This window comes from Bos indicus x Bos taurus, chromosome 23 (assembly GCF_003369695.1).
Source record: "Bos indicus x Bos taurus breed Angus x Brahman F1 hybrid chromosome 23, Bos_hybrid_MaternalHap_v2.0, whole genome shotgun sequence".
NCBI classification, from domain to species: domain Eukaryota; kingdom Metazoa; phylum Chordata; class Mammalia; order Artiodactyla; family Bovidae; genus Bos; species Bos indicus x Bos taurus.
In genome coordinates, this window is record NC_040098.1 from 17659522 (window position 1) to 17896728 (window position 237207).

The 237207-nt window shown below is 52.7% G+C and overlaps 12 protein-coding genes and 1 long non-coding RNA gene across 31 annotated transcripts; 7 read left to right on the forward strand and 6 right to left on the reverse strand.

Moving 5' to 3' along the window:
- The first annotated feature begins 461 nt into the window (after positions 1 to 461).
- GNMT (glycine N-methyltransferase) lies at positions 462 to 4274 on the forward strand. The gene is made up of 6 exons (XM_027525357.1): positions 462 to 1054; positions 2453 to 2580; positions 3217 to 3333; positions 3464 to 3606; positions 3712 to 3833; positions 3926 to 4274. Exons 1-6 carry the CDS (start codon positions 798 to 800, stop codon positions 4095 to 4097), a joined length of 939 nt encoding a protein of 312 aa, XP_027381158.1. The 5' UTR covers positions 462 to 797; the 3' UTR covers positions 4098 to 4274.
- PEX6 (peroxisomal biogenesis factor 6) lies at positions 4164 to 18672 on the reverse strand. Of its 2 annotated transcripts, XR_003508293.1 has the most exons (18): positions 17704 to 18672; positions 15273 to 15436; positions 14733 to 14816; positions 10127 to 10229; positions 9721 to 9854; positions 8979 to 9090; positions 8159 to 8367; positions 7391 to 7586; positions 7136 to 7212; positions 6862 to 6994; positions 6575 to 6780; positions 6376 to 6437; positions 6064 to 6172; positions 5653 to 5769; positions 5459 to 5536; positions 5170 to 5309; positions 4529 to 4997; positions 4164 to 4442 (listed from the first exon to the last, which is right to left on the reverse strand). XR_003508293.1 is itself a non-coding variant. In XM_027525356.1 (17 exons), the coding sequence occupies exons 1-17, from the start codon at positions 18583 to 18585 to the stop codon at positions 4861 to 4863; spliced, it is 2943 nt and encodes a 980-aa protein (XP_027381157.1). In that variant the 5' UTR covers positions 18586 to 18672; the 3' UTR covers positions 4368 to 4860. The 2 variants fall into 2 exon arrangements, 1 of the variants encoding a protein (XP_027381157.1); XM_027525356.1 differs by having other exon boundaries at positions 4368 to 4997.
- A 4732-nt stretch (positions 18673 to 23404) lies between these two features.
- Positions 23405 to 46700, forward strand: PPP2R5D (protein phosphatase 2 regulatory subunit B'delta). The gene is made up of 16 exons (XM_027524570.1): positions 23405 to 23537; positions 28495 to 28572; positions 41201 to 41411; positions 41654 to 41853; positions 41943 to 42053; positions 42168 to 42260; positions 42695 to 42825; positions 42963 to 43022; positions 43134 to 43242; positions 43440 to 43493; positions 43796 to 43966; positions 44073 to 44200; positions 44845 to 44946; positions 45039 to 45111; positions 45247 to 45363; positions 45509 to 46700. Exons 1-16 carry the CDS (start codon positions 23511 to 23513, stop codon positions 45644 to 45646), a joined length of 1803 nt encoding a protein of 600 aa, XP_027380371.1. The 5' UTR covers positions 23405 to 23510; the 3' UTR covers positions 45647 to 46700.
- On the reverse strand, positions 46591 to 50435 carry MEA1 (male-enhanced antigen 1). 4 transcript variants are annotated; one of them, XM_027524577.1, is made up of 5 exons: positions 50181 to 50435; positions 48418 to 48714; positions 47472 to 47751; positions 47284 to 47386; positions 46591 to 46975 (listed from the first exon to the last, which is right to left on the reverse strand). In XM_027524577.1, exons 3-5 carry the CDS (start codon positions 47739 to 47741, stop codon positions 46824 to 46826), a joined length of 525 nt encoding a protein of 174 aa, XP_027380378.1. In that variant the 5' UTR covers positions 47742 to 47751; positions 48418 to 48714; positions 50181 to 50435; the 3' UTR covers positions 46591 to 46823. The 4 variants fall into 4 exon arrangements, with proteins under 4 accessions (XP_027380378.1, XP_027380376.1, XP_027380379.1 ...); XM_027524575.1 differs by lacking the exons at positions 48418 to 48714; positions 50181 to 50435 and adding an exon at positions 48239 to 48345; XM_027524578.1 differs by lacking the exons at positions 48418 to 48714; positions 50181 to 50435 and adding an exon at positions 48239 to 48285 and having other exon boundaries at positions 47472 to 47837.
- KLHDC3 (kelch domain containing 3) lies at positions 48572 to 59969 on the forward strand. 3 transcript variants are annotated; one of them, XM_027524573.1, is made up of 15 exons: positions 48587 to 48699; positions 50891 to 51103; positions 51310 to 51486; positions 51639 to 51754; positions 51938 to 52009; positions 52118 to 52331; positions 52412 to 52498; positions 52647 to 52755; positions 52896 to 52969; positions 57174 to 57321; positions 57457 to 57523; positions 57601 to 57705; positions 57987 to 58061; positions 58146 to 58263; positions 58706 to 59893. In XM_027524573.1, exons 2-15 carry the CDS (start codon positions 50950 to 50952, stop codon positions 58840 to 58842), a joined length of 1653 nt encoding a protein of 550 aa, XP_027380374.1. In that variant the 5' UTR covers positions 48587 to 48699; positions 50891 to 50949; the 3' UTR covers positions 58843 to 59893. The 3 variants fall into 3 exon arrangements, with proteins under 3 accessions (XP_027380372.1, XP_027380374.1, XP_027380373.1); XM_027524571.1 differs by lacking the exons at positions 57174 to 57321; positions 57457 to 57523; positions 57601 to 57705; ... (1 more) ...; positions 58146 to 58263; positions 58706 to 59893 and adding exons at positions 53094 to 53172; positions 54307 to 54940 and having other exon boundaries at positions 48572 to 48699; XM_027524572.1 differs by lacking the exons at positions 48587 to 48699; positions 50891 to 51103; positions 51310 to 51486; ... (4 more) ...; positions 52647 to 52755; positions 52896 to 52969 and adding an exon at positions 54415 to 55358 and having other exon boundaries at positions 58706 to 59969.
- Positions 59970 to 61234: 1265 nt separating this feature from the next.
- Positions 61235 to 77148, reverse strand: CUL7 (cullin 7). Its single transcript, XM_027524562.1, has 26 exons — positions 76791 to 77148; positions 75353 to 75940; positions 74770 to 74921; positions 74139 to 74636; positions 73276 to 73417; positions 72986 to 73182; positions 72521 to 72749; positions 71505 to 71742; positions 71302 to 71407; positions 69580 to 69807; positions 69214 to 69304; positions 68939 to 69110; positions 68655 to 68760; positions 68257 to 68352; positions 67947 to 68122; positions 67705 to 67838; positions 67205 to 67387; positions 66870 to 66976; positions 66596 to 66778; positions 64979 to 65139; positions 64599 to 64815; positions 64188 to 64488; positions 63364 to 63509; positions 63114 to 63240; positions 62820 to 63025; positions 61235 to 62531 (listed from the first exon to the last, which is right to left on the reverse strand). Exons 2-26 carry the CDS (start codon positions 75930 to 75932, stop codon positions 62208 to 62210), a joined length of 5100 nt encoding a protein of 1699 aa, XP_027380363.1. The 5' UTR covers positions 75933 to 75940; positions 76791 to 77148; the 3' UTR covers positions 61235 to 62207.
- Positions 77149 to 77497: 349 nt separating this feature from the next.
- MRPL2 (mitochondrial ribosomal protein L2) lies at positions 77498 to 81743 on the reverse strand. Its single transcript, XM_027524574.1, has 7 exons — positions 81530 to 81743; positions 79751 to 79919; positions 78859 to 79000; positions 78634 to 78749; positions 78448 to 78558; positions 78097 to 78170; positions 77498 to 77753 (listed from the first exon to the last, which is right to left on the reverse strand). The coding sequence occupies exons 1-7, from the start codon at positions 81623 to 81625 to the stop codon at positions 77541 to 77543; spliced, it is 921 nt and encodes a 306-aa protein (XP_027380375.1). The 5' UTR covers positions 81626 to 81743; the 3' UTR covers positions 77498 to 77540.
- Positions 81744 to 81852: 109 nt separating this feature from the next.
- On the forward strand, positions 81853 to 96116 carry KLC4 (kinesin light chain 4). Of its 6 annotated transcripts, none has more exons than XM_027524566.1 (17): positions 81883 to 81952; positions 82761 to 82845; positions 83534 to 83815; positions 84783 to 85013; positions 86547 to 86628; positions 87686 to 87896; positions 88326 to 88413; positions 91525 to 91626; positions 91867 to 92040; positions 92354 to 92453; positions 92659 to 92711; positions 92891 to 92961; positions 93143 to 93251; positions 93840 to 93980; positions 94245 to 94360; positions 94695 to 94758; positions 95646 to 96116. In XM_027524566.1, exons 3-17 carry the CDS (start codon positions 83558 to 83560, stop codon positions 95694 to 95696), a joined length of 1851 nt encoding a protein of 616 aa, XP_027380367.1. In that variant the 5' UTR covers positions 81883 to 81952; positions 82761 to 82845; positions 83534 to 83557; the 3' UTR covers positions 95697 to 96116. The 6 variants fall into 6 exon arrangements, 5 of the variants coding, with proteins under 5 accessions (XP_027380370.1, XP_027380367.1, XP_027380369.1 ...); XM_027524568.1 differs by having other exon boundaries at positions 81934 to 81952; positions 82766 to 82845; XM_027524569.1 differs by lacking the exon at positions 82761 to 82845 and having other exon boundaries at positions 81853 to 81952.
- LOC113881558 lies at positions 95358 to 98740 on the reverse strand. The gene is made up of 2 exons (XR_003508062.1): positions 98073 to 98740; positions 95358 to 95548 (listed from the first exon to the last, which is right to left on the reverse strand). It is a non-coding gene; the product is annotated as an uncharacterized LOC113881558 (long non-coding RNA).
- On the forward strand, positions 97323 to 161615 carry PTK7 (protein tyrosine kinase 7 (inactive)). Of its 2 annotated transcripts, none has more exons than XM_027524564.1 (20): positions 97323 to 97608; positions 137320 to 137607; positions 137998 to 138100; positions 138465 to 138655; positions 138747 to 138897; positions 140105 to 140253; positions 140505 to 140771; positions 142631 to 142764; positions 142907 to 143042; positions 143154 to 143273; positions 144562 to 144711; positions 144810 to 144960; positions 145057 to 145184; positions 146494 to 146697; positions 147896 to 148051; positions 148783 to 149015; positions 150211 to 150291; positions 158754 to 158905; positions 159718 to 159896; positions 160605 to 161615. In XM_027524564.1, the coding sequence occupies exons 1-20, from the start codon at positions 97530 to 97532 to the stop codon at positions 160763 to 160765; spliced, it is 3213 nt and encodes a 1070-aa protein (XP_027380365.1). In that variant the 5' UTR covers positions 97323 to 97529; the 3' UTR covers positions 160766 to 161615. The 2 variants fall into 2 exon arrangements, with proteins under 2 accessions (XP_027380365.1, XP_027380364.1); XM_027524563.1 differs by lacking the exon at positions 97323 to 97608 and adding an exon at positions 128005 to 128116.
- Positions 161616 to 167973: 6358 nt separating this feature from the next.
- Positions 167974 to 177523, forward strand: SRF (serum response factor). Its single transcript, XM_027524278.1, has 7 exons — positions 167974 to 169255; positions 171004 to 171270; positions 172311 to 172572; positions 173129 to 173248; positions 174284 to 174475; positions 174786 to 174862; positions 175092 to 177523. The coding sequence occupies exons 1-7, from the start codon at positions 168740 to 168742 to the stop codon at positions 175185 to 175187; spliced, it is 1530 nt and encodes a 509-aa protein (XP_027380079.1). The 5' UTR covers positions 167974 to 168739; the 3' UTR covers positions 175188 to 177523.
- Positions 177524 to 178080: 557 nt separating this feature from the next.
- On the forward strand, positions 178081 to 215751 carry CUL9 (cullin 9). Of its 7 annotated transcripts, none has more exons than XR_003508319.1 (41): positions 178081 to 178188; positions 179904 to 180536; positions 181091 to 181245; positions 181579 to 182091; positions 182593 to 182728; positions 182879 to 183072; positions 185751 to 186156; positions 186579 to 186771; positions 190242 to 190449; positions 192272 to 192468; positions 192838 to 193055; positions 194016 to 194265; positions 194359 to 194464; positions 194994 to 195221; positions 195484 to 195574; positions 195697 to 195868; positions 197198 to 197303; positions 197582 to 197677; positions 197882 to 198057; positions 198287 to 198420; positions 198763 to 198942; positions 199123 to 199232; positions 199310 to 199492; positions 199618 to 199778; positions 200020 to 200248; positions 200344 to 200524; positions 205703 to 205848; positions 205986 to 206115; positions 206268 to 206467; positions 206864 to 207114; positions 208060 to 208405; positions 212056 to 212196; positions 212296 to 212460; positions 212604 to 212767; positions 213106 to 213199; positions 213664 to 213738; positions 213859 to 213969; positions 214057 to 214174; positions 214375 to 214602; positions 215265 to 215338; positions 215415 to 215751. XR_003508319.1 is itself a non-coding variant. In XM_027525400.1 (41 exons), the coding sequence occupies exons 2-41, from the start codon at positions 179942 to 179944 to the stop codon at positions 215602 to 215604; spliced, it is 7557 nt and encodes a 2518-aa protein (XP_027381201.1). In that variant the 5' UTR covers positions 178081 to 178188; positions 179904 to 179941; the 3' UTR covers positions 215605 to 215751. The 7 variants fall into 7 exon arrangements, 5 of the variants coding, with proteins under 5 accessions (XP_027381201.1, XP_027381202.1, XP_027381204.1 ...); XM_027525400.1 differs by having other exon boundaries at positions 214469 to 214602; XM_027525401.1 differs by having other exon boundaries at positions 194019 to 194265; positions 214469 to 214602.
- Positions 215752 to 216219: 468 nt separating this feature from the next.
- DNPH1 (2'-deoxynucleoside 5'-phosphate N-hydrolase 1) lies at positions 216220 to 218629 on the reverse strand. The gene is made up of 4 exons (XM_027525405.1): positions 218428 to 218629; positions 216875 to 216943; positions 216595 to 216705; positions 216220 to 216407 (listed from the first exon to the last, which is right to left on the reverse strand). The coding sequence occupies exons 1-4, from the start codon at positions 218603 to 218605 to the stop codon at positions 216259 to 216261; spliced, it is 507 nt and encodes a 168-aa protein (XP_027381206.1). The 5' UTR covers positions 218606 to 218629; the 3' UTR covers positions 216220 to 216258.
- Between the last annotated feature and the right edge of the window lie 18578 nt (positions 218630 to 237207).

A 237207-nucleotide genomic window follows, 5' to 3' on the forward strand; every position in this document is an offset into this window, starting at 1 on the left:
GTAGCATCATTTTTCTGGGCACCATCCATCTCCGTGCAGGGTCTTGTCCCAGGAAGAGACCTTCTGCTTTGGGAAGGAAGGGTGGATGTACACTAATCAAGGCAAAAGACCAATTTATGAAATGATAATGAACAATGTGATAGCAAGAGCACTGGACACGCCCAGCCCTGACCCTGGACTTCCCACTCTGTGGGCACCTCCGTGGAAAGTAGTTGGGTCTTTAGAAGGGCGCGTGATTGGAGAGGAATTTGAACCAAACTGCATCTGAGGCATTTAGAAAAGGCTTGATGCCTCACCTACAGGATAGAGGAGCATCTGGCCCCAGCTGGGTGGAATTGAGCCAGAACCGCTCCTGGACTTGAATGGCCGAGCCAGCATTATCCCCCTTCCTTCCTTCCCTAGCTGACTAGGCCCTCCTTCAGCTGGACCGTCCTTCTTTAGATATGCTAATACCTTTCCCCCCCTGCAACGAACGGTTCAGCCCTGGGCGCTCATCTCTGCGGACTCAAGTTTCTTTCCAGCCTGGGGCGGGGGTGGAGCGGGCCTTCTCACTGCTGCCCTTCTCCTGCCCCGCTTCCCCGGCCCTCCAGCGACCTGGGGCCTTGGGAGGGTCCTTTCCCGCCGAGGGATGGTCCGGAGGGCCGGATCTTCAGGCAGGCGGGTAGGGCTCGTCCAGGATTGCCAGGCCGCGCCCTCCCGGCGGCCCCGGGCCGGGAGCCCGGCAGGGGCGTGTCCGTGCGCTCACCTGCCATTGGGCAGGTGGGGCGGCCGGCGCTCTGGCAGGGGCCGCATTATAAATGCGGAGCCGGAGCCGGTGGCCGCGGCGGCAGGGCCAGGCGCGTCGCAGGATGGTGGACAGCGTGTACCGGACCCGCTCCCTGGGGGTGGCGGCTGAAGGGCTCCCGGACCAGTACGCGGACGGAGAGGCGGCGCGCGTGTGGCAGCTCTACATCGGGGACACCAGCAGCCGCACCGCGGAGTACAAGGCCTGGCTGCTCGCGCTGCTGCGCCAGCACGGCTGCCAGCGGGTGCTCGACGTGGCCTGCGGCACCGGGTGAGCCCGGGCGGGGCCCCGGGGACCGCAGTGAGCGCGAGCGGGGGCGGGCAGGAGGCCCGGGTGAGCGGGAACCCGGGGCACCGAGCGGATGGGGTAGGCTTGGCTCGCGCAGCCGGGCTGCAGGATCACAGGCGGGCACGTCGGGGCAGCCTCCTCCGCCGACCCGGGAGCCGAGGCTGGGGCGCGACGCCAGGGCGGGGAATGTGTGTTTGCCCAGGCAGAACGGGGCCGAGGAGACCCAGGATGAGAGCGAGGGTGTGGGCACAGCGGATGGGGAGGGCGGGCTCGCCAGGGCGGCGGCCCAAGGACCGGGTTTTGGGGCTAGCCTCACATAAGGTCGAATCCCGCTCCAGCGGCAGCGTTCACACTTAACACTTGTTCATCGTGATGTGCCTCTGCCAAAGCCTTGTGCCAGGTATTTCTGACACATCAGTTTTTAAAATCCTTTCAAAACCTCATAAGTGTGTTTGTGTGTATGTGTGTTCGTTGCTCAGTCGTGCCCGACTCTTTGCGACCCCATGGACTGCAGCCCACCAGGCTCCTCTGTCCATGAGATTTTCCAGGCCAAGGATACTGGAGTGGGTTGCCATTTCCTTCTCCAGGGGATCTTCCCAACCCCGGGCCTGAACCCGGGTCTCCTGCACTGCAGGCAGATTCTTTACCGACTGAGCTACAAGAGTAGTGATAGCTATTTATGGTTGCAGAAATTTGGCCTCAGAGAGGTAAAGGTGGAACGAAGATGTGGACCCAGGTTGGTTAAGGTCTGGCTTGTGCTCTGAACCACCATCTGGCAGTTCCCTGGTGGCTTAGTGGTTAGGATTCTGAGGTTTCACTGCCCAGGGCCCCGGGGTTCAATAGCTGGTGGGAGAACTGAGATCCTGCGAGCCTCACGGGACTGCCAAAAACAAAAAGCAAAAAATCCACTATGCTACACTATCTCCTGTGCTCAAGTTACTTAACTTGCAGGAGCTTCAGTTTGCCCCACCTCTCAAATAGGGATAACACAACCTACCTTACTGGATTGCTGTGAGTTTTAATTACTTATTTTTGCTGTACCGAGTCTTCATTTTGGGGCACAGACTTCTCTTGCTGCAGTATGTGGGATCTTAGTTTCCCTACCAGGGATCCAACCTGGGCCCCCTGCATTGGGACTGCAGTCTTAGCCACTGAATCACCAGGGAAGTCCCTGGATTGCCATAAGGATTAATGCCCATTGGTACAATACCTGACTTGGTGCCAGGTCACTTGAGGTTAGCGGAGAGAGCCTGGGGACAGGAAACAGGGGTGGACTCTGAAGAGTGGAGGAGACAGGAGTGTTCAGCGCAGGGCCTCCTCTTTGCCTCTCTAGGCCTCCCTGACTGCCCCTCTCTGACTGTCATTCCTGGTCCTGCCCAGGGTGGACTCCATCATGCTGGTGGAAGAGGGCTTCAACGTGACAAGCGTGGATGCCAGTGACAAGATGCTGAAGTATGCTCTCAAGGAGCGCTGGAACCGGAGGCACGACCCTGCCTTTGACAAGTGGGGTACGTGGGTCTGGACAGGTGCCCTCAGTTCTCTGTACCCTGGGCTCCTTTATCAATTGTGGTGGGGAGCTGTTTTCCTCAAAGGAGGAAATCACTGTCATTTCCCTGAAAAGGGAGGCTTACATACCAGAATGAGGAACTGAGAATGAGCGGCTAGTTTTAATTATTTTTATAGTGTCCTGTGAAAGTCGCTCAGTTCGTGTTCGACTGTTTGCGACCCCATGGACTATATAGTCCATGGAATTCTCCAGGCCAGAATACTGGAGTGGGTAGCCATTCCCTTCTCCAGGGGATCTTCCCAACCCTGGGATCGAACCCAGGTCTCCCACATTGCTGGCAGATTTTCTTACCAACTGAGCCACCAGGGAAGCCCATCTTGGACAGTGGGCTTGTCCTGGACCGTGGGCAGTGTCCTGTCCCCCCAAATAAAAACCCATAAGCACAGAGCCCTCCTTCCCAACCATGGTTTCCTCCTCTCTGGGCCCCTCGTTCCCTTCACCCTCCACGTCCATAATGATCCCCTTCTCTGACTGGATGGGGAGTCCCTTTGTGTGTCTTGAAGGGGAAACTGAGGCAGGACTGCCCTTGGTGGAGGTGGGTGCCACCCTGATCCCACTTCCCCTCCCTGGCCCCCAGTCATTGAAGAAGCTAACTGGATGACTCTGGACAAAGATGTGCCCCAACCACCAGGGGGTGGCTTCGATGCTGTCATCTGCCTTGGAAACAGTTTTGCCCACTTGCCAGACTGCAAAGGTGAGAGAGGGTGTAGCCTGGGGAGTGGAACCTGCTTTGAACTATACCCTTTCCAGAGTAGAAAGACAGGAGGGAGACTGGCGCTGGGGGCCCTGAGCAGACGCAGCCTCTCTGTCCCCACCTGGTTCAGGAGACCAGAGTGAGCACCGGCTGGCCCTGAGGAACATCGCAAGCATGGTGCGGTCGGGGGGCGTGCTGGTCATTGATCATCGCAACTACGACCACATCCTCCGCACGGGGTGTGCACCCCCAGGAAAAAACATCTACTATAAGGTGGGGCCCCCTGGGGAGGGCAGGCCCAGGGCGGGAGGTGTGGTCCCAGGGTCCTGGCCTCACGGTAGTTGCAGAGGTTGACACAGCTGGCAACACTGCCTGCAGAGTGACCTGACCAAGGACGTCACGACGTCAGTGCTGACCGTGAACAACAAGGCCCACATGGTGACCCTGGATTACACGCTGCAGGTGCCGGGGACTGGCCAGAGCGGCTCTCCTGGCTTGAGGTACTGACTTGGCGAGGTGGCGGGGGGTGGGGTGGGGTGGGGGGGGTGCCAAGACCACCAGTCCTCACGGCGGGTCCGGGGCTCTGTTGCAGTAAGTTCCGGCTCTCCTACTACCCTCACTGCCTGGCATCCTTTACGGAGTTGCTTCGAACAGCCTTTGGGGGCAAGTGCCAGCACACCGTCCTGGGTGACTTCAAACCTTACAAGCCGGGCCAGGCCTACGTTCCCTGCTATTTCATCCACGTGCTCAAGAAGACGGCCTGAGCGAGGCCTCGGCTCCCACCCTCTGCCCCGGCGCTGCCAGGCTCCGTCTGGGGAGGAGGGGACCGGTGGCTCCACAGTGCGGCCCCTACAGTGCGGATCCTGGGGGTGTGGGGAGGGGCAGACTTCCGCTGCGCTCAGGAGGACAGAAGGCTGAACAATACAGTCTGTGCCTTTTCAGGTCCTGTTCCCCTTGTGTTCATGTCAGAAGGATGAGGCTCTCGGGGGTTGCGCCTCCACAGCCTTGCTCGTCCCCACACCGACCGCAACTCCAGCAGGGGGCAGCATACACTTTATTTTCAGACCCACATGGGGCTTCCCTGGTGGCTCAGATGGTGAAGAATCCGCCTACAATGCGGGAGATTTGGGTTTTGATACCTGGGTTGGGAAGATCCCCTGGAGAAAGGAACGGCTACCCACTCCAGTATTCTTACCTGGAGAATTCCATGGACAGAGAAGCCCCGCAGGCTACAGTCCATGGGGTCGCAAAGAGTCGGACACAACTGAGTGACTTCCACGCTTCCCACAGGGGCTTACCTCAGGACCAGACCGCTCCTCCTGAGCAGAGGGGCCTGAGGGTTGGAGACGGCCTGGAAGGCAGTCAGGTCCAAAGAGGGTGTGTCCTGAGCTCTCCTGGGGCTCCTGATGGCACTTAGCACCAGGGGGTTGCCCGGAGGTAGGCAGCATTCAGGTGGGCGGGCGTTGGCTTTTGGTCTCCCAGGTCTCCGTGAGCCCCTGTGGGCAGGTCCCAGGCTGCAGGGGGCTCCTAGCAGGCGGCAAACTTGCGTTGGATGCGCTTGTACCGGAGCAACTCCTGCTCGCTGACCGAGGGCTGCAGCCGGGCCGCGGCCTGCAGCAGGTCCTCCATGGTGAGCAGCAGGGCCGAGCTCCCGGGCTCCAGGCCTAGGGGTGACAAGAGGAGGCTGTGGTCTCTGCCTGAGCAGGGGAGCGCCCCGGGTAGGCACCTTCTTGCCTAGAGTCTCCCAGGGGGTCAAGAGACCCTCCTCTGAAATCCAGAACCAGGCCTGGTGCCCACTAGTTTCTGGTGGACCTCTGGGCCTGGGGAGCGGCGCACCTTCCTCCAGGTCCTGAACTCGGCGTTTGAGGGCAGCCGTCATGGCGTCGGAGCACAGGGAGTAGAGGTCCGCGCCCGTCAGCTGGGGCGGGCAGTGGTCTAGGACGTCCACCAGGCTCACAGAGGGCTCCAGCCTGAACCTGTTGTAGGTACACAGGAAAGAGTCTTACTAGCTTCCCTGACTCCACTGGAAGGCATCCCTGACCAGCTTATTGTGGACTTGGCACTCATCTCCCAACCATCCCAAGGCCCAAGCCCCTGGGGGGACCCTCCCTCTAATGGGGCGTACTTGCGTGTGATGGCACTCAGAACACGGAGCTGGGAGGCGCGGTCCTCATTCACTCCCACAAACACCAGCTTGTCAAACCTTTAGGGAGATAGGTGGGTGTCAAGGAGCCCAGCATGAGGGTGGAGAGGCACAGATAGGGTTCAAGGGGCAAGTCCAGAGGGGCCTGGTGGAGGTGAGAGGGATGGGGCACACACCTGCCGGGCCGCAGGAGGGCAGGGTCCAGCAGGTCTGGTCTGTTGGTGGCTCCGATCACAAACACATCCTGGGTGCTGTGAAGCCCATCCAGCTCAGCCAGGAGCTGAGACACCACCCTGCGAAGGAGGGAGTGGAAACGAGAGCGTGCGCGGTGCATCCTCACCCTCTCACCTCCACGGGGTGCCTCTGCAGGCTGTCTCCACAGGGCCCCTGGCTGGTCGTGCCCTGTGGACCCTCCCACCCTGGCTCCCGTCTCCTCAAAGCCTCACACCCAATTCCACGGCCCCTTTTAGCTTCTGCTACGGGATCGCAGAACCAGATGGGCAGGAACCCTTTGGGCGGCCAAGACTAGTACAACCTGTCTCATACCCCTCCGTCTTGGACCCCAGAATCCTGGCTCAGACCCCCACCTGTCCATCACACCTCCAGAGTCTCCACTTCGCCCCCGGTTTGGGGCCAAGGAGTCCAGTTCATCAAAGAAGATGATGCAGGGAGCTGCGGCCCTGGCCCGCGCAAACACTGAGGAGAGAGGGGTCCATAGGACGGAGAAGCCCGGTTGGGTGGGGGTTAGATATCAGGAAATGGGGAGGGCAACCCAGGTTGGCAGCTGATCACTAGCACTTCAGGTAAAGGCCCCTCCAGGCAGGAACCTGACCTGGAGAGGAAGACTAGAGGCGACGGCCAGCAGCCTGAGGGCTCTCCCTCCGCCCCCACTCACTCACCTTCCCGTACATTCTCCTCGCTTTGGCCCACGTACATATTGATGAGCTCGGGCCCTTTCACGCTGAGGGAGGTGACAGGAGAGGGTGAGACTCCTCAAGATGCAGAAACACACAACTGACCTCCTGGCCACCCGCTTCTGCTGCCCAGCCAGCCACAGCCCCCAGTCCACCTGCCCTCCTGGCTGGGCCCAGTCACCACCTGAGGAAGGTGAGGCTGCACTCCGTGGCCACTGCCTTGGCCAGGAGGGTCTTGCCCGTGCCAGGGGGCCCGTGGAGCAGAAGGCCGGAGCGCCTCAGGCCCAGGCTGAGCAGCTCAGGGTGCTCCAGAGGAAGCTGAATCGTCTCCAGAATCTCCTTCTTCACCTCCTGCAGCCCGCCCACGTCGTGCCAGGACACCGAGGGGATCTAGGAGGCGGGAAGGGTGTGGCTGGGCACCGGCTGGTGGAGGGTGCTCGGGTCCCACCCCCATGGGCCTCGAGTGTCTACCCTGGGGGCTCCGATGGCTTGCGAGTGAGCGGCCTGCAGCTGCTCCAGTGCCTGCCCAAAGTCCTCAGCCAGGAGAGGGAAGCCCGCTGCACACAGCTCCCCCTCATCCTCCTCACTCAAGCCGCCGGCCCAGCTGCAAAGAGAAACCCAGGGAGGCCTGTGGAGGACCAGCCCTGAAGCCTCCTTCCCACTGGGGCCCTCACCTTCCTCCCTTCCTCTCCAGCCCCTGCCCACCCAGACTGCCTCTTGCCCCTCCCAGGCCCAGCTTCCTCACCCTGAGTTCTTGATCCTGGTGCAGGCTGCCCGGCTGCTGTGGGTCAAAAGGGCGAAGAGGTCCCCCACCACAAAGCCCTGGGGAAGCACAGGAGACGATGTGTGAGCAGGCACAGCAGGCAGCCCCCGTGCGGGGAGGGAGGGGCAGTCCCCTGGCTGGTGCACGGGCCCAGCACTGAGGCCTCGGGTTCTCCACCCTCACTGACTGCCTCCCACCAGAGCGTGCGAGGAGGCCGGCGCCCTGCCGGGCACTCACCGCACAACGCCGCGCCAGCTGCGCCAGGTTCACCTCTTGGCCCAGGGGGAGGTGGGCAGTGAGAGCCCGGAGGACGCTGAGCCGCTGCGCCTCTGCCAGCACGGGCACCTCCAGCTCGTGAGGAAATGCTGTCTGCACATCTGCAGGCAGGTCCTGGGCCCGGCTGGTCGTGGCCACGACCATCAGGGGAGGGCAGCTGTGGACAGGGAGTGGGTACTGAGGGCGGGAAGGTGGCCAGCAGCCTCTGAGTGCAGCCTCATCTTGAGGCTGGTGCAGGAGGGTGGCTGCAGGGCAGGGATGAGAGAGGGAGATGGGAGCCCCAAAGCTTCCCAGATGGGGCATCCCCCCACACACAGGGAGCTCAATGAGGGCAGAGGCCATGCTTTAGCATTCCCCAAGAAACAGCCCATGGCTCAGTCAGTTAAGAATCTGCCTACAATGCAAGAGACCCGGGTGCAATCCCTGGGTTGAGAAGATCCCCTGGAGAAGGGAACGGCAACCCATTCCAGTATTCTTGCCTGGGAAATCCCATAGACAGAGAAGCCTGGTGGGCTACGGTCTATGGGGTCGCAGAGTTGGACACGACTGAGTGACTAAGCACAAAAAGAAACAGCAGGGTCCGCACCCTCCTCCCTGTGGGCACGCCCACCTCCTCAGCTCAGGCAGGGCTGCCTGGAGAGTAGCCAGGTGGGATGTCTGAAAGCCACTGACAGGGTCGGGGAGAGAAGGCTGGCCCCACTACTTTCCCCGCTCAGTGCTGGATGCTACCTGGCGAGTGGGTCTTCATCCAGGAGGAGGTGCCGCAGTGTGGCCACCACCCGGGCGTCCTCACCCAGTCCATCACGGTCCCGGCCCAGCAGGTCCACAGCTGTCAGCAAAAGAACCACAGGCCGGCAGCGCCGGGCCCGGGAGAAAGCAGCCTGCAGCTTTGTCTCCACAGCGCCGCTACTGTCTGCACAGAGGCTGGAGCAGGGCACCTGGGGAGGGGGTCCCGACGGGCCTGTGAGTAAGGGAAGGGGCAGGCACGACCAGGGCAGGAGAAGGGGGGAGGGCTCAGAAGGGGCAAGCCATCTTTTTGGAGGGTGGGGATGGGGGAGGAAGGCAACACTGGCCAAGCCCTAACTCTTCTTTTCCCTAACCACATTCCCTGGACTGCCCACCAAAACCTTGGCAGTATCCTCTTTTTAATTAATTTTATTTTTGGCTGCACTGGACCTTCCTTGCTGTGCATGGGCTTTCTTTGCAGTGAGTGGGGGTTACTCATTGCGGTGGCTTCTCTTGGCACGGGCTCTAGGGCACGTGGGTTTAGGTGGTTGTGGTGCACGGGCTTAGTTGCTCTGCAGCACGTGGGATCTTCCTGGATCGGGGATCAAACCTGTGTCCCCTTCATTGGCAGACAGATTCGTAACCACTGGACCACCAAGGAAGTCCTGGAGTGTGCTCCTTCTTGAGAGCATCTCTCAGTAGCTCAGCATCACGGGACTATGCCTGATCCACTGGCCCAGTGGGCCCCGTGGTCAGAGAGGAGAGGGAGAATCTGGGCTGCAGAGGAGATGGAGTTGGGGGTCTACTCTCCAGGGACCCTCACCTTCAATAAGTGGAGCCCAAGGCGGCTGCAGGCTGCGGCAACTGCGGTGGTCTTCCCACTGCCTGGGGGGCCCCGTAGAAGGACACTGCCAGTCCCTGTCAGCAGGGCACCCCTGCAACCAGAGAACAGACATTTGCTTCCTCTATCTTGCCCAGAAGGGAGTCCCCAGTGACACAGGCCCCCTCAGATCCAGAAAGCAGACACTCTCCTTGATGCACCCCTCCCCGCCAGGGCCGTCACCACTTGGTGAGGCCATATTTCCCATACCATCAGTGAAATTCTGGCAGGGGCCTGGGACATATCCAGGGGATTAACTTCTTTTTGTCATCAGTGAAACCTTGGCTGTTCTGTCTGGTCTGGATTGTATGGAGGGAATTAGGAAGGGGTCTGTGGCTACACATGGGCCAGCGGTATGAGGACCTTGTCTTTCAGGGCCCAGGTGGTGAAAATCGGGATGACTAGTGGGCTCTCCAAGGGAAGGGCAGCCTCAGAGACAAATGACCCTGGGGGAGAGTCTCCCTCCACAGCTGACCTTGGAGGGCAGAGGTTACTCCCAAAAAGAAGCCTGGGAATTTGCTTATGGACAGGACATGGGCTAGGGGCCTGGGCCCGATGGTTGGAGGGAGGCCCACCCAATCCCACCACGGCCAGGGCATCAGGTACTGCTTGTCTGGCCTGCTGCTCCTCCGGGGATGCTCCGGGCAGCCCTCTCTCACACAGAGGCTGCAGCATCCTCACTCACCCTGGCTGGAGGCGAGGCTTCAGAGCAGTACAGAGCTCGGTCACCAAGGCCTCCAGGCCTGGAGGAGACAAGCTGCTCCAGGGAGTGGAGTCCCCTGAAGGAAGCCTTGGAACCAGGCTCAGGGTAGAACCCACCTGTGAAAGGTGGGAGGAAGCTTTAGTTTCTAGAAGTTGTTTTTAATTTACTTTATTGAAGTATTTAATTTATTGATTTACAATGTGGTGTTACTTTCCACCATACGGCATAGTGATTCAGTTAAACACGTATATAAAAGTCTGCATCTACTAATCCCGAACTCCCACTCCATGCCTTCCCCAACTCCTTCCCCCTTGGCAGCCACCAGTCTGTTCTACAGAAGTTCTTTCTGCTCCTTTCCCCAGGTCAATCCCCACCGCCAGGGCCTCACCAAGTACAAGGAGGTATGGGCGGAGTCGGCTAAGTAGGCTCTGGCTTGCCCGTCTGGAGCCTCCCCAACTGTTCTCTTCACTTTAAAAAACATCTCTTGCCACCTGTAGGGAGAGAGGCCCAATGAACCCCAGATCCAGAGCCCACATCCAATCCTTCTTAAGGGCAACGCGCTGTCTCAGTCAGAGGTCCGCTGCAGGGACAAATGGAAGAGCAGTACAAAGAAATGCCCCCAGATGTGGCGGAGGTGGGCAGGAAGCGGGGGACGTGGTGGTAAAGGAAAGCAGGTGGTCTTCCTTATCTCTCTGACGGGATCATACACGCTTTAAGAGCAGGAGCTGTGCCTGTCCTTGGCACCCCTCATACCAACATCACCTTAGGGTGTGTTTCTCCTGCCTACTCACTCCGATGGAAGAAGCCACTGCCACACCAAGCAGTGACCATCTGCCCGTTTTCACTGGCTTGAGAACACAGACTCTCCCTCAAATATGCACCCACCAAAAAAAAAATGTACCCACCAAGGCCACCTAAAACCTCGAAAGAAAGAGTCCTTCAGCTCTTAGTCACCCATAAGATATGATCGCAAGCAGATTCCTTCATAATGACATTTAGCGATTAATGTTTCTCTGTTTTGGCTGTACATTAGAATTATCTGTGAAACTTAAAAAAAAAAAAAAAAAAAAACATCTCTCACATACTGTGATTCCATTCAGTAGAGGAGTGGTTGCCAGAAGCTGAGGGAAGGAGGGAATGGGGAGTGACTGCTGGCGGGTGGGGGTTTTTTTCTGGGCTGAGGAAAATGTTTTGGAATTAGTGATGTTGATGGCACAACCTTGTGAATATACTAAAAGCCACTGAATTATATACTTTAAAAGTGTGAATTTTATGGTATGTGAATTATATCTGAATTTTACAATTAACATTTTCCTTCCTTTGGGAAAAATAAAAAGACTGCAGAGGCTCTAGCCTAACCCTGATTCTGCTCTAATAGGTTTGGGGTAGGGCTCAGGCATTTTTATTTTTCAAAAGCTCCCAGCCATAACCAGGGCTGTGCAGTCACTGGCTAGTGTTAGAGTGAGTTAGGCTTACTCAGCCTACCAGGGGGGTGAGGGTTGCTGCTGCTGCTGCTGCTGCTAAGTCGCTTTCAGTCGTGTCCGACTCTGTGCGACCCCATAGACAGAAGCCTACCGGGCTCCCCCGTCCCTGGGATTCTCCAGGCAAGAACACTGGAGTGGGTTGCCATTTCCTTCTCCAATGCATGAAAGTGAAAAGTGAAAGGGAAGTCTCTCAGTTGTGTCCGACTCTTAGCGACCCCATGGACTACAGCCTACCAGGCTCCTCCATCCATGGGATTTTCCAGGCAAGAGTACTGGAGTGGGGTGCCATTGCTTTCTTGGGGCGAGGGTAGCAGACAGCAATTACTAGTCCAGTTTTCCAGATACAGAGAGGAACTACTGCCGTCTGTAATCCTCAGGCAGCACAGCAATGGCAGAGCCCGGGCCTCTTTCAGGTCTACCTGGGGTACAAATTCCTTTGCTTAGTATCCCACAGTCACACAGCTGCTCCCTCTGGCAGCAGAGAGGGGTGGGGGTGGAAAGGCCTTCAGGTGGAAGGGGAGGCATACTAGGTTTGGGACCACCACCAGAGGCACTGACTGTGAAAGAACTGGAACATAAGGAAAGCTGTCCCACTGGTTTTTTCTGTTTGTTCGGTTGGCTGCATTGTGCGGTTGGTGGTGTTTTAGTTCCCCAACCAAGGACGGAACCCAGCCCTGGCAATGGAAACACTGAGTCTTTACCACTGGACCGCCAGGTAATTCCCTGTCCTACTGCTGTTCATTATAAATAGGTATTGTGTTAGTTGCTCAGGCGTGTCCAACTCATGGGGTCACTGCTCAGGACCCCATGGACTGTAGCTCGCCAGGCTCCTCTGCCCATGGGATTCTCCAGGCAGCAATACTGGAGTGGGTTGCCATTCCCATCTCCAAGCGATCTTCCCAACCCAGGAATCGAACACAGGTTTCCCACATTGCAGACAGATTCTTTACTGTCTGAGCCACCAGGAAAGCCCATGAACAAGTGATGGGTGGGTCTACAACCTAGACTCGCAATCAAGCTGAACCACCTCGGTCAGATGCATCTGGCAGCCAATGGAATCCAAGGAGGAAGAGCCCTGAGGCAGGGGAGGGGGAGGGAGACACGCCCACCTCTCCCCCTCACAAGCTCCCTTCCACCCCTACTCTCCATCCATGGAGAGTGGATGGGCCACCTCATTGAGGTTGGCCAGACCTCTGGAACATATCTGGACACTGCTGGGGAACACGGGGTTGCGTTCCTGAGAGCCAGACAGTGGAGCTCGATCCCCGCCCCAGGCCTGGTGTGAGAGGTGGAGCAGGGGGAGCATGGACCAGCTGCACCACCGCCAGTGGACTTCTGTGCCAGGGATCAGGGGAGCCTCCATCCAGGGAGCCTCTTACCAAGTCCAGGGAGTAGGATACAGCACTCATCTCTGTCCTTGGACCCATCTGCCCGCTCGGCCCTGCTTTTCCAAACCCACCCAGAGGTAAGAACTACATGCTTAGCACCCAGAGGAGGGAGGCAGGTCTCCAAGGTGCTGGTATAGTAGAGATCCAGGAACAGGACTGGCTTGCTGGTCTGTCTCAGGAGGGTCGAGTGCCTGTTTTCCTTTAAAAGTACAAAAGGTGGGCATTCTGCAGCTTTCCTACAGAGAGCTAGCTCATAGACAGTTGCTCTATTTAAGATAGAGGTGGTGGCAGAGCGGTATGAAGAATTTGCAAGCCAATGCAGGAGATGCAAGAGACATGGGTTCAATCCTTGGGTCAGGAAATCCCCTGGAGCAGGAAATGGAAACCTACTCCATTATTCTTGCCTGGAAAATTCCATGGACAAAGGAGCCTGGTGGGCTACAGTCCACAGGTCACCAAGAGCTGGACACGACTGAGCACACACACACACAAGATGGAAAACAGAAGTTGGAAGTGATGGAGAGCAGCTGGGCATTCTCCACCAGGCTCGTTGTAAATTTGATGGGAAAGCTCAAAGCAGCACCCTGGAGCACCAAATGGAATTACACATGGCACCACAGGCCCCTCCTCTGGGTACCACAGCCCTGAAACTGGAGAGACTGAGCACTGGCCAGAACCAAGCTCTGAATGTTGACCAAAGCTGAATTAGGTACTCCAAACAAGGCACTGCTCTCTTAGTAGAGGACCCAGGCTGGCTCGGCCTGAGACCCTGGGCATGATGGCTCCTGTGCCCAAGTTTCTGCAGGGTGGTCCCACCACCTCACTGGGATTTCCTGCCAAGTTGGGTTAGTGTCTTCTTCTTCTAATAAAGCCTTATAGGAAATCCATCTGGGGGTAGGAAGCTACACATTTTCCCCCTTCACATAAAGCCAAGCAGTCTCTGAATTCTGAATTTTTTTTTGGCTGCGCCATGTGGTATGTGGGATCTTAGTTCCCCCATCAGGGATTGAACCTGCTCCCCCTGCATTGGGAGTGCAGTCTTAACCATGGGAAGTCCCTGCCTTACCATTTCATATGCAGTCTCTGCAGTAAGAATCAACAGGAGGAAAGGTTGGCCTCCTTGTTTTGGGTCCCTGGCTCAGTTACGCTCTTTCTCACTCTCTGTTGAGGATAAGGAAAGACAGCAGGTCTCTCAAAGGCAAATCTCTTCCTCTCCTGTCTTGGGAGACAAGACTGAAAAGCAGCGTGTCCACATTCCATCCACTAGAGCAGAAATCATGATGGTACTGGGGCTCCTCTGGCTCAGTGTACAGGAGGTGTGGCCCAAACAACATTGGTTGAGAATGGAAAGCAGGGCTTCCCTGATGGCTCAGTGGTAAACAATCCACCTGCCAATGCGGGAGACACGCATCTGATCCCTGGCGAGGGAAGATCCCATATGCCGTGGGGCAGCTAAGGCCGTGTGCCACAACTATTGAGCCCGTGCTCCAGAGCTGGGGAGCCACAACTACTGAAGTCTACGTGCCCCAGCGCGTGTGCTCTGCAGCAAGAGAAGCCACTGCAGTGAGCAGTCACCACAACTTGAGAGCAGCCCCCGCTTTCTGCAACTCGAGAAAAGTCCACACAGTAACGAAGACCGAGCACAGCCAAAACATAAAATAAATAAATAAACAAATAAAAACTTATTTTAAAAAGAATGGAAAGCAGGGGGGACTTCCTTGGAGATTCAGTGGTTTAAACTCTGAGCTTCCACTGCAGGGGCTGTGAGTTCAATTCCTGGTTGGGGGAGTTCCTCATGCCACGAGGTGCAGCCAAAAAAAAAAGAAGAAAGTGAGGAATCCCACCTTGGACTAGGCCATTGAACCATTCTTAGTGCTTTACTATACCTAGGACCACCAATCAATTTGAGGATAAACACCTCCCAAAAGCCAGCAGGCAGTGGCTCTTAATTCTCTTTTCAGTCACACGCCTATTTGAGAACATGAGAATAGGTACCTTCTCTCCCGAAAAACATGCATGACAACAACAAAATGCTCTTATGCACAGAATTATTCCATTCAACTTGAGGACTCCTGCACGCAGGTTAAGAATCCCAGCTGCAGGAGAGAAGGCAGCTCCATACCTGGGCAGTTTCTCTGGGCTTGCTTCCAGGATCTCTACTTGCCCAACTGTTGGCACACACAGGACATCCCCTTCCTGGACTGCCCTGTAACACAGCGGTAGCCCTGGTCAGCTCACAGTGGGAGTTAATAGCAGGCGCCTGACATATCCCCGCATGCCCCACCCCCTCAACCTGCAGACTGTTTCTCGGGGGTCTACTGCCCACCCAGAGATCCCAAGCAGTTGTCCAGAGAACAAACCTGACCTAGTAAGAGCTTTGGGATACGGCAGAGAGGGCATCAGAGTCCAGAGAGAGGGGCAAAGCAGGATCCTGGCTTTTGGGGGCCCTCCTCAAATCAAAGTGGTTTCTCAATCTAGAATGTCTGGATTTACCCTCCTGGCCCAGATTTCTCTTGTCTATCTGACACACCAGGAGGCTTCTAGCCACCATACTGTGGCTTTTTAAAATCAGAGGCTTTCTGGTATCTGAATCTCAGGCCTGGGATAGGAGGAGTTCACTGAGGGTGGTGTGCTACCCTCCTGCAAGGGGGAAGCGGCTAACCTGGGTGTCTGAAAATGCCGGTAAAGGACATGGTCATAGTTTCCATTAGTGCTGTAGTGAGGAGACGACACAATTTCGATGTGTAACTCTTTGGCAAACGGAGGCCCAGGCAGCACTGAGCAGCTTCCTTTGTCTTCAGGGGTGCTGGAGCCCTCCAAATACCTCTATGAGAGAAATAACCACCACCTTAGAACCTTCTCCCAGGGACTCAGGCTCTGCCCAGTCTCTTAGCAACCAACACTTCCATCCTTTATCCTTCCCATAACCACAAGGGCTGTGGGACGGGAGACCTAAGAAAGTAGAGCTGAAGACCTATATCTTCCTTAGAAAACAGAAACCTCTCCTTCTAATGGGCACCCGGAAGAGACTTCTGACTCTGACTTTGCTGACTCTAGCTCCAAAGAGTTCACCAGTGATGATAACCATTCTGTGACACCTTTATACTGGCCCCGAGCCAGTAAAATGGTAAAGACATTTAACTCCCACAAGTCATTTGAGTGACACCAGGCAGCCACTGGGAACATTAATTGGACAGTAGTGAGGACACTGAATTCAGGCTCCAGTTAAAGGACATGATCTCACTGAAGCTGAAAGAGCTGGGTCAGGTGAATGAGCTCCTGCCTGAGTGCTCCAGTATTTTTCCTCCATTTAGAAGGAAAGCCACACCTGACTCCCATTCACGCATATCTTTTATTTCTTCTTGACATCCCACAGCACTAAGTGTCTATGGCAGCATTACCTAATATAACTTTCTACAGTGATAGAAAAACTCTATATTTACATGTGGCTACTGAACACTCAACATGTGACTAAAGCAATCAAATAACTGAATTTTTTACTTTACTTACTTTCAGTTGATTTAAAGAACCACCCAGGGGCTAGCAGCTTTTGTACTGGTCAGTGTGGGCCTAAATCATACATCCAGGTGCTTAATTAAACAGTAGACTATATTTGTCCCCCTGAACACAATTTTCTTTTTGAAGTAAGTTCCTTAAAGGTAGAAAGCAAAAACTCCTCTTGGATGTATTTAATCTAATTTTAAAATTAAACACCAAGCACTAAGGATAATAAAAACCTGTCCCTTCAAGAACAATATACAATTGAGAATGAGAGTATATGATCATAACAAAACTATAAAATAAAAGCTCTCAGAAAGATAGAAAATGCTATAGGAAAAAGTAATGTTAAATTTGTGGTGTGAGATTTTGCAAGGCTTTAAGAAACAGTGTCAGGCTTTATTTTTTGGGGCTCCAAAATCACTGCAGATGGTGACTGCAGCCATGAAATTAAAAGACGCTTACTCCTTGGAAGGAAAGTTATGACCAACCTGATAGCATACTCAAAAGCAGAGACATTACTTTGCCAACAAAGGTCCGTCTAGTCAAGGCTGTGGTTTTTCCAGTGGTCATGTATGGATGTGAGAGTTGGACTGTGAAGAAAGCTGAGCGCCGAAGAATTGACGCTTTTGAACTGTGGTACTGGAGAAGACTCTTGAGAGTCCCTTGGACTGCAAGGAGATCCAACCAGTCCATTCTAAAGATCAGTCCTGGGTGTTCATTGGAAGGATTGATGCTAAAGCTCAAACTCCAATACTTTGGCCACCTCATGCGAAGAGTTGACTCATTGGAAAAGACTCTGATGCTGGGAGGGATTGGGGGCAGAAGGGGACGACAGAGGATGAGATGGCTGGATGGCATCACTGACTCGATGGACGTGAGTCTGAGTGAACTCCGGGAGTTGGTGATGGACAGGGAGGCCTGGGGTGCTGCAATTCATGGGGTCGAAAAGAGTCGGACACGACTGAGCGACTGAACTGAACTGAAGAAGCAGGTGGCATTTGTAGAAGGGCCTTGAAGGAGGAGGAGGTTAACAGAATAGGAAGGAACTTGAAGTCAAGGACAGCGTGAGCAAAAGATGGGAGTACGATCTTCCATACTACCCAATACAATACTGGATGTGTGTGCGTGCGTTCTCAGTCATGTCCAACTTCCACCAGGCTCCTCTGTCCATTGGATTTTACAAGCAAGAATACTGCAGTGGGTAGCCATTTCCTCCTCCAAGGGATCTTCCTGACCCAGGGATCAAACCCACGCCTCCTGCATTGGCAGGTGGATTTCCACCTACTTGGTAAGCCCACAATACTGGATACATTGCAACAATTTGACAAATAACTGATTAGATTCAGTAGATTACTACACATGGTAATTTGGCTGTAATTCTCACCTTTCACCTGAATAGTGAAAGCCCTTCCCATGCACCAACATGTTTTAATTGTAGAGAATGGATAAATAAGGCTAAGAGGTGTTAAGGGAAAAGTCCAAGCTCTAAGGAGTAAAGGATCCGAATTTTACAGCTCTCATCTTCCAATTTAGTTAAGGCAAAGAAGAGATAAAGAGGAAGAAGCATTCCTGATCTCAGTCCTGTATCCTACCTGGATTTTGAGCTCTCCCACGTCCAGGGGATCACAGCCGAGATTAAAAGCCAGAGTGGCAGGCACGAGGGCCAGTCCGTCAGCGAGAGGCTCTCCCGGCTGCCCAGAGCCGGGTCCCAGTCTTTCAGAGAGGTTCCAGCGAGGCTCTAGAACTTGGACTGTGGCCAGATGTGGCTGAGAAGTGTTCGATGACTCTCCAGCCCGGGTCACCCACACCCATTCGCCCTGGAAGAGGCTGAGGCTGCGGAGACAGCTCCGGCTCACCCCCAGTGCATCTCCAGTCCCTCCCAGAACGCCCCTTAGTCGCCGGACTGTGCCAGAGGCCGCGAAGGAGGACACCACCGGCGGGAGAGGGAGCCGGCTGCTGTTCTCAGCCTCTGGACCCAGTTTAGCCCGCCCACGGAGCTCAGTCACAGCTAGCCGCGTCCCTGGACCCAGCAACCCTTGCAACGCCGGCCGCGTCTCCAGCACCCGCGGTCCGGGCACGGGCAGGGTCTCTCCGCGCCTCACCAGCAACGGCCCGACTCTCGGTCCGAGTCCGGGCCCAGATGAAGTGCCAAGCAGCGCCCAGCCCAGCGACGGTGGCCGCCGCACCGGCCGCGCCCGCACCCACGCCCCGGAGCCCAGAGCCAGGAGCTGCAGCAGCGCGCGGCTAACCAGCAGCTGCGGGGGCCCCGGGCCCTGCTCTTCGGTGCCCGCGCCGGGTCCCTCCACGGCGGCCACCAGCAGCGCCGGCCCTGCCGGGCTCTCCCCTGCAGGCCTCAGCGCCAGCACTAGGCCCAGCCCTGCCGCAGGCCACGGGCCCCCGGGCGGCAGCAGCACCGCCAAAGCGGGTGTCTCGGTCGGGAAGGGCTCCAGGACTCGCAAGACTGCCAGCGCCATGGTGACAGGCGACCAAAGAGCACAGCGAAGAAGGGCGCCTTCCTGAGCCGGAGAGCTAGACGTCCCAGCGGCTCACACGCCACTTCCGCTTCCGGCAGGGGCAGCCCTAGGGAAGTGGGCAGGGCGTCGGGTGCAAGGGCGTGCTCCAGGAGGGTGAGCTGCGCCTTGGATAGATAGGAAAGGTGCCTCGGTGGCAGTAACACAGTCACTGTGGTCGGGTAGTCCATGCACACCGCTTGTGAGACGTGTGTACAGGGGTTTACCTTCCGCGCCTGCCTGGGGAGTAACGTCTGTCAACTAACCTCCCCACGGGCATGTCCTCAACAGTTTATTGAATGATCAGTGAACGATCATTGTGGCCTGGACCAAACTTGGCCCACTGCTGGGAGCTGTGGGTGTAGTGTTTAGGAAGGTGTCCACTCGTGGAACTGTAGGCACTGAGGTTTGGAGGCTTGCGGGAAGGTTGCAGGAGGGAGTGGTAGGGTTATATGTCTCAGACAGGCATTTGGATGTGGAGCGGCTGCTGGCTGAATTACTGCAAGTGATTCATGTAGCCCTGTAGTGGTTGGTGCTGCCACACCTATTCCAACACATTCTACACAAAACCCACGTTCCAGTGTTTCTTGTCCTGCTTATTGTCCTGTTCATTCTGTTCCCACCAAGCTTGAAACAAAGACAAAGCAGCTTCCCTTTCTCATCTCTCCAAAACTAGATGTTCTCTCCTCCCAATCCTTGTAGACTGGAGATCCATTCCCATTTCCACCCTGGAGAGGAATGAACAGCAGAGCAGGCAGAAGAGAGAGATTCAAGGCTTCACTCATTGAGTACCAGACCAACAGCTTGTTTCCCATCTGGGCTGTTACTTAACAGTCCTTCCTTGTCCCCACCTCCACTGCTCTGTATAGACACCTGGACACTAGCTGGCCACACTCCCAGTTATTAACAGTATACTTGCACTTAGAATCAATGGATTGGGGGATTCCCTGGTGGTCCAGGGGTTAGGACTGAGTGCTTCCATTGCAGGAGTCACAGGTTTGATCCCTGGCCAGGAAACTAAGATCACACATGCTGCTCAGTGTGACCGAAAACTAAAAAGAATCAGTGGATTGGTTGGTGGCAATCTCCTCTTTCTGGACCTTGCATTCTCTTCCTTGCCTTCTCTGCCCAACTTTCTCCTTTCCTTCATCTTGAGGCAGTCTTCTACTTTGTACATTTTGCATTCCTGAAAATTTCCTGAAAATCTGAGAGGTTAATATAAGATTTACATATTGTAAGGTATTTCTATCCCTAGAAAGACAAGAAAAAATATATATACTTAATGTTTTATTATAGTTTCAGGAGGTACCTCTAGTCCTAAACCTGAAATTGCCAAGTTGTACCTCTTTAAAGCAGCATGCTTCCCTGAAAGCTCAGTTGGTAAAGAATCCACCTGCAATGCAGGAGACCCCAGTTTGATTCCTGGGTCGGGAAGATCCACTGGAGAAGGGACAGGCTACTCACTCAGTATTCTTGGGCTTCCCTTGTGGCTCAGCTGGTAAAGAATCCACCTGCAATGTGGGAGACCTGGGTTTGATCCCTGAGTTGGGAAGATCCCCTGGAGAAGGGAAAGGCTGCCCACTCCAGTATTCTGGCCTGGAGAATTCCATGGACTGTATAGTCTATGGAGCCGCAAAGATTTGGACTAAACTAAGTGACTTTCACTTTCAAGAATGTACTAGGTACCTGAATTCACAAGGATAAAGTTCCCATTTCACGGACAGAGGAGCCTGGCAGGCTACAGTTCATGGAGTCGCATAGAGTCGGACATGACTGAGTGACTAACACTTTCACACTTTCTTAGCAGTTTTCCTGGCAGCTCAGACAGTAAAGAGTCCCTGTAATGCGGGAGACCCAGCTTTGATCCCTGAATCAGGAAGATCCCCTGGAGAAAGGAAATGGCAACTCACTCCAGTATTCTTGTCTGGAAAATCCCATGGACCGGTGGAACCTGGCAGGCTACAGTCCATGGGGTCGCAAAGAGTGACACAATTGAGTGACTTCACTTTGAAACTGTTATGTGGCTCTGTCCCCCGTCTCTCAGAAGACCCAAGGACTGAGAGGATGGTGGAGTGATTCCAAAGAGAATATGCCTCCTTTACACAGAATAAGTTAAGCTATGGTGTTCCTTGAGGTCTTGCAAATGGGTAAGTATATCTGGTATCCTGCCCGGGTTGGCATCCATATAGATGCAAATATCTATTCACAGATAAACGTGCTTTTCTCTTAAGTGTTTCCTTGAGCAAATAATGGTTAGCATGTCGTCCACTCTGCATTACCTTGAAATCATCATTAGTCAATGAAAGTAATTACTTCTGTAAGACAGCTAGCAGCCTAGATTTGTTGCCTTTACTTCCATATCTCTTGCTCATTCTTTAACCCACTATACCTTCCTTCCATTCTTTCGAAACTTTCCTGCAAAGATCATCTGTAACCTTTTTAAAAATAATTTTATTTATTTATCTTTGGCTGTGCTGAGTTGTTGCTGTGTGGGTTTTCTCTAGTTGCAGCAAGTAGGGGGTACTCGCTGGTCGAGAGTGTGCAGGCTTATTGAGGTGGCTTCTCTTGCTGTGGAGCTGTGGAGCATGGGCTCTAGGGTGTGGGTTTCAATAGTTGCAGCTCACCGGCGTTAGTGTGGGCTCAGTAGTTGTGGGCTTAGTTGCCCCGTGGCATGTGGAATCTTCTCAGACCAGGGATTGCACTTGTGTCCCCTGCATTGGCAGGTGGATTTTTAACCACAGAGAAGCCCTGATGCTATTCAATCTTGTTTTTTTTTTTTTTATGCTATTCGATCTTGATCAGCTTTTTTCTAGAATTTGACATTACTGACCAATCCTCTTATACTTCCTTTGTCATTATGACACACAGTTTCCTCTCACATCTCCGATGGCTTTCAGAAGTCATCCTGAGCTCTTCCTTTTCCTTTACCACTCTCTTTGCAATCGGATTACTCACCAAATCCTGTTAGTTCTACACGTTTCCCAATGTTGTCATTTCTTCTCTATACCTATACTGCCTTATAACACTGCTCTCCTGGGCAAGGACCACAGGCTTATTCTTGAGCCTTCCTCAGTGTCTTCATGTAGTCAACTTGCTGCTGGAAGTTGACCTTCTGAAACGTTCCTCCAGACACTTCTCAGATCAGATCAGATCAGTCGCTCAGTTGTGTCTGACTCTTTGAGACCCCATGAATCGCAGCACACCAGGCCTCCCTGTCCATCACCAACTCCCGGAGTTCACTCAGACTCACGTCCATCGAGTCAGTGATGCCATCCAGCCATCTCATCCTCTGTCGTCCCCTTCTCCTCTTGCCCCCAATCCCTCCCAGCATCAGAGTCTTTTCCAATGAGTCAACTCTTCGCATGAGGTGGCCAAAGTACTGGAGTTTCAGCTTTAACATCATTCTCTCCAAAGAAATCCCAGGGCTGATCTCCTTCAGAATGGACTGGTTGGATCTCCTTGCAGTCCAAGGGACTCTCAAGAGTCTTCTCCAGTACCACAGTTCAAAAGCATCAATTCTTTGGCGCTCAGCCTTCTTCACAGTCCAACTCTCACATCCATACATGACCACAGGAAAAACCATAGCCTTGACTAGACGGACCTTTGTTGGCAAAGTAATGTCTCTGCTTTTGAATATGCTATCTAGGTTGGTCATAACTTTCCTTCCAAGGAGTAAGCGTCTTTTAATTTCATGGCTGCAGTCACCATCTGCAGTGATTTTGGAGCCCAGAAAATAAAGTCTGACACTGTTTCCACTGTTTCCCCATCTATTTCCCATGAAGTGATGGGACCGGATGCCATGATCTTCATTTTCTGAATGTTGAGCTTTAAGCCAACTTTTTCACTCTCCACGTTCACTTTCATCAAGAGGCTTTTTAGTTCCTCTTCATTTTCTGCCATAAGGGTGGTGTCATCTGCATATCTGAGGTTATTGATATTTCTCCCAGCAATCTTGATTCCAGACACTACTAGTTTGGTGTAATTTATTACATTGTACCTTAATCATAGGTTTATACAGGGCTGTGCACTTCACCAGACTGTGAACTCCTTGAGGACAGGAACTGATCTTATCCTTTAGGACGCTGGCTTAGCGGGAGTAAGGGATGTATTTCCCGAGACGCTCAAGAATGAGGTAGCATGTCCACCACCTTCTCAAGTGCTCGTGTCCAGCTGGTTCCCCAACCCCAGGACAGATGCAGTAGGAACGGGGATCCTATTCCCAAAGCTGGAACAGATCCTGGATTCTCATCTCATTTCACCCCGGTCCCTTCCTGCCAGGCTTCCCCTTTGATCCTCCTCAAGCCTCCTCTAGGAAACAGGCCCTCGAGGACTCCTGGGAGCTCTCTCCAATTTTGCGTAGGCAATCAGTGTCACGTTACCCTGATGAAGAAAGGTACCCTTCATTTTAGGGCTTCTTTCCTTCAATTCGGACTGGGCGGAGTCGCAGTGGGGAAAGAGTGAGAGCCACTTTAGAGCGGAACGAGCTGCGAAGAATGGCCGAATCCAACGCACACCAGACGCCGAAGTGCGGCACTCGGTGCAAAGCCCGGGCTTCCCTTGACCCCCGCCTCTCACGCTAAGCTCGACCCCCTTTAGGGCGGGACCTCCCACTTTAGCCAATTCTGGGAGTCGAACCCTGGCGGTTTGTACTCTTCCTTTCCAATGAGAAAAAAAAGAAGCCGCTTGCTTCCAGCGACCAATCGGAGGAGGCGGCGCCTGGTTGTCAGGCAGGTTTGTAAGAGTTCGGGCCAATTGGAACACAGACACCGCTCGACCCGGGCGCAGCGCGCAGGCGGTGGCGAAGAGACGCCGAGCGGGCCGAGTGCGGCCGAGCAAAGCCGGAGCCGGAGCGGGGCCGCAGGAGCCGGGCAGGGTCCGGACGGGCCGAGATGCCCTATAAACTGAAGAAGGAGAAGGTGAGCGTGGTCCTTTTCCCCGCGCCTCCGCCTCGGGGGCCTGCGCGGAACTCTGGGAGGGGCCCGAGCCAGGCCCGGGACAGCCCCAGACCGACCCTCCCGTCCGGCCCCCGCAGGACTCCCCGGGGCCAGCCCTCCATCCCCGCTGCTCGTCGCACCTCCAGCCTTTGCCGCAGCTGAGAAAGCTTCCACCCTTGTCCGGGATAGAGTCCGCCCCACATGCACCTCCCTTCCTCTCTCCACCGACCCCCGGCCCAGGGTAACCTCCTCCCTCCAGATCCTGCCTCGCTCCCAGGTCACTCTCCTGCTTTTTCTCCCCCCATCACCTCCCCATCCCCCACCCGCTTGCCGTTTGGGACAGCCGCTTATTTGAGACAGCACCTCCCTCCAGAACTAGCCCCCCCTTTTCAGCCCCGCGCAGCCCCTTCTCGACCCTCCTCTTCTCACCCGTCTGGGCTTGGGCCTGGGCCTGCCTTCTCCACCGTCCCTTACAGCAACCTTCTCCCTCCCCGCCAAGCTCCTTGACCTAGAACAGCTCTGCTTTTCTCTCTCCTCCACCGAATCTGGCCTAGGCCCCTCCCTCTAGTTCTTCCTTCACACACAAACTTGTAAACCAGGACCGAACCGTTCCTTCTACTGATGGAACCTTGGAAGTCAGGGTGTCTGAGCGCATTCAGTGCAATCCCTCATGATACAGATGAGGAGACTGAGGCCTCGATCCTAGGGGCAGGGGAAGGGACTGGGCCAAGGTCACACAGTCTCCTGGAGGCCCATCTGTAATATCAGGTCTCCTGACTTAAAGGCCTCCTCTGTACCAAAGCCTTGGTAACAGGCATCACCCCGCTCCCAGGTTCATCCTAAACCAGTCACCTTTCATCATCTGGGCAGGCCCCTCCCCTTATTCCTAATTGAGGATAACCTTTGCATTTTTCCTTTTTTGTACCAGTGCTGGGTTTCTGTCTTTCCAGGGCCATACTATCCTCAAATTGGGAATCTGCCTTCACAGACAGATTAGCTTTTCTTCTTAGCCCACACGCGAGCCACCCCTGGACACCCTTGCTTTTTGTCTGGTGTCCTGACAGGCCATTTCTTGATGTTGCCTTCTTTCACCTTCCTCCTCTACCTCCGAACTGCCTTCCCATCTTCTTCATTCCTGTCTTTCTGTATCCTTTATTTCCTGCTGTTGCTGAGGTCTGACTCAGAGGTGTGGTTCCTTTGAGGTACAGACTCACACAGAGGATGCTAGGATACCAGTTCCAGCCTCCCCTAGCTTCTTCTCTTCCCCGGGGCTGGCCCCTCGCGGTGGACGCCAGCTCTGGCCTGGTGTTCTCTTCACCCACTTTATGACCCCAGAGATGTCTTGTTTTCCTTTGCCCTCTGATTGGCTGGGTTGCTGCTTGTGCCATCTCTGACCTTATCAATTAGACTCCTTATCCTGGGGCCGATGGAGATTTGTCAGACGGCTCTGATTCTGGATTGTCCCCATAACCTCTCAGGGCCTGAGATTCTGAACGTTGGGTTAGTAATGGTATAGAAGGCACTGTACCTCCTAGGGAGCTGAGCTGGGCAGGTTTGGGTGCCCCACCCAGGCCCCGTGCCCTTGGGAAGCGGGCATGCTGAGGTGGTTTGGGCAGCTTAGCTGTAGGTGATACACACACAAGTCAGCCACACCAGGGGCTGAAGGGCTTCTACGAGGAGTGTGGAGAGGGATGAAATTCAGAAGAAGCTGATGAGTTCCTTGCCGATCTGTAGCTTGTTTTTTTGTTCTTTTAATTTTTACTTTTTGGTCATACTGCCCAGCCTGTGGGATCTTAGTTATCCTATCAGGGATCAAACCTGAGCCTTTTGCACTGGAAGCATGGAGTGTTAACCATTGGACTGCCAGAGACATCCCTGATCTGTAGTTTTTAGTCTGATGGAACAGATACTGTCTCATCCACAGAAAGCCTTTATCTACTAGAGGACTGAGAAGAAAATCTCTTAAGACTTTCTAGGACCACAGGTGTAAGTGTTTGGTTGGGAAAGAGTATGAGAAGGATCGGGGTGCATGGGCCAGGCACCTCTGATCCCCTTTAAGGTGTAACTTTCTGCTTTTGATTTCCAGTTGCATTTGGCCTCCTTCTATGGTTGACAAGTCCTGACAATGTGACTGGGGTTTGCCTAAGTGGGGTGGGGACAGAGAGGAGGAGGGGATGGAGGATCTGTATTGCTCATCTGTCGTTTCTCCCATTCTGGTGGTCCCATTCTTGGCCAAACATCATGGCCTCTTTCCTAAAGCCCATTGCAAACCCTTAGTTGGGGGTGAGCCCTCCCTTCTCCCCTGGATTTGCAGAACACTTGGTAGGTTGCTTATGGCCTTTTTGTGTTCCCTTGGACTGGAACTGTGGACATGTCTTTTCTTCCCCCTGAGAAAATAACTAAGCTCCATTTTGGTTTGGTGTCATCCTTGTACACCTTAGGTGCTCAATGTATGAGCGCTGAGTCAACCCTTGGGGAGATTTGCATCCCTCCTCTTCCCTCACATTCTGATCTAGGACTTCTGTCTTTTTGGTTGCTGGGTGGAGGTGTCCCCATTCCCTCCCACTTTCTTGTTCATAATAATAGTAATAACATTGACTAACATTTCATTTTTCACGTGCCAGACACTGTACTAAAGGGAACTAGGGGGACTTCCCTGGTGGCCCGGTGGTTAAGACTGCAAGCTTCCACCGCAGGGGGTGTGGGTGCAGTCCCTGGTCCGGGAACTAAGATCCTGCATGTCGTGCGGTGCAGCCAGAAAATTAAAAAATAAAAACATTAAATAAGCAGAAGGAATCAGGTACTTTGATTGTCGGCACTGAATAGACGAGGAAACAGGCTCAGTGAGGTTAGTTAACTAGCCCATGATTGTGTAGCTACAAAGAGCTGGGCTGGGAACACACGGCTGGCTGTAAACCACAGTGCCGTGTGGCCCTGGACGGCTGGGCTGGGCTGAAGCGTGTGCACTTTGCCTGTTGTCTTGCGGGGGCCAGGGAGCAAGGGTGGAGGCCTGGTTCCCACTGCCCACCACCCTTCAGCACACACCCCCGCAAGCAGCCGGGGTCTCTCTTTGGCACATTCCCTGAGAAAGATGTCTGAGCGCTGCAGGGTGGGTGGAGGGGTACAGAAAGGAACGAGGAACCCACGGTCAAGGAGAGAAGTGAGACGTGTGTGCACGTGGGCCAGCTGTGTCCCAGAAGCCCACGACTGGGGTGTGTGCAGACGGTCGCCCCAGTGTTGCATCCTGCAGGCACCCCCTCATCCTTCTCCTCTCTGCCCCATGTTCTGTGCCCCTCCCTGGCCCCTTGGCGAGGGGTGAGGGTGCCCAGCCCAGTGAGGGGCCACGGGGGAGGCGCTCAGCTGCCTAGAGCACACGCATGGCTCCTTCATGACTGGAGCTGCTCCACGCCTAGAAACAGCTCTCTGCCTCCCCGCCCCCAGGAAGCCTTCCCCCTGCTCCAGCCCACGCAGCGCTCGCTTCTCCCTGAAATCCTTTAGCCCCCATCAGCATAATCACTGGGTTTAACACTTCTCACTGAAGGGGCTCAGGTGCTCAGGAGTCACAGGATCTCAGAGCTGGAAGTGATTTCCAAGTCCCCCAAACCCATCTGCCTTTAAGGCTGGGGTCCCTTTTGCGTCGTGCCTGGGAGGAGGCCTCAGTGCACCTCTGCTCGCGTGCTGTCAGGTGGGGCGCTGCCGCCTCCCTACAGCAGGTTTCTGTGCAGCTGCTCCAGGAGAAAAGTCTTCCTCGTTTGTAGTCTCAGCCTGTCTTCCTGCTACCTTAGCCCGTGGCTCTTAGGGCTTCTGGGTCCACGTAGAACAAGTTGCATCTTTAGTCCACATGGCAGCCCTTCATTTATTTGTAAGGATCCCTCTAGCTCCCCCACCCGCCAGGGCTCCTCCCTCCCATTGTTAACTATCCCAGTTCCTGCAGCTGTTGCTCTCAGGACATGCTTTTGAATATACTCCCAGTATGGGTTGTATTTCCCTCCTGAACAAAACCTAGGATTTGTCTTTGTCCCTCCCAAAGTCTGAGGCTCCCAAATGAGCTAGCCTCCAGGATGGCTCCGTCAGTGTCAAGGACACGCACGCTGCACAGGTCTGCTAACCGGACGGCAGGTCACATGAGCTGCCGTGGCAGCCACAGCACATGGATGATTTGTGTTGAGCTTGCAGTCGGATCAAAATCCCCAAGTCTTTTTCCCATTCTCCCCATCCTGTTCCCTGGGCAGTTGTTTTTTTTGGCCTGGAGCATAGGAAGAGATGCTGGGCAGGCCAGGGCTCTGAGCCCGCAGCCAGGTTCCCAAGGGAGACTTCAGACTAGTGCTCACTCTTCATAACCCTTCAGGGCCTTACCCCCAACCCTGTCCTTGTGCTTGTCCACCAAGGCCTTCTTGGGACAATTCCCATACCTGTCAGCATTCTTGGGCCCCACTGATTATGCCAGTAGCAGTTACTAGTCTGGGTGCTGTTTGTGATATCCAGAAAATGCTTCCCGGTCTTTCCAGATAGCCTCGGGTGTAGCGTGATGACCCTTCCCTCTAGCCTGAGAGCCTTAGGCCCGCTCTGCCCACTTTAACCAGAAGCCAGTCTGAGCAGCTTGTTCCAGGATTCGTTTCCCTTGAGCCTCCTCGCCCTCGTTCTTACTTGACAGAGGCCCTGACTCATACACCAGTCCTGTGAGGTGAAGAAGCATGATCATGCTGTATTATTGTGTGTTGGAGTTGTCTTTCTAACCAGATTCTAAACTCATTGGTGCCCTTGAGGGACCGATCTCCCTTGGTGTACCCCAAACCCCACCCTACTCCCCCAGGTTTAAGGTACATGCTCAGGGGTCCTGACTGATTGATTCAATTGGATAATTGGATAAGACCGAAGGGATGTGGATAGGGCCTCCCCCTGCCTGATCAACTGCTAACTCTCCATCTCCCCCTCTCAGGAGCCCCCCAAGCTTGCCAAAGGTACGGCCAAGCCCAGCAGTTCGAGCAAGGATGGTGGAGGCGAGAGCACGGAGGAGGTAATGAACGTGGGCACTGCCCTAGTTATGCTGCAGGCAGCAGCTCCAGCTGCGTGATGGCCAGTGGGATGAGGGGTCCCTGGGGGGGGCCAGAGGTTATCGGGCAGAAGGGAAGGAAAGGCTGGCCAGACCATCCTCAGGCAGCATTTCACTTTGGCTGCCATGGACCAAAGACGCCTTCCAGTTTTCCCGACTCCCCAGCCATTCCTGTGAAAGTCAGTTCTCTGTCTGCCAAAGGGTTGAGAATTCCTTTTCTTTTAGGGCAAAAAGCTGGGGGGATCCTGAGTCCTGGGGAGGAGGGGAAAGTGCACAGGTGCTCAATGAGGGCAGCAAGTGACCTCAGCGTGGCTCTGGGTGGGACCGGGGGTGGGGAGTGGCTAGTGTCCCTGAGTTGGGCAGGGCTGGGCCTGCTGCCCTTGGTGCGGATCAGATGGGAGCTGCTGAAGGACAGTCATGAGCAGAGGTCAGCGCAGCCTGGCAATCTAGGGCCATAAAGTAATAAATGGCAAGCTGTGCGTGCACAGGATGGGGGAGGGACTTAAGGAAGTCTGGAGTGTGTCCGTGGAAGTTTGGGAAGTGTGCTTAGTAGGATGCTCAGATGCTGAACGGTCCTGGGAGCATCAGCAGGTGTCTGTGTTACCCGGAAGCTAGTGATCCTTGTTACTATGCTTCCCGCCTCCTGTGCTAAGCTGTTCAGAGGGATGGAGATGAAAAGGAAATAGAACTCCCTAATTCCAGGCAGGTCTTAGGGGTTGAGGTGGTGGGTGGAGAGGAGATGGACTAAAAAGTGTTTGGTTGGGGTTAACTGTGGCCCTTGATTCTTCTGGATACTCCTGGTCCCTGTCACTTCCAAAGAGGGCCAAGCACTTTTTACACCTATAACCATCATTTTTCGCTTCACTCAAGTGGTGGGAGGCAGCTGGGGAGGTTTGCCCCACCTTACAGAGGTGGGAGTTGAGGACCACAGAGGAGGAATTTACCCTGGTGTCTGGACACGTGTCTCGGCTTGTCCTTGTCACCCAGTGCTGGACAAGCAGTGGCTTGTCCCCAGATGTGTTTCCCCCACCACACTATGAAAGCAGCTGGCTTCCTCCTCTGTGTGCTGGGGCCCTCGGTTCACAGGAGGTCACCTGGAGATGCTTCTGCGGGGGGGCGCCCTCTCCGGGCTCAGTCTCCCCTTCAGGAGCCATGACATGTGGGACCTGCAGGGAAGGTGGTCAGAGCCAGCAACTGATTCCAAAACGGCATGAGAGACTTAGAAACAGGATTAAAATACATATTTATTTGGCTGCACTGGGTCTTAGTTGCAGCATGCAGAATCTTTAGTGGCAACACGTGAGCTCTTAGTTGCAGCGTGCGGGATCTAATTCCCCGACCAGAGATGGAACCCAGGCCCCCTGCTTTGGGAGCAAGGAGTCTTAGTCACTGGACCACAGGGAAATCCCAGAAACAGGATTTAAAGGGACAGAATGGAGTAGCTCAGGGGCAGCTCCCACCTTCTGCCTGACCTGCTCCTGCTCGTTCAGTTACTGGACAGATTGGCCGTCGTTTTCTGCAAGCAGCCCTCCTGGACCACCTGTCCCCATCCCTATGCCCAGGGCATCAGGGCTTCTATATCACCCCACGGCAGCGCTCAACCACAGCAGTAACGGAACAGTTCCTGGGAATTCATTGTGTGTCAGTTGTCTCCTATGTTAGCCTGTGAGCTCCAAGAGGCTCTTGTTCACACTGAAGGGCCTGGCACACGAGAGGCACTAGCATTTGAATGCATTCATGAGTGTGTGAGCAAGCAAACCAGCTTCAAGTTAGACCTAGAAGGAGCCTGAGAGGCTAACTGTCTTCTTTCATAGGTAGGGAAATGAAGGTCCAAGCAAGTTAAGAAAAGAGCTGAGACTAGCTGCTGTGATTCCTCTGCCGCCCTCTGGAAAAGGGGAGTGTTGCCTTCACCTCGGCCTCTGTTTTGTGAAACGGAGCCTCACGTGTCTGAGGCAGCTGCAGGAGTTCTGCTTTGTGAATTTGCAGAAATGCATGAGGGTGGTCGTAGGCAGAGGGATGGTGGAATGGTTGGGGACCAGGCCATGAGGCCCAGGACATCAGACACTGTTTGACATAGTCCTTCTCTCTCTCTCTTTTTTTTTTTGGCCATGCTTCCCAACTTATGGGATTTTAGTTCCCTAACCAGGGATTGAACCCAGGCCCTCAGCAGTGAGAGAGCAGAATCCTAACCACTGGACCATCAGGGGAGTTGCCAGGCACAGTCCTTCTCTTGCCCTTTTTCTAATCCTGAACTTTGGGCTCTTACAGTCAAACTTATCCTGTGTCAAACATTTTCCGGTCTTTCCAGTTAATCCTAATAATACTTCTAGCAGCCAATGTGTATTGTATTGAGCAGGTACTTGTGTATAGTTTCCTAGGGCAGCCATAACTAGTTACCACCAACTGGGTGGCTTAAAATAACAGACGTTTACAGTCTCACAGCTCTGTAGGCTGGAAGTCTGGAATCAAGGTGTCAGCAGGCCACGCTCCTCTGAGGGTCTAGGGAAGACTCTCTTCCGTGCTTCTCTCCTTTCTGGTGGCTTTCTTCCGTCCGTGGTGTTCCTCAGCTCATGTACTCAGTCGTGTCTGACTCTTTGCCCTCCCAGGAGCTGTAGCCCATCAGGTTCCTCTGTCCATGGGATTTCCCAGGCAAGAATACTGGGGTGGGTTGCCATTTCCTCCTCCAGGGGATCTTCCCGACCCAGGCATCAAACCCGCATCTCTTGCATCTCCTGCACTGGAGGCAGATTCGTTACCACTGAGGCACGTGGGAAGCCCTTGGCTTGTAGGTGCATCAATCTCTGACTCGGCCTTCACTCAGCGTTCTCCCGTGCCTCTGTTGAGTCACTAAGTCACGTCAGACTCTTTGAGACCCCATGGACTGTAGCCTACCAGGCTCCTCTGTCCATGGGATTTCCCGGGCAGGAATATTGGAGTGGATTGCCATTTCCTTCTCCAGGGGATATTCCCAACCCAGAGAATGAGCTTGCGTCTCCTGCGTTGGCAGGCAGATTGTTACCACTGAACCACCAGGGAAGCCCCCTGTGCCTCTATGTCTGTGTCCAAATTTCCCTTTTAATAGGATACCAATCATGTTGCATTTAGGGCCCACCCTAATCCAATGTGACCTCATTTTAACTTGATTACATCTGCAAAGATCCTGTTGCCAAATAAGGTCACATTCACAGATGTTGATGTAAATTTTGGGGGGACCCAGCACACTCTGACCCAGGCAGGGTGCTAATTACTTGGCATGCACTTGATCTTATAATCTTCTCATTTAATCTTTACAGCACTCCCCTGAGGGCATCTGTTATCATCCTAAGCTCCATTTTACAGACAAAACTGAGGCTGAGTGATATGAAGTAGCTTGTACTCGGCAGTAAAACAGCAGAACTGGAATTCAACCCAGGCCTGTGTGGCTTGGGAGCCAGTCCTCTGGTGTTCTTAATGACCTGATAGGCTGGTGAAGAATCTTAGAATGGAAAAGAGTCTTGAGAGATCAGGTCAGACCTGCTGCAAGCCAGGGGTCTTTCCTGGTCTGTCTTTGGAGAGAGCAGTTCATATGCTCTGTGCCCTGTCTTGAGTTCTGGGAGCAGGGACAAAGGGAGGAGGAAGTAATCTGAGTCTCCTCCACTTCAGCCTGACACCCCTGTAGACAGAGTTGTTACCCTGAAAGCATTTTTGGTCCTATCAGGCCTTTTGCTGAAAAACTCCTGTTGTCATCTCATTGCTCACAAATTCAAATTCCCACCCTCAGCCCTCATGGGCTGGCCCTGCCCTGTCTTCCAACCCCCCTAGACCTCCCACCTTTCAATGCTATGAGCCTTATTGATGTCATTCCATTAGTCTGGGGGCTTCCCTGGTGGCTCAGACGGTAAGGAATCTGCCCGCAACGCAATGCTGGAGACCTGGGTTCAATCCCTGGGTGGGGAAGATCCCCTGGAGGAGGGCATGGCTGTCCATGCCAGTATTCTTACCTAGAGAATCCCATGGACAGAGGAGCCTGGTGGGCTGCATACAGTCCATGGGGTTGCCAAGAGTTGGACACGACTGAGCAGCTAACCGGAGAAGGCAATGGCACCCCAGTCCAGTACTCTTGCCTGGAAAATCCCATGGACGGAGGAGCCTGGTAGGCTGCAGTCCATGGGGTCGCTAAGAGTCGGACACGACTGAGCGACCTCACTTTCACTCTTCGCTTTCATGCATTGGAGAAGGAAATGGCAACCCCCTCCAGTGTTCTTGCCTGGAGAGTCCCAGGGACGGGGGAGCCTGGTGGGCTGCCGTCTATGGGGTCGCACAGAGTCGGACACGACTGAAGAGACTTAGCAGCAGCAGCAGCAGAGCAGCTAACACGCACATTAATTAGCCTGGACTGCTTTTTTTCCCTCTCCTTTCATTCTTTTTATTTTTATTTTAAAACTTTTTTATTTTATTTATTTATTTGACTGTGCCGGGTCTTAATTACAGCTTGCAGGATCTAGTTCCTGACCAGGGATCAAACCCAGACACCCTCGTTGGGAGCGCGGAGCCTTAGCCCCTGGACCACCAGGAAAGTCCCCTTTCCTTTCATTCTCTGCCTGAACCTGTGTTTATCCTTTAAGAGCCGAAGCAAAAGTCACCTCTTCAGGGATGGCTTCCCTAGGTCTTCAGGCAGCGTTTGTCACTCAGCCCTCTGTGTTCCCAAACCTTTTGCTGCTCTCTGGTTTCGTATTGCCCGTGTACTAATGATTGCTTTCGTGTCTGTCTTGCCAACTGAACTGTGAGCGCTTTGAGGGCAAGGGCCCTACTTTATTCACCTTTTCATCTGCAATGCACAGTGTGATTCGTGCATAAATGAAGGAAGGACTGCATTAAGCACAGGTGGGTAGAGCTAGCTCTTGGTGTCAGTACAGGAGAAAATGCCTCTCTGATTTCCAGAGTTTTAAACTACAATGATCTTCATTCAACCAGTTAATTCACCGTGCAAAAGCTATAACATTAATCTTTCGTTTTTCACTGATAATTTTATCTTTCATCTTTTTCCTACAATACCTTCTATAGTGCTTAAATTATATTTCTACATGCCAGTTTATGTTTAAATATATGGGTTTAATGATTACTGGTGCCTGCGTTAGGATCAGCTTGAAATGCGATTGGTTCAGAGTGGGCAAGTATGGTTGCAGTCTCTCCTGAGTGTGGGTATGATGCGTCAATTCACGGCCCCACTGGATTGCTGGAGGCCTGCATCCAGGAAGGCTTCTTGGAACTTGATCTGTTGTAAGTTTAGAAGTGGGAGGAGGGGACTTCCCTGGTGGGCTACAGACCAGTGAAGTTGCTCAGTCGTGTCTGATTCTTTACACCCCATGGACTGTAGCTTACCAGGTTCCTCCATCCATGGAATTTTCCAGGCAAGAGTACTGGAGTGGGTTGCCATTGCCTTCTCCAGGGGATCTTCTCAACCCAGGGATCAAACCCAGGTCCCCCAGATTATAGGCAGATGCTTTACTGTCTGAGCCACCAGGTGATCTACTGGTTATGAATCTGCCTTGGGATGCAGGGGCTGCGGGTTGGACCCTGATAGGGGAACCAACATCCCACATGCTGTGGGACAATTAAGCCTGCTCCCCGCCCATGTGCCACGACGAGAGTCCGTGACCTGCAACAAGATCCGACGCTGTGAAATAAATAAATATTAAAAAAAAAAAAAAGAAATGGAAAGGAAGGCTCTTCAGGCAGAGGTGACAGCCACTACGGAGTCTCAGAAGTGGGAGCAGGCAGGATACAGGAGAGGGTAGCGGGCAGGTTACTAGCTTGCCCTTGGGCAGTGTCCACCCATACTTTGATGGCTGCAGAAGGTTCTCCTGGAGATGCCCCTGCCTCTCATCTCTAGCCCAGGTCAGTGAAGGAGACATTGGATGCTAGAGCCTTAAGGAGAAAGGGTTGAACATGAATGAGTTCCTGGCACACACCCATACTCCCTCTGACAAGTATGTTTCCTAGACCAGGACTTTGCTGGCCAGACCAGCTGTCTCTCAGCTGCTCCTTGTATCTGGGGCCTGGGAGCCAATGGTCCTTCTAAAACCAGGGTGGCCCAGTGGGGTAGGGACAGGGCAAGGCAGGGCAAGCTGGCTCAGCGGCTCTCTGGCCACCCCAGCCTTCAGTCCCTGCTGGGGAAGGGACCTTAGGCATCAACTCATTGGGTGGTTTTTTTAAAACTATGATTTTCAGCCATGCAACGTCTGTTTTCTTAAAACCTTACTTGGAGAATGTTTGGCAAACTACTGATCTAGTCCAACCCTCTGCTCGTTAGCACAGAAAATTGAGGTCTTGCTTTTCCCTTTTTGGGAAGAATGCCTCATTTCTCTGGATGTCCCCTCAGTCAGAAGTTCATGCAGATGCGGGTTTTTGCATCTTACCTGGACAGATGGAGAGAGACGTCTTATTCCTGAGTCTCACTCCTCAGCTGCCGCCGAGCCCATCACTGTCATCTCCTCGGTATTTCTCGCTCCTGCTGGGCCCCAACCACTGTGCAGGGCTTTGTTTGGAGGGTCCCCGGCAGGCACAGGAGGGGCCTGTGGGGATGGGCCTGGGCTTGGCCCCTCCATCAAACAACCAGTCATCTGCTGAATGCCTGCTAGGTGCCAGTGCTGAGGAGACCTAGAGGCATACAAACCAGGGTCCTGGCTTTAAAGGGGCTTGCTTTCTAGTGAGGGGATGACACATACACAGAGCGAGCAAGAGGTGTCACTGGGGATGATCACAGAGCCAGTGGAACAGGCAAGCAGTGTCAGGAGGTTGGGGGCGGAGTGGGGACAAGCAAGGCCTGGAGAAGGCTTTTTGCAAGAAGGTGGGTCTTTTCAAATATTTATTTGGCTGTGCCAGGTCTTAGTTGCAGCTCTCGGGATTTTTAGTTGTGGCATGTGGAATCGAGTCCCTTGGCCAAGGATTGAACCATGGCCCCCTGCACTGAGAGCATGGAGTCTTAGCCGCTGGACCACCAGGGAAGTCCCTCTAAGGAACGTTTGAGGTGCTCGTTTCCGGGATTTCCAAGGATGGGAAATGATAAGAGTATTAATAGAGAAGATACTACTTATAGGACACTTGCATGTGCCTTGTACTGTTCATTACAGCCCTGTGAGGTCAGTCCTGTCGCTGTCCCTGCTTTACAAATGAGGTGCAGAGAGGCTGTGACCTCCTGGAGGTGGTATTGTTGTTCATTCGTTAAATTGTGTTCAAGTCTCTAAGACCCCCTGAACTGCAGCATGCTAGGCTTCCCTGTCCTTCACCATCTCCCAGAGTTTGCTCAAATTCATGTCCATTGTGTCAGTGATGCCATCCAACCATTCATTCTCTGTCATCCCCTTCTCTTCCTGCCCTCAATCTTTCCCAGCATCAGGGTCTTTTCCAGTGAGTCAGCTCTTTGCATCAGGTGGCCAAAGTATTAGAGCTTCAGCTTCAACATCAGTCCTTCCAATGAATATTCAGGGTTGATTTCCTTTAGGATTGACTGGTTTGATCTCCTTGCAGTCCAGGGGACTCTCAAGAGTCTTCTCCAGCACAACAGTTTGAAAGCATGAATTTGTCAGTGCTCAGCCTTCTTTATGATCCAACTCTCACGTCCATACATGACTACTGGAAAAACCATAGCTTTGACTAGATGCACCTTTGTCAGCAAAATGATGTCTGTGCTTTTTAATAGGCTGTCTTGGTTTGTCATAGCTTTTCTTCCAAGGAGTAAGCGTCTTTTAATTTCATGGCTGCAATCCACCCACAGTGATTTTGGAGCCCAAGAAAATAAAATCTGTCACTGTTTCCACTGTTTCCTCATCTATTTGCCATGAAGTGGTGGGACCAGATGCCATGAAATTAGTTTTTTGAATGCTGAGTTTTGAACCAGCTTTTTTACTTTCATCTTTCACCCACATCGAGAGGTTCTTCAGTCTCTCCTTGCTTTCTGTCAATAGAGTGGTATCATCTGCATGTCTGAGATTGTTGATACTTCTCCTGGCAGTCTTGATTCCAGCTTGTGAGTCATCTAGCCGGGCATTTCACATGATGTACTCTGCATATAAGTTAAATAAGCAGGGTGACAATATAGAGCCCTGATGTACTCCTTTCCCAATTTGGAACCAGTCCGTTGTTCCATGTCCAGTTCTAACTGTTGCTTCTTGACCTGTATACAGGTTTCTCAGGAGGCAGGTAAGGGGATCTGGTATTCCCATCTCTTTATTTTATTATTATTATTTTTTTAAAGAGTATTTATTTATTTGGCTGCCCTGTGAGTTTTGACATTCAAACTCTTAGTTGCGGCATGTGGGATCTAGTTCCCTGACCAGGGATTGAACCCAGGCCCCTTGTGTTGGGAGCATGGAGTCTAGCCACTGGACTACCAAGAAAGTCCCTCCCATCTCTTTAAGAATTTTCCACAGTTTGTTGTGATCCACACAGTGAAAGGGCTTCCTTGGTGACTCAGTCAGTAAAGAATCCACCTGCAATACTGAGACATGGCTTCTATCCCTGGGTCAGAAAGATCCCCTGGAAAAGGGCATGGCAACCCAAACTAGTATTCTTGCCTGGAGAATCCCATGGACTGAGGAGGCTGGTGGGCTACAATCCATATGGTCTTAAGTATATGACTAAAGGGACTGAGCATGTATGCATGCACACAGTCAAAGGCTTTAGTGTAGTCAACGAAGCAGAAGTAGATATTTTGTTTTGAATTCCTTTGCTTTTTATATGATCTAGTAATGTTGGCAATTTGATCTCTGGTTCCTCTGCCTTTTCTAAATCCAGCTTGAACATCTGGAAGTTCTCGGTTCATGTACTGTTGAAGCCCAGCTTGAAGTATTTTGAGCATCAACCTTCCTAGCATGTGAAATGAGTGTAATTGTATGGTAGTTTGAACATTCTTTGACATTGCCTTTCTTTGAGATTAGAATGAAAACTGACCTTTTCCAGTCCTGTGGCCACTGCTGAGTTTTCCAAATTTACTGGCATATTGACTGCAGTACTTGCACAGCATCATCTTTTAGGATTTGAAATACATCAGCTGGAATTCCATCACCTCCACTTGCTTTGTTTGTACTAATGCTTCCTAAGGCCCACTTGACTTCACAGTCCAGGATGTCCAGCTCTAGGTGAGTGGCCACACCAACTTGGTTATCTGGGTCAGTAAGACCTTTTTTGTATAGTTCTTCTATGTATTCTTGCCACCTCTTCTTAATCTCTTCTGCTTCTGTTCAGTCCTTATAGTTCTGTCCTTTATTGTGCTCGTCTTTGCATGAAATGTTCCCTTGGTATCTCCAATTTTCTTGAAGATATCTCGAGTCTTTCCCATTCTCTTGTTTCCCTCTGTTTCTTTGCATTATTCACTTAAGAAGGCTTTCTTATTTCTCCTTGCTGTTCTCTGGAACTCTGCACTCAGTTGAGTGTATCTTTCCCTATCTCCTTTGCCTTTGGCTTCTCTTCTTTCCTCAGCTATTTGTAAGGCCTCCTCAGACAACCACTTTGCCTGCTTGCATTTCTTTTTCTTGAGATGGTTTGTCACCACCCCCTGTACCATGTTACCAACCTCCATCCATAGTTTTTCAGGCACTCTGTCTACCAGATATCATCCACTGAGTCTATTCCTCACCGCCACTGTATAATCGTAAGGGATTTGATTTAGGTCATATCGGAATGGTCTAGTTGTTTCCCTTACTTTCTTCAATTTAAGCCTGCATTTTGCACTTCGGAGTTCATGATCTGAGCCAGGCAGCTGCAGGTCTTGTTTTTGCTGACTGTATAGAGCTTCTCTACCTTCAGCTGCAAAGAATATAATCAGTCTGATTTCAGTATTGACCGTCTGTGATGGTCCTGAAGATTACCCAGCTAATAAACAGTACAATCAGGGGTCAGACCAAAGTCTGTGCTCTTGACCATCAAGCTCCGCAGATAAGGATTTGGCTGTTCCTGCAACAGAGAAATGGAAGCCTGAAGCGGGGAAAGTCCGAGGCACACCAGGCTCTGGCCCCGCTGACCTTCTGCCTCTCTCCCCAATCCTCCACCGATGTGTGATCTGTCCTCCATGCACAGGAAGAGAGACCCCAGACTCCAGGGTGCCTTGCACTCTCTAACCAAGATCACGCTGGCTTGGTGTAGTCCTGGCAAGTGAGGCATTTGGTGGCCGCTCTTGCCCCACTTCTTTGGGTTCCCCTGGTCAGATTGGTGTCTGGGGTTCATTTCAGGTGGAGGAGAGGGCCAGATGGCTGAAGCGGTCGTGAGCTACACTGGACTCACCGCCTGCCCAGGCTGTACCCAGCGCTTGTCTTCTGCCTCTGATCCTGAGATAGGTCACAAGCTTGAGACATTGTTTTTATAAAAAATTCAAGAGCACACAAAGCATAGTGTGTGTCTTCCTCCTTCCCCCTTATTGCAGAGAATTTCATATTCTCCTGTTCTTTTTTTTTTTAAGTTTAATTTAAAAAAATTGTTTTTTGTTCGTTCGTTTTTTTGGCTGTGCTACATGTAGGATCTTAGTTCCTCAACCAGGGATCGAACCCGTGGCCCCTGCAATGGAAGGGCAGGAAGCTTGGAGTCCTGACCACTGGACCACCAGGGAATTCCCCCCATTCTTATTTTATGAAGTGCAAGTTTGTGGAGGGGGCTGCAGAGGAGGCAGGGATGGCAGGTGTGAGGACAGGAGCACAGCTTTCCTGTGGAGTGGGTCCCCAACCGGACGTGACCTCACTCCCATGGTCCCCCCACAGTCTCTTCTCTGGTGGGGGCAGGGGCTGTCCTGAGGCTGAGTCTCCCCTCTCCCAGCCCCGCAGACCACCTGGGTGCGTGCTTCTGAAAATGGGCTTCATGGGGCTCTGATTCCCGTGTCCAGAAGGAAGTAAAGAAACAGCTTTAGGAAATTAGCTGTCTTATAAAAGCAGTGTCAGCCTGTAAAAAAAAAAGTTAGAAGAGTAGGAAACAGTCATGTCTAATTCTGCTGTCACAGGAGATAGTCATGAACACAGTGTACTTGTTCTTCTCTTTCTTACCTGGGTTTTGGGTTCTGTGCATGTGCTCTAAAGTAGGTGAGCTCATTTTGTATATACAGGTTTGCATTCTGCTTATTTAACTTAGCATAGGGAGCAGTAGGGAGCAGTTTTCTCTCATTCTATAGTTTTAGGCTTTTTAATTTTTATCAATATGGTAATAGTTCAGAAAGCCAGATAGTGTACTGTTTATATATGTATGTATATTTTTCATTAAAAAAATTTTCTGGCCACGTTGTGTGGCATGTGGGATGTTAGTTCCCTGACCAGGGTTTGAACCTGTACCCCCTGCATTGGAAGCACAGTGTCTTAACCACTGGACTGCCAGGGAGTCCCAGATAGCGCTCTTGGGCTTATAATGAGCAGGGCAGCCCTGTCCCTGGTCTTTGTTGTCCTGTTGTGGCAGCCACATTCAACTCCTAACTCTTTCCTTGGAGGTTGACTTTTCTACTCCAAATAACTTTTTTACTGCTTTTTAAAAAAAGTTTTCGAGGTTCAGCTATCTCTTGACTTCCGAATGTGGAAAGTTAAGGCCCCAGTGTCTTATACCTCTGTGCCCAATTTTCCCCTCCTCTCAAAATACTTACCATCCATTTTGGGTAAATTACTATGACTGTGTAAATATTTTTCACAGCTGAACCACGTATGATTACACTGAGTACATAGTTTTCATAAACATAATTTTAACTCTGTGATTTCCATGTATTCATTTATGTATTTGCCATTATATGACCATAAAAAGTATTTTCCCACTAAACCTTTTTTTATATTTAGGATTTTTCAATTTTTAAAATTTCCACGCCCTTTAAAATTTTTTATTTATGTGGCTGTGCTTAGTTGTGCCTTGTGGGATCTAGTTCCCTGACCAGGGATAGAACCCAGGCCCCCTGCATTAGGAGTGTGTAGTCTTAGCCACTGGACCACCAGGGAAGTCCCTATTTAGAATTTTTCTTAAACTGCATTTCTAGAAGTTAAACTACTAGAAGGAATTTCTTTAACTTTTAACTAGAGAATGTCACATATTCGGTAAATGATAAAATCCGGTAATCTCCAGCATACTGCTTGATGAATTTTTACCTATGTTTGTGCTATGAACCACCTCCCTGATCCAGTCAAGATACAGAATGTTTCCATTAATCAAAAGGTTCCTCATGCACCTTCTCAGTCACTTCCCACATCCCCCTCCCCTCCCCGGTACGCGCACACCACTGGCATCTCCGCCCTGGCAGGAGAGCCACGGGTCTCACTTCTGTCACCATCAGTCTGTCAGTTAGCTTTAGCTCTTGAAGAACACGAGTGAGTGTTCTGAAGGCTCTTTGTGCACAGGCAGTGGACATCACTTTGGGTGACATGGCTTCTAGGCCACTCACTCCCTTCCAGGGCCACAGTCTGAAGTTGCCTGTGACTCTGGCCTTGGCTCCTTTGGGGCAGGAAGCAGCTGTTTGCTGCTCAGGCCTGTAGAGGCATAAATGGACGTGGGGCCGGGGGGTTTGTCGTGGAGGTGGCTGGAGGTGGGCAATGGAGCAGGGCAGGAGTGGGAAGCAGAGCTTGGCGAGTGGACTTCAGTGAATTGCTCGTTTGACCAGGCCCAGCCGCAGCCGCAGCCCCAGCCCCAGCCACAACCCCAGCCGCCATCATCCAACAAGCGTCCCAGCAACAGCACGCCGCCCCCCACGCAGCTCAGCAAGATCAAGTACTCGGGGGGCCCCCAGATTGTCAAGAAGGAGCGACGACAGAGCTCCTCCCGCTTCAACCTCAGCAAGAACCGGGAGCTGCAGAAGCTTCCTGCCCTGAAAGGTACTCGGGGAAGGTCAGGGGGGCTGGGGATCAGGCCGAGGGGACAGTGGGCATCGGCAGAATGGCAGTTTGGGGGTATTTGGGGGGTGGACATTCTAGAGAATGTGAGGCGGATTGCCCTGGGGTGCCAGGGGAGCAGGATGGCAGCAGGAAGCGGGAGGGGAAGGCCCTGCAAGGCGAGCAGGGCAGCGCAGTGAAGGACCAGGGAGGAGACCTGACCACGGCCCCCCTCCCCGCCCCAGACTCGCCCACACAGGAGCGGGAGGAGCTGTTTATCCAGAAGCTGCGCCAGTGCTGCGTCCTCTTCGACTTCGTGTCAGACCCACTCAGTGACCTCAAATTCAAGGAGGTGAAGCGGGCGGGACTGAACGAAATGGTGGAGTACATCACCCACAGCCGCGATGTCGTCACCGAGGCCATCTACCCTGAGGCCGTCACCATGGTGGGCGCTGGGGAAGGGGAAGGCAGGCAGGGCAGGGGCCCCGGAGGAGCGCAGACGGAGCTCTCACCTGGGCCCTCCCTACCCCTCAGTTTTCAGTGAACCTCTTTCGGACGCTGCCCCCTTCATCGAATCCCACCGGGGCCGAGTTTGACCCCGAGGAAGATGAGCCCACCCTGGAGGCTGCCTGGCCGCATCTCCAGGTACCAGGGCCAGGGGGGCCGGGGCCTAGCTGTGGGCAGTGGGGTGCCCTGCAGCAAGGGGGCGCTCGCAGTCCTGGGGGAATGCCCCTAAGCGCTATTCCTTTCCCCCCGCAGCTCGTCTATGAGTTTTTCTTACGTTTCCTCGAGTCTCCTGACTTCCAGCCAAACATAGCCAAGAAATACATTGACCAAAAGTTTGTCCTTGCTGTGAGTCCCTGAGGTTGCCGCCTCCCCCCCTCCAGTCCATCAGGTCTAGCCCCTCGTCCCGACTCATCCCAGCTGCTGCTGCTGAATATCGGTACTGTATTGGGGTTCAGCTGTGTCTACTGCAGACTGACTTGGGGGTCTAAACAAACCTGTGTTCATAGAAGCTTCCAGCATAATGGAAGAAAACACAAAAGCAGCAGAGTTACTGCTCACCACCCCCCCCACCCCCCAGTGGGGTATGCAGGGTGCATACCCAGACATCACCGGGGGGACAGCAGTAGCATAGAATCACTCTTCCCAGGGGCTTGGCCCCACATGCCCTCTTCGGCCTCAGAGAACCTCTGGGCTTCCCCTGGCCAGGACCCAGGTCACCCCAGCCCCGGCCTTCCCCCAACTCCGGCCTCACTGCTGCTTCTCCTCCTGCCTGCTCCCAGCTCCTGGACCTGTTTGACAGTGAGGACCCTCGAGAGCGGGACTTCCTCAAGACCATCTTGCATCGCATCTATGGCAAGTTTTTGGGGCTCCGGGCTTATATCCGTAGGCAGATCAACCACATCTTCTACAGGTGAGGCCAGGAGCCGGGGCTCAGGAGCAAAGCAAGCCCCCCACTAAGGTGGAGGTGGGAGAAGGGCGGTAGGTGGGACTTGCAGAAGGGCGGAGGGGTGTTGGGGGTTATCAAGAGAGCCTCTGTTCCTCCCTCAGGTTCATCTACGAGACAGAGCATCACAATGGGATTGCTGAGCTCCTGGAGATCCTGGGCAGGTGAGAGGCGGGGCGGGGGCACACAGGTCTGGACAAGGTCGGGCAGGGGTAGCAGGTGCCTTGAGCTTGGACATGGCCCTTTGGTCCTAACAACCCTCCTTTCCCTCCCAGCATCATCAATGGCTTTGCCTTGCCCCTGAAGGAAGAGCACAAAATGTTCCTGATCCGGGTCCTTCTTCCCCTTCACAAGGTCAAGTCCCTGAGTGTCTACCACCCTCAGGTAAGCTGCCTTCCTCCTGGTGTTTGCTGGCCCTGGGGGCAGAGACAAGAGGGAGGGGGAAGCATTCTGGCTGCAGAGGGAATGAGGGCGGGATTCCTCTCTGCCTCCCCTTCTGTTCTGAGGTCTGGTCTCTGTTACTGATCTCTGTGACCTTCTGAGCCCTGATGTCACCTCCTTTTTCCCTCAACCTCCCGCAGCTGGCATACTGCGTGGTGCAGTTCCTGGAGAAGGAGAGCAGCCTCACCGAGCCGGTAACTACCCCCCGGGCCCAGGTTCCATCTCTCCTCGTCATCAGTCCTTGCCAATGGGTACCTTTTGAGCAGCGCCAGAAGCAGGTTCCCAGAAGGGATGTAACCCAACAGGTGACATGGTTTCCTCTCTGAAGGAGCAGGAAAAACCTTTGTGCACCCAGATCCAAGCTGGAGAAATACCAGTACTTAGCCAAGGCCACCTCGCGCCCACCAGGGTTGGCGGGGAGAGGGCAGGAAGGCTTCCTGGAGAAGCAGGAGGGGGTTGAGGGCGAGTTTCATTCCAGGTCCTCCTCCTCTCACAGGTGATTGTAGGCCTCCTCAAGTTCTGGCCCAAGACCCACAGTCCCAAGGAAGTGATGTTTCTGAATGAACTAGAGGAGATCCTGGACGTCATTGAGCCTTCAGAGTTCAGTAAAGTGATGGAGCCTCTCTTCCGCCAGCTTGCCAAGTGTGTTTCCAGCCCCCATTTCCAGGTGAGACCCAGGCCCAGAAAATCCCAGCCCCGGCCTCCCAGAAAACCGAGGCAGGGCTTCAGCCTAGTGAGCCATGTCCCCACTGAGTCCTGCTGGTCCCCACCAGGTGGCGGAGCGTGCCCTCTATTACTGGAACAATGAATACATCATGAGCCTGATAAGTGACAACGCCGCCAGAGTCCTGCCCATCATGTTCCCTGCGCTCTACAGGAACTCCAAGAGCCACTGGAACAAGTAGGGAACTGGGGTGGCGCTGGGCAGTGAGGATCTGGTTTTGGAATATGGGAGGGTGGGGATGGACTCAAGAGCCAGTGGTCTCACCTGGTCCCTCAGCAAGCCGGGGCTGGCACCCACTGTATATTAACAGGGCCTTGAGGGACTGGGGAGAAAAGATACCCACATGGGAGATCTGTGCCATCCAGCACCAGATTAGTGGCCTCTATTGCATCTCTTCTTGAGGTCAGATATTCTGCAGCTTTGGAGAGTTAATTCCATGTTGTGAGAAGCTGATGTGATCCTCTTAGAATGTATTAAATCCTAGTGTTGTAAAAAAGCTTTCCTGCTAAAAGCAAGTGTGTGGGAGGCCATTAATGCTGGGTGGACAAATGAGAAGTAATGGGGAAGAGTGGGCTCTTGGAGTGCATGGTTCAGGCAAGGATGGACAGGCAGACCCATATTTGTAAAGGGCCTGAAATGCCAGTCTCGAGTCACATGATCTGTCCAGAGCAATGAGCTTATAGCTGCAGAGGCTGATGGGATGGGAGGAGTCCGCTGGAAAGCTCTCGGCAGAGTGAGAGCTCTGGGAGAGTGAATTGAGGCCCTGGCACAGTAAGGGTAGTGCCTCCTCTAATCTACCTCATCTTTCTTCCTGGCCGCAGGACAATCCACGGGCTGATCTACAATGCCCTGAAGCTGTTTATGGAGATGAATCAGAAGCTGTTTGATGACTGTACGCAACAGTACAAGGCTGAGAAGCAGAAGTGAGTCTCTCCTGGGGGGTGTTTCTCTCCCACACCAGCCCCCGGGCTTCTCTCTCAAGCCCATCCAAATCTTGTCTTTGCTTCCTCCCTAGGGGCAGGTTTCGCATGAAGGAGAGAGAAGAGATGTGGCAAAAGATTGAGGAGTTGGCCCGACTTAATCCCCAGGTGAGCTGGTTCTGCCATCGCCCTGCACTGAGAGGTCCCCGCTGGGGGTGGGGGAGGGACGTTTGAGGAGGGCAGGGAAGCGGACAGGGCCACACACCACCCGGGTGGCCACTTGTCTGCCTCCTTTCCTCCCAGTATCCCATGTTCCGAGCGCCTCCCCCTCTGCCTCCCGTGTACTCGATGGAGACCGAGACCCCCACGGCAGAGGACATCCAGCTTCTGAAGAGGACGGTGGAGACAGAGGCCGTGCAGGTAGGAGCGGGGAGCACAAAGACAAGCCGGCCCTGGGAGGGAGAGGAGGCTGGAGCCGCAGAGCCGGGGACTAAGGGGAGGAAGACGGTGGGGTTACTCGGGGTACTCGGTCGTCATCCCCCACCCTCTGCACACGCACACACAGATGCTGAAGGACATCAAGAAGGAGAAAGTGCTGCTCCGGCGGAAGTCCGAGCTGCCCCAGGACGTGTACACCATCAAGGCGCTGGAGGCGCACAAGCGGGCGGAAGAGTTCCTAACTGCCAGCCAGGAGGCCCTCTGACCTCCTCACCTCCCACAGCAGGGCAACGGCCCACTCGGCCCTGGGACACTGCCCCAGCCCTCCTCCACCCTCTGCTCCCCACTGGTTGACTTGGGGCAAGGCAGGGCCTCTCTGCTCTGGGGAGGGGGGGACGCGGCCCTGGAAGCAGGGGCACCCAGAGAGTGGCCCCTCTTCTCCCCCAAAGGTGTTCATGCCTCCCTGCGCCTAGTACAGACAGGCTGGGCACGGCGGTGCTCGGCGCTCTGAGAGTGACATGGGGATGCCTGGCCCCCTCCTGCTCCTCACCCCACAGCTACCTGAGGCTGCTCTGAGAAATACACACAGAAATTAATACGCTCCTCTCCCCCTCAGCCCCAGGTGCCCCCTCCTCGTCTCCCTCCCCTGCAAGTCTGTAGGGGGCAGCAGGAGACGATTCTCACCAAAGTTCTGTCAAGCCCCACTGGCCCCTGGAGTGAATTAGCCGGTGGGGAGCCAACCCTCAATGGCCCAAATAGGCCCCCAGACCCAGAGGCGTGCAGGCTGATGGGGCTGCATTATTTCCTCTTACCCCTTGCCTGACCAAGACAATGTGGGAGGGCAAAAGGAGAAAAGCATAGGCTCTGGACCACAGCTGATGAATAGAGGGCCCAAAGGGACCGAGAGAAGGGGATGAACAGACGCCGGACCCTATGCCCCCTCTCCGGTGAGCAGCAACCCTGGGATCACTGACATGGAAGGGACCACCCCGGGGCTGACTGCTTTCCTGTGCTGTTGGTCCCCAAAGCCAAGAAGAAGGAAGCAGGGAGCAGTGCTCCAAGCATGGCTCCCCCCAACACCTATTTATTTCCTTGTTTGTGTTGATGCTGGGCAGGTCCTCATTTGTCCCTTTCAGGTACCTTGGAGGGGTGAGGGGCTGGGGAGGGCCAGACCCAGGTTCCGAGGGCACAGGCAGTGCAGCTTTTGGCTGTGTACATAGGGTGCTTTATTCTCCACAGAGTGATACATGCTACGGTGGGTTGGGCTTGGGCCGATGTCCCCATATGTACAGAACTGAATAAAGTGGGTCTCTGAGAAGTCTGATTTGCCTTGATGTGGAGGGGAGCTGGGGAGGATGGAGATGAATGTGACACCAGGATATGTTCAGTCCTGTGCTGGTTCTGGCCTGGAATGCAGGGAGTTAGGGCAGCTCTCAGGGTGGTCACTTCCAGGCAGGGGCGGCCTGCCGGGCTTGGAGGGCCTTCTGTACCACGTCTTCCCACTGGGCATCTGATAGCTCGCGAGCCCAGGCAGGAACCCCTGGTGCAGGCAGGCTTATACCAGCCATTGTCCTTTTCACCAGCTCTACATGTTCTGAAATCACAGGCAGAGACCAGTTAGTGGGTAGGAACGATGGGACCAGCTCCCCTCCCCATTCGTTGAATCAACTCAGATTCTGGACTAGTAAGGTCACTGAATCTGTCCAGTTATTCCTAAGGAAGCCTGCCCATCCTGGCAGTCTAAAAAGAATAGCATCTCACTTGGATTCTGAAGTCCGCAAAATCTTAGATTACAAACTATTCTTTTAGGAGCAGGATGTTCCTCTGGGACTTCCCTCTATTGGCATTAACCAGTCCCCTTCTTCCATAATTATGCCAGAGTAAAAGAATGATCTCTTTTACCTGGGTCCATGGGAATAGAGCTGTGGTTGTTCAATGCTGTAGCTCCCTGCTCATCTTCGTCCTCACTTTCTACTGGTGGGTCCGGCAAATGAAGCCCCAGGGCCTGCAGAACCCAAGAAGACAGTTCAGGGTCAGTTCTTCAGGGACTCCTGCTCCACCTGCTCATGAACAATGCCTCTCCCACATACCTGGATCCGATCCTGGATATCAGCAACTACATCTTCTCCATCCCCCACTGGTGCCAGTTCCACCTCCTCTTGTTCAGGATCTTGGTTCAGAGGCTGGTAGGAGTAGCCAGCTGGTCCTGCCCCCGTTTCCTCTTGTTCTTCCTCTGGTTCCTCACTGCTCCAATCCCCAGTGCCTTCCGTGGGGCCCTGATGTGGCCCCAGTTCCTCAGTCTGATTGGGGAAGATACGTTCAGGACCCATGGTGTCGCCCCCTAGAACTACTGTTGCCATCGGGCAGGGGCTGCAAGAACAGGGAGGCAGGAGAACACGGGTCGGATGAAATTAAATCCACTTTCAGCCTCTCAACCAGCTCCTGGTGGTCTCCTGCTAAAGTCCACAAACATTTAAACGCCTCGAGTTTCCTGCACTTCATACCACCCAGCCTGTCCTGGCCCCTCACTTCTTAAAACCACTCATTCCTAATCGAGGCCCACCCGCCTTTCTCTGCCAATTCTTAAACAGCAGCCCAACCGGAGGCCATACCACCTCTCAAAAGACACCCCTTCGAGAACGCCCCCTCCCCCCAATTCACTTAGGAACTCCGGGTCGCCGAACAAGATACCTCGGACTAGGCATACCCGTCCCCTTCTCTCCCCTCCAAGGGCTTCCCCTCTGTACCGCCTGACAAACGCTCTTCGGGCCCCTGGGGCTCCCTTCAAATGGCCCGAGTTGCGGCGTTCCCCAACCTCCCCACCGATTCTCCGCAGTGGTGTTTCCGCGCGCCTTACCCGCTCAGAGCCCGCGACCCAACCCGCACCTTCACTTCCGGCGGGGCAGGACGTGCGGGTGGGGGCGGGTGCCCAGACCTCCAGCCCCGCCCCACGCTCGTGATTGACGGGAGCTTGGACGAAGAGCCCGCCCCTTGCCCCGCCTCCACCACCTTCTCCCAGACCCAGGACTACATTACCCAGTAAAGTCCGGGATCTTTGACACGTATCTGCGCACCACCTCCTCCGGCTCCTGCCCACTCTTCGGCAGCTCCAGGCCCACCGGAATCCCGTGGACTACAAGTCCCGGTACGCTTCGAGCACTCAGCTCGGACTGCACGTGCGCATCCAGCTGCCCGCCGGAAGGACACAGCCTGGCTGTGTTTATCTCGTTGGGGACGGAGTCGTCGGTTGGCGCGCAACGGGTTCTAGGCTGCAGGCAGCGCGAGGACCCGCGGCCCCGCCCCGGCCCGGCCTGGCAGGTAGCCCGGGGTGGGCTGAGGGACAAAGAAATTTGTAGGGGCTGGAGACGCCCCTGCCTAGCGCTGGGGTCTTGGGGGAGGGGCCAAGAAGCAGCTCACCTGCTGCGGTGGGGGCTGGGAGGGAGCTGGGGGATGATGGGAAAGGAAAGTGTTAATGGGGAGAGAAGGGCTCGGGGAGGGTGGTGAGGAACCCGTGGGGGACACCTGGTAGCTGGAGGAGGCCCTGAAGGAAATTGGGAAGAAGATCGGGTTATGAAGGGAACAGGGAGGCTGAGGATAATGGAAGAAAAGGGCGGGGGTGTCTGGCGTTGTGGGGGAGGGGAGGTTGGGATGACTGGAAGGCGACAGGGATAGCGTCATATACAGGGAGGAATATCTCAGGCAGAAAGGGGTCAGTGAATATTAGCCTTTTTCCCCCTTAATGGAAGAGCAAAAATGAAGGGCTGTCACGGTGGAGCTTGGAGTTGTGGGGGAAGGAAGAAAGGGGAAAAAAAATGCAAAGCTCTCAGGAGATCAAGAAGGGCCAGAAACTGGGAATGAAAATTGCACGAGAATAGGAAGGCGGGGGGCGGGGGGGCAGGTTCATGAGGAGATTGAAGATGCTTGAGAATGCGGCAGTGATGGAGGATGGGAGAGACCGGGAATAAGAGGAGCCTCTGAGACCCTGGGGGCTTGTTGTCCCTGAGCTTGAGTTGTTTTTTTGGAGGAGAAGCCATGGGGTTTTTCCTCCACCTTTGCACGGAATTGCTTCTCTCTTGCCTTCTGAATGCTCTACCTTGATCTAGCTGAAGGGGAAGGTGGAGTCTATGAGGGAAGATGAAGGTCTCCCATTCTTAAGCCCGTCAACCTCCTTCCTATCTGTCCCCATAAGCTCAGATCCAAGAGCTTTTGGATTGAGGACAGAGTAATGAAGTGAGAGTGGTTTCCTGCTGGGGCTATTTCAGGTTTGGCAGAGTAGCTATTTAAAGCGTGGGGTTGGGGGTTGAGGGAGGTTGGGTAGGGGTGGAGGACTGGCAAGCCAGCTGAAGCCCATATGTCTTTCTTACGAGGGCTGGCCATACTTGAGCTTTTTGTGTGCCTGAGGTTCTGCCTGGCACTTCCCTCTGCCAGGGCTTCTTGAACAGGGAGAGATGATCCACCCAAACCTATCAGGTGCCTGCCAGTGAAGGCAATAACAGCTATAGGAGACCTGCCTGATAGAGCCTTCAAATGTACCCATTATCACTAGGTTGGCGGGTTGTCTTTAAGAGACCATGACCTCTCGTGCCTGGGTCTTTTTCTTGTCCTGGCCAAGGGCATTTTTGCTTTCCTTTACCTTTCCACTGCACAATCCTACCCCTCTCCCCTTTCAGGGACCCGAGTAGGAGAAGAACTGCTGGAAAACAGCTTGTTCTCTATCACAATGGGCAGGTTGGGCAAATGGCAAGAGGAGAAAACGCCTCCTCCCCACCCCCACGCCTCAGTCCCCAGCAGACACATACCTTTCTGGCTTAAGTTCTTGGCAGGATACCAGGTACAGCTGTCAAAGGGACTCCTCGTGCCCGTGAGGGGCCCCAGGTGACCTCGATGACAACTGCTTAGCTTGACAAGCGCCCCCAAAGAGGGGCTAGCCATCCATGGAGGTCCCTGTCCTGGATCGATCCCACCCCATCCTGGATCGAGGGACCGTTCCACTCTAAAAGCCTAAAAGCTTTTCTGCGTGGAGGCACTCGTGCCAGCTTTCAATGGACAGTCTGGGGCTGGCTGGGCTATTAATAACTCTGAGTATTTTGAGATCCCTCTCCCCACCTCAGAGAGCACAGAGATTCTTAGAGAGGTGGCAGTAAGCAGAGCAGGGCCAGAGAGACGAGAACTCACTGACCTGGGAAGGGGGCTTAGAGCTTGGGCCAGGCCAGGGACAGGGTACAGCCTCCGTGGGGAGGGGCGACCATGCTGAGCCCTAGCTCAGCAGTCTGAGCTGTTAGGCAGGTCAGAGCGGCCCCACCCTTCGCTGTTGGAGAACACAGGGCCAGGGCTAGCTCCCTGACCTCAGCGGCTCCCCTGGGGCAGAGCCAGCCACCTGAGCTGCAGGGGGGTGGTGTGGGAGGGCCACCAGGGTGACACTTACAGGCAAGGGCTAGTCTGGGGCAGAGTCACGGTGAGCCAGGCAAAGGCCCCTCCTGAGGAGCCTGTGGCCCCAACTTGTGTGCAGGTAGCAGAGGCAGCAGGCCGTGCCGGGGGGGCATGTTGCTGTAACCAGAGGCCCAGGGGATGTTACGGTGGACAGTGCACCTGGAGGGCGGGCCCCGCAGGGTGAACCATGCTGCAGTGGCCGTGGGGCACCGGGTGTACTCCTTCGGGGGTTACTGCTCAGGTGAAGACTATGAGACTCTGCGTCAGATTGATGTGCACATTTTCAACGCAGGTAAGTGAATTCAGGGACTGTCCCTGGGTACCCACATCAGGGAGGGCAGTGGGCGGTGGGTGCCCACATCAGGGAGAGCGGTGGGTGGCTGAATGAGGTTTGATGGTGGTCCCTACGGCCAGAGGGTGGGGGAAACCAACGTGGTTGGGGAAAAGGTGTACGGCCTGAAGGGAGGTGCCCAGGGCTGAGCAGAGCTGTGCCCACAGTGTCCTTGCGTTGGACAAAGCTGCCCCCGGTGAGGCCCGCCGCCCGCGGGCAGGCTCCCGTGGTACCCTACATGCGGTATGGACACTCAACCGTCCTCATCGATGACACAGTCTTCCTTTGGGGCGGGCGGAATGACACCGAAGGGGCCTGCAATGTGCTCTATGCCTTTGATGTCAGTGAGTATGGGTCTCAGAGTGGCTGTGTTCTGCCAGATGGTGCCTCAGGGGGCCTGGGAAGGGTGTGTGCTGAGGGGGCTGGGAGTAAGGTGCCCTGGAGTCTAGGAGGGAGTGTCAGCTTGCTTACCGGGCCCGCCCTCTGCCCTCTTCAGATACTCACAAGTGGTCAACACCCCGAGTGTCAGGAACGGTTCCTGGGGCCCGGGATGGACATTCGGCTTGTGTCCTGGGCAAGACCATGTACATTTTTGGGGGCTACGAGCAGCTGGTAGGTTTGGAAGCAACCAGAGGTTTAGGGTGGGAATGAGGAGGAAGAAGGGGAATTGAAGGTGGTGGAATGGGAGGCTTTGGTTTGCTTGCAGGTTCTGAGGTGAGGGGCTTGGAGGGTTGGGGAGTGACCCCTGCCCCTCTCTTTTATTCTTTCCTTCACTTCTTTTCTCGTCCCTGTCAGGCCGACTGTTTTTCCAATGACATCCACAAGCTGGATACCAGCACCATGACATGGACCTTGATCTGTACAAAGGTCTGCCCATTTTCCTCTCTTCCAGACACCCATCCTCAATTTAAGAAACCATAGGGAGCTCAAACTGAAAGCTGACCCTCTCTCCGTGCCATCTTTGCTCCTGCCCAGGGCAACCCTGCACGCTGGAGGGACTTCCACTCGGCCACAATGCTGGGCAGTCACATGTATGTCTTTGGGGGCCGGGCTGACCGTTTTGGGCCATTCCATTCCAACAATGAGATTTACTGCAACCGCATCCGTGTCTTTGACACGAGGACTGAGGCCTGGCTGGACTGTCCACCCACCCCAGTGCTACCCGAGGGACGCCGGAGCCACTCAGCCTGTGAGTGTCTGTCAGGTCCTTGCTGAGTCCCTGTTCCCCCGCATTGTTCCCACACTATTGACACACCTCTCTCCTTCCAGTTGGCTACAATGGGGAGCTGTACATTTTTGGTGGCTATAACGCAAGGCTGAACCGGCACTTCCATGACCTCTGGAAGTTTAACCCTGGTAAAGAGCACTGCCTTTAATGGGGAGGGAACAGGGTGCCATGGAGGCGGGGTGTAAAAGAAAAGCATAATCCTGAGTAGGTGAGGGGTGCAGTGGAGAGGATATCTGGATGAGCAGGTACTGAACCTCCATTTAAACTTCTCTTCAGTGTCGTTTACCTGGAAGAAGATTGAACCGAAGGGGAAGGGGCCGTGTCCCCGCCGGCGCCAGTGCTGCTGTATTGTTGGGGACAAGATTGTCCTGTTTGGGGGCACCAGGTCAGGAGGAGAGAAGGGAGGGCCGGAGCCCTTGGGAGTCAAACGACTCCCACGGGAGAGAGTGGGAGTGCCTAATTTGAGCAAGAGAGTCTCGGGGGTAGCCTTTGCTCCGCTCGTCATTTCTCTGTTTGATCCTACAGTCCGTCTCCAGAGGAAGGCCTGGGAGATGAATTCGACCTCATAGATCATTCTGACTTACACATTTTGGACTTCAGTAAGTACACTTATTCCCAAAGTGCTTCTGCCATCAGGGTCCCTGTCTTTGGATGGTGATATCCAGGACGGGACCCTTTCCTTGGCTTTGACCATCTCCCTCTCCCGTAACTCCTCCTTTAAAGGCCCTAGTCTGAAGACTCTGTGCAAACTGGCTGTGATTCAGTACAACCTGGACCAGTCCTGTTTGCCCCATGACATCAGGTACAGTGAATGGTTGGAAGGGAGGGATTAGTTGAGGATGAGAGGGCAGCACAGGCATGACCTGATTGACTCAGTCTAAGTGTGGAGGAGAGAGAAGATTTTGTTCTGTAGTCTACTTGTGGAGAGGGTGCTGGAAGGAAATATAATAAAACTGTCAGCTGAATAAATGAGCGTGAAAAAAAAAAAATCCAGTTTTCAAACCAAGCTCAGAAGCATCACTTCCTGAGACCTGAGCTTATACAATTATTTCTGTTAATGTGCTGAAAAAGTTTGATTAAATCTTAGAACTGAAGAGAAAAGACAAGTTTAGGAGTCTCTGGATCACATTAATTCCAGAAATAAGGGCGGTTTTTTCTAGCCACTTCCCTTTTTCCCACTTCCCTTCCTAGTTCTGAATTCGTAGGTCTAAAATCAAGCACCAGAAGCTACTTTGTATATAATTGTACTCTTCTGGGTCATTTTGTGACACTTTCCTCTCCCTGTATCAGTTCAGTTTAATTCCTCTTGCTGAGGTTCTGTGTATTCAGTATTCAGTATTGATACTCAGGTGATAGAGGATACAAGGCTGAACAGGTGGGTCCCAGGTTGGCCCAGGATTCACACATGTCTCAAGTGCCTAATACCAAGTAGACTGCAGCCTTGGTATAAGGAGGTACTTGGTGAAATTTTGTAGAATGACCATTGTCAAAAAGAGAGGAACTGAATTTTAATATGGTGGGGGGGTGGGTCTTTAAGAGGATGGGAGTTGAGAACAAAACCTGGCATTCCTGGTGGGAGGAGGGGCTTCCTGGTTGGATCTGAGCAGAGGAGGAAAGGTAGGTTGGGAAGTTTCATTGAGATGTATACACAGATGGTTTTCTCCAGGTGTTGGGCATAAGACTATCGATATATAAACAAAAACAGGAAGTTCACAGGAGCTTGCAGGTGGATGAGTGGGTGGTGGTGGTGGATTTGGTGGTGCGTGGGACCTGATTGTTAAACCTAACAGGGCTGTAAGGAAGAGGTGGCTGTGGGTGGCTGAGCTTTAGAGAGTTGAAGGGACTGGTGTGTTCATTGCTCTGTTTGAGCAATTCTGGATTTGGGGGTGGAGGCTCCCCCTTCTCTCCTTTCTGCCTGTCAATTTTGGCCTTCCAGGTGGGAGCTGAATGCCATGACCACCAACAGCAATATCAGTCGCCCCATCGTCTCCTCCCATGGGTAGGAGGATGTCTCTGCCACCTTCCTTCCTGAGCCTGCTGTTGTCTTCACTGCCCTTGCCCATCTCTTCCCCCGCCTGCCCCTTTAGACCTTGGACTTGGTATACCTCCACTTGGAGTTGTTGGACTAGAGGTGTTTTCTGTGCTGTGAACTTAGTGGGGAGCTGTAGCAGGAAGGGCTAGGTCCCTTCCTCCTTGGGCCGAGGGCCCCTTCCCCTTGGTGCTCTGTCCCATTCACCTCCCTCCAACTGCTCCTGGGTTCTGCTCTGCCCCAGGTCAGCCACAGGCTGCTGGGAAGTGACGGGAATGGGAAGGAGGGAGAAGCAAGCAGTGTGTGAGCCTCAGGAGCTTCCCCTCCCCACTCCCTTTTCCACCTGTTCCCCTCTGCTTGAGCCATGGGCATTGATTGCGAGCTGAGAGGAGTTGCAGCTGTTGGCATGAAATCTCCTTCTCCCTGACCTGGGGAGGCGAGGACCAGCAGATAATCCCATCCTTCCTTGAGCTGTTGCTGTACCCTGACACTCTCAGCCAGCTCAAATTTTATACAAATGAATTAAAAGTCTCCAAACGTGTGATCTCTTTTTTGTGGAATACGACCGGGATGGCAGGAGTTTACAGTGGGGGCAGGGTGCTGAGGCTCTGGCTTCTCAGCCAAGAGCATTAGGAAACCAAATACCATCACGACCTGGCTGGAGTTTCTCCGGTGTGGAGTGCAGCGTCTTGCGACAAAAAGGTGGCGACGTTTGGTCGACGGGTCGCCCATGGAGGGTACCCCGGCCGCCCACCAGCAACCCGCTCGGCCCCGCCTGCGCTGCTGACGCCAAGCCTTCCGGAAGGGGCGGGGCGGGAGCCTGTGTGGCGGAAGTAACGCCATTAGTTTTCTATACACCGCTGAAGCCATGCCGAGAGCAAGCTCCTGTGGCGGCGCGGTTGCAGCGTCTCCCAGCGAGGCTCAGGATGGCGGAGAGGATGACGGGAGTCTGCGCAATGGTGAGGGCACGGTGCTGGGACAGGGGGAAGCGCTGAGGGCCGGGAGAGGGGCCCCGCGTCTGGTGCGGGCTCACCCCGAGACTGCCAAGTTGTCTGAAAGACGGAGACACCGGGAGCGCCCCCCAACGCCCTAGAAAGTGGGGAGTGAGAGGATACTGAGTTAGGACACCCTGAGCAGTTTTTTAAAGGGCAAAGAGGGTTTTTCGCGGGGAGAAAACTTATGTTCCAAAGCAGAGTCAGAAGGGCATTGATTATTGGGGAAGGCTTAGGTAAAGATTCAATAAATTTCGCCGACGTTATTGAACATCTCTTGTACGCAGGCACAGTAGATGCTGGAGATACAACAGTGAATAAAGCAGTCCAAAACTGCTCTCATGAAGCTTACTTTTTGGGGGTTAAAAAAAAAAAGGCACGGAGACCTAAGGAATTGCATATTTTTAAAGGATAAGTTTTATGGTATGTGAATTATACTACAGTTTTGAGAAAGGTGATAAGAGCTTTGAAGAGAAAACGGGAAGGGTTATGGTGTTAAGTAATCACAGAAGGCCTCACTGGATAGGTGGCATTTGAGAAACCCTGCGAAGGAGGTAAGGGAGCAAGCAATACAGCTGGTGTAAGTGTTACAGGCAGAGGCAAAGTCAGGTGCAGAGGAACTGAGATGGGAATATACCTGTTTGCTTAGGAACTGCTTGGAGGCCAGTTGACTGGAGAGGAGTAGGAAAGAGATAGTAGAAGAGATCAGAGACAAAATGGAATAGGTCACATGGGATCTTCATGCTATTACAAACCCAAAGCTTTTACTCTTGAGTAAGATGGAAGCCATTGGGGAGTACGGAGTCTGGAGTAAGTGATCTAAAAAATATGTATGTGGAAATGAGGTGGGAGTGTTAAGATTAATTTGTTTCTTTTTTTTTGGAAAGAGAAAACTTTTATTATTTAAAGAAGTTAAAGTGAAAACTTCATGTCTCTAGTAGTTTCCTTCCTTTTTTAAAAAACAGTTTTTATTGGAGTATAGTTGATTTGCAATACTGTGTTTTAGGGGTATAGCAGAGTGAATCAGTTATACCTATATCCACTTTTTTGGATTCTTTTCTGTGTGGGTCATTACAGAGTATTGACAAGAGTTCCCCTGTGCTGTACAGTTGGTCCTTACTAGTTATCTCTTTTCTGTATAATAGTGTGGATATGTCAATCCCAGTCTGCCAATTTACCGCCATCCCAGATTTGCCTTTTAGGCATCTCTCCCATGTTCAGTGAACATAAACTTGGGCAAACTCCGAGAAACAGACAGACAGGCCTGGCATGCTGCAACCCATGGGGTTGTAAAGAGTCAGACATGACTTAGCGGCTGAACACCAACAACTGAGGCTGAACTTGAGAGAGAGCTTTGAAAGCAGTGAGACTGGTGGTTGGGCGAGCGGTAAGGAGGCTAGAGCACTGAGGTGAGATGCTGAGCGTACACTGAACCAGAATACGGGTAGCTGAGCCACGAACAGAGACAGAGGTCTCTGTGGGAAAACCTGTGAAAGAGAAATTTAAAAAAGAAGGGGAAAACAAAGAGACTGTGGGTTAGTCCATCTCCAGCCTTACATGTACACCTTCCTTAGCAAGGTGAGGCCCCAGATAGCTGGAATAGTTGGGGCATTAGGTGTCAGTGGAGCACTGTTACAACCTGTGTTGCTTGGAGCCTGCAGCGATCGGTCTGAAGGGGATATTGGAAAGGGTCACTTACCTAAGGAAAGAGCATGGGGCGATGTCTCTGCAGCAGTGGCAGATGCTGAGCTGAGTTGCAGTCCCCCCGCCATCCTTTCACAGACACGTCTCACATGTCATTTGAGGAGCTGTTGGAATTGCAAAGCCAAGTGGGGACTAAAGCCTACAAACAACTGGTAACAGGAAGCAGCACTAAGAAGCAGAGTTCTAGACCACCTGTCCAAAAAGGATGTGTCGCAGATAAGCACAGGTGAGGAGCAAGGCCTTTCCCGGGAATTGGGGGGAAAGACACCTACTTGAGTAGGTGTCTGCTTTCTTGGGTGGCAGGTGGGAGGCCTTTAACGAGACTGGAGTTCCCTTGACCTGCCCTTCACTTTCTCCATAGGCCTCTGGAAATGTCAGCCAAGGTCCGGGTGCCATTTTTGCGTCAGGTTGTCCCCATCAGTAAGAAGGTGAGGCGGAGGCAGTGAGCATTTTCTCAGGGAAAGGAGACGTAACAGTTCTCTTACATTCTCTGTTCTCTCCAAAGGTAGCCCGGGACCCCCGCTTTGATGATCTGTCAGGGGAGTATAATCCTGAGGTGTTCGATAAAACGTATCAATTCCTAGATGACATCCGAGCCAGAGAGAAAGAGGTGAGTAGCGTGAGGCGGTTTGTGCGGATTCCAGGAGGGACTGGAGCACAGGTTAGAGAGGCAGAGGGGAGCAGGGTGAATCAGTTTGCTAGTTGTGTAATCATTGGCAAGATACTTAACCTCTTTTCAATTCAGTTCCCTTATCACAAAAAGCTAATAGTTCCCATTTCATAGTGTTAATGTGAGTTAACATATGTGAACCTCTTAGAATGATGCTTGGCACAGAGTTTCAGCTAACATTTACAGACTGCTAACCATCATACTCATTTTCCAATGTGGAGCTGGTGAAAAAGCAGCTGAAGAAGCACCGTTCAGGGGAGGAGCATGAGAAACTACAGCACCTGCTTCAGCGAATGGTGAGCAGGTCAGAGTATGGGGTGGGAGGTGATTCACAGTCCCTGCTGTTCACCTGTCTCACCCCTCTCATCTCGGCTCCTCAGGAGCAGCAAGAAATGGCCCAGAAGGAACGAAAGCGGCAGCAGGAGCTGCGCCTGGCCCTGAAGCAGGAGCGGCGGGCTCAGGCCCAGCAGGGCCACCGGCCATACTTCCTGAAGAAATGTGAGTGGGGCACAGCTACGACCTGCGAGTCACAGGGACAGAGATTGGGTGGCCATAGTGACTGGATGCTGTACTGGGGGTCCTGGAGCTCCTAAGGGAGGCTTGAAGGCTGGATCCCATGGTAATTTAGAGGAAAGTAGAAATAGTAGTAGTAGGGAGTCGTTTGTAACCATTCTCATATCCCTAATGAGACTGTGGGCAGGGAGTGTCACTTATCTTTGCCACGCCCCTTCATATGTTGGGTTGGGCACAGAGAAGGAGCTCATAGTTCGTTGAATTGAGAAAGAGTGGAGTTGCGGAAGTCATCTTGCTTTTAGACACCAGTGAACCCCTGACGAGTCACATATCCCTGCGTAGTGGTTGAGAGTTACTGACCTGGGGCAAGGGGAGGCAGGGAGACTTTGTTCTCTGTTTACTGACTTTCTTTCTCCTTGTCCTCTAGCTGAGCAGCGCCAGTTGGTCCTGGCTGAGAAGTTTAAGGAGCTGAAACGAAGCAAGAAGCTAGAGAGCTTCTTGAGTCGAAAGAGGCGCCGAAATGCAGGCAAGGACAGACGACATCTCCCTTTGAGCAAAGAGTAGTAAGGAACTGTGCTCAGCTCTGCTGCTGCCCCAGTGAGAAGTGCATCTGTGGGGACACTTTTGGGCTTGGCCTGTTCTGGTTCTTTCCCATTCAACGGTGAGGGTCACAGCTGCCTTGGAACTTGACTGGCTCAGAGATGACTCGAAGCCTTTTGGACGGCCTGAGGGCTGAAAAGGAAGAGCAGCTGAGCCTTCTGCCATGCCACACTTCGTCTGCTTGGATCTGGGTCATTGTCCTCATGTCCTCCCATCCTTGCCTTAGTGATTCTGATACAGAAGGAAAAGGACCTTGAGGCTGGTTGAAGGCCAGAGTCTGAGTGGCTCCCAGGACTGCGACTTTATGCAGGAGCAGTTCATAAACACTCCTGTCTCTCATCTTTTTATCCTGCTGCTTTTGTAGGTGGCCTAGAACTACTGTTTCAGGGGCCACATGTGGGTAGGCAGTAAACCTAAGCCTCCTACAAAGTGGGAACTCAGATCAGAGCCCTTCCTCCTTCAGCCCAACAGATGACACCGTCATTCAAAGCAGGACCCAATCCCACAACTCATCTTCTTAGCTTTGGTTTTGGATACAAGGGGAGGTAGGAGGCGGGGACAGAAAGTGTCCCTGGTGATAGGTAAGCGCAGCTGGCTCTCAGTACTGTTTGGGTGGAGAATTCATACTGCTTGTGGACTGGAATATCTTCACGCTACAATTCAGTTTAAAGTGGTTTCTGGTTGGGAGTGCTTCCAGGTATACCTGGCAGAAGCAAATGCATTCCTCTCTTAAAAAAATATTCACTTATTTTGGTTGTGCTGGGTCTTGGTTGTGGTTCACAGGATCTTTGTTTCAGCGTGCGGATTCTTAGTTGCAATATGCAGAATCTAGTTTCCTGGGCAGCTTGAACTAGGGAGAGTGGAGTCTTAGCCCCTGGATCACCAGGGAATTCCCAAAATGCATTTCTTTCTTGAGGATTGTACTTTAAACCCAGACTTCAAGGAATTCCTTCAGATAAAATTTCAAGGAATATGAGCTTACACTGAAAACAAGGCACAAAAGGAAAAAAAAAAACGCATAAACAAGTCATTAGGAACAACAGGCAACAGAATCAGACCAGCGAAGTCTGAGATGTTGGAAATGTAAAATACAAAAATATAAAATGTCTTATTTATGTTTAAAGAACGGTGACTGATGAAAAAGTATCAAAAAGGACAGAATTGGTTTGATTAAAATTTTTTGTTTAATGAAAAATACACTGACATTGGAAACTTCAGCAGAGGAGGCACACCTAGAAAGGAAGATGAAATGCAAGTAGATGTGAAGAAACTACACAGATGGAGCCCAGGGACAGAGAAATGGAAACTAAGGAAAAGACGTTACAGAAGTTGGAGGATGGAATGAGGAGATGTGACACAAATCGAGTTCCGGAAGGAGAGGGTAATTGTCTATAGTTGATAATCTATAAATCCTAAGAATCAGGAAGATGGGTTAATCACAGACAGGGGACGTTGGGAACCTAGATAAATCACAGCAACACAGGACATGGGAGGGACTGACATCTAAGCAGCAGCGTTAGGAACTTTCTGATGGTCCAGTGTTTAGGGACAGAGCGACTCCAATTCCAGGGACACGGGTTCCATCCCTGGTCTGGGAACTAGGATCCCTTGTGCTGCTGGGGGGCAAAAAATAATAGCAAAAGGCAGCCTGAAAGGAAGAGGTGGAGTTAGAGACTAAGACTTACTGCTTGATGCCTCCTGGTTGGGGGGAGATGATGTAGTTCGGAGGGAAGAAATGCATAAAACGTGCTTCTCTGGTGGTGGTTAGATGAAGGCTGTAGCTACCAGGATGGTTGGCCTGGCCCAGAGAGTGAGGGAGCACTGCAGAGTCCCAGTTGTCACATGAATAAATCCTAATTTAATGCCCAAACAGTGATTCTAGCTGATAAAAGCAGAAAGAATACTGAACTATTTGGCTCACAGAAACACTAAGAAGGCTGGAGAGAAGCTCCAAAAAGGAGTGAGGGATAAAGTCAGAGCAGTGAGAAGCACTCCAGGTCCTACTGCAGAACCAGAGTCACTGTGAAGATGTCAGCTCCACTGCCAAAGGTTCACTCCCCTTCCCTCTGCTCCAGACCGAGATGTTCCCAGCTGAGGCCTCTAGTCACCTGCCTGCAAGGGGGATGCTGGGAAAGCAAGTGTCTGGTCTTTAACGTGGTGGGAGGTGAGCTCTACCTTCTTCCTAGGTTTGTGGTAGGGTGTTTCCAAGCATGAGAAACAGGTTCAGGTGAAAATCGGTTGAAAACTGATACATGCCCACCACAAGGCTGTATCGGCCCCAACTTCCAACCTGCTACTTTCCCCCTTCAAGGAGGAGGCAGAGGAGATGTAGGAAAGCACTGAGCTTCAGTTTGGGTTAGTTTGGTTGGTTTTGGTTTTTATTAACAGCTTTATTGAGATACAATTCACATACCGTAGACTTTACTCATTTAAAGTGTTAAGAGTTCAGTGATTTTAAATATATTCACAGAATTGACCATCACCACAGTTTTTTAACATTTTCAACACCCCCAAAAGAAATGCCATACCTTGTAGCAGTTACTCCTCAGTTTTTCCCAATCCCCCCAACTACAGGCAACCACTAAACCACATTCTGTCTCTAACTGGCCAACTGGGGGACATGACTATAAATGGGATCATTATGTGGTCCTTGGTGTGCAAACCAGCTCAAGGGCTTTAAGGATCAGGGAAGCAAAAGTCAAAGCCTGGGAATGTTTGCCCTGCAGAGACGGAAAGTCCTGAGGGCAGGGAAGGCTACTGGTGTGCGGGAGTGCACAGGGGCAAGGAGGAGCCATGGGAGCTGCAGTTCCTTCTAACCCAGATCCTAGAGCTTCCAGGTAGAACATGTTAAGGTCCTGGGGGCCTGCAGTGGCCACAAGGGTCCTTTATCTCACCTTCCCTGTCAGCCTTAGCTCCAGAGGGCACAGTGTCCAATCAATTCCACAAACGAGAAAAGTAGATCCCTGCTTGATGATCTGCTGAAGTTGCAAGCCATCCAGCTAGTGGCGAGATGGGCTTGACTCTCCAGCCTGCCAGGTGAAAGCTCTTCTGACCACATACCCTTCAAGAAGGCTCATCCCTGGAGTACACTTAATTCCCCCAGCTGAGAGGAGGGTGCTCAGTCCCACACAGCCTGCCATCCTCACGCAAAGGACCCTGGCATGGCATGATTCAGCCTCAGAGCTGAGGGCTCCTGTCTCCTTTCAGCCAGGAAAGTCCCCACCCTTGGCAGACCCCTGGCAGTTACCACACAGGCCAAGTAATCAAACTCCTGCATTTTATTCTGTGGAAAGCCCCGGCCCTACCTAGCCCTGACCCTGTCTCCAGGGCTACCGGAAGGTAGAGAAGCTCTGGGTGCTTGTGCAGGAGGCATAGGGCACGCCCCGGGAGCGGATCTGCAGGGTGTGGAAGGTGAGGGGTGGGTTGGGGCCCAAGGAGCCTGGGTTCAGGGACTCAGTGTGAGGCTCCATGACAGTCATGGGAACCGCATAAGACAGCATGTGGGGCCGGTCGTCCTGGCGTCTCACCGTGCCCTTGCCCAGCAGGTGCAGGATGCAGGAGAGAACGTCAGCACTGCCGCAGGTGGACCCCCTGCCAAGGCTGCTGACCAGGCCCCTGGGGGGACACGGGCCCTTCTGCCAAGCCTCCAGCACCTGGTGTAGAGGGCCAAAGGGAAAAGAGGTCAGGGACGCCCAGCTTACCCCACCTCTAGCCCCCAGTCCAAGGACAGCGAGGCCCAACCTCACTTCTCACCCACCTACAGGGTCCACAGTGAGCCAAGACTTTGCATGGGGATCCACCTCCTCCTGGAGACTGCCCCCACCCCGCAGGGCCCCCACCTCCTCCTGGAGACTGCCCCCACCCCGCAGGGCCCCCACCTCCTCCTGGAGACTGCCCTCCAACTGACAAAGCCCCCTCACCCACCACCCACCCCAACCTACCAGGCAGACAAGCTGGTCGATGTGCAGCCCCTCGTCCCCATGGGCTTTGAGGATTCGGACAATGAGGCAGTTGAGAAGGTTCCGTCTCTTCTCCAAGTTCCGGCCCTCTTCGTCCTCAGCTTTCAGGTATGTCTGAGCTGGGATGAGCCACACATTGCCCCTCCGAGGCCTGGGTTCCTCACTGCTGTCTCGAATCTTGAGCAATCCTGAAATAAGCGCTGGTCACTTGGCAGGGGTCCCCCGAGGACACTGGCCCCAGCTCAGGACACAGGCCCCAGTGCCCTAAGTACAGACCTGCTGGGGTGTCCTTTGTCTCATCAAGGTCCAGGGGGCCCCTTGAGGAAGTCAGAGGCCCAACTGCCTGATTCAGCACATCTGGAGGGAGCCCCGAGAGTGCCAGCAGACTCTCCACAGAGACCGCCTTGGGAAGAAGAGGGAAGCATCAGGGCCTCCCAGGGTGAGGGGGCAGGGAAGAGAGAGGGTGGAGAGAAGAAAGAGGATGGACAGGTCGCGGGAGCAGGGAGGCGTGGGGGAGCTGGGCCACCTTCAGCTCGTTGAAATGCAGTAGCAGCCACATCTGCACGGTGGACACATGCAGCGTCTGGTCCCCGAACTGCAGCTCTGCCCGGCCCAGCCACGTCCACTGCAGTCGCCTTTGCGGGGCCCGCTCCAGGGCAGGGTAGGTCTGACCTGAGGAGTGTCAGGGAGGCGGCAGGAGTTGGGGAGTTGGAGAGGACGCGCTATCGCTGGAGTTTTGTCCTCACTAACCTCTGCAGAGCCTGGGGTCCAGCGTGTCTGGACACTGGCTCTTGGTCTGAGCTTCCAGAGCTTGGCCTTCCTTGAGTCTGCCTCCTGGGTCAGCCTCAGGTATCTGGGAGCCCACCCCGTGCCAGGCAGCTCATGATCAGTGCCTCCGAGGGGTTCTCCATTTTTTTAAGGGAGACAAAGCCACAAAGTGAGAAAGGACTGGGGCTCTCATCAAGTTGGAAACAATGTCTTGAAGCTGGTGGAGGAGCTCTCTGAGAGCAAGGTCTCAGTATCACCCACCTATTTCTCACTGCCCAGCCCAGGATCAGCCCCCAGTGGGGAGCTGAGGTTACGATGACTGACCAGGAACAGACACCCACCACCTTCTGTGGACCTCAGGTGCCTCCTGCCTCCATCCTTCCCACCATAAAGGAAGTCCCAGGTCATTATTTGAAAAATAGAAACAGCAAGAGTCCCGGGATCTGGTGCCCTTTCACCCCACCCCTACTCCAAACCTAAGCTCCAGTCTTTTCTCAAATCTACAGGCTGCCAGCCCCAGGTTATTTCCCAGCATCTCATCCTCTTCCCAGGTCCCCAGTTCCCTCAGCCCAAGCTGCTCACGCTTGTTGTAGAAGTTGGAGTATCGGTTCAAGGTGCCCCTCAGGTAGGCAGGCAGGCAGGTTCTGGGGTTGAGTGTGTGGCAGATGGAGGCGGTGGGCCAGCAGCGTGGCGACAGGACGAGCACAGACACTTCTGGCATCGCCCCTTCATAGTAGAGGTCCTCGCTCTCGTCCTCCTCCTCCTCCTCCTCCCCCGCCACGCCGGCTGCTGCTGCCGCCGCCACGGCCCCAGCTTCCAGCTCAGCTTCCTCCCCGGTCCCTCTCTCATGGCCCCTGCCACTGGCGCTGGCGTCACGGCTCACCTGAAGATGGAACACAGGGTGCCCCTAAGCCAGCCGGCTCCTCGGTCTGTCCCAAGCCTCTCTCTGCCTTCCTCTCTTCTTGCTACTTTAGTTCCCTCCCCCGCTCCCACCTGTATCTTCTTCTCTGTGTCCTCCAGCTTCAGGAGCTCCTGATCCAGCCGCTGGAGCTGGTATACGTGGAACTGGCGCTGCAGCTCCTCCGAGGTGCTCAGGCTCCGCAACATCTGCTGGGGGAGGCGGGTGGGGAAGCAGGGGCCGATCTGCTCCAGCACGGCCCCCTCCAGCCAGCTCGAGCCCACGCCCAGGAGACGGTCCGCCATGTAGTGCCTGCAGCGTGCACAGCCCAGGCCGAGCCTTGGTGAGGCTGCCTGGCAGGGCCTCCCACTCCGAGACTCCAGCCTACCCAGACCCCAGCCCCCCAGACCCCAAGGGCTTGCCTTGCCCATCATCCTGCCTCCCCCCACCTCCCACTCCCTCGGTCCACACTCACTGGTAGTAATGCTCAAAAGTGGTGGCTATCTCCAGGCCAGAGAAGATGAGGACGGTTTCCAGGCATCGCTGCAGTTGGGCCAGCATCTCCATTCCCCGGGCCCCACCAATCCGGCTGCCCTGGATCCGCTGGTCGATGTGTCGGGCAAACTGCTCACTCACCTGGGCAGTGGGAAAAGCACAGGAAAACCGTGAAGGAGGCGAGATCGGGTGTGTTCAGGGTGGTATGATCGTAGTCAGAAACTGAAGGAGAGAATGAAGCTGGTGAGTGGGAGCACAGGGAGGAGGAGGGTCTGAGGAAGGAAATATGAATGGCCAGCAGCTTTATCAACTGGTCAACAATTTTATAAAATTCATAAAATCATTAACAACTGTGTACATTAACAATTCTGGGACTTCCCTGATGGTCCAATGGTTAAGACTCCATGCTACCAATGCTGGGGGCCCGGGTTTATCCCACGTGCCACAACTAAGACGTGACACCCCCAAATAAATTCAGTAAAATAAAGAATGTTAAAAAAAAATACTAACAATGATAAACACAATTTTCACATTTAGCATGTCTGCTGCTGCTGCTAAGTCACTTCAGTCGTGTCCGACTCTGTGACCCCAGAGACGGCAGCCCACCAGGCTCCCCCGTCCCTGGGATTCTCCAGGCAAGAACACTGGAGTGGGTTGCCATTTCCTTCTCCAATGCATGAAAGCGAAAAGTGAAAGTGAAGTCACTCAGTGGTGTCCGACCCTCAGCGACCCCATGGACTGCAGCCCTCCAGGCTCCTCCGTCCATGGGATTCTCCAGGCAAGAGTACCGGAGTGGGGCGCCATTGCCTTCTCCTTAGCATGTCTAAAATCCAACAATAATAATTTAACACAAGGAGACAAGCACACAAGGCCACTGAGATAAAGTGAGTCACGTGAATTTTCCGATTTGTGAACTTGGAGGGAAGAGACTCCATCTATCTTCAGCTCTTATCACAGTGCCTGACACATATTAAGTATTAAAAGTGTTAGTTGGTCAGTCATGTCCAAGTCTTCGTGACCCCATGGACTGTAGCCCACTAGGTTCCTCTGTCCATGGGATTCAGCAGGCAGTAATACTGGAGTGGGTTAAGCACTTGTTAAATATTTTTGGAATAATAGGAATGGTGGAGGAAATTATAGTATATCCATTTGATGGACTCTATGCAAAAATTTGAGGACAAATAGCAACATGAAAATGACTTTTAATGTAAGGGTCAAAAGAAAACAGGATAAAGCATTTAGCTACTCGTGGGTAAAACTAAGTGAAATCAAGCACGCAAGTAGAAGAAGGTATGCAGAGAGACATTAGAATGGCACAAAGCAGGTCATTTTTTTCCTTTTATCTTTTTGTGTGTGTGTGAGATCTTAGTTCCTTGCCCAGGGATGGAATTTGGGCCCACAGCAGTGAAAGTACAGGGTCCTAACCATTGGGCAACCAGGGAATTCCCTTTTTTTTTTCTTTTTAGATTTCTGATAACATGGTCTATACCAAAACATGCTTCTTGCTGAGTGGGAACATAGCGGGTGGGCAACTCTGAGGAGGGGAAGAGAGAGTTTGAGGGGAGAGGTCCCAGGGGAGGGGACACAGGAGGCTTACGTGGGCAGCTCTGAGGAAAGGCAGCTTCAGCAGGGCACCAGCACAGCCATTCTGCAGCGCCAGCAAAAAGGCTGCCCGTGGCCCAAACAGCTCGGAGCTCGCCTTCTGCAGATTACTGAAGTGTTCGCAGTAGCGGGGCACAAAGTCATCATCCCGCCAGCGTGAGGTCAGAAAGCTGTGCACCTGGAGAGTGGGAGGTGGCAGCGTGATGGCAACCCAACACACCAGGGGCACAGCTCCGCCGGCCCGCCCCGTCCGGCCCGCCTCGGCCCACCTGCTCCTCCACCACCGCCCGCCAGCAGCGCGTCAGGTTTCTCATGATGCTGCTGGGAAGCCCCCGGGTGGCCAGGGAGCTCCAGTCGTGGCTTCTGTTTCTGCCCTCTGTGGACACAGGGGAAGGGGCAGAGGAAGGGCAGGGGAAGCCCCTCAGCTCCTGGGTCCCCCATTCAGTGGTGAGCCCAGGGGATCTTTCCAGACACACTGCCCACCGAAATGATGCTCCCCGGTGGGGGTGACACAAACCAGGAGGCGAGCAGCAGGCTGAGCATGCAGGGAGGGGACAGTGAGGAAGGAGACGCCCCCACCCCCAAGCCAGCTCCCAGCACTCACTGGGCCGAGGCGTGGCCGCCACCGAGGGGGGCGCTTCGCAGGGCTCCACGTGCACCAGCAGGTGGGTGAGGCGGCGCACCCGGGAGGAGAATGCTGCCGCGCGGCTCTGCGGGTTGTGGGCAGCCTCTCGACACTCCAGGTACTGGTCCAACAGCCAGCCCAGTGGGCTGACGCCTTCTTCATCTGGAGGTGGGAAGAACAAGCTAAGGCAGGGCGAGTGTGCAGAGCCTGCCGAGGAGGCTGGCCTGGATGGGCGTGCAGAGGAAGAGCAGTGGACCGCATGGGAGGGGAGGGAGCAAGGGCCCTCCTGACTGCGTGGGGTCAGCTGACACTGGGACACGTGGAAAGGAGGCGCCCCTGGGCTGTGAGAAGCGGGGGGCTTGGGGAGGCCGAATAAATTTCAGGTGCCAAATGGGCCAAAGGCGTCACCCAGGGAAGAGCAAGAAGGGGCTGGTGCGTGGGGCTGAGTGTCAGGATGGTGAATGGGCCGGGCCGGTTACCAGGGCAGGTGATGTTCTGCACCAGGGGGCTGACCAGGGCCTCCCAGCAGGTCTTGCCCAGTGCCTGGGCGGCCTCTTCGTCAGGGAGGAAGCGACTGGCAAAGTTCTGCTCGTGGCGTAGGGCCCCGTTGAGTCTGGGAAGGGGAGCGGGTAGGAAGGTGTTGGGGGCTACAGGCCCAAGTCCACCAGCCTGAGACTGCAGGCTACCCCTCAGGCACACAGGCGCGCCTGTGCTCGCACACCTGGAGCTCAGGTGCAGGAGCCCTCTGCGGTCCTCTGCGATGTCCTGGCTCCAAGCCTGTGCCCGGACCATGTAGAAGAGGCGCGTGTGGCGGCACAGCTGCTCCCGGAACACCGGCCAGAAGGTGGGCTTGGGGCCCAGGACCTCCAAGCCCCGAATGCGCGTGTCAATGCCGCCCTGCAACGCACATAGGCCTGTTTCCCCCGGCCCCACACACTCCTCAGGACGGGCTGGAGTGCTGGTCCAAGAACTACAAGTCACAGTGCAGAGCGTGGGGCCCACGGCCCCCACCCCATGTCCCCTAGCCCCACCTGCTGGCAGCGCTTTATGCGGATCTGGATGACGGGCCAGACGCGGCTCAGGTTCTCCAGGAGGACCACTCGGCTGGCGGAGGGCATCACATTCACCTGGTGGGGTGGGGGCAAGCAGAGAGCATGGTCACTGCCCGTTGTGTGGATGGGAGTGCTGAAGGCACCCAGTCTGTTCCTGTTCCCTGCTGTCCCTCCTTCCCCCAGCCCTAGGGTGCATGGGGTCCTGACGGAAGGGATCCTAATACCACCCTCACCGCTCGGGGCCTGATGCCATCACAGGGGTGCAGGGGCGGACTTCATCTTCTATGGGGTTCAAGAGGGAGGAACACGGGCTTTTAGGGATCTGGGTAGGAGGGTTGATCCCGTGAGGGGTGGCCAAACGGCACAAGGGGCCCTACCGAGTTGAGTTCCGTGTTAAGGGAGGTGGCGCTGTCGCCCCCGAACACCACCACCCTGGCGGGCATGTAGCTCAAGTCCTCGCTAGCCACCAGCAGAGCCAGCTGCCTGGGAGGGATGAGGGCAGAGGAACCAGTCAGCACCAGATTCAGTCACGTCCCCACAGACACAGCCAGGGGGACCTTTTGGTCACGTTCAGGGGGACGGGGGCCCTCCCCAAGACCAACAGCAGGGAAGTCACGAGAAGGCGAGGGTGTGTGCCAGGCGCAGGCCTGGGGCGCGCTACCTGATGAGGATGCCCTGCTGCATGTGCAGGGTGATGCGGTGGGAGCCGGCGCTGCCGTTGGACTCCCAGTAGGTCTTGGGGTTGCGGTCCGTCAGCTTGCTGGCCCGGTGCGGGTTGGACGACACCTCCACCTTCTCCCAGCACTTGTCCTCCTTCACCTCCATGCTGGAGCCTGCAGGCACGCGGGAAGGGGTGGTGGTCACAGCCTGGCAGATGCAGGGGGGAAAACACTTGGAGGTGTGGAGACTCGGGGTGGTGAGGGTACACGCACGAACCCTGGCACAGGTATCTGAGGAACACATCGAAGAAGGGGATGTTGATGGGGCGGTGGGTTCGTCTGTGGTCTTCGATCTGGCCCAGCACCATCTGCAGCCGGGACATGGAGAGAAAGGGTGCGGGGAGGGGGCAGGGACACGGAGACACGGGTGGAGGAAAAACCCAGCAGCTGTGGGACCACTTCCATGCCACTGGCAGAGCAGGGTCAGCGAGCCAAGAGGGGCCGAGAACCAACGCCCCCCCAGGTTCACTAGACTCACCTGCCTTCCAGCTTCAGAAACACACACCCCTTCCCCTGCCACCGCTAGGGTTTCATACTCTCACCCAGCTGTGAACCACTAGTGTCCCCTGACCTTCCCCCTGACCTGGATACAGCCTCCCAGGATGTTGGTGGTGAGCTTCCGGTAGAGGTGGGCATGCTTCTCGCACTTGAACACCATGTCCCGCAGCTCCTGAGCCAGCTCCAGCTTTCCCAGGTGCTTCTCCAGGGCCTTGGAGATGGCATCCCGGGCTCCCAGCTGATTGAGCACCACAGCATAGTCCCTGCTCACGGAGGCCAGGCGGTGCAGGAAGAGGATCAGCTCCTGGAGCACCTGGGATGAGCGTGGGGGCGGTGAATAAAGGGGATGGACCACAAGGCATCTTCAGCAGTGCTGACTACACACCTACTGTGTGCCGGGCTACTGCGGTGAACACAGAGTGAGGAAGTGAAGAGACAGGGATGGGGCTTCCCACAGAATCCGCCTGCCAATGCAGGGGACACAGGTTCAACCCCTGGTCCAGGAAGATCCCCCATGCCTCGGGACAGCTAAGCCCAGGCGCCACAACTACTGAGGCCGAGCTCTAGAACCCGTGAGCTGCAACTACCGAAGTCCACACACCTAGAGTTTGTGTTGCACAACGAGAGAAGTCATCGCAATGAGAAGCCCACGCACCACAACAAAGAGCAGCTCTCACGTGCCACAACTAGAGAGAGCCCACGCGCAGCCACAGAGACCCAGAGTGGTCTTAAGTAATACGCAAATTAATAAAAAGAAAATAAGCAGCTTGAAAACTCAGCATTAAAAGAGAGAGAGACAGGGATGGGGAGGCGTGAGGGCTTGGTGAAGTTGGAGAACCAAACAAACTGCAATGGGAAAGCCAAGAGGTGCCCTGGACCTGGGGTTGTGGGCCACTGACTACGCTGCCAACAGGTGTCGGGGGCATCTCTGGTTGTTTCTTCTCAGGCCCAGCTGTCCCAGAACCAGCTGTGGGGCTGGGTTTTGAGATGCTCAGGCCTCAAGCAGAGACACCTGAGGGCAAGGAGGGGGCCAAGAGGGAGCAGATGTGTGTAAGCCCACCACAGCGCTAAAACCTGGGGAGCAGCCAAAGGTGTGTGCTGCAAACATGCACTGCCTCCAGGACTCCAGTTCTCTGACCCCTTCCCAAGCCTTCAGTGCCCAGGAGCGCTCCAGGGCAGGCGGCTGTGATGGCCCCCACCCCCACCCCGCCTCCTTCACTCCCCTTTCCTCCACAGGCTCAGCCAGACAGGAGCCACTGAGGCTCTTCTTTGTTGTTGGATTTTGGGGGGCATTCATTTTTTTTTTTTTTTGGCTATGCCCCAGCATAGGGGATCTTAGTTCCCTAACCAGAGATTGAACCAGTGCCTCTTGTAGGGGAAGCACTACCTGAGCAAGTCTCCACTGAGGCTCTTAATGTAACATAAATATAACCTTTTATGTAACAAAAAGAGATGGCAAATAAGATCACTTCTGGGCTTGTTTATCTAAGGAAACACAGGAAAGATACATAAATGAATACAAGTGGTTACCAAAAAGGGGCATGTTGGGGGGCACTGGGAAAACGGGACTCAGGTGGGAGTGAGAATTTTCAGTTTATACCTTGTTACACTGCTCTCATTTGTGAACTCTGAACAGTATGACCTTTTTAAAATATATATATAATTCAGTTTCAAACACAAAACCCAAACCAAGAGCACAAAGGCTCCATGGTGCCCCCCCACCCAGGGTGGGGTAGGATGTCTGCCTTGCCAGAAGCTACCTGGCCTCCTCCCCACTCAGTATCTCCCCAGGGCAGGGTAGGGGTACCTCTCGGTCAGTGTTTGGGGACCGCAGGCAGGCCATGCAGGCGTCCATGGCTTCATGCCAGGGGAGCAGCAGTGCCTCAGGGAAATCCACCAGCTGCATCAGGATTCTGGGGAGCGTGGGGGCGGGGCGGGAGGAGAGAGATTCGCAGTCAGGCTCAGAGACCCTTCTGCCCCGCCCCGCCCCGCCCCACCGCACCCCCTCACCTCAGAACGGCCAGGTGCAGGGGCTTGTTGGTGGCAGGAGTGTCGAGGCTCCGCATGAGCACGAGGAAGGGCTGGGGCTGCCGCTGCAGCTGCAGGAGGAGGGGCTTGGCCTCTCCCTGCTGGGGCCCCTCTGAGCGGAACGCTTCCTCCAGATCCAGGAAGATTTTCCCAGCCGGACCGAAACCCTCTGCCAGACGCTGCAGTGGCGTGTTGGAGCCCTGAGTTGGGGCTTCTTTTGCTACAGGAGAGGGGAAGTCACAAGAGTTGGCCACTGTTAGTGACGGGAAAGGTCGGAAAAGGAGAGACACATTCGTAACTCTCCTGTTACTCTTCTCCTAAAAATGTTTTTGATTTTTTTGTTCCCCCTAAAAGTTAGGTTCTGGGGATCTCAGAGCTCTTAATGACAGCTTCATGACAAACTTTTCATTTTGTTTTCTTAAAATAGCAAGGGAGAGACTTCCCCAGCAGTCTAGCTCTGTGCTTCCATTGTAGAGGGCTGGGTTTGGTCTCTGGACAGGGAACTAAAATCTCAAAAGTTGCGAGGTGAGGGCCCCCTTCCAAAATAAAGCAGCAGAGCTTCCTATCTGCAAACAGAAGAGCATTTTCCAGAAGCATGCAATAATCTGTTTTTCCCTCCAGCAGAAAAAATTCAACGTGAGGACTTCCAGGGCTTCAAAATCTCTTGCGATGTTTGTGCTGTTTGGCTGTGCCTCTCACCTTGCAGGATCTTAGTTCCCCGACCAGGGATCAAACCCAGGCCACTGCAGTGAAAGTGTCAAGTCTTAATCACTGGACCGCCAGGGAACTCCCGCAACGTTCTAACCTTACATCCTCCTTCATTCTTTGGAGAGAGCACAACGTCTGCTTCTCCATTCACTGCTAATCTCAACATTTCAGACTCTTCCTAAAGTGCCATCGGTCTCAAGACAGGATTGCACAAAACCCAGCACAGACGTCTCTCCTGGGCTAACGCCCTTGGGCCACTATGCAGAGCTGCTGTCCATGCGGCACCCCACCTTCCACTCTGGCCGCGTCAGCTGATTCCTGAGGCTGGGCCCAGGCTTCCAGCAGGGACGGGTGGGCCAGCTGCCCTGCCAGGGCCTCGGGCCCATACTTCCTGTAGACGCGGCAGTTGAGCAGGTCCCTGAGGGCGCTGTCGTCGAGTCGCTGTGGCAGAGCCAGCAGCAGGTCTTGGGCCAACTCCGTGGGCACGGCCAGTTCAGCCAGGATCTCGTCATCCAGAACCTGCCATCAGGGGAAACGCTCTCGCTGCAGGTGGCTCTACCCGCCCGCACAGGCGCTTGCCAGGAGACGGGTTCTCTGCATGCGCCTTCTCCACCCCGAACCTCTCATGGCAGGCTCCTCCCAAACAGTTTGCCAACCCCAAACATCCTAGACTCCTCCCCTGAAGCCCCTTACGCTGTCAGCCTCTGCTTCCCATCCCCAGCCTTCCACACCCCCCTAACACAGTCCGGCTCTACCTCCCCGTCCAGGTTCTCCTGAAGGATCTGGAGAACCTCCTGATGGTCAGGGCCGTCCAGCTTCTTGATGAAGAAGAGGAGCTCCCACCACTCGGCCTGAGTCAGGTGTTCACTCTCCTCAGTGTCCTCGTCCTCAGGCCACACGTAGGGCACAGCATAGAGCTCGGTCATGGGCTTCCAGCGCCAGGATGGCAGGGCTGTGGAAATGGGCCACAGGGCGCAGAGATGTCGCTGCCCGCCCCCACCTGACCACTGCTCCAAGCTGACCCCGGCTTCCTCTCTGGGCTCACCTGTGCCCACGGCTGCACTGACCGCTGCCCCCTGGTACTCATCAGCAGCCTCAACCATGTTCTCGATGTCTTCCTCAAAGCCCAGAATCTCCAGCATGTGCCAGTGCACCCAATAGGTGCGGCCTGTTGACTCCCACAGCACCTGGGGGAAACGGGAAAAATAGGGAAGGGGCCAAGAGGTTACCTAGTGACTGGCTATGACCTGATGATGAATGTGGACCCACAGCCCTCAGGGTGACCACCTGGCCAGGTTTGGAAAAACCTCCAAAGAGCAGAACACACGGTATATGGAGAAGCCACGTGAGCACGTAAAGGATGTCTTCTCTAAACGGGAACATCTTTCTTCTCTCCTATCCTTGGTGGCTTTTTTTTTTTTTTTTAGTATTTATTTATTTGGCTGCCCTGGGTCTTAGTTCTGGCATGTAAGATCTTCGATCTTCATTGCAGCATGTGGGAGCTTAGTTGCAGAGAGTGGGATCTAATTCCTAGACCAGGAATCAAATTGGGGCCCCCTGCATTGGGAACATGGTCTTCATCACTGGACCACCAGGGAAGTCCCTATTCTTGGCAGCTTATGCCCCTATACTTCCTCCTGGCCTTAACCACAGTCTTGCTGAACTTGACCTTTGGAACGGTCTCATTGTTACCAGGTTCTTCGTGGGAGTCTCCCTGACCTCAGAGTCTTCTACAGACAAATTTTCTCAGCCCTCCAAATGGCTCCTCTCTCAATCGCTGACTCCCTTTTACCCTCCCAAGCTTACTGAGGGTTTTCACTGTGAGTAGCATGCTGGAGCCCCCAGCATGAAGCGTGAAGCCCCAGTGATGCCCCACGCAGACAGACCCCCAGCGGTGGCCCTCCTCACCTGCACAGGGGGCACGCCATTGTTGCTCTGCCGGAACTCGCCCTCGTCGCCCGCGCTGATCTCCTCGTAGTCATCCAGCATCCGCACTCGCATGCCCGGCTGCAGCGCATCCCGCACATACAAGGCATAGGTATTACCACTTGCAAACTCAGAGCGAGGTCGAAACCTCCTTGACCTCCTGCGGGAAGGCAAGGCCTGGGCAGGTGGGAGCCCTGGGCCCTCATCCACCAGCTGGGGCTGGAAGATGGAACCGGAGGGCTGTCCCGAGGGCCCCTGTCTGCTCCAGACCTGGTCCCAGCGCATGGCCTGCACCAGCTCTGAGATCAGCGTGCCCATGGCCATGCTGAACTCCAGCTCCAGGCGACCCCTCTCCCCACTCAGCTCCTCAGGAGTGGAGTTCGGGGCTCCTGGTTCCGCAGCAGTGTCATTCAACTGATCCAGGAGGAAGGTGACATGCAAATAGCGCTTCACCAGGGAGAAGAGCAGCCTTCCTGGGACCTGCAGGACACAAACTCTGGTCTACACTTACCTTGTTCCAGCTTTCTCTCCACACTGTCCTCTGAGGGCAGGTGCAAAGGCCTGGTCCCCAGGTTTTGTCCACAGCTCCCTCCCAATACTCCCCACAGAATACCTGTGGCAGCTGAATGCCCTCAAAAGACATCGGGTGTTCAGAGAGCGTGGCCTGTGCAAACAGTGCCAGCAGAGCACAGCGGCTGTCAAAATCCAGGTGTTTCTCAATGGCCTCTTGCTGGCTTAGTGAGAAAAGGATCTGGGTCCGGGTCCCTGGAACCCACGTTCCAATCAGTAACAGCTCCTAACCTCATCCTTCCCAGACCCCTCTTGTGGACCCTTTACTCTTAGTTCACACCTTTTGCTGTCACACAGCAGAATGACACGATTTGCTGCTTTGCTCCAAAAGCCAAAGCTTACTATATTATTCTACCTTATTACTGCCTCATCTGCAAAAATTTAAGTCTAAACTCTTCCTCCGCCTAGGAAAACAGTTAATAGGAGGTTCTTGAAGATTCAGTCTTCCCTTTCTGCAGAGATGTCCACACTCACCTTCCCACCTCCCTCCCTGCAATGCGAAGAGAAAGGTCACAGAATCATTTACATACTGCTGAGATCAGAGGCGCCTATCATAGGGCCCTGTGAGATGTTAAGCTGACCCAGCCCCTCTCCAGCTCCCCTTTCCTCCCCACGCTGCCCCTCACCAGCATCATGGGAGGCCAGGGCTTGAATCATCCGGCCCGCGCTCCAGCGAATCTGATAATCGGGACTGCTAAGCATGTGCATGAGCAAGTCCAGGACCCTTGGGTCTTTGAAGACCCCGGTGAGGGGCTCAATGCTGGCGTAGGCGCTGAGCACGTGGACAGTGTGGAGCAGAGGAGCGGGAGGAATGGTGCCCACACATTCCTCCAGCTGCCGAAGCGCCCTCTGAATCAGAGACTTCACGTCGGTTTCCATCTCCCCCAGCACGGATTTGTCCAGCGCTCCAGCCTCTCCTGCTGTCTCCTGGGAGGGCCCGATGACCTGGCCGTCCTCGCCCAGCATCTTGTGGCAGTTGGCATAGATTTCGTCATTGGACATCCATAGCAGGATGTGCTCAGCCTTGCAGTCCACGTGGTTGGAGCCCCCTTCCCCGTCATCCCCACGCCGGAGGATGAGCCAGCGGATCTGGTACTCAGGATGCCCATCATGGCCCACTCGCTGGCGGATCAGCTCGTCTGGATAAGCGTGCAAGCCGGGCCCCAGGGGCACCCTGAATTCCCTGTAACGGAGTTCCCCCACCATCTTGGCACCTGGCAACACAAGGGAAAGAGAACAGGCAAGCTAGAGTGAGAAGTCAGAAAATCAAGGACATCCAGGAGTTGGGACAGCAAATATGGCAACAGCTGTCAGGCTGGGTGGGGTGAAGCAGGGTCCAGGAGTTGCCTGCTCTAGGCTGGGTGGGGCCAGGCCTAAACAGAGAATACCCGGGAGTTTGTTCTGAAAGAACTCAAAATTGGCGGGCTAAAAGGAGAGTCCAAGGCCCGGAGTGCAGCATGGAGGGAGCTCCTTTGGAGCAGTGGGGAGGGGACAGTGGGGGCAGGGAAGCCTTGGAATTAAAGTGAATCCCAGGGCCCTGGACAGGCGGCAGCGGACCTGGGAAGGGGGTATGTGATGCCCAGAGGGATGTGTGTTTTGGGGTGTTGAGGATCGAGAACAGAGTGTGTATGCAAAGGGGTGGTAGTAGCTCTAATGGCTGAAGCACGGGAGAGTCTGCAGGAACAAGAGATCCCGAGATCTGGTGATGGAGCGAGGGCGCAGGGCCCGACGGGCTGGGAGGAGGGGCTGGTGGGCTGAAGGCACCCAAGGCTAGAGGCACTGGAGCATCAAGGTCGGTGGGGGCGACGTGAGGACCCGAACAGTGTGCACAGGAGAACTGATGGGTGAGGGGCGCGCGGTTTCGGGGGACCAGGATGGAAGGCCGAAGAAACCAGGGGCGCGCGGCAAGGTCCGGGGGTAGGGGGCTAGGCCAAAGAAACCAGGATTCCGAGGCGCAGCGGGATGGGGGACTCGAAGCCCGGGGGTGGGGGGCTGGGGGTGAGTGGGCGGAAGGAAACCCTGGCTCGGAGCGGGGGGGGGGCGCCGCGGCGGGGCTCGGGCCACCTCAGAAGTCGATGGGGGTCCCAACGCGAGGCCTGTCCTTCGCCGAGCTAGGAACGCGGCACAGACGATGGCGGCGGCGCTGGCGGAGATTTGGGCTCCGCCTGGGCCCCCCGAAGGGGTCGAGGCGGAGAGGCGGGAGGGGGCGTGTCTCCGCAGGCCTGGAGGCCGCAGGGGGCGTGGCGCGCGGGCCCGAGCCCCCGGGGGCCCTGGCGGCCGTCAGCGCCCCACCCGCGCGCAGGTCCGCGGCCTCCCGGGCCCGAAAGGGCGGGGCCCGTCCCCCACCCGCCCGCCTCTGGGAGCCCGGCCGCCCGCCTGCCCCGAGCCACCGCTCATTTCCGCCGAGCAGGGCGGAACACTGGGGGCCCCTGGGGAGCGCCGGGGCGGAGCCGCCGGTGCCACCTCGGCGACGCACGGCGCCTCCTCTCCGGCGCCGCCCTTTCCTCTTCCTTTTGGTCCCCCTCCTTCTGCCACCGGAAGTACCTGCCCCTCTAACCAAAGTCAGAACTGGAAACGACTTTGGAGGTCATTTACTCCCTCTCCGTGACATATAGTGGGATTGAGGCCAGGGGGCGGCTGGAAGTGAGAAGGGGGGCCGGCCCCAGTCCTCGCCCTATATTTTCCTTTCTCCTCCCCCAACGGTTGTTCACTTCCGTCCCCTCCAACACCTGTCCAGTAATGTACCATCCTCCCCAGAAAAACCAGAAACGTTAAAAAAAAAAATAGGGGCCATTTTATTAGAGTCCAGGAATATCAGTTTTGGGCAGCAGCTGAGGGCAGCTTCACGTAACTCTTCATGGGGGGCAGCGGCCGGATCTTTCGGCCTGCCCAGCCCCCCTTGCGGTGCCATCGCCCACTGTTCGGCCTCTTTCCCAGCCAGCGGTTCCGCCCAGCCTTGCCGATGACCCGTTTGTTGTGGTCAACGTTGGAGACTCGGCCCACTGTGGCTGTGCACGTCTCCAGCACCTGATGCAGAGAGCAGATGGAGGGGAATGCACCATGCGGGGAAAGAACCTGACACGTTGAGGGTAGGGACTCTGGGGAACTTCTCAAACTCAAGGAGAGAAAGGGAGAAAATACGGGAAAAGTACAACATAACTGAACCCGAATGCAGGTCCTACAGTAGTTGAGAATGAAAGGCACTGCTCCCTACTGCCAGCCCGACAAGGCACACCTGGTCACATGGCAAAAAGGACAGATCTAGCTCCAGGCACTTCCCAACATAAAACACCTGGGAGCTATCCTGGACAGGTAAGGTACATTCCAAAAAATTCCTCCTGTACTGACCCCTCCCACCCCCACCACGCACCTGCATCTGCCTCTTAGAGGGCAGCTGGATAATGGCTGTCCCGTTCACCTTCCGTAGCAGCACGCCACAGGTCCCTGGGGAAGGGAAGAAACAGCTGCGACCCTCCACAAAGCAGGAGGTGGGAGCCACCACCCCACACACTGCCCTTGCTTTCCCTTTGAGGAGTAGAAACAGTGAAGCAGGAGGCATATGTGGTTTTAGGTCAAAAACACAACCACCTCTTCAGCCTTGTTTTCCCTCTTTTTCTCTGCCAGTGGACGAGATGTGGGCCCATGGGTTCAGAGAGCTGCAACCTCAAGTACCCCCTGGCCTTTCAAACTGTAAGATCCCAACAAGTTCCTTTCTTCATACCGGCAGCTCGGATATACTGGGCCCCGCGGCCTGGCTCACTCTCCACATTGTTGATGAGGGTCCCCACTGGCAAGGCCCCAAGAGGATGGGCGTCCCCTTCCCGAGCAGCAACTAAAAGACAGAATTTCGTCAGCACCAGCACCCTTGAGCCTCTCAGCCCACACACATCTGGTGGCCATCACTCACCTGCCATTCGGCCTATGTGGTCAGAGTTCAGGATTGTGTCTCCAGCCTTCATGTTTTCTGTGGCAATGATCCAGCGTTTCCGGTTGCCCCCAGCAACCAGAGCTATGTCTGCTGACCTGTGCAGAGTGAGGGACAGGTAAGCAAACCACCTAGGCAGCCTCACATCTCCTGAAAAGCCACAGAGCAGTCAGCCAGCCACACCACCACTTCACATCCCAAACTTGCCTACAGGGATCATAGCGGACAACTATGACCTTCTCCTCAAAGGGTCCTGGCTTGGATTCCTGCTCGGGCCGGAACCGCAGAAAGTCAATCATTCGATAACGCTGCTTGTGGCCCCCGCCAATACCATGCACCTGGATACGGCCTGTGGTCAGGATAGCACAGGATCATGACCAGGTCAGATGAGTCAGTTCCCAACACTGGGAACAGACACATCCTAGGCAGAGGGCAGTGCTTTCCCAACATTACAACACAAGCAGAAAATGATTAAAATTTGCATAGCACAATGGGGTAAGTGGGAGTGAACACCCACGTGGAACCTGGTAAAAACACAATTACAGGGGGTGCTTCCCTGCTGGCTCAGTGGTAAAGAAGCTGCCTGCCAATGCAGGAGACAGGAGTTTGATCTCTGGTCTGGGAAGATGCCACATGCTATGGGGCAACTAAGCCTGTGTGCCACAACTATTGAGCCTGTGCTCTAGTGCCTGGGAACTGCCACTACTGAGCCCACATGCTTCAACTACTGAAGCTGGAGCGCCCTAGAGCCCGTGCTCCACAAGAAAAGCCAAGTGGCCCCAGCTTGCCACAAGCAGAGAAAAATCCTGAGCAGCAACAAAGATCCAGTACAGCCAAAAATACTTTTTGAAGGGTGTGCAGGAAAATGTCATGGAACTTCCTGAGTATGTCCAGTTTTCTTCCATTACCTACCTTTAGGAGCACCGGCTCTTTATGTTGTTTTCTATTCTATTCTCTCACTCTTACACACATACTACATGCAGGAGGAGTCCAATAAATGCTTTTTAACTACATTCCTCTGCCTGTATCAAAATACAGGCCAAGGGTCCTACCATGTTTTTGCTCTTTACTGCTGAAATCTTCTTGCCCTTGTTCTTACCTGTGTGGTTTCGGCCCCCAGACTTCCTCATCTTTACTGGCATAGTGGTATACTTCGTACGACTCTTCCAGGACACAAACTTAGCACTAAGGGCCACAGAGGTAAGGAGTGGGCGGCTGGGAAGCAACATCGACGCAGAGGGCAGCTGAAGGAGGACATTGTTTGTCACCTAGAAATAAACAGAAATCTTTTTCACTTGAAAGCTAATTGAAGGAGAAGCCTCAGAGAGCCAAGGGAGAGGGCACAAAGTTTAGCTTGTGGCTTCCTTCCTCCTGGAAGCGTCCCAGACCAGCTACCCCAAAACTCTACCCTTCACAAATACCAGTTCAGAATGCTTATCTAGGTGCATGTGTGTTGATCACCTCTCCTCATCTGATCCTCTCACCTCTGAAGTATTTCTTCAGTGGAATGTTCTCCCCTTGGTGCATCTTCTTCCAAATTTGCCTCAAAACTCTCCTCTAAGAAACTTTTCCTTCCTTAAACAACTACCTTCTCCAGTGCTGGTTAATTCCTATATATCTATGTACCACCATCAGCACCAATGCCTTCTGCCCATTTTGCTGCATGTTTCTGAGAATTTTCCAAATATGAATGTAGGGGAGAGATCATTTATGTCTTGTTCCCTACTGTTTTCTCAGCATTTACACAGTAGGTTGGTTTGGTTTTGAATTTGAAGTACACATATGCCAAACTCTACCATCAGTCTGAAAGGTCCAGAGAGGGTAAGACTAACTTTCCTGTAATCACTAGTTACCCAGGTCAACAAATTGGCACTTGCCATGGGTGCTTGCCATCTACCTCTACAAGGATTAAATCATGTGCTGCGGCAGTTGCTGACCTCCAACACCCCCTGACGGAGCTCAGGATGGAGAGCAGAAATGAGGCACCTGTGTTCCCAAAAACCTGGCATGACAGATCTTCAGATAATTAGATATTCTTGGAAGCTGATTTTTATGAGCCCAATTCTTTTATCTCTTCTTATCGAGAAAAACACTAAAATTCTTCATGCTGACAACTGTTTCTCGTGACTAGCAGAAGCTTCACAAAACCAGCAGAAACATTTAAAAAAAAAAAACCTGTGCTTGATTGCAGCCCACTCCCCCTTTACCAAAATCACATACATACTGTCCTTCCCTTCTGCCTCTCTGGAGCAGTTTCTCAGAGCTATCTGGGGTGTCATCTCCTGGGCTGCAGTCCTCACATTTCCCCAAATAAAACAACTCTCATGACATGCATTTTTTTAAGTCGACACCCTTGGGAACTTTGTGATATCTTCATGTTAGTCTCCAATTCTCGGTTATCTTGACCTTAATTCCATAATCTCAGCAGTAACTCATCCTTAATGGTTATAATAATGGTTAAGAGTCCCGGCTCTGAAACCAGACTGCCTAGCTCCAATGGTTGGTGTATGACCTTGAACTACTGATGTATTCTCATATATAAACTGGGACTGATAATAACTGTAAATGGTTAAAAGGGATTCACTTATTTAAAACGTTTATTATGCTTGGCTTATAAGAAGACAATAAATGTAAGTTACTGAAACTTGTGCTTTTGTCTACAAATCACTTCACCTCCAATATCTCGTTTGAGGACTCCAGTGACCCTGTGAGATAGCAACACTTAGGAAGGAGAAAGCTGAGGCTGAGCGTGACTTATTAAAGGTCACGGGCCGATGTGACTCCTAATCAGACTCTCATCTCCCACCTCGATTCTCCTGGAGGCCCCTCTCCGGCAGCCGGAGTGGAAACAACTACATTCCCGGGTAAGATGGATTACCTGGGCGGCCGGGAGCAGGCTTGGGCCGGGGACGGCGGCAATCCGGGGGGTCAGGCTCAGTGAGCCAAGAGCGCGGGTCACTACCCGCAGGGCCATGAGTTTGGCCAGATTCGGGCGTGCTCAGGACGCCACCATCACCTTTAGCCTGGCCGCCTGGCGCTGCTGGATGACGCTAACAGGTCCCCCGTGCCGTCGCCCCAACATGACGTAAAAAGAGGCGGGCCGAGAACCCGACACAAAGCAAGACACACACCTCCTTTCCTTCCTGAGCATAGTATAGCCAATCCCGGAGCGACTCTTGGGTCGCGTGACTAAGGAACAGGTCCCGCCCCTCGGAGCCGTCAAAACAATTGCCTCGAGCGGCAGCCATGATAGATTTAAAGGGGCAGTACCGGCAGGAGCGGCAGCCAGACCAGACTGCGGGTGAGTCTTTGAGGGTACCTCTGGGGCTGAGAGTTGAGGTCCCGCTACCTCTTTGCTGCATTCCCGGAGAGATGAACAAATGAGCCCCTCGGACTGAACTCACAGAACTCCAGACTCAAAAACTCCGCCCCCCGCGATTCTTCCCGCCCCTCGGCATCCAGACAGACGGACAGACGGCCTGCCCCGCCCCCTGTCTACCGACTGACTCAGAAACCTCGGGATTGTCAGGCCCCAGGTCTTTGCCCGCGGCGTGGACCTCGGTCGCCCACCCGCATCTTCTGCCGGCCCATTTCTGTCTATCCCCACCCTGGGCCTCAGGGCAGGTCGACAGCCTGGGACACTTCTCCACCGCAGTCCCAGGCCCGGGAGATCAACTCCCAGCACCGCGTTTCCCTGCTATTCCGCAGCTGCTCACGGACCTGCCATTTTCCCCTGCATCATCGGGCTTCTGGGAGTCACCCTAAGGTGACTCCTTTCAGAGTCTGTTAGTATGTGGTCATAATAGCACAAAGCCATAGAAGTGACTGGGCTAGGAGTGACCAGGTCTTCCTTCTCACCCGTTCCCAGACACGCCCCTTGCCGCAGGTCTCAGACTAAATCTCACTCCCTTCTTGGGAGAAAATAGCTCCCCAGGCTTGGAGTGGGAGGTTGGCTTGGGGAAGGAGGAGGGACGTTGGTCGTCTTTGAAGACCTGTAGGCAAGGGAGGGAGGGCGCTTGTCCTGGGTGGGGCTCCATGCCAGGTCCTCTGGGTGGCTGTGAAGTGGTGAGGGAAGGGGTGGGAACGCTGGACTTCTGGACTTTGGGCAGGGCAGATCCTTCTGGGTCCCTGGCTGCTTGAACAGAGTTTCTTCCGGGCTCCTGCCTGAACGCCACAACCAAGGGCTCTATACAGGTAAGAAGACTTCAAAGATGAGAAGCAAGGCCCTTTTGAGGAAGTAGGAAGACAGCCTGGAAGAAACAGAGCTGACCAGGCATGGAGATGCTGGGCTTAGCCCCGCGGGTGACTCAGCCTGAACACCTTGAGACTCTAGGCCCCTCTCATCTGGGTCCTGCAGCTCCTCTCTTTTTCGTCTCCCTCGCTGTCTTGATTTAACTTTGAAACTTATTCCTTCCCCTTTTTGGAAAACACTGCAGTATTTTCTGCATACCTGCTGCCTGCTTTAACTCCATTGCCTCTGCAGCTCTATCAGACACCCTCCGTGTTGTCTGTGGTGCTGTCTCTCCTGATTCATTTTCCTAACCCAAACTCTCTCTTCTCCAGGTCCTTTGTTGTTGTTTTTAATTGTGTTAATTCTAAATCCTGCTGCTACTTCTCTGCACCTTTGTTCTTTCTACAGTTTTTCTTCTTTCAAGTCAATTCCTTTCCCTCTGTCTTTCCCACAACCTTAGCTTTGTGTCTAGTGTTACAGGCTGTCTGCTCACTGGCCACTCTCCCTCCAATTAAACTTCAGGGTCCCGCTACCCCCACCCCTGCTATGGTCTCTTGTCCCTTCACTTGGATCCCTACCACCCTCTAATCAAGGCACACAGCCACTCTTTCCTAATCTTTATCCCAGCTGAGCTCTGTTATTTCTCTGTAGCCCAGGCAAGGTCCCCCGGCCAGGATGTCGGGCCTGGTGTTGGGACAGCGGGATGAGCCTGCAGGGCACCGGCTCAGCCAGGAGGAGATCCTGGGGAGCACCCGTCTGGTGAGCCAGGGGCTGGAAGCTCTCCACAGTGAACACCAGGCTGTGCTGCAAAGCCTCTCCCAGACCATCGAGTGTCTGCAGCAGGGTGGCCATGAAGAAGGCCTGGTACATGAGAAGGCCCGGCAGCTGCGCCGTTCCATGGAAAACATAGAGCTGGGGCTGAGTGAGGCCCAGGTGAGCAGGAGGAGGTGGTGCCAAGTGGCCCTGGGTAGATGGAGGAGCAGTTTTCTGATTGGAGCTTTCGGGTTGTTTGGGATCCTCTTGTCCTAGCCGCTTGGATTCATTCACCCAATAAATATGTATTAAGTTTCTACCACGTGCCAGACACTACTGTCCAGATACATCACTGAATAAGAACAACCATAAATCTTGGCCATCTTGGAGCTTACATTCTAGCTGGGAGAGGCAGGCTTTAGACAAATAAATAAATGATTCAGTATGCCAGAGTGATAATCGTTAAGGACAAAAGGATAAAAATCAAGCAAGGAAGGGGGTTGGGGTGTACGGGGAGAGGATGCAGTTTTAGATAGGGTGGCCAATAGGAGCCTCACTGAAAAGGTGTCATTTGAGCAAAGAATTGAAGATGAAGGAACGAGTCACACAATAAATGGGGGAAGAACATCCGAAGCACCGTGCAAAGGCCCCGACCTGGAGCCTTACCAGTGAGTTCAGTGAAAGGCCCGCGTGGCTGCTGGACTGTGAATACAGGGAAGCAAAATAGAAAATGAAGTTGAAGAGGCAGTTGGGGTGGGGACAGATCACGTGGAACTGTAGGCCATCATAAGGACTCGACTTTACTGTGAGTGAGATGGAAGCTATTGGAATGTGTTGACCAGAGGAGTAACGTGGTCTAACATTTTGAAAAGATTGTCATCTGGCTGCAGGGTTGAGAACAGACTCTAGGGGAACAGGGGCAGAAACAAGGAGACCAGTGAGGAGGCAATTACCGTAATCCAGCTGGGAATTGATAGTGGCTTGGCCCAGGCTAGCCCTGGAAGTGGTGAGAAATTTGATTCAGGGTATGTTTGGAAGGTAGACTCATCACTACCCCACCCTACCTCCGGGTCTTGCCGGCTCCCCTCCCGCCTACCCCTCAACTCTCCTAGCCGGAGCCCAGCGCTCACAGGATGTGCCCACCTAGGTGATGCTGGCTTTGGCCAACCACCTGAGCACAGTGGAGTCGGAGAAACAGAAGCTGCGGGCACAGGTCCGGCGGCTCTGCCAGGAGAACCAGTGGCTCCGGGACGAGCTGGCCGGCACCCAGCAGCGGCTCCAGCGCAGCGAACAGGCCGTGGCTCAGCTGGAGGAAGAGAAGAAGCACCTGGAGTTCCTGGGGCAGCTGCGGCAGTACGACGAGGATGGGCACGCTGCGGTGAGCATGCGCAGGACAGCTGGGCGTCACCACACGCACAGGGCCGTGGCTGCGTCATCCTCTCGAGGACCAGCAGCCCTGCCCGACCTGCCCCGACCTGGCAGGATTCAGGTCCTGACCCCAGCTCCAGAGGACAGCAAGGGATAAACCAGTCACTCGTTCAGTCAAAATTTGATTAAATGACTGCTATGTGTCAGGCGCACTCTGCTGGGGTGCAACAGTGAACAGGATAAAGTTCCTGCTCCCATAATAGATTTTTGGCATTTGGACAGTTCCAATTTAGAATCCTAAGCGCTGTAGGTAGGGAAAACACAGCCCAGTCGAGCAAGTCCTAAAATTTGCTCTCGAAATGTATGGAATTTAACCTTCACGCAGCAGGCATTTATATTTCTCTGTGCCTTAGGCAAGGCAAGATATGTGTCAGATCTGAGAAGCTACAAAACAGTTCCTGCCTTCTCGAGCTTATAATGTAGCTGTAGGAACAAGGCTTACGTGTGAGAACATGTATGTGACAACCCAAAGCAGCCAGTGCCCTGTGCTGAAGGAGAGGTTCAGGCAGTGTGGGAGGAGTCCCAAGGAGATAGGTTCGTAGGGGCCGGGATGGATTGAAAGATTCACAGAGGAGGCGGGGTAAAGGGATGGGTAAGATTTAGGTTGGATTATTTTATTTAACTGGATTAGGAATTGGGGTGGATTTTGATGGTCTATGAGGGAGAAGGGGGAGCTCTCTAGACCAGGTGTGTGTGTGTGTGTGTGTGTGTGTGAGTGAGTCGTAAGGCACCAGGGCTGGAAAGGTGGCCTGACCCAGGGACAGAGGGATGATTTGACAGTGGGTCACCCTGGTGAAGCTGGGAAGGAGAGTTGGAAGTGTTTGTACAAGGCTACAGTGCTTGTTGGGGTGAAGCGTTTTTGCCTGGTATGATAGCAGGTTGACAGAACTGGGCATTACGTCCAGAACAAGCGATGGCAGATGATGGACGCTAGGCAGAGCTAGACACTCTGGGTACGAGTCAATAAGATAGGACACACCCCTGCCCTCAGGGGAGACCGGACAGACATGTAATCAGCGTAAACACATGGGGATCAATGCAGGACTATAATTACCAGAGTCGAGGGAGAGAGAGATGGCGGGTGAGGGTACTTAGGAAGGAAACTCTCTGGATATGAAGGAACGGAAAGTCATGAGATTTTGGCTGAAGCATCTCTTTGGAGTTTTTTTTTGTTGTTGTTTTGTTTTTGGCTGCACTGCATGGCTTGAGGATTTTAGTTCCCCAACCGGGGATCAACCTGTGCCCCTTCCAGCGGAAACTTAGAGTCTTAACCACTGGACTATCAGAGAAACCCCCATCTTTGTTTTTTTATGAACACGAGAGGCCTAGGCTTGGCAGAACAGATGCTGGCCTTCCCAGGGGCAGGGACAGCGACAGGGAATTTGTCCTAGACCCCACCTGTCAATGATGTCACGGTTTAGAGGGGGTTTGAAGAGGCTACCAGGGCTATCTCATCTCAGACATGCTGCTGCTTCCCTTCCAGGAGGAGAAGGAAGGTGATGCCTCCAAGGATTCCCTGGATGACCTCTTCCCCAACGAGGAGGAAGAGGACCCCAGCAATGGCTGTGAGTCTGCCTCTGGAGTTGGAGGGTGAAGTGGGGGCAGCAATGGGGCTGGTGAACACAGGATGCTCACCATCCAGGAATGGCTTATGCACTGCCTCTGGAGATGGGCTAGGGACCAGTACTTTGATTACCTCAGCTTCCCCCTTATTCGTCAACATTTATTAAGCACGTAGCCCATGCCAGGCACTGTGCCGGGCCCCAGGGAGTCCAAGATGAGAACGACATGAGTCTTGCCGGTAAGGAGCTCACTCAAGGCTGGGAGAGTGCCCCTGGAGTGAAGAGCATGAGCTCCTCACGGGAAAAGACCAGGTCTTTCTTACCTTTGTATCCCTGGTGCCAGCCTTCCTCAGGATTTCTGAGTAGTTGTTTTTTTTTTAATTGCGCTGGGTCTTTGTCCTTGTGCGCCGGCTTTCCTTAGTTGTGGCCAGTCAGGGCTGCTCTTCGTTGCAGTGCTTGGACTTCTCATTGCAGTGGCTGCTCTTGCTGCGGGGCACAGGCTTTAGGCACATGGTCTTCAGTGGTTGCAGCACTCGGGCTTTAGAGTCAGGGCTCAGTTGTTGTGGGGCATGGACTTAGTTTCCCTGTGGCATGTGGAATCTCCCCAGACCAGGGACTGAACACGTGTCCCCTGCACTGGCAGCCAGATTCTCATCCACTGTACCACCAGGGAAGTCCATTGAGTAGTTTGTTGAATGAATGAGTGAGTGAGTGAACAAATGGGATTGTGATGGGCACAGAGGCAAAGAGGTGAGCAGAGCAGTAGCAGTTGAGGGACTTCCCTAGTGGTCCAGTGGCTAGGACTCTGAGCTTTCACTGCTGTGGGCCCAGGTTTGATCCCTGGCTGGGGAACTAAGATCCTGCAAGCTGTGGTGGAGCCAATAAAATTTTAAGAAAAGAAAAGAGTAGCAAATTGAGGCAGGTCTCTTGGCCGGCAGGGAGCCTGGTGGGGGTTGGTCACAGGCAGGGAGAATGACCTTAATGGGGAGGGGCGGGCGGACAGTGGAGGGAGAGCTGGTGTCATCTGAGGGAGTCTCTGTCGTCTTCTGCGATGGGGTAGTGTCCCGTGGCCAGGGCGCCCAGCACAGTGGCTATGAGATCCCGGCGAGGCTGCGGACACTGCACAACCTGGTGATCCAGTACGCAGCCCAGGGTCGCTATGAGGTGGCTGTGCCGCTCTGCAAGCAGGCGCTGGAGGACCTGGAGCGCACGTCTGGCCGCGGCCACCCCGACGTGGCCACCATGCTCAACATCCTGGCTCTGGTGTATCGGTGAGTGCTGCGTCCTCTCAGGAGCCTGCCTCCAGGCATCGTTCCACCTTGACCCGCCTCTGGCTCTCATTCCTCCTCTCCACAGGGCACCTCTTCTCCCCCCCACCAGGGGGCTTCCTTGTCTCATGCTTTTACACCTGAGCCCTTGACCTCAGAATCCTCACCCCTCGGGCTTTTGGCTTCTCCTGTCTCTCCTCTGGGGAGGGTCTTTGTCTCTGTCTCTTGTGTCCTGTGCCTTTGGCCTCCTCCGGGCATGGCCACTCTCTGGGGGTGGGGTGAACCCCTCTCACTGCTCCCACCAGGCTTCCTGTCTCCTCATGGCGGGGCTAGCCCCTAAATGTACCTTAGCTGTCCCGAAGGGAAGGAAGTACGGAGATGGCTCAGCGGCAGAGTTTGGGCTAACCCCTTGTCACTTCTGTGCTCTTACAGGGACCAGAATAAGTACAAGGAAGCTGCGCTCCTGCTCAATGATGCCCTCAGCATCCGGGAGAGCACCCTGGGCCGGGACCACCCCGCTGTCAGTACTCCTTGCCCTCCTTGCCCTGTGCTTCCTCCGCTTGTCCCTCTGCTGCCCTCAGCCCACTCCCCGGGGGTCTCAGGAGCGAGGCGTGGGGACTCTTTTCTCCTACTGTCCACTCATCGCAGTGGTTCTCAGCTCTCTCAGACCCAATATCTTCTTTTTAAAAAAAATTTTAATGGCAAAATAATTGCTTTCCAGTGTTGTGTTAGTTTCTGCTGTACAAAGGCATGAATCAGCCATATGTATACATATATCCCCCTTCCTCTTGAGCCTCCTTCCCACCCCTTTAGGTCATCACAGAATACACAACTGAGTTCCCTGTGATGACTCCCTCTTATAATGAATATTTTCCTGAAATTTAACTCATATAATGTAACCTACCTACCTGTATAATTTCCTCAAAAGTTGAATGATACTCTATTAATATGAGAGAAACAAACTAAAATATAATAAGATATATAATACTTTACAGTAAAGCAAAAATATAGTAACAGTTGTGTTGAGTACAGCAATGTTAGAAGACACAGTAGTCTGATATACAATGAATGAAAAAATTTAGATATGAAAGTCGCTCAGTCGTGTCCAACTCTTTGTGACCCCATGGCCTATGCAGTCCATGGGATTCTCCAGGCCAGAATACTGGAGTGGGTAGCCTTTCCCTTCTCCTGGGGATCTTCCCAACCCAGGGATCGAACCCAGGTCTCCTGCATTGCAGACAGATTCTTTACCAGCTGAGCCACAAGGGAAGCCCTTTAGATGTAGAAGAAGTAAAACTAGTAAGTCTTTTATGTAAAAGTATGTACTAGGAATGCAAAGTCAAGTGGGCCTTAGGAAGCATCACTGTGAACAAAGCTATTGGAGGTGATGAAATTCCAGTTGAGCTATTTCAAATTCTAAAAGATGATGCTGTTAAAGTGCTGCACTCAATATGCCAGCACATTTGGAAAACTCAACAGTGGCCGCAGGACTGGAAAAGGTCAGTTTTCATTTCCAATCCCAAAGAAAGGCAATGTCAAAGAATGTTCAGAGTACTGCATAACTGCTCTCATCTTACAGGCTAGCAAACTAATGCTCAAAATTCTCCAAGCCAGGCTTCAACAGTACCTGAACTGAGAACTTCTAGATGTTCAAGCTGGATTTAGAAAAGGCAGAGGAACCAGAAATCAAATTACCAACATCCATTGGATCATAGAAAAAGCAAGAGAGTTCCAGAAAAACATCCACTTTATTAACTATGCCAAAGCTTTTGACTGTGTGGATCACAACAAACTGTGGAAAATTCTTCAAGAGATGAGAAAACCAGACCACCTTACCTGCCTCCTGAGAAATCTGTATGCAGGTCAAGAAGCAACAGTTAGAACCAGACATGGAACAATGGACTGGTTCCAAATTGGGAAAGGAGTACATCAAGGCTGTATATTGTCACCCTGCTTATTTAACTTCTATGCAGAGTACATCATACAAAATGCTGGGCTGGATGAAGCACAAGCTGAAATCAAAAGATTGCTGGGAGAAATATCAATAACTTCAGATAGCAGATGACACCACCCTTATGGCAGAAAGCGAAGAACTAAAGAGCCTCTTGAAAGTGAAAGAGGAGAGTGAAAAAGCTGGGTTAAAACTCAACATTCAAAAAACGATGATCATGGCATCTGGTCCCATCACTTCATGGCAAATAGATGGGAAAACAATGGAAACAGTGAGAGACTTTATTTTCTTGGACTGCAAAATCACTGAAGATGGTGACTGCAGCCGCGAAATTAAAAGATGCTTGCTCCTTGGAAGAAAAGCTATGACCAACCTAGACAGCATATTAAAAAATAGACATTACTTTGCCAACAAAGGTCCGTCTAGTCAAAGCTATGGTTTTTCCAGTGGTCATGTATGGATGTGAGAGTTGGAATATAAAGAAAACTGAGTGCTGAGGAATTGATGCTTTTGAACTGTGGTGTTGGAGAAGACTCTTGAAAGTCCCATGGACTGCAAGGAGATTCAGCCAGTCCATCCTAAGGGAAATCAGTCCTGAATATTCACTGAAAGGACTGATGCTAAAGCTGAAACTCCAATACTTTGGCCACCTTATGAGAAGAACTGACTCATTGGAAAAGACCCTGATGCTGGGAAAGATTGAAGGCAAGAGAAGAAGGGGATGACAGAGGATGAGATGGTTGGATGGCATCACCGACTCAATAGACGTGAGTTTGAGCAAGCTCTGGGAGTTGGTGATGGACAAGGAAGTCTGGCGTGCTGCAGTCCATGGGGTCACAAAGAGTCGGACACGACTGAGCAACTGAACTGAACTGAGCTGATGTACTAGGAAAAGGACAGAGTAGGAGTTCCCTGGTGATCCAGCGGTTAGGACTCCGTGCTTTCACTGCCAAGGGCCTGGGTTCAATCCTTGTTCAGGGAACTAAGATCACACAAGCTGCATGGTGCAGCCAAAGTAGTAGTAATAGTAGTATCAACAATAAATAAATTTTTTAAAGTTAAAAATGACATAGCAGAAACATTGGCATATATAAGATTAAAATCCAGTGTTGGATTAAGTAATAATAGACCAGGTTTCTTTGTGACAAGAGAAAGAGAAATGACTTTAAATAGGGTCAGCATGTAAAACAAACGCTAGGTGTGTCAAAGGGAAGAAGACGAGACATAAGGTATTTTTGAAAATGAGCTGGCTGGAAAAGAATTCCTTGTGTTATGACATGTGATAGGGAAGGATGATGTGTCTCAGGAAGCATAACTCCTGTCTTGATATCCCACCAAGTGTCAAAGCTTATATTTAGTGTTTGAGTGTCTGGCAGGGCAATCAAAAGCTGCCTGAGCTGTCCTGTGCAGGCACCACATCTGTAGCATACTTGATCCCCCAAAGGTATTAGTGCCCACAGAGTTTATGGCAACCAAAGGAAACCCCGCCTCCAGAAATGTCTAAAAATCTCCTTTGAGAGTGAGACCACCCCCGTGGGGAATCTCAGAGCCTTGGGGGTCAGCACTTCCCGCCCCCCACTCACCTGTGGCTCGGGTGGCAGAGTCGATTTGCGAGCTGGGCAGCATGGGGCCTTGCTGTTCCAGGGCCTTTGTCTGATGGGGACAGGCCTGTCTTCCTAGGTGGCGGCCACACTCAACAACCTGGCTGTGCTCTATGGGAAGAGGGGCAAATATAAGGAGGCGGAGCCGCTGTGCCAGCGGGCACTGGAGATTCGAGAAAAGGTGCCTGTGCCCTTCGCCTGACCTTCCCTGTTGCAGTGACCCCTCCTCCCCCGTCTCTCTTCTGATCTACCCTTTTCCCTTCACTTTTTGACTCACCCTCCATCTTTCCCTGTTCCCTGTTCCTTCATTCCCTACCCCCTGCTCCCTGTGTGGGCGCGCGCACGCACACACACACACACACACACACACACACACACACTCATAGTCACAACCATCTGTGTCTCCTTTGCACCACTCCAGGTCCTGGGTACCAACCACCCGGATGTGGCAAAGCAGCTAAACAACCTGGCCCTGTTGTGCCAAAACCAGGGCAAGTACGAGGCTGTGGAACGCTATTACCGGCGGGCACTGGCCATCTATGAGGGGCAGCTGGGGCCGGACAACCCTAACGTGGCCCGGACCAAGAACAACCTGGTAAGGGAGGGAGGGGCAGACGCAGTAGGAGGAGGGGAGGGGTGCAGTCTGGTACACGGCCTCATCGCCTTTGTGCCCAGCTCGGGGGCTGCCTGTGGGTACTGAGGGGTCTGGTCCCTTCCTGTGGGAAGGCAGAAGTTCAGTAGCCTCTCAGGAGTGGAGTGGGAACACCCTGGACCCTGCAGCTGGACAAGGAGGGGCTGAGGAAGATCTCTGGGGAAAGTCATAAAGAGACCAAGAAGTGGAAATGCCAGGCCTGGCTGAGACTTCGTCTCCACCTTTTGTTCCTGTGTTTTTGCCTTCCCGCCCCCAGGCTTCCTGTTACCTGAAACAAGGCAAATATGCTGAAGCTGAGACTCTCTACAAGGAGATCCTGACACGTGCCCATGTGCAGGAGTTTGGCTCTGTGGATGGTGAGTGGTGAGGGCCTGGGTGGGGCGCTGCAGGGAGGAAAGGAAATGCAGACCAAAGGTTGGTGGGGGGAGGGTTGACCACAGTGGTTCCAGGGGGAGCCAGACCCCTGTAGTCCCATGCTATTGGCCTCTGGGTCCTGGATCCCTGCTTAGTGTCCAGCTCTGTTCTCTAACCTCGCCACCCCATCCCGTGTATCACCCCCAGATGACCACAAGCCCATCTGGATGCATGCAGAGGAGCGGGAGGAAATGAGCAAAGTGAGTTAGGGGCCCAGGCTGGGGAGGCGGGGACTTTCGGGGCCTCTGACTTATTACTGCACCAGCCCTAGCTGCATGGCGCCTTCCCACACCCAGCCTGTACCCCAGCCCTGTGCCAGCTTGTATCCCAGCATCTCTGTACATTCACCTCTGGCTTTCCCTCCCGCTCTGTCCTGCAGATCCGGCACCGTGAGGGCAGCACACCCTATGCTGAGTATGGAGGCTGGTACAAGGCCTGCAAAGTGAGCAGGTGAGAAGCCGGCATGGGCTGGGCGTGTGGGCTTCACGCCCTCTATTGGCCCCAGATCCCCCCTCCTGGCCCTTCCCCTGCTTCCCGGGGACCTTCCCTCAGCCTTGGCTCTACTTCCTCTCTCTCCTGCTTGTTTCCTGAGTCCATCTTCTCTTCCTTCCCTGGTCACCCCCTGCCGCAGCCCCACAGTGAACACAACCTTGAGAAACCTGGGAGCTCTGTACAGGCGCCAGGGAAAGCTGGAGGCAGCTGAGACCCTGGAGGAATGTGCCCTGCGCTCCCGGAAACAGGTCAGGGACCAGGAGGGGAAGGAGGCCCAGAGGTGGGGCCCTGGGGACAGGAGCGGGGACCAATGAAGCTGCGTGTGAGTCTCTGAAGAGTAAGAGGACAGGCTGAGGAGGAAGACCGGAGAAGCTGGTGAGACGCTCTTGTGGTTGTGGTTGTTTTTAAGTGTGTTCTTACCCCTCACCTGCCCTTTGTGGTTAGGACTCCAAGTTCAAGGTTCACTTCACTAAATGGAACTATTAACAGGGAAAGACCGCCTTTTGACAACGGGAAGAATCTTGTGAGGAGGGGCATGGGCGCCGTGGGTGAAGGGACTGCAGTTGAGGGAAGCTCTGAATCAAGAGTTTCTCAAATCACAGGTCTTGACTCACTGGGTCCTGAAATCAATTCATTGTGGGCCTTGGCTAAAGATAGATGTGTGTCTCTAACACATTGCAAATAGAAAAGGTGAGTGTCTCCTTTCCAGTATGTGTGTAATCAGAAGTCGCAAGGGAAACTCTTTCCTTTGTTGTGGCTGGTAGTGAGAAAAAGTTTAAAGTCCCACCCTGAGGAGTTCAAAAGTGGGAAGTCCCAGTTCCTTCCTTTCCTTCCAGGGCACTGACCCAATCAGCCAGACCAAGGTGGCCGAGCTGCTTGGGGAGGGTGACAGTGGAAGGACCTCCCAGGAGGGCCTGGGGGGCAGCGTGAAATTCGAGGGAGGTGAAGATGCCTCGGTGGCGGTGGAGTGGTCAGGGGTAAGTCTGATCATCGCCCCTTGAACTCTCCTGCTTCTCCTGCTGGTGGTGACGACAGGCTCTGAGCCCACAGGATAGGAGGGCACCTTGTCCTCATCCCAGTCCAGTTAGCCTATCCCTCGCGGGGGCCTCTCTGCAAGCCAGCTGTTGACAAGGCTGGGCTTCTGGGGAAGGGGCAGGTGTCCGGAATCAAAGGCAGGAATAGACTCAGAGCTCAATCTCCCTGGGATCCCTTCGCCTCTGTTCCCCATCCCTCTCTGCCAGGATGGCAGTGGGGCGCTGCAGAGGAGCGGCTCTCTGGGCAAGATCCGAGATGTGCTTCGTAGAAGCAGCGAACTCCTGGTGAGGAAGCTCCAGGGGTCCGAGCCCCGGCCTTCCAGGTACGCACTGAGACTGAGATACGGCAAAGTAGGCAGGGCTCTGGAGAAGTGTCTTGGGAAAGAAACAGGGAGGAGGTCAGTAGGATGGCCATGGAGAGAGGGTGGGAAAAATAGTGCCCCGGTGCGGGGACAATACCTAAGCAGATGCTGGTGACTGAGGAAGACTAGTGTGTGTGTGTGTGTGTGTGTGTGTGTGTGTGTGTGTGTGTTGGGTGGGGAGGTCAGATGGTGAGGAGGCAATGACATGAGTATGTGTGGTGGTGCCCAAGTGTCCCAAGCTTTAGGGTCACCCATGGGAAGAGAAGAGGCCTCAGTTCTTTCTTTTCCTTTGTAGCAGCAACATGAAGCGTGCAGCCTCCTTGAACTATCTGAACCAACCCAGTGCAGCGCCCCTCCAGGTGAGAGCAGTGCTCATTCAGTGCACTGTGGGTGAGAAAGAAGGGACAAACCCAGTGGGAAGGGGGGGAGTCACCTGGGATGAAATCTCTGTCAGGGGATTGGAGGTGGGCAGATAGGAATCAGGCAGACAACTTGTTGGGGGTGGTGACCCCCAAGGGACACTTTTGGGCCAGAGATAGCAGAAATAAATTAATCAGGAGGGGAACAGGAATTGATGTTCTCTTAACGGGTACTTTAGAATTATGAATAATTAAGGAATGATTTGGGGCTTCAGTGGTAAAGAATCCACCTGCAATTCCGGAGCCACAGGAAATGTGGGTTCGATCCTTGGGTCAGGAAGGTCCCCTGGAGGAGGAAATGGCAAGCCACTCCAGTATTCTTGCCTGGAAAATTCCATGGACAGAGGAGCCCTGGTAGGCTACAGTCCAGGGGGTTGCAAAGAGTCAGACACAACTGAACGACTGAGCATGCACGCACACGGGGAATGATTCGGGAACACTAATTCTCTCCCCCTATAGCCACCATACTCCTCACCCTGCAGAGTCAGCAGTAGATGAGAAGGGAAAAGGGGAAAAAAAAAAGTATTACCTCATCTCCATTTGAGAAAACACAGCAATGATATTTTAATGGGAAATGACCACCTGTATCAGCACATTCAAAGTATATCCCCGTATTCATGTGGTTCTTCCAGGTATATTCTCCACCAGATCTTGGCCTTCTGGGAAGTCCTAGCAAAGGCAGCACAAGTCCTAGAGCTTGAGGTTGAGGTTCCAGTTTCCATCCTGGGTCCTGAGAGAGACCGTAGCCGTGAGATGGACAGACTCCAGGGGACAGTCTTTGGGAAGCTGGGGTCTGTGGGCTGATGGCTTGGTGGTGTCTGTTTCAGGTCTCCCGGGGCCTCAGTGCCAGCAGTATGGACCTCTCTTCAAGTAGCTGACATTCAACTCACGCCCCACGTCTGCTGGGTCCCCCCACAGCCCTCACAGCATTCCCTGTTGCTCCTGGCTCTTCCAGCCCCAAGGTGGGACAGTGAAGGGGGAGCAGTTAACCAGAAGATTGCTGCTGCCCTTAGGGTCTCAGCCCCCTCCTCAGGAATCCCCTTCAGGAAGGACCCTCAGGACATCCTCCCCCCACCCTGTGGTCCTCTAGAGTAGCTAGCTCTACTACTGGGGCCCCCAAAGTGGGTAACAAGCAGGTACGCATCTCTGAGATGCAGCCTGCTGCTGGCTTTTCTGTCAGAGGGTTTGGGGCTGGCCAGCCAACCTGCCTTGCCCTGGCCTCTCTTGTTCCCTCTGCTGCCTCACTTCAGGTCCATGTATTTCACTTTTCTTAAATAAAAGAATCAGGTAACCACTGAGCCACTTGAGTCCTGATGGAGAGGGCAGGAAGCAAGGGTTGCGTCGGGGCCCTTCACAGAAGGGAGCAGGGTAGTGATGGATGGGGCAACAGGAGGAATGTTGCTTCTTGGGTCTCTCCTCTCTTCCTTACCCTGTTTGTATCCTCTCCAGCAGGGCCTGCAGGAAGGCATATGGGGGAAGGGGGAGGCCCACAACCCAAGGAGAAGGTGCTGTGGACTGGCTTGTCAGGGACATGTGGCGGCCATGTGGCAGGACCCTGGAGTCCTGGCGCCACTGCTCCCGGCCTGTGAGGCCCTCTGTGGCGGCCCCTCCTCCTCCCAGCTGCTTGGGGGAAGGGAGGTCTAAGAAGGCCTGGGGGGCCCTCCGGAGCCAGAGGGGGATGAGGCACTTACTATCCATCTCCTCTCAGCAGATCCTGGAGGCCCAGCAGCAGCTGGGGCCCATCTTCTCTAAAGCTTGACTCCTCCTGACCCGCCTCCTACACCCCTTGCTGCTTTCACAACAAAGAAAGAATGTGGGGGTGGTGGCGCTGGGGGGTGGGGGGTGCCTGGAACAAGGGCGGTACTGGGCCTCCCCACAGCTGGAGACTTGGCCATGCCTTGACATGGCCCAGACCGCTGGAGATGGACTTGGGATGAATTTGTCAGTTTAACAGCCTTCAGTCCGCCGTTCAGAGAGCCCAGTTTCTCTCTACCTTTGGGTTCCGATTGGTCCAGAGCCAAACCAGACCCTCATCATGCACTGGACCCCAGGCTACCTCTCTCCTGGGGCTCCACGGTAGCTCCAGTTTACCTTGCTTGGGGACACCAAGGACACCATTCTGTTCTAGATCTTCCTCCAGATATCAGGTTGCTGCAAAGTGAGCCAGAGCCCACCCTTTCCCCTCCCACCAGAGAATTTGGGGGAACTATTGGCCAGAGCCCTCAGGAAAGCCTAGAACCAACCATCTTCCCCAGGAGCCAAGGAATCACAAAAGTCCCTTTAGGTCCCCTGAGTGCCTGCACACGAGGTGGTAGGCGCAGCGTCCGCTCTCCGACCTCGCTCAGGTCCCCACACTCCCCCGGGTCTCCTCGACTCCATCCATTCTTCATCTCCAGACCCCTCCCCCAACTACGAGCTCCTCCCCACCACGGCGGGGAGGGGGCGTCGAGGGGGCGGGGCGCCGCGCGGCGCCCAGGCGAGGAGGGGGCGTCATGGGGCGGGGCTTGGCGGCGGCGGCGGCGCGCTAGGACTCGGAGGTACGGGGCGCGCGCGGCTCTAGCTCAGGACGCCTCGGGCTCGGGCTCGGGCTCCGGCTGTGGCTGCTGCAGCGGCGCCCGCGCTCCGGTGCGCTCGGCCTCCTGGGCCCGCAGGGGATCGCTGACCGCGAGCCCGCCGTGCTCCCGCGCGCTCCCTTCCCCGATCCCACCGCGATGGGAACCGCGCGCGGAGCCCCGAGCAGCCCCTGCCGGCTGCCTCTGCTCAGCGTCTTGCTGCTGCCGCTGCTGGGCGGTGAGTCCCGGCGAGCTGGGGAACCCCGGGAGCCCCGAGGGCCGAAGAGGGCACCGGGGAGGTGGGCTGGGGAGGGGCAGACACCGTGCGTGGGTCAGGGGCTCGCTGGGGTTGCGGGGAGAGGTCCTGGCCGCCGGGAGGTGGCGAAGCCCCCGCGCACTCGGCCGGGGCCCCTCTCGCCCCGCGCCCGCGAGGACGCGTCTCTAGCCTCCCCAGAGTTTTCCCGGCCTGAGCCGAGAGTTTGCTCGGGAACTGCCGGGAGTTGCCGACTTCCCGGGCTCCAGTGTCTCGTTTCTCTGCGGGAGAGAAACGACTACCTCCCAGTTAGGGGGTGCAGCGCGGTGGTTGGCGGTGGGGGAGGCGGGGTCTCCCTGGCAGGCTGAGCCTAGGTGAGGGAGGCCGGCCCGGGGTCGGATGCGGGACCGACCTGCGGTGCGCGGGGCGCACGGAGCTTTGTTACCTACGCCGGCCCGACGCTCCCGGCTTCCCTCCTCCAAGTTCCTGGGTCAGGCTGGATCCCGGACCGCCCCGATGGCGAGGGCGGAAGAAGGGGAAGAGTGAGGGGCCGTCCCATCTCCAGCTCCCTGGCCCGAGCCCTGAGCCCACTCCCGACCGGAGTCGGATCTAGGAGCTGAGAGTCCCGGGCTGTCGCGGTGACTAATGTGTGAAGGCCGCTGCCAAAATCGGGCATGGCCGGCCTGCAAAGGTGCGGACGGGGTTGGTTCTGTCTCTTTCCTGAATTCTCATTCTCTCTCTCCCCAGCAAGGAAAGAAACTTTCTTTCTACAGGCAGAAAGGCAAAAAAAGAGTTCATTCTGGCTTCTTGTAGGGCCTCAGGCTTTTGATGAGGGTGTGGCCGCTATCTCTAGGGCCGACTGGACCCGACCCGCTTCTCGCCCGTCCCCACCCCCGCCTTTATTTCCTGACTTGGTCACACCTGAGAGTCCTCACTGAGGTGTTGAAGTGCTTCGGAGCAAAGCGCCAAGCTACCCGCACACCCCCAAACACTCTGGACTGGAAGTATGCCTCCCCGCCCCGTCTCGTCCCCCCTTACAAAACCCAAAATCCTTGGCGATGATCCTCGCAGCAGCCCTCTCTGGGGAGACTGTGCCCAGGAGACCTGGTCCTAGCTTATCACTTTCCTCCTCCTTTGAAGAGTGGCCACTGGGAGGCTGGAGGTGGGGGGTGGGTGGGTAAAGAATTGCCTTTTCTGAGGTCTCCCTGGCCTGCCAGCTGTTGAGGGGGCTTAGTGTTGATGGACTTAACATCTCCCCCACCCCTGGTTGTAAAAGGAGAGGTAAGAACAAGTTCCCTGAGTTAGTAGGAGGTGTTCCCTGAGCCGTCCTGTGTTCCTTCTGCTGCCCTGTGTTCCTTCTGCCGTGTCGGGTGGTCATGCTCATGGCAGAACCCACATCTGCTCCCAGAGGAAGTAGGGAAGTTTTTGCACAACCAGTATGGGAGGGGGGCTGCCCAGCCATATGGGCTGGCAGCCGGAGCTCACAGGCTTCCTAGGTCTTCCTAGGCTGTTGGGGTTTCAGTGTGTGGGGTGCCAGATAGGGCTGCCTCCACTGCTGAAGTTTCTAGAGTTCTGGGGGAGATTCTGGTGGAGACAGGGCTCACATTCAACGAAAGCTAAATTCCTTCCGTGAGAAGACAACCCTGATGTTAATCAATGTTAATCCGCTGACTGGTGTTTAGCGGAGGGAAGGGTCCTGGTCGGGGGGCGGGGAGTTAGGGCAGGCTTCGGGCTGGGGACTGGAGGTCTGGAATCTCCTCTGGGGGTGGGGAGATGTCTTGTGCTCAACAAAGGAACATTTTAATGAGAGCCTTAAATCAATTCCACCAAATGTGTCTTGGTGTGGAACCTGCCCGTGTGTTGTAAACAGTTTCTGCCGAGGCTGAGGCGCCTGCTGTCTGTCTTCTGGTGAAACCCAGGGGGCTTAACCTACCCCTGGACAGCATGACTTCAGGGGGCAACGATTTTTTTAAAAATAGATTACAGTAGGTTTTTCTATCTCATTGTTAAATTGTGTAATTAGCTGGAGAGGTAGTGAGACCCCACTGTTAATAAAGTAAGAGTAAGGGACCTAGGTTGGCTAGGTTTGTGGATTAGGCCATTTTGAAGTTTGGGTAATTATGCTGTAAAGGGCTGAGGAGCTTTCTGAACTTTGAGATCCCCATTGTGATAAATATGGTGGAGGAGGAGGAGGAAAGGGCTTGATGTTTGAAACCTGGGCTTCTTCTCCCCACCATCGGAATGGTCGGTTGCGGTCATTACCCATCCCTGTTCCCACCCTGGTCTCTGGGTTCTTTCCTCCAGGCTCTTGTTTCTTTGGAGAGATTGAGTTGTTCCGTCCTGAGATTATGCAGCCTGTAATTCAGGCCATTTATCAGTGACGGGCTTTTCTCAGATGTTGGGATGTATGGCGGGCGGGCACGGGTAATCTCTGCCCATCCTTGCCAAAGGATCTAGTCAGACTCCTGGCATTCAGAGCAGGGTTGAGTGGTGGAGAGGGCCCAGGCCGTGGGGATGAAGTGTTTGGCAGTACGGCAGCTCGGATCCTTTGACAGGCCCTGTGGCCCTGGCAGGCTTCTTGACCTCACAGTTTGCCTCCTCTCTGAAGGGACTTACTTCCTGGAGTTGTGCTGAGGATTAAATGTAATGAAGTATATAAAGGGCCCCTTTCTTGTGCTTCCCTCTCCTGTGGTGTGCTGCCAGCATACCTTTCCAGCTTTACAGTCACCCCCAACAATAAACATTTTCCACTTACTCTCCGTTTCAACCCAGCTAGTCTCTTTCCCATCCCCGCAAACACCCGGGGGTTCGCAGACCTTGCTCTCCTCTCTGGCCCATCTGGTATGTGCCCGTCCCCACCTCCACTTCCTCCCCGAAGCTGTCCCCCCACCTCTCCTGCTAGAAGGTGAATGCTTGGAGAACCTCTGGACCTTTAAGCCGTCTTCCATATTTTTGCCCCCCCTTGGGTTTTTAACATACTGAAGGGATTTACTTACTGTAGAATTCATTACCGTATCTTATTTATAATAGACTCTTATCTAGGTTTATTAAAAAGTGAATGAAGCTTTTGGGTACAGGGCAGAGTGACCATTGGCAGAGGTAAGAAGCCCCATTTCCTGCTAGGCTGTGTGTTGGGGGGTGGTCTTTGTGCCTTTTCCCCCGCTTTGGATTGGGGTTGCCTGCTCTACTGTGACCCAGCTAAGACACCTGACAGATCTTCCTCCCTATCCTGAGCTGTCTGTTCTTTGTGGCAGTTTTCTGAGTTTTGATGGCAGGATTTTTCTCCAGGAGTTCTGGGTTTGGGCATCCATCTCTACGTAGGAAACTGACCTGCCTTGGAAAGGCCACAGCTCAACCACTGTGAGCTTGGTGGGGGCTTGGGTTACCTATACCTTTGCCACTCGAAACAAGGTCCCCAGAGAAGTGGCATTAGCATTCTCTGTTTTAAAAAAAATTTATTTTATATTCACGGGGGCCAAGCTGTCAGTTGTGGCCACTCTTCGACTTTCATTGTGATGTGTGGGGCCTTTCCTTTGCAGCAAAGCCTTTCCTTTAGTTGCAGCACGTGGGATCTCGTTCCCTGCCCAGGGATGGAACCCGGGCCCCCTGCGTTGGGAGCATGGAGCCTTAGCCACTGGACCACAAGGAAGCCCTCAGTCTGCATTTTAACAAGCTCCCAGGTGACCACACCGAAGGTTCTAGGAGTCTACTCTCAGCGTCCCTCCTTGCATAGAGACTCAAGGGACAGAGCCTTCCTGTTGCAACAGTACAAAGCATGGGCCCCAGATCTTGCACGGTATTTAAAGACTGACCTTAAGTAACTTTCAGTTCATGTGAACACTCTCCAGCGTGGTATGTACACTTAAGAATGACCTCCCTTTGGGCTGAGTTTGAATTAGGTTTTGCCAGGACGTTTGTCCATTAAAGGTGTGACTCCAGAGGGTTTGCAACACTAAGTGTGAAGTTCAGTTCCTTGGGGAGCCTCAGTTTTTCCTAGAGGAGCATGTGTAACATTTTACAACAAGAGCCGGTGGAGAAATCGGATTTGTTCGTCAGGAGTTTGGTCTGTAGAGGACTTTTCAGGAACATGTTTGGTTCACAAAGGGAGGCAGTGTCTCTGCTAGGCTGTAACAGTCGTAGTTGTTAAAAGTTTTGGAGGATTTCATATTTTGGAGTGAGGCGGGTTTGGGTGCGTTGTGTGTGTGTTTAAGCCAGTGGCAGCTTCTGTGAAGGAGAGTGGCCAGTTCAGACTCTAACATTTGAGCCAAGAGCAGTGTGGGGCCAGGGCTTCAGTCTTTGGTGAGTCCCTGATGGAAGAAAGGGTCATTAAACCGGGTTGGGTATCCTTGGCCTGTGTCCCTGAGCCTCCCTCAGCTCTCCCTAACCTCAGTACATACCTCTCTGCTCTGTGGCCCTGGCGGAGCCACGTGGTGGGGCCGCGGGCGCAGGCGCTGGCCTCGCCCACAAGCTGCCGGTTTGTCTCTCTCCCTCCTTGAGTCCTGTGCCACTCCCTGCCCCCCAGCTGTCTGGTCCTTTATCCCGAGGGTGTGGGGCTTCTGCCATGGTGGCTGGGGGCAGGTCCTGCCTTGGGCTTCTCTGAGTTCACAGCTCAATGCTCAGTCAGCCCTGCCGAGCCCCCTGGCACTTTGGTGGAGCTGGCTGGCGCAGGCGCTGCTCCAGCTAATCAGTGGTTTGAGGAAGCCCTCTGTAGTATGTCACTTTTTCCATCCTCTTTTCTTCTCGGAGTTCAGGCCATTTCCCTCCCAGTAATGCTACACTGTGGGGCAGCTGTGGGGCAGGGAGGAGGCCCTGTCCAAAGGGCTAACCTATGCGGGTGCCTTCTCCCCTCTTGCAGCTCGGTTTGGAGTCCCCGAGCTCTCGTGTCCCTGTGTGCATTAACTCCGAGTGAACGCACAGGTGAGTGGGACACAGTCTCCCAGGTCCCAGGTCTGCAACCTGCAGACTCCAGGTCTCCTGCCAGAAGCTTAGACCCTAATGCACCGGACATGCACCTGCTGGCTTAGGTGTGTAGGTAACTTATGATAACTGGGTCCTGAGTCATGGGGGTAGGGATTGGGAATCACATGTTAAGAAGATGGGCATTTGTGTGTGTTTCTCAAAAATGCAGTCCAGAGTCCATCGGGGAATATAGTGGGAGGGCAGGTAACCAGAGGTACTGCTTAAAATTTGAGTTGCCTGAGCCTTACTGCAGGTTTGCCCATCAGAATCGTTGTGGTGGGGGAGCCAGAACATGTAGTTTACTTTCTCATTTGTTAGATTACATTAAAAAAAAAAATCTTTTGGCCACACTGAGCAACATATGGGATCCTAATTCCCTGACTAGGGATCGAACCCATGCCCCCCTGCATTGGAAGCACAGGGTCTTAACCACTGGGCCTTCAGGGAACAGGGATGTCCCCTACATTGTGTTTTTTGAATGACCAGTCCAGTCACATAGCTCAAGTCTCAAAAGGAAATTGCATTTTAAAAGCTTTCCAGGAGATTCTTACCTAAACTCAAGTTTGAGAACCAGTGCATAGCCACAAGGAGAATTTGTCAGTCTAAAGTGGAGGTGGGGGGACTTCCCTGGTGGTGGTCCAGTGGCTATGACTCTGCACTCCCGATGCTGGGGGCCCTGGTTAGGGAACTAGATCCCACATGCTGCAACTAAGAGTTTGAATGCCACAACTAAAGATCCCGCAGCTAAGACCTGGCGCATCCAAATAAATAAATATTAAAAACAAGATAAAGTGGAGGTGTGGTGATAAAAAAGAGGTTGGTGTTAATGCTGAGGGACTTAGGATGGGCTCAATTCAGTTTCAGGGTATCTTCTATGGAGGTGTCTCAGGTGGGGTAGGAGGCAGGAAGGAGACAAGATGATGAAAATCAGATGAAGTATGAGAGACAACACTTGGTCAAGGGTGCAATAGATGGAAGAACGTTCCAGAGTGTTTAGGAAGGTGAGTTCACCACGCAGAAGCAAATGGGGGAGTGGGAGGGCTTCGGAGAGGAGAGAGGATTCACTTTGCTGGTATCTGTAGTCCGCTGTGACCAATCAGAATGATGGAAAGACATTGATTGGATCAGGCGTCTGAAAACGTGGGTGCTTCTCTGCTAATATCACACATGGTAAAGGGAGAGAAGTGACACCCGTGGCTCATTGCTGCCTGCCAGTGCGGGAGACATAAGAGACGCAGGTGCGATCCCTGGCTTGGAAAGATCCCCTGGAGGAGGAAATGGCAACCCATTGCAGTATTCTTGCCTGGAGAATCCCATGGACAGAGGAGCCTGGTGGGCTACAGCCCGTGGGGTCTCACAGAGTCAGAAACAACTGAGCGACTGAGCACAGCACACACATGACTGTGAGCTGGTTATTTAACCTTGCCAAGCTTTAGTTAACTCGTGTGCAAAATGCAAGTGATGCTGACGCCTGCCTTGCCCGCCTGGAAGTTAGGGGGTAGCGCTCCCAGCTGTGAAGGTGGTTGACTCAGGGAAGCAGCCCCTCTGGTCATCCCTGCTGTCTCTTCCCAGAGACGGTCCTAACCTTTTGTCTGCCTTTAAGGTGTCGGCCTTTCTTTCCAGTCCCCGTCTCTAGAACGGCCTGCGAGGGCTCGACCTAGTCACTCTTAAATGACAGCTGTACAAATAGTTTTCTCATTCTCAAGCAGATTTTCTAAATGGGTCTCCATATTCCAGCGGCAGGTCAGAAATGTGGGCACAGCCCCTTTGTGTTTCCTGGTGGGAACTCTTCCTCCCCGTGTTCCAGTAGTGGATTCTCTCCAGGGTGGCCAGTGCTGGTCTACTTTAGACTACACCATCTCCCTTGGCCTGCTGAATTCCTTCCAGGGAGTAAACTGTGCTGCTTGTGGACGAGGCAGACTTTTATAATACCCAGGGGAGGGCTTTTATCATCGCAGGATGGTGTTGGGGTTTCCCCAGGCAGTTACTCTGTCTAACTTGTGGGAATGTCTGTGAGAACCGTGCGGGAGGTTCCTGAGGTGTGGTGTGGTCTCCCTGTGGGGGGAGGTTACGTTGGCCACAGTGGGCACAGCCTCTGCTCCTGGAGACACACTGGCTCTCTTTTGTCCCCTCCTTGGGTTGGTGGTGGTTTGAGGGGGCAGTGAAGAGAATGCTTGTCTGCTCTTGGGACTGCTGGGGTGTCCTAGCAGCTAGCTCATAAGGTGTCTTTGTGCAGATTAGAAATAGACGCCCTTCCTCCAGGTGACTGCAGCCCTGCACCAGGATGCAGGGCTTTGGCATGTGGAGCACAGGCAGTATTTCAGTATTAACGCCCTTGACTAGGCATTTGAGCAGTGCACAACCTGTAACGCTGTACATGACTGTCCCATTGAAGAAAAAGCCTCGCAGCAAGTCCTTCTTTGCTTCCCAGTTGGTGGGCCAAGATGATTTTGATGACCTCTATTCTAACAATATGTTTCAGATGAGCCCTTTTCATTGCTGTTCTCCCGCCTCCTGTGGTGGTGGGGTGGGGCACTGCTGCTCAGAACATACAATAGGAGAAGCCTGGGAGGCTGAGCCCGCAGTGGTGTGCCCACTCCACAGTATATGTTTGCGGTTGCTGAGGTCTCAGCCTGTTTCTGGGCTCCTTCCCCGCTGGAGGATTTTGCTGCCTTGCAGGCTTCTAGCCTGATGTGATAGTTGATGCAGAAGGCTGGCTGTCTTCGGGGAAGAAATGCTGCTGAGTTGATTTCTCGTTTCATGAAGGAGCTCCATGCTTACCTTTCTTTTCATGTCCTCTGTCCCAGGGGACCCTGGGGCCTCCCACAGCCGCAGGTAAAGTGTGTGGGCATTCCTGATTGAGAGGAATTCCTGCAGTAGAAGTGATATCACTTTATTTGCAAAGATGGACCCTAGGTCTTGCTGGGCTTTAGTTCTGGGTCCCTGGGGGTGTTCCCCCTTCCTAGGCTGAGACACTTGTTAGGAACACCAGGGTGGCACCCAGGAGGTGTGGACCCTGCCCCACATTTGCCTCAGATTGCTCGTGTGACCTTGGGCACATCCCACCTACCTCTCTGGCCTCAACTTGACAAGCCCTTGCTGGACCTTGCTGTGGTGACCTTTGAGGCCAGCACAGCCTTGCCATCTACCACTCCTTGTGCTTCTGCCACACAGTGTAGAATTGTCCTCCTCGCCTTTGGTGTTGGGAGAGTGCTTTCATCCGAGGGTTGCGTTTTATTCAGGAGTGTCTAGTGCGTGGGCACCGATGCGTCTAGACTCGATCGACTGGAATTAGGGTGTAATTGCCTGGGTGCCAAAGGGAATGAGAGGTTTGGGGAGAGAGTTCGTATGAGAAAAAAAAAAAGTGAGAGTTCTTAATCTGAGTATGGGAAGGCAGCAGTCCTTACCTGGTTGTCTCAGTATTTGAGGGACAAGTGTCCGGGTGGGGGGCTGCTTTTCTTTTGCACAGACGGGGAGGGCTACTGGAGGGAGGCTTGGAGCTGGGAAGAGGGTTGGGGTGTGCTTTGGGAGCGCCCCCTTGTGTGATAACCAACGGCTGTACCCAGTTCTGCAGTTTACAGAATGCTTTCACCCACACTGACAGTCCATCCTATCAAGAAGGCTCAGAGCCAGGATGAGGGCGATTGGGTTTTTGTTTGTTTCTCAAAGAGTGGAGGTGGGAGGCATTTGACAAGTAAAGAAACTGAGGCACAAAATGTGATCCCCTCAGGACTTCAGAGCTGATAAGTAATAGAGCTGTTCCCAGGCTCTCATATGTCCTTGTGTGAACCTCATCACTGGAAGCTATGAAATGCTGCACATGTGCCTTGAAACCAGGTAAATGTTGGGGAGTGGATTTTGCAGCCAGGATAACTCTCTGGGTGGGTTTAGAGGCAGTCCCGATAGAATCAGAGGGAGTGTGTCAATAACGGAAACCTAGTTCTGGGTGCCTGGGGGTGTTCCCCCCTCCTAGGCGGAGACACTTGTTAGGAACACCAGGGTGGCACCTGCTCCACATTTGCCTCAGATTGCTCGTGTGACCTTGGGCACATCCCACTTACCTCTCTGGCCTCAACTTGAGAAGCCCTTACCGAACAGTGAGAGTTGTTGGGCCACAGCATTCAGGATTGCTGGTCTCCACCCCCAACTCCCGCCCCCTTTTGGATTACAAAACAGCCAGGTTAAAGTGTTCTTTTTTAAAAAAAAATTATTTAGTTTTGGCTGCGCTAGGTCTTTGTTGCTGCATGCAGGTTTTCTCCAGTTACAGAGATCCGGGACTACTCTCTAGTTTCAGTGCACAGGCTTCTCATCGCAATGACTTCTCTCGTGGTGGAGCCTGAGCTCCGGGGAGCGCAGGCTTCAATAGTTGCAGTGTGTGGGCTCAGTAGTTGTGGCTCTAGGACTCCAGAGCACAGGCTCAGTACTCATGGTGCATGGGCTTAGTTGCCCCATGGCTTGTGGGATTTTCCTGGACCAGGGATTGAACCTGTGTCCCCGGCATTGCAAGGCGGATTCTTAACCACTGGACCACCAGGGAAGCCCCAGGTTAAAGTTTTCAGTGGCCCATTCAGAGATTTGTAGACGCCTTAAAGTTTTTAGAGTCATGATCAGACTGTATGTATTCTGGAAGTCCAGAATGGTGTTCCTGCATCCCCAGGATTCGAGCTTTTCTCATGAACCCAGGAGTCCTAAGTCGCTTCCCCCTGGTGCTTCTGGAAGGTCACGGGCAGTTACAGGCCCTGGCTTGCAGCTGTGCTGCCACATTCCAGACTGGTATGCCTGCTGAGAGCTGCACACTGGGTTATGCTGCGGTGGAGACCATGTAGGTGGTAACAATCATCTCTGCTCTGAGTTTACCGCCTCTAATGTCTTTTATATGGAAAGATGTGCCTGTGCCCTGCACGTGGTAGGGAAATGATGGATGTAGATTTCCCTTCCGTTTCTGACTTTGGAGGCAAGTCTTTGAATTCTTGAGGGCTTTCAGAAGAGGTTGGACAGTGACCTCTGACACTCTGGGAAACGTAAGTCCTTTGGAGCCAGGTGTATCTTGCTGACCGTGCTTGGCCATCTTGCTGAGTTTGTTCTTCTGCTTCTGAAGTCCTTAACTTACGTGCTATCACGGAGGGTGCAAAGGACACTTCGGTGTTCTGATTCTGGTACAGCTCATCTATTTAAAAAAAGCAAAAACCCACAAGGCTGAGCCGTCTCCTGGCTGGGAGAAGAAAGAGTCTCCTTCAAGCCGGCGGTTCCATAGAGAGGTGATGAGCCTGGATGGCATTTGTGATCCCAAGTTCACTTCCAGCCCCCTGAATAACAAAACACATCACGGACAAAGAAAACGGTTGTCTTACGGTCTTGGGGGTCGGCGGTGGGGTGTGGGGGGCGGTCAGGAAATGCTGTTGGTCTTGGAGCTCCAGCTACAAAGAGCAAAATCATTCTATCTGGTTAATTTAGCGGATTAAACCAATTGTTAAAGTGACCAATTTAAAAAATGCCCAACTTGCCGGCAGCTTTGCCTTCTGCAATCCGGGCTCCTCCTCCACCCTTGGGTTCAGGCTGGTGCAGGAGGAGCTTGGGGAGGAGGGGGAATGCTGTGCCCTGGAACAGCCCTGGGGGACTGGAGGAGGATCTCTTGTCTTCTCTTTACCGCCACCCGCTTTCTGAAAACTCCTTAAAACAAAAGGCTTTTATTTAGTAAACATGCACACCGCACCCAGCCCCCAGTGTAGTGTCCTGAGTGGCTTGGTGTCCTGGATGGGGAGTTCGCCCCTGTATTTCTGTGTGAGAGGCTGGGGTGCTTCTCAGCCTCCATACACTTTACCTTTGTTTCGAGGGCCTTTTGAAGATGGGCTCCGAGGTCCTGCTGAGCCAGCTTGCTCTGTCTCCTTCGATCCTCCACTTGAGCCTCCCCCTGAGACTCACTTTCCCACCGCGCCTCCCCTGCCACCCCCACCCCACCCCACCCCCCAATCTGCCAGCGGCGACCCAGAAAGGCGGCAGGAGAGCCTGGGCCGGGCTGGGCCCAGGCTAGGATGGCACCTCCCTCCGTCCCCTTCCCACCCGGCCGGGATCAAAGCTGCCTCCTCGGGGAGCGGGGAAATGCCTCTCCCAATAACCCCACCAGTGAGTAAACAGCCAGGGCCTCTTGCAGCTTTTGAAGCGCGGGGCTTCGGGCTGGGAGGAATGCAGAACATTTCATTTTAGGAGTGGACTTAGGTTTCCAGCGCTCTGGGTATTTGCAAATTTGAAACAAATGCCCTCATTTAGCAGCAGGCAGGCTGGGCAGTAAACGGGGGTTGTTGAAGGGCGTTTATGACGGTCACAGGTATTTGTGGGAAGAAGGACCCCAGCAGGTTTGGGAGAGCACAGAGGGTTTATGGTTAGGTGGGTTGTCCAGAGGCCCCAACCAGGTCTCTGGTGGAGGGTTGTTGTTAGGTGGGCTTCACCATAAAAAGCATTGCTGCCTCCTGCCCCCCAGGAAGTATCTCCTTCTGGCAGACAAAGGGGCTGGGGATAGTGTTTATCCCCCAGGGCTGATGCGCAGGGCCTTGCCCCTCTCACTTGGCTGCCAAAGTATCAGATTTCCAATGAACCTCTCCTTCTCCTACTCCCAGAGCTTGAAAGGCTCATTAAATGTGCTTTATGTATAACAAGTTGGCTGAGGGCTCCCCCGCCGCCGCCCCCCCTCCATTTCCAGCCAGTTTTGTGAGGAAGGAGCTAGGGAAACCTGTTTTCCTTTTGTTGTTTCTGGAAGTAGGATCTGCGAAGATGCAATTGCAAAAAACCCTGATTTTAGGAGTCAGCCAAGCAAGTGTTGTTTGCCCTTGATGGGCAACTTGACCAAGGCTGGTCTCTCTGAAGCCTGGCTGTCTCCCCCTTGCCCGCCCCTGGCATGCCCGAACTCCCAGGGAAATTCAGAAATGTGTTCAGGCATTGAGTTCTGGCTTCGTAGCTTGCTCCCTGAGAGACCTTAGAGAGTTCATGTCACCTCTCTGAGCCCTCAGGTTCTTCTTTTGGAAGATGGGGATGGTAATACTGATACCATTCGAGTTCTCATGAGAGTTAAGTGAGATCGTACTGAACTTCATGATCTTTGAGTTCTCCCCAGTTTTGCTTCTTTCAGATTGAGTGGTAACATAATTATTATGTAATGTTCCCTTTTGGCGGAACATATATAATGGTGCGTCTCAAAATCAGTGACATCTTTGAAGTTCAGTGTATGGGAAGGACTTTGTCCCATAGTAGATACTTGATAAAAGGTAGTTAGAATGGGATAGGGGTGATTTAGTTATAGACCTGCTTTTGCTTCCTGTCTATTAGTAACTTTAAATAGAAAATGTTTTCTTTTTAGCCTGGCGCATAAATAACTAAGACTGCTTAAGGCAGAAGGCTTCATGCTAGGTAATGTAGAAGGGAGTGGTTGGGGGACTTCTAAATCCTTTGAAAAGCAAGAGATCCAGAAGAGGAGGTAGCCATCCCTAAGAGGACAAACAGTCTATTGTGGAAAGAAAATACCTCTCTGATGGTTGAGTCTCCATTTACTTATTTAGCCGCATGACACGGCAAACAGAGAGCCCAGTTCCCCAACCAGGGATCAAGCCCAGCCCCAGGGAAGTGAAAGCACCGAGTCGCAACCCCTGGACCACCAGATAATTTCCTTAGAGTCTCCATTGAAAAAGGCTGAATTGGGAATTCCCTAGCTGTCCAGTGGCTGGGACTCTGCACTCTCACAGCTAGAGCCTGGGTTCGATCCCTGGTCAGAGAACTAAGATCCCACAAGTTGAGTGGTCCCCCCCCCCCAAAAAAAAAGGCATGAAAATGCTGAGCTATTCCTGGGTGGAGACTCACCCCAGGAATGGATTGTCTGGTAGGCAAACTAAGAACGAGAAGAGGGTAATGAACAAGCCAAGGACATGGAGAAGCACCAGAGAGGGGGGACCCAGTAAATCCCAGGTGCTCAAAGAATGGGGAGGGCTTCACTGGTGGTTCAGATGGTAAAGAATCCGCCTGCAACGTGGGAGACCCAGGTTCAGTCTCTGGGTGGGGAAGATCCCCTGGAGGAGGGCACGGCAACCCCTGTCCAGTATTCTGGCCTGGAGAATCCTCATGGACAGAAGAGCCTGGTGGGCCACAGTCCATAGGGATGCACAGGGTCAGACACGACTGAGCCACGAGCACAGAGGATGGGGACCTGCGTGGGGCAGGCGAGGGACCCACAGCGGGTGGTAGCGTGGGCTTCCCCGCCCAGCAGCACAGCTGCACTGCGATCGAAGCTTTGTGGAGACAGCTGGCGCTCATCATTCTGCTTTGTGCTACCCAATCATGGCGGGAGGGGGAGTGTGTGCCATTCCTGCTCAGGACACAAGTGGCCTGAGGCTGGGGAGTTCTTTCTTTGCTGGATTCTGGTTCATCTGATGGTGGGATGGATTGGCTGTCCAGTTGGGGTTTGGATGGCACAGGAAAAGAGCAAGATAGGTCCCTTTTGTATGTGTTAGTGGATGTCTAGAGCAAAGCTTTTTCTCTTTTTTCTTTTTTTTTTTAATAGATTGCTGCTTAGATACGTGTTTTAGGCACTCCACCTTATAGGGGTTTCAGAACGTGTTCTTTCTGTGTGGTCGCCCAGAAATTTAACCCTTGGTGGGTGTGCCCAGTTGGGAAAGGGGCTGATTAAAGGCTTGCCTGCAAGAGGAGAACTCAAAAAGTTCCCAGGTCTAGGGACCCAGCCTCTCCATGGAGTGAGGGCTCTTCTTCTTTCGGAAATGTTATTTATTTATCGGCTGTGCTGGGTCTTAGTTGCTGCGAGCGGGGGCTACTCACTGCCGTGGCTTCTCTTGTGGAGCACGGGAGCTAGGCACGTGGGCTTCAGTAGTTGTGGTGCACGGGCTTAGTTGCTCCACGGCCTGTGGGATCTTCCCAGACTAGGGATCCAGTCCCCTGCATTGGCAGGCAGATTCTTAACCACTGGACCACCTGGGAAGTCTGTTTGGGGAATTATTCAAGGCACAGATGATGTGCCTTGAATAATCAAAAGGGCATTGAGGTTAAGACAATTCCAGTGCTCTTTCAGGGCATTTTTGATGATAAAAAAAACATTTTTATAAAACTCTGAAACTCAACATGAGTTTTCTTCTGGGGAGGCAGTGGTTCTTTTCAAACCAGGTCAACAGATTCTTTGAAGCCCTTTTTGCGTCTGAGTCACCCAGACCAATACCTGCAGGTATTGTCCTGAGTGTAACCAGTTGTCCAGTTTGAGAAGCCTCGAGAGGAGTTGCGTGGACCTCCATGGGGCTCCTGCCAGCTGCTGGCCTTGGGGGTGATGGCTGTGGCAGCTGAATTAACAGCTGCCTGTTCTGGGCCAGGCCACTGCCTCAGCCGTGGAGAGAGGTGTTGATCAGGCTGACAGGGCAGCAAATACCCCTGAGCCCCAGGTTGGAAGTAAATTAGTTAAACGTTGCTCTTAGGCTCTGGACAAATTGCTTTCAGTTTTTGCTGCCAAAAGAGAACTCTGAAAACAGGGTGTAAATTGGGTTATTTACACTGTCTCTGTTTTTGTTGCTTCCATGCAGTCCGTGGAGGAGGGCGCCGGTCCAAGGGAGCTTTTCAGGTTCTTCTGGTACCTGGCATCAGGTGAAAAGGGGGTGGGCGTGTGTGTGGGGGGTGGTGAAGTGCCCTTGAATGCAGGAAGTGTGGTGACCGGACAGGCCTTTGAGGTGCCTGGGACCAGCCCCTTTCGTTAGATCAAAGAAATACCTTTTGTTTTTCCGCTCACACTTTCCTCTGCCCTGGAGCCAGAGTCGTAAAGAGGCGGAGTTGTGAGGGTCTGCATCTGGTGGTTGGGATGGTGGGTGAGATGCGGGGGATGGGGTGGGGAGGCGGGGCAGGCGGTGGGGGGGCAGGGGGTGGGGGGGGGTCTTCTCTTCTGCTGAACACTTCCTGGATCCTGCTCCCAGGCCTGGCATGTGCAGGGGTCTGCCTGGGCTAGCCTGGGCACCCCGGGGTCTGCGGGGCTGGCCGCCCGCCCTGGTAGGGCCCTGTCTGAGCTGGGCTCTAAGTTGGAGAAACCAGCCACACAAAGGTGGATTTCACTCCAGGCTAAGTGTTTTGTTGCTGAATCATTTGCATTCATTAAATGTAGTAAAGGGTGAGTGATATTTAAGGCAGCGGGCGATGGGTTTGCTGGAGGCTGCTGTCTTCGAGCCTCGTCAAGAATTCTTGGGGCCAGGGAGAGGATGGGCGCTGCTCATTCAAAACTTACTTAACTTCTGACTGCCTTGGGCAGAGGCCAGCTGCTAAAATATGAAAAATGTTTGCCCAGAAGCCCCCTGAGCCTGGCCAGACTGCCCCGGCCAAAGACAACACACACTTACAATTCATTAGTTAGCTTCCTGCGAGTTTACTCGTGTCTCTTCCTCCCCTGGGACCTGGCTTAGTTGGGGGCACAAGCAGGGCCAGGAAGGCTCCTATAGATTTTCGGGGGAAGCCTGGCCTAAAGCAAGTGCTGTCCCCTACTGATGGACTGTAGGCTGTCTCTGAGGGTTTGCTCTGGTAAACCGGGCCACCATAAATATCCTTGTATCTATGCCATTATGCTTATATACCTGAAGGGTAAATTCCCAGAAGTGGAGCTGCTCTGTCAAAGGATTAGAACTATATCAAAGTTGGGTACACCATTGTGTATGTATGTTATTTTTCTGGGGAGGAAATTTATAGCTCTCATCAAACTTCTGAATCACTGGCTGGGGAAAATCACACAGGTTAACATGTGAAAACTGGCAAATGTGATTCAAAAGTGAGACATTGCTAGGGTGACTGAAGAATTTATCATCCAGCCTGGGGCCTTATCCATGATTATGCCCAGACAACCCTCAGAAGCCAGGGTTGTTCCAGGTAACTTGGGAGAATCGTAGCCCAGCGCCCCCCAGGATCTTTTTCCCTGATCTCTGGGATGTCCTCTCTTCCACACCGTGGCGCTCTGAATGACCTGCCTCATTTTATTTTCCATTCTATCAGCTGTGTTCTTTTTGTTTCTCCCAAACAAAATGCTGAGCTTGGTAGGATAGGTCCAGTTCCTGACCTTTGTTTTCCCAGATGCTCAGTGGTTGTTCAAGTTATTCTTGGATTCCCAAAACCCAAGCCCTGGAAACAGTGTTCCTAATCTGCAGGATGAAAGTGATAATATCAACCTCATAGAGCCATGCGTGCTAAGTCGCTTCAGTCGTGTCCAGCTCTTTGCAACCCCATGGACGATAGCCCGTCAGGCTCCTCTGTCCATGGGTTTCTCAAGGCAAGAACACTGGAGTGGGTTGCCTTGCCCTCCTCCAGGGGATCTTCCCGATTCAGGGATTGAACCCATGTCTTTTCTGTCCCCTGCATTGCCAGGCGGGATCTTTACCACTAGCATCACCTGGGAAGCTATGACAAGGGGTTAATGAAGGAAAGTTTGTTCAGGGGCATTGCGATGTAGCCTTTATTCCTGGGAGGCAAGCTTCAGGGGCAGGCACGTTGACATATGTTGTCACTCTTTATTGGCGTATACTTTATTGATGTATTGAGTACTGCCAGCTGTCTAGATTTGCTTTTTTCCCGTTTCACCAATTATTGCCATCCCCTTAATTGCCCTTGTATCTGTTCCCTCCCCTTATATCTCATTGTCCATGACTTCGTTATTCAGGTCTTGCCATTCCTTCCTTGGAATACTGCTGGAAAAGTGAATTTTTGATGGCAGGATCTTTTTTTTTCCTCCTCAAAAATATCAAAAAGACATGCACTTTATGAACCCTGAGATGGAAACATCCGATGAGATGTACCAGACTGAGATAAAAAGGAAGCTGAATGAGAAGGGTGAAGAAGTAAAAAGAAGACTGGCTGAGATAATGAAGGAGTGTGAAGAGACAAAACATGCAATAGCGTATACACAACCACGTGTGACGTAGAGAGCGAGGAGGAAGCTGCTACACAGCACAGGGGGCTCAGCTCAGCGCTCTGTGATGACCTAGAGCGGTGGGATGGGGTCGGGGGAAGGCTCATGAGGGAGGGAATATATGTGTACATACAACTGATTCGCATTATTGTACAGGAGAAACTAACACAACATTGTAAGGCAGTTATATTCCAGTAATTAAAAAACGAATTAAAAAAAACCCCTCAGGTCACTGGGAAAAAAAAATGCAATGACAGAATACAGTTTCCAGTATACCCTTTAAGGAGCTGAATCAGCAGTGGTTAATCTAATCAATAGCATGCAGTTGAGGTGCTCTCAGAATCAGAGGAAAATGGACAGTGAGATGAAAATGATGAAAAAAAGGTGATAATTAGGTAAATAGATTTAAGATTTTGAAAAGTAATAAAGGATAAACGTGCTCCTCAGTTGCGTCTGACTCTTTGTGACCCCATGGACTATAGCCCACCAGGCTCCTCTGTCCATGGGATTTCCCAGGCAAGAGTATCAGAGTGGGTTGCGATTTCCTTCTCCAGGGGATCTTCCTGACCCAGGGATCAGACCTGAGTCTCCTGCATTGACAGGTGGATTCTTTGCCACAGAGTCACCAGGGAAGCCCAAAATAAAGGAGACACAAGTAAAATTAAGAAGCATATCCTAAGAGGTAGATAAGACACAGTACATACAACAAAGGAAGAACTCTAGTATTAGAACATAAACCAGACTGAAGCAAAGACAAATATATCAGTTAGTAAGATAAATTTCAGTGAAATATGTCTCCCACAGAGATAAGACAAGATTGAGTTAGGGAGGTTTCATGTTCTTTACATGAGACAAACCTAAAATGTGGACAGAGTTCATTTTATTCTAACTTGAGGCCAGTAGCTTAATTTACTTCATTTATTATTTAGGAAATAATTTAAGGCTATTTTGAGTACAGCTTTGAAATGAATAAATTTGAAATGAAAAAAATATAGAATTGGTAAGTTCCATTGCTTTAGAAAAAAGCAAAGAAACAAAACTTAGGCAAATCCAGTCAAGAAAAGGAAAGAAAAGGTCAATAAGCAAAGCAAGAAAAGAAAAAGAAGCCTTAACCTCATCCTTAGCCTCAAACAATTTCTTGAGTACATACCAGGTACTTGGTAGATTTTGGAGACTTAGAGCAGGTAATGAGATGGAGCTTACTATTCAGTGGGGAGGATTCACTAAAACGTGTACTAATAATTCCAGTTGGAATGATTGCCATGGAAAAGATTTTTTTTAAGTTGTCAAGGGTTACCATGTTCAGTGCTATGCTGAGAAATCGATGCTGGGAAAATAAAAGTTATTGAAATGTATTCAAGAGCCATTAGGATGATTGACTAGATAGTAACTATTAAAAACAACTGACAACACTATTTGTAAAATAGATAACTAATAAGGACCTAGTGTGTATGGGGAACTCATACTCTGTAATGGCCTATATGGGAGAAGAATCTAAAAAAAGAGCGGATATATGTGTAAGTGGTTCACTTCGCTGTATCGCAGAAACTAGCAACATTGTAAATCAATTATACTCCAATAAGAATTTTTAAAAATAATCGAAAGATAGAAAACAAAAACCTTCCACCAAGCTGTTGTATCAGACAGCCTTGAGGGGAAATTTCAAAAGACACAGAGGAAAATAGAGCCTTGTAGTGCTTTGTTGGCTGTCACAGAGCCAAGGAACAGATGGACGGCCATGCCATGCATGTCACAAAGTTGCTGTGACCTTGCTCCTAAATGCTGGCTGACAGCACAGAAGAGGAAAATGCACTACTTAGAAATATTGGTGCGAAAGTCTAAGAAAAATACTGGCAAATTAAGTCTAATACTATTTTTAAAATAATGTGTCATAAACAATTAGGATTTACTCCCAAAATTCATGGATAGTTTAATCTCATGTAATTCATCAAAATAAGTCAAGACTCACACACTTATTTCCATCTTTGGCTTTATGGAGAACTAGATGCAAAAATAACATTAGATATAAATTAACATCTGTTCTTGTTTTTTAAAATTTCAAGCCAGAGATAGCATATGTAAAAATGAAATTATAATGCTGTTCTCTTTTAAAGTCACTAAGTTAAAATAGTAAGGTCTCTACCATTTAACATCATTCTGGAAACTGTAGCTGAAATAATACTGTAAGAAAACAGAAGTTGGACTTCTCTGGTGGTCCAGTGGTTAAGAATCCACCTGCCAACACAGGGGACACAGGTTCGATCCCTGCTCAGTGAAGATTCCACATGCCGGGGTAACTACTGAGCCCGTATGTCTTAGAGCCCATGCCCTGCAGTAAGAGAAGCCACCACAATGAGAAGCCCATGCACCCCCAACTAGGGTGTAGCCCCTGCTCGCCATAACTAGAGAAGCCCTTGTGCAGTAAGGAAGACCCGATGTAGCCATAAATAAATAAAACAGAAGTCAAAATAAAGTTAATGTCTTTTGCTGATGGTGCCAGTTTCTTATATGTGAAACCCAATCATCAACTGAAAGCCATTAGAATAGTAAGAGAGTTATTTGGCAAAACTACACAAAACTCAGAAGTTTCACTGCTTATCAGCGAGTAACCTTTTACGAAATACAATGGAAACATTTACCCCATTCACAAAATCAGCAACAAGAAAAACCCTAAGAGACTTAGGCATAGGGACTTCCCTGGCAGTCCAGTGGTTAGGACTCTATGCTTCTACTGCAGGTGGGGGCACGGGTTTCATCCTTGGTGAGGGACCCAAGATCCTACAAGCTGTGAGGCTTTTTCAAGAAGAAAAAATAAATAGGCCTAAAGCAATAGAATGGAAACTGTATGTTGAAGGAGTCAGTAAATATCACCCTTCTCTCCTCTGAATTGGAAACCAGTGGATGCAGGGAGGAAGGAAAGACAGAGGAACTGGAGAGAAGGAAGTCCGTACATCACCTTTATTACAGATAAAGGTGAGCTTGAGGAACAAGGTTTTAATCTGAAGAGGATTGTCTGGTTCATCCCTGAATTAGAGGGGGTGGGTGGTGTGTGTGTGTGTGTGTGTGTGTGTGTGTGTGTGTGTGTGTGTAGGCTACGTGTATAAAATGTGTCCGGTCTGCAGGGGGTCTATTCCCCAACCCCCACCCTAAGGGGATGGGAGAGAGAGGATCTCAGCCAAAAATGCTGAGACATCACCCCTCCCTGGGACCTGGGAGAGAAGGTGGGATGAGGCTGCGGTGGTACCCCCTCCACTGAAATGGGGAGGGGTCATTCCTCCTCAAAACTCCCTTTGCTCTCTGAACTCACCCGGGTTTAACTGTTGAAGCCCCTGGTCACCTGGGGGTGTGGGTGCCTGGAATGTGACTCTTCCTTCTGAGGGAAAGGCACAGCTGTCAGCTTTTCCCGCTTATACCTTCACTAACCACGCTGCTGCTTCAGGGATGCTCCCAGGACACCTGAGAACAGAGTGGGTTTTCCCCAAAGGCTCTCAAATGAATTAAAACAGGACAGTAGTTAAATGAATTCCAAGGCAGCCTCTGCACCCAAGAAAGTTCACTTGCTATCTATTTTCCAGCCCAAATCATGCACAAACACATCTCCTTCTGAAAAGTTAAAGAACAAGAACCTTCACGGCTCTATTCACTGTTGTACTCTCTAACACTTGGAACAATGTCTGGCACTTAGTAGGTACTCAATAACTTAATGACCATTCTCAGAGGGGGAAAGTGTGACAGGTAATGCAGAAAAGGCCTCGTATTAATGATTTTATTGATTACAAATTAATAAGAAAAAGATAGCAATAAAAATAAATAAGGAAAAAGGTAGACAAGGAAGTACAGTAGAAAATTCGGCTAAAACCAGTAAACAAGATTGTTTTATGTTGTTAGGGACAGACTAGATGTCTTAATTGACTTGCAAAATAAAGAAAGGTATTATTTTAGTACTCGCAAATTGGCAAAGAATAAAGTGTCGGTGTTGGTAAGGAAAACAGATGGGCACAACCTTTTTAAAGAGCAGTTTGTCATTTATCAAAAACCTGAAATTGTATTCTCTGTGGTCCAGGGGCAGTTCTGTTTCTAGAAACATTCTCATTACCAAGCTGCACAGGTGCCTGCGCAGGGAGGTTCGGTGGGGGTGTTGTTTATAATGGCAAAAATTTATAACTATCTGAACGTCCACAATTAGATTAGGGTGTTAGACAAACAGATTATGGGCCACTGGTTGAATAATAATACACATGGTTGAAATGAATGGACTAGAACCATGTGAACAGACGTGGAAAGATACCTGTGGTTAATTGTAGAGCAAAAAAAGCAGTTTGCAGAATAGCAGGTGTTGTGGGTTGAATGGTGTCTCCTAAAAGGATATGTTCAAGTCCTAACCCCTGGCCCCTGTGATCGTGGCCTTATTTGGAAATAGGGTCTTTGCAGATGTGCTTAAGTTAAGAGATGTCATTCAGGTGGGCTCTAATCCTACGTGACTGGTGACATTCTTGCAATAAGGGAAGTGCTGCAGGCATGCACAGAGGGCAGATGGCTACCTAATGGTGGAGGCAGGAAGTGGAGTGGTGCGGCTCCATGCCCGGACTTCCCTGATGGCTCTGCGGGTTAAGAATCTGCCTGCCATGCTGGAGACATAGGTTTGATCCCTGGGTTGGGAAGATCCCTGGGAGGAGGAAATGACAACTCACTCCAGTATTCTTGCCTGAAAAATCCCATGGACAGAGGTGCCTGGCGAGATACAGTCCACAGGGTCGCAGAGTTGGACATGACTGAGTGAGCGGAGAGAGATCGCTAAGCCAAGCAATTCCAAGGATTGCCTGCACCCACCAGAAGCTGGGAGAGAGGCCTGGAACAGACTCTTGAAGAACCTCCAGAAGGAACCAAGCTTGCCAACACCTTCATTTCACACTTCTGGCCTCCAGAACTGAGGGAGCATAAGCTTCCATTGTTTTCAGCCACCCAGCTGTGGTAATTTGTTATAGCAGTCCTGGGAAGCTAACAGAACAGGTATGGCATTATCCCGAAATGCCTCCTGTGACCGTGCCTGCTGCTCTCTCCATGACAAAGAGCTGCTTCAGTCCATTTTCTACCCTAACACCCACCTCCTCGGAAACAGGGAGGGACTCACTGTTGGTGATATTTTTTTGTTTTTTTCTATCCGGGGACAGCCTGAGCCAGATAAATTTGTATTTCATCTCCTTTGTCTGCTCCACCCCTCACAAACCAGTGTCCTAGCGGCCTTTAGCTATGCCCCTCTGACCCCGTCATCCCTTAAGCTCTGAGCATCCTCAGTGCCTCAAGTTCATGCTTTGTCTTTGTGCCTCTGTCTTTTTCTATTTGCCAAGCCCCCTTCCTTCTTAAAACCTTGTTGTTAACGTGCAGAGCCAGGTGGCATCTTGGTTCCCTGACCAGGGATTGAACCTTCGGCCCCTGGGGTGGAAGCTCAGAGTCTTAACCACTGGACCACCAGGGAAATCCCTTAAAATCTTGTTCTGAGGAGCCGTCTTCTGAGATGCTCCTCTGCATCCCCCTTTTACCCTCACTCTGGGTTAAAAGCTTGCCTTATGCACCCACCTATCACACTGTGTGGTACCATGGTTAAGCCTAGTGGTTAGGATAGGTTTTTCCTTTGAGCCAGGCAACGAGAGATTTGAATCTTGTGTGTGTCATCGACTTGCTGTGTGACCTTGAGCAAGTGACTTTACCTTTCTGTGCCTTGGTTTCCTCATCTGCAGAATGGGGATCGGAGTGCCTCCCTCACTGGGTGGTCGTGAGCATTCACACTGGTTAAAACTCTTGGAACAGTGCCTGGCACGTTGCAACTGGTCAGTGAGGCCTTGCTGTTATCGTCATTATATGTTTACTTGTCTGACTCCCCCACTAAGCAGAGATATTTAAAGGCAGTAATTGTGTTTTTCTCTCTCTGTCCCCAGTGTTTTGCAGAGTACTTGGCACATGATAGGTGCTAAATAAGTATTTGTTGAATTAATAATGGTAATTAATGTAATTGCCAACCAGGATTCCAGGTTGGGCTTTGACCTCCACTCTGCTGGTTCCACATTATGCAGGGGCTAGTGAACCCTCCTCAGATCAGTGGGTGTTTCCTGAGCATCTCCAGTGGGCAAGGCAATCACAGTGGAGGTGGTGGAAGAGTGGCCGATTAGCTCCTGACCTCAGGGAGCTGACAATCTAGTGGGGAAAGCAGTTGAAGCTTATGAAATGTTAAGAGCTTTAGGTCTTAATAACCATTTGTGGGGGCAACAGAAGAATGTGGATTCAGAGTTCACTGTTTCAGTCCTTGTTTTCCAAATTCCTTTTAGAGTTTCTTTTTAATAGTGAAATGTAGACGTGGAGGCTTCGTCAGGTTTAGATTTGATTTTTTTTTTCTTCCAGGTATCCTTTCCTCAGTAGGCACATAACATTTGGTTGTCTCTCTGGATAATTAGTAGCTATCAGTAATCATTGCCGGAGAAGGCAATGGCGCCCCACTCCAGTACTCTTGCCTGGAAAATCCCATGGATGGAGGAGCCTGGTAGGCTGCAGTCCATGGGGTCGCTAAGAGTCGGACACGACTGAGCGACTTCCCTTTCACTTTTCACTTTCATGCATTGGAGAAGGAAATGGCAACCCACTCCAGTGTTCTTGCCTGGAGAATCCCAGGGACGGGGGAGCCTGGTGGGCTGCCGTCTATGGGGTCACACAGAGTTGGACACAACTGAATCGACTTAGCAGCAGCCGCAGCAGTAATTATTGCTAGATCCATTATTTCATTGCGGGGGTGGGTGGGGGGGCTGTAAAATGGTGATATTCTATTTATCAGTTGGAGACTTTTTTGAAGATCAGTTAGTTGCCCCTCGTTAACTGTTTGGTTACCATGAGATATAGCTGTTCAAGAAAGGGAAAGTAAATGCTTGTTGACCAGTTTTTAAAATAACAAGTTGTTTTTCTAGCATCCTTCAAAGGTGTCATTTTGGGCTCTTTAGAAAAAAATTGTTTTTAATTTTATGATTTGGCATTACTGGGGTCTTTACAATTTTTTATTGGAGTGTAGTTGATTTACAGTGTTGTATTAGTTTCAGAAGTACAGCAGAGTGAGTCAGTTGTACATATATCCCCTCTTTTTAAGATTCTTTTCCCATATAGGTCATTTCAGAGTATTGAGTAGATTTCCCTGTGCTATACAGGAAGTTCTTATTAATTATCTGTTTTATATATAGTAGTGCATATATGTCAGTCACAAGTTCCCAGTTTATCTCTCCCCTTGGGCTCTTTTTTTTTTTTTGACATCATTATGAATTCATAGATTTTAAACTCATCCAATGTGTTAAGGGACTTCCCTGGTGACTCAGAGAGTAAAGAATCTGCCTGCAATGCAGGAGACTCAGGTTCAATCCCTGGGTCTGGAAGATCCCCTGGAGAAGGGAATGGCAACCCACTCTAACATTCTTGCCTGGAGAATTTCATGGACAGAGGAACCTGGCGGGCTATAGTCCATGAGATCCCCAAAACTCAGACATGACTATGACTAACACACACATCACCCACAATGTGTTAAGGCCGTGTGGTTTTTAACCCTTATGGATGCTTAAATGGCCCTTCTTTGCCTCACAGGAGCCTCTTCAAGCTGGCCCTGAGCCTTTTGATGCGACCCTTTGTCTTTGCTCATTCCTTGTGTGATAAGATGCTCCAAGTTCATCCTGCACATTTCCTGCCCAGACCTGGAATCAGAACTTCCCTAAGGAGGAAGGGCATGAACTTTTTAGTGTATCGGTACAACAGTAGCAAACCACTTTCCAGAAGGACAATATAATTTACAATCTCCGGAATTCACTGGTGGCCCAGTGGCTAAGATTCCACGCTCCCAATGCAGAGAGCTTGGGTTCAATCCCTGATCAGGGAACTAGATCCTGCAGTGAAGAGTTTGCATGCCGCAACTAAGACCCGATGCAGCCAAATAAACAAATGATAACTTACACTCCCACCAGCAAAGCACGAGGACCGTTTTCTCCATCTACTCCACCAGTGTTAAGTGTTATTTTAAAAACTTGGCATTCATTTGATAAGGCAGTGTGATTCAGTTCAGTTCAGTTCAGTTGCTCAGTTGTGTCCGACTATTTGCGACCCCATGAATCACAGCACGCCAGGCCTCCCTGTCCATCACCAACTCCCGGAGTTCACTCAAACTCACGTCCATCGAGTCAGTGATGCCATCCAGCCATCTCATCCTCTGTCGTCCCCTTTTCCTCATGCCCTCAATCCATCCCAGCATCAGGGTCTTTTCCAATGAGTCAACTCTTTGCATGAGGTGGCCAGAGTATTGGAGTTTCAGCTTTAGCATCAGTCCTTCCAATGAACATCCAGGACTGATCTCCTTCAGAATGGACTGGTTGGATCTCCTTGCAGTCCAAGGGACTCTCAAGAGTCTTCTCCAACACCACAGTTCAAAAGCATCAATTCTTCGGCGCTCAGCCTTCTTCACAGTCCAACTCTCACATCCATACATGACCACTGGAAAAACCATAACCTTGACTAGACGGACCTTTGTTGGCAAAGTAATGTCTCTGCTTTTGAATATGCTCTCTAGGTTGGTCATAACTTTTCTTCCAAGGAGTAAGTGTCTTTTAATTTCATGGCTGCAGTCACCATCTGCAGTGATTTTGGAACCCAAAAAATAGTCTGACACTGTTTCCACTGTTTCCCCATCTATTTCCCACGAAGTGATGGGACCAGATGCCATGATCTTCGTTTTCTGAATGTTGAGCTTTAAGCCAACTTCTTCACTCTCCTCTTTCACTTTCATCAAGAGGCTTTTTAGTTCCTCTTCACTTTCTGCCATAAGGGTGGTGTCATCTGCATATCTGAGGTTATTGATATTTCTCCCGGCAATCTTGATTCCAGCTTGTGCTTCTTCCAGCCCAGTGTTTCTCATGATGTACTCTGCATATAAGTTCAATAAGCAGGGTGACAATATACAGCCTTGACGTACTCCTTTTCCTATTTGGAACCAGTCTGTTGTTCCATGTCCAGTTCTAACTGTTGCTTCCTGACCTGCATATAGGTTTCTCAAGAGGCAGGTCAGGTGGTCTGGTATTCCCATCTCTTGAAGAATTTTCCACAGTTTCTTGTGATCCGCACAGTCAAAGGCTTTGGCATAGTCAATAAAGCAAAAATAGATGTTTTTTTGGAACTCTCTTGCTTTTTCGATGATCCAGCGGATGTTGGCAATTTGATCTCTTGTTCCTCTGCCTTTTCTAAAACCAGCTTGAACATCTGGAAGTTCACGGTTCACATACTGCTGAAGCGTGGCTTGGAGAATTTTAAGCATTACTAGCAGTATGATCAGCATTTCTTATTTGCATTTATGTTTCTAATTTGCATTCATTAGGTTATTGGTGCATTGGAACATCTTATATTTATTAATCATTTATATCTGTTTTGAGAAAACATGCTATTTTGACCACGTCACTATTAGAATTTTAATGGTGGTTGCGATTGATTTGTAACTGCGCATCAAGGCCAGCAACCCCTCTTCTGTCCATTGCTAGAAACCGTTTTCCTAATTGGTCGTTTGCCATTGAGAGTTGTTTACAACCTCTATTTTATGGAGTCAGATATTTTCCTTCATAAAGCAAAGAATTTTCCAGTCCCCCCCTCACTGGGGCCTAATGGGATCAGAAAGCTGAACCCTAAGAGTTTACCTCCAGGCATTCATTCATTGGCGTCTAAACATTCGCTGTGCTATCCTCACCTAACTACAGTCGGGCCCCTTGAGGCCAGAGGCCTGCCTCGTTCCAGCACGGTCTGGATCCGTTTTCACTGAGACAGACTTGTTCTGACTGTCCTTCCTGTGAAGGTGGGAAGTGACTGAAATGCTGAGCAGCTGCTAATCTGAGCACTGCCTGGAGGTTCCCGGGGCAGCCATCCCTAGAGTGGTCCCAGCAATCGACTGCTGCCCGCCCCATGGAGCCCTGCTGGAGTGGCCGGCTTCATCGGGCAGCTGTGGGACAAAGCTTCAGACCTGAGTCTGTTGAGAAACCTCTTACCCAGATGGCAGAGACTGAGTGGGTAGCACTTAGCAGCTCCATATGGTCTGCATGAGAGAGATGCCAACCGAGGCCTTCCCTGGGTAAGAGGTGGTTGTCATGGAACACAGTCCCTCAAAGATCTTGAACATAATAATCGCAAGCAATAATGGCTAAGAGCCCAAACTCACATGATACTTAAGTTAATATGTGCCAGGCACTGTTCCAAACATGCTACATTGGTTAACATGTGAATTTACTTTTCGCAAGCCTAGGAGGTAGATACTGTTATTAGCACCATTTTATAGCTGCAGAAATGGAGACACCGAGAGGATAAACAGCTTGCCCAAGGTCATACACTCGGTAAGTGGGGGAGGAGAACTGAAGTCAGACAGTCTGACTCCAGACTCTGAGCTCTTGTCATCTCCATCCTGCCCATACCCGGTGGGCCAGGGGTCTTAAAGTCATGCAGCGCTTTGGACTTCCCAGAGGGCATTTCGTCCCTGCAGGATAAGGAGCAGCTGGCTTTACAGATGGGGAAACTGAGGCCTGAAGAACAGAGCGACTTGCTCAGAGCTGCCTGTGCAAGTCAGATGCAGATCTTCTGTAGGTTCACTTATTTGGCATCCAAGTCAAACTTCTTGAACCTCCTAGGAACAGAATTGCCCTTAGACAGGTATTGTACAAACAGCGGTTGCCTTTTCCCTTTGGGAGGGCCCACATCTCTGGGTCTGGTGAACGGGGGAGTCTTACTCAGGACTTTCCTGGGCTCTTGAGGACCACGGTGGGTGCTCTTGAGGTCTCATGGTCTGAGCCAGGGCTGGCCATTTCTGGAAGTTGACTTCTTTGCCCTTGCGTGAGGAGCAGCCAGCTGAGTTCCCAGAGGAGCAGGACTGCTGGGTCAGGAGTTCTGGAAAAGTCGGGTGGGAAGTGCCCCACTGTCTTCTTGCTCCTGGCCTAATGGCTCGGACCATTTTTAGATGTCAGGAAGTGTAACAGTATGGTACATTTATCTTGATGAATAATGGAAGAGCCCAGGGAAGGTACTGTACTTTTCCTGGTGAATTATTTACCGGGAGCCTCTAATTTGAGGCTCTCCATTTTAAGTGGATTGGGAGTATCTAGAGCCCCACTCCCCCATCCCTCCCAAGTACGGGTTGGCTGTAACCTTCCGTGTCTAGTGTTACACTGGGCAGCCCTGTGACCTGTGACCTGTCGCCAGAGACTCTGAGTATGGAGTCCCTGTGGCTTCTGGGTTGGCTGGCAGGTGGGGCTGGGGAAGATGTCCCTACTAGAGATGCCCTGTGAGGGGTTTTCCTTGGCCAGAGGAGGCTGGGGTCAGTGGGGCTGGAGGCTGCTCTGCAGGCATGGAGAATCCTTTGTGTGCATACATGCATGCTCCGTGTCTCTCTCTCTTGTCTCTCTCTGGGTCTCTAGGACTGTGTTACTGGCTCTGTCTCTCAGTTTGTCTCTGTCCATGTCTCTGCCTGTTGATCTGGGTCTCTCTGTGTCTCTCTCTTCCCCGCTGCCCTTCCTCCCCACTCTTTTCCTTCCTCTACCACCTCTCCCTTACCGCCTTCCTCTGGCTCCCTCCAGCCCCCCTTTTTCTCTTCTTCTTGTCTTCCTCTTTTCTCCATCAGTGTCTGCTTCTCTCCCTCTCTCTCTGCGTGACTGTAGAGGCCTGTGAGAGGCACCTCCTGGGATGGAGGGACAGCCAGTTCCAGACTTAAGTGAAGCCAGATCTTGGTGCCTTCCAGACCCTGACTTAAAGATCCACAGAGTAGGCATAAAATAAACTTTAGGTCTTTGTCATTTTTTTGGCTATCCAGTTATTGCATCAGCCACTCTTAGGGGCTTTTTTTCTTCTTCTTCTAGCTATTTGTGTGTACTTTATGTTTTATAACATCCCCGCCCCCGAAAGTCAGCTATCCCCAGGCTTTAAGCATCTGGTAATGAGTTGCAAGTTTTTGGTGCTTTTAAAAATAACTTACAAGGAATGGTTTCTATCCCTTATTCTTCAGATTCTGTTTTCCTCATCTGTCGTTACTGATACGAAGATTAATATACATCTTCTGCCATCTTTAGCCAGAATGCTTTTTTGAAACAGCTGATTTTTCAAAAACGACTTTTTTTTGGTTATTGTCATTAAAAAAAAAAAAGAAGCAAATCATCAGTGATGCAGTTAAGAAAGAAAAGAATGAAATTGGGTTTTACCTTATTAGAGAGTTTAGATTTTAAGCCATAAAGTGAAGTTTATAAGGAGTCAAGGAAGTGTCTGATGCTTTGATTCTAATTAAGTAGCTGGCCTGCCTTCCCCTTCCCGCTCTGTCCCTTGATCTCCACCCTCCCCCAGCTGGGCAAGACTCAATTGAGTGATGCTGGAGCTGTGACCCCAGCTGCAGTAGTTGGTCCTCGCCATAAGATAGCTTCCCCCGCCGACATTTCCCCGGCCACATGTGGTAGCTGAGGGGTTGAGGGGAGAGTTTTGGATGGCCACGGCAGATCTGTCCACAGAAGGCAGCAGGGGCCTCTGCGAAATCCCACCCCTACACCCTCCGCAGCAGCCTAGAGGCCCGGAGGGCACCCTCGCCTCTTTTTAAAAATTTTCCAGAACTTAACTTTTTTAAACTTATTTTTATATCTGGCTGCGCTGGGCCTTCGTTGCTGCTCAAGGGCTTTTTCTCGTTGTGGCCGTCAGGGGCTACTCTCTGGTGCAGCGCTCGGCCTCCTCATTGTGGTGCCTTCTGTCGTTGTGGACCACGGCTCTAGGCACTCGGGCCTCAGTAGTTGCGGTTCTCGGACTCTAGAGCACAGGCTTGATAGTTGTGGCGCACGGGCTTAATTGCCTCTTGTCATATGGGATCTTCCTGGACCAGAGATTGAACCCATGTCTTCTGTATTGGCAGGCGGATGTTTTTAACCGCTGGACCACCAGGGAAGTCTGCACCGTTGCCTCTTGAAGCCAGTGGCTCTCCCAAGCCACCTCTGTTTTTCTGGGCTCTTCTCTTTGTGTTTCAGGTTGAGGCTTAAAGCCTGGAGCATCTCTTTTCCTGGGTGGGTTTCCAGAAGCAGCTGTTGGTCAGACAGGTGGAGAAGGAAAGAAAGGAAGGCTGGGGGAAGGGCACTTGGAGGATGGTGTCGGGCCGCCTTGGTCTCCGGCAACATGTGTTTGGCATCGCCGCGTGTCAGCGGCTGTGTGGCAAATGCAGCCCGTCGCCGCAGGCCCTGCGTGGCTCGTGCTTTCCACATCACACATAGCAGAGCGATTTCCTCACATTCCCCACTCTTGTCTGCTCCGGGAAGTGGTTTGCAGAGCACTTCTAAATATAAAAGTATGAGACTGCCTCCCTCTCTTATCCCTTTGAAACCAGCTGAAGGCCAACCTCTTTAGTCACATTTTGGGTTTGGGGGGAGGAGGATGGAGGGGAAGGGAGAAGCTGGGGGAGTGTGTGTGCCTGTGTGCATGTTTTCCCGGGCTCTGCTGGTCCCCAGATGCATGGGGGGAGCCGCACGGGGCTGGTTGCGGTGCTGGAGGGGCGCACGGAGAGGAGGGTGGAGGCTCACGGACTGACTTTCAAACTGTGGGCAGGTATGTTCAGCCACTTACTTGTTTTAAAATTTTTCATTTTCTTCTTTCTTCCCCATACCCAACAGTATGTTATTCTCCTGGGAAACAACAGCAGGATATAGGCAGTGGCCACAGGGAAAGCACTTTAGAACGCAGTGCTGAAGGGAATAAAATGAGAAGCAGAGTGAGAGATAATGCATTTATATAGGTTAAAAATAGCCACATGCAAAACAACAATCGCATCTGACCAGAGCATGTACAAAGAGAGGATTTAATTAAACAGGACGGAGTGGTTGTTGGAGGTGGCCTTGGGTAAAAGGGAATAAAGTGAAAGAAATGAAGAGCCGGAGTGGCAACGTGGCAAGAACACAGGGTCGTCCCTCGTGGTCCAGTGGTTCAGACTTCACCTTCCAGCGCACAAGGTGTGGTTGGGGAGCTAAGAGCCCATGTGTCTCCTGGCCAAAAAGCCGGAACATAAAACAATGGAGACGATAGTGTAATAAATTCAATTGAGACTTAAAAAAAAATGGTCCACATCCAAAAAAAAAGCACACAGACGTGGGAGTCAGATAGACCTAGGGGCGGTTCCCCCTCACTGTCACTGGGATAGCCTTGACCCCAGTTTCCACCTCTGTGAAATGAGGCTGGTCCCAGTGGAGGGTTCTTTGGATGAGAAATAATGTGTCTGACATAAGGGCTGACCAGAGCAGACAGAGTAGCTAAGGCCGTGCTGACCAATGGAACTTTTTGCAGAGACAGAAGTCTGACGTCTGTGCTGATCAGTACGGTGGCCACTAGCCACATGCAGCTCCTGAACACTTAGAATGTGACTGGTGTGGTGGAGGAAATGAATTTTCAGTTTCGCTTCATTTTAATTAAGTTACATTTTAATAGCTGCATGTGGCTAGTGGCTGCCATATTGGCTAGAACAGGTCAAAGGGATGTTTTTAACTTCTTTAAGAGATAGGGATGGCAACCCACTCCAGTACTCTTGCCTGGAGAATCCCATGGACAGAGGAACCTGGTGGGCTGCAGTCCATGGGGTCACTGGGAGTTGGACATGACTGAGTGACTTCACTTTCACTTTTCACTTTCATGCATTGGAGAAGGAAATGGCAACCCACTCCAGTGTTCTTGCCTGGAGAATCCCAGGGACCAGGGAGCCTAGTGGGCTGCCGTCTATGGGGTCGCATGGAGTCGGGCACGACTGAAGTGACTTAGCAGCAAGAGGTAGGGAGGGGACTTGCCTGGTGGTCCAGTGGCCAAGACCTCGAGCTCCCAATGCAGGGGGGCCCAGGTTTGATTCCTGGTCGGGGAACTAGATCCCACATGCCATAACTAAGACGTGGCACAGCCAAATTAAATAAATACTTAAAAAAACAGAGAGCCAGGGAGGATTTTCCCTCATTAGTAGAGTTGAGATCACTCCACCTAAAGGACAAGGACTTGTGTTCTCCCCTAATGGGGAGTTTGGGGTGTGTGCTCACTTAGAGAGGGGTAAAAAAAGCTCAGAAAACTGAATCTCCCAGCATTTTCCGAACCTGTCTTGAAAATAAATAGATGAAGTCAGGTCCAGCTAGTCCCATAGTAGTGGTTCCCAGGCTGTCCTCTGCTTCGACAGGAAAGGCTCTGGGAAGCTCACGCCCAGGCCCGCCCTGGCACTGTTCTCACTGTGGTGTCCCTGGGCCCCTCCCCACTACACCTGGGAGGGAGACCTGCTTGGGGCCTGGGTCTGAACCCCACCCCCACCCCACTGAATGGCTGTCAAGCTTGCATTGAGTCCTTTTCCATCTTCCCTGGAGGACGAGCACTGGGCCCTTTGTCCCCTTCCGGGCCCCTGAGCACACCGGCTGAGCATCCCTGAGGTCTTCCTGCCTCGTTTCCCAGGCTCTTGGTCCAGCAGCCCCCTTGCCTGCCTGCAGTGTCTGTCATTTCCACAGTCCCCTCTCTGGTGTCTTCAGGAGACGGCTGGCTGCAATCTCTCCCTCTCCTTGGGGCTGAGGATGAACATGGAGGGTGCAGAGGACCCCTGGTTCCCCCTGGCGGTTCTGTCCGCCTCTCAAGCCCCCATTGCTCACCAGGTGTTTGGACTCCCCAGGGATCACCTTGCCCAAGGGAGTTTAATCCGGAGTCCATAGTTCCCTAGAACCTCTGGGATTTCTTACTTCTCTGAGAAATATGCAGCCTTTTGTGGGTCTGTACCTAATACAGGTTTCATTTGAATATCCTTGGGGTCAGAAAAGAATCACAAAAACTGGGTGAGGAAACTGAGGCCCAGAAAGGATAATTAACTTGGCCAGGATTGGATCACGGCAGATGCAGAAGATTTCAGGTCAGGTAACTCTTTTTTTTTAGTTTATTTTTATTTATTATAAAAATTTTAATTTTTATTTATTTATTAGTCTGCGTTGGGATCTTTGGTTGTCCCCTGTGAGCTTTTGGCTGTGGCACGTGGGATCTAGTTCCCTGACTAGGGATTGAATCCGGGTGCTCTGTGTTGGAAACACAGAGTCTTAGCCACTGGACCACCAGGGAAGTCCCCAGATAGACTCTTAAGTGCCTTCGTCTCCCCGTAAATGCGTGTATGGTATTTGCTGTGTGGCCCAGGCCCTCTGGAGGGGCACAGGGTACCGTTATTGGGCACGGATGTCTACCCCCCACTCCGCGAGCTTGCAGTCTAGCTTGGGAAATACAGCACAGGCGGGTGTCTCAGGGGTATCACAGGCAGTGAGCTCTCAGTGCAAGGGCATGGCCGAGGCAGAGGCCAGGTCTCCTGGGGAGGCAGATTGCAAGCCGAGCCGCGGGAATGGCAGCAGCTTGTTAGCAGTGATGCTGGTCCCCGGTTTGCAGCTCCCAGCTGCCTCTGACCCACACCTGCCATTTATAGCATCAGTCTTAATCCTCCCGGGGCCGGCCCTACATGTGGTGCGTGGGCTTTGGGGGCTGGCTGTGCAGCTGGAGGCCAGGGAGGGGGCAGGAAGGGGACTCTGGCTAGCCAGCCCTTTGTTCCTGTGACTGCCTCTCTCGGGCTCAGCGAATCCAGGGCTAGGTCTTGGAGACCGTCCAGTCACATCTTCGCAGTTCTCTAATATTTACAGGTAATAGAACTACCTGGTGTGGGGGTGGCCACTGGCCAGGGTCACTCTGCTTGTTAGGGGTTGTATTGAGACTAGAACCCAGGTCTCTCCACCCTATGTTCCTTCTGCCTGATCACACTGTATCACTCTGGCTGGGTTTTTAATTCATTGCTGCCTCCTTGGAGACATCATAGGTGTTTAAGAGTTCCTAAGGGTGAGAGATATGTCCTAGATATGGTCCCCTCGGCCCCAGCAGAAGAGTTTGGTGCCACGGTCGCATGGTGTGGCTGCCGGCTGGGGGATTGCTGCTGCTTTTTCCTTTTTAAGATAAATTTAGCCATGCCAGATCTTAGTTTTGATATGTGGGATCTGATTCCCTGACTAAGGATCAAATCAGGGGCCCCTGCACTGGGAGTCTGGAGTCTTAGTCCCTGAACCACCAGGGAAGTCCCTGAGAAGCTTCTCAAACCACATCTCCCAACTGCTGTATCTGCCCCTCTCGGTTCAGAGGCACGTGATACTGGACACGAAGACCTACTTGTGCTGTTAGAGATTCATCTTTCCGCTCCAGGGCCTCAGAGGAACGGGCGGGGAGGACTGAGGTGTGGTTTTCATCTAAGGTAGAAGCGCTGGCCCTCTGGGTTGTTTCTGCCCTAATCCCTGGTGATGTTGTTCCGTTTCTCTAATCCGGATGTGGGAGCCTCTCCAGATATTTACAGTTAAATCCCAGGACAGGAAAACTCAGCTGGGTCCCTGGCTCTGCTCCCTCCCGCGTGGCTCTGAGCAAGGGCTGTGATGGCCTGTGGAGGGCTGCGGGGCTGCTGGCAAACCTCTGGCCTTTTGTAGACGCTGGGGAGACGGGATGGGGCTGGAGCCCTGTGCTCTGCCTCTGGGTCTTGGAGTCAGCCAAGGTGGATCCTCAGCGACCCTCTGAACCCTGAGGTTCTAGGGCGTGTCCTCAAACGGGGTTGCTGGTGCTAAAACCACATGTGGGTATTGGTGGTGGTGGGCGGGGGCACTCCAGACTCCCCAGATTCACAAACCCCACTGCGGTGTGTGTGTTCCTGCCGGCCCCGGGGGAACTGGGAATGCGAGTGGGACTGCTGCAAACAACTTTTTCCTGCAGAGACTGTTCGTAAACCCCCTCCGTGCCCCGCCCCCTACAATGGCCCACGCCTATGAGCTATGGGCCCTGGGAGTAGCCTGGAACAGCTGAAAGTGCATCAGTGAGACCCCTCAAATCCAAGGTGCATTGGCCCCTTGGGAAGGGGGAGTGGGGTAGAGACCTTGGTACCCCTGGGGCCTCTCCCTTGGTGCCGTTAGAGTTTCTGGATGGAGGGGACCTGTGAGCAGTGCTGTCCTCCTGTGGGTGAGGGGGCCTGGGGGCTGCTCTCTTTCCCGGCAGGGAGCCCTTGTGCCCCTTGGGTTGAGGGCTGCCTCTCCTGGCCTGTGTCCTGATGCTGTCGCCCCAGGTAGGGCACAGGAAGTTGGCAGACATCTCCCTTGGGTCCATATGGCACAATATGAGCTTCCTTGGTTAGGGCTCTCTAGGTTCCCCTGGGAGGATGTCCCACAGGTATATGGGGCCTGGAGCCAGTCTTAGGTGTGGAGGGGTTAGCCTCGTGTGTGGGAGAGGTCACAGTCATGATCACATGCACCCCCGTGCGAGATGCCTGGGCCGGGGCCAGCCAGGGTCATGTTGGTGCCTCTGCCTGGCCCCAGACAGCTGTGTGAAGGGTGGCACTTCTTACTAGGAGGGAGAGAAGGTAGGTGGAATCCCCTGGTGTCAGGTTTGGTGGGTTCTAGGGTCTCCCTAGTGGCTCAGTCAGTAAAGAATCTTCCTGCAATGCAGAAGACCCAGATTGGATCCCTGGGTCAGGAAGATCCCTTGGGGGAGGGCATGGCAACCCACTCCAGTGTTCTTGCCTGGAGAATCCCATGGAGAGAGGAGCCTGGGGGGCTGCAGTCCTTAGGGTCGCACAGAATTGGACACAACTGAAGCGACTAAGCACGCATGCACTCACAGGACCTCTGGAGCCCGGGGATGTCTTTTCGAGACCAGGAGGACTAGCCCCTGGGAGATGGGTCGTTGAGTGGCCCAGATGGATCCTTGGACTGGAGTAGCTGAAATTACTTCAGAGCAGAAAAACTTCCTGCTGCTCTCTGCTCTCCATAAAATCATGTTTACACATATGTGTGCGTACTCAGGCACACGTATACACACATGGATTGACTGGGCCTGGGGCCCAGAGAGCAGCGAGGAGGGCAGGCACCAAACCAGACGCTTGCTGGGGGATGGGGAGCCAGAGTTGGGCCACTGCCCACCCAGCCCTTTCTCGAGGGGCTGGGGCCAGGGCCCAGGCAGAGTGAGTGTCTGCATATAGATGGCTGTTGGGGAACCAAGGAGATGGCTTGGAAAATGTCCTTATTGGGTATTTGCAGCTCCAGCTTCGTTGGGGTCGTGCCTGGTGTGGGCAGATGGCTCTGTCTGCCGGTTTTGGTGGTGGGGGGTGTTCTTGGGCCCGCCCTGTGCCCTCCAGGCGCTCTGGGCCATGCTGTGGGCTTTTCATTTATGAATCCACTTAGTCTCATGCAGCCCGAGTGGTAGGAGTGGGGTTCTCATTTCATGGCAAGGGAGAAGGTCCAGAGAGGCAGTGGAGGTGGCGTTGCTAGGGAGTTGAAGCTGCTCTGCTGAGCGGTCGCCTCAAGGGTCACGTGGGCCAGATACTTCCCTTCTACACCCAGAGTCTGGGTGTAGAAGGTGGGGTGCACGGAGGGCCAGGCTGGGAAAGGGGGCAGCTTTGGGAGGCCCAGGACTGGTGTGCTTCCCTCACGGACTTTCTCCAGACCACAGCTCTGGGGCATCCTAGTCAGGGTTGTGCTGGGGACTGTGCCACCTCGATCCCCCCAAAGCCTTCCTCCTCCTCTTCCGTTGTTCAGCCGAAGCTTTCGAAGAGCTCCTACTTCCCAGGACCCTCCTTGGTCTGCCCCGTTTCCCCTGACAAAAGACCAGACCAGCCTGTCCTGCAGATGGTGAGATGGCCGGACTGGGCACCCCTTGCAGTGTCTTCTCAGTGAAGCGGGTGTTGAGGCTCTGGGCCGGTCTCTGGTGTAGGGAGCTGGGTGGCCAGGATGTGAGCTCAGAGCAGGGGCCAGGGTCTTAGAGGAGGCCTGGTGGCTGCCCTCCCTGCCTTCTGTAACATCTGAAGCCTGCCCCCGCCAAGCAGTAACCAGGACCTGCTGTGAGCTGACGTCAGGACACAGGGCCCCTCGGGGCCAGCTTTGATGTTCCCCAGGCCCTGTCGAGGGGGCGCGGGGGGCTCTGAGTGGCAGTCTGGGAATGCAGTATCTCACCACAGCTCCGCCAGTGCCAGGGGGGGACGGGATGCTGGATGGAGGCTGAGCTGGGGTCCTTCTGAGTCATGCCATCTCCTCTCCCAACTCGGGTTTCTGTGGCAAGGGGTCTGTGCTTCCTGCAACCTCGCAGCCCCTTTCCCTCCACCCTACCCCCCGACCTGATGATCTGTTTAGAACTTCCCTGCAATGGCAGCTGCTCCCCATCTGGGGTCTGGGAGGGCATTTTGCCTCGCCTGGGGGGAGCTTTATAGCATCCCTAGAACTTGCATCTTTGGGCAGGAAGCGTGATGATGGTTAGGATGACGGTAGCTGCCTGCTGAATGGGCTCATCCAAGGCGTTGCACAAGAACTTATTGCATTTGCGAGTCACGAGAGGGCGAGAGAAAGCTGGGGTCCCAATGTGTTCCTTGCACAAGGTCAGGCGCACTGAGTGTGGCTGTCAGGATTGAGTCAGATCTGACAGCAAACCCTTGTAACTAACCTCCTGTGGGTGGGCGAGCCTCCTGGTCCCCACTGTGTCTGGAGAGGCTGAGCGGGAAAATGGGGGTCGTCTACACTTGGAGGCAGATAAACTCTCTCTGTCTTTGATGAGAATCTGTAGTTCTGGGTTGAAGGTCCCCAGATTTGAATGAGTCACATGCACAGAGGCCCGCTGGGGCCTCTGCCCGAGGCTGCCCATCTGTGTCAGGAGTGGGTGTCGGGAAGTGTTCCGGATGCTTCTGTGCCTGCCAGCTCTCGCCCCGCACTCCTTTGAGGTTACCTCCATTCAGCTGGTGTTCACTGAGCACCTTTGTGAGCCTGGTGTTATCTGTGGGAGGTGTGTCTCTCTCTGTACCTGGCTGCAGGGAGTGAGACCCATTCTGGCCTCAGATATTTCCAGGACTGGTTTGGAGTTCTTGGGCAGGGCTGGGAAGAGTGTGGTGTGGGTATGGAGTCGGGCTCCTTGGGTCACGGTCCCGGCTCTGCCACAAATGAGCTGTTTGATCTTGAGCAAATCCCTTCATCTCTCTGGACCTCAGTTGACTCATCCAGCTTACTCAGGGAGGGCAGGGACCGCACTCCAGTGAAGCGTTTGGAAGCTAGTGGGGGTGTTTGGGTTGTGAAGGTGACTGGGGGCAGCTTTGCTGATTGGCACAGTGGATGGGATAGCCCAGCGTGGTGGAGAATTATCCTATCCAAGGAGCCGGCAGGAACCTGCTGAGAAGTATTGGGGGAGCGCCCGGCTCCTTTCAGGGCCGTGTGTCTTGCACGCTGGTCCCTTTAGAATGTTGGGAGATGGACCTATATCAGGGGCAGCCCCTCCTCTGGACCTAGCCCTGGGGGATCCTGGACTTGTCTTGATGCTCACATTTTTTTTTTTTTTTAAATTTTTATTTATTTGGCTGTTCTGGGTCTTAGCTGAGGCAGGCGGGATCCATTTCCCTGACCAGAGATGGAACCCAGGCCCTCCAGATTGAGAGGGCAGAGTCCCAAGGACCACCGGGGAAGTCTCCTTGACACTGACTTTATGAGGAGACTGGTTCTTGTGGCCTAAAGAACCACTCCCCCTTCCATGCCCAGGGACTTGGAAGGGGCTCCAGTGGTTTGGGAAGGGGCAGGCAGGACCCCATTAGTCTCTCCCTTCCTGCCCTTGTGGGCCCGGTTTGGCCAGAGGCAGAGCCTGCTTCTTCACGTAGCAGCCGCAGGTGGCCTGTTTCCCTCCCTGGAGGGGTGGCACAACCCGCTCTGTGCCATCACCCACCCTTCCCCACCCCCCCGCAGTGGGTGTTCCGGGCCCCGAAGCTCCGGGCCCCAGCTGGGCGCCCACGCAGGCCAAGAACAAAGCCCAGTGTGTTATTCCTGTGCGGCAACCGTGCCACCTGCCCGGCCCTGCCCTCTGCCTCCCCCGCCCATCTGCTGCTCTGCCCGGGCCCTTCACCCGCCCCTTTGTTTGGTTCCACCTTTGGTTGCAGGGCCCCTTTCTATGAGGGTGCCCCCCTGGCCCTGGCCAGAGCTGAACTGTAGCCATGCAGGAGGGGGAGACCTGGGACCACTTAGCTTACCTCTCAGTTAGCCCGGAAGAGCCAGCCTTGGACACAGATGGATCCCTAGGATTGGAGAGTAGGAGGTGGGGTGGCCCCGGCATGTCGTGGGGAATAACAGCAGATCCAGAGAATACTGGCTTCTCCTGTGATGGGATGGGTTCTCCCAGAGACACCCCTGGGGAATACTGGACTGCGGAGCATCTGTGGGTGGGATTCAGAGCCCCCCACCTCTGATGCTGGACCCTCAGCGGATGCATGAGAGCCAGTAATCCTTCCGAGAAGTTCTTTGGATCATGATTTAGCTCTGCTCTGTGACCTGGGTTCTGAAGATGGCGGGGAGGGTTGCTTGTTAATGTTCTCCACTCCTCGGGCCAGCATCTCCTGTGATCTGATCCCATAGCTCTGAACTCTTTTTCCTCTAGGAGAGTCCTGTGCGGCATTAACCCCCTCCCTCCTCCAGCCCTTGGGACTCTCCCCCTTCAGCATTCTAGAGACACCGACTGCCCACATCATTCATTTAGCGCGGGTTTTGCCTTTGTCCTGTGCCCCCCCTCCAGACCAGCCCCCTGGAGGGTACTGTGTCTTTGTTTCCTTCGGAGTACCCAGCACAATGCAGACGTTCCTCAGTAGACAGTTGGGGTGTCGTGATCCTTCTCACTTGCACTCACTTCTCACTTCTCACTTGCACGGGGCGATGGGCGGCCGCTGTTAGGACGGTGGCTGTAGCTCCCCGTGACCCTGTCTTTCCTGTGTTCCCCGCCTGCAGGTGCCCAGGCGGCCGTTGTCTTCATCAAGGAGCCGTCCTCCCAGGACGCGCTGCAGGGGCGCCGGGCGCTGCTCCGCTGTGAGGTTGAGGCCCCGGGCCCGGTGCACGTGTTCTGGCTGCTGGACGGGGTTCCCGTCCAGGACACCGAGCGGCGCTTCACCCAGGGCAGCAGCCTGAGCTTCGTGGCTGTGGACCGGCTGCAGGACTCAGGAGCCTTCCAGTGCGTGGCTCGGGATGAAGTCACCGGAGAAGAGGCCCGCAGCGCCAATGCCTCCTTCAACATCAAATGTGAGAGCCAGGGGGCTGTGTCTGCCCCCATGAGACCCTCAATTCCTAAACCCTGCGAGGGGACCCCCTCCTTTGCCTCAGCTCCTCCCGTCTCCAGTTGAACGGGGCAGGGAGAATGCAACTGAGGTCAGCTCTCTGCTTGTATGGACAGGAGGAAGTTAAAAGTTTTCATTTTTCCAAGGGTTATTTTTTTCCCCCTTCAAGTCTTGGACCCAGTGATCTGCTGGGTAGTTTTGCTAATGGCAGGAGCTGTGAGGCAGGGTGGCCCTGTGTCACTTGGCCTCCGAGTCTCCAGGTTCCGGCCTTTCCTGCTTGTCCTCCTTCCTCTCTGCACTCCCTCCCTTGCTGTGCCCCGCGCCCCTCACTCTGCAACCTTGGCCTCCGCTCCAGGGCTCGAAACTGGTCCCGTGGTCCTGAAGCATCCGGCCTCGGAAGCTGCAATACAGCCCCTGACCCAGGTCACACTGCGTTGTCACATTGACGGGCACCCTCGGTAAGGAAACTGTGGGGAGGGGAAGGAAAGGGTGATTGTTCTTGACTGGCAGACCTGTCTCCCCCAACTGTGGGCTCTGCCACCACCCTGCCCACATGCTGCTCCATCCTGGGCCCTGGTCACTGGAGAAGGGGCAGCCTTGTGCCATGGAGCGATCCTGGGAGCTGGGAAATCTAGAATCTCCGCCAGATTCTGCCCCCAGGATGGTGTGCCTCTGTGCAAGTCATGATCCCTCTCCAGGCCTCAGTTTCCCCATGTGTAACTGAGGGATCTAGCCCTGCCTCTCCGGTTTTGCACCCTTCCTACCGGCCACCTGAGAACACCCCTCCCCCACCCCCTGCTGCTGATCCGCTTGGCCCCGCAGACCCACCTACCAGTGGTTCCGAGATGGGAGCGCCCTCTCTGACGGTCAGAGCAACCACACGGTCAGCAGCAAGGAGCGAAACCTGACCCTCCGGCCGGCCGGCCCCGAGCACAGCGGCGTCTATTCCTGCTGTGCCCATAATGCCTTTGGCCAGGCCTGCAGCAGCCAGAACTTCACCTTGAGCATCGCTGGTGAGCCCGGGGGGTGGGAGTGGGGAGCTGGGGGCGGGGGAGGGGTCTGCCCGCCTCGCCCGCTCACGTGTCTGTGCCTCCCCCACCCCAGATGAGAGCTTTGCCAGGGTGGTCCTGGCACCCCAGGATGTGGTAGTGGCAAGGAATGAGGAGGCCATGTTCCACTGTCAGTTCTCAGCCCAGCCGCCCCCGAGCCTGCAGTGGGTCTTTGAGGATGAGACCGCCATCACTAATCGCAGCCGGTAAGGCGTTAAAAGTTGTGTGTGCACACATGCTCAGTCATTTCAGTCGTGTCCGACTCTTTGCAACACTATGGACTGTAGCCCGCCAGGCTCCTCTGTCTATGGAATTTTCCAGGCAAAAATACTGGAGTGGGTTGCCGAACTCTCCTCCAGGGGATCTTCCCAACCCAGGGTTTGAACCCGCATCTCTTATGTCTCCTGCACTGGCAGGTGGATTCTTTATAGGTTGTTCTTTAAAGGATCTTAAAGACCCTCTTAAAGGGAGTGAGGTTCTTACCACAGGTATCCTAGCTCTATGCGTGGAATTACCTCAGCTTTCCAGCAGATGGCAGTAGAATGTCTTCCTGTTACAAAGTGAACCCAACAAAGGGACACAGCTCCAGGAAGGGCATCTTTTCCCACTTCCCGCAGATACACTGTGTGAGCCTGCGGTGACTCGTTCCTCCCCCACTTCTGCCCATAGGGTCTTCTGGGATGGGGGTCAGCGACTCAGGGGTGGAGGGACACGGGGAACCTGGGTGATCACATTGTGGACAAGAAGGTCCCAGATGGTAAAGACACCTCACACACACACACACACACACACACACACACACGTGTGCGCACACGCGCACACACACACACTTTTTGGAAGAAGCAAACATTTCCAGAAATTTCTGGGAGGTATCAGGCCCACAGGGACACTTCTGTCCTCATCCAGGCCCTAGAGAGCAGAGAGCACCTTGGTGGTGCCAGGTGTGGCTGTGGTCCTTGGAGGTGTGGCTCCCCAGGCTGGGGGCGGGGATCCCACTCGGCTGCAGCCCTGAGGACGTCACCTGTGGTCTGTCTGGTACAGCTGCGGGGCTTCTGATGCTGGAGCTTCTGCTCTACCAGCAGGCTTATCTCGGCTCCCTGGAAAGGTGGCCCCCCGTCTCCACAGTCACGTCAACTCCTTGATTCCTCCCACTCACTGCTGCTGGCCTGGCTGCCCCAAAGCTGCGTCTCTTGTAGTTAAAATACACACTCCCACACACATGAACAAACGCATGCACGCACATGCACACACATGCACGCACCAGCACGGCGTGCCGGCTTCCTTCTCTCTGCCCTGTTCCTGGCCGATTCTTTCCTGCTTACCTGGCCTGCACAGGTCGGGGTTCCACCGGCTCCCTTCTGGAGCGAGGCCTCTGGGCCACTCCTTGCCAACATCAGTCTCTCCCCTCCACAGCCCCCCGCACCTCCGCAGAGCCACGGTGTTTGCCAACGGGTCCCTGCAGCTGACCCAGGTCCGGCCGCGCAACGCGGGGGTCTACCGCTGCATAGGCCAGGGCCAGAGGGGCCCTCCCGTCGTCCTGGAGGCCACGCTCCACCTGGCAGGTGAGTCCGAGGGTCTGGGGTGCCGAGGTAGGGGCTGCCTTCAGCGTTGTTGGCCATGTAGAGGTCTAGCTTCCTGTTTCCTACTCAGAGCAGCTTGGAGGGCGGAGGGAGGAAGAAGATGCCTGGGGTCGGAAGAGGAGGTGCTGAGGGTCCCGGGGAGGGCTTGTGCTGGGAGCGGGGAAGTGGGCTACGGAGAACATCAGGTGTCCCGGATCCCATGGTAAGCCAGCTGTCTGCTCCCGTCCCTACAGAGATCGAAGACATGCCACCATTCGAGCCACGGGTGTTCACGGCCGGCAGCGAGGAGCGTGTGGCCTGCCCGCCCCCCCAGGGTCTGCCGGAGCCCAGTGTGTGGTGGGAGCATGCAGGAGCCCGGCTGCCTGCCCACGGCAGGGTCTACCAGCAGGGCCACGAGCTGGTGTTTGCCAGCACTGCTGAGAGCGATGCTGGTGTCTACACCTGCCATGCGGCCAACCTGGCCGGTCAGCGGCGACAGGACGTCAACATCACGGTGGCCAGTAAGCACCTGTGCCCTGAAGGGCGAGGACGGGAGGAGCCCAGGTCCCAGGGAGTCTTGGGCTCTGGCTGTGATGATGCTCAGAGTCACCCCTGGAGCTCTCCTGAGGTCCCCCCTCAGCTCTGAGCCCTGCTGGCCTGGGAACCATTTCTCTGCTGGACAGAGATATTGGAGTAGAGGGTGGTGAGCCAGACACAGAGGTTGGGGTGACAGCCCTCCCTGAAAGTGGTCCTCTGGCTGCAGCAGACAGGGCTCTAGAGACCCAGGTCACACACTGTCTCCAGTGCACAGGGTGACCGTGATAGAGAGTTACCTGCTTTGCTAGGGCTCAGTTTCCTCATCTATTAAAATAGAGCTGATAACACATTACCTCTCCTACAGGATGGTCGGAAAGATCAGTGAAGTAGATAAAAAAGACTTTTTTTTCCTTATTGGAAAGGTGATACGGACAACAACGTTATAGGTAGTAATTACTTTATTGTTATACTCACCAAATTTCTACAAAGAACTGACTACCTAGCGTGTCACAACTGCGATCTGGAGAAGGCATAGCGTTGTGCCACGGAGCAATCCTGGGAGCTGGGAAATCTAGAATCTCAGCCAGATTCCGCTTTGAAACCTGCGACATCACATTATAAAGAGATGCAAGGGACGGGAGGACTGTTTACAGGCATCTTTGCACACAGTCTGCCCCACCAAGTCAGAGGATGAGAAGTCCTTCCGGGAACTGAGCCTGAGTGCAGCATTTTCAAAAGATTATTCTGGCTGTTCCAAGAAGACTAGATTGTTAGGGACCAGACTCTGAACAGGAAAGCAGTTAATAGAGGACCGTAATTATCTTGGGGATGTTGAAGGGACTTGAACAGAGGTGCTAGTGGTGGGGGCAAGAGGTGCTGACGTTCAGATACATTTTGTTTCTTTTTGTTTTTTTTCTTCTTTTAGGACCTACATTTTATTTCTTAAAATATTTATTTATTTGGCTGTACCAGCTGGTAATTGTGACACGCTAGATATTCAGGCTTTGTTGTGGCATGTAGGATCTAGTTCCCTCATCAGGGGTTGAACTTGGGCCCCCTGCATTGGGAGCACAGAGTCTTAGCCACTGGACCACCAGGGAAGTCCTGGGATACATTTTAGAGCTGAGGTAGATGGGGTTTGTGTAGAATGAATGTGATTGGGTGGGGTGGTAGGGGAAGCCATAGAGAGAGAAGTCAGCTAAGTGTTTGGCCTATGCAATTGGCTGGATAGCGGTGCTGTTTACTGAGAGGAAACTATGACGAGCAGGTTTGGGGAGAAATCAAGCATTCTCTTTTGCACATGTAAAAGCCTGAAGTGCCTGTTAGATATCCAGCTGGAGATGCCAATAGGATTTGCAGGTGTGAAGGTCATGGGGGAGGTCAGGAGCCAGGCTCTAGGTTGGGACTCATCTACTTGGATAGTATTGAAGGCCATGAACTGGCCATTGTTCCAGGAAGTATTTAGCCAAAACAACAGAAATTCGAGGACAGAGCCTTGGAGGGTTCTGGTATAAGAAAGCAAGGATTCTGGAGTCATGCAGACCAGAGTTTTCAATCCTCTATCGTGCATTAGAAATCATATTTCTTTGAACCACTGTCTTATCTGTAAAATGGATATAGAAATGCATACTTCAGGGGTTTATTGTGGCTCTGAACTAAGATAATGTTAGGAAGGTTCTGGTACCTGGGCCTTCACTAAGGGGTCACGCAGTTATCACTGGAGCAGACAGGGTTTCTAAACTCAGGGCCTGAGGGAGGTGGGTAATTAGAATTTCCTAGGATTGGATCCATGGGTTTTGGGGACGTGTTGATCAACCTTCTGTTTCCTCCTTGTCCCTCTAAGCGGTGCCCACATGGCTGGAGAAGCCCCAGGACAGCCAGCTGGAGGAGGGCAAGCCGGGCTATTTGCATTGCCTGACTCAGGCCACACCCAAACCCACAGTTGTCTGGTACAGAAACCAGATGCTCATCTCCGAGGTGAGGACGAGGGTTGCTGCTGGGGGGCCATGGGGTCCTCTGTGCTCATCTGCCCAGTGCGCTTTCCCCCGAGGCAGTACCAGGGAGAGGCTGGTGGGGGGCAGGTGGAGACCCACTCATGGGCTCGTCTCCTGTGCTGCAGGATTCGCGGTTCGAGGTCTTCAAGAACGGGACCCTGCGCATCAACAGCGTGGAGGTGTACGACGGAACGTGGTACCGCTGCGTGAGCAGTACGCCCGCCGGCACCATCGAGGCCCAGGCCCGCGTCCAAGTGCTGGGTGAGCTGGCGCCTGGCCCCAACGGGCAGGAGAGGACTGGGGAGGGAGCCGCAGGGCCCAAGATCTTCAGGCCTGCCGCCTCAAGCCCTCCCTTTCCCTCTCCTGAAACAGAAAAGCTCAAGTTCACACCACCACCCCGGCCACAGCAGTGCATGGAGTTTGACAAGGAGGCCACAGTGCCCTGCTCAGCCACGGGCCGAGAGAAGCCCACTATTAAGTGGGTCCGGGCAGGTGGGTACCCTGTGGGCATTTGGTGGGGGGGTGGAACAGGCAGTCCACTGGTCAGACATGTGCCTGTCTCAGGACCAGCTGAGTGCCTGGTACTGCAGGACAGACAAGGAATGTAGGGGCCGATTTATACTCCAGTTAGAAGAAGGAAGCCAGACGTAAACGAGGTCAGGTTACAGCGTTAGACAAAGTATAGGATGATTCAAGGCACCAAGTGATTGGATTGGTCCAGACAGGGCCGTGAAGTCCTCCCTTTTCTAAATAGTCATCCTTTCCAACATAAAAGTAATCCTTTAGAAAACTTTTGGAGACAATAATGCATAATCCCACCATCAGTCATCTCTGGGTGTGTACCTTTTTCTATGTACATCTTTTTGTTTTTACATAGCAGTTTTATTGTGCATCAAATATTCACTTACTATACTTCCATGAGTAAGTCATGCTTACTGTAGAAATGGACGATGCAGGTAACTGTATGTAATTTTATCTTTTTTTAGCTTAACATCATCAAGCATTTCCCCATGTTTTTATACATAAACATTGGACCATTGGTTTTGATGGTTACAATAATATTCCAATAGTTGGGTTCACTGTAATTTACTTAAATATTCCCTAAATGTCTGACATTTGCGTTGTTAGCCATCCTTGCTTCCTTTCTCTGCTTCTCACTGTTTCTCTCACTCTCTGTCTTTTTTTTATTGCCGCAGTAAACATCTTTACGGCGAAGTTTTTTTTCTGGATTTGGGTTTATTTCCTTTGGGAAAGATTCCCAGAAATGGAATAATTATGTATAAAAGGGTAGGCACATTTTTACAACCCTTGATGTGAATGGCCAAATAGTTTTTTAAAGGGCTTTTACGTTCCCATTAAGAGAGTAAGGTTGTCAATTCTGAGAAGCAAGTGGGCCCTCTCTGCTCAGGTGTCTGGGGGAGCGTTCTGTGGGGGCTGAGGCTCAGAATGGGCAGGACAGTGGCAAAGAGCAGGGCTCAGTGCTAGGAGTAGGCAGTGACAGGCAGTGATGGTGAGAACAGGGCAAATTCCATGCCCAGCCAGAAGTCCAGTTTGGTGGAAGTGGAAGGGCACTTCTACAGGGCAGTAGAAGGAGGTGAGGCTGGAAAATTAGAAAAAGTGAGTAACAGGGACTCCCGACCCCTGGTTCAGGAGTTTGGACCTTGTCTGTGGGTAGGCTGGAGCAATGGCATGTTTTTGAGTGCAGGTGAGTGACTGAAGGCATTGCCGACCGTGATGGGACTCTGGTCCAGCCCATCATTCCCCCGCATTTCCCCTGCAGATGGGAGCAGCCTCCCAGAGTGGGTGACAGACAACGCCGGGACCTTGCACTTCTCGCGGGTGACCCGTGACGACGCTGGCAACTACACCTGCATTGCCTCCAACGGGCTGCAGGGCCAGATCCGCGCCCACGTCCAGCTCACCGTGGCAGGTGCGACCGTGCCGGGCGTGGGGCCGGGGCCGCGGCCCGCACCCCGCCAGCCCCATTGCTCACTGCTCCCTGCCCCTCGCCGGGCTCTTCCCATCCAGTGTTCATCACCTTCAAGGTGGAGCCGGAGCGCACGACCGTATACCAGGGCCACACAGCCCTGCTGCGGTGTGAGGCCCAGGGGGACCCCAAGCCGCTCATTCAGTGGAAGGGCAAGGATCGCATCCTGGACCCCACCAAGCTCGGACCCAGGTAGGCCGTCTCCGCCTCCCCACCCCGCCGCCTGCCCTGCAGCTCAGGCTCCCGGGGCCAGCCAGGTGGGCAACGCTGGGGCTTCTCTCCCGGCAGGATGCACATCTTCCAGAACGGCTCCCTGGTGATCCACGACGTGGCCCCTGAGGACTCGGGCCGCTACACCTGCATCGCGGGCAACAGCTGCAACATCAAGCACACGGAGGCCCCCCTCTACGTCGTGGGTATGGGGCCCTCGGGGCTGTCCTGCACGGGAAGTGGGCGCCCGACTTCTTTCTCATCCTTGTTCTCATCAGCCCTGTACACAAAAGGCACTGAAGCCGTGTTTTGCAATGGCGGCGGGGAATCTGGGTCCCCTCCTCGGGGCCACCACAAGGCAGTCTCAGGTTCCTTGCCCTGACCTGGGCTGTCGTTGACACTTTCCACAGCCGGGGTGTGTGAGCCTGTGGCGGTGGGGGGTGCTTTTGTCCTGAGATGCTTCCTCCCAGGTCTGTCCTCGTGGTCCTGGGTGGGTGGCGAGAGGATGCGGCAGCATGTGGTTCCTTTGCCCTGGCAACCCAGATGGTGAAAGGTGTAAGGCCCTGAGTAGGGCCTGGGACTGGGGATTTGGGCCTGACCTCTCCTGATCCCCAGCTCTGTGCTCCTCCAGGTGGTATTTCCTCTTTTTTTTCTCTGTTAAGATGACAGTGGTTTGAGCAAGAGGCTTTCAAACTTTTTTGGTTCAGCAGCAGAACTGGTTTTCTAAATATTTATGTATTTTTAATGTGTAATTTACTTTATCTGGCTGTTCCAAGTCTTAGTTGCAGCATGCGGGACCGAGTTCTATGACCAGGAATGGGAACCTGGGCCTCCTGCATTTGAGAGTACAGAGTCTTAGCCCCTGAACCAGCAGGGAAGTCCCAGAACTGGTTTTTAGACAGGGTTTTCCGTGGAACTTTAAATGGGTAAAGTGAAGTGGTGGCCTCTTGGTTGAAGCCACTGGGTGTGTGCCAACTGGGGGATCCTGGACGGCCTCCCCCTTGGGCCTTTCTCCCACCTGGCACCTCTTTCTCCATGGGACCCAAGGCCACTGAAAGCCTGTAGACTAGAAGATCTTTCTGCAAAAGTGTTTCTTGAACCTGCTCTGTGCTGGGTGATGGCTGGAGTTATAAACCAGAAGTTCCCACATGCAGCTCTGTAGGGCCTGACTCAAGATTTCAAGTCACTAAGGATGCTTGTTAACAATGACATGGGTTTGTGATGGGGCCGACTGTGGTGTGCTTCTGATGTGTGTCCCAGGCTTGTGTCTGGGTGCAGAAACAGCCTGGAAATCACTCACATCCTGCAGAGCTCCCTCCGGCCTCAATGGGCCCCCAGGAACTGGCCCTTGTTGAAGCCAGTGATGGGGGTGACCCTCCCAGGTTGCTCCGGCTTGGTCAGAGCATCAAGTAGTCTGGGAGGCTGTTGAATCTGTGGGGTGGGGAGAGCCGGCAGAGCAGTAGGGCTGCATTTGCCCTAGTCGCCCCTGCCCACACCTGTCTGTGTGTCTCTCAGACAAGCCGGTGCTGGAGGAATCAGAGGGCCCAGGCAGCCCTCCCCCCTACAAGATGATCCAGACCATCGGGCTGTCGGTGGGCGCCGCTGTGGCCTACATCATCGCCGTGCTGGGCCTCATGTTCTACTGCAAGAAGCGCTGCAAGGCCAAGCGGCTTCAGAAGCAGCCGGAGGGCGAGGAGCCGGAGATGGAGTGCCTCAACGGTGAGGGGCCCTGGAAGAGGGAGGCGGTGTCGCGCGCAGGTGCTGAGCGCCCTCCCGTGGCCGTGGAGGAAAGTGCAGCAGTTGGAGCCAAAGCCGAGCCGCACCCACCCCCTTCCTCCGCTCACCCCCCGCCCCCACGTTGGCTGATTCCCAGGGCCTCGGCCTCTGAGCAGCCTGGCTCAAGTCTTCCTCATTGGATTCTCAGGCTAGCCTCCTGTATTTCCCTGCCTTTTCCCTGCAGTTCTAAACCACAGGCATAATTTCAGTATAGGGCTTCCCTGGTAGCTCAGCTGGTGAAGAATCCACCTGCAATGCAGGAGGCCCCAGTTTGATTTCTGGGTCAGGAAGATCCCCTGGAGAAGGGATGGGCTACCTGCTCCAATATTCTTGGGCTTCCCTGGTGGCTCAGCTGGTAAAGAATCTGCCTGTAATGCGGGAGACCTGGGTTCGATACCTGGGTTGGGAAGATCCCCTGGAGAAGGGAACGGCTACCCACTCCAGTATTCTGGCCTGGAGAATTCCATGGACTGTATAGTCTGTGGGGCCACCAAGAGTCGGACACGACTGAGCAACTTTCACTTCCAGCCCCCACCCCTCCACCCGCCCCCTGGAGCTGGCTGATTCCCAGGGCCTCCGCTTCTGAGCAGCCTGGCTCATATGTTTTAGTGTTTCCTTGCACATCTTGTCTCTCCCTCTGCTAGTCTTTGAGTTTCCCCAGGTGGGATGGTGGGCTCTGTCTGCCTGTTTCCCTCCTCCTGCCCTTCCTCTCCTCCACCAGGAGCCCCCTATGGACACGGCTGGGTCTCCCCTCTCACTTTAGGGGTTCAGGAGCAGGACTGGAGTTTCCCTTGTTGTGATTTTTACAGCCTTTGTGCCTGTTTACAGCTTTGCACCTAGGAGACCCTATGAAAGCAAAAACCCTTATGTCACCAGGCTGTCTAGGGACCAGTGACTCAGCTGCGACTTGTGCCGTCTCTTTTCAAAGGTTGTAATCGGCTATGTCAATAAGTGGTCAGACCCTAAGGGGTGCTGGGCTCCCTCGCCCCAGGCCGTTCAATTCATTGACCGGATTGTGTGTGGACATTGTGTAGATCACTAGTATTAGATCCATTTGTTGGGAGTGGGAGACTGTGAGAAAGAATTGCAGTCCCCATGGTGGCCAGTCTCATCCTCACTCCCCCTTTCCCCCTCTTCCCAGGCGGGCCTCTGCAGAACGGACAGCCCTCAGCCGAGATCCAGGAGGAGGTGGCCTTGACCAGCTTGGGCTCTGGTTCCGCTGCCACCAGCAAGCGCCACAGCACGAGCGACAAGATGCACTTCCCGCGGGCCAGCCTGCAGCCCATCACCACGCTGGGTGTGTTGCCATGGCCTCCATCAACCCCCCTATTTAACTACAGGCTCCAGGTCTGTCTGCACCTGCACCAGGGGCTGGTGTCTCTGGAGCCCCTGAAGCCCAGAACCTCGGAAATGGAGGGAGCATCAGGGCGGCCGGGTCCAGTGCGTCCCCCATGTGCCCGTTGTCCACATCCCACCCCCAAGATTTTTGTCATTCCTGTGTATTAGTCACTTGATGTTTCCTTTAGATTGACTTTCTCTCACCTTTAAAAAAAAACTGAGCTCTGTCAACTCGATGGACATGAGTCTGAGCAAACTCCAGGAGATAGTGAAGGACAGGGAAGCCTGGCGTACTGCAGTCCATGAGGTCGCAAAGAGTCAGACACGACTGAGTGACCGAACAAAAACAACAAGCTTAGTTGTAGGAAAAACTGTGGGAAGTTACGGATCTGTGTTTTATGAGTATAGCTTAAAGTATAGAAGTAAGACGTGTTAACGGTGAATCACCTAAAATTCTCATACAGACCACCTTCTAGAAAGTACTGTTAATCTGACCCCTTTATTTCACTGTTAGAGACTGCCAATCCCAGGGAAGGAGGGGAAGGGGTTCACTCAGAGTTACACACAGAGCCGGGGTCACTGCCCGGTCTAGCTGGGCGGGAGCAGAGAGACGCCCCCGCGTGTGACCCCGGCCAGGTGCCTCCCAAGTCGGGGCATCCTCGGCTGGCTGACTCAGTCCTATGCCCGCAGGCAAGAGCGAGTTTGGGGAGGTGTTCCTGGCGAAGGCACAGGGCTTGGAAGAAGGATCGCCTGAGACCCTGGTGCTCGTGAAGAGTCTGCAGAGCCGGGACGAGCAGCAGCAGCTGGACTTCCGGAGGGAGTTCGAAATGTTTGGGAAGCTGAACCACGCCAATGTGGTGCGGCTGCTGGGGCTGTGCCGCGAGGCGGAGCCACACTACATGGTGCTGGAGTACGTGGACCTGGTAGGCGGCCTGGGGCGCCCTGGGGGCTCGGGTGGGTTGGTAGGCGGCCGGGGGCGCCCTGGGGGCTGGGGCGGGGGCAGAGCCCTGACTTGGGGCGAGGGCACCGCTGGAGCCTGCGTCGCCACCCCACCGTGAGTCCCCCGTTCCAACCCCGCCTTTCCTTACTCTCAGCCCGTTTCCCATCTGCTGGCCCCTGTCTGGGGTTTGGTCCCAGTTTCCTTCCAGCTTCTTCCTCAGCCCAACAGCAGGGACGCCTTCCAGGCCCTTTTCCCTGATTCTGGTTTTCTTTGGTTTGTCATTTTTCACTTCCCAAGGCCTGTCAGCCCTTGAGAATAAACATAATGAGGACCCGGCTTTCCTTCTTTCCCTGCAGCCGGTGCCACTGGAGGGACAGCGTTCGCTTAGCCACCGGCCTTCTCTCTCTCCCCACTGGGGCTGCCCGGCCCTGCCCCTCACTCTGCAGTCCCGGGCTCACTGCGTCTAGTCCCCTTGGTCCTCAAAAACGGCTGCGTGGCAGACTCTGCAGCTCGGGTGCAGGAAGGGCGAGGAGTGAGCCTCGTCTTTCCATGAACGAGGGCTTACGAGCACGCTGCACATGTTTCTGCCGCTAGGGCCCCGTCTGAGTTCGGTCTAGAGGACGAGGCTTTCCTGTCTGGGGTCTGTGAAGACCGAGGGTCGGGGGCCGTGTTTTCCTCTTGGCGTTCTCGGGGCAGGGGCTTCCTCTCCTGCCCGTCTGAGGGCTCCCCCGAGGGCAGCGATGACTGTCCCCCTCCCTTTCTGACCAGGAGCTTCTAGGACAGTGGTCCCCAACCTCTGGAATCTGATGCCTGATGATCTGAGGTGGAACTGATGTAATTGTGGTAGAAATAAAGTGTGCCTGATAAATGTAACGCGCTTGAATCAGTCTGAAACCATCCCCTCCCAGTCTGTGGAAAAACTTGTCTTCCACGAAACTGGTCCCTAGTGCCAAAACGCCTGGGGACCGCTGTTCTAGGAGACGCTTCCTATAAGTTTTAGTTGCCACTGGACTCTCCCCGTGGGAAGGGGTCTGGGCTGAGGGGCGGGCATTCAGGTCAGGGGTCCTCGCCCCCTCCCCCCCGGGCAGGCGCCCTGTGAGCACTCGCTGGGGTTGGGTTTGGCAGCGGGGAACACCAGCTGGGCTGTGACCTGACAGAGATGCTGGGTTTTTCTTCAGGGAGACCTTAAACAGTTCCTGAGGATTTCCAAGAGCAAGGATGAGAAGCTGAAGTCGCAGCCCCTCAGCACAAAGCAGAAGGTGAGGATGGTGGGGGGTGGGGGGTCGGGAGCCGGGCGGTCCCTTAGCAGGTGCCCTGGTCGAGCGCTGCCCACGGGCCAGGCCCCGGGGTGAGCACTCGGGGAGCACCGTGATCCTCTGGGATGGCATCACTTCCCTGCGATGGGTAAAGAGGCTGAGACGGGCTAAGTGACCGGTCGCAGCCTATGAGCCACCCTGTGTGGCCCCACTGCCTTTGTGGAGAAGCACTGCCTTTGGCCCGGGCTGTTGGAACTCGACGGCTGCGGAGGGCGCTGAGCTGAAGGGGCAACTGGCAGCCCGGGCGTCTCAGAGCCGGCGGGGCTGGGCGCAGCTCTGAGCGTGTTCCCTCATCCCCTGGGGGTGTGGGCGGGCTGCCAGGGTTTCACCGCCTGTGGTTTTCACGCTTTTGCTCTCACTCGGGCTGTGGGCTGCCCAGCCTTTCCTTCCGGTTCTGCTCCTGCCTCTGGCATAGAGCCCTGGCTGGGGCCCTGTGGAGACACAGGCCTGGGCTGAAACAGTGAAGAAGGGAACGCTTCCTACGACGCCCTGCCCGCCTCAGACCTTGCCTTCCGTGCCCAGTTCTCCCTGCCTGCCGCCTCCTCCCCTCCCGTACCCCCTCCCCGCTTCCATGTGGCCGGGTGCTCTGTGTCCACGGTGACAATGATGTCACCACATAAGCAAGCAAAGCTCAGCGCAGGAGGCAGACTGCTGGGCCTCCTTTCCGGGTGACTGTTCCCAGCCTGGAGGCTGACCCGGGTCACAGCAAGGTGTGGCTGGTTGATCAGGCAGGAGGGTGGGGGGAACCCTGGCTGCCCTCGATCTCTCTGCAGGAGCAGCTCTGTGACCTTCAGGCTGACCTCTTCCCATCACAGGTGAATTCGCTGAGGCCCAGACAAGGCCAGTGGGCTGGCCTCCTGGCGTGGTGCCCCTGCCTCCATCTCTGAGAAGCCACAGGACAGTTTGCAGTGGCTGGAGATGGGATACCGCAGGACAGGATAGCTCTCGCCAGCTGGGTGGGATGTCAGGACCCCAGAGCTCACAAACGAGAGCACGCAGGGAACCAGTGAATTGTCATTGGGCCAGTCACGGTGCCCAGGGCCCTTGGAATCCAAAATTGAGACCGTGGGGTGTCCTTGGGCACTAAGGATCTGGGGGGAGAGCTTGGGTAAATGAGTGCAGCACATGCTTTACAGACTTCAGATAAGATACGAAAAGTCAGCAAGAGACGTAAAGAACGTCATAAGAGATGTAAGAGACCTTGAAGGTGTCCGTGTCCTTTAGGTGGACAGACAATCTGAACAAAGAAAGCCATTCAAATTCAAGTCTTCAGGATAAGAAGTAGGTGAATGGTGGGTGAAGAGGAGCCTAGGTATGTTGTTGTGGCTGGGACGGGGGCGTAGGCAAGGGACAGGAAGTCAGTTATTTCCTTCACGTGACCCGAGGGACTCTGGCTGAAATCATCACCACCTTTGCTGAAGATCTCTTGCACACTTTGTTGCCCGAGCATCTTGAACTTGATGGGGAAACTTCAATAAGTTGGTTTCCACACTCTCCGAGGACAGTATTCTGCATTGGACGGTGGGCGAAGGACGAGACACTGTAAATTTCTGGACCGTACCTCACACGTACGGCAGAATCTTTGCGAGTGGGATCTGAAGACCGAAAGTTTTCAAATAAGCTCTCCAGCTGATTCTTAAGCTAATTAAGGTTTAAGGAGCCCTGGGATAGGACAGTGGCTTGAAATGGTTTTGCTTAGAGACTCCTATAAGAAATGCATTTTGTATCATGGCCCAGCACATGCCCCAACACACACACACACACACTTAAAGCTAAAATTAAGCTTTCACAACACTGTATTTGATGCTCTTAATATTTCTTATCCTATATTTATTTTTAATCCACTAAATTGGTCTTGAGAACTATATGGGTCTTATTTTAAAGAAATTATTTATTTTTGGCCAAGCTGGGTCTTTGTTGCTGCACGTGGGCTTGCTTTAGTTGCAGAGAGTGGGGACCGCTCTCTAGTTGCGGTGCACGGGTTGCTTCTTGTGGTGGCTTCTCTTGTCCTCGAACACAGGCTCTGGGCTCTTCAGTTTCAGTGGTTGTAGCATGCGAGCTCAGAAGTCGAGACTTGCTGACTCTAGGGTGTGTAGGCTTCAGTAATTGTGACACCAGGGCTCAATAGTTGTGGTGCATAGGCTTAGTTGCTTCACCGCATGTGGAATCTTCCCAGAGCAGGGATCGAACCTGGGTCCTCTGCATTGGCAAGCAGATTCCTATCCACTGCCCTAGCAGGGCTTCCCAGGTAGCTCAGCTGGTAAAGAATCCTCCTACAATGCAGGAGACCCCAGTTCAATTCCTGGGTTGGGAAGATCCCCTGGAGAAGGGATAGGCTACCCACTCCAGTATTCATGGGCTTCTCTGGTGGCTTTACTGTCTGATGGTAAACAATCCACCTGCAATGCGGAAGACCTGGGTTTGATCCCTGGGTTGGAAAGATCCCATGGAGGAGGGCATGGCAACCCACTCGAGTATTCTTGCCTGGAGAATCCCCGTGGACAGAGGAGACTGGCAGGGACTACAGTCTGTGGAGTCGCAAAAAGTCAAATACAACTGAGCGACTAAGCACAGCCCAGCACTAGCAGGGAAGTTCTCATGTGGGTTTTGACTGGTAGTTTGAAAAACTTCCTTTGGGGGATTCCGTGAAAATGAAAATCCTTAAGAAAGACACATTAAACCTTGTTAGATGGTTTCTTGTGCCAATAATGTAGTGAGCCGCTTTGCCACTTTATGTTTCTAGGGTCCTTCCTGAGAGGACAGAAGGAGAACACGATCAGATTTTAAAGGGAGACAGAGTGGTAGGCAGGCTGCTCCTTGGTCAGCTAGAGCTGGAATGAGAGTGCCGTGCCTGGTATGCTTGAGCTGGTGGGAGTCCCAGGAGGATTCCTGGTCCGAAATAGAGGAGATCAAAGATGTACGGGAACGTCCCTGGTGGTCCAATGGCTAAGACTCTGCACTCCCAGTGCAGGGGGCCCAGGTTTGATCCCTGGTCAGGGAGCTAGATCCCCCATACTGAAACCAAGCTAAGAGTTCATATGCCGCAACTAAATTTCCCACATACTGCAACTGAGACCCTAAATAAATACATAAAATATGTTTAAAAAGAACATATGAGGGCCCTAGGTATTGGCATGGTTGTAGGTGATGTGTGTTGGTGTGGTTGATAAGGTGAAGGGGGTTTTGAAATCTGAGCCCTGTAACCTGTGACTTCCTCGTGGATCACCTGCAGACTAATGACGGGCAGGAGCAGTCTAGTACACCTGCTGGACCCACTTTTGCTTTAAGCAGTCAGAAGCTGGACGGGAAGCGCCGGCTGTCTGAGAAGACCCAGGAAGTGTCACAGGGGCTTGGCCAGAACTCAGGCGAGCCCCCAGGGTATAAAAGTTGGAAGGAAGGGTGGGTTACCAAAGTGCAAGTCTTTGTAACGGTGTTTGAAGATTAATCCCGTGGCCATCCGATGGCGGCTCGCCCAGCAATAGGAAAACGCTTAATTGGCTGGGGTTGGCAGATTCTCTTTTACTGTCCTCGCTCAGCCAGTATTTCCAGAAACACTGCCTCTCTGGAAAGGTAGCAAGTTAGTCGCCGAGCCAAGTCCTCTCTCTTCTGCTCCCATGACTTGCAGCAGATTGAGGAGCCTGTGAGCCAGAGCAGAGAGGGCCGGCTGAGGAGGAAGGCGAGTCCGCTGAGAGCTCGTGACAAAAGCCTTTGTCTGCTGTTTAGTGACGACCAGGCAAGACTGGACAGTGCCCTGGGGTTCTGGCGCCTGAAGTGGAGTGTCCATTTCTGAGGCCTTTTTACCATCAATGATACTTGAAGCTTTCTGAGGATGACAGCCTGGGAGCCGGAGCTCTTGGGGGAGCACAGTCTCTGCTTTTCCTTGGAGATAAACTGTCGGGCCCTGCACCCAGGGAGGGCTCAGTCATCCTGGTGGACCCATTGACCTGACCTCTCCTCACTGGCCCGCACAGTCATTTGGAAGCTCTCCAGAGATTTTGTGGCTTCACCTTAAACAAAAATTATTATTATTTCATTTGTCTGCACCTGCTGTTGTAGTGGCACACAGCGTGTGGAATCTCTACTTGTGACCTGCAAACTCTTAGTTACGGCATGTGGGATCTAGTTCCCTGACCAGGGATTGAACTCAGGCCCCCTGACTTGGGGGTGTGGAGTCCTAGCCACTGGACCACCGGTGAAGTCCTGTGGCTTCCCTTTTGATAAAGAAAATGCACCAGGAAGATGAGCTTTCCTGCTTGTGGCCCAAGTTCAGCCTGTCTGCACGTGCAGTGTCGGTCGATACATTGGATCTTTAGCGTGTCCAGGCTGGTCATGGTTCAGGTCAGCACTGCTTAATAGAACTTCCCTCGGTGGTAGAAACATTCCATACCTGTGCCATCCAGTGCGGAAGGCCCCAGCCCTTTGGGGTTATTGAGCACTTAGGATGTGGCTAGAGAGACTGAGGAACTGAATTTTTATGTTATGAAGCTTTTATTAACTTAAGTAGCTGGGAGCTACTGTTTTGGACAGTTGAGGTATAGATCGTTTTTGTTTGTTTGTTAAAATGTCTGTTTATTTGACTGGACCGGGTCCTGGCTGCAGCACATGTGATCTTCAGGTGTGGCGTGTGGGATTGTTAGCTGCTAGTCGTGACACATGGACTCTCTGTTCCAGCATGTGGGATCTAGTTCCCTGACCAGGGATCGGACCTGAGTCCCCTGCATTGGGAGCACAGAGTCTTAGCCACTGCACTACGAGGGATGTCCCTATTGTTTTTTTTAAAACTATTCTTGACTGAGACCCACAGTAGCAAAAAAAAAAAAAAGCGCTTTTTTTACATCACAACGCAACATAGACATATGAAGAAGGTTCCATGAATGATACTGACCCTTACTGAGTATGATGCTCTCTGATATTTTCAATTCCCCCCAAAAAATGCTGATGAAAATTCACTAAGTGGGTTTTGTGACATACTAATAGGTTGTGACCACAGTTAGCAAACCTCTCGTGGGGGCAGCGAAGCCTGCAGGGATCTCATGGGCCAGAGCATGCAGACCGAGGTCTGCTTTTAGAGTGACCCTGCTGCCAGTGTGTTCGGACTCGGGTCCTCTGTCTGCCCCGCAGTGACCCTGGGAGCCAGGCCAGTGAAGCTGCTCGGGATCAGCCTGGGATGCGGAGGGGCCCGTCCACAGGCAGCAGCCCACCGCTTGCCTCACTGATGGCAGATTGCCGTTCCTGGGGCCCCTGCGTGGTGAGGTGACCCAGGAGGGCCAGCTGCAGTGCTGAGGGAAGAGCCAGGCTTTGGCATCAGCCCGGACTGTGGGCAAAGCTGAGGAGCCCACCTCACAGGGAGCAGGCAGGGGAGCAGCCAGCCTGGCTTAGCAAGTGCCCTGACCCCCTCTCTCTGACTCCTTCCTGCCCTGGGGTAAGGCGGGAGCAGCCCCTTGACCACTCACATTCACTTTTGCTCCCTTTTGAACTTCAGGGACAAAGAATCACACTAAACATAATCAGACAATATCAGGTGTGTCCAGGGTGGTATGGCTGTGTGTGTGTGCCTATTCAGTCGCTTTAGTCGTGTCTGACTCTTCTGAGACCTCATGGACTATAGCTCACCCCATGGACTGTAGCCCCATGGACTGTCCACTTAGCCTGGTGGACAGAAAATCCTCTGTCCATGGGATTTTCCAGGCAAGAATACTGGAGTGCATTGCCATTTCCTCCTCAGGGCATCTTCCTGACCCAGAGATCAAACTCATGTCTCCTGCTGCTCCTGCTGTATTGCAGGCAGATTCTTTACCAGTGAGCCACCCAAGAAGCCCTGGTATAATCTTGGTTAATCTGTGACATATTCTCATTGGTCCACACACAGGCTGCTTTTGTTTCTTATTATTTTTTATGTGTTTGTTGGCCTCTGTGTGTATGTTTGATTAAACTTCATTTTGATATTTCAGACTTAAAAGACTATAATAATAAGGTTCAAGGAACGCCTATCGACCCTTTATTCAGATTCAGTTGTTTATTTTGCCTAGTTTGCTTTATTCTTCTCTATATATATTATGATTTTTATGCATTTTTCTGAACCATTGGAGATAAGCTGAAGGCTGACTTTTGACATTTTACAATAAGATATATGGCAAATGATACCTTGTTGGGTCTTAATTAGTATTTTCTTGATCACCGATGACACTGGTCATTGGCCACGTTCTCTGTTTTTCTTTTGGCTGGATTGCGTGGCGTGTAGGATCTTAGTTCCCCTACCAGGGATCGAACCCATGCCCTGCTGCAGTAGAAGTGTGGAATTCTAACCTCTGGACTGCCAGGGAATTCCCAGGCCATGTTCTTCTCATCTTTTTGCGATCACACGTGTGACGGGTGGCTACTCCCTTATAGCTGCCCTGAGTGTGTCTGTGCTGGAAGAGACACAGCTGGCCAGTAAGTGACCTTCCACAGGGACCTCTCTGCATTTCCGTTTGCCTTGTTTTTATACGCAGGGAAATGCTGCATGTTCTGTGTCCCTCAGTGTCCTCCCAAGGTTTAGATAAGGTGGCAGAGGTGAAGGGGCCGTTGGCCTTTACAAGCACTCCCTGGCGCCCTGACTTTACCTTTGTTTGGTGTGGTTCACCTTCCCCCTAGGTGATGGCACCCTCCTGCAGGTACCGTTCTTACCTCCTAGACTGCCTTCTCACCAGGAGCCCAGTCTTGCCATCCCTGTTGTATTCCATCAGCACTCAGTTGTATGGCATTCAGTAGATGCTCAATTAATATGCATCCAATGCATTGATGTGTATTTTTTAAATGTTAATGTATCTTAATTATAATTACATTTAATATACTATATTATGGGCTTCCCCAATGGCTCAGTGGGTAAAGAATCTGCCTGCGATGCAGGAGACACAGGAGATGTGGGTTCGATCCCCCAGATTGGGAAGATCCCCTGGAGAATGGCAACCCACTCTAGTATTCTTGCCTAGAATGGACAGAGGAGCCTGGCAGGCTATAGTCCAAAGGGTCCCAAAGAGTTGGATACGACCAAGTGGCTAAACACAGCACGTAATGTATTATATACACTACATGGACACGGCTCAAACATTTTAAAAAGGTAGCAGCGAAAATCTCCCCAGCTGTCTTACATTTTATTTGTTTCTACACTTTGGAAGATAATTTTACATTATTTTCTAATGCTGAAGCTGCTTACAGTCCCTGACCCTATGTGAGGTATTTTAGAGAAACTCATGCATGTATACACTCATAAGAACCTTCAGAGCAGCGCTGTTCTCAATAGCCAAAATTTGTGTGGGGGTGGGAGTGGAAACACAAATGTCGTCCGGCCCTACAAAGAATAAATTATGGGGACTTCCCTGGTGCTCCAGTGGCTGAGACTCTGAGCTGCTAATGTAGGGGGCCAGGGTTTGATCCCTGGCGGGGGAGCGAGATCCCACATGCTGTAGTTAAGAGTTTGTATGCGGCAACTAAGACCCAATGCAGCCAAATAAATAGATATTTTTAAAATAGACATTTTAAAAAAGAACAAAGAAGTTACGATATATTTATGATGAAAAACAACTCAGTACCATGATATCCCAAAAAAGGGTGACTCTCCCAATGTTAAGTGAAAGAATCCAGGTACAAAAAAGATACACATTTTTGTTGCTTCCAGCTTTATCTGGTTCTCAAACAGGCCAAACTGAATTGCACTGTTGAGGAACATATGCGTAAGTGGTAAAACTATAAAGAACAGCCAAGAAATTATTATCCCAGAACGATGGTGATTACCTCTTGAGAAAAGGGGAGAATTCGTGATGGGGAAGGAGTCAATGGGGGTTTTCGGGGGGGCCTAGCATTGTTGATTTTTGTGTTTTTTTTTTTAACTTGATGTCTGTTAACTGAGTGTGGGTGTTATAATTATTCATGAAAGTAGACATATATTTAGTGAACTTTTCTATATGTAGTTCGCAACAAAAAATAGAAACCGAGTTTCCCTACTTTCTCTCTCTGGCCTTCGTCCCCCTTCTCAGAGGCAACCAGTCTGTGTATGTATGTGGGTGTGTATATCTACGTTCACTTATACACAAATTTTATACACAGATATGATTGTTTTTTAATATTATACGTTTTTTTTTTCATTCAGCAGCTGGTTACCGTGTGTTCTTCCCACCCCGTCTGCCACTCACTTAGTCTAGCACCTGCTGTGCGTGGGGGGAGCACTTCATTTCATTAAATTCAGTTCTTCCAAGGACCCAGGAGGCAGGTCCTTTTATGAGAAGGAAACAGGCTATTGGGCCTCTGCTCTGGGGCTTCCTAAGCATCGTGTTAACGGCCCTGAGACCCCACCAAGGGCTGTGTCAAGGGCAGTTCCGGAAACCCGCGGCCCTAGGCTGCTCTGACGGGCCCCTTCCTCGTTCCAGGTGGGCCTCTGCACCCAGGTGGCCCTGGGCATGGAGCACCTGTCCAACAACCGCTTTGTGCACAAAGACCTAGCCGCCCGCAACTGCCTGGTCAGCGCCCAGAGACAGGTGAAGGTTTCGGCCCTGGGGCTCAGCAAGGACGTGTACAACAGGTAGGGGGCGTGGGTGGGGTGGCGAGGGGCGGAGGGCAGACACAGCTGGGCCAGCAGAGGGGCCTAGTCCAAAGCTGGAGGGCCTGGGGGAGGGGGCCCAGACCCCTCCCACCCTCTCCCAAGGGTGCACAGGCACCCCAGCCCGTCGACCTCAGCTCCCTGACCTTACGCTTTTCTCTAGTGATAAAAAATTACAAATCTTTAAAAAGAAGAACTAGTCAAACTTTATAGCAATTTCTATATAATTTAACTATCCATAGGGGTCCCTCTGTTACTTCCTGAATTCAGTCATTATTCTTTGCAAGCCTAAGACTTAAAGCTCAGCACCCACGGCCAGAGATCATTCTGGAATACATGCTTACATAGTGCCTTCAGGAACCCCCCAACACCCCGAGTCATCCCAGCTCTGACTCACCACGGTTCGTCTGGCTGTTGCTTTAGTCATGGTTGGTTTATCACCAGTAAAGTTCTTTAAAATTTCTTTCCACTTAACATATGCATTTTTCACACTCTTAAACTGACAAAGTATGTATGACTAGAAGCTTTTAAAAAATACTGATATGTTGGCAAAGTCTGATTCTTAAGGGGATGTTTTAACCATCAGACCCCACACGGATGCCTCTAGATTTCATCTGGTGTATGTATGCCCCCACTGCTTGCTAAACAAAAATGTTTCCAATTTCCCAGGATGCCTTGAAACAGGAAACCTGGGCTCCAGCCCGGGTGTGAGACCAGACCCTTGGGGTGAGGCTGGGGTCCCAGGCCATGCCCCTCTCCCCACCCCACTGCCTCTGTGTCCTCCTGTCCCGCAGTGAGTACTACCACTTCCGCCAGGCCTGGGTGCCCCTGCGCTGGATGCCCCCCGAGGCCATCCTGGAGGGTGACTTCTCCACCAAGTCTGACGTCTGGGCTTTCGGCGTGCTGATGTGGGAGGTGTTCACCCACGGGGAGATGCCCCATGGTGGGCAGGCAGACGACGAGGTGCTGGCAGGTAGGCAGCTGTATTTCCAGGGGCCAGTTCACCGTGTTCTCTCGGTGGAGAGCTTACTCGGGGTCCTGGGGCCAGTTCAGCCGGCCTCCCCTCAGGGCTGGTGTCCGCAGGTACATGGATATGGCCGTTCACTTGTGAGATTCCCGACACGCACTCATACCGCTTGGTGAATAGCCCTTGTCCCTGTCGTGGTCACTCTAGCCACTCTTATGCCTGCCCATCGACCCCACTTAGGCCCCTGTGCACTGGCTGCTTCTTGTGCAGCGTGGACCCTGCCCCCGCCCGCCAGTGGGAACTGTCACCAGGGAAGGCCCTTTGCTTCAGTTGCAAGATACTTGCCAAGAACTGCTTGAATCTTTTTCTCACCCGCACTGTCCAGTGCCCCGGAGAGTCTCCCTCTTGTGGCTGCCTTTGGGAACTGCAGGCTCCGCATAGTGTTGGCAAGCATGCATGCTCAGTCACTCCAACTCTTTGGGACCCCGTGGACTGTAGCCTGCCAGGCTTCTCTGTCCATGGAATTTCCCTAGGCAAGAATGCTGGAGCGGTTTGCCATTTCCTACTTCAGGGGATCTTCCTGACCCAGGGATCAAAGCTGTGTCTCCCTACATTGGCAGCTGGATTCTTGACCCTTGAGCCACCTGGAAAGCCCACCGAGTATTGGACAGGTGGCTAAATATTTTGACTACCCTTCTTTCCTTCTTTCTACAGACTTGCAGGCTGGGAAGGCCAGACTCCCGCAGCCTGAGGGCTGCCCTTCCAAGCTGTACCGGCTGATGCAGCGGTGCTGGGCCCTCAGCCCCAAGGATCGGCCCTCCTTCAGTGAGATCGCTAACGCCCTGGGAGACAGCCCCGCAGACAGCAAGCCGTGAGGAGGGAGCCCAGGCAGGCTGTGCCTCAGGATGGCGTGGGCAGGGGAGGACTTCCTAGGGTGTGCCCACAGCATGAGGGGCTAGATCCCGGTCCTCCTGGGCCCTAGGGGCCCCGCCCTGGCACCACAGGCACTGCTGAGGACTGGCAGGGCCTGGGCTTTCTTCCTCTTCCCCACCTTCAGCCCTTCGGAGAGGCTGATTCGGACCCAGACTGGGTAGCTGGGGCCTTGGTCTGGGCAGCTTTCTCTGCCACCCCTACCCCATCAGGGACAGTGTGGGTGCCTCAGGTAACCCCAATTTCTGGCCTGGGTCTCCTCCTCTTGCCCGGGTCCAGTTCTGCCACCCACCTGCCAACTTCATTCCGGCGGGGTAGGGGTGTGTGGTGCTGGGCTGCGGGTGAGCTGGCTTCAAGGGAGTTCCTTAATATACTCAAGTCCTGCGTGGTTCTGGCCCCCCAGGGCCCACTTTGGGGTCTGCACTTGGATTGTGGAGGACACAGCCAGTGAGTCCTCCCGCGTGGACGCGAGGACTCTGACCCAGCCCCAACCCAGCCCCGAGTCTCCTCCCACCCTTCTCTCCTTTCCTCATCCTAAGTGCCTGGCAGATGAAGGAGTTTTCAGGAGCTTTTGACACTATATAACCCGCCCTTTTTTGTATGCACCGTGGGCGGCTTTTGTATGTAAATTGCAGCGCGGGGTGGGAGGGCATGGAAGGTGGGGGTTGGTCCTGGAGGAGACAGGACGGTGGCCCCCCCACCCCACACCTTTATTGTTGTTGTTGTTTGTTTGTTTTGGTTTTTTTTTTTTTTTACACTCGCTGCTCTCAATAAAGAAGCCTTTTTTACAACCTGCTTCTGATGCTCACTCCCTCCCGTTGTCCATAAATGATGTTCCTCCTTCCCTTGCACATCAGAAGGAGCCGTGTGCCTTCTCGGTGCCTGGCGTGGGGGTGCTACGGCAGGGATACCTGGTGGACACGGGCTCTGGTCTCTGGTTTGTGGAGCAGTTGGAAACTTTTTTTTTTTGGTCGTGCTGCTCAGCTTTTGGATCTTAATTGCCGAGTCAAAGAATTGAACCCAGGCTATGGCAGTGAAAAAGTGGAGTCCTTAACCACTCAACCACCAATTCTCTCAAGGAACAATTGAGAATGCGGGCTCAGAGGAGGCAGTCTTGTTTCTCTGATCCTGTGTTGTTCTCTGATGCCAACTAATTATTCTCTGCTGGCTGGCCACGTACTCACATTCAGGTGGTGCGTGTAGACATCCACGTGTGAGGGTGGGATAGGAGGAGTTAATGATACCTTCCGGTCTCTGAATCCCTTCAAGACTCTAGGAAGGTGGTGAACAAGACAGGACTGAGCAAAGATGCATTTAATGCCTCACTGCTCCAGAGCTTTCAGCCTCAACTGGTTTGATTCCTGGCTCTTCCTTGCCCAGACCTCTCGTGCCATCAGTCACCCTCTCCCAGACTGGAACTTCAGCATGGTTTCCCATCCACGAGAAATGAGTCCTGACCTCTGGAATTGTTCTGGTTCCTGCTGTTCCTCACCAGATGTTTCAGTAATGAAAAGAACAGCTGGGACTTCCCTGGTGGTCCAGTGGCTAAGACTCCACACTCCCGATGTAGGTTCGCTCCCTGGTCAGGGAAGTAGATCCTACATGCCACAACTAAGACCTGGCACTTCTGAATTAATAAAATATTTTTAAAAAGAATAGGTAATATTTATTAAATACTTGTTTTGTACCAGTCACTTTGCTAAGCACTTAATATGCATGATCTCATATTGAATTTGTTTGACCACTCTGTTAGCTGGATTTTATTGTCCCCTGTTCACACATTTGGGAGGCAAGGTAGTTTCCGTGAGGTCACCCAACTGGTAAGTGAGCCACTCTTGTGAATATACAGTGTGGTCCATCGTCATGTGTTGTAGTGAAAAAATCCAGAGCAATTTATCTAGAACAGTGTTTTTCAAACTGTGGGTTGCACCCGGCAGTAAAAAAAAATGAAATGTAATAAAAACTGTCAGAGTACATTATATACCTTATGGGTAAGTATTGTTTTACAAATTTTGTGTGTTGTATTTGGTATGTGTTTGGGGGTGTTGACTTATGTCTTAGTTATTACAGTGGTGCTTCTGCATAAAAAACCCACATCTCACACGAACAATCTATTTTCCTCAATGATAGTCTGCAAGTTGGTGAGGTTTGGTTGACCTTGACTAGACTTCGCTGCGTTCACCCAGGCTTGGTACCAGGTTGTAGGTCTAGCTTGGGTCTCCTCTCCTGGCCCCATGCCATGCTTTCATGGAGGAGCAGGGGCATAAGAAGTCCCATCAGGTCATGCCAGCACATTCATTTACTTATTTATGGCTGTGCTGTGTCTTCGTAGCTGCGCTCAGGCTTTGTCCAGTTGTGACGAGTGGGGACTACTCTTTGGTCGTGGTGCGTGGGCTTCTCATTGTGGTGGCTTCTTTTGTTGCAGAGCATGGGCTCTAAGTGTGGGCTCAGTAGTTGTGGTGCCTGGGCTTAGTTGCTCCAAGACATGTGGAATCTTCCGGACCAGGGATCAAACTTTGGTCCCCTGGATTGGTAGACAGATTCTTTTTTTTTTTTGGTAGACAGATTCTTAACCACTGGACCCCTGGAGTGGTCCCATGCTAGCACATTTAAAAGTGTAAGTGTATTAACATTTTACCAGCCAAAACGAGTCACAAGTCAAAACCCAACACCAGCACCAGAAAGGATGTGGATATCTCATTCCAACCCAAGTGTGAAAAGTGGGTGCAATAATTGAATTCACCCCAGTTTGCCATGTTAAAAATGATCTCCTGTGGTTGAAATTCTGGGAAGGCAGTACTCTAGAAAGTCATTCATCACTTGAGCCTCTTCTAACACCTGGTCTTCTTTGACTGCTCTACAGCCACTAACACAGCGGGTTACCTCTGCCTTTTTGGGGTGCTGCGTCATTGTATCATGCAGGATCTTTCAGTGTGGTGTGTGGGCTCTCTAGCTGTGGTGCACGGGCTCAGTAGATATGGCACCCTTGGGCTTAGTTGCCCCAGGGCACGTAGGATCTTAGTTGCCTGACCTGGGATTGAACCCACATCCCGGCATTGCAGGGTGGATTCTTAACCACTGGACCACCAGGAAGCCCCCACATCTGTCTTTTTGAACTCTGCTGCCTTGCCTTTGGTGACGGTACCCCCTGTACACTTTCTCTAACCAGGCCTTCTACAGCCCTGGTTGTGGCTTCCCTCTTCTGCCTGCTCCAGGGATGGCTGTTCTCCTGATTTCTGTCCTTGGCCTTCCTCTCTCTACGTTCTCAGCCTCAGGAATCTCCTCTTACCTCATGTGGCTTTAACTGGCCCTCCAGTGTGGACAGTTCCCAAAGCATTAGCTTCATTTCCAACCTCTACCTCAAGCTTTAGATTCACACTCCCTTTTTTCTAACAGGACATTTCTCTCTACCTGTTTCCGTGGGCCCAAACTGAACTTAACCTCTCTCTCAAACCTGTTCCTCCAGGCAAGTTCCGTGTTTCCATTGTTGGTACCATGGTTTATAGAGGAGTCATCCTTACTTAGAATCTCAACCCACCATGAACCATCTTTGAGCTCTCCATGCAGCTCATCACCAAGATCCATTTATTCTCCCTCTACTCTGTTTCTATCTTTGCTTAGTTTTAAGGGAATTTTTTTTTTTTTTTTTTTGCATAAAAGTAATACCGGGGACTTCCCTGGTGGTCCGGTAGCTAAGACTCTGTGCTCCCAGTGCGGGGGCCCTGGGTTCCATCTCTGGTCAGGGAACTAGATCCTGCATGCTGCCACTAAAGACACCACATGCTGCAGCTGAAAGATCCCAAGTGCCACAACTAAGACCCGGTATAGCCAAATAAAAAATTTTTAAAGTAGATCATGGAAGAAGTCAAGTGGTACAGATTTGTATAAAGCAAAAAACACATTCCTCTAGTCCCCAAAACCCACTCTCTGGTGGTGAGCACAATGCGTGTTTGCAGCGTGGCTGTCCTGACTTTTCCTGGGGACACTGACTTATGACCTTTTCATTCCCACTAACACTGCCATTGAGACCTCTTTTCTTCTACGTGAAGTTAAGAATCCCTATGTAAAGGTTAATCCCCAATGCAAACAGTTTTGTTTATTGGCTGCGCTGGGTCTTCGTTGCTTTGTGCAGGCTTTCTTTAATTGCCATCAGTGAGGGCTGCTCTTCTTGCAGTGTGCAGTGTTTCTCATTGTGATGGCTTCTCTTGTCGCAGAGCGCAGGCTCTAGAGCGCACTGGCTTCAGTCATTGCGGCTTGCAAGCTTTAGGGCACAGGCTCAGTAGCTGCGGTGCGCAGGCTTATTTGCTCCACTATATATGGAATATTCCCAGACCAGGGATCAAACCTGTGTCCCCTGCATTGGCGGGCAGATTCTTATCTACTGCACTACCCGGGAAGTCTGAAAACAATTTTTTCCCCCAACTTATTTCGCTTGGCTGGGTCTTGGTTGCTCAGTTGTGGCATGTAGAATCTAGTTCCCTGACCAGGGATGGAGCTGGGGTCCCTGTGTTGGGAGCTCGGAGTCTTAGCTACTGGGAGCTTGGAGTCTTAGCTACTCGGAGTCTTAGCTACTGGAACTTACCAGGGAAGTTCCATGAAAATATTTTCAGAGTGTTAGCAATTTTTTTTGTGTGTGTGATAGCAATTTTTTAAAAGCAATCTTAAATTTGTTCTGATTTTATTTGAGTGATAAAAATCTGGAGAAAGAAAGGTCAGGTGGGAATGGTATAGAATGAGGAGAGCTGGCTGGAATCTTGATGCCCTTCTGGAGGTCCTTCATGGTCTGGATGGACAGGGGGCTACTGCAGTCGAGGCCTTATCTGAGAGGCACCAAGCTCACATTCCAGGGAGGCCAGGAAGGGAACTTATCTGAGTTCAGTGGGCTGTGCGGAGTCTGTGAGGAACCTGAGAGCAAACGCCTCTTCTATGGCCATCGTTCAGCTGCCCTCCAGCCTTTTGTGTTCTTGTGGTCACTTAGGTTCAGGGGTGCTAAAAATTCCAATTTTTTGAGAAAGGCTGTATATTCAGATTTTTATGTAAAATACCCTGATTTGAAAATATTCTGTGGTTGAAATAAAACACACCCATGAACCATTTTTTTTTGTTTTAATCATTGTGTTTGCCTTTTTTTAATTTGGCTGCACCAGTTCTCAGTTGCAGTAGGCAGGATATTCGATCTTTGCAGCAGGTGGTATCTAGTTCCCTGACCAGGGACCAAACCCAGGCCCCCTGCACAGGGAGCGTGGCATCTTAGCCACTGGACCACCAGGAAGGTCCCTGATCCAGTTTTCACTTTAACTTTATCCAACAATCAGCAGTTTTGTTTCCTGAACCTGCAGTAATGTAGTATGGGTGGAAGTCTACCCTCCTCCTTCCCCTTGCCCCCCGCCCCCCAGCTCTGGTTACAAAGGGTCATGAAGATGAAGCCATGGCAAGCTGGCAAAGGAGCTGTGGCACTAATACTGGTGGTGGCACTGACACAGGGGTTGGGTGAAATGGGAGACCTGTAAACCTCTGGGAAGGGAAGCCGAGGATGCTCACTGTGGACCCCTTTCCCTGTGGACGTGGCAGGCAGCTGTGGGTCTCTGCTGAGTGGCTGTCCACCCTTTGTGTGTCTAAACTAGGCATCTCAAACAGAGAAGTATTTAGATCCCAACAGCTGTGGTAAGACTGTGAGGCTCAGACAAACCCCAAGCAACCATTTGTGGCCCCTGAAACCCGTCTGGAACCTATTTATCTATTTGACCTGTTCTTCCTCTTGAGCTTACACATTCCATATGTTTAACTACCTGTTGTGTGGAGTAAATTAGGAAAAGAGGAGGGAAAAAACTCCTTGAAAAACTATTAGGAAAGGGGGATGAGGAGGGCTCTTAATTCCTGTATTTAGGGGTTTGATGAAAAAGCCGTGTTTTTAGTTATATTTGTGCATGTATGTATGTATATATACACACGATATCTCACAAATCTTGAACATACTTAATTTCAGTATTTTTCAAAGTCTTGGATTGCAATTCACAGTAAGATATGCAGTTGACATTGTTATCTAGTACACACACATTGAACCGTATGAAATCAGCAGTATTCTACCCTTGACCTATAAAATGGCAACTTTATATTGTTCAAACTAAAAATAATACAAAGAGAAGTTTTACACCATAATATTTACTCTTGTTTTTTGTGAGACCCATTAAATTAATAATAATTTACATGCTGGCTGCAGTATACTAAATTGCAGTATACTAAATATACCTATCACTGCCACTTGATTCACCACCGACTGCTTTATTTAATTTTTAATTTAAAGTGGGAATCATCACTCTCTCCCATCCCCTTAAACATAAGGTGATTACCTCACCATTGGACCACCACTAATCTTTATTAAGAACTTTGAGGGATGGGTACCAACAGTGAAGTCATGTGGAGTTTGGAGAGGTCAAACACTTGTTTCCAGGCGCAGGGCTAGGAAGAGGCAGCTTTCAGATTTTAATAATTTCTGTAATAGTGAAGTTCAAGCTACTTTCACTGCCTTGTAGCTAAGAACCAGACCCACACTGTAAACCTGGGTTTTGCAGCACTCCAGTCTAACTCCCCCCACCCTGCTTCTATGGGCTTTACTTGGTTTTTAAGAGAAGGGTGTGTGTGTGGCGCGCGTGTGTGCACTTGGCTTGCTTAAACTTTATGCTCTGCTACACTTTTTCCCAGGCCTCTGCACTGGCTGGGGGTGGGCTTTATCCCTGGGACCACCCCCTCCCCCAGTCCAGCCCGCAGCTGGAAGTCTTCACAGATCTTCGTCTCTCCTCCCTGCCCCCATTGGCGACCGGGAGGCCGACTGTCTCCCCGGGTCTTTTCCAGATGTACGTCTGCCAAAGATCCCCGCCCCCCGCAACCAGTATAGAGAATGATGAATGAGGACAGGGGAGCCGTCCTGGTGGGAAAGTGTCGTCGCCTTGAAAAGAGAGGGAAAGGGAAAGGAAGTGGTTGGGGGGAGGGGAATTGGTGGAGCCGAGAGGCCGCGCGGCGCAACAAGTCTGGACAGCGGGGACCCAAGCCCCCTCTGCTCGGCCAGTAACGTTGACTCCCTCAGGAAGGCTTGGGGAAGTGCTCTAATCCCTGTATTCCCTGGAAATTTGGGCTGCATATAATTTACTGCAATCCGCACAATCCACTCAGGGACTATCCCAGTGTTGGCTTCCAGCCCTTGCAGCGCCGAGTTCCCAGTGCGGCTCCCTCTCCTCCGCAAGACTGCGCCCCAGTGCTCTTCCAGGCTTCCTCTCTGCAGGTTCCTCCCAATTCTCTCTACCATTCTCTGGTCAGGGGGCGGAGTCGTACCTCCTCTCCTGTTCCTTTAAGAGGCGTCGGCTCCTCCCCTTTTGGAGTCGCCGTCTGACGCGGGATGACAGCAGCGAGTTCGGTATGTCTATGCAAATAAGCGCCCCCTGTGGGCCAATGGGGAGCGGAGGTGCCGGAACCGCGGACCAATGGGGCGGGGGTGCAGGGGCTCACCATATAAGGAGCGGCCTCGCCATAAAAGGAAACATTGTATCTCTTTATATGGGGGGAAGGGTCGGGGGATCCCTCGCCGCCAGCGCGTGGTCCCGGCCCCCTCCACCCGCCGTCTCGGCCGCGGCCGGCAGCCCCTGCCCCCCGGGGGACGCTGACGGCCGCCGGGCGCGCCGCCCTAGCGTACGGACAGGGGGCGCTCCGCGCGGCCTGGGGCAACCCGGGCCACAGGGGCAGGAAAGTGAGGGCCCAGGTCGGCCCGGGCGTGCAGGGGCCCCGGGTTCGCAGCGGTAACGGCGGCAGCGATAGCGGCATTAGCAGCAGCGGGAGCACCGGGTTGAACCGGGAAGCCGATGGCGGCGGCGGCGGCGGCTCCGATTCCTCGCTGACTGCCCGTCCGCCCTCCTGCATTGAGCGCCATGTTACCGAGCCAAGCTGGGGCCGCGGCGGCGCTGGGCCGGGGCTCAGCCCTGGGGGGCAGCCTGAACCGGACGCCGACGGGGCGGCCGGGCGGTGGAGGCGGCGGGACTCGAGGGGCTAACGGGGGCCGGGTCCCCGGGAACGGCGCGGGGCTCGGGCCGGGCCGCCTTGAGCGGGAGGCTGCAGCAGCAGCGACAACCACCCCGGCGCCCACCGCAGGGGCCCTCTACAGCGGCAGCGAGGGTGACTCGGAGTCGGGCGAAGAGGAGGAGCTGGGCGCCGAGCGGCGCGGCCTGAAGCGGAGCCTGAGCGAGATGGAGCTCGGTGTGGTGGTCGGTGGGCCCGAGGCGGCGGCGGCGGCCACGGGGGGCTACGGGCCGGTGAGCGGCGCGGTGAGCGGGGCCAAGCCGGGTAAGAAGACTCGGGGCCGCGTGAAGATCAAGATGGAGTTCATCGACAACAAGCTGCGGCGCTACACGACCTTCAGCAAGAGGAAGACGGGCATCATGAAGAAGGTACCGGGCTGGGAGGCTGGCCGGCCAACGGGAGCCCGGGAGGGTGGGGACGCGTAAGGGGAGCCCGGGAGGAAGGCAGAGCCGAGGCGGAGGTGAGAGGCGGCGAGTCCGCAGGAGGTGTGTGGGAGGGGTTGACTGTTGCCCCGGGAGGGTGAAAGGGGAGGGGCCGCCAGGGAAATGTGGGGAGAGGGGAGATGCCGCGAATGTCCGGAAAAGAGAGGAAAGGCGCCGAGGTGGGAGTGACGGGCGCGAGAGAGGAACACGGCCCTTGCAGAGCGGAGGAGTGAAGAGTGGTGATGGGAGGCTGCGGGGCTCCCGGGGAGGTGGTGAATGAAGCCGGGGGGTCAGTAGGTCCAGTGCTCTCTGGTGTTCCGGGGAAGGCGCCGGAAAAGCAGGGAACAGATAAGAAGGTATGGGGGCGAGGAGGCTGGAGCTGTGTAACAACAATGAGCGAACATGTGTGGGAGGAAGGTGGGCATCGCTAGAGTGGTGTTGGATGGAAGGACGGGCAGGGCTGATGACCGAATGGGGCTCAAGAGCCCCAGTTAAAGGAGCAGGGCAGGAAAACGGATGCTACCCTGAGCATCAGAAACCAAGTCCTGCGATGGCCATGAGTCTTCATGCATCTACTGGAAGCCGGCACACTCCCTGCAGGACAGGCCTCAGAACCATTTGCCCTTGGGATAAGTGGGATTTCCAGCCCTAGGGAAAAATCGGTGCACGGAGTTTGGGGAGAAGGTTTGCAGAGGTACCTAGCAATGCCTCCTCTTCTAGCTGATTATCCAGTGAAAAGAATGAGGAAAGGAGTCATTTTGGGGCTATAGAAGATATGGAAAGGAATGGAAGCAGAGAAACCGGGAAACAAGAAGCTCGAACTCTGGAAACATTGGCCGGTGTTTATATCCAATCTCATATAGAAACCAAGGCTGCTTCCAGTGGTTTGTGGAACTTTATTGGGAGTGAGGATGCCACCTATGGGGCCATCCTTGAAGGCCCCTTCCTGGCTTTATGGCAGGGTCAATTCAGTCGCTCAGTTAATGTCCGACTCTTTGTGACCCCATGGACTGCAGCACACCAGGCTTCCCTGTCTATCACCAACTCCCGTAGCTTGCTTAAACTCATGTCCATCAAGTCTGTATTATGGCAGGGTAGTAGTTGCTAATCTAGCTGCCATCTCCCATCACTCCAGACACTGTTGTATCGAGACAAAGAAAGTGAAAAAAGGGAGCAGAGTTCTATAGAGCAGGACAAAATGGCAACAGGTTAGTGCCTGTGCAGTTTCTGGAAAGAAATATGGGACATTTAGAGTTTAGGTGGCTCCTTATCCCTGACATCTATGTGACATTCAGTGTAGTAGCGACTTCATCCTGGTCCCTGTGATGGTGAGGAGGTGTTGGGAGCCATCTCTTCATGAGGCTCTGGCACCAAGCTGTAGTGAGGAGCAGCTCCCTGGGCCACTCTGTGTCTGCTGAGGTTATATGCTCTGTCACCAGAGCTGTGACTATTTGCTTGGGGTATCTGCTGGTCAGTGGGGCTGTTCCTCAAAGGAGGGGCATGGGGTTTTTCTTCTACTCTTCAGCTAACCTTCAGATATCCTTCAGACAGGACCCCCTTAGAGTCACTGGAGAGGAAGGTCATTATTGGAGTGGGAGCTTGAGATCACTGTATACTTCCTCTTTCCTACTAGCCAAGGAAGGTAGCAATTAAACATGTTGCTGTTCTACCCATCTCCTCCCCCCTACCCTCAGGCCTATGAGCTGTCCACGCTGACAGGGACACAGGTGCTGTTGCTGGTGGCCAGTGAGACAGGCCATGTGTATACCTTTGCCACCCGCAAACTGCAGCCCATGATCACCAGTGAGACTGGCAAGGCACTGATTCAGACCTGCCTCAACTCGCCAGACTCTCCACCCCGCTCAGACCCCACCACAGACCAGAGAATGAGTGCCACCGGCTTTGAAGAGACAGACCTCACCTACCAGGTGTCGGAGTCCGACAGCAGTGGGGAGACCAAGGTGTGTTTGGGTCTCCTGTCTGAGGGGAAGGAAGGGGAGGGACCTGACCAGCAGAGAGGGGAAGAAGGGGTCTTTCTCCCTTAGCCTGGACAGGTGGATAGGTGCCTACTGATGTGGAGTGGAGCCGGGTTAGTGCCCCGCATCTTAGGGTACAGGTGTCCATCCTTGCTATCCTGACAGGAGGCCGGCCCCCTAGATAAGCGGGCGGCCTCCGTGCCCATATAAGGCCGGCTCCGGCTCCACGCCGGCCTCCCGCCTGCAGCCCGCCTGCCTGGCAGGGCTCTTGCATTCCTCCCGCCAGCTGTCTCCCTGCTGGGGGCGGGGGCGTCGTTTAGCCCTGCCCTCCTGGCTGACTGGGTCGCCCGGGAATAGGAAGGGAGCACTTATGGGTTCCAGGGTCCTGGGAAGCCAGCACTGTCAGCAGGCCGGCTGATTGGCTACGCTGGAGACTACCTTACTAGCCAGCCGCCTGCCCCTTCAGGATGTCCGGGCCTGCGCACGTTAGGGAGTGTATTCACTCGGCTGTTAGGGATGCCGGCCCTGGTTACGCCTCCCCCTTCCTTTTCCCGGTAAGGAGAGGGGGCGGGGCTTCCTCCTCTTACTGCTCTCGGGAGCCCCACCTTCCGGGTGGCCCTTCACGAACTGGCCAATCGGAGGAAGCGGCACTGTTTGCCTTAGCAACGCCTCCGCCAATCAGGGGCTTCGAGCTCCACTGCTTCGCCAACGTCCGGCGCTGACCCACCTCCAGGATCTGAACCCCCCTCAGTTCTCTGGGCTTGGTTCTCAGCTCGTGGCTTTCTCCTTCTTCTAAGAACAAAGGTTCCCTGAGGGGAGAGTCCGTGTTCTAGACTCTCCAATATTTTAGTGGTAGGGTTAGTTTATTCCCAGGACATTTTGCTGAATGAATAAAGTCTTTGGTGCTTCATTGCCAGACCCCTCAAGATCGCTCTCAAACCCTAAGTTCCCTGAAAAACTGAGAAACCTATCTCAGAAGCAGGATCTGGGAGAGGCTCACCACTCCATCTTTACTCTGGGTGTAGGATACACTGAAGCCGGCGTTTACCGTCACCAACCTGCCGGGTACCACCTCCACCATCCAGACAGCACCCAGCACCTCTACCACCATGCAAGTCAGCAGCGGCCCCTCCTTTCCCATCACCAACTACCTGGCACCAGTGTCTGCTAGCGTCAGCCCCAGCGCTGTCAGCAGTGCCAACGGGACTGTGCTGAAGAGTACGGGCAGTGGCCCCGTTTCCTCCGGAGGCCTCATGCAGCTGCCTACCAGCTTCACCCTCATGCCCGGTGAGTCACAAGGGGCAAACTGAGCATTCTAAGAGTGGGTTTAGGGCTGGTGCAAGGAGAATGTCTTTTCTTACTCAGAAGGAGGATGGACAGGGGCCAGAGCCTGAGAGAAGCCTCTTATGTCCCATTGGTAGATATGCCCCTCCCCACTGGGACTTGAACTGTCCTTGTCAGTAGATTTCCACCATACACTCGGGCCTTGCCTAGCAAGCCCAGCCCTGTGCCCCCACTGCCACAGGGATAGGAGACATTCTACCACTTCCCTACCTTGATTGGAAGGCACATTGTGTCCTTGATGGATGGGTGCCTGCTCCTGTGTCAACCAAAGAGGGTAGAGGCAGGTTCTGGGGCAGGGGAAAGAGGGAAGGGCAAGAACAGAATATGGAACCCCCTGGAGATAAGATTCTGGACCTCAGGGGCCCCTTTGGCTCTCAGGAAGGATAGTGATGGGAGTTGGGGATAGAATGGCAGCCCCTGGGCCTGGGGGTGTTTGAGGGAGCTTGGTGAAAGTGGTGGTGGGTAGGACAGAGCACGAGTAAGTCTCTGTGTCTTCTAGGTGGGGCAGTGGCCCAGCAGGTCCCAGTGCAGGCCATTCAGGTGCACCAGGCCCCACAGCAAGCGTCTCCCTCTCGCGACAGCAGCACAGACCTCACGCAGACCTCCTCCAGCGGGACAGGTATAGCTTGAAACTCTGTCACCTCTCTGCCCTCCCTCATTCATGAGACCTAGCAGCAGGTGCCCAGGATTATCCATCCTGTAACTAAGGTCAGCAAATTTCTTAATGTGGAGACTGAGGCTTTTGGGTTAACCCTTTCCCTAATCCTTTTGAGAAAGTCAGGTGAGGATGGCTAGTTTTGAATCCCGCCCTGCAGTGGGGCTGTGGATTTCAGGAAGAAATTGGGCACCATTGAGGCCACTCTCCTTCACACTCAGGTGAAAAGCCTGAGGCCCTGAAGGAAGTTCCTTTCCCACAGACACACATTTGCTCAATTGCCAGGAAGGATTGACAGAGCAGTTGTCTCCTTGTGGGAGGGTATCCTAGCTTTTGAGTAATCATAAGTCCCCTCCATGTCTCTAGTCATTTTAGAAATGATGAGACATTTTCAAAATAAAATTACTTTGAAGTTCTTGTTAATCACAACCCTGTTACACAAAGTGTGGTCTGTGGAAGGAGGACCAGCATCACGTGGGAGCTTGATAGAAATGCAGACTCTCAAGCCTCACCCCAAACCTATTGAATCAGAATCTGCACTTTTAACAAGATCCCCCAGTGACTGTACACACATTAACGTTGGAGAAGTGCTTGTTTAAAAGCTGGTTCTGTTAGCCGCATGTTGAGGAAGAGGGAGGAGAAGAACAAATGAGAAATGGGATGTAGGCTCTCTGTCAGAGAAGAGTATCTGAGTCTCCTTGGCTTGGGTCAGTCATTGTAATCTTTGTTTTTCCCAGGGCCTTGGGGTCTTGGAACAAAGCAGATAGATAATCGAATAGCACGATGTGATAGGATACACTGAAAGTTGGTGCGGTTGTGTTCAAGAAAAAAATAAGGCTTTTCTCAGTTGATGACAGGGAACAGAGGAAGGAGCTTTGTCTAGGTTTCGACCTGGGCAATGGCAGGAGGGCTCTGGAGGCCTGGAGTTCCTGGGGGTGGGATGGGGGCTCTCAGTCAGCACCAGTCCTGACCTCCCTGACGTGTGTCTGTGTTTGCCAGTGACGTTGCCTGCCACCATCATGACGTCATCTGTGCCCACAACTGTGGGCGGCCACATGATGTACCCCAGCCCCCATGCGGTGATGTATGCACCCACCTCGGGCCTGGCTGATGGCAGCCTCACTGTGCTCAATGCCTTCTCCCAGGCGCCATCCACCATGCAGGTGTCCCACAGCCAGGTCCAGGAGCAAGGTGAGTCAGGGGCAGGGCTGCAGAAAGGAGGACCGTTTCCTCCCTCACACACACGTTCACATGCCTCCCCTCAACTCACATGCACACACTCAAACATACCCAAACCAGATGCTTACACATATACCTATATGTACACACACATAGATGCTGCCACACATACTCACATGCACACTTGACACATTTGGACACTCACCCTTGGGCACTTACATCTGAGATTCACCCAACTTGTGCACTTACCATCACACCTCCAGAATCTGGAAGTTTCTCTTGAGCAAGTGATTTGAGTCTCTCCTGTGGTTATCTCATGCAGGTGGCGTCCCCCAGGTGTTCCTCACAGCACCATCTGGGACAGTGCAGATCCCAGTTTCTGCAGTTCAGCTTCACCAGGTAGGTGGGGGCACCTTCCATTCCAGCCAGCCAGCCAGCCTCTTCTTTATCTTGACTTGGGGGATTTCATTACTGGGTGGTCCAAGCCAAGATCCTTAGCCGGGAGGCCTGTCCATTTTCCTGGTCAGGCCTGGGTGGTGGGCAGGTGGGCAGGCAGGCAGGGGGCAGCCTGAGCTGGCCGGTCAGTTCCAGCCCCCCACCTCCTCCTTACATACCCCCTTCCCTCCAGATGGCTGTGATAGGGCAGCAGGCCGGGAGCAGCAGCAACCTCACCGAATTACAGGTGGTGAACCTGGATGCCGCCCACAGCACCAAGAGTGACTGATCCGCCCTGCCGCCCTGGACAGATGGCCCAAGGGACGGCACCACTTATTTATTGTTGCCTTTTCACGTTTTCTTTACACACATGTTGACGGGCCGCAGGAGGGAGGCGGGGAGGAGCGTGGGCAGCCACAGGACTGAGCCCTCTCACTCCAGCCAAAGAAATGGGCCAGCCTGCCCTCCACCCCGGCCTCCCGCCCCCTTCCCCCCTCTAGCTCCGCCTCCCATTTTGTTGCCGGTGGGGCTGCCCTCCCTCCTCAGGCTCCCCTTGCCAGCTTGGCTCCATGTTTGCCATGAGTATTAGCTTACCCGATGGGACCGTGCCCCCACCACCATCACACACAGGTCTCTGTGGGACTAGGCACTGTGTCCCCCTGAGGAAGCAGCGGGGTGGAGGGCCTCTCCCCAGTCTCCTTGCTGACCCCATGTCAGCACTGTGTCTGCCACAGGCTGGGTCAAAAGAGCCCACCCCCTGACCCTCAGGGAGCCAGCTGGGGAGATGGGGCTTCTTCCCTCAAGCCGTGCCCGTGGCCCCTACAGCTCCTGAGCAGCGGGGCCTGTGCTCCAGCACAGCAGATTCCCAGGGCGTCCTGCCCTGCCCTGCCCTGCCCTGCCCTGCCCTGCCGCTCCCTTTGGAACTCCAGGGGCTGCTGGCTTGGAGGGAACCACCCGTGTTCCCCTGTCTTCCCCCCTCTCCTCCCAGCTGCTTTACTTAAAGTTGATTTTGAACTTTTTATTTGAGGAGACGAAGTGAAAACAAATCTATAAATATATATTTTTAAAATATTTAACTTTTTTTTATGGCGTTTTTCTCGTCCCCCTCCCTGCCCAAGCTCCCCTTCCCTGGGGAGCCCTGAGGCTCCCCGGAACTGGCTGGGCCTCTGGGGACAGAGCCACCCCATGAGCTTGGGGCTCGCCAGTGTGGGGGGGAGATTGCCCGGTCCTGGGTTGTTTCCAGGAGAAAACCGGGGGAGGGGCCCTCAGGCCATGCCCCAACGGGGTGGGGAGGGTGACCCACAGCTCTGGGCCTCTTTTTGCCCTTCAGAGCTGTTGCTAGGGAGAGGGAAGAGGGAGACCAAATGTGGGTGGGGGGTGGGAGGGTGTCAGAGGCAACTGACTTCATTTGTGCCACACGCATGGGCATTGCAGCCTTGCGCGCCCCCAGGCCTGCAGCTGCCTGGGGCCCAAGTTGCAGTGAGCAGGGTGGGGTCTGGGAGGGGGCGAGAGGCAGGATTGGGGGGCAGAAGAAATGGGAGCAGCTCTTGGGCTGAGTGTGGGATTAGGGGAGCCAGAAATGGCAGCTCTCCCAGGGAGTGAGCAGCTACTGTAACTTTTTAAAATTAAGACAAAAAGCCTTGAAGAAAATGACTTTATTTTTCTAAGTGTAACCTCAGTATTTATGTAATTTGTACAGGGGCCGTGCCCCACCCCCTCTGCCCCCTTTGGGGTAGATCTTGAGGGTGGGCCAACATAGGGGGAGGGTCTTTTACCCTGTGTCAGAGCCTACCTTCACCACCTGTATCAGAGAGGGAGCTTTTTCAAAACAGGGCAGTGGGGGGTGGGTGGAGTTTTATTAACCCCTTAAGTCTGCCTTGAGTAGGAACAAGCCTGCTTCTGTGATGAGGTGAAGGGGTGGGGGAAGTTTATACACACAGCCTAATTATCATGGGGATGATTTGCCAACATGTTTGAAAACCTCCGGACCTCTAACCCCCTTTGCTGTCTTGCCCCAGTTTGGGGTGCCAAGATGGAAGCCATCTTTCTGGCTTTCTCCAGAAGATAGCAGGGGACTTATGGGTGGCTTATAGATTGGGGCATGGCAAATCAGGGGTCAGAGAGTGGGGGAGCTTGGGACTCAGGTCTGCAACTGCCCAGCCCCTTTTCTCTACTCTTTGTTTTCACTCCACCATCACTCACTCACTCCCCTCTCCCTCACGCTGGGGAGGAGACCTTGATGAATTCCTCCTCTCCTTCCCACAAAAGACAGACCCAGTGAGTGAATCAGGCAAAGTGCTTATAATGTGTGTTGTGTGAGCGTGGCCTTGGGAGAACATGCGTGCGTCAAGGATGAGGTGGCATTTTTATGTGCAGCGACCCTTGGTGTTTCCCTTCCTTGGTGGCTCTGGGGTGTGTGTGTGTGTGTGTGTGTGTGTGTGTGCGCGCGCGCGTGCCCGAGTGAATGTGTGTGTGCGAATGTGGGGTGTGTATGTTAGTGGTTTCTACTTCCCCTGGGATGCTGACCCAGGAATAGTGGACATGGTCACAGTCCTATGTACAGAGCTTTCTTTTGTATTAAGAAAAAAATACTCTTTCAATAAATGTATCATTTTTGTGCACAGACTGTGGGGTCTTTGCTTTTGTTTTCCCATATTGGAGCGGGGGAGGTATGAACACAGACGTGCTGAGAAACAAGCGTCTTCTTTAATGAAACGCATGGGTGCTTTGGGCTGTTGAACTCTACTGATTTGAGTTAAGGAACACATCGGGGGTGATGGTTAGGGCCTTTATCTTCAGCCCCAGCTGTGCTAGGTGCTTAGGTCAACACAGAGAGAAGCAATTTTAATTAATAGGAAAAAGAACGCAACCAATCCAAAGCCTCGGGTATGGGAAACTCATGGCCACGTGACCTAGAGCAAACTAAGAGGACAGCCCTAGGATGTGAGTGTGCGTTTCGGTGGGAGACGAAGGCAGATCCAGTAAAGGGCAAGGAGGGCTTCAAAGCCGATACTGGAACAGAAAGGGCAGCCTACGGCTGCGGAGAAACGGGCCACGCTACCACGACCCCTAGGCTCCGCGGGCAGCGCGCCCCCAGACGCGGGAACTACGCATGCTCCGCCGGCGCACCGTGCCGCCGCCGCGCTCAGCTATGGGCCGCGGTGGGACCCGTAGCCGCCCGGCCGTGCGCGCACTGGCGGCGTGACCCGGAAGGGAGCCGCGGAGGAGGCGGGGCCAGCACTGCGGGACCGGCGCCGGGCCCCAGCCAGGGCCGAGCCGGGAGGTGGGAGGTGAGAGGAGAGTTCTGCGCCCTCCCCGCCCCTGCCCCGTCCCTTCCCCGGTTCCTTGCCCACTCTCCGTGGCGCTGACGACAGGAGCCAGGTCTTGCCGAGATTCGCTCGGTCCGGTCAGCCTCCTCCGACCGCGCCCCCCCACCTCCTCCGCCCCCCAAGCCCGTTCTCCGGCGGGTGCTGGCCTCCCCCACCGCTCCTGCTGGCTTGCAAGCTCGGGTCTGACCTGCCACCTACGCCTACCTGCTGTCTCATCCCCGCAACCAAGACTTCGCCTCCCCATCTCAGTTTATTTCTCCTGTTCTCCAGCCCTTCCTCTCTCCCCATTTAGGCCTTTCCGATTGTGTTATTCATCCCGCTCATCAGTTGTCCATCGCACATCACTTGGTTACCTCCTGTCTTGCTCGCATCTCCCTCTCCCCCCGCCCCCGCCCCCGCATGCTATCTGGACCCCTACCCGCTTCGAGAGCACATCCCGTCTTCCCCTCCTCTTCACGCCTTTCTTCTACTCTCATCCTCTATCCCTGTACCCCAACATGTACCCCAACATGACCCCTGCTCTGATCACCATTTCTTCATTTGGGTTTGCTGTCCTTTCTTATCCTCACCATTCCCTGTTGCCCCCACACTGGTTCGTATCTTTCCCTGATCACTAACATAGCCGTCAATCCGCACCTACTTATAATTTTATTCTGACACATTAGCGTTCTACTTACCTGGGGACTGCTCCTACCTTCTCCCTCGCTAAGAATAGTAGTATTAGATTCTGTTTACTGAGCACTCTGACTGTATGCTAGAGGCTGTTCTGAACGCTTTATATATGTGACCTTAGTAAGTTTTTATAACAATTTTGTAAGCTGGGTTTAAATATTATTATCTTGCAGAGGAGAAAACTGAGGCTTAGAGATTGACTTGTCCAAAAGTACACATATAAGAAGTGAAGGAGCCAGAATTCAGAGTCCCATGTATCTGAATCTGTACTGTATAGCCTCTCTTAATACCTCTGCTGTCTCCTGACCTCATTCCCTACTCTTCAACTCCATGATTATTACCTCCATCTAGATCTACTTAACTTAGACCCTTACCATACATACAGCATAAGGGCAGGGTGGGACTTGGTTTTTTTCCTCCCATAATTTCATTTGGATCCCTAGTCCCCTCTCCCTTTCCCAGTGTTCTCATACCTTTTTCTCATCCAGTCATCTGCCTCCTTTAGTCTCTCTTCTTAATATCTGCCATGATCCCCCCTTTATACCCACAGTCCCGCTTTAACCTGTCATTTATGCTCCCTGTCCTGCCCCTTCCCCATCCTGACTTTCCTGACTTGTTCTGGCCCCACTGTCTCACAGGCTGCTGGCCTACCTGCTCAACCATGTCATCCTTCTAAGTCTTGATCTGTACCCCTCAGCCACCCTCCTGTTCTGCCCAAATTGTCCTGATTAACCATCAGCTCTTTTTCTTATCTTGCTTTCTATTCTTCTCTTCCTCTCTTGTAATTTTTTCCATTTCAGAAACCTTTTCATTTCCTTCTATCGCTGTTTTTCACTCTGTTCTCCTTGTTACAAATCCCAAAGTGTGTTTAGGTTATTTATTCCATCCTTTCCTCGGCCTTTTCTCTTTGGCCTCCAAATTCCATGCAGCCTACCAATCACCCCCCACCCTGTCTGCGCCTCAAGGTTCCACCCCCTTCACGTAGGTTTTTCTCTTTCCCACAGTGCCTCTGTCTCTCTCCCGTGTGTCCCAGGAAGTCAGGATGGTGGGAGAACGGCGCACTGGGGACCTCACGGTGCCCTTGGGGCCCCGGCTGCAGGCATATCCCGAAGAGCTCCTTCGACAGCGGCCTGGACAGGATGGGCATCCTGAATACCTGATCCGATGGAGTGTCCTGAAGTGTGGGGAAGTGGGTAGAGCGGGCGTGGAGGAGGGCAAGGCCGAGCACATCCTTATGTGGCTGTCAGCCCCCGAGGTCTACGCCAGCTGTCCCACGCTGTTAGGGGAGCGGGCGTTATCCAAGGGACCTCAGCACGAGACAGCTGGGGGTCCAGCAAGCTTCCCCCGAGACCCAGGCAGTCTGGATGACGTGGCCATGGGAGAGATGGAGGCGGACGTGCGGGCACTGGTGCGCAGGGCTGCCCGGCAGCTGGCAGAAGGTGGGACCTCGAGCCTCACGGCCGCTGTGCTCCACACCATCCACGTGCTCAGCGCCTATGCCAGCATCGGGCCCCTCACCGGCGTCTTCAGGGAGACGGGCGCCCTGGACCTACTCATGCACATGCTGTGCAATCCTGAGCCTCAGATCCGTCGGAGTGCTGGCAAGATGCTGCAGGCCCTGGCAGCCCACGACGCTGGTGAGAGACAGCCATGGGAAGAAGGGAGCCCCTGGAGAGGATGGGGCCACAGGAGTAAGAACAGGAAGAGGAGGGGTTTCCCAGCTCTGTAAGAGCACCTAGTATTTGGTAGACATCAATTTCATTGCAAAGGGAAAAGGTAGATTAATAAGCCATCACAGGTGCAGAAACAGGATAGAATGATAGCACCTGGTTTAGCTGTCTGTTCTCAGGGCAGAGGCAGAGAAGAAATGGGAATAAGTTTATGTGTTCTGGTTGGAGATTTGTTAGTTGGTTGTGAAATCACTTTCATGGGTTATAACCAACATTTTTTTAAAATGTTAAACATCAGCTCAGAGCACTTAGTAGTGTCAGTTTTGTAGTATGAAGTGTATGTTTCAGTTTCACATCGTGTACCTTCATGTCAGGTGACTGTGTGAAATGTGTCTCTTCCTGGGAGTCTCAGTCACAAGTTTGAAAGCCTCTGGGGTCTAGGATAGACAGTTTGGGGACAGGCGATGTGGAGAGGCGTAGTGGGGATTGAGGAGAAGATCTGGATCCGGTGTGCATTACAGGGAGTCGGGCTCACGTCCTTCTGTCACTGAGCCAACAAGACGGCATCGAGCAGCACATGGATTTTGACAGCCGCTATACTTTGCTGGAACTGTTTGCAGAGACCACGTCTTCCGAGGAGCATTGCATGGCCTTTGAGGGCATTCACCTGCCTCAGGTACCCTTGCCGCTGTGGGGGAAAGGCTATGTACAAGGACCAGGGCATGATTTCTGAAAATGTGGTTCAGGGCTGCACCAGTGCCAGGGCCGCCTGGGGAACCTACTAAAATCAAGGTTCATATTATCCTCCCCGCTCAGAGTCTCTGAGATGAGAACCCAAGACTCTGTGTTTTAAGGCATTCCTTGGGTGTTTCTTATGTCAGTCACAGTTTGGGAACTGCAGGTGTGGGGATGAAGGCTTTATCTTTTTCTGAAGAGGCTGATGTCCAGGGAAAGGAGAGGGGTGGGAGCTGGGAGAAGAGGAAGTTACACCATGGACTGTGTCCTCCAGATCCCAGGAAAACTGCTCTTCTCCCTGGTGAAACGCTACCTGTGTGTCACTTCTCTGCTGGATCAGCTGAATAACAGTCCAGAGCAGGGGGCCGGAGACCGAGGCTCCCCAACCTTGAGGGAGGATTTGGGCCGGGAGAAGAGCCGGGGGCAGCGGGAGCTGGAGTTCAGTATGGCTGTGGGCAACCTTATCTCGGAGCTGGTGCGGAGCATGGGCTGGGCCCGGAACCTCAGCCAACAGGGCACGTTGCCACCCCGGCCGACCCGGTCCATCTTTCAGCCCAGCATTTCAGGCCCCAGCCTTTTACTCCCCACCATCGTTGCGCCCCCCAGGAGGCAAGGGCGGGCCTTCCGCCAGCGCGCTGAATTCTCCAGCCTTAGTGGCTACGGTGAGTACGTGCAGCAAACGCTGCAGCCGGGCATGCGAGTGCGGATGCTGGATGACTACGAGGAGATCAGCGCGGGCGACGAGGGCGAGTTCCGGCAGAGCAACAATGGCGTGCCCCCTGTGCAGGTGAGCAGGGCCACCGCTGGGGGTCTGTCTGCGTGGGGCGTCGCTGGGGCTTCACGCTTCATGCTGGGGGCTCCGGCAGGCCACCCAGGGAGAAAACCTCCAGAGAACTGGGATGCTTTCAGCAGGATCAGTGATGGAGAGGGGGCTGTTAGAGGGCTGGGAAAATCTGTTAGGAATGGGTGGGCTGTGAGGTCCAGGAGAAACTCCCTTGACCAGGAGGCAAAACTGAGATATCCAGATATCCCCACCTGCAGCAGTGGAGTGGGCTTGGAGGGAGCATGGGAGCAGAGGCCTTCAGGGTTAGGAGGAGAGGAGAAGTGCGGCATGCCTTGGTCGGGGAAGGGAGCCTTGTGTGCTAGAGGTTTCCCAGGCCTAGCCCTGTGTGCCCCCCGAGGGCTCCACGCCCCAAGTCTGGATCTGGCCGTCCTCTCCAGCTTGCCCAGCGTGGGGTTCTCAGGGCTGAGCCCTCTCTCATCTTCTGCCTCCCTTCCTCCGCACCAGGTCTTCTGGCAGTCGACGAGCCGCACGTACTGGGTTCACTGGCACATGCTGGAGATCCTGGGTCCTGAGGAGACTGCTGAGGACACGGCTTCAGCGGCTGCGGAGGAGGGGGCGGGGGCTGCTGTGCCGGGCACAGGTGAGCCAGGGAGGGGACGAGGACACGGGGTCTGAACAGAGGAGGAGTAGGCGGCATGCAGCCCTCTCAGGACCAGGAGCTGCCCCAAACGTTCAGAAACCCATTCAGTCCCCCAGTGGAGGCTGAGGCCCCCTGTGCCTGTCTCCCCAGCACTCCCCTCCTGGGACTGGAAGCCCGTGGACGGGCTCTACTCTTTGCCATACCTCCAGCCCGAGCCTCAGAAGAATGAGAAACTGGGCTACCTGACCCAGGCTGAGTGGTGGGAGCTGCTCTTCTTCATCAGGAAGTTGGACATATGTGAGCAGCAGTCAATTTACCAGAGTCTTCGAGAGAACCTGGATGAGGTATTACAGACGGGAGATGCCTGGGGGGTTTGTGGTGGGGTTAGAGTTGGGATTCTCTAAGGTAGTTCCTGGAGTAACAGGCAAATTTGGCCTTGGAGTATGGAATGAAGCAGGGCAAAGACTAATAGAGTTTTGCCAAGAAAATGCACTGGTCGTAGCAAACACCCTCTTCCAACAACACAAGAGAAGACTCTACACATGGACATCACCACGTGGTCAACACCGAAATCAGATTGATTATATTCTTTGCAGCCAAAGATGGAGAAGCTCTATACAGTCAACAAAAACAAGACCAGGAGCTGACTGTGGCTCAGATCATGAACTCCTTATTACCAAATTCAGACTTAAATTGAAGAAAGTAGGGAAAACCATTAGACCATTCAGGTATGACCTAAATCAAATTCTTTATGATTATACAGTGGAAGTGAGAAATAGATTTAAGGGATTAGATCTGATAGATGGAGTGCCTGATGAACTATAGAATGAGGTTCGTGACATTGTACAGGAGACAGGGATCAAGACCATCCCCATGGAAAAGAAATGCAAAAAAGCAAAATGGCTGTCTGGGGAGGCCTTACAAATAGCTATGAAAAGAAGAGAAGCGAAAAGCAAAGGAGAAAATGAAAGATATAAGCATCTGAATACAGAGTTCCAAAGAATAGCAAGAAGAGATAAGAAAGCCTTCCTCAGCGATCAATGCAAAGAAATAGAGGAAAACAACAGAATGGGAAAGACTAGAGATCTCTTCAAGAAAATTAGAGATACCAAGGGGACATTTCATGCAAAGATGGGCTCGATAAAGGACAGAAATGGTATGGACCTAACAGAAGCAGAAGATATCAAGAAAAGGTGGCAAGAATACACAGAAGAACTGTACAAAAAAGATCTTCACGACCCAGATAATCACGATGGTGTGATCACTGACCTAGAGCCAGACATCCTGGAATGTGAAGTCAAGTGGGCCTTAGGAAACATCACTACGAACAAAGCTAGTGGAGGTGATGGAATTCTAGTTGAGCTAATTCAAATCCTGAAAGATGATGCTGTGAAAGTGCTACACTCAATATGCCAGCAGATTTGGAAAACTCAGCAGTGGCCACAGGACTGGAAAGGGTCAGTTTTCATTCCAATCCCAAAGAAAGGCAATGCCAAAGAATGCTCAAACTACTGCACAATTGCACTCATCTCACACGCTAGTAAAGTAATGCTCAAAATTCTCCAAGCCAGGCTTCAGCAATACGTGAACCGTAAACTTCCAGATGTTCAAGCTGGTTTTAGAAAAGGCAGAGGAACCAGAGACCAAATTGCCAACATCCGCTGGATCATCAAAAAAGCAAGAGAGTTCCAGAAAAACATCTATTTCTGCTTTATTGACTATGCCAAAGCCTTTGACTATGTGTATCACAATCAACTGTGGAAAATTCTGAAAGAGATGGGACTACCAGACCACCTGACCTGCCTCTTGAGAAACCTATATGCAGGTCAGGAAGCAACAGTTAGAACTGGACATGGAACAACAGACTGGTTCCAAATAGGAAAAGGAGTACGTCAAGGCTGTATATTGTCACCCTCCTTATTTAACTTATATGCAGAGTACATCATGAGAAATGCTGGGCTGGAAGAAGCACAAGCTGGAATCAAGGTTGCCAGGAGAAATAATCAATAACCTCAGATATGCAGATGACATCACCCTTATGGCAGAAAGTGAAGAGGAACTAAAAAGCCTCTTGATGAAGGTGAAAAAGGAGAGTGAGAAAGTTGGCTTAAAGCTCAACATTCAGAAAACGAAGATCATGGCATCTGGTCCCATCACTTCATGGGAAATAGATGGGGAAACAGTGGAAACAGTGTCAGATTTTATTTTTTTGGGCTCCAAAATCACTGCAGATGGTGTCTGCAGCCATGAAATTAAAAGACGCTTACTCCTTGGAAGAAAAGTTATGACCAACCTAGATACAATATTGAAAAGCAGAGACATTACTTTGCCAACAAAGGTCCGTCTAGTCAAGGCTATGGTTTTTCCTGTGGTCATGTATGGATGTGAGAGTTGGACTGTGAAGAAGGCTGAGCGCCGAAGAATTGATGCTTTTGAACTGTGGTGTTGGAGAAGACTCTTGAGAGTCCCTTGGACTGCAAGGAGATCCAACCAGTCCATTCTGAAGGAGATCAGCCCTGGGATTTCTTTGGAAGGAATGATGCTAAAGCTGAAGCTCCAGTAGTTTGGCCACCTCATGTGAAGAGTTGACTCATTGGAAAAGACTCTGATGCTGGGAGGGATTGAGGGCAGGAGGAGAAGGGGACGACAGAGGATAAGATGGCTGGATGGCATCACTGACTCGATGGACACGAGTCTGAGTGAACTCCGGGAGTTGGTGCTGGACAGGGAGGCCTGGCGTGTTGCGATTCATGGGGTCGCAAAGAGTCGGACTCAACTGAGCGACTGAACTGAACTGAAGGTAGTTCAGCCTGGGGGACTGCCTAGGGGAGGGTGGAGTGAGGTTAGAGAGCTTAGAAGTTAGAGAGCCAAGGAATCCTTCCCTGGGGATAAGGCAGAGGCTGGGAGGGTCTAGGAGGCAGGAAGTATGTAAGGCCCCAGTGGGAGGTGGCCCACCTCCTGTTACTGTCCCCAGGCCCTTGGTGTCTGCTCCTTCCTGAAGTACATGCCTTTCTGTTGGCAGAGCCTAGGTGAGAAGGCCGTGGGTGAAATCTCTGTGCCCGTGGCCATGGCAGAGAGTCTGCTGCAGGTTCTCAGGAATCGGTTTGAGGGCAGCACCCTCAGCGACCTGCTCAACTCCCAGATCTACACCAAGTACGGGCTGCAGCCCGATGCTCTGAGTGGCTCGTCGTCTTCACAAAATCACTCTAGTACCCCAGATCCTGAAGAGGAGTCGAAGTCAGAGGCCACCTTCTCAGAGGAGGAGACCGAGTCCCCCAACGTGAAGGCTCAGCCCCTCAAGGCAGAGGCAGAGCCAGTCAAGGGAAAAACCGAGCTGCCCATGGCACAGAGCGATTCGCAGCTGTTCAACCAGCTTCTGGTGACTGAGGGGATGGCTCTCCCTGCTGGGATGAAGGAGGCAGCCGGTGGTGAGTCAGGTGCTGGAGGGGAGGGCAGAGAGGTGGGAGCAAGTCCTGGGTGCCCCCCAGAGAAGTGGGTCGTCAGCGGGGAGGGCGTGCCGTGGAGTGAGATCACTTCTGCGTGAGAAAGTGCACTGGGAGCGTGCATCCATTTTCCTTCCTTGGACCTTGATTACGTACAGCCTGTCACTGCTGCCTTCCTTCAGCGTCCCTGGAAAAGGAGGGTCTGTCTTCTAGAATAACGTCATCTTCATTGCCTGATTATTAAATCCCTCACACAGAGTTGGGAACATTCTGGGTGCAAGCTACAGTAGTGAATAGGGTGTTTAAACGTCAGTAGGATAATTGGGCTTGACCGTTAGAGAGTTCCAAGGTGAAGATGCTGCAGTTTTATTTTTTTTAAGCCACCGCCTTTCCCTCACGACTTTCAGAAATGATTAGAGCCTTGCGGGGCCCTGGGCCACGCAGCTCCCTGGACCAGTACGTGGCAGCAGTCGTGGCCACTGTGCAGATCTCCAGCTTGGACACCAGTCTGCAGCTCTCAGCACTCTGCGCTCTCTCCCAGGCCGTGGAGGAGGTCACGGAGCGAGACCACCCTCTGGTCCATCCTGACAGATTCCTGAGGTTAGAACCCTGGGGAGGGAAGTGGAGGTTACGGATTAAGCTGTCAGTTGGGGGAGGATAGTGGTAGGGAGGGAAGGAGCTAGGAGATCAAGAGTTAGAAAGGCTGGGGGAAAGAAGGGCCAGCTTGAGGCGTAACTGAGCAGGAAGGGGACTCTGTGATGGTTAATGTTCTTGGAGTGCTTGTTCTGTGCCAGGCCCTTGTGCTTAAAGCTTTACGAGCATTCTCTCTTTAAATCCTCCCATCTCCAGAGGCAAACCTGATGCTATTCTTATCCACTGTGTGGGTCAGGGACTGAGGCTTAGAGAATTTAAGTAACTCGCCCAGTATGACAGATAATAGAATCAGGATTCAAATCAAGGTCCTTTTGGCTTTTGAGTACTTTTTTTTCTCCCTCTCTACTTTCTTCCTATTAAATTAAAAAATAATTAATGAATTCATTTGGCCACATCAGCTCTTAGTTGTGTCACGCAGGGTCTTCGTTGCATCACGCATCATGGGCGGTGCATGGACTCTTTGGTTGTGGTACACAGGCTCAGTAGTTGTGGTTTGCAGGCTTAAAGCCCCTTGGCATGTGGGATCGTAGTTCTCTGACCAGGGATCAAACCCACGTCCCCTGCATTGCAAGGCAAAATCTTAACCGCTGGACCACCAGGGAAGTCCTCTAAAATTTTTAGAAAATACTTCTTAGTTACAAATAGTACACCATTGCGTTCTTATTTTAAAAGATCCAGAGAATGAAAAGTCAAAGTCCCATTTTGCTTCTGTTGTCACACACCCAAGCACGTATCCTTCAGACCTTCTAGAGGCTTGTATTTGTTGGTGCGTTTTCTGCATTTGAGTTTTCGTGTATGTGATCACACTCTGTTTCTGCGGCTTTCTGCCTACACGCAGTGTGTCTGCATACAGTATGTCCGTCCGCGTGCTCTTGCCTCGTTCTCACTGCCGCCCTGGACTCTGCAATGTGATTATACCCAAAATCACATGTAGCCTTACTTTGTAAAATTTTACTGTCTTGAAGCATATAGTTGATTTACAATGTTATGTGAATTTCTGCCTACAGCATAGTGACTCGTTTGTATATTCTTTTTCATATTCTTTTCCATTATCTTTTATTAGAGGATATGAATATGGTTCCCTGTGCTATACAGTAGGACTTTGTTGTTTATCCATCCTATATATAATAGCTCGCAGCTGCTACTCCCAAACTCCCTGTCCATCCCTCTCTCACCCTCCTCCCCCGTTTGGCAACTACAAGCCTGTTCTCTCACTTACAGTGTTCTAAGGGATCTATTTTTCTTCACACCTGCCAGCACTGGCTATTATCATTTTCAAAAATCTATCAGGTTGCCAAAATTTTAAAGTGATTGGTATCTTTGTCTTTAATTTCTTGAGAAGTTAGGCATATTTGCATGCGCTTCTTGTATTCTGCTATAAATATTCTTATCCTTTGCCCATTTTCTTATTGGGTCTTTGTCTTTTTTTTATTGATTTGAAGACATTCTGGATATTAATTCATTATTGCTGTTCCAAATATTGTCTCTTCTATAATCATATTTACTTTATTTTCTGAATATAAAATAATATATATGATCCCTATAAGAAAATGAAAGTTATGAGAATAATGATCATCTGAAAAGCCTCTATGCAGAGATAGTCACTGTTGACATTTTAGTAAACATCCTTACATATTTCTTTGTTTATTCGTGTGCATCACCTCTGTATATTAACTTGTTTACAGTAAATCAGGGCTCCAGAGAGGGGGATATATATTTAAAATACGTTTGGTTCACATTGTAGTCATCGTAAGGCCCATGAGAGAAGACAGAAAGCAGCTCTATGCGGGGAGGGCCTATTAGTGCTCTGGCCGCTGGTCCCCGTCGGAACTTGGTGGGGTTATGGCTCTGTGGGCCCCAGGATCCCTGCACCTCCAGGCCTTGAAACCCCAGAACAAACCCTGTTGTCCAACACAAAAGGCAGGAGTAAACACAGAACCTTTTCAGTGCTTTTATTTGCGTTATTTCTCAGGATTTGTCTTTTTGTCCTCCATTCCTTCCTTTTTCCCTCTTGAGACGCTCACTGTAACCCAGGAATTCTTCAGGCACTGCTTCCTTCCCTTCAGATCTGTGTTTTCACCTGACCCTTTCTGTAACTTAAGTGCTCAGGGTCTTAAATTGGTGGCTAGTATCTTTTATTATGTTGAACTTTTAGATTTTCATGCAGCTATCTTTCTTGACATTTTTTTAATGGTTCCTAGGTTTGAAGAGGGTCTATTCCATTCTGGGACTGTAAAAATATTTCCTATACTTCCTAAAAATATCTGTGACTTTACTTTTCACATATATTTTAAAATCTGTGTGCAGTCTATTTTTGCAAGTGGAGTGAAGCAGAGCTCCAGCCTTCCTTTTTGCAGATGGATAGCCACATGTCTCTGCCTCACGTTTTGCATGGTCCTTGCAGTCCTTCCTGTCTGAGATGCTGCCCTTATCGCTCTTCTAATCTGTTCATCTGTTTGGCTACCCCGTATTTCCAGAGTCTTAATTATTATAAGTTTTTATTTTGATAAGTAGTAGGCAAGTCTACAGTTATTTCTTTCCAACCAGTCCTTGACTATTCTTGCCTATTTTATTTTCTCTTTCTGTGCCTAAATCTGTCGGGGTTTTTTTCCCCTCTTGATTTTAGTTATATTTTACATCAGGATGCATCATCTGGTGTGCAACAATAATGACATAGATTATTCATAATAGAGACAAAAATATTTCAGTACAGAGTCTTTGTCAGCATGAGGCTGAGGGCAGGAGTATCCTGCAGGCTACCATATTCTTATGCACTTGTCGGCTTGCATTTTTTTTTTTTAAAGATCTTTTGTAGACCAGTTGAAACAGTTTTCTCTTGGTAAGGGCATTTTATTTATTTATTTTGGCTGTGCTGCGTCTTAGTTGCTGTGCAGACTTTTGTCTGTGGCCAGCAGGTGCTCCTCCCCACTTGTGCATGGGATTCTCATTGCAGTGGCTTCTCTTTGTGGAGCACAAGTTTTGGGCTGCATGGGCTTCAGCAGGGAACATGGGGTTCAGTAGTTGTGACTCACAGGCTTAGTTGCTCCATGACCTGTGGGATCTTCCCAGATCACGGATCGAACCCGTGTCTCCTGCTGTTGGCAGGTGGATTCTTTACCACTGAGCCACCAGGGAAGCCCTGCCCTTTAAAAAAAAAAAAAAAAAAAAAACCTTTTGGGCATTTTGATTTAACATTGTGGTGAATTTATAGACTCATTTGAAAAGATGAGCCAGAGCTCATCACCATTTTGCTATATTGCCTGCTCGATGAGGAGAGCCTGAGACAGACAGACTGCAGAGGAGCGGGCAGCAGGAGGGAGGGGTCGGGGGATGGACTGGATCTTCGTGGACAGGCTTGGACGGGCACTTAGGTGAGACTCTTGGGATGGGAAACCCCAACGTCTCTCCTCTCTCAGGGAGAAGCTGGTGAAGACGCTGGTGGAGCTGCTGACCAACCAGGTGGGAGAGAAGATGGTGGTGGTGCTGGCTCTGCGGCTTCTTTACCTGCTCATGACCAAGCACGAGTGGCGCCCGCTCTTTGCCAGGGAAGGCGGCATCTACGCCGTGCTGGTCTGCATGCAAGAATACAAGACCTCTGTCCTGGTGCAGCAGGCGGGGCTGGCAGTGAGTGGCCCGGGCCCGGCGGTAGAGTGATGGCCAGGGTGGGCAGCTCAGGGGTGGGCTCTGCTGGTCTTGAGGAGGTTCTGTGGTCATTCAGACAAGGAGGAGACATTGGGATGGAGGAGATCCAGCTGGGGAGTCCAGGAGACAAAATGCCTCTGTGGAAGCAGGGAGAAAGGTGTTTCTGAGAATGATTCCCAGGTTTAAAAGTGATCAGCAGGGGTGGATGGAGTGGGGAACTCTGAAAGAGGAAGAAGTGTACAGAGAAAGCCAGTTTGGATTTTTAGGTATGTTGACTTTTCCAGGGCTTTTTATTAACAACCTAGTGTCTGATTAAAGGCAAAAGTTTTAGATGTGACAGAGTAATTTTTAGCCATTTTATCTGAGTGGTCTCAGAACACAGAAGATACCTCCTCACCAGATGTGGGTAAAGCCAAGCCAACATTGCATTGCAGCCTTGCCAACCCCAGGTCCAGGGAGTGGGGAGAGGAGGCCCTCGTTCGGGGAAGAAGAGTCAGCTTCCTGAGTGCTCCAGACAGAGGGTCAGGCTGGTGGGGAGGTCCGGGCAGTGTGTGCTCCGTTTAACCTGAGGCTCCCTGAGGGGACAGGCAGGCCTTGTCTAGAGCAGTTCTGAGCGTGGATGCCAGCAGTCCCGTGAACTGGAGCGCGGGTGCTCTTGAGGCGGTCTTTGCCTGGGGGAGGCCGACAGGCCCTTTCTTTATGGGGTCAGCCTGCTGCTGCTTCTCCCCAGAGCAGCCAAGCATTCCTAGTCCAGGCCAGGCCAGTCTGTTCAAAGAATTTCCTGATCCTTTTAAAGTGCATAACCAAATGCTTCTAAACTCAAACTCTTGCCCTATAACAGAATTGTATCATTTTGTTTATAACTTAAGGTGTCCGGAATTCAGCTTGGATTGGGGAGGGTAATGTAGCCAAAGGGAGAAAACCTCATTGTGAGGTGGCATTTGCTTGATGGGTCCAGCCCTTACCAGGGGATCATCCTGAGGAGTAAGTTCTTTCCTCCATCCCGACGAGGTTTCCTCTCCAGAGTCAGCCCTTTCACCAGCCAAGACCTTCTCCACTCTGATGGTTTAGTGTTCATCCTAATTTCAGTTTCTCTGAGAACCAGCCAACATGTCTGCACATTCCAAGTATTTTTTCCTGTAATTCCAGCCTCACTCTGCCTGTGAGGCAACCTAAGTAGCCTCATCCAGGCAGGCTGGATACTGGCTTTGGTGGCCCGGGGACGGGGGTGGGAGTGTTGGCATCCACGTGGTAGCAGCAGCAGGGCAGAGGCCCAGGTTGCGTGGGGTGGAGTGGGGTGCAGAGTTTGAGGAGAAGGGCGACTCAGAGCTTCCGTGGTTGGGATCAGGCATTAGAGGAACTCCAGAGAGGTAGGACGACCAGGCGGACAAGAAGTTACAGAACTCGAGGGAGAGGTTTTTCAAAGGGAGGAGCGGCTAAGTGAGATGGAAGACGGCTTCAAGCAAAGTCTTGAATATACGTTGAGGCTGTGAAAGGGCTCCGTCCGGAGGGGACGCTGCACACGGGTGGCCACCCACCCCTGCACTCATCGAGTCTCGGTCCTGGCAGAGAGAAGCTGCAGGCTCATGTTACCCCGGAACCTTGGGTTTTCTGGTTGGCTTTCTTTTCTTTTCTTCCTTTTTTTTTTTAAGCCTTTGATGTCCCATCACTGCCTCTTTCATTTCTATTTGCAAACAGCTCAGTTGCCCCAGACTTTGAGGTCTGGAATGCAGCCCGGCTCTCTCTCCTGTTCTGCACAGAGGCCGTGCCCACTCCTGACTCTGTCTCCATACCCCCTACACAGGCGCTGAAGATGCTGGCCATTGCCAGCTCCTCAGAGATCTCCACATCTGTCACCAGCCAAGATTCCATCCATCCTTTGTTTGACGCCCAGATGACCAGGGAGATCTTCGCCAGCATTGACTCAGCCACCCGCCCGGACTCCGAGAGCCTGCTCCTCGCTCTCCCTGCTGCTGTGATCCTGATGCTGAACACAGAGGGGTCAGGACCTCCCTTCCCGAATGCCAGACTCCTGTTAAGCCCCACGCCCTGCCGCTCCCCTGCCCCGGGCTCTTGTGCTTCGCAGAAGCTCCCTTCCCACTGTCGTCTCTGGATGAAATGTCCTGCTTGGGGTGGCTAGAAGAGAGGCTAAGTGGTTGAGGGTAGCGAGGTTCCAGAGATCAGAGACCCCTGTCCTTTCCTGGGGTTGGGAGGAGTGACCTGAGGTCAAGAGGCCAGGTGTCTGGCCTCAGAGGGACCCCTGGAACCCCTCTGTCCCCAGCTTCAGGGCTCCTCCCTCTGTGCCACCTCCCTGCTTCCATCACATTCATTCTCTTTCAATTTCTTCCGGGAACACCTCCCTCCTCCCAGGTGCTCCTCAGCGGTGAGAAACGGCCTCCTCCTGCTCAACCTGCTTTTGTGCAATCACCACACGCTGGGAGACCAGATCATCACCCGCGAGCTGAGAGACACCTTGTTTAGACATTCGGGCATAGCACCGGGGACAGAACCCATGCCTACCACCCGGACCATCCTCACGATGCTTCTCAATCGCTACTCGAAGCCGCCGGGCAGCCCCGAGCGCTCAGGTACCGTCGTGGAGGTAGTGGGTGTGCTGAGCAGCTGGTCCCCACCCGCGGCCGGCAGGGTCCAGGCTTACGTCCTAGTTCCTTGGTAGAAAGACGTGATGACCCTTCAGGAAATGAATGAGGGCTTTCGTGCTCAAGTTCGGTCTCAAGTAGGACTTCCTGACCAGGAGGAGAGGGGACGTTTAGGATAGGTGCAGGGAGATTGGTCTTCTCTGTATAAACATGAAAGGGCTGCCATCTGTCTGAGCTGAGTGCAGTCCACTCTTCCTGGTCACTGCAGGGTCGGTTGAAATGACTTCTAGAGAGGCTTTCTGTAGAGGAATTGTAACTTGTGGTACAGAAGTTTGTGACTTAGAATGTGAAATATCGATACCATAGTGCAGAAAGGCTCTGTATTCAATGCACAAGTGAAACCTAGACGTATGGGGGCAAATCGAAATAGGCCCTGTGTCTTTTAGTCTGTACTTCTGAAGCCACCGAGCTCGGTAGTATAGGGGACCTGACTATAATAGCTAGTATTTGTTGGCTTGTATAGTAGCACAGCTCACATGTAGAGAGTAGTGGGACCGTATGAATTAAAACTGTGCTGTTTAACTTGATAGCGTTTGCCATACCAGTTTTTTTTTTTTTGGGATATAGCTAGATATATATTTAGTTCACCAACTCAATGGACATGAGTTTGAGCAAACTCTGGGCGTTGGTGAAGGACAGGGAAGCCTGGCAGACTGCAGTCCATGGGGTCGCAAAGAGTATGACGTGACTTAGTGATTGAACAACAACAAACTTACATATTTGGGGCCAGAAAAAGAAGTCTGCCACTGTCGAGTAGAAACAGTAGATGTCCTCACAACGGGGCGGGGGGCAGTTCGGGGGTGGTTTTCTGCATCTGTGCATCTCAGTCTGACCAGCTCGTGTGACTCTCCTTCATAACCATTTTTTTCCCTCCATGTGTCTGGGCAGCAGCGCCAGAGACCCCCAGCGCCCAGGGCCAGGAGGGGTCCCCTGAGCTGCTGATCCGATCCCTGGTGGGGGGCCCGTCTGCAGAACTCCTCCTGGACTTGGAGCGCGTGCTATGCCGAGAGGGTGGCCCGGGGGGTGCCGTGAGGCCCCTCCTCAAGCTCCTCCAGCAGGAGAGCCAGCCCTTCCTCCTGTTCCTGTGGACTCTGGACGCCCCCGGGCCCAATAAAACCCTGCTGCTGACGGCGCTGAGGTGAGAGGCTGGGGGGGGGGTGGGCACCTGTGTGTCGGGGGCAAGGGCAGCTGGCTGACTGCAGGGGCTTCACTTGTTTCCACCCCTCTCCAGGGTCATGACCCAGCTGCTGGATCACACTGAGGCCATGGTCCTCCCCTGGCACGAGGTCTTGGAGCCCTGCCTCAACTGTCTGAATGGCCCTGGCAGTGACTCTGAGGTACCCGAGCCCTGGCCAGGGTGGGCAGGGCAAGGCAGCCCGGGGGCACCAGCTGCCTGGTGAGGCCCTGGGGGGCCACGGCACAGCCAGCCTGGACGGGCTGGGACACTGGGAGGGAGTGGAGGAAGGAGGCCAGTGTCATCTGACGGTCCCCAGAACCGAGGCCTTCTCCCTGTGCCTGAATTTTAGATTCTGGGTTTGGGAGAAGCCCACATTCCGCAGTCCATGCAGTCCCTGCTCTCCGCCTTTGGGGATGGGGGGTGTGCCCTGTGGGGCAAGGCTCAGGCACCAGCTGGCCATTGCCAGCTGGTGCCCAAGATAGGCTGGTCCTGGCAGGAGGAAGCCTGGGGAGCTGTGCCCAAGCTCTGCCCCTCACCCCTGGGTCCTCTCCCCAGCATTCTGTGCCAGCCTATCTTTGGTAGTCTGTTCTCAAGTTCTCCAAAATCTCACCCACTGCACCCCCACATCTAAGGCCACCCCTCAGCCTGCCCTTTGCATCCCTGTGTTAATCTTGGCATCTCTGGGCCAGATCGTTCAGGAGCTGCTGTGCTTCCTGTATCGCCTGGCCTCCACACACAAGGACTACGCAGTGGTGCTCTGCTGCCTGGGAGCCAAAGACGCCCTCACCAAGGTCTTGGAGAAGCACTCGGCTCAGCTGCTGCTGGCCTGTGAGCTGCGAGACCTGGTGACAGAATGTGAGAAGCACGCCCAGCTCTACAGTAACCTCACCTCCAGCATCCTGGCGGGCTGCATTCAGGTGAGCAGCACGCGGGTCCAGGCTGAGGGAGGTGGGGGGTGGGGGAAGGGGCCTCACGGTGTCCCTCTTCGGCACAAGTGGTGGCGGATCTAGGCCCTTGTTCCCCGGCCCTCACCCCACGTGGTTCTGTTCTGCCAGGATTCTGGAGAAAGGGGCTGAGCGCTCTGTCGCCTCTTGACTCTTTCTCCACGTGTGTCTCCGTGTCCCTGCTGCAGGGACCCTTTCTCTCCCCACACCCTTTCTCTCCATGTCCCGGCTGCAGATGGTGCTGGGCCAGATTGAAGACCACAGACGAACCTACCGCCCCATCAACATCCCCTTCTTCGACGTGTTCCTCAGGCATCTCTGCCAGGGTTCGTGCCCCCCATCTGCTTCCTCCTGCGGCCACCCCAGCCTCTGCCTCCCCTCCCTTCCTGCTCCCTCGTCCCCTTCCTGTCTTCTCTCTCAACTAACCAGGCTTTCCGTGGGCCCACAGGCTCCAGCGTGGAGGTGAAGGAGGACAAATGCTGGGAGAAGCTGGAGGTGTCGTCCAACCCGCACCGGGCCAGCAAGCTGACGGACCGCAACCCCAAGACCTACTGGGAGTCCAACGGCAGCACCGGCTCCCACTTCATCACCCTCCACATGCACCGCGGTGTTCTTGTGAGGTGTGAGCACACCCGTGTCCATGCACACAAATGTTCTGATACGCCCCAGTATACATCCTCAAAGAATTAACTACACACGCACAACCCCGACTTAGACGCCCTGTGCCTGAGGGACCTCACACCCATTTTTCTCCCTGAGCACAGGGTAGACCTCCCCTCTCTCCCCGAGCCTGCTCCCTCCACCAGACACACGTCACCACCCTGTGCTTTGATGGAGGTACAGCAGCAGCTCACCCACTCCCCGTGTGGGCATCGGTTTGTTGTGTACTGTGTGCCAGGTACCCTGCAAGGGCCTGGAGCCGCACCAACAGTGAGATAAAGGGCCTGTCTGCAGGGATCCGAGAGTCTTACTGGGGAGCCAGGCTGGAAAATCAGCAAGAGAGAGTAAGAAAAAAGTGATAGTTGACAGGTGCACTGGATCCTGATGCCAACTGAGATCTCAGAGGAGGCTGCAGACAGAGGGGCTGAATGGGTTAAGTTTGTGGTAGAAATTGACTGGGTAGAGAGAGGCCAGCAGATACAGGGACAGCATCTGTGCAGGATGAAAGCAAGAAGCAATGATGTACAGGGGGTAACTTGAAGTAATTGTGCTTGGCTGGGATGAAGGGTCTGTGTAGTGAAGTGGCACGAGAGGAAGCTGGAAAAGGAGGCAGAATCAGTTGAGTTTTATTCTGAAATTTGAGGAGCCACTGAAGGATTTTAAGAGGGGAAAAGACAGAAGTAGGTTTTTTTATTTAGAGAGCTCTGGCAGTTATGTGAATTTGGCTGGCAGGCCAGGACAGAGTTGGAAGGTTTACTGAGTGCTGATCGTTCAGTGAGGCGGCGGGAACGGGCATAGATGGTGAGGAGGCGGTGGAAGAGGGGAGCTTGAGAGGTGGTCTGCGGTACCTGCCGCTGGCTGGGTGAGGGGAACCACGAGGGAGGCGTCACGTGTCCTAGCTGGACAGCTGGATGGGTGCCCATTCTTCCCCAAGAGAGAAGTGGGAAGAGGAGCAGGTTTCTGTGGACAGATGACCGATCCATGTGGGCACATGGACCTGGAGGTGCCTGTGGGCACGGCATGGACCTGTCGGATGCGCGGCATGCAAGCTCAGGAGAGCGGTCTAGGGTAGAGACGTGAATTTGGAGTCCTTCAGGTGTTAACTTTCAGCTGAAACCATGGGTTTAAGTGAAATCGCTTTGGGGGAAGGTTACGGGAAGAGCAGGGAGCCTGGGGAAGACCAACGCTTAAGCAGAGGACAGGATTCTGAAGAGGATGTGGTGGGCAGAGGTCGTTTTGCACCAAGATCAGGGCCCTTGGTTCTGACTGAGTCCTTTCTCCTCTCCCAGGCAGCTGACTCTTCTGGTGGCCAGTGAGGACTCGAGTTACATGCCAGCCCGGGTGGTGGTGTTTGGGGGTGACAGCGCCAGCTGCATCAACACAGAGCTCAATACGGTGGGGACCCCGTGCCCGGGCTCCCCCTTACTCTCCGTCCTTCTGTTGGTCCCGGGGGCCTTATCGGGCGGACCCAGTGCCTGTGGAGCTCCCACATCCCTTCCTCCCGGGCGGGCACTGCTTTGTAAGCTTGGAGAGTGGAATCAGGGCTGTGGAGGTGCATAGATCCACAGGCGTGGGATGGGAGAGGTGAGGGGCGCACACCGTCACAAACTCGGCTGCTGTCAACAGTCTTCCTGCTCTACTCCTGTCTCTACCTCTTCTCCCTGCCCCGCCAGGTGAATGTGATGCCCTCTGCCAGCCGGGTGGTCCTCCTGGAGAACCTGAGCCGCGTCTGGCCTATCATCCAGATCCGCATAAAGCGTTGCCAGCAGGTGGGGTGGGGGACTGGGGGGCACAGGGTCCAGGAGGAAGCAAAGGATCTCCCTAGCGGCTGGTTCTCCAGTGTTCGGGGGCCAGGCTTAGATCAAGGGTCCTCCTCTGTCTGCTTGCCCTGTGTGGCCCAGGAGCCTGCTGAGTTCCAGAGAGGCGGGAGTGCCTCCAGGGAGCCGAGGGGGTGAGAACTGTGCCCCTTGCAGGGCGGCATTGACACCCGGGTCCGGGGTGTGGAGGTCCTCGGCCCCAAGCCCACTTTCTGGCCGCTGTTCCGAGAGCAGCTGTGTCGCCGTACGTGTCTCTTCTACACCATTCGGGCCCAAGCCTGGAGCCGGGACATTGCGGAGGACCGCAAGCGCCTCCTCCAGCTCTGTCCCAGGTAGGTGGGCAGGGTGCAGCCAAGGAGATACGGTTAGTGGGGGCAGGAGGGGAGCGGCGTTTGAAGGATCAAGCAGCAGCCGGAGGAGGGAGCCGAGCAGAGACCAGAAGTGTGTGGTGGGGGGCAGGGTGAAGGACCAGCTCATCTGGGCGGGCGATTGAGAGTTGAGTGCAGGTGGGTGGAAGCCTGGGGACGTCTTTAATCCTTGACCAGACATTCTTTGTCCCAGACTGAACAGGGTTTTGCGTCACGAGCAGAATTTTGCAGATCGCTTCCTCCCTGATGAAGAGGCTGCCCAGGCGCTGGGCAAGACCTGCTGGGAGGCCCTGGTCAGCCCCCTGGTGCAGAACATCACCTGCCCGGGTAACCGCCTCCACCGCGGCCCCACTAACCTGCTCCTTGTCGTCATCCCCAGGGCTGACCTGAGTCAGTGCTCTTGGCTCTCTTGGTTTCTGTCCCCGAAGGCCTGTCACCTCAGTGTCCTCCCCTCCCTGCCCCAGGGACTGCTCCCTGGGACTCTGGTGTTTAAATCCTCCCCACCCCGACCCTGTCCCCACGTCCCCAGACTCCAGCGGAAGCAGACCTTGGTGAGGGGAGGACTAGGGCCCTGCCGCCCCCAGATCCTTTCCGTGCAGTCGCCTCTCCCCTCTGCTTTCCGGGTTCTCCACTCCGTCCCCCATGGAGGCCTGACCTGTCTTCTTGTAGACGCGGAAGGGGTGAGCTCCCTGGGGTGGCTGCTGGATCAGTACTTGGAGCAGAGGGAGAGCTCTCGGAACCCCCGTGGTCGAGCCGCGTCCTTTGCCTCCCGTGTGCGTCGCCTCTGCCACTTGCTGGTACACGTGGAGCCTCCTCCCGGACCTTCTCCTGAGCCATCCGCCCGGCCACGTGAGTCCCAGCCGCGGCCGGCTGAATGAAGAAGCCGGCGGCAGCGCTGTCTGGTTCCTCTCCTGGGTTTTATTCTTCCTTTCTGCTTTACCATGGGCCTTCCCGGGGCTGAGTTCCCCGGACGCTGGGACTCACCCAGCGGCTGAGATGAGCCTGTTCCTTTGCCCTCTGCGTCCGCAGCCAGCAAGAGCAGTAAGGCTCGGGACCGGAGCCCTGGGCCTTCCCCCGTCCTTCCCAGCAGCAGCCTGAGGAACATAACGCAGTGCTGGCTGAGTGTGGTGCAGGAGCAGGTAGGCAGCGGGGCTGACGTCGGGGCAGGGCCGAGGCTGCTGGGCGGCCCCTGGGCTGCGATTTCCCATCTCCTCAGGTCAGCACGTTCCTGGCTGCGGCCTGGAGGGCCCCGGACTTCGTGCCCCGCTACTGTAAACTCTACGAGCGCTTGCAGAGGGCAGGCTTGGAGCTCTTCGGGCCCCGGGCGGCCTTCACACTGGCCCTGCGCAGCGGCTTCTCTGGCGCCTTGCTGCAGCAGTCTTTTCTCACCACTGCCCACGTGAGTGCAGGGCCCAGCGGCCTCCCGGGCTCCTTCTGCTCTGCCCTTTCATCTGCTTCCTCCCACCACCCCCGAAACTCTGCTCCCTCTTCATGGTTTGCTCCCGCCCTTTCCTTTGCCCCCAGATGAGTGAGCAGTTCGCCCGGCACATTGACCAGCAGATCCAGAGTGGCCTGATGGGTGGAACCCCTGGAGTGGAAGTGCTGGGGCGGCTCCAGTGGCACCTGGAGCCCATCATGGTCCTCTCTGGCCTGGAGCTCGCCACGACTTTTGAGCACTTCTACCAGTGAGTGCGGATCTGGAGAGGCAGGGTGTGCGAGGCCTAGAGTCTGAGGGTGGGGGAGACCTGCGTCTTAGAGGGAAGGCAAGGGAGGTGCAGTGGGGAGGTGAGGTTAAGATGCAGAGATGGCCGTGGCCCTGGGGAGGGGGAGGATGAGGCAGGCTGCAACAGGGGGACCTGTGTTCTGGAGCGGGAGGCCCTGCCGAGCGCCCACATTGAGGCTCGGCCTGGGCTGTGCACGCTGCAGGCACTACATGGCGGACCGTCTCCTGAGCTTGGGCTCGAGCTGGCTGGAGGGGGCCGTGCTGGAGCAGATCGGCCTTTGTTTCCCCAACCGCCTCCCCCAGCAGATGTTGCGGAGCCTGAGCACCTCGGAGGAGCTGCAGCGCCAGTTCCACGTGTACCAGCTCCAGCAGCTGGACAAGCTGTTCTTGGAGCAGGAGGACGAGGAGGAACAGGGCCTGGAAGAAGAGGAGGTAAGAGCAAGGGAAAGAGTGGGAGAATAGGCGAGCAGGAGAGTCTGGACCAAAGAAGGGAGCCCAAGAGCCCTTGGAATCCTTCTGTCTCTCAGGAGGAAGAGGAGGCCGAGAAGGAGCTCTTTATCGAAGATCCAAGTCCAACAGTCTCTGTACTGGTCCTGTCACCACGCTGCTGGCCGGTCTCCCCTCTCTGCTACCTGTACCATCCCAGAAAGTGCCTTCCCACAGAATTCTGTGATGCCCTTGACCGCTTCTCCAGTTTCTACAACCAGAGTGAGGAGATAGGGACAGGCAGTTGGAGATTGGGGTGAGAGTTGGGGTGGCATCTCAGAGAGGAGGAGGAGAGAGGCTCTTTGGACAGGAATGTATAGATAGGAAGCAAAGTGGTCTCTGGATAGAAGCATCGCTAGGGAAGGAAGGGTGGAGAAGTGTGGGTTAGATCTTCATTAATTTCTTTCTGATTTTCTTCACCTTTATATGAACTTGCTCTGTTTTTCCTTTTTTAACTTTAAGTTGCATGCTTATTTCATTTTTAGTCTTTTCAGACTTCTGGTTTTCAAATGAAAGTATATAAGGCTGTTCATTTCCTATCAACATTGCTTTAGCTGCATTCAGTAAGTTCTTGGTTTTTGTTTTGAAGAGTTTTTTTTTTTTTAATTGAGGTAGAGTTAGTATTCAACAAAGTACAGAAATCTTAATTATAGCTTAATGAAATTTATATCCGTATGCCCTCCTGTAAGCAGCCCCCCTGCCTGATCAAGACATAGAACGTTGCCAGCACAACAGAAGGCTTCCTCCTTCATGTCCCTTTTCTAGTCAGTATCTTCTTCCAGGAGAAGTTACTATTCTCCCTTTTCATCGTAGGTTTCTGCCTCTAATTTAAACATCATACAGATGGAATCACAGAGCATGTATCCTGCAGCGTCTGATTTCTCTCACGGGACGTAGTGTCTGTGGGAGTTTTTCAGGTTGCCAGTTGCATCATTAACTTTGTTCTTTTGCGTTGCTGATTCACGTTCCACTGCATGAATTATGGATATTTGGGACGTCACATAAGTTTTTATCCTGTAGTACTTGCTAATTGTTTAGTTCTAAGAGTTTTCTAATTTCTATTTTGTTTCTTTGATTTATTAGTTTTCTGGAAGTATATTATATATTTTTAAGTTTCCAAACTTGGGTTTTTTTTTTTGCTTAGTCATCTTTTGCTTTAGATTTTAACCTTCATTCCCTGTGGCCAAAGAAGGTGATTTCTGTGATTCTGAATCTTTGCATTGAGTGAGTCTTATTTCATGGCCTAGTAGGTGATCAGATTTTATAAGTGTTCTGTGTGTGATGAAGAAGAATGTGTACTCTTCAACCGTTGGATATAGGATTCTATTTATTCCTCTAAATTGACCTTGTTAATTGTGTTGTACAAATCTCTATCCTTACTTATTTTTGTTTGCTTGATTTATTACCTAGAGAAGTATGCTAAAATTTACCATTACAATAGTGAAGTTTTAAACTTCCAGTCACGTCAGTTTTACTTTATATATTTTTTGATTATGTTATCAGATACAAGGTTAAAATCATTTAACAGTAGATAATAATAGATAGAACTTTATATAGCAATAATAATAGAACTTTCCGCAATGATGGAAAAGTTCTTTTCTGTGCTGTCAAAAATGACAGTCATTCATGTCTATTGAGCACTTGAAATGGGACTAGTGTGACTGAGGAACTCAGTATTTAATTTTATGTACTTTAGCGTTTAATGTTAAATAGCCACATGTGGTGAGTGGCTACCACATAGAGGACTCTGTAGATTTAGAATCTTCATGGTCAGTTAAGCCTTATTGTAATGAAATGACCATCTTTCTTTCTAGTGAAGTTTTTTCTCTTAAGGTCTGTTTTTATCTGGTATTAATGGTGTACCAGCTTTCTTTGATTGGTATCTTTCTAGTATGTCTATTTCTGTCCTTTTACTGTTTTCTTTTGGCTTGATCATTATTTGAGGTCTCTCTTATTGTGGTAAAATATGACTAGCATACTTTGGCATTTTAGCCATTTTAAGTATAAGATTCAGTTGTCCTTTTACTTGAAAATTGTTTAATTTGGAAATAATACAGAAAAAAATTGTGAGAACAGTATAAAGAGCACTCGGAAACTCTTTTCTTTTTCAGTGTGTGTATGTTAGGCTGCCCTGGACCTGTGTTGCCGTGCATAGGCTTCCTCTAGTTGCAGTGAGTAGGGCCTGCTCTCCAGTTCCGGCATGCAGGCTGTTCATTGTGGTGGCTCTTCTCATCGTGAAGCAAAGGCTCTAGGCATGAGGGCTTCAGTACTTGCCACGCGTGGGCTCAGTAGTTATGGCTTGTTTGCCCCACGGCATATGGAATCTTCCCAGACCAGGGATTGAACCCGTGTCCTCTGCATTGACAGGCAGATTCTCAGTCACTGGGCCATCAGGGAAGTCCTCATAAACGCTTCGTCCAAGTTTACCTGTTGTTAACATTTTGTTCCATTTGCTTTTTAAATTTGCTCTTTGTGTACATATACACGTCTATAAATGTATATGTATGTATACTTTTTTCATGAACCATCGCGTATATGTTGGCTCTTTGCCCCTAAATAATATACATTTCCTAAGAGTAAAATGTTCTTTTATGAAACCAGCACTCCATTTATTACTTTCAAATATTTAACATTCATATAATACTTTTAATCTAGTTTCCATATTCCAGTTTTGTCAATTACTCCATAATGTCTTTTTTTTTTTTTTTTTAGTCCTGGAGAGGATCCGGTTCAGGAGTACCTGTTGGTTTAGTTGTTGTGTCTCTAGTCTCCTTTAATCTGGAGCAGTTCCACAGGCTTTCTTTGTCTTTTGTGATACTGACACAATTTTAAAGGAGATATAATCCTTTAAAATTCCCTAATTCCTCCTTTTAAGCTTATGTATTTCTGGATTCACGTTGCACATTCCTGGCCAGAGTACTAAGTGATGTTATATCTTCCCAGGATAGTATACATGGAAGCACAGGATTACCACCCGCTCCTTGTTAGTAATGTTAATTTTGATAGCCTGGTCAAGAGGCAGTTTGATTTTTCCACTGTACAGTTAATATTTTTTCCCCTGCTACTATTAATAAGCAATCTGTTGGCAGTATACTTTAAAGCCTGCCAGTATTCTACTGTCATCAGAATTCCCCTAGTAGCATTTTACGATTTTTTTTAGCCACCCTTGCAGCTTGCAGGGTTTTAGTTCCCCAACCAGGGATTGAACTGGGCCCTGGCAGTGAAATCAGTGAGTCCTAACCACTGGACCTCCAGGGAATTTCCTTATTGTACTTTTAATTTTGACTTCTTTTTATATTTTAGACATGTCTTTATTTAAAATATTAATACCTAGAACCTGTTTTCTAATCTCTCTTTTGAATTATCAATTTTTGTCTAGTTATTATAAGTAATAACATTTGACTTTTATTTTTGGTTTACTTTTCTTATAATTTTAAATTTTAGTTATTTACTATATACAGGAGTATGTAAAACATACAGTTAAAGCAAGAAAGTTCAGTAGAACACTAACAGATGTGATTCTGCCCTGGGTTTTTGTGCATTCTATTATTTTGGATTTTTAAAAAATTCCTTTTTGTCTCTATCAGTTTTGGAAGTTATGCATTCTGTTTCTATAGTTGATTGCTCTTATATTTTTAATGTAAGTTTAACTTGTTAATGTCACCTCCCATCTCCCTGAAAAATGGAAGGACCATAGAAAATGTTAATTCCAGTCTGATCCCCATCTTGTACCTTTGTTTCTCTCCCAGCTGGTGATTATTGTTATTGTTTTATTCAGTTTGGATTCGCCATCATACTAGTTGCTTTGGTCACCGTTCCTTTTGTACCTTGATCCTTCTTTCTGAATTCAGTTTTCCTCCTAAAGTACATTATTTAGAAGTTTCTTAATTGATGAAATATTGCTAGAAAACTTTGATCGGTTTTTATTTTAGAATGGCTTATTTTCATCTTCATTTAGAAAATCTTTTTATTGTGAGAAATTTTGACATACCAAAAAGCAGACAGAATAAACTTCAGTGTATCACCATATATCAGTTCATGGCCAATTTTGCTTCATCTGTATGTATCCCACCCACTTTCCCCACCCCTCAGATAAAGATTCCTTTTAAAAGCCAGGATTCTATAATTATCAAACTTACAGAAATTAGTAGTAGTTCCTACTATTATCAGATATACAGTCAGTATTCATATTTCCCTAATTATCTTGAGCTTTTTAGAGTTTTTTGTGGGTTTTTTGGCCTATTGAGGATCCGAATGAAGCCCCCTTTTGCGTTTGGTGAGTTCTATCTCCCGTCTCCCTAAGTGTATGATCCCTGCCTCAGTTTCCCTCCCCTCTTGCGGTTGTTTGTGGAGGGCTGGCTGGTTGTCCAGAGCTGTCCATAGGCTGGATTATGTCTACCGAGTGTCCTCTAGCATGGTCCTCTGTCGCCTCCTTTCCTAAAGACAGATATTTAGGTGTTCAGATGTAGGAGCTTATTTAGATTCTGGGTTGATTTTCTCAGGCAAGGACATGTCATAGGTGGTATCATGTACTTCCTTCAGTACATGTCTTCCTGTGTGATGTTAAAGTGGATTTCAGCATCGTCTGTCCAATCTATACATTATATAGAATTTCCCATCAGCTGTTCACTAGACATTCATTCTCATTACCATTAGGGTTAGGAGCTAGTGACATTCTACTCTCATCCTCTCTCCATGTGTTAGCCAGAAGGCTCTGTCTGTAGAGAGAACCTTTCTCTCATCAGCTTTTTGGTTGCCTGGAAGGTCCATTTATACAGGAAAGGCTTGATTCTCTTTTCTTCTCCCTCTTTTTTAACCACTTTTCAAAATAATGTATTGGTTCTCTAGCTTCATCCAAAGATACCCATGAGGTCTTTGAAAAATAAAAGATATCATGAACTCATGGCTTTTAAAACATTTCACGTTTTTCAGTCCATCACAGGTGTGTGTGTGTTTTTTTTTTTTTTTTGACATTCACATTGTCCCATCTTGGGCCAGAGAGCACCTCCCAGTCTGGTTCCTTTTGGTACCTTCTCCTCGTGACAGCATCCTTGCTTTCTAGTCTGAGCAAACACCCCAGGCTCACAGCGGGTGGCAGAGACTCAGCCTAGCAGATCTCTAAAACTGTCAAGTTCCCTGGGAGCAAAGCCCAGCTCTCCTCTCTGCTGTTTCTGCTGTGGAGCTCACCGGGCACAGGGCTGGGCACAGGGTGGGCTCCAAGACCCCTGTGGCAGACACCGAGGGGCTGTGCTCGGGACGCTGGATGAGGCATGTGTGTGTGAGTGCTGGGCCCTGCTCCCCACAGAGACTAGGGGAGCCTGGCGAATGCTGCACGCTCGCCTCAGCCCTGACCCCTCATTTGCCCTGTTGTCTCCACTTCTTCCCTCGACACTCTCCCAGGTCAGAACCATCCAGCCTTGGACGTGGGGCCACACCGGCGACTGCAGTGGACGTGGCTGGGCCGGGCGGAGCTGCAGTTCGCGGACCAGACGCTGCACGTGTCCACCGTGCAGATGTGGCTGCTGCTGCATTTCAACCAGACAGAGGTGCCTCAGCTCCTCAGCCTCTCTCTCCTTCGCTTCGTCTGTCACTGTTTTCCTCAACTCTGGCCCACCTTCTTTCCCTCCTCCTTTTCCTTTGCCTTGACCGTCTGCTCCTGACTGGCCCTGTTTCTCCGGCCCAGGAGGTGTCAGTAGAGGCTTTGCTGAAGAATTCTGGCCTCAGCCCCGAGCTGCTGCTCCAGGCCCTCCTGCCCCTCACCTCAGACAGCGGCCCTTTGACCCTGCAGGAGGGCCAGGACTTCCCACCTAGGGGTAGGTCCGAGGTGGTGGGGCTGGGCTGAGCCCCTGCTCCCAGGGGTGGGCTCTCTGGGTGGGGGAGATACAGGGGATGAGAATGGAGCCCCCTTTGCCCTCACTCGTCTGTCCCTTCCCCTCTTTGGGCACTGACTGGGAGCGGGTTCCAGGTGTGCTGCGTCTCCAGGAGCCTGGGCTCCAGCCCCGTGGGGAGGCCCTGTGGCTGCTGCCTCCCCAGACATACCTGAATGTGGAGAAGGATGAAGGCCGGACCCTGGAACAGAAGAGGAACCTCCTGAGCTGTCTTCTTGTCCGTATTCTCAAAGCCCATGGGGAGAAGGGCCTCCACATTGACCAGCTGGTGTGTCTGGTAGGCACAGGGGACCCTGATGGTTGGGGGAAGGGGAGGGAGTCATGCTTGGGGGTGGAGTGGGGGGCAGAGGGCATCACGGGGAAGGTGGGTGACATTCCCATCTGGTTTTTCTATTCCTGATGGGAATTTAGAAGGTGGAGACCAGACATGAGTGCTGACCGTGTGCCAGGCTCTATTCTAAGGAGTTTCCATGATTAAGTCATTTAATCTACACAGAAATACAATGAGATTGGTGGTGTTGGTATTACTACTATTATTATTATCCCCATTTAACAGATAAGAAAAATGAGGCATGAGTTAGTAACTGATCCACAGTCAGGCAGTAAGTGGCAAAGCTGGAGGCTGGCTGCTCTGGGTAACCGCAGCCCACCTGTTTCCTCGCCTCCCATCCAGGTTCTGGAGGCCTGGCACAAGGGTCCAAATCCCCCTGGAAGCCTGGGCCGTGCCATTGCCGGGGGTGTGGCCTGTACCAGCACGGATGTCCTCTCTTGCATTCTTCACCTCCTGGGCCAGGGCTATGTGGAACGGCGGGATGACTGGCCCCAGATCCTCACGTACGCCACCCCAGAGCCCACAGGGCCCTGCCGGGGCCAGGCAGAGATCCCCTTCTTTGGCAGCCAGACCTCTGAGACCTCCAAGATAAGGTAGCCCCGTGCCCCCTGCTGCAGGGCCCCCCAGGACGAATGGCACCGCAGTGACATGGGAGGGGTCATAGTGCCAAAGCCAGGCTGCCAGAACAAAAACATGTCATTTCTTTCTTTGTCTAGCGCCATTTTCCCTGTCCCTGATGAGAGGTATTAGTCCTCATCCCCACTCCCAGCGTCATCACCCCCTTTGCTTCCGTCCCACGCAGGGGCCTTGCTGTCCCCAGACTCCTTAGGTAGGAGTCCAAGACTCATAAACTCCTTTCTGGATGTCTTTCGTTCTAAGCAGAATTGAAATACTAGGCAGACACATATCGAGTACTAACTATGCACTCTGCTTAGTGAAATATACAAATTCTATGAATAGTTTTCAGGAAGTCTGTTCTCCAGAGGAATTTGCCATAGGACTCCGCTAGCTAGCTGGCACCCTAAAGCTCTTTACCTCAGTTCCAGTTCACCAGGAGTTGTTCTGCTTTTACGCCGGCTGTTCAGACTGTGTAAATGCGAGTTTTCTAGAGTCATCTTTCTCAAACTTCCACTCGCACACATTTTCAAATTCACTGGAGCTCCCCGTGACACTTAGGCTGCTGGTCCACAGCCCACACGTTGAGGAATGAGGCTGTGGACTTTCTCTCACTGGACACACTGGGAGAATTTGGGGAGGGATCTGAGTGTGATCGTCCCATCCACTGCAGGTCAGTCAGCACCGTGACCCCTGCCCACTAGATTCCAGTAGTGCTTCAGTCACTGACTGCCAGCCCCACCCCACATACTGCAGACGCTCTGTGGAGGCTGTGCTCTGACGGTGGGTGGTGATCCTCAGGCTGGTTCAGCAAGTGTGGACGAAGATGCACAAGTGGGGACCGGGGGGCCAGGGTGGGCTCCAGCCAGCGGGTTGGATAAGCAGGGCAGTGAGACTGACCACTGACCCCTGTCTCTCTCAAGCCCAGAAGCCGTGGCTGCCCTGGCTTCCCTCCAGCTGCCCGCGGGCCGCACCATGAGCCCCCGGGAGGTGGAAGGGTTGATGGAGCAGACGGTGCGGCAGGTGCAGGAGACGTTGAGCCTGGAGCCCGACGTGGCACAGCACCTCCTGGCTCATTCCCACTGGGGCGCCGAGCAGCTGCTGCAGAGCTACAGCGATGACCCTGAGCCGCTGCTGCTGGCGGCCGGGCTGCGCGTGCCGCAGGCCCAGGCCGCCCCCGCACGCCCCGACCACTGCCCCGTGTGTGTCAGCCCCCTGGCGCCCGACCGCGACCTGCCCGCCCTCTGCTGCCAGCACTCCTGCTGTAAGGTGAGGCTCTCCTCCCCCCAGCACCCCGGCAACTCGGGAGCTCTGGTCTCCAGCCCCGGCAAGGCCACTTCCGGGCCTGGGCGATGTTGGATGAGTCTCAGTCCCTCTTAAGCTGGTTTTGTCATCGGTAAGTGGTGCTTTGACACTCTGCAGGGTGGTGGTTAGCATCTGGTGGTATGTGTCTTTGCTGCATATTGTAATCACTGGGAACTTTTAAAAAATCCCAGTGCTCAAAGTATGCCCGAGACCAATTAAATGAGAATCTCCAGAGGTGAAACAAGAGCTCCTCAGGGGATTCTAGTGTTCAGCCAAATTTGAGAACAATAGATAATACACACACTTTATAAAATCAAAGCACTTTATAAATGAGAAGTGTTTGGAAATTGGTGATGACTATGGTTTATGCTTTCCTTATCACCACCGAAGGTTTTTTTATTCCAAAATGTCATCACTTCTTTTATCTGTACACGTTCACTTAACATAAAAATTAAAAGGAACAGTTTAAAACAAAAACAGCACAAAAGCAGAGGGAAGTACGGGAAGTCAGGCTGCCGTGAAGCTGAGCGGAGAAGGCTGTAGCTGGGGAGGGAGCACCCTTGGGGTGGCGAGGGGCCGAGGCAGGAAGCCAGGTGCTGAGTGCCGTCTCCCCTGCCCCTGCCTCACAGCTTGTAGGACCAGAGCCCACACCCATCCACTTAGCAGGATGAGCGCCCTTGTTGCCATCAATTCTAGCCGCCTCTCTCAGCAGCGCCGCCCCAGTGGTGGGTGACCTGGGCCGTGTGTGTTTGCATGTGTGTGTACTTGGTACTTTTTCTCCTTCCCTTTTGCTCAGCTTCAAGTTACTGTTCTCACATAGTTGCCTCTGCCCCCCTGTTCCCAGGTTCTTAATGATTCCCTTTACACTTCCACTTTTTTGTTCAACTAATGCTTGTCATGGACCTCCTGCGTGCACAGCGCTGGGTGCTGCGTGAGGGAGTGGGGAGATGCGGGCAGACAAGGACCCGAGAGCTAATAATAACCACAGCTAATATTTATGGGGGCCTCATTCTGGGCCACTGTGCTGTTTTACAAACATTGTCTCGTTTAATTCCTGGAATAGTTCTGTGAAGAAGGTGAGCACAGTGGTGGGACAGCGGAAGGAGAGATTTGGGAGGCGGACGGGGGCCTAGTTGAGTTGGGTTGGCAGACAAGGGCCTTTATGGGAAGCCCTGGTAGGTTTTGAGCAGAGATGCAATAAGATCTGATTTCCAGTTTTGAAAAGATCACTTGGTGTGGAGAAAAGGCTTGGGCAGAACAAGAGTGGAAGTAGGGACACTGGTTCAGAGACTTGTACAAAGAGGCAAGAGGTGCTGGCCGCTGAGCCTAGGGACGGTGAAGGGGTGGACAGATCGGGACACATGTGGGGTAGAGCTGACAGGGTTGTGGCTGAGGACAAGGGCATCAAGACAGCTCCTGGGGTTTTGACCTGAGCATCTGGCAGGATGAGTTGGGGGAAATGTTAGGCCTGGGGTTGGTGTGCAAGGCAGATTTTTGAGGGGAAATTCCATCCGTTTTGGCCAAGTAAAGTTTGAGCTACTTTGTTGGGCACCTGTTTGGGACTAGCAGGCAGACAGTGGATTTTTCAATTTGGAAGTAAGTGCAGAAGCCTGGCTGGCATCACCCAGGGGGAGAGGAGCAGGCCCAAGGCACTGAGCGTGGGGCACCCCGACCCTGTAGAGACAGAGAGAGACAGGGAGCTGGGAAACGGGACTCAGCAAAGCAGGCTGAATCCGTCCCAGCAGAGGAGCCAGTGGCAGAGTGCAGGAGCCACTGACGGGGAAACCTTGGGGCCTGGAGCAGTGGGAGACAGCTTCCCGGGGTGAGGCTTGAGTGAGTGGCTGAGGGCAGGAGGGGAGTCCAGGTGGGAGACGGCATTCCCTCTGGCTGGGCAGTGGGGACAGTGGAGGCCAAGGGTAAGCCCCAAGCAGAGACACTCCTCGTGGGCATGGAGCAGGTTCCAAACTGAGACCTGGCCATTGTCCTGCAGGGCAGTGCTCCCACTCCACAGCTGTCGGCTCGAGGGCCTGTGTGCCTGCCCTCGTCGGCCTCGGGGTCTGAATGCGGAAAAGGATTTTGCATTCTACTTCCCAGCTTATCTGGGCTTGTTTTTCTATAGGAGGGGGTTGGTTTCGTGTAGTACTTGAGTGGAAGTAGTTCAGTTACGCACTTATTTATCATGGAGAGTCCTCATGGAACCACCTGGGGACTCTCCTGGGGTTTGGATCCATCATTTGGGGAAGCTCTGGGGTAGGCAGTGTGAGGGAGAGGGTCCTTAATGGAGTCTTTTGGAGGCTCAGGTGCTCGTGAGGTAGTTGGTGTCTTCAGGAGGGATGAGGGAAGGAACAATCAAGAGGGGAGGGGATGATGAGGGCTGATGTTGGGGGAGGGAATGGGGGGGGCTGATGTTGCGGGGGAGGGGATGATGAGGGCTGATGTTGAGGGGGAAGGGATGATGAGGGCTGATGTTCGGGGAGGGGATGATGAGGGCTGATGTTGGGGGAGGGGATGAGGGGGGCTGATGTTGGGGGAGGGGATGATGAGGGCTGATGTTGAGAGGGGAGGGGATGATGAGGGCTGATGTTGAGAGGGGAGGGGATGATGGGGGCTGATGTTGGGGAGGGGATGATGGCTGATGTTGGGGGAGGGGATGAGGGGGGCTGATGTTGGGGGAGGGGATGAGGGGGGCTGATGTTGGGGGGAGGGATGAGGGCTGATGCTGGGGGAGGGTATGAGGGGGGCTGATGTTGAGGGGGAGGGGATGATGAGGGCTGATATTGGGGTGGAGGGAATGATGAGGGCTGATGTGGGGGGAGGGGTGATGAGGGCTGATGTTGAGGGGAGGGGATGATGAAGGCTGATGTGGGGGGAGGGGATGATGAGGGCTGATGTGGGGGGAGGGGTGATGAGGGCTTGATGTGGGGGGAGGGGATGATGAGGGCTGATGTGGGGGGAGGGGGTGATGAGGGCTGATGTGGGGGGAGGGGTGATGAGGGCTGATGTTGAGGGGCAGGGACGATGAGGGCTGATGTTGGGGGAGGGGATGATGAGGGTTGATGTTGGGGGAGGGGATGATGAGGGTTGATGTTGAGGAGCGGGGACGATGGCTTGGGTTGGGTACGGTAGTGACATGATAGCAGGAGAAGGATTTATGAGTTGTGACACCCCCGGCACTGGTGACGGGGGGTAGGGGGGCTGAGCAGAATTTAGGAGTGCACTGGAGGAGGTGGGGGTATGGAGACAGGACTGAGGTAAGAAGTTGAGCCAGATGAGGTCACAGCTACAGCACAGTGGGCCCTGGCCAGCCCCCCAGGCCTTCTTCCTCTCTGCCTTTCTTGCTCTAAGTCTTTCTCAGAACTTGAATCTTCTTTTTCTTGATTCTCTTTACCCATCCCTTCACACCCATCCCAACAATAATTTTAATTACCACTTTGGTCTGCACACCTCAAAGTGAACTGTAATTGTGGCCAATCAGGAAAAGCCCTGGAGGCCAGAAAGGTTAGGGTCAGTGTTGAGGCTGATGTAGCAGCACGTCTGTCTCTGGCCTTGCCAGTGTTGGGGAGGGTTCCTGCTCCCGCGCTGTCCCTGAGCGGCCGCTCCCGTGTCCCTCCCAGTCTTGCTGGAATGAGTATCTGACGACACGCATTGAGCAGAACCTCGTGCTGAACTGCACCTGCCCCATTGCCGACTGCCCGGCCCAGCCCACGGGGGCCTTCATCCGTGCCATTGTCTGCTCGCCAGAGGTCATCTCCAAGGTACCCCACTCTGCCTCAAGAGGCTCCGGGGCACGGGGGGCCCGGAGGTGTGGTGTCAGAGAGCCAGGCACTCACCTCATGGCCCCTGCATCCCCACAGTACGAGAAGGCCCTCCTGCGTGGCTACGTGGAGAGCTGCGCCAACCTGACTTGGTGCACCAACCCCCAGGGCTGCGACCGCATCCTCTGCCGCCAGGGCCTAGGCTGTGGGACCACCTGCTCCAAGTGCGGCTGGGCCTCGTGCTTCAGCTGTAGCTTCCCTGAGGTGGGGGCCCACCCTGACTCTGCCCCATTGCCGGGGTCCACGCCCCTCCCTGCCCCCCCACCCCAAGCACCCTACCCTGTCCTGCCCGCACCACCAGTCTGCAATAAGGACTCAGCTATGCCCTCACTGCCCCCCTTCCCTAGGCACACTACCCTGCCAGCTGTGGCCACATGTCCCAGTGGGTGGACGATGGCGGCTACTACGACGGCATGAGTGTGGAGGCCCAGAGCAAGCATCTGACCAAGCTCATCTCCAAGCGCTGCCCCAGCTGTCAGGCTCCCATTGAGAAAAACGAGGGGTGTCTGCAGTAAGTGGGGGTACTGTGGGCGGCGGCAGGGTTGGAGGCTCGGGAGAGGGTGGGAGACCTGGCAGAAGGAAGGGGCAGTGGACGGACCAGAAAGCTCAAGAGCACGGGAGGTCCTCAGCTACCTCCTCGCACCTTCCAGAGTGATTCCAGTGTTCCCCCCGCTTTTAAGCCTGCATGTATGGGGGGATCTGGAAGCCAGGATGTGGTGAGTAGGGATTAGTGAAGTTAAGGAGACTTAAGAGGGCGTGGGAGGGGCCAGCAGTGTGTCCAGGCCCTGGGCATTCCTGGTGGGGCCCTGGCCAGAGGCAGGAACCCTGACCAGCTAGCCTCCTCCACAGCATGACCTGTGCCAAATGCAATCATGGATTCTGCTGGCGCTGCCTCAAGTCCTGGAAGCCAAATCACAAAGACTATTACAACTGCTCCGCCATGGTAAGGGGCTGGTGCTGAGAGGAGGCGGGCAGAGGCCCCTGGGCGGACAGGGTGGGATGCTGCTTCTGGGCCTGGGCGCAGACAGCTCCATGTCCCAAGCAGCCGGAGAGGTGGAACAAGGCTCGGTGGAGAGAAGACTGAAAGCCCCAGGGCCTGCAGGTGCTGGGCGTTCTGTCCTGGGAGGTCTGTGCACAGAGACCTTCTGCCCCAGCAGAGAGGCTGTGGTGGGCTGAGCGCTCCCAGGAGGCCCAGGGCAGAGCAGAGCAAAGACTCTGAGCCAGGGCCTGGCTTCACTGTGTAGTCAACCTGCCAGGCTTCAGCACCCTCATCTCACAGTTACGAGAAAGGAATGAAGAAATCTGGGTAGAGCAGCAGCAGGCCTCCGTGAATGGTGGCTGGTCTGAGGAGTAACCTCATCTTGTCCTGCCAATCACCCAACAGCCCTCTTGACATGCCTTCACCAGGTAAGCAAAGCCGCGCGCCAGGAGAAGCGCTTCCAGGACTACAACGAGAGGTGTACTTTCCATCACCAGGCCCGGGTGAGCAGGGAAGAGACAGTGGGGTGGCCAAGGAGGTTAGAGGGCTGGGCTGGATGGCCGGGCGCTCTTCTGGGGGGTGGGGCTGCGCCCGCCGGTGATGACAGCCACTTCTCCGCACAGGACTTTGCTGTGAACTTGCGGAACCGCGTGTCTGCCATCCACGAGGTGCCCCCGCCCAAATCCTTCACTTTCCTCAGTGATGCCTGCCGGGGTCTGGAGCAGGCACGAAAGGTGGTGTGGGCTGGCCTGGGCAGAGGGTGGGCGGGAGGAGGGGGAGGGTGGGAGGTGGCCTCAGCAGGAGCCTGCCTGGGCCCGCAGGTGCTGGCCTACGCCTGCGTGTACAGCTTCTACAACCAGGACACAGAGCACATGGACGTCGTGGAGCAGCAGATCGAGGCCCTGGAGCTGCACACCAATGCCCTGCAGATCCTCCTGGGTGAGCCCCCGTCCCCCTGGCACCTACCCCCAAAATACAAATGGGTGGGTGACCCAGCCCCAGCCGCCCACCTTCATTCTGGCCCCTGGAGCTTCCTGTGCCTCGTAGCCTTGTTACCGTCTTCAAGTTCTACCCTGCAGGTCCATGATACACACCCCCACCCGACCTTTGCTTTGATTACGACGTGTCCCCACCTCTAGGCTGTGAGCCCTGGTAGATGTGGGGAGCGCATGGTAGGCGTCTGTGGGAGGAAGGGAAGAAGGGAGGGAGCCCCGCGCCCTGCCCTCTCTGCAGAGGAGACGCTGCTGCACTGCAGAGACCTGGCCTCCTCGCTGCGCCTCCTGCGGGCCGAGCACCTGAACACCGGCCTGGAGCTGCTGCGGCGGATCCAGGAGCGGCTGCTGGCCATCCTGCAGCACTCCACCCAGGTAGCCACCCATCCGACCCAGCCTTCCTGCCCTCACTTGGCACCGCCTGTCACAGCCTCTGGTGCCCTAGGGGGATCCTGATGGAAAGGATTCGAGGGCACACGGACCGGCCTGTATCCCACCTCCCAGCCCTGCCCCTCAGCCACCTGGCCTTGCCTACAAAATGAAGGAGGTAGTTAGCCCAGGTTAAGGGTATCTGGCCAGGTGCTTGCTCTCCAGAACTCACTTGGGGAACTTTTTCAGAAGATTCTTCCCAGATGTGGATTTAGAATCCTAGGAGTTGGGGGCCAAAGGGCAGGGATCCACCAAAGTAAGGGAGCTGAGGTTCTTTCCGGCTCCAATACACTGATGCTGAGTCTGAACTAGGAATCCCGCCCTCAGGGAGCTTACGGACTGGTACGTAACTTGGGCAGAAAAGGCATGAACACACAGTATGGTAAGGGTAGGTGGTGCCTCACCGCCATATCCTGGGTTGCTGAGGACTGTCATGTTAGGCAGAGTCAATGGCTCACAGAGCGGGGTGCTGGGGTTGGTGGCGGGGGCATTCCTGGCAGGGCCGGGCGGCTCTAGGCCCTCGGGGGATCCGGGTGAAGGAAGGCTGGGTGCCAGGGCCCAGTGTGCTCTACTCCGCTGCTCCCCACATCCTCCTGTCTCCTTGCCAGGATTTCCGGGTTGGTCTCCAGAGTCCATCCTCCGAGTCCCGGGAGGCAAAAGGACCCAACGTGCCTGGCAGTCAGTGAGTGGAGGGGCCCCCTGGCGCGGGGGGGCGTGGGAGGCGCCGAGGCCCTGAGGTTGAGTGTGCACTCTCCCAGGCCCCAGGGCTCCTCGGAACTGGAGGAGGAGGAGGAGGACGAGGAGCCCGAGTGGCAGCAGGACGAGTTTGAGGAGGAGCTGGACAATGACAGCTTCTCCTATGATGAGGAGTCTGAGAACCTGGACCGAGAGACTTTCTTCTTCGGCGACGAGGACGACGACGAGGAGGATGATGAGGGCTACGACTGAAGGGGCAGGACGCAGGGAGCGCTGGAGCCACCAGAGCCCCGGGGTCACGGGTCAGGCGTGCACCACTGTCCCCGCACATGGCGGCAGGTGGTTACCAGTGTCTGTGGCACTGTCTTCTGTTCACTGAATAAACTTTCTTTTAATACACTTCTCTGGAAGCAGACCAGTTTCCTCAAAGGGCCACTTCAGCTCCCCCTGCCATCACACACAGCCAATCCTTCTCCTACTCTGCTCTTTTCTCTAGGCATCCAGACATCCATCCTTAAAGCCCACAGCAGACGGCTGTGACTTACATTGATAAAGGGAAATAAATGTCCGTGGTACTCAGCCCAGAAGCCTCCGACCCAACACAGGGACAGGAAGGAATGGTCACCTCCCACCCCCGACAATCAGCTTCATCCAAACTCCTGAATGTTGCTGCAGGGAGCTTGAGCATCTTAGAAAGTCTCCTCCTCTTGGGGGCCTGTGGACCTTTAAAGGTCTCTACATCTTGAAGTTGAGCAGGGTGTTAGGATATTATTGAGAACTGGACCTTCCTCTACCGACAATGTGATATAATGTCAGAATTGTATACATGCCGTGAATCAGTACTGGGACTAAGAGCCAGGAGCCAAGTCTGGGGATCAGGAGAATTTAATAAAAACTGGGGTGAAGTCAAGCTGTTGGGTCAGGAGAGGCAGCCACCTGCTCAGGAGGATACGCCTCAAAGTACCGATCTAGCAGGGCCTCCACTTCTGCTTCCTCGTAGTCCCACACCTGGAACCTGGAGCCATTGGCTGCTCCCCGGATCATGGCTGAGAGCACTGGCAAGAAGCATGGGGGTGAAGGTGTCTCCCCCGCCACTTCCACACTCCCCCTCCTCCCCTCCCACACTGCCCACTGCCCTTCCCTTTCTGGGGTGGGCACTGTGCTCAGAGACCCACAAGGAAGGAGAAGAGGGCAGGGACCTCAGAGAGCTGGGAAAGGAGGCCAGGGCTGGGGGGGGCTCACCTCGGCCAGACTTTGGGCGAAACAGGCACAGGACTGGTTTGTGGAGGGCTACGGCCCGGCCCAGCTCATAGCCTACCCCCAGAGAGGGCTGGGTCACTTCTGCCACGACCACTGGGAAGAAAGGAGACCAAGGCTCACCCTCGGGCTTGTGAGGGACACACAACACAGTCTGGCTGCGGTGAGAAGGGAACTTGGGAGTCCCTTGGAGGGGGGGAACCAGGCAGGTCCAGGGGACCTAGGACCCCAGGGGAGTTTGCAGGCAGGACGGTGGACCACTCACCATCTGCCTGCTGCAGCCAGGCCAGGTCCCGATCATGGATGAGCTTGTCGCCTCCAGCAGCCTCTTCCCCTGTGGTTGAGGGAAAGCTGGTCAGGGACCTACCCTGGGCTTCAGTTCCTCTCTTCTGCCCTAGATACCCCCAGATCCACCCTGCTTAGGGAAGGGGAGGGGACAGAGAGATGGCCTCCAAGGGCCCCCCAACACTAGGATTCCATGAAAAGTAATGAAATGGAAAAGCCTGCAAGGAAAATGCAGTCCTGTTCCGGGGAGCAGAATGTGATCAACGACAGGAGTGATACAGGGGAGATGGAGGTCAGTGATCAGAGGTGGACAGGAGGAGGAGGAATCACATCCCAGGTGGGGACAGGCAGGAGGAGCAAGAGGCTGGCCCGCCGAAAGGAACCTAGGGGCCCCACAGGCTCTCAGGCTTTGGTGGGAGTGAGAACCACCCGAGAACCCGATCAACTACAAAGACCCAGGTATCGATGAGCCTGGACTGCTGACTGAGCTCGCCAGGTGATTCTCATACCCAGGCGAGTTTGAGAATCCCTGCCTGAAAGCAAAGTGTAACCAGTGGGAGGTGGTGTGAAGGCAGGGGAGATCCTGGGGTCACAGGGCCAGGATCCCAGCTTTCCAGCTTGATTCAATGTCACCCACTGGGAGCATAAGGGTCACACGCCCCAGATCAGAGCAGAATAACTGGAGAGCTTATTAAAAATGGACTCAAAGGTTTTATCCCAGTATCTGCATTTTCAACAAGCTCCCTCAGAACACTGTTGAGCACAGGCCCTTGCCAAAGCACCAGCAACTTTGTGATGCATCATTTTAAAGAGGATGCCACAGGGACTTCCCTGGTGACCCAGTAGTTAAGAATCCACCTGCCAAGGCAGAATACATGGATTCCATACCTGAGCAGAGGAGATTCCACATGCCTGTCGTGGAGCAACTAAGCCCGAAAGCCAGGCTTAGTTCAGGCTTCAACTACTGAACCCAGGCTGCTCACTGCAATGAGAAGCCCGTACGCAGCAATGAAGGCCCAGGGCAGTCAAAAGTTAAGATAAAGAGGTCTCTGAGAATTGCACTGGGTCCTACAGAGCCTGGCTCTGTCCACTGGGAGGGAAAAGGGGACACACTTGAGGTTTTTATGAGAAGTGTGACAGTTTGGGCGTTATTTCCAAAGTAGAAAACCAGCCAGGATCCGGGACTACCTCTCCGCAGGAGCAAGAGGATCAGAGGGCCTGAGACGGTGTTCGCGGGACCCGGGGTCTGTCGGGTCAAGGAGGGCTGATACCTCCAATGTCGAAGGAAAGCTCTGTGCTAGGTGGGAGAGAAGAGGCCAGTGCGGCCTCCTCCCATCCTGCTCCTATAAAAGCCGGAAGGAGCCCAAAAAGTTCTCCACGAAAGACCCAAAGGTCAAGATAGTAACTGAATCCGGGGCGTAGGGTCCCAGGTCGGATGCACGCGGTCTGAGCCCCCCACCGCAGTTCTTCTCGGGCAGAGGGGCCTGCCTGCACCCTTCCGGCCGCCCGCGCCACGAGCACCGCCTCCCTCACCGCTCTCGTCCACCTCGGCGGCCGCCACATGCTCGGTAAGCACCACCCCGAAGCGCCGGAGGCGAGACACGATGCGCACGTACAGTTCCCGATCCTCGCGTCCGCCACGGATACTCCCGCAGAAGTACAGGGAGAGACGACCCGGATCCAGGGTTCCAGCCGCCGCCGCCGCCGCCATCCCGGGCCCCGCAGGCCCCGCCCGCTCCCCTTGGCCCCGCCCCTGCACGTGACCCGCCCCCGCCTCACGGGGTCTGGTTCCAAGTGAAATGAAACACCTGTGAAATGCAACGTCAACCGTACCCACCTGTAGGAACTCAGCGCCTCCTGGACTTAACTCCTCACCTCATCCACTCCTCCCCACCTTTGCCACAGGCAACTCCATTCTCCCAGCTCCTCAGGTCCCAAACCTTGGAGTCATTTTGACTCTTCTCTTTCCATCAAACCCTACGTGCAATCCACGGGGAACTCCTGTGGGTTCTCCCTTCCAAATATTTAAAACTCTGAAACCCACCTGCTGGGGACCCAACCTTGGGTCGCACCCCAGTGCCAGTGCAGACACGGGGTTGCAGTGAAGGAGAGGGCTGTGATTACTGCAGGCGCCAAACAGGGAATTCCAGTCAGGGGTGCTCAAAATACTTAAACTTCCCAGTGGGATCCAGGAAACCATTTTTAGAGGGGAGTCTAAGCGTGGTGTCACAGGGATTAAAGTACTTATGGGTCTGTGGGCCACGTGTTCATGGTCTTCAGGTTGCTAATTTCTTCCATTTGGTGGTGGTTTGCGCTTCTGTAAAACAACTCAGAAAGCGGGCAGACACTATTGTCTGGGTACTTCATAGAGAAGCTAAAGCAGAGGATATGTGAGAGGGGTCTGGCCTGAGAGGACCCCATAAGGTCCTGGGTCGGTGGGAAACACACACACCACCTCCACTGACGCCCCCTCCTCCAAGCCTCCACCACCTCTCAGCCTCCCCACAGTCCACCCACTTTCCTGCTACACAGTCCGGTCTCCAGCAGGGGGACCTGTAAACCCAGTAGTTAGGGCCCTGACCTTCTTCAGCCAAAGCTCCAAAGGCTCCCATCTCACTTGGGGTAAAACCCCAAACCCCGTCAGGGGCTCAGCAGCCCCACAGGACCTGGCGCCTCTCTCACCTCTCTCATCCCAGCTCCTTTAGCCTCAGCGTCTGTTCCGCAGCCACGCTGCCTCTTCCTCAAGCTGGGCATGTTTTTGCCTCAGATCCTTGGCATTTGCTGTCCTCTGGAGTCCTTTTCTTCCAAGCGCTCCCGGGTCACTCCCTCTCCTCCTCCAAGGCTGTTCAGGTTACCTTCCCTGATACCCTCTTCAATGTGGCAGCCTCCCATCCCCTCTTCTGCCTGGTCTTTTTTCCTTTCAGTTCTGTCGCTCAGTCACGTCCGACTCTTTGCAACCCCATGAACTGCAGCACACCAGGCTTCCCTGTCCGTCTCACCACCATATAATTGATTAATTTTGTTGCATGTCTTTCTATGGTCAGTGGAATGTCAGTCCCTGGGAGGGCAGGCGTTTTTCTCTGTTTGGCTTACTGCTGTACCCCCAGCTTCTAGAGCTGTGCCTGGCCTCTAGGAAATACTCATCAGATATTTGTTGAACGAATAAGCAGATTAAATGAGCAGCTGCATTTGGTAGCACTTTGTGATCTGCTCAGCTCTAAGGTAATCTGATGGAAGCAGGGTCTGCAGGGAACCAGGCAGACACACCAGGGCTCACTGCTAATAACAATCTTCATTTTTCTAATGAAAATTACACAAATTTAAGACAAAAATTTCAAAAGGGATGAGAGAGTACCCGGTGGAAAGTGAGACCCCAATCTCATTTCTCAGAGAAGAGCATCACTGATGGTTTCCTCTGAATTCCTCCATTCTATGAAATACCCATACCTAGAGTGACAGAGCGGACACAGTAACCATTTTTAAAAGGCAAAGACACAGAGACTTTCCTGGTGGTCCAGTGGTTAAGACTCTTCCAACACCGGGGGCCTGGGTTTGACCGTGGTCATGGAACTAGATCCCACATGCCCAAACCAAAGATCCCGCATGCTGCAGGAAAGATCCTTCGTGTCACAACTAAGACTCAGCACAGCCAAATAAATAAATCTCTAAAAAGACACAATAAAGAATATTTTTTTTAAATACTTTAAAAAATACACAAATAAGAAGGGAAAAAATCTTAGGCTACCTCTGGCCTCTGATGGGCTCAGTGCCTAAGGTAAGGCCATGGGAAAACGTATGCACAGCTGTGCACCAGTGCTCCTGGCACCTTCTCACACGGTCACACACACATCCTTAGGAGGCGGGCCCCAGCGGCCAGCGACCTTGAGGGCGCCCTCCTCACCCTCAGTCACACTGTCCTGCGGTTCTCGCCTCCCAGGAGGAGCACATGCATATAGCGACACAGAGCATCTTGCTTCTGCCTCTGCGTCCTCAAGAAAAGAAGCCAGCCTCCATCTCCTTAGGGCCCACACTTCCGAGGGGTCTGGCATCCCTGTTCCACCTCAGGCTGAAGGAGAAAGAGGAGAGGGATGTTTTGTCTGTTTCTCCAGATGGGAAACAAGGCCCTGTGATTGATTCTTTGCCCACAGCTGAGGTGGTCAGGATGCAGAGCCGGCCGTGGCTGGCAGCTCAGATCCTCGGCTCAGTGCAGAGGCCTGAGTTGGAGGGATGGGGCACTAAGTGATGGGAGGGAGAGCCAGGGCGGTACAGGTCAGTGTATCCAACTTATGTCCTAGAATCAGGAACAGAAGACTAGCATGACTGCAGTTAGATGAAATGTCCGGAAAGGGCGTATTTAGAGAAACAGAAAGCAGACTATGGAGTAGTCCCAGCTGGGACTGGGAGCAGGCATTGACTGCAGGGTAGGGCCCAAGGAAACCTTCTGTGGTGATGGGAATGTTCTAAAACTGGACCGTAAGGATGACTGCACAACCCTACAAGTTTACATTAAACTGTACACTCACAGCTGGCAGATTTTACCGATATAAGTTGTTCCTCATAAAGCTGTTTTCAAAAAGGCAATAATAAAGTACTGAAAATAGTATAATGAGATTCAACAAGTAGTTCATGACCAATTTATGTCTTGTGTCATGTATGTGCATATTCAACTTCCTCACTGTACTGTTGTGATACAAATTCAAGATCATGTTATTACATTTGTGTGTGTGTGTATATATATAGGCCATGTCACATGGCATGTGGGATCTTAGTTCCCCAATCAAGGATCAAACCTGTGCCCCCATGCAGGGGATGTGCAGAGTCTTAACCACTGGACCACCAGAGAAGTCCCCATTTGTAAATATTTTAATATATGTCTCTAAAAGATATTTTTAAAAATCATAATAAAAATACAAAAAAAGTAACAAAAATATCAGGGTTGAAAAACTTTGTAAGATTTTCTTACTGTCATCAAATAGTTCATCAATGTTCAAATTTCCAATTTGTCTTACCAATGTTATAAATATTTGTTTACAAGTTATTTAAAACAAGCCACATCAAGTCCACATATGGGGATTGGCTGACATGCCTTTTAAGTCTGTTTTGATCAACAGGTTCCCCCTGCAAATCTTCTCTCCTCCCCTCATTTTTCCTGTAGAGGTTTCTGCAGTCTGGAGTTTGCTGATGATACTTCTATACTGGCATTTACAATGTTCCTCAGTGCTATAAACTGGAGTTGGATCTGGAGGTGTAATCAGATTCAGGTTCAATATGGGGCAAGACTACCTCACAGGTGGTGGTGTGTGCTCCCACCATGGGGCACAGAGTATCTGGATGTCTCTATTTTGATGTTAGCAACCACCATGCTCAATGCCCAGAACCATTCATTCATTCGTTCATTGAATATACCAATAAAAATATTATAATATAAAACTCACCTGAGAAAACCACCTTAACAACTGAAGTATAATAAAATCCTCTTTAGAGAGTTCCCAGTGGTCTAGTGGTTAAGACTCTGCTCCCACTGCAGGGGGCCAGGATTTGATCCTGGGCAAGGAACTAAGATCCCACATGCTACAGCTAAGACCCAGCACAGCCAAATAAACAAATATTTAAAATAAAATAGGACTCCCCTGGTGGTCCAGTGGTTAAAAATTGGCCTGCCAATGCAGGAGTCGTGGGTTCAATCTCTGGTCCAGGAAGATCCCACATGCCCCACAGCAACTGAGCCTGTACACCACGACTATTGAACCTATGCCCTAGAGCCCGGGAGCCACAACTACCGAAGCCCGCTATGCCCAAGAGCCTGTGCTCCAAACAAGAGAAGCCACAGCAGTGAGAAGCCCAAGTACCAGCAACAAGAGAGTACCTTTGACTTTCCAGAACTACAGAAAAAGCCAGCACAGCAATAAAGATACAACACAGGCAAAAATAAAACAATAATTTAAAAAAAAAACACTAATAAAATACTCTGTAACCATCACTCATGCACATCAAGAGAGAGATCTTCAGCCACCCAGAAACTTGCATGTGTTCAATTCCAATCATGGCCTCCTTATTCCCTCCAAATGAACCACTGCCCTTACTTTTACAGGAAGGACAAAAAAAAAAAAAAGACATAAAACCATAAAGAAACAGGAAGTTATCACCCAAATGTGCATCCCTAGTCATGTGGTTTCACCTTCCTCATTGTTTATATGCCTCTTAAATCTCTTTAAATCTATAGCTGTGGGGATACATTTTTAAAGCATGTGTTCTACGTGAGACACTCCGTGGGCACTAAAGGAGCTATAAAACAGGGGTGAAGAGGAGTCTGAGACCTGAGACTCCATCTGGCTTGGGAAGGACCAGAGTTAACTCAAGAAGAGAAGTCAGATGAATGTTATGGAGGGACATGTGAAGGGTGCAGAGATTCAGAGAAAGCAGAAGTTAAGCATGTGCAGGATCTCTTCAGGTTCAGTCTCACACTCCAGCTTTAACATCTGGATCACACATCACCTCCAGCCAAGAAGAAGCCGCAGAGACCAGCTATATCTTCCCTTCGATTTTGTTTGTTTTTCCATAGGTGACTTTCCTTTCTCAGATATGTTGGAGAGGAAGCAGGGCTGAGATTCTCTGCCCTAATCTACACCATACCCACCTAACTCAGGTACATTCTTAGTCTGAGTTCCTCCCCATCCCTGTGGCTAGGATGTTTTCTTGCTGGTGACGTCATTCACGAGGACAGTTTTATGAAAGTGAAGAACATCTGGAGTCCTAGTCCTCTTCTTCCCGGTGTCAGGAATCTATAGAGGCCAAAAGAGGAAATTCAGCCTTAGAACTCAATTTTGTATTTTCTTATGAATAATTACGGAGAAGGCAATGGCAATCACTCCACTACTCTTGCCTGGAAAATCCCATGGACGGAGGGGCCTGGTAGGCTGCAGTCCATGGGGTCGCTAGGAGTCGGACACGACTGAGCGACTTCACTTTCACTTTTCACTTTCATGCATTGGAGAAGGAAATGGCAACCCACTCCAGTGTTCTTGCCTGGAGAATCCCAGGGACAGGAGAGCCTGGTGGGCTGCCGTCTATAGGGTTGCACAGAGTCGGATATGACTGAAGTGACTTAGCAGCAGCAGCAGCATGAAAAATTAAGAATTTTAAATTTTATTACAAAACATAGCAAGTCTGAGAAAAGTAAAGAGAATAGTATATCAGATACCCTTGTAGCCACTATCCAGTTTTATCCAGCCTTAAATTTTGTTATGGGGTCCCATTTGTGCTCTTGGGGGTCACCATTGCAGCTGGGAAGTTGGAGAAGGCAATGGCAACCCACTCCAGTACTCTTGCCTGGAAAATCCCATGGACGGAGGAGCCTGGTAGGCTGCAGTCCATGGGGTCACTAAGAGTTGGACACGCCTGAGCGACTTCACTTAAATTTTGTTATATCTAGTTCAGATCCATATTTTAACATGTATTATAGATACACGTATATACTATCATATATAACATATTTATATTAATATCTATATATAATAGATAATATAATATCTAAGATAAATCTAAAATAGATACAATACATAATACAGTATTTATATAATACATACAGAAGTCTATATCCACATACACATCAGATCAAGCTTGCTATTTATGTTTTTCCCCCAAATTTTCTATATTCTTACTATTTTTTTGCCCATTTATCAATTACTGATATAACTATCCTGTTGCAGTGGATATTTTTCTTTTAATTTCAACTATATTTACTTTGTATTCTGAGACTAGTAGACGAGTACAAGTTCAGAATTCTTGTGTGTTCTTGGTGGTACACTTTTGGTCCTCACGTGATCTACTTTTATTCCTAATAAATCCTTCTGGACTCATATTTTTGTCTTTCATTTCAACCTTTCTATAGTCCAAGTGTGTCTGTAGAAACGCAGGTAATAAGCTGCTTACTAAAGAGTCAATGCTCTTTTTACTCAATGAAATGTCATCATTTATTTTGATTACATACATGTTTGGAAGTTTTTCCCACTATCCCTTTTGTGCTTTACTTACTATGCTTTTTCCTATTTTTTATTTGCCATGCTTTGTCTTACGTAGATTTTAAAAAATACTGGATATAACTGACATATAACATTAGTTTCAGGTATGCAATATAATACGATACATGTATGTATTTTGAGATGACCACCACAGTAAGTTAACATCCATCACCACACAGTAAATTATTTTCTTTTGTTGAAAACTAAGATCTGGTCTCCAGTTCAGTTCAGTTCAGTCACTCAGTCATGTCCAACTCTTTGCGACCCCATGAATCTCAGCATGCCAGGCCTCCCTGTCCATCACCAACTCCCGGAGTTCACTCAGACTCATGTCCATCAAGTCAGTGATGCCATCCAGCCATCTCATCCTCTGTCGTCCCCTTCTCCTCCTGCCCCCAATCCCTCCCAGCATCAGAGTCTTTTCCAATGAGTCAACTCTTCGCATGAGGTAGCCAAAGTACTGGAGTTTCAGCTTTAGCATCAGTCCTTCCAAAGAAATCCCAGGGCTGATCTCCTTGCAGTCCAAGGGACTCTCAAGAGTCTTCTCCAACACCACAGTTCAAAAGCATCAATTCTTCGGTGCTCAGCTTTCTTCACAGTCCAAATCTCACATCCATACATGACCATTGGAAAAACCATGGCCTTGACCAGACGGACCTTTGTTGGCAAAGTAATGTCTCTGCTGTTCAATATGCTATCTAGGTTGGTCATAACTTTTCTTTCAAGGAGTAAGCGTCTTTTAATTTCATGGCTGCAGTCACCATCTGCCGAGATTTTGGAGCCCAGAAAAATAAAGTCTGACACTATTTCCACTGTTTCCCCATCTATTTCCCATGAAGTGGTGGGACCATGATCTTTGTTTTCTGAATGTTGAGCTTTAAGCCAACTGTTTCACTCTCCTCTTTCATCTTCATCAAGAGGCTTTTTTAGTTCCTCTTCACTTTCTGCCATAAGGGTGGTGTCATCTGCATATCTGAGGTTATTGATATTTCTCCCAGCAATCTTGATTGCAGCTTGTGCTTCTTCCAGCCCAGCGTTTCTCATGATGTACTCTGCATATAAGTTAAATAAGCAGGGTGACAATATACAGCCTTGACGTACTCCTTTTCCTATCTGGAACCAGTCTGTTGTTCCATGTCCAGTTCTAACTGTAGCTTCCTGACCTGCATACAAATTTCTCAAGAGGCAGGTCAGGTGGTCTGGTATTCCCATCTCTCAGAATTTTCCACAGTTTATTGTGATCCACACAGTCAAAGGCTTTGGCATAGTCAATAAAGCAGAAATAGATGTTTTTCTGGAACTCTCTTACTTTTTTGATGATCCAGCGGATGTTGGCAATTTGGTCTCTGGTTCCTTTGCCTTTTCTAAAACCAGCTTGAACATCTGGAAGTTCACGGTTCACGTATTGCTGAAGCCTGGCTTGGAGAATTTTGAGCATTACTTTACTAGCGTGTGAGATGAGTGCAATTGTGCGGTAGTTTGAGCATTCTTTGGCATTGCCTTTCTTTGGGATTAGAATGAAAACTGACCTTTTCCAGTCCTATGGCCACTGCTGAGTTTTCCAAATTTGCTGGCATATTGAGTGCAGCACTTTCACAGCATCATCTTTCAGGATTTGAAATAGCTCAACTGGAATTCCATCACCTCCACTAGCTTTGTTCGTAGTGATGCTTTCTAAGGCTCACTTGACTTCACATTCCAGGATATCTGGCTCTAGGTGAGTGATCACACCATCGCGATTATCTGGGTCGTGAAGATCTTTTTTGTACAGTTCTTCTGTGTATTCTTGCCACCTCTTAATATCGTCTGCTTCTGTTAGGTCCATACCATTTCTGTCCTTTATCGAGCCCATCTTTGCATGAAATGTTCCCTTAGTATCTCTAATTTTAGCAACGTTCAAATATAAAATGCAGTATTGTTAACTATATTCACCACACTGTATATTACTTCCCTAGGAGTTAATTATCTTATTAGGAAATTTGTACCTTTTGACCACCTCAACCTATTTCAACCTCCACCCCTTACTTCTGCAAACAACCATCTGTTCTCTGTATCTGAGGTCATTTAAAAAAAAAATCTCACATGAGATATGATACAGTATTTGTGTTTTTCTGTCTGATTTATTTTCCTTACGTCATTTTCTCATGTGGTTGCAGTGGGCAAGAGTTCCTTTTTATGGCTAAACAATATTCCATTGTGTGTGTGTGTGTGTGTGTGTGTGTGTGTGTGTGTATCCATACACACTATATACACATACACATTTCCTTTGTGCATTCATCCATCAGTGGATACTTAGGTGTCCAGTACAGCATCAGTGACAGAGGAATGGCAACCTCCCAAGACCAGCTTCCTCCAAACTCCTGAATGTTCCTGCGGGGCGCTTGAGGGCGTTATGTAGTATCCTTCTCTTGGGGGCCTGCAGACCTTTAAAGGGCTCTACATCTTGAAGTGAAGCGGGGTGCTAAGAAGATTATTTCTGACGCGCACCCACCTGCACACTCACACAGACATAAAGCTAGAATTGAAAACACACCGTGTGTCTGTACTGGGCTAAGAGGCAAGAAAGGTACTAGAGCAAGTCTGGGGTCAGGAGAATTTCATACACTGGGGTGAAGTCAAACAGTTGGGTCAGGAGAGGCAGCCACCTGCTCGGGGAGAACCACCGCCTTTGCCTCTGCCTCCAGCTGTCACACACCTGGAACCTGGAGCCATTGGCTGCTCCCAGGTCATGGCTGAAAGCACTGGGAAGGAGGCGGTGGTGGAGGTGGCTCCCCCCCTCACCTCCCCCAACACTTCCCCTCCTCCTCCCACACTCCCCTCCCCGCAACACCCCTTCCTCCTCCCACACTCCCCCTCCCAACACACTCCCCCTCCCACACTCCCCCCTCCCAAAACCCCTCCCCCCCAACACTTCCCCCTCTCCCACACACTCCTCCTTGCCTCCCACACTCCCCTCCCACACTGCCTGTTGCCCTTCCCTTTCCCATCCCTTTCTGGGGTGGGCACTGTGCTCAGAGTTCCCCAAGGAAGGAGAGGAGGACTGGGACCTCAGAGAGCTGGGAAAGGAGGCCAGGGCTGGGGGGTGCTCACCTCGGTCAGACTGTGGGCGAAACAGGCACAGGACTGGTTTGTGGAGGGCTACGGCCCGGCCCAGCTCATAGCCTACCCCCAGAGAGGGCTGGGTCACTTCTGCCACGACCACTGGGAAGAAAGGAGACCAAGGCTCACCCTCGGGCTTGTGAGGGACACACGACACAGTCTGGCTGCAGTGAGAAGGGAACTTAGGGAGTCCCTTGGTGTGGGGGGCGGGACGGGGGAACCAGGCAGGTCCAGGGGATCTAGGACCCCAGGAGAGTTTGCAGGCAGGACGGGTCGGGGAGGGGGGGCACTCACCATCTGCCTGCTGCAGCCAGGCCAGGTCCCAATCATGGATGAGCTTGTGGCCTCCAGCAGCCTCTTCCCCTGTGGTTGAGGGAAAGCTGGTCAGGGGCCCACCCTGGGCTTCAGTTCCTCTCCTTTGCCCTACACACCCCCAGATCCACCCTTCTCAGGGAAGGGGAGGGGACAGAGAGATGGCCTCCAAGGGCCCACCCAACACTGGGATTCCATGAATTAAGGAAATGGAAGAGCCTGAAAGGAAAATGCAGTCCTGTTGGGGGGGGTGGCGCGTGCGGAGGTGGAATGTGATCAACGACAGAAGTGATACAGGTGAGATGGAGGGACTCACCTCGGGTCAGTGATCAGAGGTGGTGAAGAAGAGGAATCACATCTCAGGTGGGGACAGGCAGGAGGAGCAAGAGGCTGGCCAGTGCAAGGAACCTAGGGCCCCACAGGCTCTCAGGCTTTGGTGGCGGTGAGAACACCTAAGAACAAGAGCAACTACAAAGACCCAGGTATCGATGAGCCTGGACCGCTGACTGAGCTCTCCAGGTGATTCTCATACCCAGGCGAGTTTGAGAATCCCTGCCTGAAAGCAAAGTGTAACCAGTGGGAGGTGGTGTGAAGGCAGGGGAGATCCTGGGGTCACAGGGCCAGGATCCCAGCTTTCCAGCTTGATTCAATGTCACCTACTGGGAGCATGGGGGTCACATGCCCCAGAACAGAGCAGAATAACTGGAGAGCTCATTAAAAATGGACTCAAAGGTTTTATTCCAGAATCTGCATTTTCAACAAGCTCCCTCAGAACACTGTTGAGCACAGGCCCTTCCCAAAGCACCAGCAACTTTATGATGCATCATTTTAAAGAGGATGCCGCAGAGACTTCCCTGGTGACCCAGTAGTTAAGAATCCACCTGCCAAGGCAGAGTACATGGATTCCGTCCCTGAACAGAGGAGATTCCACATGCCTGTTGTGGAGCAACTAAGCCCACAGGCCACAACTACCGAACCCAGGCTCCTCAACAAAAGAAGTCACCGCATTGAGAAGCCCGTGCACAGCAATGAAGACCCAGGGCAGTCAAAAATCAAATTAAAATAAAGAGGTCTCTAAGAAATGCATTGGGTCCTACAGATCCCGGCTCTGCCCATGGGAGGGAAAAGGGGGACACACCCCTGAGGTTTTCTGAGAACTGCGAGACTTCTGGCACCCTTTCCAAAGTAGAAAGCCAGCCAGGATCTGGGACTACCTCGCCGCAGGAGCAGGAGGCACTGGCAACAGTCTGATCAAGGGACCTGAGAGAGCCGGTGTTCACGGGACCTGGGGTCTGTCGGGTCAGGGAGGGCTGATACTTCCACGTGAAAGGGAAGCTCTGTGCTAGGTGAGAGAGAAGAGGTCAGCGCGGCCCCCTTCCATCCTGCTCCTACAAAAGCCTCCGGAAGGAGCCCAAGAAGTTTTCCACGAAGGACCAAAATGATAGTAACTGAATGCAGGGAGTGGGCTCCCGGGTCGGACGCACGCGGTCTGATCCCTGGCCGCAGTTCCTTCTCAGGCAGGGCCCCGCCCGGAGCTTCCCCGCCCCCTGCGCCCTGGCAGCCTCACCGCTCACATCCTGCTCAGCAGCCGCCACTGCTCGGGAAGAACCGCCCCGAAGCGCCGCAGCCGGGACACGATCCCTACGTCCGGCTCCCGGTCCTCGCGTCCGCTGCGGATGGTCCATCAGAAGCACAGGGCCTGCTGGCAGGTTCCCCGGCGCTCCAGCCGCCGCGCTTCCCTCTCCGCGCCCGGTGGCGCCCGCGGGCAACCAGCGTCCTGGCCCCACCCCACGCGTCCTGCGGAGCTTTCCTTCCCGAGTGTCCACACCTGTTAATTGACGCGAAGGATACGGACGTCTGGGGACCCAGCGCCTCCCGGACTTCTTTAACACTGCCAGGCAGAAGGCGGGGGTCCTTGCCTCCTCACTCATGGCCGCTTGCCGCCCCCAGGTTCCCCCATCTCTGCCAAAGGCAACTCCTTCCTCTGAGCTCCTCAGGTCCCAAACCTTGGAGTCAATTTTCACTCTTCTCTTCATCAGCTCCTATACCCAATCCGTCAGCAACTCCTACGGGTTCTCTCTTCCAAATATCTCCAAACTTTGAAGCCAGCCTGTGGAGCAGCCAGCCTTGGGTCAGCTCCCGGTTTCCCAGTAAAGCCCCTCTGCCGACGTGGGGTTGTGGGTGAAGGAAAGGGTAGAGATTACTGCCAGGCCCCCAAAGCAGGGAATTCAGGACGCGGCGGGCGGGGGGGGGGGGGGGGGGGGGGAGGGGGAGGGGGGGTGGCGCTCAAAACACCCAAACTCCCTGCTGGGGTCCAAGAGAGCATTTTTAAGGCAGGTGAGGGCCTGGAGTCCCAGCGTATGGGATGTTCCTGCACAACTCTGATTGGTTGATGCTGAGGTTAACAGCGCCCAGTGTCAGGGGTTAAGGTTCTGATAGGTCTGTGGGCCACATGCGCATGGTCATCAGGTAGTTAATTTCTTCCATTTGGTGGGTGGTGGCTTGAGCATCTGCCAAACAACTCAGAAAGCGGGCAGATACTATTATCTACCGTACTTGAGAGAGGAGCTAAAGCAGAGGATTTAGGAGAGGCGTCTGGCCGGGGTTGTTGCTGTTCAGTCGCTCAGTCTTTGGAAGCCCATAGACTGCAGCACACCAGGCTTCCCTGTCCTTCACCATCTCCTGGAGCTTGCTCAAATTCATGTCCATGGAGTTGGTGATGCCATCCAACCATCTTGTCCTATGTTGTCCCCTTCTCCTCCTTCAGTCTTTCCCACCTTCAGAGTCTTTTCTCATGAGTCAGTTCTTCACATCAGGTGGTCAATGTATTGGAGCTTCAGCTTCAGCATCAGTCCTTCCAATGAATATTCAGGACTGATTTCCTTTTTTAGGATTGACTGGTTTGATCTCCTTGCTGTCCAAGGGACTCTCAAGAGTCTTCTCAAACATCACAGTTGAAAAACATCAGTTCTTCAGCGCTCAGCCTTCTTTATGGTCCAACTCTCACATCCATACATGACTACTGGAAAAATCATAGCTTTGACTATACGGACCTTTGTTGACAAAGTTTTGTCTTTCCTTTTTAATATGGTGTCTAGCTTAGTCATAGCTTTTCTTCCAAGGAGTAAGTGTCTTTTAATTTCATGGCTGCAATCACCATCTGCAGTGATTTTGGAGCCCAAGAAAATAAAGTCTGTCACTGTTTCCATTGTTTCACCATCTATTTGCCATGAAATGATGGGACCAGATGCCATGATCTTAGTGTTTTGAATGTTGAGTTTTAAGCCAGCTTTTTCACTCTCTTTCACTTTCATAAAGAGGCTCTTCAGTTCCTCTTTGCTTTCTGTCATAAGGGTAGTATCATCTGCATATCTAAGGTTATTGATATTTCTCCTGCAGTATTGATTCCAGCTTGTGCTTCATCCAGTCCAGCATTTTGCATGATGTACTCTGCATATAAGTTAAATAAACAGGGTGAAAATATACGGCCTTGTTGTACTCCTTTCCCAATTTTGAACCAGTCCATTGTCGCATGTTCGTTTCTAACTGTTGCTTCTTGATCTGCATACAGGTTTCTCAGGAGACAGATAAGGTGGTCTGGTATTCCCATCTCTTTACGAATTTTGCAGAGTTGTGATCCACACAGTCAAAGGCTTTAGTGTAGTCAATGAAGCAGAAGAAGATGCTTTTCTGGAATTCTCTTGCTTTTTCTATGATCCAACGGATGTTGGCAATTTAATCTCTGGTTCCTCTCTGCCTTTTCTAAATCAGGCTTGAACATCTGGAAGTTCTTGGTTCATGTACTGTTGAAGCCTAGCTTGGAGAATTTTGAGCATTACTTTGCTAGCATGTGAAATGATTGCAATTGTTCAGTAGTAGGTACTTCACAGAGGAGCTAAAGCAGAGGATTTGGGAGAGGGGTCTGGCCCTGGAAGACCCAATAAGGTCCTGGAGGGGAACACACCCACCACCTCCACTGACGCCCCCTCCTCCAAGCCTCCACCACCTCTCTCAGCCTCCCCACAGTCCACCCACTTTCCTGCTACACAGACTGGTCTCCAGCAGGGGGACCTGTAAACCCAGTAGTAAGATCATGACCCTCTTCAGCCAAAGTTCCAAAGGCTCCCATCTCACTTGGGGTAAAACCCCAAACCCCCTCGGGGGCTCAGCAGCCCCACAGGACCTGGCACCCCTCTCACCTCTGTCATCCCAGCTCCTTTAGCCTCAGTGTCTGTTCCGCAGCCACGCTGCCTCGTCCTCAAGCTGGGCATGTTCTTGCCTCAGATCTTTGGCATTTGCTGTTCTCTGGAGCCCTTTTCAGGCTTCCCAGGTGGTGCTAGTGGTAAAGAACCCATCTGTTGATGCAGGAGACTTGAGAAACACAACTTCAATCCCTGGGTCAGGAAGATCTCCTGGAGGAGGGCATGGCAACCCACTCCACTATTCTCGCCTGGAGAATCCCATGGACCGAGGAGCCTGGTGGGTTACAGTCCATGAGGTTGCACAGAGTTGGACACAACTGAGGTGCCTGAGCAGGCAGGAGCCCTTTTCTCCCAGAGTGGTCCCCAGTCACTGCCTCTCCTCCTTCAGGTCTGTTCAGGTTACCTTCCTGACCACTCTCTTCAATGTGGCAGCCTCCCATCCCCACCACCCTCCTCTGCCTGGTCTTTCTCTTCTCACTACCATATAATTGATTAATTTTGTTGTATGTCTTTCTCCACCCAGTATAACATAAGTCCCCAAGAAGGCAGACATTTTTCTCTGTTGACTGCTATATCCCCAGCTTCTAGAGCTGTACCTAGCCTGTAGGAAACATACATCAGATGTTTGTTGAATGACTGAGTGGATGAAATGAGCAGCTGCATTTGGTAGCACTTTGTAATCTGCTCAGCCCTAAGCTAATCTAATGGAAGCAGGATCTGCAGGGAGCCAGGAAAACACATCATGTCTCACTTTTATGAACAATTTTCATTTTCCAATGAAAATTATACAAACTTAGGACAAGAATTTCAAAAGTTATGAGAGAGTATGCAGTGGAAAGGGAATCCTGAGACCACCAATCCCATTTCTCAGAGGAGAACGTCATTGGCGGTTTCCTATGAATTCCTCCTGATTAAACTATGAATTACCCACATAAGGAGTGACAGAGCAGAAACAATTATCATTTTTTTAAATCCAAGGACACAAAGAGAAGGCAAAGAAATCTTAGGCTACCTGTGTCCTCTGATGGGCTCAGTGCCTAAGGTAAGACCATGGGGAAACGTGTGCACAGCTGTGCACCAGTGCTCCCGGCACCTTCTCACACGGTCACACACGCACCCTTAAAGGGAGGCAGACCCCAGCGGCCAGAGGCCTTGAGGGCACCCTCCTCACCCTCAGTCACACTGTCCTGCGGTTCTCGCCTCCCAGGAGGAGCACATGCATATTGCGACACAGAGCATCTTGCTTCTGCCTCTGTGTCCTCAAGAAAAGAAGCCAGCCTCCATCTCCTTAGGGCCCACACTTCCGAGGGGTCTGGCATCCCTGTTCCACCTCAGGCTGAAGGAGAAAGAGGAGAGGGATGTTTTGTCTGTTTCTCCAAATGGGAAATAAGGCCCTGTGATTGATTCTTTGCCCACAGCTGAGGTGGTCAGGATGCAGAGCCGGCCATGGCTGGCAGCTCAGATCCTCGGCTCAGTGCAGAGGCCTGAGTTGGAGGGATGGGGCACTAAGTGATGGGAGGGGGAGCCAGGGTGGTGTGCAGGTCAGTGTATCCAACTTATGTCCTAGTATCAGGAACAGAAGATGACCCAGTGCATGACTGCAGTTAGATGAAATGTCTGGAAAGGGTGTATTTAGAGAAACAGAAAGCAGATCATGGAGGGCTGGGCTGGGAGTGGGAGTTGGCTGCAGGGAGAATTGAACAGAATTACCCCAGTAATTGATAAATCAAATGGAAAAAAAAAATAGTAAGGATATAGAACATTTGAAAACTAAAACTATAACAAATGGCTTGCTCAGTTCAGTTCAGTTCAGTCACTCAGTCGTGTCCGACTCTTTGCGACCCCATGGACTGCAGCACGCCAGGCCTCCCTGAGCTCCCTGTCGCCAACTCCCAGAGCTTACTCAAACTCATATCCATCAAGTCAGTGATGCCATCGAACCATCTCATCCTCTGTCGTCCCCTTCTCCTCCCGCCTTCAAGCTTTCCCAGCATCAGGGTCTTTTCAAATGAGTCGTTTCTTTGCATCAGGTGGCCAGAGTATTGGAGTTTCAGCTTCAGCATCAGTCCTTCCAATGAATATTCAGGACTGATTTCCTTTAGGATGGACTGGTTGGATCTTGCTTGCTAACAAGTATCAATTATTGGGGTAATTTTGTTAAACCCTCCCTTTGACAGTGAATTTAAAAAATTTTTCCTATAATTTTAACTATTTTTACTTTGTATTCTGAGACTAGTAGATGAATACAAGTTCTGAGTGGTATCCTTTTTTGTCCTTATAAAGTGACTCACTTTATAAAATTCTTTTGGACTCATATATTTTTATACCTTTTGTTCAACCTTTCTGTATTCCAAATGCATCTTTAGTAAGCAGCTTATATTTACATTTTTAAAAAGCTGATGGTCTGTTAATTAATGAACTTCATCCATTCTTATTTTTTGTGATTACTTACAGGTTTGGAAGTTTTTCCTATTATCTTCTTTTGTCCTTTATATTTAGTATACTCCCCCGCCACCGCTTCTTTTGTTTTTTATGCTTTCTCTTAAGTGGATTATTTTTTAATATTTCAGTAACTGAAGAAGGCTTGTAGCGTCTTCCTGCATTGCATTTTCTTTGTTTTTATAATTTCATTAATTTATATATTTTTGGCTGTGCTGGGTCTTTATTGCTTCTCGGGCTTCCCTCTAGTTGCAGCAATCAGGGGCTATTCTCCAGTTGTGGTGCTCAGACTTCTGGTTGCTGTGGCTTCTGTTATGGAGCATGGGCTCTAGGTGAGCAGGCTTCAGTAGTCATGGCGCATGGGCTCAGTAGTTGCAGCTCCCAGGTTCTAGAGCACGGCTCAATAGTTGCTGTGCATGGGCTTAATTGCTCCTCTGCATGTGGGATCTTCCCAGATCAAGGATCAAATCCATGTCTCCTGCAGATCCTTCATACCTGAGCCACCAGAGAAGCCTGTTAAGTGAACTTTTAAAGTTGAGAGATAATTGACATGTCACATTTTGTTAGTTTCAGGTATATAATGATATGATACACCTGTGTATTTTGAAATGATCACCACAATAAGTTTAGTTCATGCCCGTTACCACACATAATAACAAATTTATTTATTGTGTTGAGAGCTTTTAAGATCTATCCTGTTCAGTTCAGTTCAGTCGCTCAGTCGTGTCCAACTCTTTGTGACCCCATGGACTGCAGCATGCCAGGCTTCTCTGTCTATCACCAACTCTCGGAGCTTGCTCAAACTCGTGTCCATCGAATCAGTAATGCCATCCAATCACCTCATCCTCTGTCGTCTCCTTCTCCTCCTGCCTTTAGTTTTTCCCAGCATCAGGGTCTTTTCCAATGAGTCAGTTCTTCGCATCAGGAGGCCAAAGTATTGGAGTTTCAGTTTCAGCATTAATCCTTCCAATGAATATTCAGGACTGATTCCCTTTAGGATTGACTGGTTTGATCTTGCAGTCCAAGGGACTCTCAAGAGTCTTCTCCAACACCACAGTTCAAATGCATCAGTTCTTCAGCGCTCAGCTTTCTGAGTCCAACTCTCATATCCACACATGACTGCTGGAAAAACCATAGCTTTGACTATATGGACCTTTGTCAGCAAAATAATGTCCAACTTTAGCAAATTTCAAGTATATAATACAGTTTGTTAACAAGAGTCACCATTACCAGGACTTAGTCATCTTATTACTGAAGTTTCTACCTTTTAACCACCTCAACTCACTTCACCCACCACCACACCCCACTTCTGAAAGTGAAAGTGAAGTTGCTGAGTCGTGTCTGACTCTACGATCCTTTGGACTGTGGCCCACCAGGCTCCTCCGTCCATGGGATTTTCCAGGCAAGCATACTGAAGTGGGTTGCCATTTCCTTCTCCAGGAGATCTTCCAGACCCAAGGATCAAACTCAGGTCTCCCGAATTGCAGGCAGACTCTTTACGGTTCAAGCCATCAGGGAATCCCCCCACTTCTGGTAACTACAAATCTTCTCTCCGTATCTGTGATGTCATTTTTTTTTCCAGATTTCACATATAAGTGATATGATACAGTATTTGTGCTTTTCTGTCTTAGTTCACTTAGTTTAATGCCTTCAAATTCCATCCATGTTGCTGGGACTGGCTGGATTTCTTTTTCCATAGTTGAATAATATTCCATTGTAAACACACACACACAAAATCTTTACCAACAGTTCACAAGGGTTCCCTCTTCTTCATATCCTCACCAAGACTTGTTATTTCTTGTCTTTTAATTAATTAGTTTTTGGTCTGTACTGCACGTCCTGTCCAGGGACTGATCCCAGGTCCATGGCAGTGAAAGTTCAGAGTTCTAACCACTGACCGCCAGGGAACTCCCTCTTGTCTTTTTGATAACACTCATCTGACAAGTGTGAGGTAGCATCTCATTGTGGTTTTGATTTACATTTCCGTGAGTTGGCGGCAATCAGGGGCTACTCTCTAGTTGCTGTGCTTGGGCTTCTGGTTGCCGTGGCTTTTCCTGTCGCAGAGCATGGGCTCTAGGTGAGCAGGCTTCAACAGCTGCGGCACATGGGCTCAGCAATTGCAGCTCCCAGGTTCTAGAGCACAGGTTCACTAGTTGCAGTGCACAGGCTTAATTGCTCCTCGACATGTTAGACACCTTTTCATACATGTTGGCCATTTACATGTCTTCTTTGGAAAAATG

What these genes read in the sequence shown, in the direction of transcription:
- GNMT (XM_027525357.1), top strand. Translation starts at nt 798, where the DNA reads ATGCGGAGCCGGAGCCGGTGGCCGCGGCGGCAGGGCCAGGCGCGTCGC. An exon ending in GACGTGGCCTGCGGCACCGG is followed by an intron (nt 1,055 to 2,452) that starts GTGAGCCCGGGC and finishes GGTCCTGCCCAG; the next exon opens with GGTGGACTCCATCATGCTGG. An exon ending in AGCGGCTCTCCTGGCTTGAG is followed by an intron (nt 3,834 to 3,925) that starts GTACTGACTTGG and finishes GCTCTGTTGCAG; the next exon opens with TAAGTTCCGGCTCTCCTACT.
- PEX6 (XM_027525356.1), bottom strand. Translation starts at nt 18,585, where the DNA reads ATGGCGCTGGCAGTCTTGCGAGTCCTGGAGCCCTTCCCGACCGAGACA. An exon ending in AAGCCATCGGAGCCCCCAGG is followed by an intron (nt 6,781 to 6,861) that starts GTAGACACTCGA and finishes CCCGCCTCCTAG; the next exon opens with ATCCCCTCGGTGTCCTGGCA. An exon ending in CTGAGTGCCATCACACGCAA is followed by an intron (nt 5,310 to 5,458) that starts GTACGCCCCATT and finishes TACCTACAACAG; the next exon opens with GTTCAGGCTGGAGCCCTCTG.
- PPP2R5D (XM_027524570.1), top strand. Translation starts at nt 23,511, where the DNA reads ATGCCCTATAAACTGAAGAAGGAGAAG. An exon ending in ATCAACCACATCTTCTACAG is followed by an intron (nt 42,826 to 42,962) that starts GTGAGGCCAGGA and finishes TTCCTCCCTCAG; the next exon opens with GTTCATCTACGAGACAGAGC. An exon ending in TGGAGACAGAGGCCGTGCAG is followed by an intron (nt 45,364 to 45,508) that starts GTAGGAGCGGGG and finishes ACGCACACACAG; the next exon opens with ATGCTGAAGGACATCAAGAA.
- MEA1 (XM_027524577.1), bottom strand. Translation starts at nt 47,741, where the DNA reads ATGGCAACAGTAGTTCTAGGGGGCGACACCATGGGTCCTGAACGTATC. An exon ending in ATATCCAGGATCGGATCCAG is followed by an intron (nt 47,387 to 47,471) that starts GTATGTGGGAGA and finishes TGGGTTCTGCAG; the next exon opens with GCCCTGGGGCTTCATTTGCC. An exon ending in CTCTATTCCCATGGACCCAG is followed by an intron (nt 46,976 to 47,283) that starts GTAAAAGAGATC and finishes CTGTGATTTCAG; the next exon opens with AACATGTAGAGCTGGTGAAA.
- KLHDC3 (XM_027524573.1), top strand. Translation starts at nt 50,950, where the DNA reads ATGTTACGGTGGACAGTGCACCTGGAGGGCGGGCCCCGCAGGGTGAAC. An exon ending in TGTGCACATTTTCAACGCAG is followed by an intron (nt 51,104 to 51,309) that starts GTAAGTGAATTC and finishes CTGTGCCCACAG; the next exon opens with TGTCCTTGCGTTGGACAAAG. An exon ending in GGACCTTGATCTGTACAAAG is followed by an intron (nt 52,010 to 52,117) that starts GTCTGCCCATTT and finishes GCTCCTGCCCAG; the next exon opens with GGCAACCCTGCACGCTGGAG.
- CUL7 (XM_027524562.1), bottom strand. Translation starts at nt 75,932, where the DNA reads ATGGTGGGGGAACTCCGTTACAGGGAATTCAGGGTGCCCCTGGGGCCC. An exon ending in GCAGAACATCACCTGCCCTG is followed by an intron (nt 67,388 to 67,704) that starts GTAACCGGCCCG and finishes TCCCACCTCCAG; the next exon opens with ATGAAGAAGGCGTCAGCCCA. An exon ending in GGGCGGTGGTGGAGGAGCAG is followed by an intron (nt 66,779 to 66,869) that starts GTGGGCCGAGGC and finishes CCCACTCTCCAG; the next exon opens with GTGCACAGCTTTCTGACCTC.
- MRPL2 (XM_027524574.1), bottom strand. Translation starts at nt 81,625, where the DNA reads ATGGCCCTGCGGGTAGTGACCCGCGCTCTTGGCTCACTGAGCCTGACC. An exon ending in GCCTGCTCCCGGCCGCCCAG is followed by an intron (nt 79,920 to 81,529) that starts GTAATCCATCTT and finishes GTTTATTTCTAG; the next exon opens with GTGACAAACAATGTCCTCCT. An exon ending in GTCCGCTATGATCCCTGTAG is followed by an intron (nt 78,750 to 78,858) that starts GCAAGTTTGGGA and finishes CACTCTGCACAG; the next exon opens with GTCAGCAGACATAGCTCTGG.
- KLC4 (XM_027524569.1), top strand. Translation starts at nt 83,558, where the DNA reads ATGTCGGGCCTGGTGTTGGGACAGCGGGATGAGCCTGCAGGGCACCGG. An exon ending in AAGGCCTGCAAAGTGAGCAG is followed by an intron (nt 92,962 to 93,142) that starts GTGAGAAGCCGG and finishes CCCCTGCCGCAG; the next exon opens with CCCCACAGTGAACACAACCT. An exon ending in CCCTGCGCTCCCGGAAACAG is followed by an intron (nt 93,252 to 93,839) that starts GTCAGGGACCAG and finishes CTTTCCTTCCAG; the next exon opens with GGCACTGACCCAATCAGCCA.
- PTK7 (XM_027524563.1), top strand. Translation starts at nt 128,020, where the DNA reads ATGCATGGGGGGAGCCGCACGGGGCTGGTTGCGGTGCTGGAGGGGCGC. An exon ending in TGCCTCCTTCAACATCAAAT is followed by an intron (nt 137,608 to 137,997) that starts GTGAGAGCCAGG and finishes CCTCCGCTCCAG; the next exon opens with GGCTCGAAACTGGTCCCGTG. An exon ending in CGTCAACATCACGGTGGCCA is followed by an intron (nt 140,772 to 142,630) that starts GTAAGCACCTGT and finishes TGTCCCTCTAAG; the next exon opens with CGGTGCCCACATGGCTGGAG.
- SRF (XM_027524278.1), top strand. Translation starts at nt 168,740, where the DNA reads ATGTTACCGAGCCAAGCTGGGGCCGCGGCGGCGCTGGGCCGGGGCTCA. An exon ending in GACCTCCTCCAGCGGGACAG is followed by an intron (nt 173,249 to 174,283) that starts GTATAGCTTGAA and finishes TGTGTTTGCCAG; the next exon opens with TGACGTTGCCTGCCACCATC. An exon ending in CTGCAGTTCAGCTTCACCAG is followed by an intron (nt 174,863 to 175,091) that starts GTAGGTGGGGGC and finishes CCTTCCCTCCAG; the next exon opens with ATGGCTGTGATAGGGCAGCA.
- CUL9 (XM_027525400.1), top strand. Translation starts at nt 179,942, where the DNA reads ATGGTGGGAGAACGGCGCACTGGGGACCTCACGGTGCCCTTGGGGCCC. An exon ending in CTGATGCTGAACACAGAGGG is followed by an intron (nt 192,469 to 192,837) that starts GTCAGGACCTCC and finishes CCCTCCTCCCAG; the next exon opens with GTGCTCCTCAGCGGTGAGAA. An exon ending in TGCATTTCAACCAGACAGAG is followed by an intron (nt 205,849 to 205,985) that starts GTGCCTCAGCTC and finishes TCTCCGGCCCAG; the next exon opens with GAGGTGTCAGTAGAGGCTTT.
- DNPH1 (XM_027525405.1), bottom strand. Translation starts at nt 218,605, where the DNA reads ATGGCGGCGGCGGCGGCGGCTGGAACCCTGGATCCGGGTCGTCTCTCC. An exon ending in CTGGCTGCAGCAGGCAGATG is followed by an intron (nt 216,706 to 216,874) that starts GTGAGTGGTCCA and finishes CTTTCTTCCCAG; the next exon opens with TGGTCGTGGCAGAAGTGACC. An exon ending in TCGCCCAAAGTCTGGCCGAG is followed by an intron (nt 216,408 to 216,594) that starts GTGAGCCCCCCC and finishes GCTTCTTGCCAG; the next exon opens with TGCTCTCAGCCATGATCCGG.